Below are 288,358 nucleotides of genomic sequence, written 5' to 3'. Positions count from 1 at the left end.
ATGGTGGCCGAGCAGCTGGCTCGTCACAATACGCCAGTCACTACTCTTGATGAACTGTGGTATCGTGTTGAAGCTGCATGGGCAGCTGTACCTATACACGCCATCCAAGCTTTGTTTGACTCAATGCCCAGGCGTATCAACGCCGTATTTTTACGGCCAGAGGTGGGTGTTCTGGGTACCGATTTCTCAGGATCCATGCACCCAAATTCCGTGAGAATGTAATCACATGTCAGTTCTAGTATAGTATATTTGTCCAGTTAATACCCGTTTATAGTCTGCATTTCTTTTTGGGGTAGCAATTTTAATGGCCAGTAATGCATATTAATGGCTTCCTGAAAAATACGCCTATAGTGAGAACCACAAGCATTAACACCTTGTTTTCCGATACTATAGTTTTTGTTGGAACTAATATATTCGTTTTTGGTTGTGAACTGAAGGTTAAAAGTGAGTAAATTCCATTAAAATAGGATATTAAAGAGATGGGACCTGTATGAACTGATGGAACCAGAGACTGTTGAGAACTTCAGAGGGACCATTAGGCGATGACTGAAACAGGGGAAAGTATGCAATAGAAGATGAAGTGATAGCTTTGAGAAATGAAATAGTACAGGTAGCAGAAAATCAAATAGCGCCTAGTAAAAATCCTTGAATAACACTGGAGATATTGGGTTTATTTAACAAAAGAAAAAAATTAATATGCAGCGCATACAGCATGCAAAAGAGAATTGGTTTGGTGAGAGCTGTAAAGAAGTGGTAGGCTTTCGGGCTAAAACGAACTCAGATAGCCTTAAAACGAATTTATTAACAACAATTCTTATTCAATAGTTATTAGAAAACATTGTCTTTGAGCCTATAGCAATTATAACATCAATTAAAAGTTTTAACTCAAGCTCTATATCTATTTCTGATAAAAAGTTCAAAACGCCCAAGGCTATTTCAAAATGCATGTAGCACACTTCAAACAAATTAAAATAAACTGGTAGCAATTCAGACCTAAAAACAGTATTCAGAGCAATCCAATTAAAAAAAAGCACATGAAACACACAATAATTTCCAGAGGGACCTCCTTTTCACAAATTTTGTACAGGCAATTATTTTTTTTATTTTTTTTGCCACACTTTGCTATTTGCTCGTTTACTCTACAGGAGTACTGAACAATATCAACAACTTTAGGTGCTAACTTCTTCAGATGAACGTCAAATTAAAAGGAGTAAATTATTCAATTACAAAAGGTAATTACTTAGCTCAAGAACAAATCTGCAGCATTAGAATTCGTCCGCTGCCACTAGAGTGGGCGTACAGAGCCGTAATCTTGCCACCTTACTTTATTTCACACGTCAGTCTTGCGCACACTTCCTGACAATACATTACACACAACATTAAATTGGAGTGATAAGACCTGAAACATAAATCAGTTACCACTGGTCCCACACATGCATACCAATAATAGAACCCACTATGGGAACCTCAGTAAAAACCTTGTAACACAAACACTTAAAAAAATGACCAGTCACGAAATAGTGGAACTAATGGCGCCCCACAAGACTCAATTACAATTTTGCAAGATGAACTACAAAAACACACAAATGGGCAAGTAGTCAATAATAAGGTTACTCAGCTTCAAGTCGAGTGAGTCAATACAAATGACGGATGTACAGATCTCCAACCGTTGCTAAAACCGCCTATCTCCTACGGGCAACTCCAGTATTCTGCAACCGATGCGTTCTTGCCTGCAGAAGCGGAGCTCCTTTCCAATTACAACGGCTCTCAACTACAATTAGGCCCCGCTATCACTACAGGTGCGGCTCAGCCGTTTTCCAGCACATACACCACTGGCCATTAAAATTGCTACACCAAGAAGAAATGCAAGTGATAAACGGGCATTCCTTTGACAAATATATTATACTAGAACTGACATGTGATTACATTTTCACGCAATTTGGGTGCATAGATCGTGAGAAGTCAGTACCCAGAACAACTACCTCTGGCCGTAAGAACGGCCTTGATACGCTTGGGCATGGAGTCAAACAGAGCTTGGATGGCGTGTACAGGTACAGCTGCCCATGCAGCTTCAACACGATACCACATTTCATCAAGAGTAGTGACTGGCGTATTGCGACGAGCCAGTTGCTCAGCCATCATTGACCAGACGTTTTCAATTGGTGAGAGATCTGAAGAATGCGCTGGCCAGGGCAGCAGTTGAACATTTTCTGTATCCAGAAAGGCCCGCACAGGACCTACAAAAGGCGGTCGTGCATTATCCTGCTGAAATGTAGCGTTTCGCAAGTATCGAATGAAGGGTAGAGCCACGGGTCGTAACACATCTGAAATGTAACGTCCACTGTTCAAAGTGCCGTCAATGCGAACAAGAGGTGACGGAGACGTGTAACCAATGGCACCCCGTACAATCACGCCAGGTGATACGCCAGAATGGCGATGACGAATACACGCTTGCAATGTGCGTTCCCCTCGATGTCGCCAAACACGGATGCGACCATCAAGATGTTGTAAACAGAACCTGGATTCATCCGAAAAAATGACGTTTTGCCATTCGCGCACCCAGGTTCGTCGTTGAGAACACCACCGCAGGCGCGCCTGTCTGTGATGCAGCGTTAAGGGTAACAACAGCCGTGGTCTCCGAGCTGGTAGTCCATGCTTCTGCAGACGTCGTCGAACTGTTCGTGCAGATGATTGTTGTCTTACAAACGTTCCCATCTGTTGAGTCAGGGATCGAGACGTGGCTGCGCGATCCTTTACAGCCATGCGGATAAGATGTCTGTCATCTCGACTGCTAGTGATACGAGGCCGTTGGGATCCAGCACAACAATGTTTCACCAGGCAACGCCGGACAACTGCTGTGTGTGTATGAGAAATCGCTTGGTAACTTTTCCCATGTCAGCACGTTGTAGGTGTTGCCACTGTTGCCAACCTTGTGTGAATGCTGTGAAAAGCTAATCATTTGCATATCACAGCATCTTCTTCCTGTCGGTTAAATTTCTCGTCTGTGGCACGTCATCTTCGTGGTGTAGCAATTTTAATGGTCAGTAGTGTACATTGACTGTTCTCGGCACAGGGCCCCGCTCGTCACCTTCCTCGTGCCGCTGTTATCTCAAGGCTCTACACAACTCCCGCCGACTCCAAAGGGAGGGGGGGGGGGGGGGGGGGGTAGGAGGGGGCGCAACTACGAAAAGTACCAAACTTTGCAGGAATGAATGGGCGACAGATGTAACTCTGTACAAGCATGCATGACGAATATAGGAAACAAATAGAGTTTTGGAAAAGGAGAGGTCAGATTACAAGTTGTCCTACACAAAGAAATGAACGCTGAAAGGTGAAAGGAATACATTTAAGAGCTGTGAGCGGGACATGAACTTGCTGATGGCATTGTAGGAAAGGTACGAGAAAGTATAGGAGGAATAAGATATGCAACTAACTGCGTTATTGAGATCCTTGAGAGAACGTACAAAGACAAAATATTCACCCTGGTGTGCAAGATACACGAAACATACCAAATACTGACTTCAAGAACAATGTAATAATTCCCTTTCCGAAAAAGCAGATATTGACAGATGTGACTATCACTGGACCATCAGTTTAATAAATCATAGTTGCAAAATACGCGAGTTATTGCGAGAAGAATCGGTAAACTGGTTGAGGCTGATCTTGGTGAAAATTACTTTGGCTTCCGGAGAAATGTAGGAGCATGGGTGGCAATACTGTCCCTACGATTTATCTTAGTAGATAGTTCAAAGAAACGCAAATCTATGTTTATAATATTTGCAGATTTATGGAAAGTTTTGACAATTTTGACTGAAATATGCTCTTTGAAACTGTCAAAATAGTAGAAATAAAACGCACGAAGTGAAAAGTTATTTGCAGTTTGTGTAGAAACCAGACTGAAGTTATGACTCAAACGATATGAAACGGAAGCAGTGGTCGAGAAGGGCGTGAGATAAGGTTGTAGGCTATCCCCGATGTTACTTAAACTGTACGTCTAGCAAACAGTATAGGAAACCGAGGAGAAATTTATGGAGGAAATAAAAGTTCACGTAGATGAAAAGAAATTAAATTATTGCCGTTTCACAGTGACGTCGTAATTCTGTAAGAGACAACAAAGGATGTGAAAGTGTAGCTGAACGGGGTGGATAGTGTCTTGAAAATATGTTATACGATAGACACCACCAAAAGCAAAAGAAGGGTAACGAAATGTAGTCGAGTTAAATGAGACGACGCTGATACTTGAAGTAGTTGAGGAGTTTTTTTATTTGGGCAGGTAAACAACTGATGATGGTCAGAGAGGATATAAACTGCTGACTGCCTACAGCATGAAAAATGTTTCTGAAAAAGAGCCGTTTGTTTATACGTAAAAAAAGGTTTGCGGCATTTTTTTTTAATACGGTTTCACAGTGGAACGGTTGGTGAACGAGAGATTGATTACTTTTTGGTGTTGAAACGTAATTGATGTTTCGCTTCATTTGTTGCTTCTCTCTTCAACTAATTTGGTATCGTTAGTTAAGTCATCAATAATTTTTCTCACAGTTTGTGCTGTTGGTCTTCGGCTGATGGCTAGGAAGGTTGGATCTTTTCATCTTTTCATGTTTTACTTATATCACACTCCTTTTTTCCATTTTACAATTTTCCAACCTGGTGCGTGTGAGTGTATGAAAGTGTGAATGAAATAAACATAAGTATATATGTCGAAATAATGGCTATCGGAGAATAGTAGGAGTAGTATAGGCTAGTGCCAACTTAGTATGGTAAGCAGATTTAATGAAAGAGAACCAGGGACCAAAGATAGTCTAACTTAACAGAGTAGTGGGTGCCAGGTTGGCCACTGCAGTCGCCTGCTTATCTGGGCGGTAACGTGTTCGTCTCCTATGCAAGTGGGCCCATGTTCGATTCCCGGCCAGGTTAAAGATTTTCTCTGCTCCTGGGCTGGGTGTTGTCCCCATCATCATTTCATCCTCATAACCGGCGCGTAAGTCGCCCAATGTGGCGTCGAATGAAATAAGACTTGCAAGTGGGCCCATGTTCGATTCTCGGCCAGGTTAAAGATTTTCTCTGCTCCTGGGCTGGGTGTTGTCCCCATCAGCATTTCATCCACATAACCGGCGCGTAAGTCGCCCAATGTGGCGTCGAATGAAATAAGACTTGCACTTGGCGGCGTAACTTCGCCGAGTGGGAGCTCCCGGCCAACGATGACATACGCTCAATTCCATTTTGGTCAGTGCAGAAGGAACACTCCCACCACTCTGTTTGAACAGGAGGGTGGTTGAGCAAGAAGGGTGGCCACGTCCGTCAGTCGAGGTGAGCTGCTCGTCGTTTGGTAAGAAAAGATTTTAGAATGTAATATTTTCTTGTGTAAAATGCTCACATCTGTTGTGTTGGAATCAATTTAGAGGGAAAGCTTTCACTGACGTTTTAATTCATATTATTTCGAAGAATTTAACTGCGAACTTTATGGACATAAACACGAATCCATATATACTCTGAAACATTAATTCAAGGTTATATTCGTATTGAAAGGTTGTTTCGCAATGTTTCAGTTGGTGCAAAACATCATACTGTTGCTAAAACGATAAAATTTTTGGTTAATTACGTCAAGAAATTAGAATTTCTCCTTGTACCTTGTACTTGGACACACGTTGGCGCCATTTATTTGGGAGCTGCGTAACAATTCGAAATAGCGATGTTGTGTACTACAGGAAGCGCTTATTGGTCTATGGAACAAATACATTTCCAAGTATATAAATTTTGTGTGGTGATTTTAGTGAGTTTCTTTATGACTAGTCTGTGTTCCGATGAAGTACTTTGTGTCATGGTAAGTTAGTTCTCTCCACGTTTCAGAAAATTTCATTGCTATGGGAGCCTACTCAAGGCGATATCATTCAAGTAATGTTCGATTTATACGGAAATGTATTTGATTTATAGCGTATTCCTTGTGAAGGGTATTTATCCATGTGAACACGCCAGTGGAAATCAGAGACAACACCTTTGTAATTTACTATCCTCCTAAATACTGAACGCACTGTGAGATCGCGCAAAGTAATATGAGTGAACTTAGGATGCTTTTATGTGGGATTCTAATTCAATATCTTTGCGTTTCTTTGTGAGTTACGTCTGAACATGTGGTCATGCTTTCTGTAATCTAGACCACCTTCCGCTCTTTTTTTGGCATTATGTTACGATTTGCATGATATTTTCGATTTTGTTAGAGAGTTTTCTTCGTGTTTTATGTTCATTCAAGTGTGAGTGATGTTTTCCATACAAGATTAAGACAGTACACGTGACCTAATTTAATACCCTGGTTGAACTCATTAGGTCAATTCGACGTGGATTATGCCTTGTGGGTTGTCAGATGCAGGAATTTCTAAAACTTTGGGAGATATTTCATTTTGATATGCGTTGAGTAAGCATACAGGACACAAGCGATTATATTGCATTAAGTATTTGTGCGAAAACCATTGATAGAATCCATTAGTGTTTCCATTTCATTTGAGATATATGTAGTCATTGAGGAAAGATATACTACATGACATCAAAAGCACATTACGTAGATTGCTGACTAACTTTTTTGCAGATGTTTGTGGTACACGTGGTAGCTTGGATTACGTACTTGCGTATGTGTGTGAAATGCGGTGTTTGATAGTTAAATGTTCAAATTCAAACCCATTCTGTTAATGACGACTCACGTGTGACAACAAAAGGTCGTACTGAGACCATACTGATAGACTGTCACTTGGACTTACATCCATTGTGGAGTCAGATACCGATAGTGTGTGAATTTCGTGTTTTTCTTGCTTCGAAAGAATGAAAATAAATACAAATCTAAAACTAATCCATTTTTAGCTGCTGGTAAACCTTTCCGGATGTGAGGGCGTGGTCCAAGAAACTCTTCTGTTCCTGAAGTTTCGTCCATGGCAGAGCTGAATGTTCTCAGAGGCGTTCTCCGCTGAGTCTTGCCGACTGATCGGCCGACTTTCCGAAAAGCTTGGTGTTCCAAACTTCCATCGAACCGTCCCATAACTAAAACATTCAAGAAAGACATCTGTTATCATTTTCAGTTTTCATGGTGAACTGGAATTTTGGATTAATTTTATTTAGATAGTCAAAGAATTCGTCCAAAGCCTTTCTACCATGGGACCAAACCACAAATGTGTCATCTACAAAGCGATACCAGATGTCTTCTTATTTGCTTTGTTCAGAGCCGATTGTTCGAATTTCTCCACATAGAAATTAGGGATCGCAGGATGTAATGGGTTACTCATTGCTACACCGTCAAGTTGCTCATAAAATTCATCGCACCTCTGGAATGATTCGAAGTAAGGCAATGTCTAAAAAGAGACGTCAAATCTCAAGGAAAAGTATACGTCATGAAAATCATCACTTCGTTATCGGGAATCATAGTGAATAAGGACACTATGTCAAAACTTACACAAATATGTTCAGGAGCCAGAATTAGTCCTTCAAGTTTCTCTATAAAATGGAGCGAGTCCTTTATATACGAGTCAGTTTTCCCAATATATGGTTGTAAACGACTTGCCAGATATCTCGCTATTTCGTACGTGGGAGAAATAATGGCGCTAACAATGGGTCTCAAAGGTAAATCTATTTTATGAATTTTGTGTACACCATACAGTCTAGGACACATACACTATCTGATCAAAAGTATCCGGTCACCCTCAAAAACATACGTTTTTCAAGTTAGGTGCACTGCCACCTACTGCCAGGTACTCCATATCAGCGACCTCAGTATTCATTAGACATAGTGAGAGAACAGAGTTGGGAGCCCCACGGAACTCACGGTCTTCGAGCGTGTTCAGGTGACTGGGTGTCACTAGTGTCATACGTCTGTACGCGATATTTCCACACTCCTCAACATCCCTAGGTACACTGTTTCGGATTTGAAAGTGAAATGGAAACCTGAAGGGACACGTACAGCACAAAAGCATACAGGCCGACCTCGTCTGTTGACTGACAGAGACCGCCGACAGTTGAAGAGGGTCGTAATGTGTAATAGGCAGACATCTATCCAGACCCATCACGCAGGAACTCCAAACTGCATCAGCATTCACTGCAAGTACTATGACTGTCAGGCGGGAGGTGAGAAAACTTGGTTTTTACGGTCGAGCGGCTGCTTATAAGCCATACATCACAACAGTGAATGCCTAACGACGCCTCGCTTGGGGTAAGGAGTGTAAACACTGGACTATTGAACAGTGGAAAAACGTAGTGTGGAATGACGAATCACGATACACAAAGTGACGATCCGATATCATGGTGTGGGTATGGCGAATGCCCGGTGAACGTCATCTGCCAGCGTGTGTAGTGCCAACAGTAAAATTCGGAGGCGGTGGTGTTATGGTGTGGTCGTGTTTTTCATGGAGGGGGCTTGCACAACTTGTTGTTTCGCGTGGCACTATCACAGCACAGGCCTACATTGATACACTCCTGGAAATGGAAAAAAGAACACATTGACACCGGGTTGTCAGACCCACCATACTTGCTCCGGACACTGCGAGAGGGCTGTACAAGCAATGATCACACTGACGGCACAGCGGACACACCAGGAACCGCGGTGTTGGCCGTCGAATGGCGCTAGCTGCGCAGCATTTGTGCACCGCCGCCGTCAGTGTCAGCCAGTTTGCCGTGGCATACGGAGCTCCATCGCAGTCTTTAACACTGGCAGCATGCCGCGACAGCGTGGACGTGAACCGTATGTGCAGTTGACGGACTTTGAGCGAGGGCGTATAGTGGGCATGCGGGAGGCCGGGTGGACGTACCGCCGAATTGCTCAACACGTGGGGCGTGAGGTCTCCACAGTACATCGATGTTGTCGCCAGTGGTCGGCGGAAGGTGCACGTGCCCGTCGACCTGGGACCGGACCGCAGCGACGCACGGATGCACGCCAAGACCGTAGGATCCTACGCAGTGCCGTAGGGGACCGCACCGCCACTTCCCAGCAAATTAGGGACACTGTTGCTCCTGGGGTATCGGCGAGGACCATTCGCAACCGTCTCCATGAAGCTGGGCTACGGTCCCGCACACCGTTAGGCCGTCTTCCGCTCACGCCCCAACATCGTGCAGCCCGCCTCCAGTGGTGTCGCGACAGGCGTGAATGGAGGGACGAATGGAGACGTGTCGTCTTCAGCGATGAGAGTCGCTTCTGCCTTGGTGCCAATGATGGTCGTATGCGTGTTTGGCGCCGTGCAGGTGAGCGCCACAATCAGGACTGCATACGACCGAGGCACACAGGGCCAACACCCGGCATCATGGTGTGGGGAGCGATCTCCTATACTGGCCGTACACCTCTGGTGATCGTCGAGGGGACACTGAATAGTGCACGGTACATCCAAACCGCCATCGAACCCATTGTTCTACCATTCCTAGACCGGCAAGGGAACTTGCTGTTCCAACAGAACAATGCACGTCCGCATGTATCCCGTGCCACCCAACGTGCTCTAGAAGGTGTAAGTCAACTACCCTGGCCAGCAAGATCTCCGGATCTGTCCCCCATTGAGCATGTTTGGGACTGGATGAAGCGTCGTCTCACGCGGTCTGCACGTCCAGCACGAACGCTGGTCCAACTGAGGCGCCAGGTGGAAATGGCATGGCAAGCCGTTCCACAGGACTACATCCAGCATCTCTACGATCGTCTCCATGGGAGAATAGCAGCCTGCATTGCTGCGAAAGGTGGATATACACTGTACTAGTGCCGACATTGTGCATGCTCTGTTGCCTGTGTCTATGTGCCTGTGGTTTTGTCAGTGTGATCATGTGATGTATCTGACCCCAGGAATGTATCAATAAAGTTTCCCCTTTCTGGGACAATGAATTCACGGTGTTCTTATTTCAATTTCCAGGAGTGTATTTTAAGCACCTTCTTGCGTCGCACTGTTGAAGAGCACTTCGGGGGTGGAGACTGCGTCTTTCAACACGATCGAGCAGCTGTTCATAATGAACGGCCTGTGGCTGAGTGGTTACACGGCAATAAAATCCCTGTAATGGTCTGCCCTATACAGAGTCCCGACATGAATCCTCTGACTTCGGGCCAGGCCTCACCAACCGACATGGATACCTCTCCTCAGTGCAGTACCCCATGCAAAATGGGCTGCCATTCCCCCAAGAAATCTTCCAGCACCTGACTGAACGTATGCCTGCGAGAGTGGATGCTGTCATCATGCCTAAGGGTGGGCCAATACCGTATTGAATGCCAGAATTACTGACGGAGGGCGCAACGAATTTGCAACTCATTTTCAGCCAAGTTTCGCGATACTTTTGATCACATAGTATATCTTCACTATTCAACAAAGCTCTTTTATCTTCTTTTTGAAGGGAGTCAGCTGACTTAATCAGATTATTTGTTTTCCTCAGTATGCTGGCTCGTACGTAAGTTTTTTGTTCTCACCTGAGGTTAAAAAGTTCAAAATTTTGCTTCGATAATCGTCTGTATTTATAACAACAGCAGCATTCCCTTTATCAGCAGGAATAACCACTATCTTTTTGCCTGCATTTAAATCTCTGAGAGCATTCCTCTCGCCGTTTGTTAAACTACTTTCGAGAGGTTTACTGTGGCATAAGGCCCTGGTGGTTTCGATTAGAATTGCATTTGCAGTTTCGTTGGGGAGATTTCGTATACCTGTTTCTATATTCACGATAGTATCCTCTCTCTTAGGTGCCATAGGGTAATTTCCTCCTTTTGCAAGGATGGAAATCTCGTCTTGAGATAACATTCTCTCGGACTTGTTAACAACAGTATCAGACATCACCGTATTGCTTGTAGGTGCTACATTAATTTATAACTTTCCGAAATTTTTCTTATGTCTACTGGTAGTGCTTTCCAACATAGCTTTCACAGATGTAAACGTAAGGTAATCCGTTTTATTCCACAGATCTATCTGTACCCTACTAGCAAGGAATAAATGCAGTTTCAGTAACTTATGGTCAACTGAATCCATTTCTCGTCTTGTGTAATGTATCCTTTCTCGGAGTAGTGCTCTTTCTGTACAATCATAAATCCGATGCGTCCGAACTGTCTGGAACATCCTCTTCAGCTTTAAAAAAGTTCGTTATAGAAGACGAGTCTCTGCAACGTAACAAGGAAGTTAAAGTACAAATTAAAAGTGCTCTCTTATTACGTAAAAATTGCAGACGTCTGATTTTGAGAAATCTGCCCCGTAGAGTCTTCTGATCATAGAATAAAGGCTTTCATCATAGCTTTCATCATAGCTGCTGGTAAACCTTTTCGGATGTGAGGTCGTGGTAAAATAAACTCTTTTGTGGTTTGATCCTATGGTATAAAGGCTTTGGACGAATTGGTTGATTATCTAAATAAAATCAATCCAAAAATCCAGTTCATCGTGGAACGGAAAATGATAACAGAATATCTTTCTTTGGTGTTTTAGTTATGAGACGGTTCGATGGAAGTTTGGAACGTAAAGTTTTTCGGAAAGTAAGACATATCAACAGATATTTGCATAAAAACTCCAATCACCATCCACAACAAAAGAGAGGTGTCATTCAAAGTCTTGTCAATAGAGCCGAACTGATATGCACATCGGAACACCTGGATCCTGAAATAAAACATCTGAAGCATACCTTCGAGTAAAGTGGCTACTCAGGGAAACAAGTAAAGAGAATATTGCGACCAAGCAACAGATGACGAAAGCACAAGAACGAACCACAACGATGGAAAAATAAAGTTTCTCTCCCTTTTATTAACTCCGCTACAAGGTTGCAAATGAGGTTTGCTTTAAATAACAGTTGTAATGGCCCTGAGTGTTAGTTGCCTTTGACACTGCACGTGTTGTGTTGATGTTAGCCAAGAATGACTTTATGTCCACAAAGACGCAATTATCAAACATCAGCTGGGTTAAACGAGGTCGTGCAATGGGGCTATGGGAAGATGGATGCTCCTTCTGCGATATTGCTGAAATACTTGACAGGAATGTAGCTGGCACGTTGGTGACGAGAACGTAACAGTCGCAGAAGACCGAGCTCCAGACGGCCTCGTGGCTTAACCGAGACGGCAGACCATCGTGTCCGCTGTGTGACACTGGCGTATCGAAATGTTTACCCCACGCTCCCTGACTGCAAATTTATTCACTACTGGACATTAAAATTGCTACACCAAGAAGAATTGCAGATGATAAACGGGTATTCATTGGACAAATAAATTATACTAGAACTGACATGTGATTACATTTTCACGCAGTTTGGGTGCATAGATCCTGAGAAATCAGTACCCAGAACAACCACCTCTAGCCATAATAACGGTCTTGATACGCCTGGGCGTTGAGTCAAACAGAGCTTGGATGGCGTGTACAGGAACAGCTGCCCATGCAGCTTCAACACGATACCACAGTTCATCAAGAGTAGTGACTGGACTATTCTGATGAGCCAGTTGCTCGGTCACCATTGACTCGACAACGATTTCAAATGGTGAGAGATCAGGAGAATGTGCTGGCCAGGGCAGCACTCGAACATTTTGTGTATTCAGAAAGCCCCGTACAGGACCTGCAACATTCGGTCGTGCATTATCCTGTTGAAATGTAGGGTTTCGCAGGGATCGAATGAAGGGTAGAGCCACAGATCGTAACACATCTGAAACGTAACGTCCACTGTTCAAATTGCCGTCAATGCGAATAAGAGGTGACCGAGACGTGTAACCAATGGCACCCCATACCATTACTCCGGGTGATACGCCAGTATAGCGATGACGAATACGAACTTCCAATGTGCGTTCACCGCGATGTCACCAAACAAGGATGCGACCATCTTGATGCTGTAAACAGAAACTGAATTCATCCGAAAAAAAGACGTTTTGCCATTCGTGCACCCAAGTTCGTTGTTGAGTACACCATTGCAGTCGCTCCTGTCTGTGATGCAGCGTCAAGGGTAACCGCAGCCATGGTCTCCGAGCTGATAGCCCATGCTGCTGCAAACGTCGTCGAACTCTTCGTGCAGATTGTTGTTGTCTTGCAAACGTCCCCATCTGCTGACTCAGGGATCGTAACGTGGCTGCACGAACCGTTACAGCCATGCGGATAAGATGCCTGTCATCTCGACTGTTAGTTATACGAGGCCGTCGGGATCCAGCACGGCGTTCCGTATTACCCTCCTGAACACACCGATTCCGTATTCTGCTAACAGTCATTGGATCTCGATCAACGCGAGCAGCAATGTCGCGGTACAATAAACCGCAAACGCGATAGGCTACAACCCGTTCTTTATTAAAGTCCTTACACGAAGCATCACAAGAACGTTTCATCAGGCAACGCCGGTCAACTGCTGTTTGTGTATAAGAAATCGGTTGGAAACTTTCCTCATGTGAACACGTTGTAGGTGTCGCCACCGGTGCCAACGTCGTGCGAATGCTCTGAAAATTTAATTATTTGCATCTTCTTCTGTCGGTTAAATTTTGCGTCTGTAGCACGTCATCTTCGTGGTGTAGCGGTTTTAATGGCCAGTTGTGTACGTCCATCTGGTGATTCGACCTGCTGAACTGCCATTCATTAACGACATTCCAAGGGGTGTTTCCAACAGGTTGACGTTTACCCACAAACTGATTTTTAACACAACATGGTCCACAGAGTGTCGATATGTTGCCCTGTCCTGCTCGACCATCAGATGTGTCTGCAATCAAGCACATATGGGACACCATGGACGTCAACTCCAGCGTCATCCAAAAACACCATTATGCGACCATGTATTGACCGGCCTATTGCTACAGGCTTGGAATTCCATCCCACAAGCTGACATGTGGCACCTGTACAACACAGTACATGCACGTTTGCATACTTGAATTGAACATTCTGGTGGCTACATGGTTTATTAATTACTGGCATTCCACATTTGCAGTGGCTAATATCGCGCTTACCTTAAACTATGACCTTTCGCTTAAATATGTTACCCAGACAAATGCATTCCCGCAATTTTGTTACTCCATTTTTTGGTGCTGCGATTTTTTTACGTTAGTTTATTAAATATGTTTTATAACTCATTATAATTCCGTACGGAGGCTGCTTACTTACTGAAAGCCCCACACCCAACCATTATCTATCAAGGTTCATACAGTGCAATGTAGCAGAACAATGGCAGTAGCTCTTCGACGTTAGAACATGAATTTGAAAATACAAAGACTACTTACTTATCAAGTTTAATAAAATCTGTTTAATGTCTACACAAGGACGTTTTTGGAGTAAAATGGATGTATTATTAATTTTTTCCAAGGAATGAAGTCGCACTAAGAGATGAATCTGCACGAACTGACTAGAAATGTTACTCTCTCTTCTTCTGACGGAAACCGGTGATGGATTACTGTTTGGAAGAACTTCCACTGCGAGACAAAACAGGACTCGCAGAAAGAGTAAAGTATGAAAAAAGTCAACGAAGTAACGGGGCAGGAAGCCAAGCGGAATTAGAAGTCCATGCGAAATTTTCTACTGGAGTTTTTATTTTCAGCACCACTTGCCAAAAACTACACAGTAGGTGTCTCAGTGACGGAACTAACTCCGTACTGCACACGACAAATGGGAAGCGGTGGGATTAAGTGACTAGTTGTTCTAGATTACCTGCGCTGACAGGTTACAGATATTTACGTTTGTAACCCGTCCTCACTAACAGAAAATATTTACCACTGTTTTGAAACAACCTTTCACAGTCTGTAAAAGCTGCTCCGATAGTGTAAAAACGGTAGTGCAAATTTCAGTTTACACTTTCGGGCAAATTTCGTACGTCGGGGTCACGAATTACACTGAAGAGACAAAGAAACGTGCCTAATGTGTAGCGCCCCGCGAGCACGCAGATGTGCCGACTTGGCAGGGACTCAACTAATGTCTGAAGTAGTGCTGGAGGGAACTGACACAATGAATCCTGCAGGGCTGTCCATAAATCCGTAAGAGCATAAGGGGGTGGAGATCTCTTCTGAACAGCACGTTGCAAGGCATCCCGGATATACTCAATTATGTTCATGTCTGGGGCGTTTGGCTGCCAGCGGAAGTGTTTAAACTCAGAAGAGAACTCTGTAGCAATTGTGGACGTGTGGCTTATCGTATTGTCCGTCGGAATGTACAATGGACATGAATGGATGCAGGTCATCAGAGAGGATGTTTATGTACGTGTCACCTGCCAAGAGTCGTATCTAGATATATCAGGTGTCCCATATCACTGCATACGCCCCATATCATTACAGAGCCTCCATTGCCTTAAACAGTCTCCGGCTAACATGCGGGGTACGCGGACTCATGAAGTTGTCTTCATATCCGTACCCGTCCATCCGCTCGATGCAATTTGAGACTCGTCCGACCGGGCAACTTGTTTCCAGTAATCAACAGTCCAGTGTCAGTACTAACGGGCCCAGGCGAGTGGTAAAGCTTTGTGTCGCGCAGTCATCAAGGATGTACGAGTGGGCCTTCGGCTCCGAAAACCCATATCGATGCTGTTTCGTTGAATGGTCCGCACGCTGACACTGGTTGATGGTCCAGCATTGAAATCTGCAGCAATTTGCGGAAGGCTTGCAATTCTGTCACTTTAAACGACTGCCTTCCGTCGTCGTCGGTCCCGTTCTTGCAAGATCTTTTTCCGACCGCAGCGATGTCGGAGACGTGATGTTTTACCGGATTTCTGATATTCACGGTACACTCGTGGAATGGTCGTACCGCGAAAATCCCGACTTCATCGCTACCTCGGAGATGCTGTGTCCCATCGCTCGTGCGCCGACTGTAACACCACGTACCAACTCACTTAAATCTTGGATAATCTGCCACTATAGCAGCAGTAACCGATCTAACAACAACGCCAGACACATGCCTTATATAGGCGTTGCCGACCTCAGCGTTGTATTCTGTCTGTTTACATATCTCCGTATTTTAATGCGCATGCCTATACCAGTTTTTTTGGCACTTCATTGTATTTCCACGAAATACAAAGTTTTTGACTTTAAGCTCGTACGAGTGTTTCATCTTGTAGTGTGATAGATTGTTTTCCAGGTTGCTTTATCGTTACAGAATTTATGTTCACTGATGGTTTCATTTGAGGACGGATGGAAGGTTAGTAGCGAATGAAGAGTAGGTTGCTTTATATCGATCTCATCTCATTATCTTCTAACATTTTATTTTAGATGCACATCTTCCACATAAATGCAAACCTCACTTATACATCGCGAGTATGTAAAACAAAACACACTTGTCCTCTTACTCCTTGTAATACTCAGGCCTTCTGCTAACTAAGTTCGCGCTTTCTTTCTTTTCTTTTTCCTCTTCTGCAGTTGAAAGTTTACATCGATATCAGTTACATTATTCAAGCCGAAGTGGTAATGTGGCCTTAGCAGGATCTAGCATAGACGTGTAAATAGGTACAGGCCAAGTTCTGATGAAAGAAGTGCGTTTTTTTACGTCGCAAACCGTAGAAGGTGAGCGAGGAAAAAGTCTTAACGGGCAGGTGCGATGGCTAGCAGTTACCGTGATTAAATTTGTTGATGATGAGAAAGAGAAGGGATTTATCGGGTCGGCGGAGAAGGCGACGGAATGTGCTGCCTAAATGTTGTAATTGAGAAATAGGACGGTTTCCAATTTATAGAAAGAGGTGCACGATGCCGACCACAGAGAAATACAAGTTTCTCCGCCAGAGAAGGAGAAGCAAGGTGCTCACAATAAGTATATACTTGACGACGCGAGTAAATAGTATGAAGCAACAACTTCTATGCTGTTACGAACAGTATAAAAACAATACCAACGTTGCGAAAATTGGCCGGCCGTGGTGGCCGAGCGGTTCTAGGCGCTACAGTCTGGAACCGCGCGACCACTACGGTCGCAGGTTCGAATCCTGCCTCGGGCATGGATGTGTGTGATGTCCTTGGGTTAGTTGGGAAGTAGTTCTAAGTTCTAAGGGACTGATGACCTCGGAGTCCTATAGTGCTCAGAGCCATTTGAACCATTTTTTTATATTTTATATTTTTTATTTTTTTGTGAAAATTGCATACTGTAGGTCGCGCAGAACTCAACTTCAAGGTTAGCAAGGAGAGTCTTACACCCAAACCTCGAGATGTCAGACACTCGGATCGGTACGAGACGTTGTCTGTCGATAGAGTATCAACCAAAACTGCGATTTAGTTTGTGCTGAATGCCGTAGTCCAGTAGAACATGTGTAAACAGTAATTAAAAGTAACACCAGAGCTATGGAGCACAGCAATACCGTATCTGTGAATAACTGTTTCGTATATATTGTTTGGGCGAGTAGGCAGGATGTGCAATCGTTGTACCAAAAGTCCCGCGTTCTAACTCCACTGGTAACTTTCTTTTACGCGTGATACTGTTATATGGGAGAACATTTCCCTGGCATGTAAAATGACTTTTCAGAGATCGTAACAATGTTCTCTTGGCAGTCAGCTTTCGCTTCGTTAGTTGAGCGTTATGCACTTATTATTGAGCTTATTATTACTACTATTAGTTTATTATTATTGTTATTATTATTATTTGAGACCGGATTATATGCATCAGAAAAAACCTTAAAATATGCATAAAAATGCTTAAAATGCATGCAAGATCAAATAATAAAAAGACATGGTAGTCACTGCGTGCATTAAATCTTAGTCGAACCTGTGCGTTTCAGTTACAAGGAAGAGCACTGACCACACGAAAAATCTCTACATTTAGGATGCTGATACCATTTTCTGAATACTTTCTGGTAGGGCTTAGGAAGGCGGCCTTTCTGGGATTATTTTCTAAAAATTTGCAAAATGGGAACCAATACCATGTTTCAAGAATTGTTCCTTCTTTGCTATTGTTGTCGGTAATAAGCGGATGCGATGAGAGTGAGTCGCAGTGAAACAATCGATATTTATAGGACCATTCTGAAACAGCACAGCCTCGACCCACGTACCCCAACGTGTTACCACTGGTTCAGGAGGTGAAGCCACATTTGGTAGTATATCTTTGTTGGTCTTGACGCGAGTAAGTGCCTCTAGGAACACTTTCTTTGTGAATGAAATCACTTTATTTACATTCAAAAATGTGGAACGTACTTCTTCAGCAAGGCGATGTACTCCATGAGCAAAGCACGTCGCATGAATGAAATTGGGATAAAATACTCGGAGGGCTTTTCCGGTTTTGATCATATAGGGAGCAGCATCTGAAATCAACACAAACACCCCTTCACCTGCAGCAGATTCTGGAGACATTTTTCTAATACCCTCATTCAGAAATCTGGCGATCGTAGAATGATTTACTTTTGCAACTTGTTTGCAGGCCGCTAATAGGAAGAAGAAGGCTCTTCTATTGAAGCACCAACTACTAAAATGGTTCAAATGGCTCTGAGCACTATGGGACTTAACATCTATGGTCATCAGTCCCCTAGAACTTAGAACTACTTAAAGCTAACTAACCTAAGGACATCACACAACACCCAGCCATCACGAGGCAGAGAAAATCCCTGACCCCGCTGGGAATCGAGAACGCTACCGCACGACCACGAGATGCGGGCACCAAGAACTAAATTTGCAATGTAGCGGCCACAAGTGTCTTCAGTTTCCTCAACTGAAATCCAAATAATGCTGTCCTTTAGTTCATTGCGTATTTCTTCCAGAACATTTACGTAAATTGTCGGTATGTAATTTTTACGCAATGTTGATTCATGTGGTATATATTGATTTAAGCAATATTTGCACAGTAAGTCTTTGAGGATAGGGTTTGTACGTTTGTGAAGAGGAATATTGCTGGACCACGTTAAACCACCTTTTTTGGTTACCTTTCGACAAATCTCTGCTACTGCAAGTTGCTGTTGTCAGAAGTTGTTGTCGTGGTCCTTCCTTCTGCGTTCCTGAGATATGAAGGCTTGTCTTGTCATGCTGGTCAATTTGAACATTTTTTTTCGCACCAAACGTTTTTCCCGCAAACTCGACAACATAAAACACTTCCGTCATATTTAAAGGTTCCAGGATGATCAGCTATCCACGACGTTTCTTTTTTTCGGGCAGGATGGCGCACAACACGTTGCACAGTACACTTCGTAAACACGTTCGACGGTGAACAAGTAAACAGAAAACTAAACTGAAACAACGGACGTGTGACTTAAAGCTTGTGTAGTTTCAAAATGGTTCAAATGGCTCTGAGCACGATGGGACGTAACAGCTGAGGTCATCAGCCCCCTGCCGGCCGGAGTGGCCGAGCGGTTCTAGGCGCTACAGTCGGGAGCCGCGCGACCGCTACGGTCGCAGGTTCGAATCGTGCCTCGGGCATTGATGTGTGTGATGTCCTTAGGTTAGTTAGGTTTAAGTAGTTCTAAGTTCTAGGGGACTGATGACGTCATAAGTCAAGTCCCATAGTGCTCAGAGCCATTTGAACCATCATCAGTCCCCTAGAACTTAGAACTACTTGAACCTAACCAACCTAAGGACATCACACACATCCATGGCCGAGGCAGGATTCGAACCTGCAACCGTAGTGGTCGCGCGGTTCCAGACTGAAGCGCCTAGAACCGCTCGGCCACAACGGCCGGCTCTTATGTAGTTTAAATGTTGCCGATGCGTACGGTATCACAGCGGAGGGGATTAACGGAAGCTCGGGCGCAGGAGCGTTGAGTCTGTCTGCCTGCTCCTGTTCCTCTTCTATAATGATTTCGCTAGGCAGTGGCCTCTCGGTTACCGACTGCACGCAGTTCTAGGTCACGGTCAATCTGTAAGACAGCAAAACTAGATCGAGCTAGAGAGGGTCTGTCTAAATTTTTAAAACATTGTAAACATAGAGCGGAAAATATGCAACCTCACTAGTTCTTAATTAAAATAAGCAATAACCTGGGAAAAGGAGTCAATTATACAAATGCATATGCAACATGCAAATGCATATAATCCTTTCTCTCATTATTATTACGGCATGTGTGATACAACTGTCTCTCTATTTTTCTATTCTGATCGTATATTCTGTGAAACTAGAAATGTACTCTGTAGGTTTAGTACTTTCAAAGAAACGAAGCAAAAGCAGACTGCCAAGAGAACATTGCTATAAACTCCAAACAGCCCTTTTACAGGTCACAAACATGCTGTCCCATATTACACTTTCACGCATATGTATATAAAAACTCGGCAGTGGAGTTTGAACCCAGTAACCTGCCTATGACAATTCAAAACTCTAACAACTCCTCCACGGAATGTTTACGTATTAGTTTCTCAAAATAATGCTTTCCTTGTGCAGTGTAAATCTGATGTTAGTTTCATTAACGTTTCCGGCCATTCTGCAGGACGGCAGCACATAGTACAAACTAAATCGGAATTTTGGTTAATACTCTATCGCCATGCAACGTTTGGTACCGGTCTGAATGTCTAACATCTTGGGTTTTAAGATTTCGAAAAAATTCTCTGTCTATGGGGTTTAGCTTCAAAAGGTGCCGCAGCTAACGTGTTGCTATGTGCCAATGGGAGGATGAAGTTGCCCAAAGTAGACACTACATTAAGTGATTTACGCAAGACTGGGGCATCAAAATAAAAGCGGCCATTAATTTATTTAAATGAAAGATGAATTCACGTATGTTACACCTCAAATAAATGTAGGCAAAGTAACACTGTGCGAGTAATACTCTTTAGTTGTTGTGCATGCAGGCGGTCTCATGGGTTTCATTCTAGGCAAGGGCGACCATAACGGTTTGGAGGAATAATTATGGAGTAGTCAATTGTTATCCTTTCAAGAAACTGATTTAAAAGTCGGTATTACGTGGATTTTTAACAGGGTCGGAAGTGTAATTCTTTTATAGTTACTTGCAAGTCGCCATTCGTTTTCCTAAATATTACAAATACTCAATACCCCAGGCCTACGTAGCCCCCCCCCCCCCTCCCCTCCCACTTTCCTATGCACTGTTCTACGGCCGCCCTTGATTGTGAGCGCACTTGTCAAACAGTATTCAAAAAATCAAACATGGGACTTTTACACAGAAATGGGCAGTAAACAATTTTCAAACATACGTACAGTCGCTGCTTAGACAATCCTTACCTCCAAGAAGTATTGTCGGTTTTGACGATGCCCCGTATCACAATAAGCAGGACAACAAACTATCACCCTTTAACTCGCTAAACAGTGAACTACAATCCTGGCTGGCCAACAACAACATATATTATGAGCAAGATCTACGGAAAGCCTACCTGTCGACATTAGTTAACAAGCACCATTGGCAATAGATTCTGGAATAGTCCCCCAATCGGATTTCCGAGACGGGACAGGGGACAGATAAGGCGGAGGTGACCATGAGAAAAAGTCTGAATAACCAACGAAAGGATAACGTTGTGTGAGTCGGAGGGAGTAAAGTAAGAAGTTTGAAAGTGGCAGGAAGCTAGAAAATCTGAGAAAGGAAATGCTAAGGCTCAATATAAACACAATGGAGATCAGTGAAATGAGATGGAAAGAAGACAAGAATTTCTGGTCAAAGAGCATAGGGTATTATCAACAGCAGCAAGAAATGATATTACGGTAGTAGAATTCGCTATTAATAGAACGATAGGACAGACAGTGTGGTAATGCGAATAGTTCACTGATAGGGATGTTTTCATCAGAATCTACAGCAAACCAACACCGACAACGATAGTTCAGGTATACATGCCGACGTCGCAAGCTAAAGATGAAGAGATAAATGAAAGTATATGAGGATGCTGGGTAATACAGTACGTAAAGGGAGATGAAAATATAGTTGTCTGGCGCTGGAATGCAGTTGTAGGGGAAGAAGTATGCGGGCTTTCAAATAACTACGCATCTCCGACTCTGAGTTGAAATATTAAAAGTTGTGGCTGGTTTCGTTGTCTAGGGGCTGGGATCCGTAGTTGCCGCATTACAGGCCGTATACTGCTGAGTCTACAGTATACAATAAGAATACACACATGAATCGAATGGTCGAAGGTTTCTATTACTCGGCAATTGCAAATTAGGAATGTAACACATAAATTTATAAATGTAAGATTGCAATTAAATAAAATCCGCAGGTACTATCTTCACGACTTTAAATGATGAGAACGATAGCAGAGGTACTTCTGAGAATGTGGTATATTTCTGCAAAACACTTATTGGTGTCGATGGTCCAGCAATTAAATAAAATATAAGTTGAATAACAGGGAAACAATAGATTCTTACTGCGCATAATCAGTTACGAACGACAACACAGGTCGCCAGATATTCAGTTCTAAAACACACACTGCGTCTTCACTGTAGAAGCCACGGAAATCTCACAAGTGCACGAGTCGACACCCCGAAGTATTGCTATCTCCCGCGACCACGCTCCAACTGCTCCACTCCAAGTCTTTCCCGCGACTGTGCGACCGTCGCGCTGCACTGTTCACGTCCACCACTCACTCCCGTCCCGTCCAGAAATGCCCTTGTCCTCCCTCGAAACGATGGTCTTCTCCCGCTACCATCCAGTCTCCCCCTCACGAGCACTGTGATTGGTTAGAGCGCTCGCGCCATGTCTTCAATCTAACGCACCCACAAACATCTTTAACCACATACAAAATACTGGATCCACATTTAAATACTTGAAATTAAATAAATATTCTTATGGCTGGACCATAAACACGCTGTAAGACACATTATTAAATACATAAACAATTAAATAAACATATATCAAAAGAAAAGAAGCAAAAGGTAGGCCAGGAGCGTAATGTCTCTGTGCTTACTAAAACACAGTAAACATTTAACCAATTTCTTCACGAATAGTATATACCGGATATAAACAAAGACATAGACGAATAAATATATTTATATGCATGCTGCTACCGTTTTTTTCGTGTAACTGTGGAGTGCTTATGGCCCGAAGCGATCGATAGTAATGTGCCACTTTGATCTCCAATAACTCATGTACTATTTAATTCACATGCCTGTAATTGATACTAATTTAGGTTTATACTAATAGCTTTCTAAAGACACGGCGATCGACAAAATCGGATGAACTGGATATATTCTGGAAATTGGTTGCTTGGTGTTACTTGTATAATTTACCGTCGGATACTAAACTCTAAACTAATAAAGATACTGAAAATATGTTTAAACCATTAGAATCGTCGTGCAAATAACAATAACGTACATGTATCTTTTTGAGGTATCATGATTCATCCGGCTACTATTAATTTCTATACGAACTGTGAAATGTCTGCCATTAAGGTTTCACAAAGTCCGCCATCTTCAGCACTCCCGGCCTAGACATCTACTTCATCGACACAAAGCACCGTCCTCGTCACAGCGGAATTCCCAGCCACGCGGCTGGACCACGCGCTGGGGCTACCCCTCTCGTCCGGCTATCGTTTGCCACCACGTGTTTGCTGCCGGGCCCCGGCTTTGACGAGCGTCCTGTGCACCGCCCCAATTCCGAACATATAATATTTCCAGGGCGATACAACTCGCCCGTTACCTCCCAACTATAAGAAAAGGCTACATGGGAATAAGACTAATTAATCCTGCAATAAATTTCACCTAATAATAGGGAATAATCTGTTCAAGAATCACAAGAGGAGGAGGTATACTGGAAAAGGCCGGGAGATACGAGGTGATTTCGGTTAGATTATGTCATGTCACGCAGAATTCCAATATCAGATACTGGTTAGCAAGGCGTACCAAGGAGCAGATATACTCAGATCACAATTTACTAGTGATGAAGAGTAGGCTGAAGTTTAAGCTACTCAGGAAGAATCAATGAGCAAAGAAGTGGGATACGGCAGTACGAAGGAATGGAGAGGAACGCATGAAGTTCACAAAGGCAGCAGATACTGCGATAAGGGATAGCTCAGTAGGCATTTCAATCGAAAAGCAATGGGCACCTCTAAAAAGGACAATCATAGAAGTTGGAAAGGAAAACATACGTACGAAGAAGGTAAATACGAAGAGACCATGGATAAGAGAAGAAATGCTTCAGTTGATCAATGAAAGAAAGAAGTACAAAAATATTCAGGGAAAGTTAGGAATACAGAAATACAAATCGCGTAGGAATGAAATAAATAGGAAGTACAGGGAAGCTAAGGCGAAATTTCTGCATCTAAAACGTGATGAAATAGAAAAAGAAACGACTGTCGGAAGAACTGGATCAGTATATAGAAAAGTCAAAACAACATTCGGTGATATTAAAAGCAAGAGTGGTAACATTAACAGTGCAGTGGGAATTCCACTGTTTTATAAAGGCGAGAGAGTGGATACGTGGAAAGAGTACGCTGAAAGTCTTTATGAAGGGGAAGTCTTGTTTGTTGATGTGATAGAAGAAGAAACAGTATTCAATACAGAAGAGACAGGGGACCAAGTATCAGAATTTAGAAGTGTGTTGGAAGAAGTAAGATCGAATAATGCGAATGGGATAGATAACATTCCAAACCATTGGGAGAAGTGGCAACAAATCACTGGGAGAAGTGGCAACAAAAATACAATCAACGTAGTTGTGTAGAATGTATGAGTCTGGTGACATACTCTCTGATTTTCGGAAAAAACAACATCCACACAATTCCGAAGACTGCAAGAGCTGTCAAGTACGAGAATTATCGTACAAGTAGCTTAACAGTTCATGCATCCAAGTTCTGACAAGAATATATAGAAGAATGGAAAAGACTACCGAGTATGTGTTGATGACGATTAGTTTGGCTTTGGGAAAAGTAAGATAATAGGCAGTTCTGACGCGGTTGATAAAGGAAGCAAGACTAAACAAAAATGAAGACTCGTTTATTGGCTTCATCAGCCTGGAAAAGCGTTCGACAGTGTAAAATAACGCCAGACGTTCGAAATCTTAAGACAAATATGGGTAATCTATGGGCAAAGACAAACAATGTACAATGTGTACAAGAGCCAAGAGGAGTGAAAGACAAAGAAGTGCTCGAGCTACAAAGTGTGTAAGAGAGGGATGTAGACTGCAGTTCAGTCTATACGTCGAAGAAGCAATGACGGAAATAAAAAAAGGGTCAAGGTGTACGGCTGTGTGTGAAGATTCACTGATGGTGTTACTATCTTCGGTGAAAGTAAAGAAGAATTAGAAGATCGGTTGAATGGTTGAAAGGAATGCACAGCCCCATGAGTAAGAAAATTAACTGAATGTAAATAAAAAAGACGACGGTAATGAGAAGTAACAGACTTGAAAACAGGGAAAAACTTAGCATCATAACTAGTGATCACGAAGTAGATGAATTTAGGGAAGCCTGCTACATATGCAGCAAAAAAATCGATGACGGACGGAGCACGGAGGACAAAAAAAGCAGACTAGCACTGGCAAAAAGGGCAGTCCTGGCCAAGAGTAGTCTACAAGTATGAAAAATAAGTCTCAATTTGAGGAAGAAATTACTGAGAACCTATGTTTGGAGTAAGCACTGTATGGTAGTCAAACGTGGACTGTGGGAAAAACGAAACAGAAGAGAATCGAAGCCTTTAAGATTTGGTGCTACAGAAGAACGTTGAAAATTACGTGGACTGATAGGGTAAGGAATGAGGATATACTGGAAAACGCTGAGACGAAGATGGGACAGCGTGGTAGGACACCTGTTAAGACATCACGGACTAACTTCCATGGTATTAGAGGGAGCTGCAGTGGATAAGAACGGTAGAGGAAAACAAAACTAGGCAGATGACTAAAATAAAAAAAGTAGCTGGCCACCAATATTCCCCCTATACTGCATAGACAATATTTTAGAAGAAAATGGATTTGTTCCTCTTCGACTTCCACCACACCATCTAGGTCTGTATCCCAGAGAACTGATATCAAGTTCTGCAAAAAATACAATACGTAGTCGGAATAAGTCAAACGTCTCGCTGTCGGAGATGAAAAAAAATTGCGGCTCATGTTTTTGCTGCTGTAACGTCAGAAGACTGGAGAAGGATGGCATGTCACGTACAGGAAGTGAGTTATGAGTAGTGGAGGTGAGATGCTGTGGTGGATGAAGATATAGAGAATATATTTATATCAACTGAAATGGAGTCATGTGAAGAATCATTATAGTCAGTGGCCGCGACGATCCTGTCGCGAGGAGGGAATGCATACGTGTATGTTTGTTTACAGTCACCCGCAAGGCTGGTGGCTGCTATGTCTTCATGATGGAAATTCACCTAGGCGTAAGTGCTCGCGGACTGTTTGCTAATGAATAGCGGCCAGTAACGAGGATTCTACTTGCCACTTAAATTGTTGATTGTTTAGATGAAGTGGTTTTGTGTGTAGTGAAGAAAATAAAGTATTGTGCTGAACATTTTGTTTAGTTACACTATTGACCATTAAAATTGCTACACCAAGAAGAAAAGCTGAAATCATTGGACAAATATATCAGAACTGACATTTCATTACATTTTCACGCAATTTGGGTGCACACATCCTGAGAAATCAGTACCCAGAACAACTACAATTGTCCGTAATAACGGCCTTGAATGCCAGGGCAATGAATCAAACAGAGTTTCGATGGCGTCTACAGGTCCAGCTGGCCATGCAGCTTTAACACTCCGCCACACACCGTTGGGTGACTTGAGGAATATAACTGTAGATGTAGATACCACAGTTCATCAAGAGTAGTGACTGTCGTGTTGTGACGAGCCAGTTGCTCGGGCACCATTGACCAGACGTTTTCAGTTGGTGAGAGATCTGGAGAATGTGCTCTCCAGAGTAGCAGTAGAACATTTTCTGTATCCAGAGAGGCCCGTACAGGACCTGCAACATGCGATCGTGCATTATCTTGCTGAAATGTAGGGTTTCGCAGGGATCGAATGAAGGGTAGAGCCACGGGTCGTAACACATCTGAAATGTAACGTCCACTGTTAAAAGTGCCTTCAATGCGAACAACAGGTGACTGAGACGTGTAACCAATGGCACCCCTTACCATCAACCCGCGTAATAGGCCAGTATGGCTATGACGAATACACGCTTCCAATGTGCGTTCACCGCGATGGCGCCAAACACGGATGCGACCATCATGATGCTGTAAACAGGACCTGGATTTATTCCAGATAATGACGTTTTGCCGTTCGTGCACCCAGGTTCGTTGTTGAGTACACCATCGCAGGCGCTCCTGTATGTGATGCAGCCTCAAGAGTAACCGCAGCCGTGGTCTCCGAGCTGATATAGTCCATGCTGCTGCAAACGTCGTCGAACTGTTCGTGCAGATGGTTAATGTCTTGCAAACGTCCCCATCTGTTAACTCAGGGATCGAACGTGGCTGCACGATCCGTTACAGCCATGCGGATAAGATGCCTGGACTGCTAGTGATACGAGGCCGTTGGGATCCATCACGGCGTTCCGTATTACCCTCCTGAACCCCCGGTTTCCGTATTCTGCTAACAGTCATTGCATCAACGCGAGCAGCAATGTCGCGATACGATAAACCGCAATCGCGGCAATCGCGATAGGCTACAATCCGACCTTTATCAAAGTCGGAAACGTGATGGTACGCATTTCTCCACCTTTCACGAGGCATCACAACGTTTCACCAGGCAACGCCGGTCAACTGCTGCTTGTGTATGAGAAATCGGTTGGAAACTTTCCTCATGTCAGCACGTTGTAAGTGTTGCCACTGGCGTCAACCTTGTGTGAATACTCTGAGAAGCTAATCATTTGCATATCACAGCATCTTCTTCCTGTCAGTTAAATTTCGCGTCTGTCGCACGTCATCTTCGTGGTGTAGCAGTTTTATTGGCCAGTAGTGTAGCATTTCTGCCTCGCCTCAGACTACTGAAGGTAAACTTTATGAATATAAATAAAAAAATAGTCTGTGATAAGCAGTGTCAAATCGTCGCACGATCCTGTCGCGGGTAGGAGTGTAAACGTGTACGTGTGTTTACAGTCACCCGCAAGGCTGGTGGCTGCCATCTCTTGATGACCGAAATTGAGCTGGGCGTAAGTGCTCGCGGACTGTTTGCTAATGAGTAGCAGCCAGTAACGAAGATTCTACTTGCCTCTTAAATTGATGATTATTTGGATGAAGTGGTTTTGCGTGCACTGAAGAAAATAAAGTATTGTGCTCAACATTTTGTTTAGTTATTTTATGAGAACCAGACTTAAGTTTTCTTTGACAAAGCCAGATACACAAATGCTGAAATATTCTCTGAACTGAGGCAACAAAATGAAAAAGCGAGAACCGTTTTACTGCATTACCCTTCGTATCAGTCTAGTTTGTAAATTATTGAATAGTTTCTCATACGGACACACGCTCCCGTCCACAGTCATCTGATAGCGACAAAATATTCGGAAACTCACAAGTGGAGGGCAGAGGACACCATCTTGAAAATATATATAATGTGATGAGCTAGTAAAAAAGTCAATATGATGATTATGTGGTATCAAAGATCGATACACACTTCCGGCATTCCACTGCTGGTACCGGCAACACACCGGCCGGTCGATGTGGCGGAGCAGTTCTAGGTGTTTCAGTCCGGAACCACGCTTCTGTCACGGTCGCATGTTCGAATCCTGCCTCGGGCATGGATATGCGTGATGTCCTTAGGTTAGTTAGGTATAAGTAGTTCTAAGTATAGGGGGACTGATGACCTCAGATGTTAAGTCGCATAGTGCTCAGAGCCATTTGAACCATTTAAACCGGCAACACATGTTTTATTCAGACGGCGACAGCTGTCGTGCGGGATCTGGCAGACAAAATAGAGCATGCTTGCTGAGCAATGCCTCAAGTGACTCCGTACGAGTCCTGCATGACCGAGTAAGCAAGCACAAAATACGAGATGGGGCGAGCACACCCTAACTGGATAGGCTGCCCGCACAAGTTCAAGAGACCGAGCCTAGAAACCGTGACCGAATACGGAGCAAGTAACTACAAACACATTACACGTGCTATTATCCGTGTGAGGCTGGAGCCAGTACGGGTTCCTCATTTGTGGCGTGTCTCTCTCTGTAATAATGCAGCGCGAGGAAGCCAATACAGCAAGACGTAAGATTGAAACCAATGTTTACACATTGAAGAAACGGAAATGCCTAAAAAGCCAAGTATGGTGTACATTTCTGTTGGTTGTAGACGAAAACAGTGCATCTACTGGGTCAGTATGGTGGATACACTGCTCCACATTATTGTGTTTCCAGTCGAGAAATACTAATTTAAAGAAACACACTTCCAAGAAACGTCACAAAGATACATCTCCTTGAGAGGTGGCATGAGCCCCCTGTCATATTTCTGTCTTACTCTGAGTAATTCGATTTTCCTCTCTAATTGCAGGCGGTGAAAAGTCGCTATTCCTTCACACGCGGACTTCCCATGCAGCGTCTCTCGTCACCCGGGTGGTCAGGTGACAGGCAGGTTCTGCTGAACTTGAAAGGGTTAAGCCGACAGGTGTGAGGGAGTCTAGTGGATGCTTTCCAGACGCCGACATTGTCATAAGAGCGGGAGCGACATGCCCACAGGGGTCCCACGGAGCGGCTGCACTAGAGATTCCGTTACTTCGCAGAAACTTACTGAAAACACTTTCTGGCGGGCTACCAGCGAGGACTGGGAATGACTTGTGTTCCCAGGCAGTCTTGGCGGGGAAATTCCCGCGTTTTCTGCAAAATCTTAACTGTGATTGGCTGGCTCAGGGGATAGCTGAGTGACATAGCAAAATCACAGGAGGTACTGGCAGAAGTGAAGCTGTGAAACGGGGCGTGAGTCGTGCTTGGGTAGCTCAGTTGGTAGAGCACTTGCCCGCGAAAGCCAAAGGCCCCGAGATCGAGTCTAGGTCCGGCACACAGTTTTAATCTGCCACGAAGTTTCATTCTTATTTCTTGGCCGTGGTGGTGTGTCTGTTTATAAGTTGCTTCCCACATCGCATCCTGATGTGAAACAATCTGAAAACTTAATGCAGGCACTTACGAAGTGTTGTCACAACAGGGTAAAAGTGGCTGCTGCCTGCTATAAATTCTTTGCGTTGCTTAAACAACAGCGACAGACATGTCATCAATGGATGATTGAATTTCAAGGCCTTACTACATAGCGTAGATCCAAATGTGACTGTGGCATATACTACAGTGATTCAATGATTCGTGATGCCATGTCACACCTCCTCGAATTAGGGAACAGGATCTCAAATATCTCGACGCTTCCTTGCTTTCATAGGTTCTACAGATTCTAGACTATCAAGATTACAACGCTCTCAGTGGCAGTGGCATTGTAACGAGAAGGAAGCGACTCTGCCTTACTTCTCTGGTTTCTGTATCACTAACCTGGTGTCTTGCTGCTTCAGTAGTCCGTCCCTCGTCGCACAGTTGTAGCGCTCAGGCGCCATGTTCAGTGTAGGTGATCCTGGTGAAGTCGAGTGTTTCGGGATGCCAGTTGTTAAATGTCAAGGACGATTTGTACTATACTCGTTTTAATAAAGAAAATACTTTGACACAGACATCACCGAATTTGCAATATGGTGGCTCTGGGCTACGCCGTTATTCAACCCTTTACAACACATTAACACCTTTCTGACTTTCCATAATGCACACAATGCCGACGACACGTGGTGTTCACAGATAACTAAACTACACTTTATCTCTTGTTTCACAACTGTCTCTTTTGGAGCAGCACCCGGTTACTCGACAGTGCTTTTTGAGTGGTGCCTCGCAACTAACTCGCCCTTTTTCCCGAAGGACAAGAGTGACCCCATTTTTCCCTCAGCCGGTAAGGATAGTTCTCTCGAGGGTGAGTTGCGTAAGACGTAACACCCCTTTTATTCCGGGGACGATTTCACGTATCGGCATGCGGTTTTCGACGAATCATAGCGGACTTTTGGGCACTATGTTGGTACATGCACAATAATCCGAGATAATGAGCAAGTACATGTTTTTTTTTAAATGGGACGCTATACTTTTTTTTACCATCATTCGAACGCTCTGGAAAAGACGCGTATAGTGGTGTAACGCATGTTGCTATTGTGATTCAAACTTTGTTCAAAAGAGGGCGGATGAGGATTTACTTGCGTAGCGTAGGACATGCATGCTGCATAGAGCACGGCAACTCGGCCCGGGGGTCGCGCGAAGCGTGTTTACAGTCTGTAGCCGCTTCCGACCTCCTCGACCTTCAATCGTACGATATTTCCCAGCGTCTTTTAAGCGAAGTTTGAATCACAATAGCAACATGCGTTACATCACTATACGCGTCTTTTCCAAAGCCTTCAGACAGTTCGAATGATGGTAAAAAAAGTATACCATCCCGTTTAAAACTTGCCTCATTATCTCGCTCAATATAAACGTTGTGATTATTGTGCATGTATCAACGTATGTGCCATATAGTCGGCTATGATTCGCCGAACACCGCTTGTCGATACGTTAAATCGCCCCCGGAATAATGGGGGTGTTACGTCTTACGCGACTCACCCTATATATGTCTGAGACAGTGTTCGGAGACAACCTTCCGTCACAATGTTCGCACACGTGACGTCAGATCCGCCTAGCAACAGCGATCTGAACGACCATTGGCTGAAAGTTTGGATTTATATATATCAGATCGCTGTTGCTAGGCGGATCTGACGTCACGTTTGCGGACGTTGTGACGGAAGTTTGTCTCGGAACACTGTCTCAGACTGTAAGATCCTATCCCCGAATAGTCGGATCTTGTCCCTACTAAGGTTGCATAACACTGCCTCCTACGATTCCACCACTAATGCTCCTCGCTGACACTTAATTGTCAAATGAACATGTAGTCTGGCTGCTACTGAACATTCCAGGTCGCGTAAATGTGCGTGATACTTGACTTAAACACGTAAAGGGAATGCACGTATGCATTACAAGATTACCTGCGAAAGCGCAGCAGACAGTTTTGAAATAGCACTCTATTTGTTCTGTAGATAGCCATGGAAAACAGAAAACGCTGCCAGCTCGCAAACAGTGACCCGTCTGGCCACAGCCACAGCACCCATGGAAATAGTGTCGCATCCGACATAAGGTTCGTTAGTTGATTTGGGGGAGGGGACCACACAGCGAAATCATTGGTCTCAGTGCACTAGAGAAGGATGGTGAAGGAATTCGGCCGGCAGGCCGAAAGGGTTAAGCGGTTCTAGGCGCTTCAGTCTGGAACCGCGCGACCGCTACGGTCGCAGGTTCCAATCCTGCCTCGGGCATGGATGTGTGTGATGTCCTTAGGTTGGTTAGGTTTAAGTAGTTCTAGGATCTAGGGGACTGATGACCTCAGCTGTTTAGTCCCATAGTGCTCAGAGCCATTTGAACCATTTTTTGAATTCAGCTGTGCCCTTTCAAAGGAACCAGCATAGCATATGCCTGAAGCGAGTTAGGAAAATCACGTAAAACCCAAACCGTGATGGCCGAACGCGTGTTTGAACCGTCGTCCTCCCGAATGCGAGTCCAGTGTGCTAACCACTGCGCCACCTCGCTCGGTCCGACATAAGGTGTGAAGTCGTGCCCTAGCCGTCATACGACACATGATCCGATCTTTGCAACTAACGGACAGCGAGTGGCCTGTTATGCGGCAAACAGGGACACGTACAGATCTGTGTGCCTGCAGAAGCGTAAGGCAACACTTTCTGCTACTCCTTCACGCAGGTCTAAGTCACAAACAGTGTGCACTGTGATTTCAAAGCCCCACAGAGTCATCAGCGCAAAACAATAGGACAATAGACATTTAGGAAAGGCTCCCAACACATCTGCGTTGCTACATGAAGACCACAAACTTTTTGTGTCTCTTACTATTTCCGGACAATCGGTCCATTTCCAACTCGACACTGGCGATGTTGGAGATTCGGTCCGTTCATAGCTTGACATTAGCGTATCAAATGGTTCAAATGGCTTTGAGCACTATGAGACTTAACAAATGAGGTCATCAGTCCCCTAGAAGCTGGAACTACTTAAACCTAACTAACCTAAGGACTTCACACACGCCGGCCGCGGTGGTCTCGCGGTTCTAGGCGCGCAGTCCGGAACCGTGTGGCTGCTACGGTCGCAGGTTCGAATCCTGCCTCGGGCATGGATGTGTGTGATGTCCTTAGGTTAGTTAGGTTTAAGTAGTTCTAAGTTCTAGGGGACTTATGACCACAGCAGTTGAGTCCCATAGTGCTCAGAGCCATTTGAACCATTTTTGAACTTCACACACATCCATGTCCGAGGCCGGATTCGAACCTAACAGTGTCTTTGATCAATGGTAGCACTTACAAATTGCTTGCCGAACCTAAGCTGTGCACATTGCGCCATGCGCTTACAGCGTGTAATGGCCGAGACATTGCTGTCTTAGGCACCTGTAGCCTTGCTGTAACTTTCCGAAATTTGGCGAAGACAGTGACATTTAGAGCGATTCGCTTCCGAGAGAGTGCTAATATTTTTGGTCTAGCCCCTCTTTATTTGTTTGGCTTACACATTCAGGACAGTCTTCTTCTGTTTCTTCCTTAAATCCTCGGGAGAGTGTTGCTACGTGCAGAGTTTCAGAACGTGTTTCCCGAGAGTTTAGACAAAGCCAATAATATTATTGTCCATGTCACAATGAAGTAGAATGCACAGCAATGTTTTGTTAGGCTTCGCCCTGTGCCTCACGCTCTGCGAGAATAGGTGACTCAGGCACTCACTGCTTTGCAAAACAGTCGGGTCGTAGCACCCACTACTGCCAGGTAGTGGGCGTCCCCTCTTGGCACTCTAAACAAGACAGCTGGCATAATCCGGTTCTACTCCGATTTTACCAAAACTGAGAATCCTCAGTCATTGACAGTTATCCCTTGTTGCACCCATAAGAACTGATGGATAATTTCGGTGCCGGTCGTTAATTTTCCAAAACTGATTTGTGCCACGCTTACTTGCAGATCCTACTGGAGGAGCAGTCAAAAGTGGTGTTTGTCATTAACACCCATCTGGGTCCCTTCAAACGTTTGAGACTGCAATTTGGCAGTGCACCTGCACCGCCATATTTCTGAGATTTCTGGAGGAGCTGATAGCAAAAGTCTTCTTTGCTTTATTTATTTAGGTGACATTGTCGTTTCAGGTTGTAATCCTGAAGAACACATCAGCAGTCTTCACTTTCTGTTTCGATTATTGTCTGCGGCTGGTCTCAAATGTAACACAGACGAATGTGTGTTTTTTTGGTCTGTGCTCGAGTGCTTAGGACATTTCATTAATAGTCAGCGTGTTCGTCCACTGCAATCACATTTGCTTGCTGTCTGTGACCTTCTGCCGCCACGCATTGGGTGGGAAGCTGCAGTCTGTATTAGGGAAGTTCACATATAACACCCGATTTGTTCCTAACGCCGCTGTCATTACGGCTCCCTTACATCTCTTCCGCAGGAAGAATGTTCCAAGTGTTTCAGTCTGCGTTCCAGGAGATGAAAAATGTTTTGCTTAGCGATCGATGCGTTATTCATTTTGATCCAGCCAAATCTGTGGTCTTGGCTGTGGATGTTTCCTCTTATGACATTGGTGCAGTCTTCTCGCATGAACTTGGTACTGTTGACAGGCCGATTGCATTTGCTTCGAAGTTGTTGAACGAAGCACAGTATAATAATTCGGAAATTGAAAAGGTGGCTCTCTTCATTGTCTGTGGTGTCACTAAGTTTCACCAGTATCTCTTTGGCGGAAAATGTTTCTTGGTGACTGACCATAAACCTCTACATTCTATGTTTAGCCCTTCGCAGTTCATCCAAACTCGCACAACGCGGAAGTTGGAACAGTGGGCGCTTCTTTTGCCGCCCGCCGGAGTGGCCGAGCTGTTCTAGGCGCTACAGTCTGGAACCGCGCGACCGCCACGGTCGCAGGCTCGAATCCTGCCTCGACCATGGATATGTCTGATGTCCTTAGATTAGTTAGGTTTAAGTATTTCTAAGTTCTAGGGGACTGATGACCTCAGCAGTTAAGTCCCATAGTGCTCAGAGCCATTTGAACCATTTTTTCTTCATTTGCCAAATTACCAATATGAGGTCATGTATTGGCCCACTTCCAAGCATGCCAACGTAGATGATCTTTCCCGCCTCCCTGTTGGGCTAGATTCGACGTTCGACGAGTCATCTGCTTCTTGTTGCTACATTGATGTATAAGACACAGATGTTTTGCAGAGCTTTCTACTTAATCACTGGAAAGTCGCAAGGTACAGCAGCCGGCCCTGATCTGCAGGTTCTGTTGCACTACATCCGCAATGATTGACCACGTTCAGCCAAAAAAATTGACAACTCTGTGGTTCCTTGTTATTTTGCCTGTCGGCATGCCATTGCAATTCACTAAGGTGTCATTTTTCTTCCCACTAATAATGACCAGTGACATGCTTTGCACCCCAGCGTGTCCATCCTCCTTTGATTCGTTTGCTACACCAATGTCGTCGTTCCACCAAGCAGTTTGCGTGACGTCATTGCACTTGGCACAGTCTGGAGGTACAACATAAACAGTTGACTTCTCAGAGCCTAGCCTCTGCTGAACATCAGTCAGCTCCGCCTGGCAGTTCTTTTATGGCCGATACTTCAAACACCTAGACAACACTGCATTTCGATTTCGTAGGCCCTTACTGGAATGTAAGTGGCTCGTTGTTGACGCTTTCAGCAAATTTCCATTCAGGGTTCCTATACAAACGACTGTGCCTTCTTCCACACTCCAGCCCTTTGCCTCGATGGATTGCCTGACGTGATTTGACTGATGACGGACCTCAGTTTGTGCAGGCGAGTTTAAAAAGATTTGCACCGCCTCCAGCAACAAACACGAGTGCTCCATTCCACCTGCAGTGCAACGGCGAAGCTGAACGCTTTGTACCAACATTTAAGCAACTTGTGGACAAACTGCATGCCCCCAACACAGAAGACCAAGGTCTGGTGCTGTATTCCTACTCCTCCCAGGCACACGACGGACTATCGCCAGTGGAGTTGTTACATGGACGGAACTGCCGCACTTCGCTTCAGTTGCTGCATTTTCCAATGGTGGACGGCGCACACCTCGCCTGGACCGGAAAAGTATCACACTAACGATTCGGTCTTCTACAGACTGTGCGGTGGATGGAAGCGCTGGAAGCGAGACACCATTGTTACGATCTACTGGACGTTCAGTACTTTTCCTGAGTCATTGAGAGGATTGCTGAGACGCCACCGGAAAAAAATTCGTCCACATGAACTGTGTGACTCCACGGAAGGATTTGGGCTTTCAGATACGGTGCTGTCTGGACACAGCAGCACTCCCGGCTCCCGCGCAGTCAATGCCGGTCCTGGAGGCGATGGAAGTCGACGCCATTTACAATAGTTGCCGTCTCGGCAGCCACCGTCGTTTGCGGATGGACCGCTCTTCCTGGCGGCTGTACCATGTGCCGCCTCTCCTCACTCTGGCGTCGTTGAGATGCACCTTCTTCGCTTGCTGCTCCGCCTCTGTACACTGCTGGCCATTAAAGTTGCTACACTACAAAGATGACGTGCTGCAGACGCGAAATTTAACCGACAGAAATAAGATGCTGTGATATGCAAATGATTAACTTTTCAGAGCATTCACACAAGGTTGGCGCTAGTGCCAACACTTACAACATACTGACATGAGGAAGGTTTCCAACCGATTTCTCGTTCACAACAGCAGTTGACCGGCGTTGCCTGGTGAAACGTTGTTGTGATGCCTCGTGTAAGGACGACAAATGCATTCCGTCACGTTTCCGATTTTGATAAACCGCGGATTGTAGCCTGTCGCGATTGCTGCGATTGCGGTTTATCGTATTGCGACATTGGTGCTCGCGTTGGTAGAGATCCAATGACTGGTAGCAGAATATGGAATCGGTGGGTTCAGAAGGGTAATACGGAACGTCGTACTGGATCCCAACGGCCTCGTATCACTAGCAATCGAGACGAAAGGCGTCTTATCCCCATGGCTGTAACTGATCGTGCAGCGACGTCTCGATCCCTGAGTCAACGGATGGAGACGTTTGCAAGACAACTATCTGCACGAACAGTTCGACGAAATTTTTCAGCAGCATGGACTATCAGCTAGGAGACCATGGCTGTGATTATCCTTGATGCTGCATCACAGACAGGAGCGACAGTGATGGTGTATTCATTGACGAACCTGGGCGCACGAATGGCAAAATGTCATTTTTCCGGATGAATCCAGGTTCTCTTTACAGCATCATGATGGTCACATCCGTGTTTGGTGACATCGCGGTGAACGCACATTGGAAGCGTGTATTCGCCATCGCCGTACTGGCGTATGACCCGGCGTGATGGTATGGCGTGCCATTGGTTATACGTCTCGATCACCTCATGTTTTCATTGACGGCACTTTGAACAGTGGACGTTACATTTCAGATGTGTTACGACCCGTGGCTCCACCCTTCATTCGATACTTGCGAAACCCTACATTTCATCAGGATAATGCACGACCGAATATTGCAGGCCCTGTACGGGACTTTCTGGATACAGAAAATGTTCGACTTGATCCCTGGTCAGCACATACTCCAGATCTCTCGCTAATTGAAGACGTCTGTTCAATGGTGGTCGAGCAACTGGCTCGTCAAAATACGCCAGTCACTACTCTTGTTGAATTGTGGTATCGTGTTGAAACTCCATCGGCAACTGTAGCTGTACATGCCATTTAAGCCCTGTTTCACTCAATGCTCAGGCATATCAAGGCCGTTATTACGGCCAGAGGTGATTGTTCTGGGCAATGATTTCTCAGGATCTATGCACCCAAATTGTGTGAAAATGTAATCACATGTCAGTTCTAGTATAATATATTTGTCCAATGTCATCTGCATTTCTTCTTCGTGCAGCAATTTTAATGACCAGTAGTGTATGTGGATGCGCAGCCTATGTCCAATATATATGGGCTCAGGGCTCAGGGCGTACGTATGCCAGGGCACGGATGGGAGCTCGTCATCGGCCTTAGTTTCGGGTCCCATCTTCTCGTTGCCACCTGTATTGACCTTCCCCCCGTCGTCGGTGATTCATCTACACTATAGATGATGGTGAGAAGTCTAGGAGGCAGGGGGGGGGGGGGGCAAGTGCGTGGTATCGCAATTGGTAACGGCAATGCAAGTTTGTGTCAGACGCCGATAACATTCGTGCAGGATCAGGTACAGCCAATGGAGCATTGCCTGCTGACCCATGCCTCCGGTATGACGTAGCATGGTCGGCAGCAGCCAAACAGCCCATTCGCAACAAGGTGCTGCCCAGTCACGACAGACTGGGACTGTCGTTCGTGCTGCCTGAGACTCTCTTATTGCTGTTGTATTACCTGGACTTTATTGCTGCATGTTCGTTTGCAGTGACTTTTCGTCCTGAGGCATTACTTGAAGAATGTCATCTCTTTCAAGTACAAAATTAATTCAAAATAATTTTCTAGCACGAATGTGTGCTCTTTTGTTAAAGAAATATTCCAAGTTGTCTCAGAAATATTGAAACGTCCCCTTTGAAAAATTTATACACGACTGTGCTTAAACTGACACACAATAGTTTTTAGCGCAACGCAATCTGACTTTCAATAATCCCTACAAAAGAATGGCCCTGACTAACATTAACCTATACCTTTCACAAATCACTTACCTCACAAAAAAGGCTTCGTTACTCGAACTACTGCAATACAGCGAGCACCACTACTGCCAGCTAAATAAAAGATTCTAACTATGGAAGGCACTAACTACTGATAGGTATAGTTAGCAAATGAAAGATTTTAATAGAGAACAAACAATGTATTTACCTTTATAGTCATAATATATATATATATCAGTTCATGACAACAATTCTTACAAATTTCAAAACTCCGCCATCTCTCTCCCCACGTCCACCACCACTGCTGGCAGCTCACCTCCAACTGCGCATCGCTACGCACTGTAAGCATCCAACTGCCTCTGCTCAACACTACAATGGCAGACAACAATGCAAACTAAACACACACTGCGCACAGCACAGCCAGTGATTTTTCATACCGAGCGCTAAGCGGCGTTACCAATAACAAAACCTAAACAGCCTACTTACATAGCCCCCATTCTCCCCACAAAAATTTTTTTTCAAATTGTTTTGCGCAGTGGCCAATAATGATTTGATAAAATTTTTCATAATTACTATAACAAAGATATCAAATGCACACACTTATTGATACAATGCTGGTCAAAAGCTAAAATTTTCTCACAGTCCATATAGACAGTCCTGATCATTCATCACAGTAAAATAGTAGTGTTTTTCTCAAAGACTGAGCAGTAAAAGAAAATGCACACGGAAGTAGTGGATTTCCATGCAGTCTTGAAGAAGTAGTGTTGTTTTTCCAATGGAAAGACAGTGCTGACTCTTGACATGCAGATAGGTAATGAGCCACAACAGAGCAAAGCCACAGCAGAGTCAGTCGAAGTTTTGAAGAATATTGGTAGGTACGTTGTCACAGAGTAGACCCATTGTAGTCCTGATAGAGATTACGGTATTGGTGGGCCATCAGAGGTGCAGACCCACTGCAGTCCTTGTAGAAATAATGGTATTGGGGAGTCATCAAAGGTGTAGACCCACTTCAGTCCTTGTAGAATTAATGTTATTGGTGGGTCATCAAAGGTGTGGACCCACTGTAGTCCTTGTAGAGATGGCCAGCAGCCATCTGTTGCGAATGTGCAGGTGCACAATCACCCTCGAAGAGTCTTGCAAAGAATATAACAAGTCCATAACCACCACTTGTGCACTCAGAAAAATTGTTTTTGAAATGTCCTTAGAACCAGCAATGCTGTTATCCAGTCCCTTACTGAGTTATTAACACATGTGCAAACACTATCAGTCCCTACTTCTCACATATTGTCCATATACTATGACCAACAGAAACGTGTGCAGTGAAATGTAATTTAGAAATTACTTAATTTGATGAACTGGTGTCAATTACAATTTTATAACATAAGAATACAATAACAAAGGTACAAAATACATCTTTAGAGAACATAAGACTACAGATATCATTTGCAGTAGTACAGGCTTTACAATAGAATCGAAATAGCAAATACATCAGTGTTACAAAAATTGTGACATAAGTACATACATAAAAGATCAGAATAACTTTTGAAACATCAACTTCACTCATGAGCATTAGAACAAAACAGAATAAATAATGTGTAAACATCTTTACAAAGTAAATAGCATGTTATTAATGCAAATATTTGAGGATAACAGTATTCCTCATTGTAGTGAATGTAGCTTAGTATTAGAAAAATTCTGCAACATAAGTCTTATCAGATAAACATTTAAAGACAGGAAGAATATAAATACACAAGGGTACACAAACACATAGTGGGATAACACAAGGAAAGGGCAGGGTTTGTTTTACTGCAGTATTTTGCAAACAAAACTTTCTTTACTTCCCCGAGATCTCCCTTCGTTCTTCATTATTTCCAAAAAGTCCTATCTATACCTGCTTTCTGTACTTTTCTCATCCTCTTTCAAAAATAGTTTTTCTCCACTATACACTACTTTTTTTGGCCAAATCATTTTCATATAGCTTCTCAATGCTTCTCTTCCAATTCATCATAGTTAGTTTCTTATATAGTCTACCCCCTCTTAAGCTAACTTAAAATCTACTGAGCTCACATGCTAAACTAAGGGACGAGGCAATGCAGCAGCACAAAACAATTTACACAAAAAAGCAATGATAAAAAAATGGAAATTGGCAAAAAAAGGCAGCAATATTACAACTAATATAAGGCAATGCGCAGCAAACAATAAAAATAAATCAGTGATAAAATTGGCTTAACCTAGTAGTACAAAGTGACATTCAGTAGCACTATGAATGGCAAACAGCCGCAGCAAATGCTATAACTTATACCTAAACATGACAAAGCTCAATCAGAAAAATGTTACACTAAAGACAACAATGCAGATAAGGACAATGTCTATTCACATCTTAATGTCTATGCAATTAAAGTGGTGCACCACAAAAACTAATGCTACAACAAATTACTAAGTACTTGAAAAGAAAAATTATGTATGCAGTTCCTGTTACTAGTCCCTTCTTATTGTTCTTTCCTTTCCAAGTGCTCCTTTTTTTTTAAGAATGTGGATCATAAAATTATTATTTAACAGATCTGTTGACAGAAAGTTTTCACATTAGCAAATGCATTTACTTTTATTTTATAAAACCAATGCTGTAACACAGCTGGAAAACAGATATCAAATGAAACAAGCAACTATGAAAGGCAAAGCATAAAAATATCATTCAATAGTCATGTGACATTTCATAAGTTAGTACAAATTCTCTCAACTCTCGTAGAAAGACGCTTGTCATTATCAGGTGTGCAGATGTAAGAAAGTATCTTTCCAAGTAATGAGTGTGTCGTTTTTGCGATGCTTTCTACAAAGGAATGTCAATAGCGAGGATAACGGCCTCCTTTTTTTTTTACCTTTGTCTCTGAAAGGCACACACTAATGGCTCTCTTTTGTCAGGTGGTTGTCGCGCAGCTGGGTGCCCACGACGCATTACGTGTAGGTGGTCACTTAATTGTCTTACCGAAATATTTACGACACCAGTTTCCGCTACAGTGGCAGTCTCATATAAAAAATATTTCATAGGTCAAGAATTTGCGTTACACATCTGTAGAAACAAAATCCTGTAAATATAGCAGTGTCCAAAAAAATTTCGCCAGCATAGTGATACATTCACACATATACACATATTTCATATCTCTTAAAGTACGATTCTCGGTTTCCAACAACCTTTGTTACAAATCAGAGTCCCTAACCACTACTCATTATTCCTTATCTTATTCGTCGACACTTCTTCAACATTTCATCATAATAAATACGTAGCATAATCAAATTCCTCATATAGCATCAGCTTATTGATCATAAACATACCGCAACAGCGTAATACACATCGTCAACATAACATCATAAAACCTGACCCAAATCGTCGTAGCTTCTTCCAATAATTTCAAAACCTAAAAAAACTTCTCTTCTCATGTCAAAAGTGTCATCTGCCTCAAACGTACTTTAAAAATCATGATCCCATACAAAATACATCATTCAAAGCTCTCATGGTATCACAATGGTTCCGAAAAAATATGAACAGTTCACAAAGTACAGACGAAATAGCATTTCATAAGTGTGAAGATATCCACCTGCGTAATTGCTTAAATATGTGTCACTGACGTAGTAAAAAGATGTTTGTTTCTCTGTCAAATAATCAGATAGCTGTGTAATTCTGTGTTAGAGAAATATGGTACCGATGTGTAAAGTTGTATAAGCAAATACCACATTAGCTAGGGCTCCTTGTGCTTGCCAAACACATGGTACACAAAGTAAGCGTGTACCCCCCCTGAGGATTAATGCAATTGTATCCTCAGGTGTTACAGATTACATCAATGGAATGAAATGTATAACAAAAAACTTTCTTTTTAATTCAACAATATTGATAAATAAATGGTTTAAGTACCAAATTAATCACTCAAATGCGTGCCCTGTAGTGCTAAATGTGCGTTTTGCTGTAAGATAATTCTGTGGAACTGTCGTAGTTATCGTCCTCTGTAAGCAAAGTTCTGCTGAAGCCAATGTACTTACCACATGATAAATGAAATTGAAATGCTTTGCGTATAGATATCTTAGTTATTACGCTTATTGCCGTGATGAAGTAAGTACTGTACTGTACGTATTGTTGTGCTACAGAAAAGGCTGTCTCATTGTAGCTATACCACAAACGTTACTACTAAAACATGTTTTACTTTCCAGAAAAATTCAGAAAAACTGTGCAGATATAAAACAGATAAACTGCAAAAGCAACATTGTAAATTGTCACACATTAGTAGCGTCGTGATAAAATCGTGTAGCTGTCACATAAACTACCCACTGAGTCATCTGGTATCTCACAGAAAGTACTTTAAATCCAGAATTTATTTTCAAGTAAACCAAAATGTTGCATTAAAATCTCATTAGCAGTACTGGTAACTGTTCTAAGTATGTCAGCCTTATAGTCGTTACGTAATCGTGCAACTAACAAGCAAGAATGTATACGCACAATAACTCTGTGACGTCTGTTCACTATAACAATGCATTCGTAATTTCTGTTTAAATAAGTTCTCTTGGTTCTTGACTGGATATTTAACTCCAAACATGGTTGCATGTTAACAGATTCTAAGTCTGACAAATTGTACTAGTAGCGTGAAGTGAAAAATTTTATGGCAAAGACAAAGTTAAAAAGCAGATTATATTTCAATAAACGGTTTTACATGTGTAATGTGGTGTAAACCTTTACTCTTCCTAGTACACAGACTGTCAACTGAAAAGCAAATTATCATGTGATTACGTCGGTAAGGAACACTGGAATTCTGCTCAAGGTTAACTTATGTTATTTTTCTCTGAGCCAGCCGGCGCACGCGGCTGCCTGCGGTGCGAGTCATTGTCTGTTTCTTTGTTGGCGCGCGCCGTTATTGGGATTAGGAGACCTAACTTCTACCAATTCACCTTGCCGAGAGGGCCCTGCTCTGTTTGAATCCCGCCAGTTCTGATGCAATTCAGGTCTGTCGTTACGATCATATCGTATGTCGTCATGTCGGTAATTTCTGTAATTAATTTCTTGTCGGTCACGTGGTGGAGAATTTCTACCTGAATCGTAACTGCGCGCTGGACCGTTGCGTCTGAAGTTATTCCGTCTCCCTTGATAATAATTATTTTGGTTTCCGTATTGTCTGTTTCTCTGATTGTCTCTGTGATATTCATTACTACGGAAATGCGATCTTTCTCTGTAACTATTACTCTGCCAGTGGTTGTCATATGGGTGGTGTCTGTTTTGGTCACGATTTGTGTTGTGAGAATGGCCTTGTCGTGTCCATTTACTGTTTCTGTCGTCATGGAAATGTGACGGATAGGAACTGTAGTGATTGCTTTCCTGTTTTCGCATCCCGCGACTGTCTGTGTCAATTTCTAATTCTTGTAAGAGTCCCTGGAAAGCTTCAATGTCGTCTTTGCAACGCCCTGCCAAAATAATATTCCTTAAATGTTCAGGCAATTTCATTAAGCAAATGTGGATGAGTTCTGTGGGGCTGTATGGGTTTGAAAGATATAGATTCTTATGTAACATGTCTTCAAAATATTTGACAAGACTGGAAAATTCAGATTGTTCAAAGTGTTTCGTCATCATTATGGTATGTTTCACTCGGTCTTGTGTAGCTTGAGACCAGTATGCTGAGAGGAAAGCATGATAAAATTCTCCTTCACGGTGACAATCGTGAATGATCGATCGCATTCTTACAGCCAAGTAGCCACACATAAATTCTAATCTGTGTTCTAATGACCAGTTGGGAGGAAAACAATGAGAGAATTGATGAAGCCACGCTTGTGGATGAATGTCGTTGGCAGAATTCTTAAATGTTTTGAATTTACGTGTAGTAATGAACAGCTTATAGTCAAAATCATCATGTCGGCGGGTAGCATATCGGTCATTGTTACGTCGTATTGGCGGTTCCATCTCAAAATTCGGTGCATCTTGCCAATTACTTTCATGATTTCCGAAATGCCCTGTGTTATTATTTTGTGGTTGTTCTGTATTGCTATGTCCCTCTTCCCATACTGGGGCGCGAGTGTCCTCTGAAATATGTAATTCTTGTATTACTTGAGCCAACTGATCTTGTACTTCCCGCATTTCTCTTTTGTACTGTGTGTTGATTTGATTTTGATTCTGTTTGAATTTCCTAATTTGTTCATACTCTTCAGTGTCAGTGAAGGCTACAGGTTTTGTGTCATTCAGATCATCACCTACCTTCGTAGATAAGTTAGTGAACTGATCTGAAAGTTCGGCTACTTTATCCGACAGTGAAATTATTTCCTTTGTGTGTCTTTCTGAACCAATTTTCAGAGTATCTACTGTGTCCTTTAAGTTCGCTTGAGTTTTTGCAAGTTGCGTAACCGAATCCGTAGATGCAACTGAGTCAATTTTAGCTTGCAAGGTCTCATGATTTTCATGAACAATAGTTTGCAGTTCTTTTATGGCTGCTTCGTGATTCTGTAATGCATTTTCATGCCGCGAAAAAATAGGTTGGAAATGCTCACAAATTTGTGTTTTTACGTCATTACAGACTTTTTGACATTTCGATTCGATGTTATGTAACTCATTAGTTAAATCTTCACGTGTTTGTTCAAGTGTGGTGTCTAACGTTTGAAGCTTTTGTTCCATTGTGTCTAACGTTTGAAGCTTTTGTTCCATTGTGTCTAACGTTTGAAGCTTTTGCTGTGTTTGTCTCTGATTTTGTTCCATTGTGTCTAACTTTTGAAGATTATGTTCCATTGTGTCCAACTGTTGCTGTGTTTGTCTCTGATTTTGTTCCATTGTGTCTAACTTTTGAAGATTATGTTCCATTGTGTCCAACTGTTGCTGTGTTTGTCTCTGATTTTGTTCCATTGTGTCTAACTTTTGAAGCTTTTGTCCCATTTGTTGCTTAATTGTAATAACAGTGCACTGGTGTCTGAAACATGTTCCTTAGTGCTATTCGGCAATGCATTTGAACCGCCAATATTCGCAGTTTGAAAAACAGAAAAAGTGTCCTGATTTATTTGAGAAAACGGTGAGGACGCAAAATCTGAATCTACAGTATTTGCAAGATTGTGTCCTGTCATTTCGGAATCGTGAGGCGAGCTGTTGCCGACCGATCCATCGATAATGCTTCCCTGTTCACTAATTGTTTCACTGCCTACACTATTATTTGCAACTCGCTCCATTTCCCTATGCGCTATTACCAAATTACTACTTTGAACATTAGTGAATTCATTACATGGTGACGTTAACACACTGCTTTCGTCTTCACTGTCATGTCTCAGTTTACTTTGGAGCCTAGTGTTACGTTTTTCACTCGCCATTATTGTCACAATATTTCATACGACAACACAGAAAAGCACAATTTGAAGAGCAAAATAAGAAAACACATTAAGTTAGCACTGAAAATAATAACTAGTTAATTGCAAGCGCAGCTGCGAAATACTTGGTGCAAATTTACATGTGTGCCACACCTGTTTTACTGTACAACAATGAAAGATTGCAACTACAAAGGAGATTCTCTCTACAATTACGCGCTAGCAATAAACAAAATCTACACTAATTACACAAACTACAAGAAAAAATCAGAAGATTCCAGTGAGGTATCCTCGGCTAAGGGTCGCCATATGAAACGTCCCCTTTGAAAAATTTATACACGACTGTGCTTAAACTGACACACAATAGTTTTTAGCGCAACGCAGTCTGACTTTCAATAATCCCTACAAAAGAATGGCCCTGACTAACATTAACCTATACCTTTCACAAATCACTTACCTCACAAAAAAATCTTCGTTACTCGAACTACTGCAATACAGCGAGCACCACTACTGCCAGCTAAATAAAAGATTCTAACTACGGAAGGCACTAACTACTGATAGGTATAGTTAGCAAATGAAAGATTTTAATAGAGAACAAACAATGTATTTACCTTTATAGTCATAATATATATAGCAGTTCATGACACCAATTCTTACAAATTTCAAAACTCCGCCATCTCTCTCCCCACGTCCACCACTGCTGGCGGCTCACCTCCAACTGCGCATCGCTACGAGCTGTTAGCATCCAGCTGCCTCTGCTCAACACTACAATGGCAGACAACAATGCAAACTAAACACACACTGCGCACAGCACAGCCAGTGATTTTTCATACCGAGCGCTTAGCGGCGTTACCAATAAGAAAACCAAAACAGCCTACTTACAATATATATTGAGATATGTACAAACTGAGTATTCGGACCAACAATATCTTGGAAATTAGCCGGTGGCTGAAACGAATAAGAGGAATTTTATTTCCATAACTAAAAAAAAAGAAAACAAACGAGGAGCAAAGCTTCTTTTATAAAACTGAAACTCACTTCTTCTCTTATCTTCATCCAGCTGAGCGGACGAATTTTGTGTAAGTGTCTCTGTAACAAACATAAAGCACTCAGTCTTCAGGCCACAAGTGACCCATCGGAACCATCCGACCGCCGTGTCATCCTCAGTTGAGGATGTGGATAGGAGGGGTGTGTGGTCAGCACACCACTGTTCCGGTCGTTATGATGGTTTTCTTTGACCGGGGTCGCTACTATTCGGTCGAGTAGCTCCACAATTGGCATCACGAGGCTGAGTACACGCCGAAAATGGCCATCCAAGTGCCGGCCACGCCCGACAGCGCTTAACTTCGGTGATCTCATGGAAACCGGTGTAGCTAACGAAGCAAGACCGTTGCCTCGTAACAGACATAGATTCAATTTATTACTAAATATGTTAAAAACGATATACAATCTTGTTTTCATTTATAGGTAAATGTTCTCCCACAATTATTAAATTGTACGTGAATTATGATTTTTGTAATATTCGTTTCAGAAATGTTTTCTGGAACCCCTTTCTCAGCAGATCATGGTAAAGACATACAACGTTGCGAATGCAATTCGCATTCAGTTACTGATTTTATTCGGTTATGAGAAAAGATCGTCACTGAGATCATTTGCGGATCAATAAACAGTGGTTTGCGATTATTTTGAGCAAGTGCAAATTGCATACGATATGGCCATCGTCTCCGAACTGTGAATCAGCTGCTCTTGCTTTTGTCAGTTACAGGCCGCACAGAACTGATGATGGTGATGTAAAATTACTACGGCTCGTAAATGATAAAAACTTCAGGAGCCAATTTTATTCTGAAATCTTTACATTCTTTTTGGACGCGTATCAGATGCAGTAAGATGAGTGCGCGCTACCATCAGCAATGATCGTTCCTCCATTGCATTTAGGCACTGTATTCAAATAGCGGAGCAAAACGCATCATTCTGGTGCCCGAAAATTGTGTCGCTTTTGAATGCAGTGATGTTTGAACGTACGATGGACGAGCAGCGTGTGACACCACTCGACCTGTAAGAATACTGGAGTGTGGGCCAGTACTTCTCTACTTCCCACTCCCTGTTCCTCGGTTGTAAAGACGATGGTGATGCCACCGTACCCACCGCGTAATACTTTTTACGCAATATTTTCAATACCAACGAATTTTTTTGTTTGATCGTATTTCAGACTGGACAGCGTAGTTATCCTATGCAGTGCTCCTTTCAGTTTACAAGCTTTCGAGCATAACCATTTTATACATGCAAATAATCTTATTGTACTCAGAAATATATCAAAAAAAGTTGGAGATTAAATTATGGGGCAACTCTTCGTGAATATTAAGTTTTACATCTGTACTTTATTAATCGTATCCGTCGTGATGTAGCTGTTAGAACACTAGACTCTGGCAGTGGTGAGCATTTTAGTTGGTTCCAGTCCTTGCAGGTCGACTCCACGACCACTTACGCTGCTGCAAAATTAATACAAGAGATTGTTCCGGATGGAGTAAAAGACGGAGAGCGAAAGGCCAGACTCCCTCCCTCCTCCTAGTTTACCTGCGTTCAGGGCAGTAGCCCGGTTACAGTCTTGCGTCTCACACTTTTATTTTACCTTTTACTCTGTCAATCAAGATTTCAAATATATATTTCAAATACACTTATCACTAAACTGAAAACGAAAGCTCCCACTAAGATTTTACACCAATTGTATTCCACACGGCAGAAATGTGTGTATGTAGTGGCAAACGAATATTAAATCCTGTTCTAGCTGAGATCACAGGAAATAGCGAACTAGAATTAAATCCCCAGTGCACGTACAACGGTTAATTATACTGCAAAGTTAATACTTCAGTCGTTTATGTTCCCTACGCAGAACTCTCTGAGATGGTATATTTTGCAAAGAGGAAATATTTTGTTTAATAAAACTTTTCAGCATACTAAACTTCAGTTTAGTATTCACACCTCTATGACCAGCAAATAAGACTCAATTAGATACAGCAATGCACTTCAATTGGGGGGGGGGGGTTATTACAAAAACCGGACAAGTCCAAGAACGGACTTTTTGAGCTAATACCACCTTGCTATTCTCTGTCAAGGCATCTATTTCTAGCTGGCATTTATTGCGGCAATGGTCACACAGATGCAAAGAAATATCCATTTGGAAATCTCCTTCTTCTATAAAAAACAGTCTAGTTATTTGTTATTTCCATAAAAGCGGGAGAAATCCAGGATTCTTAATTTTCCTATTAGTGTTCGGCAATGTTGGTGGGATCGTAAGTGAATCGCTACCAATGTTCAGACGTTATGCAAATCATGGAGCGTGTTATGTATCATTATTAAAGCAACTTTTGTCTTGTGAAGAACAGAATGGAGGATGAGTGGTAAAAGAAGAGAAATAGAAAGGAAACGGAAAAAATGAGTAAAATAAAAGGTGACAGTATTAATCACTCGTAAAAATTTACTAATTTTTTTTGACATATTTACCAAAATTCCTATCATGAAAAGAGCACGCGTATGCTGTGTGACTCTTTATTCTTCTTTTGCAGATGTTTCCGCTTTAAATGTGCAGAGAAAATAATGAGGCGCAAAGATGGAATATCATGGAAACTCACAAGCTGCGCAAATAAAACAGTGGCTTGAATATAGAATAAATTTACTTTACTTTACGTCTATTGTCACAAACGTTTTGTCATCAGACTACCAGTTTCGGTCTATAATGACCATCTTCAGATCTGTTTTAGGACAAGTTTTTATAAAAAAGATCTGAACATGGTCATTATAGACTGAAACCGGTATTATGATGACAAAAAGTTTGTGACTATAGACGTAAAGTAAAGGAAAAGTCCTGGAAATTTTGCACAACATGGCATATAAAAATATGCAGGATTCTCATCTTGATGGACTGATTACTACGCACCACGTTCAGAGGAAGCATCCCAGAATTAAAGACGAAGCAAGACTTAGTAAACATACAGCTGATTTCTCTAGGAGTTAAGGACTGAAGGGATGGCTATCCAAGAAATCTGTAAAGAAATTTTACTTTGCTTTCATTTAATAACAAAGCGTAGATCGTACAGAATCCAGAACGGTATTGTTGTGAGTGGGCAGTTTTGCAAAAAATAAAGGAGGTTCCTATAGAAGTATACCAAAAAATGTACCAGACCTGATTGTTTAGTTGACTGAATGTCTTATAAAGTCCTTTAAGGTGAGACACTGACACTACTCTGAGCATAATAACCCAAATCAATGTGGCTGTGCTACAGTACATCTCCTGAACGCACTCCATAGTTCTCGAGGGGATTTAACTCAGGGGAACGGCAGGCCAGTCCGTTCGCTGAATATTGTCTCGTTCCAAGAGATCCTTCACCTGTGCTGTTCGATGCGGTCAGGCATTGCCATCCATAAAAATGAAGTCAGGACTTAATGCGCCCCAGAAAAGACGAGGATGAGGAAGCAGTACAGAGTCCCAAAATTTTGAACGGCGAGTGTACGCCTCTGAAGTTACACCTGCCGACACTGATATCTGGACCTCCAAGAACGACATGTTCGACAGTGTTGCTGGGTGCATTAAGTGTTCTTACCTCCGCTATATGAGGGTACGTCTACAGCCACCAATCAGACGGAATCTGCTCTTAACCGATAAGAGCATCTGACCCCACTCCTCGCTGCTCCAACCCCTACGCTCTTGGCACCATTGTGAACGGTGCTTCCGATATGCGGGTATGAACAGAACTCAATGTCGTCGGGTATGGAGACATTCCTCATGGAGTCGCCGTGCCACAGTGGAACCCGAGGCTGCATACCTTGCACTTGTGTTAAATGTCTCTTCTATTGCACCCGCTGTTCAACGCGGATCTTCTCTTGCCTGTTGCACAGTGTAGCTGTCATCTGCTGCTGTAGTCCAACGCGATCGACCACCTCGTCTGCTTGGGGCAGCAGTGCTTACAGTTCGGAACGCTCCCAAGCACGTGAAACAACGCTGTCAGCAATAAGAAACTCTTGGGCTACATACATCGCATTTCGCCCTTCTTCCCTTCTCCTAACGATTCTCTTCTGTGTGAACGCATCGAAATGTTTGTCTCTGGGCCATGTTGTACTGAAAAACTGTATTCTCCTATTTCTTCCACTGCCTTTCATTGAGGGCCAGCCCCATTTGGCGCTATCTTACGCCATGTGCCCTCCAATTTTAAGTGCACGACTAGGAGACTTCTAGAAACATGTTCCCGAACTTGCATTCACTTCCACCGAGTGCTTAATGTGTTGTTACCTTATCTCGCTCGTCCTTACGTTCTTTACTGAATAGTGTATCTAGCAAAGGAATGTGCCAGGATGCGGGAGGAATTAATATCCGTCCGTGTGATTCTTTCAGGCGGACAGTAAAAACTTTGAAATATTCTCGTAATAGGTTGTGAAAAAGAAAGTATTTAATAGCGTCACGACTAAATTTGGGGCAGTACGGCTTTACTGTTGTATTGTATGGAACTGGGGACCTAGAAACGATGGAGAGGCTTTGTCCCCTCTGCAGTCCTCAGTGGTTCACAACCCCACAACAGGCTACAGCAGTCCACCCACCCCACCGCCGCCCCACATCGAACTGAGGGTTATTGTGCGGTTCGGCCCCCCGTGGACACCCCCCCACCCCACCCTCACTCCGGAAACGTCTCACACCAGACGAGTGTAACCCCAATGTTTGCGTGGTAAAGTAATGATGGTGTACGCAATCACCGACATAGTGTAACTGAGGCGGAATAAGGAGAACCTGTCCGCATTCGCTGAGGCAGATGGAAAACCGCCTTAAATCCATCCACAGACTGCCCGGCACAACGGACCTCGACACTAATCCGCCGGGCGGATTCGTGCCGGTGACCGGAACGCCTTCCCGGCCCGTAAAGCAATGCGTCAGACAGCATGGCTAACCGGGCGGACTACGGTTTTGGTAACTAATAAAGTAACCTCACGTAAATTCCCCAGAGTATGCGACCTGATAACTACGATAATGGTCTGCGAATATTAAATCGAGGTGTATAGAACTGTGTGAAGTGTAACCGGGTACTTTGGACGAAGCACTTCCATGATATAGGCAAATGTGTTGGCTGCATGTGGAACGTTATTTAGCATGACTCCACGAGTGCAGAGTAGTTCATTTAAATTATACGGGAGAGGCATGGCTTATGGCATAACTGTGAATCAACGCAAAGGAGCGTGACTTTAACGAAATGTGATCGAGTGACATTCTCACTCTCTCGAAATTGTGTATGTCCCGCAATTTAGTAGAGATTCGCCCCTAATGCGGTTTGGCATTTGGTTCGGGTGCCAAAACTGGTTTCGTTTGGTAAAGATTAGTGACTCCAGCACAGAAATGCATTCCCCTCCGGGTGAGTCCATCCTTCTGTTCCGAAGGGGCGACCATCTCGTTTGACCTACGCCTACCGATTTGCACACTTCGTCAGTTCCCTTTGTTATGTTCATCGCTCCGCAGCCTTCATTCACCGTGAGTGCAGGCAAACTACTTCATATTCAGACACGTTTGATTTCTTGCAGTGTCATTGAGATTATATCAGAAGAGGCTGAAACGTCTCTGTGGAGTCGCTTCATAGACGCTTGTCTCACTGGATTCTGTGCATCCTATTCTATCCACCGCCTGATTGCGGTTTAATTTATTAACTCTGCCAGAAATACTGAGCAATCAAAGTAAGGCTTATTAAATGATACTATGTTAGATTTTTTTGGTGTTGGAAATCATGACCTGTATTTATTACGTTTTTCCCTTCACTCTACCCTATGTGTGCGTGAATGTGACTGTATGATTGTTTTTACGAGTGGTTTCGGGTTTCTTTTGTGGGGAACGCTGAGTTGGTTGTCGTCTGCTAGGAGCAGGTGCTGTTTGCTTCTCGTTTGGAGGGTAGCACAGGATGACCAACTTAGGATCCCAGTACCTGGACAGAGAGGTTTACTCCTTTTAGTCTGAGGCTGGTTTGTCTGTCAGGTTGGTGGTGGAAGCCTACCCCTATCGTAGCTTCCGTTGCACCGGTAGTTATGCGAAACTCGGTGGAGAAAGGATACACTGCAGCTAGCGGTTGGTGAGTACAGTTTGAAGCTCCTAGAGAGGGTTTCTGCCTTGCCGAGTTAGTTTCATTTCGTGACGGCAAAATCATTCTGGTACTGCACCATTAAAATTTCTTACATTTGTGCCTGGTTTAATGTCTAATTTCTGAACAGTTAACTCGTAATCAAGTTTACCACGTGCTGAAGTTCGCCGTTCGTATGCGGCAGGCGCGGATTCCATGTTGTGTGTGTACTATACAAACCTTGCGAATCGGATAAACCTCTTTCCAAGCTAGTGCATGAGCATAATGCTGATAGGTGTCTCTCTGAATTATTTCTGTCGTTGGTATGTAGATGGAATGATTGAATTATTGTGTTCCACTTCCCTTTTGTGTGTTATTCCTTTTTTAATTGCACTATTCCCCTTTTTTTTGAGAATTATTTAGTTAAATTTTTCATTCAGTCACCAGCCATGTGTATTCATAGCACTCCGTCTTCAGGCCACAAGTGGCCCATCGGGACCATCCGACCGCCGTGTCATCCTCACTGAGGATGCGGATAGCAGGGGCATGTGATCAGCACACCGCTCTCCCTGTCGTTATGATGGTTTTCTTTGACCGGAGCCGCTACTGTTCTGTCGAGTAGCTCCTCAGTTGGCATCACGAGGCTGAGTGCACTCCGAAAAATGGCAACAGCATATGGCGTCCCGGATGGTCACTTATACAAATGCCGGCCACGCCCGACAGTGCTTAACTTCGGTGATCTGACGGGAACCGGCGTATCCACTGCGCCAAGGCCGTTGCCCTTTGTATTCATAGGATGTGCATGAAACTCAGCAATGAAATAAATGTGTTACATAAAAGATAAACTCTGCGTCCTTTATCTTTCTCATTGATGCCAGTTTTCAAATTAATTTTCTGTTCCCTGATTTTTTAAGTTAATCTGCTTGCTTGTGATGAACAAAAATGGGAGGGACAATCAGTTTAATTAAAGAAGTTCTTTGATAAACGACATACAATGCTGTTAATCTTGTTAGTGTCTTTAAAAAATACATGCCGCGCGGGATTAGCCGAGCGGTTTGAGGCGCTGCAGTCATGGACTGAGTGGCTGGTACTGGGCAAGGGTGTGTGTGTTTGTCCTTATGATAATTTAGGTTAAGTAGTGTGTAAGCTTAGGGACTGATGACCTTAGCAGTTAAATCCCATAAGATTTCACTCACATTTCAACATTTGAACATTTTGAAAAAAATGCATTCTTATAATTACATTCTTAATTTGATTGAGCTGATACTTTCCACTTCGGTCTTCTCTTAATTGTTAGGAAGAGGTTGGGCTGGTTGCGGTCCTGTAATTTTCAAATTTATAATTGTCCTTGTGTGGTGGCTTAACCAGAAATTGCGCACAATGGTTACATCTCCATTATTCTTGGTGCGTAATGTATGTCGAGCCTTGGCTAGGATCCGTTTACAGTTCTACATAGATACTTTACAAGGCAAACGAGGAAGCAATAAATCACATAGCAAGTATAGTCGAGAGGGTTGCACGGAGCACAAGGAATTCAAATGGCATAGTAAAAAGAATAAAGGAAAAGAGGGAATACGTATCTGGAAGGAAAATATTCTTTAAAAAAATCTTTCTTGCATCTTAACGTGTAATATCACAGCTTCCTTACCATATGTAATATAAGTGACGATGCAGAGAAACAAAATATAAAACAAATAGAAGAAAAATAGACATAAACTAGATGCTCACAAGCCACAATTACACTCAGCGCTTATGAAATCGGATTTTATTAAGCCCTTCAAAACTGCGATGCATAGTTGTTTCTTAGTGGCAGTGTTAAGCGATTTATGTCTTAAATGACTGGTGATAACAACCGATAAGGACAAGTATCTAGCCTTTTGTTCACAAAAGGGACTGTGACCCATATACAAACCTGTTTTAGGGAAGTTAACTGACCCCTCTGCACCAGCCCACAAGACCGTCACATAGCAGGTAATAATTTAACTGCAACTAAAAGCTGATGTGATTCAGAATGATTTATGTAATTTATTTGTTCATTCAATCTGATGAGATTAGCATCTCCACGCGTTTACGCGTTTACGTTTTTCTCATACGGTACTTTTTACGACACAGTTACTTAAATAATAGTACTAATAATATTACGAATAGCATAAAGATTATAATTTGTAAGGGTATTTAGCACTAGTATTTTTCTGAAAGAAGAATTTATCATTTTATGTTTCCGTGTGCTGTTTTCAGTTTTATCTCCAGTCTGATCCATAAGGCTTAGAACTCTTCTCGACTTTACGTATGAGCAGGGCGATCTTAAGATCTTCCACCAGGATCTGACTTCACACATAGCCCGTCACTTCAAATGCATCTATTGCTATTACGATATCTCTGTGTCTCCGCATTCTTTGTAACGACATTATAACAGTCTCTGTTTCCACAGCATTTTCTGAAAGATATCAATGAAACGATGTGAATTTTTGTTGTCTTTTATTAATTTACTTATTAACTGTTTATCTAGACCTTCTTTTAGGATGTCTCAGAGCTTTAAACGTAGGTGTCCTGCGTAGTCTCTTTTAAACTAAACGTGCTTTTTTTCGTGCGTTAAGTAGATTTTTATTGACTGTCTGTCAGTTCCTTGTGTTGTGAAACATTGCGCTACGCTCTAGTTTGGGTTTCAGTATGACGTATGGTCAACTGGTTTCTAGGAGAGACGTGGGCTCTAAGATGACAGCCAACGCTCCGTCAATGAACAGCGGTTACTTTATGTTTCTCACTCTCCGCTTTTACTCTGCTATCTGTTGTATTAACTGATTGATCTGACGCTGGAATCTACTGGTAATCTCACATTTTCGTCTAATATAAAAAAAAGGAAAAGTGTGTATTTCATTCGCAATCTTCCACGTGATTGTCCATTTACGGCGTTTTTCAGTACGAAACCGACACAGAACCGATAAGTTTGATTTAGACTCTCCATTCTTCTGCAGACCAAAGGACCCCGATCAGTCCTCGAAACGATGTTGTAAATCGACATTGGTGCAGTAGCCTCTCCGCAACCGATCGAGAGTGGTCTAGGTCACGGGCGAGATTCGTCATTGATGTCGACGTGTTCGACGATATGATATTGATTTCAGTCTGTGCTCTCGGTTGTTCCCGAGACAGCCTCTTGCACCTGTGGACGATTCTTCGCAGTATGATCACTGAGTGCACATTCGATTCTATCCCCTCCTTTGACGCTCTGCTCTCTAAACGTGACATCTCACCCCGCTGCGAGCTGGACAGGCAGGTAACCGTGAATTATTAGAGGAAGTCAGTCCGTTAAATTCAATGGAAATTACATCCAGAAATTTTTATTTTCTCCTATTTAACAATCCACCACTGTACGTTTGCTTATAGTATACGAGGCGAGACGATCTGACACGGCGAAGGACTCACAATACTTTCAAAGAAGGGAGAGCTATGGAGGTATTGAGGTACAACTTCTTAGAAAACAAAACAAAACTGTCGAAAAAGTCTGTTTATAAATGACCAAGAATAGTAATTCTACCATTTTATAATAAATATTTATTACGTACGATGTGCTTAATAGAGAGCACAAATGTAACCATTATTTTGCCGTTAGACGGGTAACGTTCAGATATTAACGAATACTTGCTGTATTTATAGTTTTATAGTGTTTGGAATTGAGTGGGAACACAACAAAAAGATTTCGCGAACAGAAGGTACAACTCTTTTTGAAGTCATCTGGAATTCAATTTTCAGGGAACATAACGCCGAACGATTAAATAATTGATGGGATTTCACAACAAATTGCCTGATTTGCTGGCAGGAAATATCCACCACATGTTTAGGGTTTCTCCAGACTGATTTTAAATTAATAAATCTGTCTGTGGGGCGGGGTAGAATGAGAATTTTTTCTTGGAGGGGAAGGGTGGAACGAGAGTAACTGACCTCCCTCATCCCTCCCTGGGTACGCCCATGGGTTACGAGATGTGTTAAAGAAGTACTCAGACTGATATATATGTCTGCTGAAGACAAAATCTTTGCTTGGCAATATTCTACATTTCGTCAAATTTTTGAACGTATCGAAAACAATATTCTTTAAAAGTTACACATTGGATTTTTGCCTGACTTTTCATAGACAGACAAAACGTGTAGGAAATGTGAAATTAGGTATCAAATTGACCAGAATGAGGCCTGGTTTTGCAAAAGATATTTAATTGTTGGGAAGGAACCAGAGTAACTAAGAAAAAGCACTTAGTGATCTGAGGGAAAGTGAAATATTTCGCAAACATCTGCTACTAAACATGTGAATTAAGTCTCAGAAAGTTAACCTCTTCATGACTTAAGTATTTTGCGCATAAAAAATTATACTGGTGTGATACTTAAATGTCAGTAAAAAATATAAATTAAATTTCAAAAATGATGTCAAATGTTTTGTGAAATTATCTGACCAAAAGTAAGAAATAAAGCAGATCAGAGTAACATTTGAAGTACCTTTAAATGATGCTCGAAATCGAGTACACAAATGAGGTGCCAATGACCAATTTAAAGTTCAGTGTTTAGCTAAGGTTCTTGGAATTTTAAAGAGTAGTAGATGGTATTGGTCCTCGATAATATTGGTCTGGTGGATTTGGTATACCGTGCAGCCTCTTGTGCTGTAAGTGATATCGAGTATTATTCAAAGGCGTGTCAAATTTTTTTCTGCTCTATTGTATTTCTCACAGAACATTGTACAGTTAATTAATCCAAGCACCCTACCGAAATTACCGTGGCTGATTAGGACATTATCGCAGGCGGGTAACCAGAGGTTCACCCAGAGCATTCCTTTTCTTCATCATACATAAGAAATAGTTCATTTATTCCAAAAACTAATACCCCTTCAAATTAACATACACCTATACATTCTTCACAGTAGAAAAGAGTCAATCACAAAATATGATGTCAAGAACCTTTCAACATTAATATCACATAGTGCTTCACAGATACTGGCCAATCTTTAACAATGCATACCTTGCTAAAACTCAGAAAAATTTGTACAACGTCTCAACTACATTAAAACAGTATCTCCAAATGTAATTACTGTAGACTGTCAACACAAGTTTTAAAACAAGAAGCAAAAAAAATTTCGTGAAAAAGTAAAAGCATTACGTAAAAACTGTTCAGTCCAGCCAATAAAAAATACAAAACCGTTCAGCAGAACAATAACAAGTTTAGAAAAAACGAAGGCTGGCGGTAAGGTAATTTGATCTGTCGAAGACGCAGTAACGTTTACGTTATATTTTCCACATATACTGAACACTTCTTAACGACCAATGGGCCAACCAATGTTCGCTTTCGGTATAAAATAACCCAGCGTCACAATGGAGGTTTGACCATAATGCAGTCGGTTTGCTGAAACATGCACAGTTGCGACGCAGACTAACGGTGGATCATACATAAGCATGATGTAGCAGTAGCGCTTACTGCGCGATGGCAACTTTAAAATCTTTTCCAGAAATGTGACAAAGTCCTTTAAGGTGAGGTGCAATAGTTAAAACAAATCATAATTAAGTCCAGCGAGACATGGAAACTTCTAACCTTCCGTCAAAGATATCTGCAGTGATACTGCCGTGGCTCGCACAGGGGTGAAAGCTGTATGGGCGAAGAGACAACAAGCCATGTAGTTCCATTCCAGACCAGTAGAGGCGCTAGGGGTCAAACGGAGCTGGAATTGGCCATTGAGAGCTGTCTAAACACCAATGGTGGTTGTTTTGAAATATTCTATCGTCTTGCTCTGCACTGAAGTCTGTTGTCCTCGGTTACAGTCGTCTTTGTATTTGTTTCATATTTACATACTACTGATCTTCATTATAAACAGATTTTTTACTTTAAATTCATAAAGATCACCGTGGAATTGAAGAAACCTGCCGAAAAATATCCACAATTAATTGTAAGGTAAGACATATAATTTTTCATGAAATAATCTCCTAGCATATAAATGAAATGTATTCTCTTCTATCGTGAATTAACCAGTGTGGTTTCCGTTTGTTTATTTAAATAACTTTGATATGTCTGTAGTAGTTTTATTTAATGAAGACTTTTTTTTTCAGGATATTCAACACAACAGATTGACATTGAAGTACTCCTGCAAGTTCCCCAGATGTCCATCTGGCTATTACGTGGGTTCAACGGAGGAAATTTGCAACAAGCATTTCTACAGGTTTCCAAAACAACCTCAGGAGCTGCTTATAAAGTGGAAGAATGTTTGTAAACTGTCACCAGATGTGAACTGCGCTTCTTATTTTGTTTGTGAAGATCATTTTTTCGAAGAAGATTTTATGAATAAAAGTAGGCATTGGCTAAACAGGGGTGTGTTTCCAAAACATGTGACAGGTGTATCTTGTGAAATTGCCAAAAGCAGTAGTGAATCAGGTGACACTGTTATTAATAGTGAATTGTGCCTACCACGCACTAGTGCTGCTATGGCAACTGTTCATTTTACAGCTGCTAATACCAGAAGTGAAACTGGTGTTAATGAACTACAAAGCCTTGGTTGTGCTGTGGCAACTAGTTCTCATGTACGTGTTTGTACCAAAAGTGGATCAGGTGAAACTGGTGTTAATAGCGAATTATACTTACCAAGCACTAGTGGCACCATGGAAAATCTTTATTATACAGGTGCCAATGCCACAGGTGAAACTGGTGTTAGAGCACTAGTTGTGCTGAGCAGAGTAATTCATTGAGCGATGCACCTCTTAAATTTTTTATCTTCCCTCAAAATGAACCTGCAGATAGTGAGTACACATTCTTATCTGAAACACTTTGTAATGAGAAAAGCGGGGTTTTAGGTACACGGGTTTCAAAAGCAGACTTAACTCCAACAAAATAAAAAAATGTACAAGATTCATAGGAATACTCTAACAAGGCTATCAAAACTGAAAGCAAAACTACATCATGAAACATCAGAACTGAAAGCACTTAAAGATTTATATGACAGCAATACTTTCTCTGTCATAGAACCTAATTTAAACTCTGTTGCCAAGGATTTCATAAACAGCCAATTCGAAATGCTCATCGATCAGCAAATGCAAGGCGATGGACACCCGAGGACAAAGTATTTGCTTCATCCTTATATAAACGAAGTCCCCGCCTATACAAATATTTGTCAGTTCATTTTTATCTTCCTTCTCTGAGGCATCTGAAATGTCTGTTGTCTTCTATACCTTTTGAACCAAGATTGAATACTTCGGCCATGAATGTAATGAAAGCAGAAGTTGAAGTAATTAACAACAGTGATAAATATTGTGCTTTGTTTTATGATGAATTGTCTTTAGAAAGAGGGTTGTATTATAATGCAAGCATACAAGAAATTTCAGGTTTTCAAGATTTAGGGAGGTAAAATGTTCATGCAAATCATGCATTAGTTTTCATGGTTAGAGGCATACATAAAAGCTGGAAGCAGGTTGATGCTTACTATTTCACTCACAACTCAGTTTCAAGTATCACTTTTAAAAGTCTTATTACCTATGTCATAAGGCAATTGCAAGGAATAGGGCTACAGATAGTTTGTACAGTTTGTGACCAGGGTGCAACCAACCAGAGAGCACTGAAGGAACTCTGCTGTGAGAAATCTACAGAGTTCACTCCATTTCATTTTGTATCAGAGATGAACCTATTGCAGCCATTTATGATGTCAAACATCTATTAAAAATACTAGAAATACTCTGCTAGGAAATAAAATACAGTTTGGGTTTAAAAAAGAGGCCAGTTTTGAATATATTCACAGGTCTTTCCTTTTGGATCAGCAGAAGATGTTTAAGACATTGCCAAAACTGCATAGGAATCATTTTGAATTAAAGGATTCTTTTACTAAAATGAAAGTCAACGTAGCTGCAGCCCAGCTTAGTCATACAGTTGCTGCAGTTATTGAAACTTATGTGCCATTTAATATCTTACCTGCTGAGGTAATATACACTGCAGAATTTGTTGAAAAGATGGATTGTTTATTTGATTCACTGAACAGTTTCTATTGTTATCCACAAGATGGCAAGTCTTAGAAGTGTGCCCTCTAGCAGAGTCCCCACATATTGAAATGTGATACAGTCTGTTAAAGGAAATGGAAAATTGGAAAGTGTTGGAGCTAGGCACAGGGGGAGATAAGACAAATATGTTCAGTTTCATAAGTGGGTGGCAAACTACAATAAGATCACTGATGTTCATTTGGAACAGATTAAAAAAATAGCTTTAATTTTTTAAGCATGAGGACTTTCAATCAAGACCTAGTAGAGAATGTATTTTGTTGTGTGAGGCATGTGAGGCAGCATGGTGTTGCAAACACCAACCTAACTTGCTTTCAGTTGAAAGCAGCATTGAAAACAGTTATAGTCAGCAACATGTCCTTACCTACAAAGGCACTAGGTAATTAGGAGGATGATAGCTGCATGCCATTAAGCAGTATAAGGTAATTTTTGGGATCAAGTGATGACAACATTCTTGACTCCACAACAGACCATTCCATTATAGATCAAAGTGCTTTATATTGTGCCCTTGCTAACAATGAAGCTGTTGCTGGTAGTGGTGGGGCTGATGTAAGAAATGACGGACAAGCGCTAGCATATGCAGCTGGTTAAATTCTATGAAATATGGGTGTAACACCTGAAACCAACTGAAGTGACTGTAGCACAATTCTGTTCTCACCAACACCCACAGAGCATCATTTATTTACAAGTTTCAAAGAATATGATGCTTTAAACCCAAAATTATTGTATGCTAGTAACAGCTTAATGTCTTTTGTAGCAACTATTCATAGTCAGTTGTATGCATTCTTAGATAAACGTGGACAGTAGGAACAATTGGAGAATACATTCTATTCACTGTTTAAGTTCCCAGAGGAAATAACATTTTGCAATGCCCATTTTTCTTAACAGTATTTTTTAGACAATGTGTACCTCTATTTATTTACAAGTATGTGAAAGATTGGAAACGCACCATCAGTAATAAAAGACTTGATATTGTTAAAGACAAATTCAGTAAACGGTTTAAATCTTTATAACAGTTAAAAGAAAAATTCTCTTGTGTGCTTGAGAAATAAAACTAAGGTTTGTTTTCATTTCACTGTTTTTATCCACCTTTCGTGCTTTCGGTACTTGGTATTGATGTTTTCTTTTTTGTGTTGAAGCATTCACAGTAGTAAGATGTAGGAACCTTTATAAGAAATTAATGGTCAGTAGTGCAAGTTTTCTGGGCAGTTCTTCAGAACCTTTAGTCCTGAAACATAGTTGTAACAAATTTTAGAATTCTTCATTAATTAATACTGTGATAAATATTTCTTAATTGAACCTCTTTAACTGCTGCTTATTCTCTTAATAATAGGCTTTTTTTCTCCATTGATCCAGCAGATTCTATGACGCAAAAATTATGACATTATTTAGGAATATTTGTAGTCTAGTTTAGCTGCGACAATGTTATTTTCCTTTTGCTTCAATTACACTCCTGGAAATTGAAATAAGAACACCTTGAATTCATTGTCCCAGGAAGGGGAAACTTTACTGACACATTCCTGGGGTCAGATACATCAAATGATCACACTGACAGAACCACAGGCACATAGACACAGGCAACAGAGAATGCACAATGTCGGCACTAGTACAGAGTATATCCACCTTTCGCAGCAATGCACGCTGCTATTCGATGACGGTTTGCATGTACCGTGCACTATTCAGTGTCCCATCGACGATCCCCAGAGGTGTACGGCCAGTGTAGGAGATCGCTCCCCACACCATGTTGTCACTGTGTACCTCGGTCGTATGCAGTCCTGATTGTGGCGCTCACCTGCACGGCGCCAAACACGCATACGACCATCATTGGCACCAAGGCAGAAGCGACTCTCATCGCTGAAGACGACACGTCTCCATTCGTCCCTCCATTCACGCCTGTCGCGACACCACTGGAGGCGGGCTGCACGATGTTGGGGCGTGAGCGGAAGACGGCCTAACGGTGTGCGGGACCGTAGCCCAGCTTCATGGAGACGGTTGCCAATGGTCCTCGCCGATACCCCAGGAGCAACAGTGTCCCTAATTTGCTGGGAAGTGGCGGTGCGGTCCCCTACGGCACTGCGTAGGATCCTACGGTCTTGGCGTGCATCCGTGCGTCGCTGCGGTCCGGTCCCAGGTCGACGGGCACGTGCACCTTCCGCCGACCACTGGCGACAACATCAATGTACTGTGGACACCTCACGCCCCACGTGTTGAGCAATTCGGCGGTACGTCCACCCGGCCTCCCGCATGCCCACTATACGCCCTCGCTCAAAGTCCGTCAACTGCACATACGGTTCACGTCCACGCTATCGCGGCATGCTACCAGTGTTAAAGACTGCGATGGAGCTCCGTATGCCACGGCAAACTGGCTGACACTGACGGCGGCGGTGCACAAATGCTGCGCAGCTAGCGCCATTCGACGGCCAACACCGCGGTTCCTGGTGTGTCCGCTGTGCCGTGCGTGTGATCATTGCTTTTACAGCCCTCTCGCAGTGTCCGGAGCAAGTATGGTGGGTCTGACACACCGGTATCAATGTGTTCTTTTTTCCATTTCCAGGAGTGTATTTACACTATAAGCTTGTTTCGACTTACTCTCAGTTTCAAATGTTGCATCTAGTTCTTATCAGCCATAAAACATGCTGGAGCTTTTACATGCTGATAGGTAACAATATAAGCATGTCAATTTAAAAGTCTAATTTTGACGTTTGGGCCTGACAGTCACTGATCCTATCATATTTCCTTGTCTGCCAGACGAAAACGTCAAAAATAGACTGAAAATATTACTGAATAAACTTCTCTGTGCTGTAGTACAGTGTGCTATAGATGTGTTTCAATTATTTTATTATGATGCCAGCCAAAATAATTACATAGCACGCCCAGAAAAATAAGGTAATACAATTAAAATAAAAATAAAAACCTACAACATAAGTAAACTAGGGGGGGGGGGGGGGGGAGGTGGATGCAACTCGTAACGTTTTCATATTTTAGTTCATCTCTATACCACTAAAGACGCTGCTGTCGGTCTGTGTTTCCCACTTTGCGTTGCGTTGCGTTTCTCTGTTTTGTAGTGGCTGGCATAGCCACACAAACGCAGGCAGAGTTAAGCGGCGCCTGCAACTTCCGCCAACCGGCGCTAGAGTCGTTCCCGCCAAACATTCAATCAGCCGCGAACTACGCACGCCCACGAGCCTTTTTCCGGCGCAGATGGTCACACTATGACATCACCATCCACCAGTCAGGGATCGCCAACGGCCGCCAATTATCACCCCGGAATCAGCGGAGGAAGACTGGAGCCGCCGTGTTAAACAGCCGGAAGAAAGGGAAACAGGCGTCATTCGACCCGCCGCGGACTGCCGCCCGGAAGATACTTCGACTTGGCTGGAACGTCCAGGTGCTACGTCTTCGCTACGCCGGCCATTGACCCAGGACTCTGCGCCCGTCTACTTCTTCGGCATCCGCCGGAAAGCGTCGAGAGAAAACCTGACAAAGGAACGTAAATTTAGTTCAGTTGCTAATATTTCAATTCAATAAGGTAGAATATTATTTGGCTTGTTATAAAATTTTGGTAGGAGAAGAAGCTTTTTATTTTCGAAGAAAGTTTATGTTTTTGTAAAATTAAGCGGTGGCCTTGCTCCACCTGATGAAAAATTGTTGTTCGTACATGGGTCTTAATATGTGGATAAAACAGAAACCTCAGCCTTAAATCGAGCCTCTTGTTTACTTGGTAATCTTTACATTAGCCACGACAGTACAAACCGTAGACCGCAGTTTTACTTGGCGCCACACATAAAATAACAACTGTAATGATATTGAGCAAACCAGGCACAGTAATATTCGTAACATTAACCGGACAAACCACAGTAATCCTTGTGCATCTCTAAGCAAGCAAATGTAATTACGATTTAGCCTATAGTGTACCGGCGCTATTAATCTTTAGATTAAGACGCACAAGCAAGGGCGTATACAGTAAAATGTCAGTGATACGTTACCCCAACGTACCGTAAAACAGTCTCCAAACCATAGTCCTATCATAATAACGTTATCCAGTTCAAAAATGACCCGACAAACATCAAATGAGAGCATCCCAACGCAGCACTGTTTATCGAATGTTGTTGTTACTTCCTTGTGCAAACACATGCATAGACAAATGTAACCGTAGGCTTCCGCGGCCGTTGTCAATGTCAATAAAATTCTTCTGGGTTAGAGACCGCATTGTCAACTCCTAGTACCCTTCCTCCTCATCCTCACATCCAATCACAACACTCCTCCATAGTATATATGCACCCACACTTGCGCTCATTCAGCAGTTAGCAACACACCCTGAGGAAGGCGTCTTGCAACAGACGCCGAAACGTTGGAATTTTATAAATGACCATGCGGTCTCTAACCCAGAAGAATTTTATTGACACATGCATAGACAGTCAGCCTTAAACCGTAATACATATCTGGAAAGTCTTGCTCCCACCCAGGAACATCAATGGAGTGCCAGCAAATATCAAACAGGAGACCATTATCACCGTGCAACTAAATGCGGTACCGTTCGATGATATAGAAACCATATGCCATTCTTCCAAGAGCTAACAGCCTGCTGTCGGCAGTGTTTTCGTCTAAGCGACACGTAAACTCATTACTGTCTCTCCAGTCGAAAAATACACCTCAGTACGCTTCCTGTTCGTCACTAGATAACGTGTCAAAGACGTCACCTAGCCTTTGACACAGCCTCTGTCATTTGCGATAGTACCAACCATCAGTGCAACATTTGTCCATTTTTTTCTTGTACTTTCTTATTTTTCTTTATGCATGAAGCTATCATTCCAGTCGGTGGTGTAGAAGCACAACACGTCAAACAGCTGTTTAGCTCGCTTCTTTAAAACCGATTTCATAACGCTCTTCCGAAAATTTGACGGCAATGCTAGATCAAACAAACTTTCAGTTGCCTTTTACCAACTGATTTCACCAACACCGCTGGCTCCTGATAACCAGTTAAAGCTTATGTGGTTCAACGGTCTGCAAGACGCTCATTGCATTACTACACCACCTGCTACTTCTCAATAATATTGTCTTTTCTCGGCTTTCGTTCAGTCCACAATCTGTGAGCAGCACACACTTCTTCCAATCGACAACCGGTCGTGTAATTCTTATTCACTATCACTATTTCGCTTCTATATATGACTACAAGACTATCACTGATACCCTTTCACCCTGAATTTTAATCCTACACCAGAACCTTCCATTTTAGTCCCTGCGTCGCTTCTAAACCTCAAAGTTTTTATTTTTCCTCCTTGAACGTTATTTTCTACTCCAAATTTTTCTTTGGTTTTCTTTACTTCTTGCTCAATGTATAGATTAAGTAGCATCTGGGATAGGCTGCAGCTCTCTTCCTTCTCAACCACTACTTCCCTTCAATGTCCTTGTCTCTTATAACTGCCGTCTGATATCTGCAAAAGTTGTAAATAACCATTTGCTCCCTATGAATTAACCATGCTGCTTTCAGAATTTCAGAGAGAGTATTCTACTCAACATTGTCAAAAGCTTTCTCTAAATCTAGAATCGCTAGAAACGTAGGTTTGCCTGTCCTTAACCTATGTTGTAAGAGAACTCGTAGGATTAGTATTGCCTCACGTGTTCCTACATCTCCCCGGAATCCAAACTGACCTTCCTCGATGTCGTTTTCTATTTTTTACATTCATCTGTATAGAATTCGTGTTAACATTTTGCAACCATGACTTATTAAACTGATTCTTCAGTAATGTTGACTCCTGTCAAGAGTCATGTAAACACAAAATTGGCTGAAATTGCTCTAGGAGTTCCTGATTTAAGTGTCTATGGCATTCCTTTTCACCTCAAACCCTCGGCCGTAGGGGTGCTTGAAGTGTCTTACCGTCACGGTAAATTTCTACACATAGTAAGTGACAGGTCAGTTTCGGAAGAAATTTCCTCAGGCGTTACAGAGTACGCTGTTATATCACTAATTTCACACTTCTGTCTCTGCGCCTCTGCAATGGACACATCAGGTGAAACGTCATCGTGACAATACATGGAGGTCCAAAAATCTATGAAACCATAGATGTGATGCTAACATAAATAGTTATAGAATATTTGTACATGTTACGTCTTCTCATCCAAACCAGGACCTGCAGTAGTGGTTGGGGTACATTATCCGCACAATATTTTATACAAATAATTACCCAAATAAAGAGTCATGTATTTACAAAATTTGAAATTGTTCCAGACGTTCCTGTGTAGGAATCGACGAACCCCGCCTTTTAAACGCTATTCCTACGGGCGGTGGGGTAGGAGGTTCTTAGTCCCACAGAAACCTTCGTAGGCGTGAGCACAACAAACTCACTAAAGTTTCATCGAAATCGGATGAATGGCATAATAATGCATGGAAGAAGAACAAACAATATCTGTTTTTATATACTGCGCAACACAATTGAAGGCTCGCTTTTTGAAAGCCTCATAACTGACTCCCACAGTGAGACTGAAGATGGAAATTTTGCTCAAAGGTAGCTACGATCTTCCTTTGGAATGGTGCAAAATTTTGACACCCTGCTACATTGTCGACGCTTCAGAGTTCAAGGTGACGACACATGCGGAAGAAAGGCCACAGCTCTGTTGTTCATGCGAGGTGTGAGGTAATGATGGCATATTGGCAACAACTTTCACCAGAATTCTGCCCAACACCACCTTGGATGTGTCATACAATGGGAAGGGCGACACAACCCCTCATCCTTTCACGCCTTTGGAATAGAGGTAGACGTAGAGGTTAGAACCGCATTCCAGACACATTGCCACTCAGAATGGACACGAGAAGGCCCACGGGCTGACACAAAGGGTGTCAGTGGAACCACCTGGTTTGGTGGGACGTTAGATTCCACACGTTTCGCGGTCGAAGACAGTTAGCAGTGTAGTGAACAACAGAGCGACGTTCTTGAGAACCTATGACATTCCTGACACCCCTCTGGCGGTTCACCCCTTCTCTGACGACATCCTGGGTAGCAACTCTATTGAACGTGATTGCACCCCTTTGATTTGCAGTGTGACAGCAGTATCTTGCTCTGGTGTATGGGGTAGAACCACTAGGGACCGTTCAAAACCATTCGTCGAGACTTGAATGGATCGAAAGCAGGGAAAGGCGTTAGTACTTTTTCCGCTTTTCTGGTTCGCACACTCCTGTGACGTGAACAGGGAGGGAGTGAAGGGGGAGGAGAGGGAGGGATGGGTTCTGATAGTGACACATCCGTGAATAAAACGCCAAAACGTCCATCCGAGACCACCGATTTCGGCAACACCTCCGGTGTCGCCTTCACGGTACTGTTGAACACTTTAAAAATATACCTATGCAGAGACAAAACGTGACAGAGACTTTAGTGCCTGCAGGTAGGCTACATTGCTGCCCTAGCCTCTGGTAGCAGGTATGCTGAATTGGAGGGACATGCCGCGCGGGATTAGCCGAGCGGTCTTAGGCGCTGCAGTCGTGGACTGTGCTGCTGGTCCCGGGGGAGGTTCGAGTCCTCCCTCGGGCATGGGTTTGTGTGTTTGTCCTTTGGATAATTTAGGTTAGGTAGTGTGTAAGCTTACGGACTGATGACCGTAGCAGTTAAGTCCCATAAGATTTCACACACATTTAAACATTTTTTTGGAGGGGCGTAGTACGTTGCCTGCCTGCTGGAGCCTAGGGCTCTGTCATGCACTGTCCCTGTACAATTACAGTTTTCAAGTGCTCAAAAGAGTTGCGCAGGTGACAATGAGGGCGTTGCTGTGTGAAGTGAAAGTACAGGGATATTCTGCAGTTTTATACACGCATGTGTCGATATCGCACCGGCGCCCTCCCTCCTCCCCGTGATCAAGCCACAGAAGTGTGTGACGTAGGAGGCCTGAAAAAACGTAAGCACCCTCTGATGCTTAGGATCACGTTCAAATTTCTTCGAACGTTTTTGAACTATCGCTAGTGGTTCGACCATGTATGCCAGAACAGAAGTTGCGGTCACACTGTCCTCTATAGGAGCTTCATCATGTTCATTGGGGTTGGTGGCTCATTATGTCCTCAGGAAAGATTTGAATCTGTGCTACCACACGTAAACTGACTGCCATATCCCAAACACTGGTACCACTCACTAAAAAAAAAATATCCATTCCGGAAACGTTCACTCAGTATTGGTTATCATGTTGTTGTTTGATTCTTCCAGCATTTCGTTATTGTGAAGTCTTCTACCCACCATAATGTGTGGAAATTGTTAGCTGAATGTACGTTTAAGGACTGTTGGGTGATGTTATTTTGTAGTATATGCAACGCGGTATTCAATGTCCTTGGTTCAATATTCATTGCAGCAAGCATAAGTTCATACCATAAGAATGAGTTTACACTTACTTAGCTGGAGATTTCTGCTACTTGCACTCTTTCCATCACAATATTCATTTTAAAAGCGTGAGATTGCACCATTTACATGGTTTGTCAGTAGAATATTCGTTGCATCAAACTCAAGAATCACACCTGGAGGGTGAGTTTACACCTATTTACCTCGAGATTTCATTGATTTTTGTACTATATCCACTGCTTGCACGGTCACAGTATTTTTTTTTTTTTCTTTTACACGTGTAAGCATACACTCTTCACACAATATCAGATGAAGTCTGCTGGTACAATATTCGTCGTAGCAAGCTTAAGAATCACGCCTGGAGAATACATTATGGTAATACTTCATGGAGAAAATGGGTATCCATGTTTATTCCGTCATTTTTTTAAAAAAATAAAGGAGCTGACAATACAGCAGCTGGCAACACTTTAGGCAGACATGCAGTATGTTTCCTCCACAAGGAACAAGTGATGTGTGTAAAATTCCTCCACTGTCCATTTCTCCGCTATCCGTGGGGTAGGAATCTCATCCTTCCACAGTATACAAACAAACAAACACACACACACACACACACACACACACAGATAGAGGGAGAGAGAGACAGAGCTTTTATTTGCGACAGTGGAGAGTCTGAAACCTCTGTTAAACTGCCTTCAGAGAATTTACCTGAAGAAGTAAAACAAAAGCGAGCGATGATAGGTTATAACCCCGTGCGTCGGTGGAGGCTGGTGAATGCTGCCCCTTCTCTCCACTGTCGGGCAGAGTGGATGTAACAGCACACAGTGAGATGACATGTATTCTTGAGTCTTCTGTCCACCTGCGACTGATTTCTGCGGAAGGTAAACAGTACGCCACCTTACACACTGTCAGTAGATGGATCCCTATGTGTATAATAAGAGACAGTTTACAACAGGCCTGGAAAACTGGTACCCTTTATATAGGGGGATGAGAAGGGGGGATGAGGGGAGGTAGGAGGGGAGGTGAGACTAGGTTTAAGCTGGTTAGTTTCTATCCACCCATCAAGGAGAACACACATGCAGCTGCCGCCACTCTCCCCTGGCTACAACTTTTGGGGTTGGTTTTTGCAATAGTTGTGTTACCACAACGATTTTTTTTTTCAATTCCCAGTGAGTGTATTGCACTATGATCCACTGTTTACGAGTAATGGTTTTTACACGACAATTTAGATGCATTGAAGCTGTTTCCGTCAGTTCGGGTAGCATGTATTGGCCTTCCTACACTTCAGTGATAGTTTGCTGTCCTATCCCTTCTTACAGTGTAACCGAGTACAAATTCCTCAGCAGCTATAGACTTGTATACCGGTAGGAGACAATTTTTCTGCCAATGGCTATAGGACAGTTCCCAGCCAATTTCAAGAGGTATTGCAGACTAGGGCACACAACAAGCTGAACATATACACACACACGATCAAAAAGAGGAAGAAGACCCAATTCAAGTATCTACAGTTGAGCCCCATACACCAAAGCGGGCACCTCTGATTCATTCAGTCTGGGGAAGTGGAATATGACGAAGTTGTCTCCTGCAGTGTGGATGATTGGCCATTTCAGAAAACATAAACAGCTGCAGCACTGGCAGAAGTCTCTATGAGTTGCAGAATACATCATGGGTCCATCCTGCTACATCACCATTATTTGCTGAAAAATATTCCCCCTACCCTCATCTATTATCACCTTCTTCCATTCCTCGTGTAGGTGGCTACGGACGCACTCCTCAGCTTTATGCTTACATGTAATACACTTATTAAACTCATCTTAAGATATTTCCCAACTGTTTAATCAATTAATTTAATTAATGTCTTAACAAATAAACGGTACCTTTTGTGTCAAGAGATCCATTTTTCTCGACAGCAATTTTCTATTGTCCCACCAATTTTAAGGAGTTGTGTTTATATGAATTTCAAGCTGCAAGGCTGCCAAAATTAAGCAATTTTTCCAGTACGGCAATATAATAATGATAAACAAACGCAATCCTAAGACAGTACCTCACACCCTTCCTCTTCAGCATCACAGTACAGACAGAGATAGAATCTTTATTACACCTCATAGCTAGGACTAAAGAAATGGTTCAAATGGCTCTGAGCACTATGGTACTTAACATCTGTGATCATCAGGACAGGCCCAAGCACCAACCATACATGCCAGAGCTTCGACAGAAGACACTTCCAGACCAGAGTCCAGAACCCGATTGCCTCGTACCTCTCCAGATAAAAAAAATCCGTTTTCCCACAAAGTCTTGAGTCAATCACAGGGCTTTATAGGCGCCAAATCTCCACTCCTACACGACAGCACAAAGTCATGTCGAACCAGTACAAGAGTTAAGGAATCTTTGTCTCTGGAAAAAAAGAAACCGCCAATTACTGGCTGTTTTAAGTTTTCGCGAAGGGAGAAGATGGTTTTATCCGAAGTCACATCTCTTCCCATTCCCACGGCAACAAGTGAACATATACAATATTAAAGATCTTTATCTAAATCTCATGTGCCTTGCAGCATGTTAGTCCTAGCTATGAGGCGTAATAAAGATTCTATCTCTAAACGTTTCTCAGATGCCAGAGTTTCTTATATGACCGAGGTGGCCAATGGAAGTGGGTCACAGGCCTATTAGCAGTATCGGCGAACATGAAAACTTGTGAATTTTTATTAGGAGTGTCACTGCACACAATGCCCAGTTTATGACTCCACTGTGTAGACACGTCCCTTCAGTCCATCACCCCCACCCAGCCTTCGGCGCCAATGCAGCTATGGCGGCATTGTCCAGCTGGAGACCAATCTTGACTAGGGGCTGCCCTGTGTGCCCTGTACGTCTGTGGGCCTGTCCAGCAAGATTTACTGAGGGATGTGCTCGCTGCCACTTGTTTCCAACTTCCAAAATGCTGTTTCTACGAACTAAGAACCAGAAAAATACCTCATGCTTCTAGCGCCCTACCAGGCTCCATCAATGTCAGCTCATGCCATTAACTTTCTAGAGTCACGCTCAAGGTGTGTAGGTTGTAACAGATTCTTTACTAATTTTTCGTATACGAAAAATAGGTGAGAGAGTAACTTGTTCTCTCTCACCATTTAAACTTGAATATTGCCATATTGAATTTAGCATTTCTTATTTACTAATTCATCTCAAAACGAAGGTCCCTGACATCTGTTTGATCACTGTGTATGTAGGTGTTATTACAAGGTGTCTCGCTTATGTGTAACTATTTAGGTGCTCTAATTCACGGTTATATCTTTAGATACATGTAAATAAAAAAGTGATATGCAAATTACATGTAGAGCAGCTACTTGTTTCTCATCAAATGTTGCGAATCTCTCACCTGTTTTAATATTCTTTAGTGAATTCTCGACTCATCCTTTGTTTCCGGCCTTGTGCGGCCGCCCATGGTACTCGTCACTGCACATAGCATTCTTGAGTGGGTTCCTAACACGATGTTTTATAAATAGTCCGCAGGGAGTCAGCAGCTTCGAGATTGCCAAGAATGCCGTCCGGTTATACATTGCTCTGCTCACTGTCGTTTCCGAGTGCGAAATTTGTGAGAGTCAACGCCCCAAGGAGAGGTCCTTTGCGCCATCCTGTGAGGCCTTCTCATCTCTAATCTGAGCGTCGATGTGTCTGAAATGCTCTTCTCGGCCACACGTAAGAAAAACTGCGTAATTTCAATGCTGGACGTCGCTGTTCTGGCCTCCATTCAGGGGCGTCAAAAGATGGATTGAAACATGGGAAAGATGGAATGCGACGACAGTCCCATAGCGCAGCTCACCGACGGTGACGTTGGGCAGAATTGGGGTGGAATGGGGGGCCAGTGTGACGTCATTAGCACAACTTACGCCTCACATGAACTTCTGAGCTCTGGCGTTTGCTCGCATATGTCTACACCTCCTCTGTTGACACGCGGCGGAGCCCGTGGGTGACGCCGTAGGTTGTCACGGAGGATGTTTGTAGGCACCTTTGAGCCAAATTTTCAACCTCTGCGTCGCATGTGAGAGACGGTTATGGGGTTGCGATAAAGCGACACTTTAATCGTCTCGCGCAGTGTATATAAGACTAAATACAATCTTGAAATAAGTGAAACCTTTCCGTCTCCTCTATACCTCTTTTGTTAATGATAATCTTCCCTTTTACAATAAACTATGAAACCTTTCATTAGGATTTCTATCTCTTGCTTGATAATAACAAATGAAATCTTCCCTTTGAAATTTATTCTCTTTCTCTGTCTTCGCATACAAATTTAATTGCTGCTTGTGAAAAGTGATTTTCGGATTATTTCGACGAAACACAGAATGTGTCGTCGTCGTGGCCCTCAGTCGTTATCTGCAATAATCAAAAACTGTTCCTTACCTTTTTTACTGTTACTCGATCGCCATCTGACTGCTACATTGAACTGCGACGTGAAAATACTTACTCTGTTTTACTATACTCTATTAGCTGCTGGTGGGCTTTCATAATAAGTGGCTGTATTTATTACCAAATCTGACGTTATTCTTCAATAGCAAAGCTGACGTTATTCTTTAATTAATTTGACTGAAGTTACGTAATTCATAGTTAAACTTTTTCTTGACAACAATAAATGTTTTGCAAAGTTTTACGTTGATGGTTTTTGGGATGGATTATAATCTGAAATGTAACATTGCTGGCAAAATTAATTATATTCTGAAAACGCTTCAAATATTTACTGTTGGTAATGAAATGATTTTACAAACTTTCAAATGGGAATTACTTTTTACAATAATCTTACAACTAGCATTGCGCAAACATACCTTCAGTAGTCTTGAGTTTAACAAAGAAAATAATTAAAAAATATTAGTTCCTCTTATGATAATAGTTAGTTGATGTCTCTGTACATCCGTTTATAATCTCTTGTAAATCATAGCTGGTGGCTGGCAGGCACACCGCTCCTCTCAACCTCTCGCTTCAGACCTGCTACCGACTCGCTTCACTTCTCGCTTACTACTGATATCCTACGAACACTAGAGTGCGATCTCTCCTGCCAACAATGCTTTCTGGTGCAGACAACCCCTGCTACCATTACAAAATGTATCAATGCGCGGTCTTTCCCGCTCTTTTCTTAAAATGTATCCATACGCGGTCACTCCCGCCCTTTTTAAAAATTACATCTATTTGTGGTCTCTCTTGTCAATAATAGTTTGGTGCACACATTCCCTGCTACCACAGTTCTTTCCAACATGACAAATATTAATTATTATTCCTTAATCCTATTAATAAAATATAAACATCTTTCATAAATTGTGATATTGACAATAAACAATAGAAATATACACGTTTACATAAGTAACTGCCTCACTTGAGAGGGTGTGTTAATGAATATGCACGATCTGAAGCACCTATTCCTAGCGAATTTAGCAGTTAAATACCGCGCTTTTGACCGTCGATGGACAGTGGCAAAATGTAGACGCTGCTGGTAGAGAACAGAAATTACAGAGTGACTATATGGAATAAAATCGTCATAACTTCTGAACGGTTTGCGCTAGGACGTTGAAACTGGGCGTGCAGTATGACGGGAATTATCATGCGCAAGCACACACGCCATGTTGTTGTCTGCCATATGCAAGTGAAAATGTCACGGTACCTGAACGTATAGTGCTTGTGAAGGCCTACTGTGCGAGCAGTAACAGCCCAGCTATCTCTCAAAGCAAGTTTGCGACCGAGTTCAACTTGAAGACGACCCCAACTCTGCAAACAATCAAGAAATTGATTGGCAAGTTCGTCTAGTGTCCCTTTTGCGATGTTTAAGAACAATGCGTGTGAGGTGTGTATATAAATATTGAATAAGACCAAACAGACTGAAAGTCAATTGTGAAAAAAGATATAAAATTATTTACAAAAAATATAACGTCGATATTACGGTAGGGAAAGACAATAACGTTCATAAGCATCCGCAGTAAAGCCGGTAGGGAAAGATAATAACGTTCATAAGCAATATCGCAGTAAAGAACAGGGTGAAATAAAACATTTATATGGTTCAAATGTCTCTAAGCACCATGGGACTTAACATCTGAGGTCATCAGTCCCCTAGACTTAGAACTACTTTAACGTAAGTAACCTAAGGACATCACACACATCCATGCCAGAGGCAAGATCCGAACCTGCGACCGTAGCAGCCGCGTGGTTACGGACTGAAGAGACTAGGACCACTCGGTCACAGCGGCCGGCTAAACATTTATATCTTTGTATAGTTATAGAAGTTGGGAAAGATAAGTTATTACTGCTGTTTCTGATTCTCATGTTACCAATGTTCGAGAGATATTGTGTGTAGCGTTGAACGCTAGAAGATGTTCTTTTTGTTCTTTCGACTAGACGATAAAAAAAGGAGTGTAAAAGTGAGTTCATTGTATTACTTCAAGAATATGCCATCCACTAGCCGTAAAGTTTTAATTGAAAAGAGAGAATAATTAGTACTTTTCAGCTATCAAGAAGACGAAAGCAGTGATCGCTGGCTGGCAACAATTGGCCACCATTACACGACTGACTTAATATTATCTTTTCTTACAGCTTTCCGCAAGAACAGAAGTGGTAAAAACATTTTAAACCATTATTTCATTTAAATATGAATAGTTCCATGAGTTAATTTTGAGAGAGTTCAAATACTTTCAGAGATACCATTTGTCGTAAGTCTTTGAACGTTGGCCTTCACCGTATATAGACGAAAAACAGTTACGATAATTTTGTAGAAAGCATGGTGCCCATTTAAATTGAAAACAAACATTTATTTTGGCCTCCTATAAGGTACTCTGCTTCTAACGGTCTCACCTACGTAAAGAAAATAATTAAAGCTAACGTCATGTCTTACGTAGTTCAAAACGGCTCTGAGCACTATGGGACTTAACTTCTAAGGTCATCAGTCCCCTAGAGCTTAGAACTACTTAAACCTCAGTAATCCATGCTCGAGGCAGGAATCGAACCTGCGAACGTGCGGTCGCGCGTTGCCAGACTGTAGCGCCTAGAAGCGCTCGGCCACCCCGGCCGGCTCTTACGTAGTATCACAAATCAGAGGATAGAAACGCCTGAAAATATCGAAAAGACATATGCTATGTTTCAAACCAGACCCAGGAAATCGATCAGACGAGCAGAACAAGAGGTGGGAATCAACCGGGAGGCACTGTGACAAACTGTTGTTGAAGACCTGCATCTGTTCCCATGTAAAAATCAAGCCTATCAGGCTTTAAGCCCCAGGGACATGGAACAGCGGTTGTGTTTCGGAAACACTACTGTGCACAGAATCGACGAACAGGACTTTGATGTGAACATCGTCTGGCTTAGCGACGAAGCCCACTTTCACTTGGATGGCCTTGTCAATAAGCGAAATTGGCGAATCCCGGGGACTGATAATCCGCATTTCGCGATCTAGAAGTCTCTTTACTCTCAACGAGTGACTGTATGGTGTGCAGTGTCCAGTCACGGAATAATTGGTGCGATATTCCTTGATGGCATCGTGACTATCGAACGGTACGTGAAGGTTTTGGGAGGTAATTTAATATCCGTTATCTAAAGTTATCCTGATTTCCACAACATTTCGACCCCATCGAAGCAGGAGAGTGTCTGATGTGCTGGGGGAGCACTTTGGGGACCGCAATCTGGCTCTGGGGTACTCAGAGGCCACTGGAATGGGCGTCGATTGGCCGCACATATTCTCTGGATCTGAACACATGCGAATTCTAGTTGTGGGCCTGTATTAAAGACAAGGAGTACAGCGACAACTCCAAAACCATTGCTGAGCTGAAAACAGCCATTCATGAGGTCATCGAACAGCATCGAAGTTTCAACGCTTCAGCAAGTCAAGTAGAATTTCACTATTCGTCGGCGCCACCTCATCGCCAATTATGGTAGGCGTAACAACATGTTATAACCCAAATCTGAATATCTGTAGTGACGTTTACATGTTGAATAGAGTTTGTGCACGCCGTTGATTGTAACTAATTTACGTTTTTCTTCATATAGTTCAATAATTGTCCTCCTGTACGTAGAAGATTTGCACACATGACGACACGCGCTGGATAGCGCTGCGACTGCGGCCGGCAGCCGCTGTCCTGGCCCTCCCTCGGTCGGTCAATTAGAGACCATTAGCTGGACACCTGCAAAGGGCATACCTGATGAGGCGCGCCATACCAGGCAACGGACACAGCCATCTGTCAGAACAGGACCCGCCGCCGCGGGTGGTCGGTTCAGCTAGTTCCCTGCTGAGGGGCGTGGCGGGGAAGTGGCAGCGCGGGGCAACCTCTTCTGCTTCGCCGCCGGAGAACACGGCGAGGAAAACTCGGTGCGAGTCTTATGTACAAAACATGCCTATCACCTAAAACAAATCATTGGTATCTGAGAAAATTTGCTGCAATAAGTACTGGGGCTTAATGATGCTAGGGGGAGTGATAATGGCTTGGCCGTACACCTTGTCAGTCATTGTTGGTCTAAGAGGGCCTATGATGTTTCATTTAGTGGTGTGTCCACTTGTATAGCACGGCTGGAGTTACACCACATGAGACATGCACACTCAGCTGCTCAGTGGCACACCATGTATTGCCTGCTGTAAGAGTCATTCCAATGAAACCATTATACTAGTGTAAAGTAACGGTAATGATTTCATTACCTCAAAAATATGGTTGTACACAGTACACATACTTAAAAATAGTTGCCAGAACTGTTGGCACATTTATCCCATTCCATGCAGGAAGAAGGATCCAGGTCTGCACCCAGTCACCCACTTCGTCGTCCGTTGCGAATCGATGACAGCGAATTGCTTGTTTTAGAGGTCCAAACAGATGAAAGCCCCACCGTGAAAGGTCGGGACTGTAAGGTGGATGCTCCAGCGTTTCCCACCGAAACTGCTACGAAGGTCACTCCAAAACAAATGCACACTATTTCTGTAAAAATACAGTTTTTATTCTGCACGTGTGACAGTTTTACAGTGTGTAGATACATCCTTCCCGCTTGTTTTCAAACTTAGTTCATCCTGTTCCCGTGAGTGGCGCCGTCACAGCATGTCTTCAAGATGGCTGCTACACTTGACGTTCGTCAGAAGCAACGTGCTGTTATAGAATTCCTGTGCTGTGAAAACGAGACAGTGGGAAACATCCACAAGAGGTTGAAAATGTGTTGTTTGGAGATGCTGCTGTGGATCGCAGTACAGTTAATCGGTGGGCAAGCAGGTTACGTGATGACAGCGGGCACGGCAATACTGAGGATTGTCCTCGCAGCGGCAGGCCTCATACTGCACTCACTCCAGGCAATGTACAGAGAGTTAACGAATTGGTGACTGCTGACAGACACGTCACAGTGAAAGAATTGTCATACTACGTTGGGATAGGGGAAGGAAGTGATTCAGTATTCTGCAAAGTGTTGGCGTTTAAAAAGGTTTGTCAGGTTGGTTCCCAGGATGTTGACAGTGGCTCAGAAAGAAACAAGAAAAACGGTATGCAGCGAACTTTTGGAACAGTACGAGAATGGTAGGGATGAATTTCTTGGAAGAATTGTGACAGGTGATGAAACATGGCTCCATCATTTTTCACCAGAGACGAAGAGACAACAATGGAGTGCCATCATGCAAATTCACCCAAGAAAGAAAAATTCAAAACTACGCCTTCTGCTGGAAAAGTTATGGTTCAAATGGTTCAAATGGCTCTGAGCACTATGGGACTTAACTTCTGAGGTCATCAGTCCCCTAGAACTTAGAACTACTTAAACCTAACTAACCTAAAGACATCACACACAGCTATGCCGAGGCAGGATTCGAACCTGCGACCGTAGCGGTTGCGCGGTTCCAGACTGTAGCGCCTAGAACCGCTCGGCCACCCTGGCCGGCGGAAAAGTTATGGCTACGGTGTTTTTCGATTCCGAAGGACTCTTGCTTGTGGGCATCATGCCAAGTGGAACCACCATAAATTCTGATGCATATGTGACGACACTGGAGAAACGTCAAGCTCGACTGAGTCGTGTTCGACCACATTGGCAAAAGCAGGATGTTTTGCTCTTTCACGACAATGATACGGCCACATGTCAGTCATAAAACCATGGAACACCCGCCTTACAGTCCTGACCTTGCTCCACGTGACTATATCTCTTTGGGAAACTGAAAGACTCTCTTCGTGGAACAAGGTTTGAAGATGATGACTCCCTTGTGCACGCTGCCAAACAGTGGCTCCAACAGGTTGCTCCAGAAGTACAGGTGCTGGTTCCAAGATGGCATAAGGCAGATAATAGGGATCGAAAATATGTGGAGAAATGAAAATATTGTTGCTAAAGGATGTTTCTACACACTGCAAAACTTTGACACATGTAGGATAAAAGGTGGAATTAAAAAAAAAATAGTGTGCATTTCTTTTGGAGTGTGGACGGGCGTTATCATGCAAAAACATAAAGCCATTGGACAACATGCATCGGCGCTTCGACTTGATGGCTCATCTAAGGTTCTGTACAGTAGCTTGACAGCGCTGGACATTGATGGTGGTTCCCCGTTCCAGGAATTCGACAAGCAGTGTCGCCAAAAAAGAAGGACATTATGACCTTATCAGAACTGGTGTGCAGGGCCTTTGATTTCTTTGGAGGTAGTGAAGTCGCATGTTCCCACTGCTTGCTCTGACGCTTGCTTTCCAGTTCAAAATGGTGACACCATGTTTCGTCACCTGCGACAATACCCGATAGAAAGCTGTATTCCTCCTCATGATAACGTTGCAGATGACTCAAAGGCAGCACCAATCGAGTACTGCGCTGTTCGTCTGCCAGTAGGTGAGGAACCCAGAGCGCACAGATTTGTCGAAAGTTCAAATGTTGATGCATTATGGTGTGGGCGGTGGCCACGCTAATACCCAGTGACCGATGGATCTCGTCCACGGTGATTCGGCGGTTGTCCAAGACTAAAGCACTCACTTCCGCAACCATTCCTTGCGTGTTGACATGATGACCCTGTCCAGGACGAGCATCGTCTTCCAGTGATTCGCGCCCCTCAAGAAATCGATTGCGCCATTCCACAACACTTGAATGACTCAGACTGTACTCACCGTACACAGCCCTCACCCGTTAATACATTTAACGGCCTCCAACTACCTCCACCGTCAAAAATCGGATCACTCCTCGTTGTTCCGCTGCATAATCGGTAGTGGACGATAACTTGTGTGATCACCTTCTCCTCGACGTGAAACCAAACTGGCGCTGTGCAACATCAAACGGTGCCCATGCGGCAGTCAACAGAAGACGCCACCATACCCGCAGTTATGTGGTGACACCTTACGTGTAAGGCAAAGGTAGACGCACTGACCAGATTTCATTTGAATTAACCTCATAGTTTGCGCAGGATGTTGTTTTTAGCATCTACTTTATGCTTCATATTCATATAGAGTTTCCTGTCAGTGACTGCTCTGCCTAACGTAAGATCCAAGAATTTTTGTGTGCACAGTGCTGTAGCGGTATTCTCATCAGTGCTACTTGCACTGCCTGTCTTTCCTCAGGTGAAAAAACTCTAGTTTGGGTCTCGGTCGAAGCTTTCAGTTGGTTTTAATTGTAGTACGCACACAGTTGTTCAAGGAATTCTGATATCCTGTTTTCGATGATCTCAAAATAATTTTTTGGTCTATAATGGGACAAAAAAATGGTTCAAATGGCTCTGAGCACTATGGGACTCAACTGCTGTGGTCATCAGTCCCCTAGAACTTAGAACTACTTAAACCTAACTAACCTAAGGACATCACACATATCCATGCGCGAGGCAGGATTCGAACCTGCGACCGTAGCAGTCGCACGGCTCCGGACTGCGCGCCTAGAACCGCGAGACCACCGCGGCCGGCCCTGTAATGGGATAGTCATCACACATTTAAAACTCTGAATACCTTCCTGAGGTGGATGGTCATTGTCTTAGATATTGAAAAACAATGGAGGCAGCATGCTACCTTGCGGTAAACCACTCTTCTACGTTCTCCACCCCTGAAAATCGAGAAAGAGTTACTTGTAGTCAATTGTGTCACGCTGTAATCTTTATTTTATACTTACACTCAGTTTCAAAACTTGCTGTGTGCAACATTTGTCTGTTCTGAAGCCGACTTGTTGAGGGATCAAGAGAGGCTCCATTGCTTCTGCGAACCTGTTGAGTATCATCTTTTTGATAATAACGAAACTGGTCTATAGCTCTTACAGTTGTCTCGTTCTATGTCAGGTTTCAGAATGACCACGACCTGGGACTTCATCTACGTCGTCGCTAATTTTGAGAGAGCCATGCAGTTAGTCATCAGAGTCAGTTATCATTTTTTGGTTGCTGATCCGATATTTTTTATCCTCAAGGCCTTGAGTCTTTTGCGCTTATTGACGGCCTTGTCGAATTCTCTAATATTAAATACCTTAGATGTTTCGTTATTCTCTTGCGTGTGATCTCGCTTTTGTATGCTATCTTTGGAGTTCGTTCTGCGTTTCTCTACTGACCTTCCATTTTTAAACAGGTAATGTACATTTTCATCTGATCTGACGTTGCGTATGTGGTGGCTTTTATGGAATCGCTCACTACATGATTAAGAAGCCTCATCGCCTTGAGACTACATCGACCCATATCGATTTCTTCGATTAGCTCCAGCCATTCTTCCTTTTCTGCTTAGGATATCGAGGACAGAACGAAGTTTGTCTGTGCAAGTATCTTCTCTTTGGAAAATAATACTGGGCTAGGAGCACGGTGTCTCAGGGGCAAGACTCTTCATGTAATTATATTTTCATCTTGTACGAGTGGACGCTCTTGAGGGAGTTCTAACGGTGTCCTTAGGGATTATGTTCTTCTGCGACTGAACTCATCGCCTGAATTTTCTAATCTAACGGCCGACCGAACCTGTTCAGGTTAGCGTTCCTGAAACTGTATCACCTCCTAAACTGCAGCTTTTGTGGTTTGATAGCTAGCAGCATTTAACACATTATTTGTCAGTGCCGCACGTGGGGGATACGATGGCAGACTGATCTGAAACACTGTTGGGACATATGTAGGTCAGGATTTTATCCGCAGCGTCAACTTCCACTGTTAAAAGAGGGAGTTTGTTGTCGTGAATAAGAGACAATCGACTGTGTTCTGCGTATTTCATGACAGTTTCACCATATTTGTACTTCTTTGAGCACCAAAGGTGGCTGTGGCTGTAATAGTCATCGATGTCGATGAGTACTTTTGTTTGTCGAGGTTCACTGTGACTTACAGCTGAAAGTCTTATCTGGAAGCTTATACGTGGAGGTCACTGTGGAATCCTTGTACAAGACCAGGATGATCTCAGTACTGTTCTCCTCTGTATGGCATGTAATTCCTACTTGGAAGTCTGCTCTGGTAAGACTGCAGTTCCCATACTGACTCTGTATGGGAACGTTGGAACGTCGGAGACTGTTGTCTCTATGAGTCTGTTGCACGTAAAGTACGTCACATTTATTTGATCTATATAACTCGTGTAACAGCAGCTCCTTGCCAGATGAAGGGACTTTACATTCACAGAGACGATGGTCAAAACTGGTTGTGATAAGAATGTCCTAGGTTCCTTGCGAAGCATTTCAAATGATTCTATTGACTGTAAAAATGTACATAAAGTGTCACAGCCTCAAGAAACTTCTTTTTTATGAGGTTACCAGTTTCTGTCTGTTTTAGACCATCTTCAGACCTCACACCATGATGGTAGACGGTATTGGTCAACAAAGCAAGCGCTACGACTCGACGAACGCTAACTGCTCAATTGAGCAAATTGATCTACATTATTTCAGGGATCAGTGCAGTAACGACGTGCGGTGATTTAATTTATTTACGTCAGTCGAAGTTCCGAAAGTCATTAACAGCCACCATATTCACGCAGTGTCATTCACGGAAACGTTTGTAGAGCAGCGCATACTATTCTGTGCAGACCTCGTCACTGCAATTGCAGCCACGTTCATGCTATCTGCAGTCGTCACACAGTTAGCTATGGACCCTGCCATGGAATGAGGAAATTTCTGTCGCTGCTTTGGGGGGAGGGGGAGGGCATTGGAAGGGGGAAAGGGCGAAGTGGGGGTTGGTGGTTTTAGGAAACGTCACCTGCAGCCCGCGCTTCTGAGCGAGGATGTTCCACCACACATGTGAAACTTCGTAACGGCTTTCTTTCCCACACGTTCTTTTCAACGATTGTGGACAGGCACAAAAATACAGAGCGTTATTTTTTTAGGTAAAAAGCGTTTAAACCCAATACCTATCTTCCATTCACTATAACGCTTATACCATTTCCGATTTTTAATACGCTTCGATTATACCTAAAGTACCAGAATGTACTGGCTGATATTATACAGGGTAGTCCATCTGAAGTTTCGGATGAGATTATCTCGAAAACTATATACATCTGGTAAAAATAGAGGGTAAGACAAATTCGTCAGTTCAAAGGGGGACATCAAATGATATTACACGTGACCCCCAGCCCCCACCCCGTTGCAATTCGGATTCTCCATAAAAAAGTATTCAAGTTTTCTCTGAAACATTTTTTAAACCATTGATAGATGGCGCTGAAATCGAGAAAAAAAATAGGAGAAGAACTCAGATTTATTTATAATTATTCTAGAAAGACGCATCAAATCAACACAAAATGTGCACCAATTCTTTCACTACGCCGAATTAAGCTACTTTTTTGTAAAATGTATCCTACCCGCACTCGTTTTTGATGGAGGGAAGCGAAGGGTATTAAAAACTTGTTAGGGAACTCTTCACAACTGCATTACTCACCGGACTGTGGCGCTACCGTGGCCAAACTACAAACTATGGCTCAGTATAAAGGTCGGTGCAATGCGATGAAACGTCACTTCACTTTCAGTTTGTGAACCGTAATCACCAACTGACAAAAGTAAATTATGCTTTAGCGAAACAGGGCTCACTATCCTCCTACAGAGATTGTTGATATGATGTTAATTTAAGGTGCATGCCAAGATAATTACGCTGCAGCTACGCAATTGTATGCGTATCGTTTCCCAAACAGACGACATGCAAGCGAAAACATTATTCGAAATTGCACTCAACGATCTCGAAATGGATACATGCATCGTCCACATCGTCATCGCGAATACAATGAAAATGACGCTCTTACCCATACCGTTCTCGCCTGTGTTCAGCTGGATCCCGAAATGAGTAGTCGTACGATTCAGAGACAAATTGGAACACCGAAACCAACAGTTTTGAGGATTTTGAAGGCACATAAATATCATGACACAGCATCAACGCAGAAAGATATGCAAATACGCGTGCATTTCTTCCAAGGCGCCTTGGAAACGGTAAGAGGTGACAATGATTTTTGTAGGTACGTTATGTTAACCGATGAAGCCACATTCAAAAACAATGGCGAATTAAATGGTCATGATTGTCATTATTGGTCCCCTGTCAATCCACACTGGCACAGACCCGTTGACAATCATCACAAATGGTCGTTAATTGTCTGGTGTGGAATTTTAAACGGTTACTTGATAAGACTGTATTTTTTTGACCAAAATGTTACTGGGGAATCTTATTTAAAACTTCTCCGCGATGATTTGTTGGAACTAATGAAAGAATTTTATTTAGAAACTAGGCAACCAATGCGGTTCCAACAGGACGGAGCAGCTGCCCGTTATGCTAAAAATGTGCGAAATGTTTTAAATTTACGGGAATCATTATTTACAACTTCTCCTCGATGATTTGTTGGAGCTAATGGAAGATGTCGATTTAGAAACTAGGCAACCAATGTGATTCCATCAGGACGGAGCAGCTCCCCATTATGCTAAAAATGTACGGAACGTTTTAAATTGATGGTACCCTGGTCTGTGGATAGGACATGGCGGACCAATTCAATGGCCTCCACGTTCACTAGATCTCCCGATCTTTTCTTGTGGGGTTATTCAAAAATATTGTTTATGAAAGACAGCCCACAACCCGAAACGATATGGAGCAACGCATTCGAAAAGCGTGTGCAGCCATACCACGGGATGTGCTGCTCAAAACAGTGGACAACTTATGCATTGAATGAAATGTGGATAATTTTGAACAGTTATTGTAGGCTAATTTCATTAATTAAGCACCCCAAATTGTGAAAGGCAAGGGGACTCACACTGATGAAGCACTCCGTGGGAACATCATTCTACTACGTCCATGTCGTTATTCTGGATCCTGGATAACGCTAGATGTAGGATACAGTACATTTTGTACAAAAATACCTTAAGTTGGCGTAACGAAAGAACTGCTGCACATTTTTTATCGATTTGATGCGTATTTCTCGGATTATTATAAAGAAATCAGAGTTCTTTCCCAATTTTACTTTTTCTCGATTTCAGCGCCATCTGTCAATGGTTTAAGAAAATGTTTCTGACAAAACTTGATTACTTTTTTATGGAGAATCCGAATCTGCAATAAAAATGGGTGTTTCCACTTAAGATTTAGAAGTTGCCCTCTCGTCCCACCCAAGTGGGCGGAGGCTGGAAGTCACGTGTAGTATCATTTGATGACCCCCTTGTACCTTATGAACTTATCTTACCCACAATTTTACCCGATGTATAATTTTCGAGATAATTTCATCCGAAACTTCAGATGAACCACCCTGTATATATTCTGCGATTTCTTTCACTTTCAGTATCTGCGATCCCCTATTTGACCTTGCATGCAAACAGCTAAGCATCGTTTGTGTGTGTGTGTGTGTGTGTGTGTGTGTGTGTGTGTGTGTGTGTGTGTGTGTGCCAGTGTGGGCGCCAACGTTGGTGCATTCGAAGGCAGAGACAGAGAGGGAGAGAGAGGAATGGGCGATTCTTTGAATGCGAGGTGTGGCGGAAACGTCCGACAGAAGGTGAACGGCTCGCCGCCTCGTAGCTGTACAGTTACCCTAAAAAATAATCGCCTGCTAGACGATTTTATATTTAACGGTGTATAGATACTGGAAAATCATCAAAATTAAGTACAGTAGACAAATGCAAATGCAGTTTTCCGTTAATCAGTGAAAAGGAGAATAAAATAAAGAAACATTGATTTCTGTTTGCATAAACATAGTGAAACATTCAAGAGTAAAGATAGGTAATTTAGGATGCAAAATAAATGTTCCTCTGCACCACTAAAATGACACTCTGAACATGGAATGTTATCGATTCCTCTTTATAACCTCTTCTTCTTCTCTTGGATTTCACAGAGATTCTGTTGTTTGCACTGTACTTTTTTACCTTTCCTCTACAACTGTGTACTTTACACCATTTCTGTTACATATCTGATGATTCCTCATATTTTTGATAAGTAAATTCCACAAATTCTCTATTGGACAAATATCTAGGGATTGCGGTGACGTCAGCATCCAGCGGGGTATGTTTTGGATCATTATCGTGTGTGAAAATATACTCCTCAGAAAAACCCATATTATTTACACTTTTGGATATATTTTGTTTTAGGATGTTTATGTAAATCTGTGGTCCATAATTCCATCAATAAAACAGAAATCCTTCGCATTATTTGCACTTGTGCAGATCCATATAAGTAATGAATCTCCTCCATGTTTAACTACAGCTGTTATACTTCAACCTTGAAGTTCATTATTATTTGATCTGACTGTTACTCGTCCATTTGACTTAAACAACTCAAATCGTCTCTCGTTAGTAAATGCAATCTTTTTCCGGAAATCAAACCCGTAGGATTTACGTTGTCTTGCAATTGCAATTCGATTCTTTCTATAGATTTAACTGATATATGGTTTTCTACTGGCTGTTCGTATTCCGTACCCAGCTCCATAAAGTACATTTCTTACAGTTCGTGCTGAAATATATTCCTATACGCATCTGAACTGCAGAAGAACGCTACGGAGAACTTAGTTTTTCTTGGCTTCTCTAAGTACCTGCCGTTTTTCAACCTTGGATAAAATTGCTAGACGACAAACTTTGTAACTGGTTTTTACGTGCTGTTTTCATTAAAATTGTGCATAATAACCTTCAATGTACTAGTAGATCTACCAATGATTTCCGATTTCTTGAAAAGATGTTACTCTTCGAAACAGCCTGATTCAGATTTCTCTCTTCTGTTGTAGTTCCGCGACGTTTTCGACCCATATTACTTAAATATCAATCGATGGTTTGAAAAAAGAGAAGGACCTATTTACTACAGTGAATGAAATACAGCAGCATAAGGAAAGGGAGAGTGGTGTGTGTCAGTGCGGTACCGTTCCAGGGAACTTGTTTACTAGGCGAATACTTTGTAATATTTAAAGGTTCATCGAGTATTGTTTGTGGTGGTACGTGTCATTCGGTTGGGATTTGGCAGCAGTTAACTGCAAGCTGCCTGCCGCACGTGCGAACCCAGAACACGACTAAACATCATATTCCTTCCCTAGCAACTGTGGCAGAACCGTATGTTGGGCCGTAACAGAGGCGAAAGTCGCGAAATACAGAAACTCTGTGACCTCTAAGCTTTCTTACACCAGAAATTTTATTTTATTTAATGAACAAATGGTCGTTTAAAGTCACGGAGCTCTTATATTACTTAAAATCGGGTCGTTGAAAATTGCTTTGCTGAACTGCGACTGGAATTGGAATCTCCTCTTTCGCAGTAGTTGACCCTCTTGGAACGACGAAGTTCGATCATTTCGTTGTTTTCCACCAGTTTGCCAACTCCTCTAGGTCTCCACGAAAGGCTATACTCTGGATTCAAATCCTGGCGCAGCACAAAAATATTCGTCATTCCATTTCAAGCACTGTCATGTGAAAATCTAACTACTAAATCAAACTAATTTTCATTGTTTATGTCTCTCCGTGTGTTGTCAACAATAATTATGACGGCCGTCATTTCTACTGAAACATGCAAACACATTACTGCTGGTGACCAAATAATTGACCAGTGGTTGTTGCTGGCTTATTTTCCTGGTCATGTGAAAAGAATTATATCCTCGATTCACATTCAAACATCTGCCTGCTGGTGAAAAAATTCGGTACGTAACAAATGATTCTACGTAGTCAGCCACCCGATTACATGCTGGCTACGAATCCCCGTTACAAAATTCTACATCGTAGCGTTTCAATTTTAAACATTTGCACATTTTTTAACTTGTGAATCAAGTACAATATGTTAAATGTCTGTAGTGTTTAGTTAACAGGAAGATAAGTATTTTGATAGAATTCCCTGTTCAGTGCAAAAATTTTCATTTCTTTTCTACTTCCGATTTGCTAACTAATACTGGCGAAATCTTTGATATTTAACGTCATTTTACGCCTAATTAGCAATGAAGATCGTTGCCATTATTGAGTCTCGGTCAGGCACGAAAGCTTTGCTTGGTTAGCAATGGTTATAGGTGCTGGATTTCCAGCCAGATCTAGAACAAAATCTTCGTCGTGTCATTTAAACTTCAAACATGTGCATAAATAATTGATCGTGAATATGACTACAGTGAAATAACAGGTGATACTCTGCTTATGTTGAGGTTTACGTAGACGGATTTCCGGTGTTAACAGCGTTTTTCTTAAGTTGTTACTTGAACAACCAGTTTATGCAAAACCTCTCGCCACACTAACGAAGTTTAGCAGGTGTGGGAAAACCTTTTAGAGAGCAAAAATACTCCCAATTGTTATTAATTCTAGTAGTCGAGATTCTGTCTCAAAATGTCTTTTTCATAAAAACATTTAATTGTTCTACGGGTTACTGAATGGTTTACGTGACAATTTGTAATGAGTTTGGTAATACTTTTGAAATGTAGTATTGTATTAAAGATGAGATTACAAAGGTTAAGGGCTGTCTCACCTCAAATAACATGTTTCCTAGTATTTGCAATATCATGGCGTCATTTTACATCTGGGCTGATTGCCATAAAAGACAGTATTCTCTAGTGGTCTCTGGTAGCACATCTTTTTTATGGTCAAAACGGTGTACTACAAAAAAAATTAGAGTATTTGTAAGATAGCTATGGTTTGTGGGCTGCACGCATATCAGTCGGAACCCAGTTCAGGTCGTTCGTGTACTTCTGAGCACTATAGTACGCTTGCACCGCCGAGGGTGCTCGAAGGTCGAAATGAAAATAACGAAATACGAAGTACTGTACGCTTTAATTACAAACCATTCTTGGAAAATGATTTGCAGAGTCCTCGTGTACGCTGTAAGTACAATCCTTTCTTGGAAATTTATTTTCATTCGATATTTTTCTTTGTCTTTCCTTTGCGTGCGTTTTAGGGTTTAAATGGTTCAAATGGCTCTGAGCACTATGGGACTTAACATCTGAGGTCATCAGTCCCCTGGAACTTAGAACTACATAAACCTAACTAACCTAAAGACATCATACCCGAGGCAGGATTCGAACCTGCGACCTTAGCGGTTGCGCGGTTCCAGACTGAAGCGCCTAGAACCGCTCGACCACAGCGGCCGGTGCCTTAAGGGAAAAACGTTAATAAACACACTATACTGAACATTGTTTAGGTTTACACTGAGGCCACAAAAGTCATGTGATAGAGATTTGCACATTTACAGATGACAGTAGTAAAGCACAGACAAGGTATAAAAGGGCAGTGCGTTGGCAGAGCTGTCGTTTGTACTTAGGTGACTGAATCACCGTGATTCATGTGAAAACGTTTCCGGTGTGATTATGACCCCACGACGGGAATTAACAGACTTTGAGCGCGGAATCGTAGTTGGAGCTAGATGCATGGGACATTCCATTTCGGAAATTGCTAGGTAATTCAGTATTCCTCGACCCACAGCCTCAAGAGCGTGTCGAGAATACCATATTTTAGGTATTATCACTCACCACGGACAACTTTATGGCCGTACACCCTTCATTTAACGATCGAGAGCAGTGGCGTCTGCGCAGAGTTGCCAGTGCTAAAAGACAAGCAAAACTGCGTGAGATAAACTCAGAAAGCAATGTGGGATGTACGAGGAACGTATCCGTTAGGTCAGTTGTGATGATCTGAACCCATAGGAAAAGTAATTTTCAAAATCTGAACTGTGAGTCATCCAAAATTCTAGTTCGAAAACCACACTCTTTGTTATACTTCTCAATTGGTCAGGATCCCACTTTGTTTATGAACTGAAAACTCTAATATTCACGAGAAACTGCTCTGAAATTAACCTGAACCTACAAAATTGTGTATATATTCTCTGAAACTTCGAAGATATCTAAGACAACATCGGAATCACACACAATACTGTTAATAATTGCATGAACACGGGGGGGGGGGGGGGGGTTCACCATACATCTACCCACTTTTGAGTAAAACCAGTGTCTCTTAATACTACGACTCGTAGCAATACAATATCAAAAACTTTTATTACTGGGTAAACAGTCCCTACGTGATTTAACAGCTGACATTAATAATTCACGATCACGTCAGGCAATGCACCAATACGGGTATAGCAGCTTTTACGTCATTGGTCAGAACGCAAGCAATTATGTCGGTCGCCGTAATTTTCGCGTGACGCCATATTTCGCGACAAAATACTCTTATTAGTCACTGTCATATATCTAGTCTTATAACAATACATAGAACTACATAAAATAACTACAATAATTTTGACAAGCAAGGAGAATTAGTTCTAATGAGAGGAAGAAGTTTATATTTACTGGTGTTTCAACAATGACTACCAGGCAACTTTTAATTCACTGATTGTAATTTTATTTTCGTTAGCAGAGAGCAAACATAAATTAAACAAAGAATTTATTTAAATAGAGACTGTAATTCTTATACTTTTAATAGAGAAAGAAAGTTTCTAGGTCAGGGGATACCGTTCGGCGAAATCTCTTAACTTTTTGTTGCATACGAAGCGTTGCGTTGGGCAGCACGATGTCGGCGGGTTACGATGAAGAGAGCAGGATACAGGCAGTTCCGCTGGTTAATCTTCTCCGGCGAAACGCACACAAAGTTCCGGTTCAAAAAAAAAAAAAAAAATGGCTCTGAGCACTATGGGACTTAACATCTGAGGTCATCAGTCCCCTAGAACTTAGAACTACTTAAACCAAACTTACCTAAAGACATCACACACATCCATGCCCGACGCAGGATTCGAACCTGCGACCGTAGCAGTCGCACGCAAAGTTCCGGCACAGCTCTATCATTAACCCCGTGGTGATTAACAAACCACAAGACGCCAGTATACGACCGTTGTTGACATGTACTTTCTTTAAAAGTACATTACGTAGACATCGCTCGGTTTTCTTCAGAAGTCCTGTTTTCATAATTTTTAAAGAGGTGTCCATATACCTGTATGCTGCCTTCACTACCGGGGCAGGTACATATTTCATTATTTTCATCATGACAGTGGCAACAGCAACCGTTACGAAATTGTCTGGGCTGTTTTTCTTTCGAGACAATTTTTAGCGGTTGCTGATGTAGCCGCCATGATGAAAATAATGGCGTATTGGTTGGATATAAGGTGATGGTAGACTTCGAGTGTGGCGCAGACCTCACCAAATTGTCAACAAGAGGCTGTGCAAGCTGGCGGTGGCCCATAAGGGTATGGGCTGTGTTTACATGGAATGGTCTGTGTCCTCTGGATGTTCGGCTACTTGGAGACGATTTGCAGCCATTCATAGACGTCACGTTCACAAACAACGATGGATTTTTTATGGATGAGAATGCGCCATGTCACTGGGCCGTAATTGTTCGCGATTGCTTTCTACGAATTTCTAGATATGTATCAGTAACAACAGTATATAAAAAAGGCGCGACAGCACCGTATTCTTTTCAACAACATCCGCTCTCTTCCCGCCAACAAGAACCTCTTCCTGCACACCCTTGCCACCTACCGTGTGGATGCCTTCCTCCTCAATGAAACCTTCCTCCAACCCCACCACACCGTCCCCACGTTGCCCTACCTCCTTCACCGCTCCGGTAATCCCCTCCCGATTACGCGTGGCGGAGTTGCCATTGGTCACCACCGCCAGATCCCAGTTCGGCTCCTACCCCTCCTTCCCGTCCCCACCGAACACCTGATCCTTAGTCTCTTCTTCCCCGGCCTTACCATCCCCTGCGCCACCATCTATGTCCGCCCTAACGCCCCTATTCCTGTCGATTTCCTCTTCCACATTGATCGTACCTTCTCCTCCTACGTTATCGCCGCCGACCTCAACATCCATAGTCATTCCGCCACCCAGTTACAGTGGTGGCATCGGTTCCTCTCCTCCCTTCAAGGCGACCTCATCCCCATCACACAACACATCTGTCCCGAATCCAACTCCACTCCCGATGTTATCCTTTCCTCCCCTAACCTTCTTGGTCGCATAACGGTGGATGTCCTGCAGCCTATTGGTAGCGACGAACTCCCTGTCCTCCTCGCATTTCAGATGGTTGTCGCCCCCGCCCCGACCCTCGTAATGACCCTCCCCCAAAGTACATCCATGACTATTCCCGTGCCAACTGGAATGCCTACCGGGATACCCTCTCCACCAAGGTCGATAGCCACCCCTTCACCTACCACCACCCTGACAATGTAGCCCGTGCCACCTCCTTTCTACAGCAGACCTTCTCTGAGGCCATGGAGGCCCACGGCCCTACTGTCGCCATCCACCCCCACCATCCTACCTTAACCCCACAGGCCGTCCTCCTCCTCCATGAATCCCGCCGTCTCTACCGTACCTTCCTCCACATGCGTGACCCAGATACACTCCGACGCCATCGGCAACTCCAGCGACACATTCGAAATTTCCTTGCAGCTAAGAAACGCCAGGACTGGCGACAGACATGCACCTGTTTGAATGCTACCCTACCTATAAAATCGTCCAAGTTCTGGTCAGTCTTCCGTCGCCTTACCGGAACTAAACCGTCCCCCTACTATCCTCTTCTCCATGATGATAACCCCTTCCCTGACGTCCTTAGTAAGGACAATCACTTTGCCTCCTACCTGTCTGATGTCTTTTCCATCCCCGATGATCCCCAGTTCGATTACTCTCTCTTCCCGGGTGTCTGCGGTCGAACTGACACCTCTGTCCCTCCCCTCGCACATGGTTTCCAGTACTTGGACAAATTTGCTCACACGGAACTCAATGCCCCTATCACTACACAGGATCTCATTGCTACACTCCGCACAAAACGCAGCACCGCTCCTGGTCACGATCGTGTCACCTACCGTCACTTTCGTGAAGCTCCTGTATCTTGCGTCTCCACCCTGGCCAGGCTCTACAACGTAGTCCTGTCCACTGGTTACTATCCCGACCTATCGAAAACCTCCCATATCCTGATGTTCCTTAAACCTGGTAAACCGCCGTCCGCCGTCTCCTCCTACCAACCCATCAGCCTTACCTCGGTCTTCAGCAAGGTCCTGGAATCTATCCTCACCCACCGCATCCACCAGCATCTGCGCCAGCACTGCCTCCTTCCCGTTACCCGGTGTGGCTTTCGGCGGTCCTTCTCTTCTGACCACCTTCACCTTCTCCTCACTCATCTCCTTTCCTTAATTCCTTTCTCTCCGCAATCTTCCTCTCTCTGGACCTCGAACGTGCTTATGACCGCATATGGCATTTCGGTCTCCTTTTCAAGCTCCAAACTTTCGCCCTTCCCATTAACTACATCCGTCTGATTGGCTCCCTTCTCTCCCACCGTCCTTCTTACGTCACGATCAATAACACGGAAATCCTACACCTTTTTTCCGTCCGCCGGTGTGCCCCAAGGCTTCGTCCTCTCCCTCCTTCTGTACCTTTTATATACGGTGGACATGGCGCCGCGGTCACCCCCCGTCCACCTTCTCCAGTTTGCCGATGACACTGCCTTCCTTGCCCTTCGCCCCACCCTGCAGCGCTCCCAACACCTTCTCCAATCCTATCTTTACTGGTTCACCACTTGGTGCAACCAGTGGTTGCTCAAGGTCAATCCCTCCAAAACCCAGGCGATCATTGTAGGCAAAACCACCCCTTCCTGCCGCCTCCTTGACTTCTATCTCAACATCTATGGCTGTCCCACCCCCACCCTTAAGTACCTTGACGTCACCCTCGACCGTCGCCTGTCCGGGACCCTCCATCTCCAGACAATCCAAGCCAAGGCACGCTCCCAACTCCGTCTCCTCAAGCTTCTTTCCGGCCGTGCGTGGGGTCTGGACCCCTCCACCATACTCCACACCTATAAATCCCTCATCCGCCCTATCCTTTGTTACGCCGATCTGGCCTGGATCTCCGCCCCCCCTACCTTTTATAAATCCCTTCAAATCCTTGAACGCCATGCTTTCCGCCTCGCCTATCGCATCCCTCTCCCCTCCCTCCTTGAAAGGATACGGATCCTGTACACCTACCGTAAACTTGATCCTCCTCACCCATTTGTCGCGCCCACTGCCGCACCTGTATTCCCACGTCCCACCAGGTCTCCATCTCTCCACCCTCCTTATCCTCTACCAACTTTGATCCTCCATCCCTCTTCCTGTGTTTGCTCCCTTGGGCACCCTCCTTCCCTTCTCTCACTCTTCCTTCCCTCCTCCATTTCTCCCCACTCCTCCCCCGGGCTTCCCCTCCCTGTTCCTCTCCTCATCCCCCCACCTCCTCAGCCATTGGCGTCCTCGTTCTCCCCTCTCCCCCACCTCACCTTTCTTCGCCTCTTGGCAGGTGCCCGGACTCGCACACACTAAGTGGACATCTGCGAGCTGGAGATCATCGCCATCAGTGTCTCGTGTGTACCATCGTGTTTAGTGTTCAGTGTTCACCGTCGTACTCCATCGTTCACCTGTGTCATCTACGTCTTCAGTGTTTGTATGTTGCGTCAACAGTTTGTAGTGTGGTTTATCGTCGAGTGTGAATGGCTTCGTGTTTGTCTTTATGTGTCTACTGTTTTATCACCCACCGTTACGTCACTTATGTGTATTCAGTCTGTTGTTAATTGATCTATTCTATGGCTGAAGAGAGGCATAACATGATGTTGACAGCCTGCCTGTTTGTACGGATTTGAAAACAGCAACAAAGGAAAAGAAAAAATTGATATGTAAAGAAACTTTTGTAATACTGACACATTCTACGCCATTACGAAGTGTCGTTTGGAACAAGTATTAATCCAATCTAATCTAAAAATGGTTCAAATGGCTCTAAGCACTATGGGACTTAACATCTGAGGTCATCAGTCCCCTAGACTTAGAACTACTTAAACCTGACTAACCTAAGGACATCGCACTCATCCATGCCCTAGGCAGGATTCAAACCAGCGTCCGTAGCAGCAGCGTGGTTCCAGGCTGAAGCCCCTAGAACCGCTCGGCCACAACGGTCGGCTAATCTAATCTACAAGTCAAACTTGCGTGTAATTCTTGTGATATAGATCTTTATTTTAATCCCCTGGTAAATACAAGGCAGGCAGGCTGAGAAAAAGTCCGACTCCCACGTATGTGCAACGTGGTCCTATTTGAAATTAATTACATTCATCAACAGCACACAGCCATAATTATTCTTCTGCACCTTTAGAATTGAAATTCTAAAGGAAAGTTGACGGCTGCAATCTGGATAAGGAAAGATCAGAAGAATTCCAGATATCTTACAATGTATTGACATATAGAATATAAATTTTTTTATTTACATACATTCTTCTCTCTTTAAAATATCCAGCAATAATAATTACATTCTGCCTCCCTTTGTATTTCAAGTTTTACAAAACTGTTGTCATATCCATCCACACACAAATCTATCATTATGTCACAAAACTCCGGAACATTTTCTTCTCCATGAAACGACAGTAATTTATAGTAATATTGTTACATGTTAAGAATAAAAAAAAAATTATGTCTTTTTACAAAGACATCGCTGCTACAATTACAAAAAAATCCACTGGCGCTGTTCAGGTTTTTTCACTCTCTCACTGGTGTGCGACAGTGCTCATTATTCCCAACACATGTTAATATCCTCGTCAGTCATGCAGCGTCTCTCTCTCTCTCTCTCTCTCTCTCTCTCTCTCTCTCTCTCTCTCTCGCTCTAGTGTATAATACGAACATTTGTTGCAGCACGAGAAACGAAACAACATAAAATTAATCACTACATCCTTCTTTTCGCAGATAGTTTTAAAAACATTTCTTTTAAGTTACATGTTGTTCGAGTGCTGAAAAGAAATTATCAGCGTTTCTTTGGACAAGGAACAACGTTGCTTGCGATCAGAAATTCGCTTTAAAAATATACACGAAAAAGCGTAATCTTACAACATCTTCTTGATTATGAACAAAAATAGAGAATTGATTGGGAACAAAAATAGAGAATTGATCGCACTAACGTCTTACACGCATTTTCCAATAAAAATGCTTTGTACTTTTGCCACAACCCTTTCGGAAAATCTAAGTCTTACAGTCGCACGACATTACGAAATCGTTCCATTTAACATCACTTCTTGCTATAACTCGAAATACACTGAAGCGACAAGAAACTGGTATAATGATGCGTATTCAAATACAGAGATACAGGCAGAAAACGGTGCTGCGGTCGGCAAAGTGTAAATAAGACAACAAGTATCTGGAGTAGTTGTTAGATCGGTTACTGCTGCTACAATGGCAGGTTATCAAGGTTTAAGTGAGCTTGAACGTGGCGTTATAGTCGACGCACGAGTGTTGGGACACAGCATCTCCGAGGTAGCATGAAGTGGAGATTTCCCATACGAACATTTCACGAGTCTACGGTGAATATCAGGAATCTAGTAAAACATTAAACCTCCGAAATCGCTGAACCGGGAGAAAGATCCTGCAAGAACAGGACCAACGACGACGGAAGAGAATCGTTGAACGTGACAGAAGTGCAGCCCTTCGAAAATTGCTGCAGATTTCAATTCTGGGCCATCAACAAGTGGCAGCGTGCGAACCATTTAACGAAATACTATCGGTATGGGATTTCGGAGCCGAAAGCCCACTCGATGACTGCACGACACACCGACATTAGACTGTTGATGACTGGAAACATGTTTCCCGGTCGGACGAGTCTGATTTCGAATTGCTTCGAACGGATGAACCTGTATGGGACATAGACAACCTCATGAATCCATGGGGACTGTTCAAGCTGGTGGAGGCTCTGTAATGGTGTGACGCGTGTGCAGTTGGAGTAATATCGAACCTCTGATACGTCTAGATACGACTCTGGCAGGTGACACGTACGTGAACCTCCTATCTGATCACGTGCATCCATTAATATCTATTGTGCATTCCGACGAACCTGCGCAATTTCAGCAGGACAATGCAATGTGCTGTTCAGAAGAGGTCTCTACCACCTCGTACTCTTACTGATTTATGGACAGCCCTTCAGGATTCATGTTGTCAGTTCCCTCCAGCAGTACTTCAGACATTATTCGAGACCATTGCACGTCGTGTTGCCCCCTCGTGGGGGCCCTATGTGATATTAGGTAGGTACACCAGTTCCTTTGGCTCTTCATTGTACTTATATGATGTGACATGCTCAAATTGTTCACCACTAATGTTATTATCGTATACTAAAGGACTATATATCTTTGTTATAGACATTTCAGGGTGAAAATAATTGTTTATTACGATCGGAGTATTACTAACAGGTTTAATGCTAGCTAATGATGGACTTATACCCTGAAAGCCGGTTAGCAATAAGCAACATTGGAACAAGAGGAAATTTTGAAAGGTTCCATGCACCCTTTTGGATGTCGCCTCTCATTTTCATCAATTTTGTTAATGTTCTATGTCATTGCACGGTGGTAACAGACTGAATAAGGTTATTGTAATGAGAGTATTTCTACCGAGAGCTAAAAAATACTTTTCACTTGATTCCTATGCATGTTGGGTTACTTCCCTGTTGCGAGGCGAGCATCTGAGGACGCGGCACACTGCATTTCCGGTTAGGGGCTGCACTTCCCTGAATTCTGAGGGGTTCGTACAATGGGCTTAAGCGCCTGGTAGAACGACTGACGTCGGTCGAGTTTCGCCTATTGTATGCAGGGCGAAACGACTTGCGAGACGTCTGAGTGTCTCCGCAGTTTATGTGTTTACCGTACTGGCACTTCCGGAACGAAAACTCTCGGCACTGATTGACTGCATTATCCTCTTGATTCTGAGAATACTCGTGGACCGTGCCCTGGGCTGGGTGCGACTGTCTGGCATCGGATGGCCGGTGGTCTAGTAGGTTGCTTTTGTAGCCGGTCAAACGGCAAGTTCAGTGCCCTCAGTTGAATAGCAGAGGCATGATTGGTCAACTTAAACTGAGGCTAGTTTACGTCATAATGCCCTGCCCGAAATTGGAGGGAAAGGTCGCTGTTGGCGCGAATGATGTTCTGAGACAGTGTGGGGGAATTTTGGAATCAGCACTGAATGATGATTCACGGTTATTTTAGGAGAGTAGGGAGTTGAGCAATGTTGGCTTCGCTCTTGAGGTGTGCAGGCGGAGACATTCGGGAACTGATCTTCGTTAGAGTCGAACGGTCTTGCGACTTAGTCGCACTTTTTCCGGCAGAATGTAGAATTCTCGGATAGCCTTGGAGGCCAGGGGTTGTCATAGAGTTGTTGCACACCACAAGTCGGAGCCTACATCTTCGGATAGCTGCCTACCGGCATCCTGTTACAAATTTCGGGATTGGTAAAGTATTTTGCGGCTCCGGCATTGTAGGACCTTATCAATTTTATACTGAAGCCCTCAGCAGCATGCGCGCTTGCTTTGCTACAAGTCCACCTTGCTTGTTTCTCCATGTGATCTCATTTGAGCTCTCACTACTATTTGTGATACTGTTATATAGTCGGGATATTAATATTTGATTCATTAGGACCTCCAGTCATTATCTTCAATCTACTGCATCACAGAGAGTAGGAACCCATTGTTCTCGAGTCAACTCTTATTCGCATAATAGTTCAGAGTACCCTATCCTTTAACCTACTGTTCGTATCGTTAAGCCGGCCGGAGTGGCCGAGTGGTTCTAGGCGCTACAGTCTGCAACCGCGAGATCGCTACGGTCGCAGGTTCGAATCCTGCCTCGAGCATGGATGTATGTGATATCCTTAGGTTAGTTAGGTTTAAGTAATTCTAAGTCTAGGGGACTGAAGACCTCAGAAGCTGAGTCCTATAGTGCTCAGAGCCATTTTTTTGTGTCGATAATCATGTGCCTTTATGTTCTGATATATAATAAATCTCATTGTAATATTCAAGCCGCATATCATTTCGTAGATACATGCAGAATCCGATTTCCTGTTGTTTATTATGATAAAGTTCTATTTTTTTTCTCTGGGTAGATTACGGTTTTTTATTAAATTATTGTGAGTGCGCACTCCTTATTTTACCAGCTTGCAGGGTCCACCATCGTTTGCTGTGCCGTTGTGCGCATAATTAATTAGGTGGTAGGTAGGGGGTCGAGTGCATGTCTCGTTCTCATGCAAAAATCGTCAGAATTAAAGAGGTACAAACTCTTCACCATCCTGTTGTTCTTGTTGTGGTCTCCAGTCCAGAGACTGGTTTGATGCAGCTCTCTATACTACTCTATCCTGTGCAAGCTTCTTCATTTCCCAGTACCTACTGCAACCTACATCCTTCTAAATCTGTTTAGTGTATTCATCTCTTGGTCTTCCTCTACGATTTTTACCCTCCACGCTGCCCTCCAATACAGCACCTCGCAATTTCTTCGGTTTTTTCCCGTAGATACGAAAATGTTATACCGCGAAACGACGAAAGAGTTCATTAATATTTACAAGAATCTTGCAAATTTTCTTCGATTATGAACATATTTTTGAAATCGTCGAAGGACAGCTTAGTTTCAACAGTCTTTCTAAAGAGTACTTGTGGGTCTTTTGGATTAATGGAACCGAGGCAGATACAATCGATTTCCTCCGTTTTCTTGCACACCGAGAGAATACCTCAATAGTGGTGTCGCCGAGTCGCATCTTCCGTTGCCTAGCGACGGTATCTGTCGGCGCGACGCATGCTGGCGGGCGGCTGAGAGCGGCGCGCGGATGTCTGCTGGGACCAGCGAAGATGGCACGGACAGCGACGCCGCCTCGCCGCCCACCAAAGACGCCGCCGTGTCCGCCGCTCAGCCGATCGAAGCCGCGCCGGAGGCTGGGCCCTCCTCGCCCAGGAACAAAGGTACTGGCCCCAGCGCCGCCCCCTCCACTTAACTACGCTAACCGCTGTGGAAACGGCAACTCCAGCAAGGATACGTGTGCCTCAAACGGTCCGAATGCGCGTTGTGAGAAATCTGCGACAATATCCGTCGGTTATAACCAGTGACGTAATAGTTAATGGCTGCAATGGCGTCACTTCTTGAATTCGTTTGTTTTTATAATTTTACAGATACTGTGGCTCTTTCTTTCTCAAAAAAAAGTATCAACTGTGTTTGCTGGTGGACTCTCACTATGAACTTGTCAACAACCCGTATCTCAGGTAAATTCGATATGAAACATATCCTGGAGCATGTGGAGTCCAGGGAAGCACAGATAATCGACATATTTCAAAGAAGACTTTGAAAATGACTTTTGCTCATCTACGCACGCATTTTTCAGTAATTTCCAAGAATGATTGCCTATGGAAGTGGCGTGCTATCTTAAATCGATCATGCGACTCTGGTGGTGGGCGTTATGAGTATCTTTACGGTGGTCGCTACAGCAATGACAAAAGAAGAGCGTTACAAAAATACTGTTAATTGCAAAGGAGACGACTTACCTCACTCGTCGTCGGTGTTGTCATGTTGAAGTCCATTACGGTGATCCGTATGGATAATTTGGAAGAGTCGAACCATGTATTCTTTCTGATACTCGTTCGTTTTCTGCACTGTCCACAATGAAATTGTAAACGGTATTTCAGCTTTGTACTGTTCTTACGAAGTTTTACACACTTTGTACCGCCACAGTCTACACAGTCTTTTCTTTCCTCGTCCAGTAGTACTCCATATTTGCGACAAAAAGTCGAACAATTTTCTACGCTGCATAAACTTGGAATTAGATTTTCCATGTGAGAGAATCCGCCGAAGAAACGTCAAGAACACCAGACATCCCATTCACTAACCACATAAATCGTCTGGGATTCCCTAGGAATTCACAAATCATTCGCGGAGGTATATAATGTAGAGCAACTAAGGGAACGACGGGAAACAGATAAAAATGACGATCACAAATAACTGATCACAACGCTCGCCACCGATGTCGCATGATCGATTTATGATCTCACGTTCGATATGTATCGTTTGGACCCCGCGACTTCGATAGGCATCATTCTTGGAAATTACTCATTTTTCTGGCGATATATGTAATTTGAAAGTGCGCCAAAGATTACTACTAACTTCTTCTATTTTACCCTCAATCCGAGGATAGATTGCCAGCAGCCTGGTACATTCTTCACATCTCCCTACCTTGTTCATCATTTCTGTGTTGGAATTGCAGCCGACATCTTTCATAATTTCATCGCTGTACTTCAGTCGCGGCATAGCTCTAGTTCCGTTCCATTCCCATGTCCCCGTGTTATTCAGTTGTTACTGATTTCGCTATCTTAAGCTAACTGCAACTAAAGGGAATTTTACACCAAGCACGTTTCACATTTATGTACAGAGCATCTTCTGTGGTCATTCTAGATCGATGGATGCAAATGTTTGTACGTATTGGCTATTGTACAGTAGATTAACAACAGCACTTAAAAAAAATTACCGTGCACTTCATTTACGGTGTTTCTGCCTCTTTTTCACACACTGTGCAAACCAATGCTCTTTTTTCTTTGTTAGCAGAGATAGAGTTCGAAAGAAACCCTCGTAGTACGTAAACTGTTAGCAGTTTTTTGCCGTTTAGCACCTTTTCTTACACTGCATTGGCGTTTTTACATTTAACCTCACTTTTGGAAATAGTATTCGGACTCATCACAGTATTATAATGTTTATGGTTGATCATTTGATTCTCGGGTAGACTGTGAGTGTTGATTTTTAACAGCTGCTGCAGAAGAAAGTCAAACAAACATATTTATTCCACCTATTCTTTTTTACCTGGAGATAATGAATAGTCTGTGATCTTCGGACTCTTGTTCGGATTGTCCTCATTAGGAACGAGGTAATACTGCATGTTGCATCTACTTTTACATCCACATATTAACGTTGATTCTCAGTTGAAGTAGTGTGAACGATATTTGCAAACGTAATTTCATCAGCATATTGTGTCCATAGGTTCCTGTCATCAGTGCATAACAGCCAGTATCTTGTAGTTACATACAATATGTGATAAAATGTATCTGGACACCTGGTTGAAAATGACTTACAACTTCCTAGCGTCCTCCATCGCTAATGCTGGAATTCAATACGGTGTTGATCCACCCTTAGCCTTGATGACAGATTCCACTCTCGCAGGCACACGTTCAATCAGGAAGGTTTCTTGGGGAATGGCGGCACATTCTTCACGGAGTGCTGCACTGAAGAGAGGTCGGTGAGGCCTGACACGAAGTAGGCGTTCCAAAATATTCCAAAGGTGTTCTATAGCATTCAGGTCAGGACTCTTTGCAGGCCAGTCCATTACAAGGATGTTACTGTCGCGTAACCAACCCCCCACAGGCTGTGCATTATGATCAGGTGCTCGAACGTGTTGAAAGATGCAATGGCCATCCCCGAATTCTCTTCAACAGTGGGAAGGAAGAAGGGGCTTAAAACATCAATGTAGGCCTATACTGTGATAGTGCCACGCAAAACAACAAGTGGTGCAAGCTCCCTCCATGAAAAACACGACCACACCATAACACCACCGCCTCCGAATTTTCCTGTTGCCACTATACACGCTGGCAGATGATGTTCACCAGGCATTTGTCATTCCCACACTCTGCCATCGGATCGCCACATTGTGTACCGTGATTTGTCACTCCACACAACGTTTTTTCACTGTTCAATCGTCCAATATTTCCTCTCCTTCCACCAAGCGAGGCGTGTTGTGTGGCCTATGAGCAGCCGCTCGATCATGAAATGCAAGTTTTCTCAGCACCCGCTTAACTGTCATATTACTTGCAGTATTACAAAAAGAAATGTTCAAATGGCTCTGAGCAGTATGGGACTTAACTTCTGAGGTCATCAGTCCTCTAGAACTTAGAACTACTTAAACCTAACTAACCTAAGGACATCATACACATCTATTCCCGAGGCAGGATTCGAACCTGCGACCGTTGCGGTCGCGTGGTCCCAGACTATAGCGCCTAGTAACGCTTGCCCACGCTGGCCGGCTGCCTATTACACATTGCGACCCTCTTCAAACATGGGCGGTTCTGTCAGTCAACAGACGAGGTCATCCTGTACCCTTTTGTGCTGTACGTGTCCCTTCACGTTTCCACTTCACTATCACATCGAAATCGGTGGACTTAGGGATGTTTAGGAGTGCGGAGATCTCGAGTACAGGCGTATGACACAAGTGACACCCCATCACCTGACCACGTTCGAGGTCCGTGAGATCCTTGTAACTCCCCATTCTGCTATCTCACTATGTCCAACGACTTCTGAGGTCGCTGATACGGAGTACGTGGAAGTAGGTGGGTGGCAGCGCAAGAAATCTTCCAGCACTTGATGGAAGTATGCCTGTGAGAGTGGAAGCTGTCATCAAGGCTAAGGGTGGGCCAACACCGTATTGAATTCCAACATTACCGATGGAGGGCGCGACGAACGTGTAAGTCATTTTCAGCCAGGTGTCTCGTTATTTTTTGTCATCTAGCGTACATTTAAAGATTACTTAGATAACAAACTGTCTTTTCCTTTCTTATCTTCTGGAAAACTTACTCTCAAAGCTATTCATTGTACACTCCTGGAAATTGAAATAAGAACACCGTGAATTCATTGTCCCAGGAAGGGGAAACTTTATTGACACATTCCTGGGGTCAGATACATCACATGGTCACACTGACAGAACCACAGGCACATAGACACAGGCAACAAAGCATGCACAATGTCGACACTAGTACAGTGTACATCCACCTTTCGCAGCAATGCAGGCTGCTATTCTCCCATGGAGACGATCGTAGAGATGCTGGATGTAGTCCTGTGGAACGGCTTGCCATGCCATTTCCACCTGGCGCCTCAGTTGGACCAGCGTTCGTGCTGAACGTCGCAGACCGCGTGAGACGACGCTTCATTAAGTCCCAAACATCCTCAATGGGGGACAGATCCGGAGATCTTGCTGGCCAGGGTAGTTGACTTACACCTTCTAGAGCACGTTGGGTGGCACGGGATACATGCGGACGTGCATTGTCCTGTTGGAACAGCAAGTTCCCTTGCCGGTCTAGGAATGGTAGAACGATGGGTTCGATGACGGTTTGGATGTACCGTGCACTATTCAGTGTCCCCTCGACGATCACCAGAGGTGTACGGCCAGTGTAGGAGATCGCTCCCCACACCATGATGCCGGGTGTTGGCCCTGTGTGCCTCGGTCGTATGCAGTCCTGATTGTGGCGCTCACCTGCACGGCGCCAAACACGCATACGACCATCATTGGCACCAAGGCAGAAGCGACTCTCATCGCTGAAGACGACACGTCTCCATTCGTCCCTCCATTCACGCCTGTCGCGACACCACTGGAAGCGGGCTGCACGATGTTGGGGCGTGAGCGGAAGACGGCCTAACGGTGTGCGGGACCGTAGCCCAGCTTCATGGAGACGGTTGCGAATGGTCCTCGCCGATACCCCAGGGGCAACAGTGTCCCTAATTTGCTGGGAAGTGGCGGTGCGGTCCCCTACGGCACTGCGTAGGATCCTACGGTCTTGGCGTGCATCCGTGCGTCGCTGCGGTCCGGTCCCAGGTCGACGGGCACGTGCACCTTCCGCCGACCACTGGCGACAACATCGATGTGCTGTGGAGACCTCACGCCCCACGTGTTGAGCAATTCGGCGGTACGTCCACCCGGCCTCCCGCATGCCCACTATACGCCCTCGCTCAAAGTCCGTCAACTGCACATACGGTTCACGTCCACGCTGTCGCGGCATGCTGCCAGTGTTAAAGACTGCGATGGAGCTCCGTATGCCACGGCAAAATGGCTGACACTGACGGCGGCGGTGCACAAATGCTGCGCAGCTAGCGCCATTCGACGGCCAACACCGCGGTTCCTGGTGTGTCCGCTGTGCCGTGCATGTGAACATTGCTTGTACAGCCCTCTCGCAGTGTCCGGAGCAAGTATGGTGGGTCTGACACACCGGTGTCAATGTGTTCTTTTTTCCATTTCCATGAGTGTATAATATTAACACCTTATCCTCTTTCTGACCTGAACATTTCACTCGTTGTGGAAGACACAGAATGAGTTTTCATGGCAGGATATGGGAAGTTGCGGTGGACTAACTGGAAATCAGGCACTGACATCAGCTGACAGTGTGTGTGTGTTACATTACGAAACAGTGTACGTAGTGTGTGTGCAGTGACTGGGAGTGAGAAGTGAATGGGCAGGGTAGCACTGGCTTTTTACAGTTTTAAATAACTCGTCTGTCAAGTAGTATTGTACATTAGAGGTATACGGAATGAAGTAGCTATGTTTTAAAGAGACTGCCCTTTCATTCGGGAGAGTGGGGGCTCCATTCTTCACCCGATCATTATTGTTTAGGTTTTCCGAGGTGTCCCTCAGTTACTTCAGGCAAACGCAGGGCTAACTCCTCTCCTAAGGCCACAGCCGACTACCTGCCCCATTCTTTTTAAACTAACCTGCAACTACGTAAATCTTCTAAGGTACACTGACGGAAAAAATTAGCAACACCAAATACTAATTATTGTAAAGTAATGAAATTTTTGGAATACTTTTTCCTAAGTAACATATTTAAGTGATTAACATTACAAGATCACAGGTTAATGTAGACGCAAGATAAGCCTTTGAAAATCTGAAGTGCTAGTAAAGAACCTGTGTAAACGCCTGAACGTTCCATGCAAACGTGAAAACGTGCATGCATTGTGTAGTACAGGCGACGGATGACATTCTGTGGGATGGAGTTCCATGACTATTGCGTTAAGTCGGTCAATACAGAGACGATTAATGATGTTTTGCGGGTGTCACTGGAGTTGCCCCCGATGATTTTCCAGTGCGCTCGATGGGAGCACGCCAAGGCAACATACCGACCTCCTGTAGAGCATATTGGGTTCTAACAGAGGTGCCTTGACAAGCGTTATCCTGTTGGAAATATCCTGTGGAATGCTGTTTATGTATGGCAGAAAAAAATCAAATGTGTGTGAAATCTTATGGGACTTAAGTGCTAAAGTCATCAGTCCCTAAGCTTACACACTACTAAACCTAAATTACCCTAAGGACAAACGCACACACCCATGCCTGAGGGAGGACTCGATCCTCCGCCGGTACCGGCCGCACAGTCCATGACAGCTGCGCCCCCGACCGCTCGGCTAATCCCGCGCGGCTGTGTATGGCAGCACAGTGAATCGAATCACCAGACTGACGTACAAATTTGCAATCAGGGTGTGTGGGATAACCACGAGAGTGTTCCTGCTGCCATTTGAAATGGCACCCCATACCATAACTCCAGGCGTAGATTCAGTGTGACTACCACGCATACAGGTTGCTTGCAGGGCCCCAACTGACCTACTTCTAACCAAACCACAGTCTCGTTTGACACGATTGAAGTAGTAGACGGCAGGGGTTTGAGGTCAGTGGAGTTCATACTACAGACCGACTGACTTGGAGCTATCGTCGAAGTAACCGATTTGTAACAGTTCATTGTGTCACTGTGGTGCAACTGCTCCTCAAATTGTTGCTGTAAATGTAGAGTGATGTAACAGAGCCATACGCCTAACAAAGTGGGCTTCCGTCTCGGTGCACACCACATGGCCATCTGGAGTCCTGCGTTCTTGCGACTGTGTATTTTCGTGACCATCGCTGCCAGTAGTCACGTACAGTAGATACACTCCTGCACAGGCCTTTCCGCAATATCCAGCTTCTCTTACAAGGGGAGGCAATGACGTTTGGAACGCGGATTTACTGAAAACTTCGTACACTCGTAGTACTCCAAAATGTCTAAGCAGTAACGCGTGCTTCTCAAGCGTTATTGAGAAAATCGCAAGATAATTTCGGCCGTCAAAAAAAAAAAAAAAAAAAAAAAAAAAAAAAAAAAAAAAAAAAAAAAAGTTGCTGGTGGCCATTTTTACCACGAAGCTGCGGCAGCTGAGTGGTTAGCCTACAAACACGGTAATCGCTGGATCGAGTCCCAATCGTCAGGTTTTTTTTATATTTTCAACACAGTCATTTTCTTTACTATTTATACTACAATTAATATAATGGGAAAATACGTCTAATCGGATGAACTTATATTAAATTTACAATGTTATTTGGCAGTCTAGAAATTTTCATTATCACAAATAATATAATATTCATAAGCCTTTGCAGACTTAGCCTTTGCAGCCGATCTCGCAATAATGGCAGATTCTAGTGAGATGGCTATAAAACAGGTAGAAATTCTAAAAGAATGTGCAGAAAAAGTCGGCCTACAGATATCATTTGAAAAGACAGTGTTTACAACAACAAATTTAGAAATTTCCAAATTACAAACAAAATACGGAGAAATCAACAGAGTACCATACTTCAAATATCTTGGAGAAATTATCTCGGAAAAATTTGCACAACAAGAAAGAATACAAAAAGCTCGTAAAGGTTTAGGATTAGTGCAAAACCTCTATAATAAAAAATGTTTATCTTTAAATGCAAAAATTAGGCATTACAACACAGTCATTAAACCATCAATGTTATATGCCAGCGAAACCTTGGCACTAAACAGGAAAACTGATCTAGAAAATCTAAAGAAAGAAGAAAGAAAAATAATTAGAAAAATTTTGGGACCAAGATGGACCGAGAATGGATATAGATTACAGAAAACATCAAAAATTGAAGAATATTCTAACATAGAGATAGACATGAGGAAAAGACGCCTTAAATTCTATGGCCACATAATGAGACTTCCTGAACACAGATTAACAAAAAGAATTGTAAAATACGTAGATTCTCTTGTTAATGGAGGAGAATGGATCCAAAAAGTTAAAAAAGATTTGGAATTAGCAAAAATTACTAAAGAAGAAATAGCTGCAAGGAACAATTTTAGAATAAAAGTTGAAAAGTGGGAGGTTAAACCAGAGACAAAAGCACCGAGAACCGGAACAAAATGGAGCGAAGAAAGAAGAACTAAATTTTCGCAAACAATGAAAAACTGGTGGGCAAATAAAAAGAACCAGAAGACCAAGAAGAACGGAAAGTGAACCAGCTTTACTTAGCGTCTTCCACATGGGAGCTTTACGACTAATAATAATAATAATAATAATATTCATAACTTTATGTTTTGCCGAAAAATACCATCCTGCAACATGTGCTCGTAATGTCGAAAGCGACCATTAAAAGTACATCTTTCGAAAGCCGTGTGTGCGGGTCAAAACTTGCAGGAAACAGGTAGTTTCGGGCTCCTTCCAGGTATAAGGGATGTCTCAAATCACGGACAAGCATACATTTTCAGTATCACTTTATGCGTTTGGTCGTTTACTAGTCGATAGTTACGAATATTTTATTATTTGTGATAATAAAAATTTGTAGACAGCCAAATAACATTGTAAATGTAATAAAAGTTCATCCGATTACACATATTTTTCTCATTATATCAATTGTGATATAAATACTAATGAAAACGACTGTTGAAAATAAAAAAAAAGAAACTGACGAACGGGACTCGACCCACAGTTTCAAGTACTTAGGATGCATATTCTCACAGGATGGCAACATAGTGAAAGAACTGGAAGTGAGGTGTAGCAAAGCTAATGCAGTGAGCGCTCAGCTACGATCTACTCTCTCCTGCAAGAAGGAAGTCAGTACCAAGACTAAGTTATCTGTGCACCGTTCAATCTTTCGACCAACTTTGTAGCATGGGAGCGAAAGCTGTGTGGATTCAAGTTACCTTATCAACAAGGTTGAGGTTACGGATATGAAAGTAGCTAGGAGGGTTGCAGATACTAGTATATGGGAACAATGGCAGGAGGGTGTCCACAACGAGGAAATCAAAGAAAAACTGGGAATGAACTCTATAGATGTAGCAGTCAGGGCGAACAGGCTTAGATGGTGGGGTCATGTTACACGCATTGGAGAAGCAAGGTTACCCAAGAGACTCATGGGTTCACCAGTAGAGGGTAGGAGGAGTCGGGGCAGACCAAGGAGAAGGTACCTGGATTCGATTAAGAATGATTTTGAAGTAATAGGTTTAACATCAGAAGAGGCACCAATGTTAGCACTGAATAGGGGATCATGGAGGAATTTTATAAGGGGGGCTATGCTCCAGACTGAACGCTGAAAGGCATAATCAGTCTCAAATGATGATGATGATGATGATGATTTTAATTACAAAGGGCAGCTAACCCTCTGACCGACCACGCTGAGCTACCGTGCCGGCACCACTTGGCTGCCGGCGCTTCATGGTAAAAATGGCCACGCACAGGAATATACTTGACGACCAAAATTATCTTGCTATTTTCTCAATAGCACTTGAGAAGTACGCGCTACTGTTTACACATTTTGTTGTCCACTTGGAGTACTACCAGTGTACGAAGTTTGCAGTAAATCCGCTTTCCAAACGTCGTGGTCTCCCCTTGTTAGTCCTGTTGCGCGAGCTCGTTCAAACTCAGTGAGCTGTTGATAATATCGTCTTTGTCGCCTTAAAGAAATTCTTGACTGACATCAACTCACCACGTACTGTATCAAAGGTATTTATTTATTTATTTAATTTACTTATTTAAATGTCAAGTTCCGTAGTACCAAATTGAGGAGCAAATCTCCTAGGTCATGGAAGGTGTCACTACATGAACCTACAGCATAAAAAGTAATAACAGATAAAAATTAATGTTCATGAACCTGAAAGAAAATCAGTCTGTAAATTTAAGCAAACGCTATCAGCAATACAATGAGAATCATCTTAATTTTTCAAGGAACTTCTCGACAGAATAGAAGGAGTGACCCATGAGGTAACTCTTCAGTTTAGATTTGAAAGTTCGTGGATTACTACTAAGATTTTTGAAATGGAATGGCAGCTTATTGAAAATGGATGCAGCAGTATACTGCACACCTTTTTGCACAAGAGTTAAGGAAGTCCGATCCAAATGGAGGTTTGATTTCTGCCGAGTATTGACCGAGTGAAAGCTGCTTATTCTTGGAAATAAACTAATATTGGTAACAAGAAACGACAATAAGGAATATATATATTGAGAGGCCAATGTCAAAATACCCAGACTCGTGAAAAGAGGCCGACAAGAGGTTCGTGAACTCACACATCTTATTGCCCGAACCGCCCGTTTCTGAGCCAAAAATATCCTTCTAGAATGGGAAGAGTGACCCCAAAAACATAATATTATACGACATAAGCGAATGAAAATAAGCGAAGTTGACTAATTTACGTGTCGAAATATCACTCACTTTCGATACCGTTCGAATAGTGAAAATGGCAGTATTAAGTCTTTGAACAAGATCCTGAACGTGGGCTTTCCACGACAACTTACTATCTATCTGAACACCTAGGAATTTGAACTGTTCAGTTTCACTAATCATATGCCCGTTCTGTGAGATTAAAACGTCAGGTTTTGTTGAATTCTGTGTTAGGAACTGTAAAAACGGAGTCTTACTGTGATTTAACGTTAGTTTATTTTCTACAAGCCATGAACTGGGGCCATGTACTGCTCTACTTGAAACCGAGTCAATGTTGCACACAACATCCTTTACTACCAAGCTAGTGTCATCAGCAAACAGAAATATTTTAGAGTTACCCATAATACTAGAGGGCATATCATTTATATAGATAAGGAACAGGAGCGTACAGCTTGCATTTAAAGTGAACCTGATTTGCACCCTCACAGAGGCGCCACTAGCGCCCCTCTTAAGCGGCTGGATCGAACGTGGTGTAACGTCCCCTTAGAAAAATTATACATGACTGTGCTTAAACTGACACACAATATTTTTTAGCGCAACGCAATCTGACTTTCAATAATCCCTACAAAAGGATGGCCCTGACTAACATTAACCTATACCTTTCACAAATCACTTACCTCACAAAAATCTTCGTTACTCAAGGTACTGCAATACAGCGAGCGCCACTACTGCCAGCTAAATAAAAGATTCAAACTACTGAAGGCACTGATAGGCATAGTTAGCAAATGAAAGATTTTGATAGAGAACAAACAATCTATTTGCCTTAATAGTGTTCAAAAGTCATAATATATATAGCAGTTCATGACATCCATTCTTACAAATTTACTATCTCTGATGGACACACGTCCAGATCACCTGCTCTCAACACTCCGCCATTTCTCTCTTCCCCACATCCACCACTGCTGGCGGCTCACCTCCAACTGCACAACGCTACGCGCTGTTAACATCCTACTGCCCAACACTACAATGGCAGACAACAATGCAATCTAGCTACAGACTACACACAGCACAGCCAGTGATTTTCATACAGAGCGCTACGTGGCGTTACCAATAAGAAAACCTAAACAGCCTACTTACACTGGAATAGACGTCTTTCAGATGTAGAAACACGACTGTCAACTGTCGTTTACGTCGCACATCTCCTTCTTGATACTGTGTTCTTTTTCCACCAGTGTGCATGTAAAAGTAACTGACAGATGAACGAAGATACTACTACTCGTACTATTGCTGCTGCTGCTACTACTACTACTACTACTACTACATCACCATCATCAAAACTCTGCAGACCACTTTGAAGTGCATGGCAGAGGGTAGTACATGCGAGGGTTTCTTACCAATCCATTCGCATATGGAGACGGGAAGGAAGACGGCATAAACACTACTGTGCGCCCAATAAACTAGAAAATTGCGGCGAAATTGACGTCTGTCTTAAGCGTCTGTCCGACCGAGAGGTCTCAGTGGTAAAAAATGCCGCGCGGGATTAGCCGAGCGGTCTTGGGCGCTGCAGTCATAGACTGTGCGGCTGGTCCCGGCGGAGGTTCGAGTCCTCCCTCGGGCATGGGTGTGTGTGTTTGTCCTTAGGATAATTTAGGTTAAGTAGTGTGTAAGCTTAGGGACTAATTACCTTAGCAGTTAAGTCCCATAAGATTTCACAAACATTAAGTTAAAAAATTAAATTGGTCGACAATCTGGACTCGCATTCTGGAGGACGACGGTTCAAATTCATTTCCGGCTATCCTGATTTAGGTGTTCCACTATTTCCTTAAATTGCTCCAGCTAAATACCGCGTTGGTTCCTTCGATAAAGCATGGCCGATTTCCTTCCCCGTCCTTGCAGTAATCAGAGCTTGAGCTACGTGTCCAATGACATCGATATAGACAGGACGTTATACCATAAACATTTCTTCCTACATTTTTTAAGCGTGTTCCAGTTCAGAATTTTTCTTTCAGTATCTCCGGGATAGTCCCCCCGCGAATCAAACAAATTTGTGACCATTCGTGGTGATCTTCTTTGGGTACTTTCAGTAACAGTAACACATCTTAGTCTTGTGATTCTTCAGTTTCTCCCGGCGTATTTCTTGCTCGAACAGTCCACCGGTGTACTGCCGGTCTAGCGACGGACTCATCAACCAATATTGCGGCTACAACTTCAGCAGGGCATGGGAACCAGCACTGAGTCTAATTAAAAAGACGCTCAGCAAAGGAAAGATACGGGCGACTAGGGCGGACGAGGCAATTACACCGAAGCCACCACAGACGCCGACGCCAGCGTCTCAGCGACCGGCGCGGGCGCGGACCGCGGGGAGAACGCCTCGCGAGGGGAGGGGATTTAATACGGCCGCCCGCCCCCAGGAGCTCAGTTCGTCAGCGCACCTGATGATGGCGACATGTCTGATCGCCGAAATATTGTGCCCATTGGACATTATGGATCGGCTGTACACCCGTGGACTGTTCAAGCAACTTAGTCTTATTTAGCATTAATCCCATTTGCCTGAATAATATCCTATATGGGTTGTAAGACAGTTTTACGACCTTGTTCTGTGTCACTATATTTTGTTAGCAGCCTACCGATCAAGTCTGCTTCCTGCCTTACCTACGATTGAGCGTTTGTGACCGGTCAACTTCTTTTACATCAATCTTCTGACGGGTTTGCTGTGGTTCGCCCGGAATTCATCTCCTGGACCAATCTCTTTATCGTAGAGTGGCATTTTTATTCTACATCCTCAATTATATTCAAAGTTACGGCTTCCTGTGCATGATTTTCCCTCTACAGCTCTCTCTAGACGCATGGAGGTATTTCAAGATGTCTTAACACATGCCCTTTAACCCTGTCCCTTCTTCAGGACAGTATTTTCCATATCTTCCTTTCTCCACCAATTGAGAGGAGTATCTCTTCATTAATTATCTTATCAGTCCATATAAATTTTTAAAATTCTTTTGTAGACAGCACATTTGAAAAGCTTCGATTCTCCTCTGTTCCGGTTTTCCTACAATCCATGATTCACTACCTCTAAAGGTACATTGTCAGAAATGTTTCCTCAAATTAAGACTTATATTTGGTACCAGTAGATTTCTCTTAACGACTTTCCCTCTTTGCCTCTGGTAGTCTGCTGTTTATGTGCTCCTTGCTTCGACTGTCATGAATTATTTTGCTTAACTTCTTCCAATTTTTGATCACCAATTTTGATGTTAAGTATCGCGGTATTCTCCATTTTGATGTTCTCATTACTTTCGTATTTCTTCGACTTACTCTCTACCCATATTTTGTACATATTACATTGTTCAGTCCATTCAACAGATTCTGTAATTCTTCTTCAGTTTCATTCATCAGCGAATGTCATCAGTGAATTCTTTTCACCCTGAATTTTAATCCCATTCTTCTTGATATATGGATTGAATAGTAGAGGCGAAAGGCATCATCCCTGCCTTATACTCTTTTTAATTCTAACAGTTCATTCTTCGCCTTCCAATCGTATTGCGCCCTTTTGTTTCTTGTACACATTGTGCATACTCTTCTTTGCCTATTGCTTATTCCTATTTTTCTCACAATTTCGAATGTGAGGACTGCCTCTCTTGCACCTTTACCTTTCCTACAACCAAACTGATCGTCATGTAGCAGTTCCACAATTTCTTTCCGTTTTTCTGTGTTATTCTTATCAGCATTTTATATCCCCACAAATTGACACACACAGCTATTTCTGTACGTTTACCGATTAAAATTGTTACCCACTGGATTGCAGTCACAGGACACTGTATTTCTTTGCTTTGTGAAGTGCAAAATTTTACATTTCTGAACACTTACAGCTAGTTTCCATTATTCACACCATTTTGAAACCTTATCAACAAATTACTGCCTTGCATGTCTGTGCAGTTTTTTTTCGAATAGTGCCTAATTCTAATTTTTATCCGGCTTGAGTAATGCAGTAGACAGAACGTAAAGGTTACTCTTCTTTGTCTTTAATGTTGTAACTAACCAGTTACTCCGGGTTATTACGTTATTATTGGGAATGTAAATACTTATTGCTTGTGAAGTTAACTTGAGAAGATTAGGGTCGCCACCGACTCTAACCATGCAACTAATCGAAGGTTTGGTCGAGTCGGAAAATAAATTAATTTATCACAGACCAAAAACTCACAAAAATGCATACGTTGTGAGGTCGCTCATAGCGGATAGATGCAATTAATAGTATTGCTCGTGCACTGTTCACGAAAATGAAACATTTGAAATTAAATAGAAAATGCATGAACACTGCGTAAGATCAGCTCCCAGCAACACACCTGAAAATAAGACTTAATCTAAAGCATTTGTTATAAAATACAAGGGGAGATTAATCATTGGACCTGTGCATAAGGAAACGCATTGGATGTGCTAATGGGAAAGCTACGAGGTGAGTGGCTTAGGTGCAAAAACGTAATTTCGGAATACAAGAGAAAATTGTAGATAAAATCATTTATTCCTTGGATAAGGATGTGAGGAATGTACACGATTCCTGATAACACGTTGTTTGTGGAGACACAATTTCTAGGTATAGTGCCCAAATTCCAACAATATCACATCAGACAATCATGTTAACATTATCTAAAACAAACATGCGATGCCGGTAGCCCAACAACTATAATGTTCTACCACGTGGTTGGCTCCCCACGGACCAAAGACACATAAGGCAAGGAAAATTTACTAGAAGGCAAAGCTATAAATATTTAGAAAGATGAAAGCTTATACAGACAAAGCTGAAGGCAAACAGACATTCATACAGAAGCGAGTGCTCACTTCTTATCGACACCTTTGTGTGGCGCTCTTCCGGCGGATCCAAGTCTGCTACAGAAATTTTCTAAAAGAAAAATCTGCCAAAGTTTTGCATTCCTTGCTGCGACAAGGCAAAGCAATCTTCCAGATTTGAAAAGCGAGACCAAAAGCTAATAGCTCTCCCCTCGCCAAGTAACAGCGCGCCACGCGGTCAGTCTAACTCACGCTTCTTCGACTGGAGCACAGCTGTGGACGCTTCCCGAACCGGCGGCAGACTGCCTTCCCGCTTCCTATCCAGCCTCTTCCACGCTCCGCGTGGCCCGGACACACAAAGATGCCATTTCCACCACCAACCTAACACGGGTGGATTTCTCACAAGTCACGAAAACCTCTTTTGCTACTTGACCACTACGAGAGTTGGCTATTCTGTACACTCCTGCTGAATCTGTACGACTATCGCAGACTTTCTGCAGTAGACTACGCCACCGTCTAGCAACGTGAGACACAACCACATTCATTCAATCACGCCACTATGAGAGTAAAGAGAAAAGAGAAACTTGGAAAAGAAAGAGAAATGGTAATGAAAATGGGCTACCGGAGTAATGAAAGGTGGCTACAGGACCCTTTCAAAGTGCAGCATGATCAGATCGGCAGTTAAAGTCATAAGCTCCCAAGAGCCGCTGTGGATTAAGGTCTTGTTCACTTTTATTTTGGCCATATATCTATTTGATCATTTTCTGTCAAGCTGAAATAGTATTTCTGGAATTTTCCCTCACGTATTGGAATAACGATTTTTTGTCATTTGTTATTTCTCCTGAACAACTAAACTCGGTCTGCCCTTTCGCAATCTTTTATTTCCTAATATTACACTTCCACTTTCCAGGTCTTCCCTTTAACTTCTTTCCTTCATCTAAGAATTTAGATCATCTTGTGCTTCTTCCGACTCCGTAGTTTTGCTAAATAATTGCAGCAAACCTAACACAAAATTACTTCACGCAGAATAAAGTCTGCAAAATGTAAAATGCTCATTTGTATTTCTTCGCCACACAACCACCGAATTTCCGCCATGTCTCCACTGTCGCATCAGGTGCTGCAACGTATGGAACTGAATATAACTAAAAGCAGCAGCTATCCATAGAGAACGGGTTGTGATTACATCCCTATAAAGCTGCCGTAGCTAGTTGTCCTAATCACCAATCCACTGGTCTGTGAAGAAAATACAGTGACAAGTGCATCACTCATTTCACCTAGTCAGGGCCTTTCAGTATTATTATTACCACCCACGATCCACCTGCGATTACATGTTCTGTTACAGCGTGTCTTTACCATCATACACCCAGCTGCCCCGTCGATGTCCAGTACTACAGGATGTTCCATTTATCTGATGACCGCAGTAGATGGCTAGCAGGTGAGCGCTCTGCTGCCCAGCGAACAGATGGCGTGTCGCCCGTCTACTGCCGCAGTACCAAATTTAACATATTTGCAAATAGATTTTGCGCTCACCCATGTCATGTAAGGAACTGCCTACAATTGTTTTCGACGCATTTCTAACACCTACTCAAGAAATGATTCATCACACGATGTAATTCTCTTTGGGAAACTGAATTAATTGATTAATTGACTCGTGGATACTATCCTTGACTTCCTGGAACATGTGAGGATTTGCGGTGTATAGCTTATCCTCTAGTTCTCTCCACAAATAGAAATGACACGTTGTTAAATCGGGACTTGGAGTGGGCCAGATATTGTTGCTTATGTTTCTGTTATGGAACATATTACGAACTCCGTGCTAAGAAACTTTGGCAGTATGAGACCTTGCTGAATCTCGCTGAAGCAACAGCTTAGTCCTCTTCCACGCAGTTATGTGACTGGGTTTGCGATTTCCTGTCAGAGAGGTCACAGTTCGTAGTAATTGACGGGAAGTCATCGAGTAAAACAGAAGTGCTATCAGGCGTTCCCCAAGGTAGTGTTCTAGGCCCTTTGCTGTTCCTTATCTGTATAAACGATTTGGGAGACAATCTGAGCAGCTGTCTGCGGTTGTTTGCAGATGACGCTGTCATTTATCGAGTAATAGTCATCAGAAGATCAAAACAAACTGCAAAACGATTTAGAAAAAGTATCTGAATGGTGCGAAAAACGGCAGTTGACCCTAAATAATGAAAACTGTGGGGTCATCCACATGAGCGCTAACACGAACTCGTTAAACTTGGATTACACGATAAATCAGTCTAATCTAAAAGCCTTAAATTCAACTAAATACCTAGGTATTACAATTACGAACAACTTAAATTGGAAAGAACACATACTGTAGAAAATGTTGTGGGAAAGGCTAACCAAAGGGTGCGTTTTGTTGGTAGGACACTTAGAAAATGTAGCAGACGTACTAAGAAGACTGCCTACACTACGCCTGTCCGTCCTCTTTTAGAATACTGCTGCGCGGTGTGGGATCCTTAACAGATAGGACTGACGGAGAACATCGAAAAAGTTTAAAGAAATGCAGCACGTTTTGTATTATCGCGAAACGTGCGATAGAGTGTCAGAGACATTATACAGGATTTGGGCTGGAAATCATGAAAAGGAAGGCGTTTCCCGTTGCCACGGAATCTTCTCACGAAATTCCAAACACCAACTTTCTCCTCCGAATGCGAAAATATTTTGTTGACACCTACCTACGTAGGAAGGAATGATCACCACGATAAAATAAGGGAAATCAGAGCTTGTACGGAAAGATATAGGTGTTCGTTCTTTCTGCGCGCTATACGGGATTAGAATAGTAGAGAATTGTGAAGGTGGTTCAATGAACCCTCTGCCAGGCACTTAAATGTGATTTGCAGAGTATCCATATAGAAGTAGATGTAGATGTAGATGTGGTGCCATTTTACTGGTCGAAATCGAAGCCAACGTCTTGCTGGTTCCGTAACCTTCCCGCCACCCACGTACTTCATACGCAGAGTGCATCCTTCATTGGGCCAAACAGATGGAAGCTCTGTAAGGCCTTCTGTGATATACAGCGGGGAACCCAGCAGGCACACATCTTTGAGTTCCACAACTGGTGGACGAGTGTGTCTGTACTACCAACAGAGACGTCCAGCTATGCAGCAAGGTATTTGATTGTGATCCGTCGATCACTTGGAATGAAAGTGACCGCACGTTCCAGCACTGCAAGAGTCACAGCTGTGTGTGACCGGCCGGCAACCAGGAGATCGGACAGTTTTCCACGACGTAGTTGCGACGATGACAGACGCCTCGCTCAAGACTCCTCGCCCAACGACTCACCGTGCTTTTGTTCACTGCCAGGTCTACGCAGACATTCGGCAAACGCCTATGAATATTACGATTCTCTGGTTTTCGGCCAAAATAAACTCAATGACTGTTCTCTGCTTGGAGAGCACGTCATACATACGCCACTCTGAAGGCTACGTATGGTACCGCCACCTATCCAAACTTCACGAAACTACAGGGGCTAAAGCGAGAAGATTCCACGATGTCCCATAACCAGTTGCGCATTTTTTCAACTGAAACGTGCCGAGAAAAAAGTATGTTGCATTATTTACTGAACGCCCCTGGTAAGAAATCAGTGAAAAATGAGGCCACGTGTAGATTTGACAGAATGACATAAACGAGCGATCATAATATGTCAATGTGATGGCGGAAGTGGTTCTGTGATGTTTTCACACCATGGTTCAAATGGTTCAAATGGCTCTGAGCACTATTGGGCTTAACATCTATGGTCATCAGTCCCCTAGAATTTAGAACTACTTTAACCTAACTAACCTAAGTACATCACACAACACCCAGTCGTCACGAGGCAGAGAAAATCCCTGACCCCGCCGGGAATCGAACCCGGGAACCCGGGCGTGGGATTTCGCGTGGGATTTCGCACCATGACTCGGGAACTCATACAGGTTGCCATCAATATGAAACAGGACGAAATGTTGCCCTTTCTTCTGCATCTTCATGATGAGGGTGTTGTGTAGACTCCCGTCTTCGAAAGTGCCAACAACCGTGTTCACAGGCTCTTAGCCACACTTAGTCACCATACCCAACATCGACTGGTCCGCTAAATGAAACAATGTTAATTCTATAAAAAGCGCCTATGACTATCATGAACAGCATATGGATCAACAACTCTGCACTGAGAGACTCAAAGACCTGACTAAAGAAATTGAGTAGTAGTTGAAAAATGCTACCAGTATTAGGAAATAAGTGAGAAACAAACCAAAGAAATGGAATGCATATGAAGGAAGAAGGAGAATGCTGACATGTGGTTGGAAGGGGGAAGCGAGTGGTTCTAGGCGCTTCAGTCTGGAACCGCGCGACCGCTGCGGTCGCAGGTTCAAATCCTGCCTCGGGCACGGATGTGTGTGTTTGTCCTTAGGTTACTTAGGTTTAACTAGTTCTAAGTTCTAGGGGACTGATAACCTCAGAAGTTAAGTCCCATAGTGCTCAGAGCCATTTGAATCATTTTTTTGGAAGGGGGAAGGAAACTAGAATATGCAAATGATTCCAGGTACTTGGGATTCTTACTTCTGTTGATGCAAGATGTGCAAGTGATATTTGTGCTAGAATTCCTCCGACCAAAAGAGTATTCCGTAAAAAGCGCAGACTGCTGATATCTAGGAATGTCACATTAAAAGTAAAGAAAAGACATTTCTTGAAAAGGTTGTTTGGAGGGTGTCAACATGTGAATCAGGAACTTTAACCTTGTTGAAGGTGGATAAGGTGGTGCAAGAGATATTAGTGATGTGGTGCTCTCGCCAAATACGGTGCGTAGTTTCGACGAGTGGAAGACCAAATGGAAAGATGTTGAGAAACGTGGAAGAGGAGAGTATTTTAATGACAAAGAGATACAATACTTAGTTTTGACATACGCTTCTTCACTCATTTTGGTGCACTACCCTAACAGGAGTCAAAAGAAGACGAACATTAGCTCTGGGAATAATTCCTAGATGATGTGAGAAGACTCCAAGGACGCTGACCAACAAGAATAACGTAGGGGGGGGGGGGGAGGGGGGAAACACCTTCCTGCGGAGTAACAGCAATGATGAGGAGAGGAAGAAAGAAGAATTCTATTATTTTTCATCATCCAAAAGGTTCCTTTCAACGAAAGTTTCTATGATCGATAAACAAACGTCTGTAGACAATGACAACACCCTGTCTACTTTAGGTCGCAGCCGCGTCAAGCGTTTAAACATCTTCAGGCGTTTGGAAAAATGCTTGTCTGTCATTGTTGAGTGGTTACTGTCCTACGGTTGCTGTCTCCGTCCATGGTATCATCGTCTCAAGCATTGTAGTGGAAAGGCTACAGACCTTAACATATTATCCTTTTTTAACGCTGCTCCGATTCCCCAGGCATTCAACACTGGGCCACGTTTCCTCCCCGTAGAGCTAGGTAATGATAAAAACATGGTTTAACTGTAATAGGGACTATAGCCGACATACATGTCGCGAGAGAATAGCAACTGAATTAATAATTGAATCAACATCATTTGCTTTTCAGTCCCAGTTGCACATTTTAATACACTTGTTCTGTAGTTAAATATCCAAGAAATTGGAAACGGTGCTCCTCAGTCATTGTCAAGTAGTGGCTGTTATGAGACGCCGCTTTTGTTCATATATAGTTTAGTTTTCTGTCTGTTCTAATGAAAAGGTGCAGAAAAAAGATTTGCCGTTCATTGCCTTGGTGCTTCTTTTATTGCCATTACTGATCCTTGTAAGGTACACCTTATTTGCGGATAAGTGCACTGTTTACCTTATTACCAGTTTTGGTATTTCACATATGTGAATATGTGAATTGAATGTGCCAGCTCTTCAGGTTGTACGGAGTAAGGTGCGAGAAGTAGATTCCATCGCTGTCTAGCAGAGGCGTTTGGCCATCTAGTGATTTCAGAGCAAGAAGGATAACGTGGCGATTCAGAAATCGCTCCTGACGTCGGCGAAGAGACATGTAGGGAAAGTACATTCATTCTGGCGCAAATCAAGTAATTGTTATTGAAAAGAATATGCTAACCAAAGTTGCCTGTTGCAACTCAAGACATTAGGAGGAGTCTACGACTCATAAATATTCTCTTTCAGTACTTTTACAATACCAGCAAGTGTTGATATTAATAAATAAATGAATAACTTTGGCATAACCGAAGTGTACAATGGTACACGGACTTGAACGCCTTCTATCTAGTCATGCAGTAGTCCATGCTCTCGTACCGCTAACATGTAATGATTTTATTTGTAGAGTAAAGAGTCCCACTACCTGTTCCATGACATAGGACAGATCACATCGTGCAAACTGGGATATATTTATAATGATCTTTGACCATCGTTTCACTTATGTTTATGTCAGTGTCTGCTTAGACACAGTGTAGCGAAGTTAAAACCTGTGATATGGTGATATACTTTATTCCAAAACCGTATCAAGTGAATGAATCATGCTAACTGCCACTAATTTAGCGTATTACACAAATGTTCGCACATTTACTTTTGACCAAATTGTTTTGTATAACCGAAGATACAAAGTTTGACTAACCCCCGCCCTCTGCCGCATCTTCACTGTTGTGTCCCTCCCTACCCTCCACCTCTACACCCTTCATCTCCTTTCCCAAGGTGGCTTCCATCGACTCCACCTCCCAGATGATGCCCTCTCTCCCTCTATTTATCGCTCCTATCAACTCTGATTCTCACCTCCCCGTCCGCTCCTCTGTCCTTTTCCAGGCTCCCTCTCCCCCCTCCCCCCTACCAATCCTGTTTTTTCCCCTCTTCCCCTCCTACACTCTGTTTGACTCCCGCTTCTCTCCAGAGTCCTTTTGCATTCCTCTCCTCTGTCTTTCCCCACTCCCTCTCGCGACTGCCCCTCTCCCCCCTTCCATCGGCTCCTCCCTCCACTTCGTTTTTCCTCTCTTCCCCCCCCCCCCCCACTTTTTTCCCCTCTTATGTCTAGGTTCCAGCCCCCCCCCCCCCCATCTGCCCTTGGCAGTGGTGTGTAATTTTCGTGCTAGCTTTTTAGTGCAGTGTTTTAAGTGAGTGTTAAGTACTGTGCGTCTTTTCTTAAGTGTTGCGAACGGAAATCATAGTGTCGCTGGGTGGGATTTTTTTTATACCTCTTGCGAACAGAAACCAGACTGTCGCCGTGTTTCTTTTAATTGTCTGTCTACTATTTTACCTGTCTGCTTCCTGTGTATTTCATTAGCATCGCTAACCCCTTGTTTTATGTATTAACTTCCACAATTTCCCGCCATTTTACAATTACATCTCCGTTTTTATCGCCTGTTTTTATTGTTTATTACCTTCCTCTTATGTTTTAAAAATGCTGTATGCTGATTAGCGGCGTACTAGGCTGCTGCCAGCTGGCCCCCTTCGGAGGGAATCGAAACTCACTAAAGGGAGAAAAAAACTTTATCAATGTCTTGTATTATACTGAAGACTATTAATTTTTGATACATAAGTAAGAGAATCAGTCATGTAGCCCATACATTAATTTAAATGTTTATCCTGTTATTGTTCTAATACTTGTACTTCATTTGTTCTTCAACCTGTTGCAGTTGCAAAACTTCAAAATGGCTTAGGCCGAAATATAGATTGTGGAACAAAACATGCTGCACAATCAAATGGCGATTACTATCTTTCAAAAACTGTAATAGTTAGCTTATAATCAGTGTGAAAACGCTCATTTTATAGTGTTTCCTAAATAAAAGCACCATAATGGCATCTGTGGAAAGATAATTTACCCAAAGAAACTTCTCCACACTTCATACTGTAAAAAGTAGACAGTAGCATTTCACTTTCAGAGTCCGACAGCTCTGCAAGGGGACATAAAACTATGGGAGAATCTCCTCATAACAGGCAGGAAGAACATCTATGTGGTGGCTCCTAAGTCAAGCCGGACGGTGTGGCCGAGCGGTTCTAGGCGCTTCAGTCTGGAACCGCGCAACCGCCACTGTCGCAGGTTCGAATCCTGCCTCGGGCATGGATGTGTGTGGTGTCCTTAGGTTAGTTAGGTTTAAGTAGTTCTACGTTCTAGGAGAATGGTGACCTCAGATGTTAAGTCCCACAGTGCTCAGTGCCATTTGAACCATTTTATGCTCCTAAGTCAGTTCAAGGACGAACTGGCTTAATTATTGCCGAACTCGGGGTAGAGAAAGCATGGCCAGCTACACTGTAAACACCTTATACCATCTTCTGCAAAACCTACTGGCTAAACTGAGACATATGTGGACGTTCAGTATGAGTCGGGGATTTTTGCATCCTCGACAGAAAGTGCTATTTTTTCTCCCTCGAACAGTGCGGCCGCGTGGAATTAGCCGAGCGGTCTCAGACGCTGCTGTCATGGACTGTGCGGCTGGTCCCGGCGGAGGTTCGAGTCCTCCTTGAGGCATGGATGTCTGTGTTTGTCCTTAGAATAATTTAGGTTAGGTAGTGTGTACGCTTAGAGACTGACGACCTTCGCAGTTAAGTTCCATAAGATTTCACACTTATTTGAACATTTTTCGAGCAGTGCTCGATGCTTCGAATTCCCCACGAGACAGCGTGGTCCCAGTTTTGTTTGGTTATTAGCAGAGCTGTAGAACTGGTCTGTGACGATGTTTCGGTTCACAGATGCGGCCGCAGAAGCGCCAGCGGCGGACCCTGAGCCACATGACGTGGTGGGCGGCGTCCGGGGCACAGTGCTGGAGCGGCACGGCTACACCGTCGGCAGGAGCATCGGCTCTGGGTCCTACGCCACCGTCAAGGTAGGCCGGCTCACCTCCCTCCTTGTTTTATCATTCAAACTCCCTGACAGATTAAAACTGGGTGTCGGACCGAGACTCCAACTCGGGATCTTTGCCTTTCGCGGGCAAGTACCCTACTAACTGAGCTACCCAAGCATAACGCACGACCTGTCCTCACAGCTTCGATTCTGCCAGTACCTCGTCTCCTACGTTCCAAACTTCACAGTAGCTCTCCTGCGAACATTGCAGAACTAGCACTCCTGGAAGAAAGGATACTACGGAGACACATGGCTTCGCCACAGCCTGAAGAATGTTTCCAGAATGAGATTTTGACTCTGCAGCGGATATGAAACTTCCTGGCAGGTCAAAACTGTGTTGCAGACCGAGACTTGAACTCGGTACCTTTGCCGTTCGCGGCCAAGTGCTCTACCAACTGAGCTACCCAATCACGACCCACGACCCGTCCACTAGCTCCAGTAGTAGCCAACTACTTTATGGAGCATTTCAAAGACATAGCCTTGAACACCGCTACTGCAAAGCCGATCTGTTTTTATCGCTACGTCGACGATAACTTCGTCATTGGGCCACATGTACAAAAGAAGAAGAGTTCCTGGAGCACCTGAACAGCATCCATTACCACATCAACTTCACAATGGAAATAGAGAAGGAGGGTTCCCTGCCGTTCTTGGACGTGCTTGTCCGCCGTAAATCCTATGGGTCTCTAGGTTATAGCGTTACCGCAAGCCAGCTTCCATCATCCAGCACAGAAACAGTCAGTTCTGATGACCTTAGTACATCGAGCTGAAACCGTCTCAGACACCGAAAACGTGCAGAGAGAATTGAGCCTCTTAGGCTAAGTATTTAAGGAAAACGGTTACAACAACGAACAGATCTCACAAGCAGTGTCATCCAAGCCTCAAATGAAGAAGACCTTTGAAGAAGACACCAAGCACGTTGCATTCTTACCGTTTGGTGGTTCGACAACAGGGAAGATTAGTCGTCTCCTGAAGAGGCATAAAATAGACACAATCTTCAGGCCTCCGGCAAAGATCCGGCAACTAATGAAATCTGTGAAAGACGATGTAGGCCTCAGAACGCCAGGAATTTACAACATACCTTGTGGATGTGGGTAGTTTTATGTAGGCTAGACTGTTCGCATTATTGAACAGCGCCGCATAGAACATGAAAGGTGTTACCATGTGCTCTAGCAGCTGTAGCAGAACAAGCTATGAAAAACGGACAACGAATTGCATTCTATGAGACGTCTATTATCAAATGGACCAATGGCTTCTAGGATAGTATGATAAACGAGGCCATAGACGTATGAATTTCTGACAACACCTTCAATAGAGACAGTGGATTGCAGCTGAGTACAGCGTGGGATCCGGTGTTGGGGAGTTGAAGCGGGCCCGGCGGTCGCGCGGCCAAAACATTACCATATATGGTGCAGGACCGAGCACCAGTGACGTCACGAGCGACGTCACGAACGACGGAGCGTCTATATAAGCACGGTAATGAAAACCACACGACAGTCATCCACTTGACAATGGCAGAGAAGATCTCTGCCGAAAGCTCGTCAGCAGTAAACCACTTGACGCGGCTTAACACCCAAGAATGTTTTGTTTTATTATTGTCGGTCCTGTTGATGTCCATGACGTTGTTAAGCTTCTCACTTTTACTACTGCGATTCTCCCGGACAGGAAGCATTCTTTACCCTGGAACTGTTTTCGCTCTTAACCATCGAATGTGTGTGCCTGTATAAAGTATGCCAACTACAAATAACATTGTTTTCTACCGTTCTACTGTTCTTTTATAATTGTGAGCCCAGTTAACTCAGTGATAAGCTGCCCTGTCATATGTCCAAGAGTGCGGCAACAAGTAGCTAGATGAGAAAAAATTTACGATCCGTCCCCCCCCCCCCCCTTAAAAAAAAGACTCAGATTGTGAGCTGGTAGTGCAATACAACAATCAGGCAGATGTCTACAAGAATAAGCAGTTGACTGGGATCTGATATTGTAGTTTTGTTAAATAATAATTTATTCATACAGAATAGTCAAGAAAAAAGTGTAGCGGAGGGTACCCTGTACCACTACTTGTAATTCCCTTTCCTGATCCACTCACAAAAAATAGCGAGGGAATGTTATTATGCCCCCGCATGAAACCTAATTTCTGGTGTCTTATCTTCGTAGTCCTTATGTACAATTTATGTTGGCGGTAGTAGAACTGTTCGGAAGTCAGCTTCAAATGCCGGTTCTCTGAATTTCCTCATCAGTGTATATCGAAAAGAATGTCGCCTTCCCTCCAGGTTTCCTCTTTTGAGTTCCCGAAGCATCTCCGTAACACTCTTTGACAGTCAGTATTAATGGAACAAGATGACACACCGTTACAATTCTTGCACAGGTTGAAAGTGGCTCCCATCAGCAGCCAAACAACGTCGATGCCGCTGAACTGTTGACCGAACTGCCGTTGTCAGTGTTGCTGGCCTGATAGCCGCACAGGACGCCTCGATGATTCTTCGTAGCTCGCTCAGTGCAGCTGGCTTCTGCTGATCAACTTCGTTTTTCAAGGTCCCCCTTAGGCAGAAGTCACGAGGTGTAATGTCTGGAGACCGTGATGGTTACTCAACAGCTCCTCTTCGACCTATCCATCGTCCAGGAAGCTTTTCATCCAAGTAGGCTCTGACATCTCCGCAGTAGAGAGGAGGAGCGCCATCTTGTTGTAGGTAAAATCTTTGGTTTCCAAACACCCCTCAGATGGCAGGTAAAACTGATGTTCGGAGCATATGCAGATACACTTCAATGGTTGCGGTACCTTCAAAGAAAAATGGGCCATCAAACGCTGTGACAGATCACACCACACATTAACTCCTGGTAGATTAACAGACTTGTCCTCGTGAACTTGAAGACATTCAGGAAACCAGTACACGCAGTTTTGGCGGTTTAGAGTACCACTTAGTTTTAATTGCGCCTCGTCAGACTAGATAACCATCCCCGCAAACCGTTCATCGTTGCGAAGCATGCTTCAAACCACTTCCCGTTCTCCACCTTTCAATCCGCGTCGTCCTTGCTCGTAGTTAGCAGTGATCTTTGAGTGTCCACTTTCCACTTTGCAGTATTCAGAATTCGTCGTACACGTTCCAGCGTAACGTCAAGCGATGGATCGTTGCCCAGGAACGTTACAGCAGAGAAGGCTGTGAGACGACGTCAGTCAATAGTATGGCGATGGACCCCTCCCTAGGCCGACACCGCAGCCTCTGCACGAAGACAATATAGCGTGCTTACGACTGTTTGTGGCATTCCAGTCTCCTCTTCAAGCTCCAAACCTTCGCCCTTCCTAACAATTGCGCGGGATTAGCTGAGCGGTCTAAGGTGCTGAAGTCATGGACTGTGCAGCTGGTCCCTCAGGAGGTTCGAGTCCTCCCTCGGGCATGGGTGTGTGTGTTTGTCCTTATGGTAATTTAGGTTAAGTAGTGTGTAACCTTAGGGACTGATGACCTTAACTGTTAAGTCCCATAAGATTTCACACATATTTGAACATTTTTTTCCCATCAGTTACGTCCGTCTGATTGGTTCCTTTCTTTTCCAACGTCCTTCCTATGTCACCATCCATAACATGGATTCCTACACCTTCTACCCCTCAACCGGTGTGCCCCATGGTTCTGTCCTCTCCCACTTCTCTACCTTCTGTACACGGCGGGTATGCTGCCCCCTACACCCCCTGTCCACCTTCTATAGTATGCCAATGACACCGCCTTCCTTGCCCTCGCCCCCACCCTGAAACGCTCCCAAAACATTCTACAATCCCATCTTGACCGGTTCACCACTTGGTGCAACCAGTGGTTGCTCAAGGTCAATCCTTCCAAGATCCAGGTGATCATTGTAAGTAAAACCACCCCTTCCTTCCGTCTCCTTGATTTCTATATCACCATTTATGGCCGTCCTAGCGCCCTCACCTCCACCCTCAAGTACTTTGGCGTCAGCCTTGACCGTCGCCTGTCCTGGACCCCCATCTCCAGACAATCAAAGCCAAGGCATGCTCCCAACTCCGATTCCTCATGCTCCTTTCTGGCTGCACATGGCGTCTGGACCCCTCCACCATCCTCCATTTCTATAAAAGCCTCATCCACCCTATCCTCTGCTACGCCCACGCTGCCTGGATCTCCGACCCTCCTACCTTTTACAAATCTCTCCAAATCCTAAAACGCCATGCTCTCTGCCTCACCTATCGCATCTGTCTCCCCTCCCCTATGCGGATCCTGTATGACCTTATTCCATTCCTCTTCCTCAAATGGATACGGATTCTCTACACCTCCCATAAACTTGAGGCCCCTCACCCACTTGTCTCACCCATCCTCTCCCACCCCGTCTGCTGCCGCACCTGTATTCCCACGTCCCACCTGCTCTCCATCTCTCCACTCTCCATACCCTCACCCTTCCGCCAATTCCCCCTCCCTGATGATGTCCTCATCCCCTCCATCTACCCCTCCTACCAACTTTGATCCTCCCCTTCCACACCCTGTGTTTTTTCCTTAGGGCACCCTCTCTCCCTTCCCTCCCTCCTCCCTTCCTCCCCCCTCCTACCCCTGGGCTTCCCTTACCCCCTCATACCTTCTTCCCTCCTCCCCATCTCCCCTGCCTCTGGCATCTACACTCTCCCCTCCCCCTCCTCCCCCACCTTTGCCCTTTTGGCAGCTCCCCAGACTCGCATACGTCCAGTGAACATTTGCAGACTGAAGATCATCACTATCGGTTCTGTGTGTGTGTCGTCGTGTTAGTGCTTCAGTGTTTTCAACACCTACATGACTACTCTGCAATTCACATTTAAGTGCTTGGCAGAGGGTTCATCGAACCACAATCATACTATCTCTCTACTATTCCACTCCCGAACAGCGAGCGGGAAAAACGAACACCTAAACCTTTATGTTCGAGCTCTGATTTCTCTTATTTTATTTTGATGATCATTCCTACCTATGTAGGTTGGGCTCAACAAAATATTTTCGCATTCGGAAGAGAAAGTTGGTGACTGAAATTTCGTAAAAAGGTCTCGCCGCGACGAAAAACGTCTATGCTGTAATGACTTCCATCCCAACTCGTGTATCATATCTGCCACACTCTCTCCCCTATAACGCGATAATACAAAACGAGCTGCCCTTCTTTGCACCTTCTCGATGTCCTCCGTCAATCCCACCTGGTAAGAATCCCACACCGCGCAGCAATATTCTAACAGAGGACGAACGAGTGTACTGTAAGCTGTCTCTTTAGTGGACTTGTTGCATCTTCTAAGTGTCCTGCCAATGAAGCGCAACCTTTGGCTCGCCTTCCCGACAATATTATCTATGTGGTCCTTCCAACTGAAGTTGTTCGTAATTTTAACACCCAGGTACTTAGTTGAATTGACAGCCTTGAGAATTGTACCATTTATCGAGTAATCGAATTCCAACGGATTTCTTTTGGAACTCATGTGGATCATCTCACACTTTTCGTTATTTAGCGTCAACTGCCACCTGACATACCATACAGCAATCTTTTCTAAATCGCTTTGCAGCTGATACTGGTCTTCGGATGACCTTACTAGACGGTAAATTACAGCATCATCTGCGAACAGTCTAAGAGAACTGCTCAGATTGTCACCCAGGTCATTTATATAGATCAGGAACAGTAGAGGTCCCAGGACGCTTCCCTGGGGAACACCTGATATCACTTCAGTTTTACTCGATGATTTGCCGTCTATTACTACGAACTGCGACCTTCCTGACAGGAAATCACGAATCCAGTCGCACAACTGAGACGATACCCCATAGCTCCGCAGCTTGATTAGAAGTCGCTTGTGAGGAACGGTGTCAAAAGCTTTCCGGAAATCTAGAAATACGGAATCAACTTGAGATCCCCTGTTGATAGCGGCCATTACTTCGTGCGAATAAAGAGCTAGCTGCGTTGCACAAGAGCGATGTTTTCTGAAGCCATGCTGATTACGTGTCAATAGATCGTTCCCTTCGAGGTGATTCATAATGTTTGAATACAGTATATGCTCCAAAACCCTACTGCAGACCGACGTCAATGATATAGGTCTGTAGTTAAATGGATTACTCCTACTACCCTTCTTGAACACTGGTGCGACCTGCGCAATTTTCCAATCTGTAGGTACAGATCTATCGGTGAGCGAGCTGTTGTATATGAGTGCTAAGTAGGGAGCTATAGTATCAGCGTAATCTGAAAGGAACCTAATCGGTATACAATCTGGACCTGAAGACTTGCCCGCATCAAGCGATTTGAGTTGCTTCGCAACCCCTAAGGTATCTACTTCTAAGAAACTCATGCTAGCAGATGTTCGTGTTTCAAATTCTGGAATATTCCATTCGTCTTCTCTGGTGAAGGAATTTCGGAAAACTGCGTTCAATAACTCCGCTTTAGCGGCACAGTCGTCGATAACAGTACCATCGGCACTGCGCAGCGAAGGTATTGACTGCGTCTTGCCGCTTGTGTACTTTACATACGACCAGAATTTCTTCGGATTTTCTACCAAATTTCGAGACAATGTTTCGTTGTGGAACCTATTAAAGGCATCTCGCATCGAAGTACGTGCCAAATTTCGCGCGTCTGTAAATTTTAGCCCATCTTCAGGATTTCGCGTTCTTCTGAACTTCGCATGCTTTTTCCGTTGCCTCTGCAACAGCGTTCGGACCTGTTTTGTGTACCACGGGGGATCCGTTCCATCTCTTACCAATTTATGAGGTATGAATATCTCAATTTCTGTTGCTACTATATCTTTGAATTTGAGCCACATCTCGTCTACATTCGCATAGTCAGTTCGGAAGGAATGGAAATTGTCTTTTAGGAAGGCTTCTAGTGGCACTTTATCCGCTTTTTTAAATAAAATTATTTTGCGTTTGTTTCTGATGGATTTGGAAGAAATGGTATTGAGCCTAGCTACAATGACCTTGTGATCACTAATTCCTGTAGCAGTCATGATGCTCTCTATCAGCTCTGGATTGTTTGTGGCCAAGAGGTCAAGTGTGTTTTCGCAACCATTTACAATTCGCGTGGGTTCGTGGACTAACTGCTCTAAATAATTTTCGGAGAATGCATTTAGGACAATCTCGGAAGACGCTTTCTGCCTACCACCGGTTTTGAACAAGTATTTTTGCCAACATACCGAGGGTAGGTTGAAGTCCCCACCAACTATAACCGTATGAATGGGGTATTTATTTGTTACGAGACTCAAACTTTCTCTGAACTGTTCTGCAACTATATCATCGGAGTCTGGGGGTCGATAGAAGGAGCCAATTATTAACTTAGTTCGTCTGTTAAGTATAACCTCCACCCATACCAATTCGCACGGAGTATCTACTTCGACTTCACTACAAGATAAACCACTACTGACAGACACAAACACTCCACCACCAATTCTGCCTAATCTATCTTTCCTGAACACCGTCTGAGACTTCGTAAAAATTTCTGCAGAACTTATTTCACGCTTTAGCCAGCTTTCTGTACCTATAACGATATCAGCTTGTGTGCTATCTATTAGCGCTTGAAGCTCAGGGACTTTTCCAGCGCAACTACAACAATTTACAACTAAAATTCCGACCGTTCCTTGATCCAAGCACGTCCTGTAATTGCCAAGCACCCTTTGACATTGCAGCCCATCCCGCACTTTCCCGAGGCCTTCTAACCTAAAAAACCGCCCAGTCCACGCCACACAGCCTCCGCTACCCTTGTAGCCGCCAGCTGAGTGTAGTGAACTCCCGACCTATTCAGCGGAACCCGAAACCCCACCACCCTATGGCGCAAGTCTAGGAATCTGCAGCCAATACGGTCGCAAAACCGTCTGAGCCTCTGATTCAGACCCTCCACCCGGCTCTGCACCAAAGATCCGCAGTCGGTTCTGTCAACGATGCTGCAGATGGTGAGCTCTGCCTTCATCTCGTAAGCAAGACCGGCAACCTTCACCAAATCAGATAGCCGCCGGAATCCAGAGAGAATTTCCTCAGATCCAAAGCGACACACGTCATTAGTGCCGACATGTGCCACCACCTGCAGCTGGCTGCACCCTGTGCTCTTCATAGCATCCGGAAGGACCCTTTCCACATCAGGAATGACTCCTCCCGGAATGCACACGGAGTGCACACTGGATTTCTTCCCCTCCTTAGCCGCTGTATCCCTAAGGGGCCCCATTACGCGCCTAACATTGGAGCTCCCAACTACCAGTAAGCCCACCCTCTGCGATTGCCCGGACCTGGAAGGCTGAGAATGATCCTCTGAAACAGGGCAGGCAGCTGCATCTGGCTCAGCCAGAGACAGTGCCTGAAACCGGTTTGTCAGACGCACCGGGGAGGCTTTCTGATCAGCCTCCGGGGACGCCTTTCGCTGCCTGCCACGCCTTGGAACGACCTCCCAATCAACCACAGGCGAGGGCTCAGCCCCACTGCGGGCAGCAACCGGGGCAACCACAGCGGCAGACCGATCTGGGGACAGACGGGACGAGGTTGACATCCCCGTGATACCCAAGTCCGGCTCCCCACAGTGGTGCCCATTGGCAACAGCCTCAAGCTGCGCGACCGAAGTCAGCGCCGATTGCAGCTGTGAGCGAAGGGATGCCAAGTCAGCCCTCATCCGAACACAGCAATCGCAGTCCCTGTCCATTCTAATCGATGTTTAACAACAGTTACCGAAACACGAGTCCGTGCCTAGATAACGCAAGCGGAACACGCAAAGAATGTATCAACTAACTTGTACAAATGCCTAACGACTGCGCTACAATCTGCTGAATTTACGATTACAGTAACTAAAACTCGAAATTGCACCTCCTATATGAAACTCACACGCAATTTAAATAAGAATCTACGAAGTAAACACTAAAGCGCGATGCTACAACTGTCAAATACTGTAATACGCCCGAAATATATGAATTAAACAATGCAAGTACCCAGAAACACGCAAAAAATTAATTAAACTATCTAACAAATAAGTAAGCTAGGGCTATACGACTTGCTGCTGCAGCTGCTTACCCAACGGCGGCAGGGAGCACCTCCGCTCCATCTTTCACATGTGTCACTCTACAGTTTTTAAGGTTGCCTCAAACGGATGTCCCGGGGTAACTAGTGCTCTGAACAACAAAATTTGGTTCTTTGGGTGTTGTGAGTGTATGTGTGTGAATGTACGCGCTAGCGGGCATATTATTACTATTCCTTTCTGCCAGTTTTTCTACCTACATGTGTGTTATACACAGTGGGCAAGTAGCCTGTAAAATATTTCATTCACTTTGAGATAGGCAGCCCAACATATGTCATCCGACACAAGTGTAGAAGGTATAAACTGGTTCAAATGGCTCTGAGCACTATGGGACTAAACTGCTGTGGTCATCAGTCCCCTAGAACTTAGAACTACTTAAACCTAACTAACCTAAGGACATCACACACATCCATGCCCGAGGCAGGATTCGAACCTGCGACCGTAGCAGTCGCACGGTTCCGGACTGCGCGCCTAGAACCGCGAGACCACCGCGGCCGGCGGTATAAACTGGGTTGCCTATCTTAAGGTGGATGAAATATTTTCCAGACCAGTTTTATTTTACGCAGCCTGTACACATTTCATCCCTATGACGAAGCAGAACTATTTGATTGTAGTTATTTGACATCTAAATTACATTTAATTCTTTGCAGAGATTATTGTTCCGTTGTCTGTTCCATAAATTGATGGCAGTATAATATTTTTGTTTATGATGTAACTCACTCTTTATGTGCTATTTTCATACAAAATTTCTCGGGAATACGGCTGTGGTATCAAAACTGGCACAATGAAAGAAAGATTAATAAGAAAGAAAAACAAAGAGTGGCAATAGTTCGTCTACTTTCAAAACAAACTGTCTGACTCTTCCAAGACCGTATACTCTTGTAAGTTCAACACTAATCACACCCTTAAGCACAGCCTCGGATCTACGATATTTCCAAACCGGGGCAAAAACTTGATAGTGGTGACCTCCACCCCCCCCCCCCCCCCCCTCTGTCTCTACCGTTTAAGATAGGGTGTATTTCTGAACAGTATGATATATAAACCATATATGTCTGAGGAAACGTAAGTCATGTTATTCGGTCGTAAGTGTACCAAAGTGAAGTGCCACGCCTCTTCACACAGTATTCTTCTATAGCACGTCACTGTATTTCGCTCTGTAGAATTCAAACGTGTATATTTTGTAATGGAAGCCATCAAACTTATACTCAGGACAGTGAAAAGTACAGTGTCCTGTGGTGCCTCTCCTACTCCCAGTCGGCCGGTTTGACATCCTACCGCCTTAAAAAATCTCGTAATTAATAGTGAGTAGGATTGTTTGTGGCCGGGAGAATAAGAACTCTTCATAAAGTCTGCACTCTTTATTGCCTGTGAGCTAATAACTTTCTCTTTTGTATGACATAAAATTAAATATAGAAAACATAAAACCAGTAAAAACAAGAGAAAAGCAGGACAGTTCACATTTCTTCAGTCTTAAGGTCCCAGCATTTTTTTCTCTCTTGCTGCAATTGCTTTACACGGCGTGCTTTCCTTTCTGCGAAAAAATCTATTACCTCATCAAAGCTCGTCAAACGTTTTGCTACATGAGAAATCAAAATGTTGTCCTATACTGGAAAAGCTGTTTCTATGAATAGTACCCAAGACTGGCGTGGTTTCTCGATTCGATGAAATGTATTTTGTCAGAGAAATGGAAATAGACCTTTCTAATATTGCAGCAATCGTAGCGCACACCAAATAAGCAAGATTGTTTTGGCACAAATGGTCATTTTTATATTCATTTTACATGAATAACATGACACAACATAACTCGCAAAATATCAATATTTAAATGCCTATCAGGCCTATTGCAAGCAAAAAGTTTTATGTTAGGAAATAGTTTCACTTTTCAGTCATAATCTGCAGGTTCTCAAGCGTGAGATCGAAAAGTAGTAAAGTAGTAGTATGAAAGTTTTATATAAATTTGGAATCGTAATGTCCTTCCATACAATTTGTGTGATGTCCCCATTTCTTGTCCTTGCTCGTTGTAATAAAGAATCTTGTCATCACTAATTCTGTAACTATTTCTGCCACAGTCAAAACTTATCCTCCAGTTAACTTCACTAACCCTGCCAGAATCATAGGTACAGTGGTCCCACGTTTATTCTCCGGTTCGAAGTTATTACGTTTTTGTACAATGCGTTTTCCGCCATATTCCGAGAATAGAACTTAAAGCGGCTGCAAACCGGGGACTGCACAACTGGTAATGTAGCAACTCGGCAAAAAAAAAATTATGTCAAAATTTCATTTGAAGATAATATGTAATCTTTCTTATCTGTTATTGCTGTTAGTCGTTTATTTCCTCTCTGGTAAACTGAATCTATGGATTTCGCTAATAAATGTAACAACGCACATCATTCCAACGCCCAATCAGCCACATAAACAAACATAGATTGACATTCGTCCATTCCGGTTTATTCGGCTCAGCTCGTAGAGCCCCGTTCATTTTTGTCTACATGATAGTTTTTTATTTCTAGATGCGACGGGGATTCCCCTGCCAGAGACGTCACTCAAGTTAGGATTCGTTCAGAAATGAAGTTAAAATTAATTCAAAAATGTTCAAAGAAAAATGTACAAAAAATGACTGGGATGCGTTTTAAAATCATATGAATAATCGATGGACCAACGTGCGCTGGATGCTAGGCGCTTTGTGCTAAATCTTTTTCTTCGAGAATATGAATTTGTGGCGCCCGGGGCAGATATCCCGCTTTGACCCCCCCCCCCCCCTCTCCCCCAGCCCCCAGGATCAGTGTCTGTTCGACCTTTCCCGTTTACTAAACGAAACCGTGATGAAATGCACCACTCTTCTCTTCTTCGAATCTTGTCTTGTCCTTCTGTCAGTCCTGCATGGTAAGTGTCCCAGATTTAGGACCAATACTCTATTAGCCGTAGAACGAGGATTTCCGGGAGAGGAGTATACTTGCTGAGGATTTTACGAATGAAGCTGTCTTGGTTATGTACAATTAGTTGCACGACGCAGTTCCATTTAAAATCACGCTGTACGTATAGTCGAAGATGTTTAAGGAAGGTGACTCTCACTATGATTGGTCGAAAAGCGCATAATCAAACACTTAATAGACATTTGCACATATTTATATGAAATACGTTATATTTGTTTATGCCAATTCGTGCACCATGTGTGAGTCCTCTTCAGGTCTTCAAAGGGTACTGCTAGTACTCTTCATCATCATTGTCGAGATGCGAATGATATCAGAATGTAAATTAGGTAACGTTTACAGTAATCTAATGCTTCTTCTCTTGTAATCATAAACGTCAGTCAATGGACACGATAACGTGCACCACTGTGTTTTATTTAGATAAGTACTCCTGTGTGTCACACTTACTCGTCCTATCTATACCTCACATAGTGGGTGTGACACACGATATGAGAATGTAATGGGATGTAGGTAGATGAAGGACTAACGCAAACTTAGTCAGAAAGCAGTTAGCCTGTCAAAACATAACATGAGAACGCTAAGTACAGGGTTTGTTTCAGGGGACCGTAGAAAGATCGATTCGGACGACAGTAGAGGGCAAAGAACGAAAGACCAGCGGTTTGAATAAGGGATCGTTATCCTCGGAAAGCAGCCATATCCCGGCACTGCTGCTAGTGGAATCGAGCTGGAGAGATGTGCTGTAGCTAAGTTCCGGTTGCATCATTGTGGATGGCACTCGCGATGTGTCATATAGGGTTATTTGGTGAGTGAAGTGTCATATGTCGATGAAATTATTTTGATGGAATAAGATGATGAGTTAGTGGCAGTTGCAACTGTCTTTCTACAGGCTGATACAGAATAACGGGAATGTTTGAAATGTGTCGTGGCGGCCATGGGCAGGTGGCAGCACTGCGGGTTCGTGACAGCGAGTAAACAGTGCGCCATTTCAGTAATCATGGATCAGTGGAACGGCGTTAGCCATAAAATTATTTTATAAAAGCAGTGATGGTTTGGTAGCAGCGCAGAGGGAGTTTCGACGTTTTTATAATTTAGGATGTTATGATGCCATTCCTTCAAAATACGCATAAAATTTTGGATTAATAACTTTGAGGAGTATAGATCTGCCCTCAAGACGAAACCAACAGGACGACCAAGAAGTGTGCGTTCACCAGCGAACGTTGATGTTGCACGCGAGTGTGTCATACGGAGCCCACCGGGTTCAATTCGTAAGCAAGCAGCAGTGGTTGGAATGTCCCGGGAGTGTGTTCGCAAAATTCTTCATCTTGATTTAAAATTTCATCCGTACAAACTACAGATGGTGCAACAATTGAAGGACAACGATTACCGGTTACGATTAGGATTATGTCAACAAATGATAACAAAAATAAACAATGACGATGAATTTCTAAACAAGTTGTGGATGTAGGATGAGACACATTTTCATCTCACAGGTTATGTGAATAAACACAATTACCAATGCTGGGAAAACACAAATTCTAGTGACGTTCATGAGGGCCCTGTACACGCTAGTACAGTGACAGTATGGCTGATGTTTCGTCACATGGGATTATCGGGCCGTATTTTTTCAAAAATGAACAGGAAAGCATAATAACTGGCAATGCCGATCGTTACGTAGAGATGTTACAAAATTTCGCTACACCTGCATTGAACAACATTCCGAAATTTCAAGAAGCCTGGTTTCAACAGGGCGGAGCGACATCACACGGCAATCAATGGCATTTGTGGAGAATTGTTTGGCAACCATGTGATCTCACGATTCGGTAACAATCCCTGGCCCCTAGATCGCCAGATTTATCCGTTTGTGGGGCTACCTAAAGAGCAAAGTCTACACGACTCGACCAAGAACCCTGGATGAGTTAAAACAGAGAATTCGGGATGCAGTTCACAGTATCCCAGCTGAGATGTTGCAGCAGTCAATGAGGATTCTCAACAGCAGATTTCACGAATGCATTCGTTCAAGAGGACGCCATCTAAACGACGTAGTTTTATGAAAATGATAAATACCATCAGAGTTTCGTTACTAGCATAATTGTAAGGTTCCAATTACTATGAATGCGATTTATTTCTTTCATGACTTCTAGTTTTATTGTATTGTGGAAATGTTCCCGTTTTTCTGTGTCACCCTTCTCTAGTGCTGACCGTCAGTCTTGCAACTTACAGGATGAGCTTCAGAGTGTTAAATAGTGGTATTTATGAAACCGTGTGAATATATTTCTTTGCAACATAATTTTGTGGAATGGAGGTAAATTTTGAAGTAGTTTTCTTTGTAATGCCACCAGTTCGCACCATTTCTGCTAGGCGCACAAACTGCGGAAAATAAATATGTTTGAAAATGGTCAATGGTAGCGAACGTTCATGAAAAATAACATACATTTTTATTTAATTTTTGGAAGAATTCGCGGCACTTTCTTTGTTGCTTGTCCTCGTGCTACGTGTCGGTGCGACCTCCGAAAGAAAGCAGTAACGGTCAGGATAATAATTTAGTCGATTAATTTGAGTGTTCGATTGATTGTCATTGTGGTTCTTGGTAGATGCATACTGTTGCCCAAGCGTGTGTGAATGGCAGGCAGTGTCTTAAACGAGACAGCCATCAATGTCCTAAGGCGTATTTAAAGTAATTTGGAACATTCTGATATTAGTTTTATGTAAATTTTGTGTATTTTTGAATTTGTTTCTTTGTGGTGGAGAAATAGCCATGTGCTTGGCACAGATCCACGTGGTGCCTGTGTCCATAGCTTTCATTTACTATCCACCTGTTTCGATTTCAGTATCAGAATTACAACGGCCTTCAGCCACGTATGTATATCAGTATGCGGATTTTGTCTGAAAGATAGCAGTATTGAGTGTTCCCACCAAAAGTGCATAGTGTACCCCTGTCTGCTGGGTCATTAGCTCCAGAGAAAAAACATTTTACTTTATTTATCGTAACGAAAGCCGCCCCTCTGAACATGTGTTTGCTGCTCTTGAATTCAACCTTTCCCACCCGCTTCACGGCCTCACGTAAATAATCTACCTTGCGGCATCTCTGATGCAGAGCTTTCTCATGTCGTACGCTAGCGCACTTAGTCTTGTCGGTAGCACGCAGGTGCTTTAGAGGTACACATCTGTCATTGCATAAAAATGTTGTATTGTTCTGAGATGGTTTGCCCTCTTGCCTTCCTAATAGTGTGACCAAAGGGTAACTCATAGGTAAGAGACGACTTAAGTGAATTTCATTTGCTACAATTCCATATAACTTAAGTTTACGTGTTTCCATTTAAGAAATAATGTTGTTTAAAGCGCGTATAGTTCAAATTCAGATGGAGTGTTGTTTGATACGGTAAAAGAAGTTCATTTATACTAATTACGTGTTGCACATGACAGTTTCTAATTCCGTCTTTACTAATCGGATGATACAAATAAACATAGCCCCATAAGAGAAATGAGTACCTTCAAAGTTAAATGAAAGTAAATCAGATTAATTGCCGATAGCTGAATTTTGGTTACGGATATGTTTCAAGGTGCGACTAGCGCTATACGTTGCATTTCTTAACTTATTAATTTCAGAGATCATGAATGATAGTTTATAGTCGGGCCATAGGGAATAAATAAACAGAATCCTAGCACAGCAATTTCAGTATACGGCAAGAGGAAAAATTTCCTCTTAACAAGTGCCAAAGGTTAGACAGAGATAATAATGACGGCACAAACAAATTGCTTCATGCCCATATAGCCTAACTAAAAATAAAGTAAATTTAGATTACAGTCCACTAGGATAGCCGTCCAGTCTTCTTGTCTTTCGCTAAAATTTTGTGGCTTTGTTAGGTCTCTGTACACAACAGGTACACCCCTGAACAGCCTCAGGGTGCTTTCGGCGCTATTCACTACGTATCTGATCAATCTTATCCGGCCGGACACCTACTGCTGGACTTCAATATGGTGTGCGTCTAACCATCACATTCATGATGGCTTGAACTCAGCTGGGGACATTTTCAGTGCCGCACCTGAAGGGCTATGGTGGCATGACAGCGCTTTCTTCCCTCAAGTGCCGAGATTAGAGAAGGTAGTTGTGTTTAAGTTGGGGGTCTATAGAGAAGTAGATGTTGTAACTTAACCCAAGGGTGTTCCATTGGGTTCATTTTGGGATCCTGGACAGGCAAGTCCATTTCGCAGATGTTATTGTCCACAAACCATTGCCTCACAGATGCGGCTTTATGATAGGGTGATCCGTCATGCTGATGCAAGCAATCACCGGCTCCGAAGCTTTCCTCTGCTTTTCAAAATGGTTCAAATGGCTCTGAATGTCCGGAGAACGTTAGCTGCCATCATGTGTAGTGCCAACAGTGGAAGAGTTGTTGTTACGGTATGATGGTTTCTCGTGGCCACGGTGTGGCCCCTTATTGTGCTTAAGATAAACGCTAAATGCGGCAGGGTACGAACATTTTTACAGCGTTAAATAACTGCGTTCAGAAGAGGCAAGCCGGCCGCTGTGACCGAGCGGTACTAGGCGCTTCAGTCCGGAACTGCGCTGCTGCTTCGGTCGCGGGTTCGAATCCAGCCTCGGGAATGGTTGTGTGTGATGTCCTTAGGTTAGTTGGGTTTAAGCAGTTCTATGTCTAGGGAACTGATAACCTCAGATGTTAAGTCCCATAGTGCTTAGAGCCATTTTTTAACCGTAAATCGCTTCAGGTAAATGCCGGCATGGGTCCTTTGATGGATCATGGGCGATTTCCCTACTCTGAGTCTGTGCTCCGTCTAGAATGACCTTGCTGTCGACGTGTGGCGAAACAAGCGCTGTACCATTTGAGAGATACACAGGTGAGCGAGTATGCCGGGATTTACGCCAGTCCACAGCTAGAAGTGCCACGTCACTAGAACTTGTCTGTGCGTGGCACACAGCTATTGCACCATAATTGAAGAATGGAATTAAAGGTTAAAATTGTTTTCACAAAATTTGTTAGCATGTGCTTTACTGTATTAATTTGTAAACTGTCAAATCTCAGAATGATCAGGTCAGTATTTTTCCCAAAAAACATCATTTTCAGAAAAAAATAAGTGGCGTTATAAACTAGAAACCCGGAAATTGGTCATAATGTGCAGATGTATGTCTAATTAACTGATACAAGTCTCAACGTAATTAAAGAAATACTTTGTCCAGAAAAATTGTAATCCCACTGAGCTACCTCTAATAGTTTTCGAGTAATTTGCAGAAAACTTAATTTGGAACTAAAACCTCCTTATTTGCAGTTGATTAAGTATCTCTTATATGAATGCTAGCAAGTTTTGATTGTACCACGTGAAGAAACCTATTAAATAATAGAGCTGTAACAAGTTTCAAGGCTTGGATTCAAATAATAACAAATACAAGGTCTCTTAAAGTTGTAGTCGAGAGGTCAGATACTACTGTCAGCTCTGTTCTGAAAATTCTAGACACCAAAGTTTAAATGCAGGCGAGCTAAAACTTCTTCTGTGATTTTAACTAACGTAACTACATGCATACAAAAATTGAGAAGATTCTAAGTTAATCATCAAGAGTGTTATAAAATATGATATGTTCGAGAAAGCGGCCGTTTAGAAGCTGATTCGTGGGCATGCGCCGGATGACAGCAGGTGTTCCCTTGGCCGTTTGCTGCGCCACATATATAAATACAGCTCGAGAGGCAAGACTATGCTTCACTCCACACGCAGCTACTGTAAGATCCGCGTCAGTCAAACGCCGGAGTACGCTCTGCCTCGGATGACGTCAGATACAGGCTGTTACTAAACGCATATTTTCAGTAATAACAGAAAGTGCACTCGCGAAGACTGTACACCATCTGGATCGCTTAGATTTCGCAAAATTAACTGTTAGTGTGCCGCCCGTAAGATTAACTAATCTGTGTGGTGAGTGGTGACTTATTTTCCATTTTTGTGGCGAGCAATTATTTTGATTATCAGAAGTCAGGGTGAAAGACAATTTAATAGGAACTTACAGCAGAGGTCGCCTCTGAACTGCTCATTGTGCTCTTTAGGATAGAGAGATTTATTGTCATTATTAACATAATGAGTAGTACAATGATGATCGCGTGAAACTTTGCCAAATATATCTATACATTAGAACTCAAAATCCTCATTTATAATCATAGTTGTGATACGGCTGAGCAAATAGAGAATAAAAATATTTCTTTCAGTGAGCTGGACAAGAATGTGGTCTTGCAGACTGGGAACTATGGTCAATACGTTCTCCATCGCTTTCTGGCTGACCACAATAATAATTTCCAGGCTCTCGTAGAAGACATCGAACAATATTCCCATATTTGAAATATTTTCTCCTATTACTTATGACTGATTATATTACTATTATTACTATTAAACCGTCACTCCACAGACAGGACGCTAAATACGAATGTCCTCCTCCTCCTCCTCCTTCACAGTCACATCTTACTCTCTGCAGCTCTAGAGGACTGAAACGTTACTGGCGGATTTTTACTCAGGTGACATCAGATCACTAGTCCACGTTCCAAGTCACTGAGATCTGTTGAACAACCCATTCTGCTGTTACCGCTTCTGTTATAACAAAACTATACTCCCCGGCTCATTTTATACTTGCAGGTTCGCCTCCTGTGACATCTAGTGGTCATTTCTGCATAATACACGGCTGTCTTGATACTTCTGATAAGGTAATGTATGCTGTTAACGGCAATTGTGCCATAACATTCTTCTGCGGTACCCCGAAGCTGCTTGCATGCTTGAACATTTCATTAATTGTGATTCGCTGTGAGCTGCGTCTTAGGAATTCTTCGATCCAGTCACATAGCTGTATTTTACTCAGCAAGCTTGTCTTCTGTTCAGTAGACGGCAATGCGCAACACTAACCACACTCATCTGATACTAGATATTATTAAAAGTTAAAGACTTGGCTGTGATGCACGAAAATAAATGAACATACCGCAGCTATTATAGACTGATCCTAATAGACAAATGTGCTTTAGCGCAGTGTTTTCCACATTAAGAAACAGTTTTCGGCGTGTCTCCTTGTACTTAGGTGAATGTTGCGTTTTTAACACGCATTTTTCACTTAAATATTACTACATTTAATCACTTTCTCTGATGCATCGTGCAAGATTCCTTTCTGAGTGAATCTGTACCACTGCGGCAATGATTTTCTGTGACGTTTTGCATAAAAATAGCGTTTACTCCGTGTATGGCACTGAGATGTTTTAGAACGTAATAACCAACTCGAATGACAGAAAAGCAGAAAATTTGTCAGGTTAGAAAAATTGTGTTTGCTAAAAACTGTTAGGCGACGATGCATTTGAAAACAACAAGTGAAATGCGTATGAACATTCTTGTACATACCAAATTTAATTGCAAAGGAGACTGTAATTTCATACAAACTTGTTGTTAATCACACAACTGATAGCCAATAACCCCATAAATACACTTAAAAAGTAATCTTCCTGATATCATTAATTTAATACTTAGCGAAAAGACGCAAAATGGAAACAGAGGTCTTCCTTCATCACACCCGACAGTGTTACAAGCTGGATGGAAACAGCGCTACATCGTTTACAGAACAAAAGGATAAATTGTATTTTATGCACTAACAGTAACAAATGTGATGTATTGCTGTCCTGTGATATCACTTCAGTGTGAATAGCAAAAGGGGAGATGAAACAATAACAGATTTGTCTGCACATAGATTTCATGTAAAAGCTCACTGCAAAGGAGTATCGTTTCTTACTCGACCTGTAATTTCATCCACTGGTACATATTAGTTTTTAACTAACTTTGTCCAGTTTTGGAGCACATTTTAACTTATTTTGCTTCCTGATATCCTTCCTTCCCATACCTCTTCATCCATTCCGCGCGTCTCTCGCAGTGTTGTTTAATCAGAACTGTACTGCAGTAAATATGGATTTTGTGTAGTACAGAACTATCACCTGAGGTACTGTAGTTGATTTTTTCGAAAGCGCCAATTCATATTGGGATTTTAGTTATTCGCGAGACATTTGTAGAATTTTATAGAAAGTGTTGCAGCATGGACGCCTTGGCTGAGCACTACGAAACTGATACTCCAGTATTTCTATGTCTGTGGGATATGGGATATGTTGATCATAATTTCAATTTTATGTGAGATTACTTCCAGTGCAAAAGAAAAGGCATTGTTACAGATCGAGAATAGCTTGACATTGTTGCAGATCGAGAATAACTTGAGTATATAATAGCTCGTATGATGGCTATTGGGTGTGTCTTAAGTTATTGTAACTTTCAGGTGGAAATTTTATACAACACACCCAGAGAATGTGCAGATGTAGCTCATCGCCATATTTCGGACTCTGAAAGGGGCCGAATCATCAGAATGAGGGACGTGGAAGAATCATACTGACCCCACACGGATAGCTTGTTGTACCGCAATGACTACAGGACGAGCGGTGGTGGGATTCTCTCAGGGCAATAGCGTGGCAAAACGACAGGGACTTGCACGATACAGAGCCAGAAATAATCGGGACAGTAAGCGCCCTACGAAGCCTGCTGGAAGGCCGAAGGAAGAGCGATTCTAAAGACTCACATCTCTCCACCCACTAGAATTATGGTGTGTGAAGCTACTGAATGTGACTATCGTACTAACTTGATTTTTGTTGCAGGGAGACGGAATATTCGCCAGTCTATGGAAAGAATGGTAAACTTTGCTGACAAATGCTTCGTAAATAGGGTAACCTTTATACCAAGTGACATCATATTCGAGCAGGTTAAAACAAGACACCAAATTCCAGTTAATATAACAGGTGTCTTAAGAAATGTATAGATATTTGACTGGGCTCTGGTGCCACCAGATTTGTCACATATAGAGCATGACTGGGGTGTTAATGGGAAGCCAGATACTTTCATCGCTCATGCGAAACTCAGCTTGACCTTTTCTCACATGATATGCTGCGAACTATGGATGAAGGAGAACAGACAGGTTCCATTTTCGAGATTTTCAGAACTCATTTGTCACGGTGCCCCATTTCAGGCTGTTAACGAAGGTACGAGCATATGGAATAAGTTCACAGACATGTGGGTGGCGCGAAGACTTTTGAAGTTATAGAACTCGGTATGTGGTCCTCCACGGCGACTGTTCATCAGAGATAAGGACTTTGGCTGGAAAGCGTCAAGGAAGTGTGATAGGACCAAGTGCCTGTAGGAAGACAGAAGATGACGTAGATAAAGTTTCTAGTTGGTATGATGAATGACAGCTTGCTCTCAATGTGGGAAAATGTAAGTTAACGCGGGTGAGTACGAAAAACAAACCCGTAGTTTTCTGAACAGCATTAAGATGTACTGCTCGACACATTCACATCGTTTAAATTGTAAGGTGGCTATAGTTTTGCACCTTACAAGCACTCATCTCCATACTTTGCCATGTTTTACAACTGGAATTAGGTATCATTAATAGGTGGTACATCGTATATATGAATGTTTGAAGAAAACTGACATTGTCACATGCACCTAGTAAATAGTTGGTACTGCTTATTGCATGAAAGACGACAGAATGTCTTTACTATCAGAACTGCGTAATGAATGATTGCCTATAGTATTAGAGGTCGGAACACCAGTTAAAATGAAACGGCAGGCGTCCTCAAGCCCTGAGTGGAAAACCTCTCACAGGTGTGTTGGTCCTGCTTGATACATGAAGTAGCCAAGACAGACGGTCGGGGCACCTGAGCGATGAAGAGCAATACAGCGGCGGCCGGCCGGTTTTATAGCGGTGCCATAACGATAACCAAATAATACTTCAGAAACTCAAAAAAAAAAAAATTGGACGCTGCAGAGAGGAACGACGGAGGTTACCTCGGAAATACCGTAGGCTAGGTTATTTCTGAGGATTTTTATTCTGAGAAGCGTACCATTCTATGTGTTCCTAATTAACATGGATAGGTATTTCCTCGCAAACTTTCCGCGCTGGTCGACAAGAGACTAAAATATGGTTGGTCGGCGCTCGGAAGAATCTGTAGAGAGGGAGAATATTCCGTAGTTTCGAGAATATGATTAGATTTTTGCAGTTACGAGGGAGGGTAGCCGAGCCTTGCTGGGAAGCCAGCGGTGGAGTGACTGAGGTCTTTCGTTTTGAGCGCCTGGTGTTGACGGTCACCTAGTATCAGCTTTTGTTGGTACGAACGGAATTGCTGTCTTTGATCTCAGGAGATTTTATAGTTACAACGATTAGGCACTGTACCGTTGCTGACTTATAAGTTTCTGGACTTCACCTCCGGGTAGGGCGTCGTTTAGTATGCAGCATTCAGTGACTGAGAGCACTTCTGTCTATACTCACGTAGAGATGTTATCTGAATTCCCTCCTTGTCGCTGGCAGTTCGCGTTTCTTGTCTGTATAACACAGAGAGGAGAGGATTGTATTATAGTATACTAGGCAGAGGACCGCCTTCTGCCGTCCTAGTTTTTGAAAGAGTTTATTTTGTGGCTGGAGTTCTTCCATCGTCACAGACCTGTACGAGAACCATCACTCCAACGCACCGGACGCAGTACATACGGTGATATTGCTAATTGCTTCGGCTTGTTAGGGCTACCAGGCCTAAACAGCTGTGATCACCTAAGTTTTATTTCCACTGATGTTGCGCACAACTGTAGATCATCTTTGAAAGTAGTGTCTACTATGGTTTGGTACATAGATGATGTCAATCATCTCGAGTTACTTATATTAGATCGCGTAGCCATAAAAAGGGCAGATTTGGGCAATTGATAACTAATATTAGTTAGGAAATTGATTTGTGTCTCTTTATGTCCATTGTATATTGATATAGAAACATTTGTAATATATAAAGGGGTTTTAATCTACAATAAATGTACGAGAAGAAACAGCCTTTATCATTTCATAGTTACTAGTTCCCTTAATCATTCATTTATGTTTATGTTGTATTTTTATATGTTAAAGGGCAAGAAGAAGGAAATATCACCATTAAGAGCTCCTAAGATCTGCTTCAGGGGGTAGTCAGACAAGGCCAAATCTTCATTTTCGCGTTCAGTTTTTTCCGTTGCACACATTCATTTTACACCCGTCTAGGAGTTGCATCTTGGAAAACATCTAGGCGTAACGTTGAAAAGCGATTTGAAATGTAACGAGCATGCAAGGATTGTAGCAGCGAAGGCAAATGGTCGACCTCGGTTTATTGGGAGAATTTAGGAACAGTGTTTTTCTTCTGTGAAGGAGTCTGCAAATAGGACGCTGGCGCAACCTATGATTGGAAGCCGCTCTAGTGTTTGGGAAGACATAGAAGTATTTCAGAGGCGGGCAGCTAGTTTTGTTACCGATAGGTTCGAACAACAAGTAAGTATTACGTAGATACTTTGGGAACTCAAATGTGAATCCCTGGAGGGAAGGTGACGTTCTTCTCTTAGAACACTATTGAGAAAATTTAGAGAACCGGCATTTGAAGCTGGCTGCCAAGCGATTCTACTGCCGCCGGCATACATTGAGCATAGTGAAAAAGAAGATAAGATACGAGAAATTAGGTATTTTGGGGAGGCAAATAGGCAGTCGTTTCTCCCTCGCCCTGTTTGTGAGTGGAACAGGATGGAAATGGCTAGTAGTGGGTTCAGGGTACCTTCCACCATGCACCATACGGTGTCTTGCCGAGTATCTATGAAGATACCAGCCTCCAGCTAACAGTTATCAGGAACTGACACAGAACTTGTTTCAGGCTAGCAATCAGTTCTTCATGCAGACATTCAGAGACTGTAGATACGCCGCCAAAAAGAACAGAAGAACATTTCGTACCCATGTGATTCAAAACTGTTTCCGATGTTGATGAAGGAAGTCAGTTCTAACTAAAACTTCATCATTTAACACTAGCTTTGTGATGCCCATCTCTACAGAGTTTGTTAAATGATTCCACTACTATCAGCTTCACCTTGACTGTGGATAACGTGCTAAATAAATTTGTTAGCTACTAGCAGCGCACACTGACTTCGTACAGGTAGCTCAAAGTACCTATGGCTAGACGAATTGCTTATAATATATAGTGAGGAGCGAGATAATGCATGACGCTCTTGATCAGAGTTACTCTGCGCTGCGATTTCTGGAGTTTTCAAAGAGCTAGGTGAAGCCTGATGTTCTCAAGTTGCAGAAATTCTCGCCTCATGATCTTAACTGGCGTTTTGAGACCGTGTAATCCTCTAGTGTACCGAGAAGGACTACCATTTCCTATGGATTTTTATTTATAAACAATACGCATTCAAAATGTTAACAGATATGCATCCAAATCACAATGCAAACTCAATAATTCGTTTTTCCTAGACAAAAGTCAAATATAAATAAAACATATCGAAAATCAGCAAAACAGTTTCGTTACGTTTTTAATACACAAAGCAAAATCTGTAAATCCACATACCCTAGCTAAGTAGATTTCGTGTTAGTTTTTTTTCTTAAAGGTAATAATGCGCTGCTTAATTTTATCACTGACGTAAACTTCCGAAAATACTTCTTTCACTGAGCTAAAGAAACTAACAGCGCCTTCAGCTGGGTGTTTGGTGTATCATCGTGTCACTGATATAAACATCCGAACTATTGAGCTGAGCAGCTCCTAAGAGTTTAGCTTAATATATCTCTTCTTCAGTGATCATATTTTGATGAAATAAAGCCTATATGTTGCCACAAACTACGGTCAAGCTACATGTGAAAAGACTCATGAAATGTCGACTAGTTGTTTTGGAGATTACTCTTTTAATCAGACAAACAGACAAAGTTTTCAATAATAGTCTTACTCTATTCTGTTACACGCCTTACATCGCCCGAAATCAGTTTATGGAAAATATTTTCAGTGCACAGACACGGCGGTTTTACAGTTTTTTTATTAGTACATTTTCTTGCTATTATTTTAACTACATTCTGTAACTTTCTCCGACGATTCACTTAGAATCTATAAATATTACAGACTCATTTGCTGCCTTAATAGACGAAATGCTGAAGTAGTCCTATGAGATAAGAAAAGCCCCAACTCCTTTCTCTTGAAGCAAAGGGCAACTTCGTCATCTTCGTTTCCTTCTTTTCCAGATAGCTCACTCTGACAGGCATGATCGTGAAGTCGCCATAAAAATTGTATCCAAGTTCCGCGCGCCGAAGGATTATCTGAGAAAGTTTCTGCCGAGAGAAATCGAAGTTGTCAAGGGGCTCAGACACAAAAATCTCATCCGCTTCTACCAGGCTATCGAAACAACTCACAGGTAAGCAAGCTTTACTTCCACTGTTTTCATATTGCGAAAAGCTTTGTATTGGTTGCAGACTGATTTATTAAATATGTACTACAGATTTACAAGATCATGTCCCTGAAGACATTTTAGAAGGAAAATACAATCGCACTCACATGTTCATAAATATAAATAAAGAAACTGTAAAACGCAACAATGTAAAAGAATCAGTTTTATCTTCAAAGTAATTTGAATTTTAGAGAAGACGTCTGTAATGCTAAATAAGTACTCAGTGGGCCACATGTTACGTCACAGCTGTGTGCAAAAAGTTTCCATTACCGTAAAATGCTATTGTAATGGTCGCTATTCTCCTCTCTTTAGAGAGACTGACTTGAATCAATTTGCTATCGCAGCTAGACTTTATTCCTGATATTATAAAGTTTAGTTTTGAATTCATGCAAATCACGGTTTAATAACAAGCGATTCTCCGAAGAACATATAGCATAGGTAATTCTGTTTCGTTCTCGTACTTTATTATATCTGGAGAAGCTATTTATTATAAGTCCGAGTCTGTAGCCGTAAATTCTCTTGTATTAATGGGCGTTTTAAGGAACTGTTACTTGTTGTAGGGAAGCATAATTTCGCGTTAAGCTGTGACCCGAAGACATTAAATGTCTACCTATAAGTCGCAATCACTTTCGAAATCATCTTAGTTCATATTTTGGGCTGACTTTGGGCAAAGTTGGTTTAGAAGCTATCGTAGCTCACGTTTGACCTTACATTCAGAATGTGCGAACGGCGTTTACCCGTGACAATAGTAGTTTAAACTAACCTGAAACAATTCGAAAAGGAAAGCAATGAATGCATCGGACTCAGAGTACATATTTAGATATGAAGTTAAGCACTCAATTGTAGATCTGGATCAATACTTTGAAAATTTTCCTACAGTGTGTGGTGGAGGTTACTTCTACTTCTACTATTATCTCCCAGTTCCATTCGCGAATGGTGAATTTGAAGAATGATGGTGGGTAAACTTCCGTATGAGCTCCAGTTTCTCGATTTCTCGTTGTGGTAGTTTCAGAAGACGCATGATAGACAAAGTAATACGTTTCACGCCACCTTTTGGAATGTACGCTGCCAAAATTTCAATAACAAATCTTTCTGTGAAGCACAACGAGGTTACCAAGTACTGGGCAAGTTTTGTATCTTGCGATAATGATCAAATATGATCGAAGCAGACTAAATCAATTAAAATTTGTGCCGCGGCCGGGACTCGAACCCGCGTCTTCTTGCTTACTAGGCAGATATGCTAACACTACACCACCGAGGCACTACGGCATACATAGCTGCACAAACTACCTAGGTCGAGTTCCCTCCCCAACACAAACTTTAATTCATTTTCCCTTAATATCGTCACTATTGCCAGGGCTCGCCGGTATTGGCGAGCTACCCAGCATTGTACGTAGCGGGACGTCTGCTGTACCATATGGTGATCTTCTCAGATCTTATAATTAAATGTGTCCTTTGAGACTCCCGTCTCGTTATTATCTCACGATAATGATCAAATTCGAGTCCCGGCCGCGGCACAAATTTTAATTGATTTAGTCTGCTTCGATCATATTTGATCATTATCGTGAGATAATAACGAGACGGGAGTCTCAAAGGACACATTTAATTATAATATCTGAGAAGATCACCATATGGTACAGCAGACGTCCCGCTACGTACAATGCTGGGTAGCTCGCCAATACCGGCGAGCCCTGGCAATAGTGACGATATTAAGGGAAAATGAATTAAAGTTTGTGTTGGGGAGGGAACTCGACCTAGGTAGTTCGTGCAGCTATGTATGCCATAGTGCCTCGGTGGTGTAGTGTTAGCATATCTGCCTAGTAAGCAAGAAGACCCGGGTTCGAGTCCCGGCCGCGGCACAAGTTTTAATTGATTTAGTCTGCTTCGATCATATTTGATCATTATCGTGAGATAATAACGAGACGGGAGTCTCAAAGGACAAATTTAATTATAAGTTTTGTATCTTGGTTCAGGACTTTCTAAGTGAGATATCTCAACACTTTGTTCTTTATGCAGTGAAATCGACAAACGTTAAGATAGTTTCTCGAGTACCTCAAGGGAAGGTTATAAGATCTTCACCGTATAAAATGAAGATCGCAACACCAAGAAGGAATTTTGCGACATAAACGAAAAATGGTAGGCATGTTTCTACATCTTAAAGATGATATCTATTCAAATTTAGTGCCAGTCGCACAAGAGGGGAGCTATTAGTGACACTATGACGACGCAGATCAGATATGCTATAAATACACGCTACAATGGCCGTGGGGGTTAGTTACCATGGCGACTTGATATTAGTGAAGAATGCGTTTAACGCGATAAAGACACCATTATCAGCACATCCTTTGCAAGTGGCCGAAGGCTTGGAGAAAGATCAGGACTGTAGGTCTGTTTTTCGATATTTGCAATATGGGGACGTGCATTATCATGAAGCAGCGAGGAACTTGGCACGCTATTCCACAACTGTGTTTTTCGACAGACATGTTGCTCCATACGCATTCTTGATTCCCTGATGGATGTCTACCAGTGATTGATCTTCGGCAGCCAAAGAAAGAATAATAACACTTTGGACCTGTTTCGACTTATTTGGCAATAAAGTCGCCCAAGTTTACGTTTCCGCATTTAACGCACGTACGTCGGAAAGACAGGAATGCCCCCAACTGATCCCTTGCCTACGTGTCGATGTCTACAAACCAGCGTCGGAGTTGCGCTATGTTGTATCAACGCCGCAGAAACTCCCTCAAATGAAAACTTTTTTGTCGCCACTTATACAACGGCATGATAAGAATCTTACTTTCATTATTCAGCAAGGTTTCTCTTAGCGTTCGGCCCGTGTATTTCCTCGTGCACACGAGTCTATAAAAAGCATTAATTATCATGTTTGATTCACCTTCGATGCTCACATCCACACAAATCCCTGCACAATTGGAATCTGCAATAACCTCACTAGATGTTAGGATGCGACGTTGCGGTGCCTGTGTTATTCCTAATTACGATTTAATGTTGTTGTAGACACAGGGTTGGTGATGTATGGAAGTTTTGGGTTGGCTTTGAGTCGCGCTCGAATTGCCTAATGGTAGGGCGACCGCTCATAATAAACAGGAAATTTGGGTTCGAATCTTTGTCTAGCACACAAATTTTTAGTGTCGTCATTCCATTGTACACGCGACGGTTGTCCATATTCGCAACTTTGAATACATTTCATGTGTCACTAGATGTTATCTGTTTCTATAAGGCTATAGCTGAGTCGTCACCATTTTGGTCTAGTTAATATGAATTTAGCATTTCTCTGCTGTTCACTTACGGTTTCAGCCAGCATTTCGTTGCTAATAATTAACTTTAATAAGCGAGATTAATTATGGGCTCTTATCGCAGATGCTTCAGCAGTTGATTAGCAGTACATGAAATTTTTTTATTGACCATCTACAAGGCTGAAAATTCTCATCCGAGCGAAAAGTGGCTGATCTCTTTCCGATTACTGCTAGTAATATATCGTTGACCGTATGGAACTGAAAAAAACCTCTTATGCATGCTACACGTACTCAGCCAACCCGGAAGCCGCTTCCTTTCTGTAAAGGCCACCTGACCTACTGAGTGGGTGGCAGGGTGGACGGGTATAAACAGCTCTTCACCAGATAGCAAAGGTTTCGAGGCTCTGGTATAGACCTTCCACCAGGATGAGTTGGCAAGAAAGGTAAGGCGTACTGCATGTGTTTGAGACGGGTGGTGCCACGACAACGTTGCTACAGTTTTTATTAGTGTCAGAGGTAGTAAACAAAGAAACACAAAAAAGAAATTACAGACAACGTAAAACAAGTTACTTAAAGTAAACATGGAATGCGGTGCAGCAACTTCCTTGCTCGAAACGTGCGCCACACAGCGGCTGCTACTGATAGGTGAGTGCGGTTGAGCGTAATAGAAAGGGCGGGAGCTACGGTTAGTTTAGCTGTGATGATGCAGTAAACGACAGAGGATCGCGTGTTCGCCGTGGCGAGTTACTTTCCCAATGGCCATTCCGTCATCGGAACCAAAACAATGGTTCAAATAGCTCTGAACACTATGGGACTCAACATCTGAGGTCATCAGTCCCCTAGAACTTAGAACTACTTAAACGTAACTAACCTAAGGACATCACACACATCCACGCCCGAGGCAGGCAGGATTCGAACCTACGACCGCAGCGGTCTCGTGGTTCCAGACTGCAGTGCCTAGAATCCCACGGCCACTTCGGCCGGCTAACATTTCATTTGTCTGAATGCGTGAGTAAACAATACGTGCCATATTGTAATGGCACGAAGCCCCGAGAACTTCCTGAGCAGGGCCTGCCTACAGAACGTGTGACTGGTACGTGATATCCAAAAATTGGCATTATTGGCCCATGGTTTTTCGAGGAGAACGGTCACGTCTGAGCGTTACTTACAAATTATTGAGGAGTTCTTTCATCCCCAACCTGAGGAAAGGGATGTGGGGCCGTGTTGTTCCAACAAGACGGCGCCGCGGCTTGCACGACACGGAAGTCAATGACTCTCTTGCGTGAACACCTCCCCAACCGTCTCTACTCTTTAAGCGGCTATCTTTAGCAGGCCCCCCAGATTTAGCCCCCCTGTGACTCTTTCTTATGGGGCTATCTAAAATTCTTGATGTATACCAATCGTGCACGGACTCTGGATGAGCTGCAAAACGATACACGTGCCGTGAAATACCTTGAGGCATTTTCAATAGCAAATGTAATAAAACCTTAAATATACCTCCATGTAAAGAAAAAAGAATTAAATTGATATACCCCACAATTTCTGTTTAATGATTTATTTAATAAGGAGCTTCCCCTGCTGCACCCTATGTCTTCAGGTATAGCTCCGTATAATATTACGGAGTGAATGTCAAAAAGGGGCAACCTCAATAACATTTGAAGCTGTCTTAAGCAGATCCTCCTAGGTGCAGGAGGTGGGAACACATCCAGCAGCAGAGAAGGTGGTCTGCCGTTTGCGTTTCTCAGAAGTCGCTGGTGCTAGAGACAATAGGCACTTCAAAGTTTCGGAAATTACATCTGAATCTTCTGATTCCTCATTGTAGGCCACTGAGAGTACGCCACCTAGTCCTATTCCCTACACACCCAGAAGAGAGATTTTATGACGCTTGAGCCCACTGTGGCTCATTTACATCTTTTACATTCCACACTTCTGTTTTTTGTTTGGGTGAAGTCGTTAGCAAGATGTTGCTGGCTTTCACGAATCCTTCCTTAGGCCACAATCTCTCGACAGTACAGTATAGAATAATGTAACGGGGGGCTAGACTTGATGAGGAAGTTTCTGTTTCGCACACTGGCAGCATTCTCAGAACGGATATCCGTGTCACCATTGCCTGACAACTGATAATTCTAGCACGTGGTGTACCCTGAATGCATTCAGCAGTAAGCCTGCCCATCCTAATCAGTATTGACCTCTGTAGTGCTGGGAGACCTGTACCAGACAGAGTGCCGGTACGCGTTTTCTGCCACATAGCAAAATACTCATAATTAAATTATTAAAGTTCATGACTGAAAGCCCCAGTTACCTCCAATTATTTCCTTTACACTTTTAGTCCTACATTATGGAAACGCACCTTGTGTGTCAAAGTACGATCGAGGGAGAAATATAAATATTTTTCATAAGAGAGACTGAGTTTATGAAGATTTTAGGCTTAAGATGGAAAACAAACTTGTGGATTTTACCTGGGGTTGTTAGTTCTTAATGTACCAACAGGATTCAAATGGCTCTAAGCACTATGGGACTTAACATCTGAGGTCATCAGTCCCTTACACTAGGACATCTCACACATCCATGCCCGAGGTAGGGTTCGAACCTGCGACCGTAAAAGCAGCGCGGTTCTGGACTGAAGCGCCTAGAGCCGCTCGGCCACAGACGCAGGCAACTAACACGGGGCGTCCACGAAGTTGGGACAACAGCTTTACGAACTTTGTGCATCTTTAGTAGGCCGTTATAACGTGATATTATGCAAGTAGTAAGATGCACTACTCTGGCAATTCAAGAAAATCGCAAGAGAAGTTTTACGCGTCTATTGAGTGGCCTACGTATCTGTGAGTAGGTGCTGGACGTCAGAGCTTGTGGTGGTCAAGTGGCGGTCTACCTTCGGCAGGGAAGCAGCTCGGACGTCCTGTTTACGTCCCTACCGCGTTAGCACGTGCGCAGTGTTGTTGTGGTTTACAGCCATCTGTGTGCAGCTTGCTTCCTTCGACTCACCATGACATACAACGAAAGTAGACAGTGAAGTTCAGTTTTACGACCGAGTATGCGTGACCAAAAGGAACATCGCATCGGTTATTATGAGCTCATAGGGATTCACCTGTCCATCGTAAGGACCGTGGCCTACGTGAAACTAGTAGACGACGAAGCTTGTGACAGGACTCAAAAATCAAATGTGTGTGAAATCTTATGGGACTTGACCGCTAAGGTCATCAATCCCTAAGCTTACACACTACTTAACCTAAATTATCCTAAGGACAAACACACACACACACCCATGCCCGAGGGAGGACTCGAACCTCCGCCGGGACCAGCCGCACAGTCCATGACTGCAGCGCCTACGACCACTCGGCTAATCCCGCGCGGCTTGTGACAGGACTCTCAAAAAGACGAGCGACCTTCAATTCAGACATTCACATGGACACAATGGATACTAGAACATGGAAATCTCGGGCAGAGGATGTCCATGGGTTCGAGTTGCTGTTCGAGGTGACAGCAGAGACAGTGATTGCTGCATTGACACCTTATGGCACTGTGGTATGCCTTACAGCAGAAAAATCGGCACACGTACCCAGTTCTGAATGGGGTGCGCCAGGTGCGCATAGAGCTTAATAAACATGTCCCGTCCTGTCTGAACATCGGTGGATGCCGTGCCATCGTAATTTATGACAGCGAGACAAAGACCTGTTTGAGATGTGGACAAGAGGGACATTTCAGATCAAACTGTATGAAACGACGCATTACACAACTGGCAACGGGGGAGCAGAAGGTGTGGCCCGATCTAATTCTGCTCTCGTTCACATATGCGGGGGCAAATCAATCTGTTCCCTCTGATCATCAACTGTTCCCAGAAGCGTAGCCTTAAGTTGGTAGTAACGCACTGATAGAAACCGGAACTAAAATCAAAAAAGTATCTATTTCTTGCCTAATGCAGCCACATTTTTCACTTGCACTTTGGCTACCAATCTCAGCTTTCAACACACTGTAGGCCTAAATGCTTGTGCCACAGACCTGCTGAAAACTAGTAATAGCACAGAGACCCATCGACAGTGCCCAAATTAAACAAGGGCTTAACCACACTTGCGAACGTTGAGGAATTCGCGTTACCAGATCTTGCCATGGTTTACGGCCTTTGCACTCGCTCATGAAACGCATCTGGTCCGAGCCAGCACTGAGATGGCTAGATACAGGAGGCCGATACAGGCAACACGCACCTCAAAACGAGTTTGCAATACAACAGGCTTACATATTGGGCGCATAAACAGAGTGAGCACTAAGGATTTCCCCGGGTATAAAATCTGTTTCTAAAGAAGTACACTAATTAAAGTTATGCAGTTTGTTTCAAATGGTAGCTTAACTCACAAAGTTGTTTATGGACACACTTCCACATGTGCACCATCTGCTGACCGTTTGACTTCTAGGTGATATTCAATTTCGTTTCATGTCTCGCATAACGAGAAACATAGTAAGAGTTTCTGCTGGAAAAATCAGTAAAGGCTTAATTAGTTTTTATAGGAATTTCAGAGGACGAGAGCAACTGTGCAGACGACAGCTCATCGCAGCTAAAGTTAATACCGTGAGCAGAGGCGTAAACTTGTTGGTTCACCAGTTTGCATCCACTGTAAACTCGAGCGACCTTGCGTAATCTTTTGCTCAACTTGTCATAGAACTAACCATCCTCTGTAGACTTGAATGTCATCCTAAATTGTCCCAAACGTTGAATCTGAATGGATGATTTATTGTAGTATTGTCCAACATCATGATGTAGTCCTAAGAATAATTTTATAAAGAAACTTCCAGTTAAAATTTACCATTGTTGTGTTTAGGATTATTTGACTTTCTGAGGACGAGATGCGTTCATTTGACAACTGTCATAAGACTGTCACATTTTAAACTGTGTAAATGCGTGTATTTCTGTGATAAGATTGCAACATTAAACCAAAAATGTTTACAGCTTACACGGCTCTTCTGTCCTCTAAACCTTACAGAATGGCGACCCTGCCAGGATGGCAACTGATCTGTCTGGATGGCAATTAGTCAAATTAGAAATGGAAACTAAAATTTTAGAATTGAAGAAAGATTGTTTTGTTTCGTTGTTTTTGTGACGAGGTTACCTAATGTATGTATGTATAGTGGTCACAATACAGTAAATGTGTGGTCCAAGTTTTAGAAAAGTTGTATTAATAAATAGGATAATGTTTACATTGGAGTAAAAGTAGCTTGTGCATGACCTTGCTGGCGCGCGCGAAGTTATTCACGGCATTTTTGAGTTGGTTTGAAATTCTACAAACAGTGAACGGCATTGCTAATGATGTGTACATAGTCTAAGAAATCTTTTATGATATTTTGGAAACGTGTAAGATCGTATAACTTGATGTTGACGAGAGCTCAGGCTCGCACAGTTCGAAAAAGACAGAGGTTAGTTAGAAGATCGGAGATGGCGGGAGAACGGAGATGATCGCAAATGTGGAAAACTGAAGATCTTGACAGGATAGAGACTGATGTAGAACAAAAAGTGTCGAGTGCGAGTCACGGAATGGAACGTAGTGATAGTGCAGAGGGAATGGTGGTAGTTTCATGATTGGTATCACAGTCTGAGAATGCACAAAAACAAATGACGGATGTAGTTGGTCAGAAGTAGAATCAGAGGACGAGCAACGTCAGTACGTTGAACCAAATATGGAAATTCTAAATCATACGGGACAGTTTCCAGCAGAAAGTATATATGTACGTAAGTTGGTAAGACTCACGTAAAAGACTCGAACGGCAAAATTTACATCAAATAGTGACAGGTGACGATGGCAAAGTGTCAGATAGTGTGTTCGCAATATTGAAGCAACTCACTATGGTCGTAAAGCAGACAAATGCAGGGTTAGATGACATAAAACTTGAAACAAATGCAGGGTTAGCAGACTTAAAACTTGAAACAAGTGCGGGGTTAGCAGATTTAAAAACTGAAACAAATGCAAGCTTAGCAGATTTATAAACAGGGACAAATGCTGACTTAAGTAGTATCAAATTTGAAACCTATGCGAGATTCGAAAAAGTTTGCGTAGATCAGCAAAAACTACGAACGGAAGTTAATGAATGGTTTACTAAAATTCGGAGAGAGACGAGGACTCGCGCGAGCTTATACAATCGTTAATTGCTGACCAGGAAAAGATGCGTTCTGACGTTGACCAGGTGCAGGGAGCAGTGTCTAATGTTAATCAAAGAACTGATAATTTTGCACGTAAGGCGCAACAAATCGTGGAAGAGCTCAATGTCAGAAAACGTGTCACGCGAGCGGCATTAAAAAGATTCGATACACGCATTGCAAACAGTGTCTCGAAAAGTCAGAAACAGTATGAACAGCTACGTAACAGTGTATCGAGAACCTTACAGAAAGCAGTAGTGAGGGAACGCAATCGGCAGTATCATCCGATATAGTGATGGACAGAAATCCAAAAGTAAACATGTCAGTTGTGCAATCTTCCGTGACAGTAGCGGAAACACATAGTCATGAGATTCCAGTCGTATATCCACTAGAGGTTGCGTCAGTAATTACCGAAACAAAACAGAAGCAAGTGGGAAGAGAACAGATAACACAGGTGAGCGAAGCATGTGATGTGCGGTCACAACAGACAATGGAGCGAGGAACGGTAAACGCGCGCATTCAAACAGAGCGACAGCCGACCCTCCGAACGTACGCGTGTGACTCGAGAACAGAGCAAGTTGTGACGTCACATGTACCAGTTTCTCAATTTCCAAGTTATAATACAACAGGTTATAGACCGCAAGTCAATATAAATCAAATAGGAAGACAGAACACTGATCCAGTAACGGGAAATTTAAACGAAACTTTCAGTCCGATACACGAGAAACGGTACGGTTTAGATAACTGCACATCACTGCGTAGCTACGAAGCTAGATGCGACGTAAATCTGTCTTCTCAGGACCCAAATATGGTAGAACTAATGCAAGAAAACATGACACAGTTGAAGGGAACGGGTAATGTTGCAAAAACACAAACGCCGGCTGATGGAATAGAAAAATTTGACAATGATTACTTTTTTACAGTCAGAAAATTTCAACATTACAAATCATGTGGGAACGGATTACGCCCAAGCGCGTTTATAAATCAACACCAGATCGGTTTACCAGAGCACTGGCCAATTAGACATAAACTTGACTTCATCGGTGGGCATATGGACGGTGCAGTAGCGGAAACCATGCAAAGAGTAGCTGCAAATTGTGAATCGTATGAGAAAATTAAATCAGCATTCTTGGAGCGATACTGGTCCACGGAAACCCAAAATAGAATAAAACATGAATTGTTAGAGAAAGAGTTATTTGAAAATTCAGGAGAAATGGAACCAGTTAGATATTTTCGAAGAAATGACAAAAGAATAAGTGTTTAGATAATCCATACAGTGATGGGGAACTGATTCGTATGTACAAAATGTAGTTACCGTTACATTATCAGCAGTCATTGGTTGGTAGGGCAGGAGATAATATGCAAGCTTATAAAGGGATGTTAAGAGAACTTGAATTCATCTTCAGTGAAGATGACGCGAAGAAACAACGTAGAGTGGGAGAAAACAATGGTAGGGGGGATAATAGCATCCGATTAGGCTTTAATAATAATTAAAATGGCAATAGTTACGTAGGAAAAGATAATAGTTTTGGAAAGAATGGAAATCGCCCATGGGATAGCAATAATAACTATGGTTTTGGAAATTCACAGAGGTCAAATAATAATTATGGTTTTGGTGGACCGCGGAATTACAATAATGGATTTGGTCCTAGAAACTATGGTGGTAACTATGATCCGAGATATAATCACCGTGCAAACGATGCAGGAAGGTTTAGAGGTTTTCAGTAACAAAACCCAAGTTACTCAGGTGGAAATGGAATGGCCAGAACGCAAAAAGGTTGACAAAATCAAGCTTTGGCAGGACAAAACACGCGAACTGAACCGGTACAAGAAACAGAGTAGAGGCCGTCAAACCCAGGTAAAAGGCAGAATTGACAAGATGAACGGTACGAAGGCCAGTCACAAGTGATTCAATCGCAGATTGAAGTTAATTGTATAATTAAATGTTGTTGTTGTGGTCTTCAGTCTTGGGACTGGTTTGATGCAGCTGTCCATGCTACTCTATCCTGTGCAAGATTCTTCATCTCCCAGTACCCACTGCAACCTACGTCCTTCTGAATCTGCTTAGTGTAGTCATCTCTTGGTCTCCCTCTACGATTTTTACCCTCCATGCTGCCCTACACTACTAAATTGGTGATCCCTCGATGTCTCAGAACATGTCCTACCAACCGATCCCTTCTTCTACTCAAGTTGTGCCACAACCTCCTCTTGTCCCCAATTCTATTCAATACCTCGTCATTAATTATGTGATCTACCCATCTAATCTTCAACATTCTTCTGTAGCACCACATTTCGAAAGCTTCTATTCTCTTCTTGTCTAAACTATTTATCGTCCACGTTTCACTTCCATACATGGCTACACTCCATACAAATATATCCAGAGACGACTTCCTGACACTTAAATCTATACTTGATGTTAACAAATTTCTCTTCTTCAGATACACTTTCCTTGCCATTGCCAGTCTACATTTCATATACTTTCTACTTCGACCACCATCAGTTATTTTGCTCCCGAAATAGCAAAACTACTTTACTACTTTACGTGTCTCATTTCTTAACCTAATTCCCTCGGCATCACCCGACTACATTCCATTATCCTAGTTTTGCTTTTCTTGATGTTCGTCTTATACCCTCCTTTCAAGACACTATCCATTCCGTTCAACTGCTCTCTCAAGTCCTTTGCTGTCTCTGACAGAATTACAGTGTCATCGGCAAACTTCAAAGTTTTCATTTCTTCTCCATGGATTTTAATTCCTACTCCGAACTTTTCTTTTGTTTCCCTTATTGCTTGCTCAATATACAGATTGAATAACATCGGTGATAGGCTACAACCCTGTCTCGCTCCCTTCCCAACCACAGCTTCCCTTTCATGCCCCTCAACTCTTATAACTGCCATCTGCTTTTTGTACAAGTTGTAAATAGCCTTTCGCTCCCTATATTTTACCCCTGCCACCTTCAGAATTTGAAAGAGAGTGTTCAAATCAACATTGTCAAAAGCTTTCTCTAAGTCTACAAATGCTAGAAAGGTAGGTTTACCTTTCCTTAATATTTCTTCTAAGATAAGTCGTAGGGTCAGTATTGCCTCACGTGTTCTAACATTTCTACGGAATCCAAACTGATCTTCCCCGAGGTCGGCTTCTATCAGTTTTTCCAGTTGTCTGTAAAGAATTCGCGTTAGTGTTTTGCAGCTGAGACTTATTAAAATGATAGTTCGGTAATTTTCACATCTGTCAACACCTGGTTTCTTTGGGATTGGAATTATTATATTCTTCTTGAAGTATGAGGATATTTCGCCTGTCCCATACATCTTGCTCACCAGATGGTAGAGTTTTGTCAGGACTAGCTCTCCCAAGGCTGTCAGTAGTTCTAATGGAATGTTGTCTACTCCGGGGCCCTCGTTTCGACTCAGGTCTTTTAGTGCTCTGTCAAACTCTTCACGCAGTATAGTATCTCCCATTTCATCTTCATCTACATCCCCTTCCATATCCATAATATTGTCGTCAAGTACATCGCCCTTGTACAGACCCTCTATATACTCCTTCCACCTTTCTGCTTTCCCTTCTTCGCTCAGAACTGGGTTTCCATCAAAGCTCTTGATATTCATGCAAGTGGTTCTCCTTTCTCCAAAGGTCTCTTTAATTTTCCTAGACGCAGTATCTATTTTACCGCTAGTGAGATAAGACTCTACATCCTTACATTTGTCCTCTAGCCATCCCTGCTTAGCCATCTTGCACTTTCTGTCGATCTCATTTTTGAGACGTTTGTATTCCTTTTTGCCTGCTTCATTTACTGCATTTTTATATTTTCTCCTTTCATCAATTAAATTCAATATTTCTTCTGTTACCCAAGAGTTTCTACTAGCCCTTGTCTTTTTACCTATTTGATCCTCTGCTGCCTTCACTATTTCATTCCCCAAAGTTACCCATTCTTCTACTTTATTGCTTTCCCCCATTCCTGTCAGTTGTTCCCTTATGCTCTAACTGAAACTCTGTACAATCTCTGGTTCTTTCAATTTATCCAGGTCCCATCTCCTAAAATTCCCACCTTTTTGCAGTTTCTTCAATTTTAATCTACAGTTCATAGCCAATAGATTTTGGTCAGAGTCCACATCTGCCCCTCGACATGTCTTACAATTTAAGACCTGGTTCCTAAATCTCTGTCTTACAATTATATAATCTATCTGATACCTTTTAGTATCTCCAAGGTTCTTCCATGTATACAACCTTCTTTCATGATTCTTAAACCAAGTATTAGCTATGATTAAGTTACGCTCTGTGCAAAATTCTACCAGGCGGCTTCCTCTTTCATTTCTTAGCCCCAATCATATTCACCTACTATGTTTCCTTCTCTCCGTTTTCCTACGCTTGAATTCCAGTCGCCCATGACTATCAAATTTTCGTCTCCCTTCATTATTTGAATAATATGTTTTATCTCCTCATACATTTCATCAATTTCTTCGTCATCTGCAGAGCTAGTTGGCATATAAACTTGTACTACTGTAGTAGGCATGGGCTTCGTGTCTATCTTGGCCACAATAAGGCGTTCACTATGCTGTTTGTAGTAGCTTACCCGAAATCCTATTTTTTATTCATTATTAAACCTACTTCTGCATTACCCCTATTTAATTTTGTATTTATAACTCTGTATTCACCTGACCAAAAGCCTTGTTCCTCCTGCCACCGAAGTTCACTAATTCCCACTATATCTAACTTCAACCTATCCATTTCCCTTTTTTAAATTTTCTAACCTACCTGCCCGATTAAGGGATCTGACATTCCACGCTCCGATGCGTAGAACGCCAGTTTTCTTTCTCCTGATAACGACGTCCTCTTGAGTAGTCCCCGACCGGAGATCCGGAAGGGGGACTATTTTACCTCTTGAATATTTTACCCAAGAGGACGCCATCATCATTTAATCATACAGTAAAGCTGCATGCCCTCGGGAAAAATTACGGCTGTATTTTCCCCTTGCTGTCAGCCGTTCGCAGTACCAGAACAGCAAGGCTATTTCGGTTAGTGTTACAAGGCCAGATCAGTGAATCATCCAGACTGTTGCCCCTGCAACTACTGAAAAGGCTGCTGCCCCTCTTCGGGAACCACACGTTTGTCTGGCCTCTCAACAGATACCCCTCCGTTGTGGTTGCACCTACGGTACGGTTGTCTGTATCGTTGAGGCACGCAAGCCTCCTCACCAACGCTAAGGTCCGTGGTTATGGGGGGGGGGGGGTTAATTAAATATGTAAATAGAATTAGTTTTTATGAGCAAGATTCTGAAGTAGATTTAAAGGGTAATCGGATACAAACAGCAGCACGCTGGAATTTAGTTGACTGGGAATCGACCCATGATGAGAAACAGGAGTTATTAACGGTGTATATAGACAGTAGTACAAAAACTGATGAAGACCAAATTGTAAAAGATGTAGCTCATTTACATGAAATGGAGAGAGAGACAGTATGGCAAGAGGATAAAGCAGCATTGGTACCACCAATAGTGATACCTAAGGCAAATTACATTATAGGAAAGGAAAATCATAGGGTTTGCAGCATGTGAGTCATCTGAAATTAAATAAATGGTAAACAAGAGAAAAAAAGAGTAACTCCACACGAGAATTTAGTTGCATTAAACGTCCAGAAATCAAAGTGTATGAAAAATAACAAAATGCACACAGGTAAAACTTTTAACTTGTACTTATCTAAGTTAAATAAATAAAACACAAGAAGGTAAAAGGATATTATGAAGAAAAGGCAGGAAAGTGACAACTGAAGTAACGTTTCTGCGAACGAAATGTGTTCGGCGGAAAGAATAGAAAGCAAGGAGGAAGACAGAGGTCAGGATGTGGATAGCTGGACGAAATAGTAGTAGGTTCTCTCTTAAGGACGTAGTGTAAAGGAGAAGGAAGTCGATTTGTGTGGACGAAAGGAAGTAAAGAAGTAGGAAGAAAATAAAGATTAGGTAAGGAGGAGAGAGTCATTTCTAATTCGTTCCGTCGCGGACAGTGAACAAATAATTGAGGATATATTTTGGGGGAATATGTGAAGCATACATGATTTGTGGAAGGTACCACTAACTGATACTGAAATAAAGATTGGAGGGAAATAAATATAAGAAGTCGTTAGGAGGTAATAATTAGGAAAGAGAATCGAATTATTAAGGTAAGCAAGAAACATGTTATTTCCTGGAAGGAGGTAAACTGTAAGAAGTAAGATTAGCCGAGAAATGATTTCAATAAGGAAGAGTAGGATGGGGAAAGGAAGAAACATAAAAGTTTACTATAGAGAAAAAGAAGAAAGATATAAGTACAACAGAGAAAAAAATTAAGCTTTAAAACAACGCAACAGAACAATAGAAAACATTGCTGAAAACGAAAGGAAAAGAGGAGAGTTATATATTATATTTTGAAGCTCTGTGACAGCTAATGACAAAAAGAAGAGATTGCAGAGAAAAAGACGCGGGAGTCGGAGGGAAGGTGCGAAGTTTTCAAAAATAATATGGAGTACTTGTAGTTAAAAAAATAAAATGAGGTGTAGGAAGGAATTCACTAACTTACTAACAGTCATCACTATCAATTTCACTCTTACTATCCATCGTGATGAAGATGAGTAAACAATGACCTATATATTAAGAGACTCAAGTAGAATGGGGAGAAGAGATTAATTAATAAAAACAGTGGTAAGAAAAACATTTTAATAGAATAAATGATAACTTTTGTAAAGTTTATTAAAATTTAATGTTTGTAAACTTGTAGCGCAATTTAAGGGGTCAAAAATGGTTCAAATGGCACTTAGCGCTATGGGACTCCACATCTTAGGTCATAAGTCCCCTAGAACTTAAAACTACTTAAACCTAACTAACCTAAGGACATCACACACACCCATGCCCGTGGCAGGATTCGAACCTGCGACCGTAGCAGCCCCGCGATTCCGGACTGCAGGGCCAGAACCGCACGGCCACCTTGGCCGGCGTAATTTAAGGGAGTAAGGTTTATATTAAAATAGTTAATGATATCGTGTGAAGTAGAGAATAGGCGAGGATGTAAGAGAAGTAAGAAAATCAAATCATGGGCAAACATTATATGAGATATGAAGTCAGTAGACAAGGCGAAGCATCATTGCGGCCACATCGACAGAAGAACTGAGGAGAGCGGTTAGGCGTGAGAGGAAGGGACACTGAGTGTCAGTGCCTGGTATGTCACCTTACGAGGTGACGAAAGAAGAGGCCTTGATGGGAGCAACGGCTCAAGAGGATGACACCTATGGGGAAAAGTTTGGAGAGCTACAACGCATCTTGGATACAATAAACAATGAATGCCACAGACAAGCATTATAATAATGGTTTTGCGAAAGTGTTAGATACTTGGCACTTCTAAGGCGAACTGTTTAAAGCAGTGTGTGGAGAGATGATGGATGTCCACCGAATCGGAAATGAGGAGGACATATTACAGCAAGGACGAGCGGGTGTTTAAGAAGAGACGCGTTTCTGTAACTCAACGTGTAGAATAGCTGAAACTGTTACCAGACCATACGGAGTTCAACAACTGCGAAACAACTCCTGAATACTCATGGGATGAAGCAAGAAAACGATGGAAGGCTGTCCAATCTATCTAGATGACAACCGAATACAATAAAAGAACAGACAATCATTTCAAAGAAGACGCCATAAGAAGGGATTAAACGATAACGAGACTAAACAGGTCTTCAATCCCAATTCCTGGTCTAGAGAAGAACGAGGACCCAAGTGAGAAGACAGCAAGATGCACCAAGGACAGAAGATGCTACTTAGAAGATTTGGTAGAAGGAAGAGCCTGGACCAGAAGAAATCAAGAAACCTTTTCAAATCCCTTCCCCTTAAAGATCATTATTGCATTTAACTAACAACGAGAATCCAATTTAACTGTTCTAGCAGTATAAATATCCGTTATTACTTATCACAAATTGCAACATCCTCAGATTTCATACCGACAAAGACGAGATGGCTACTCGTATGAATGGAAGAGAATGAACTATCTGTAATGGACTACTATCCGAAAAAAGAAATATTTTGAATTTGAAGACTTCTACATCTACATCTACATTTATACTCCGAAAGCCACCCAAAGGTGTGTGGCGGAGGGCACTTTACGTGCCAGTGTCGTTACCTCCCTCCCTGTTCCAGTCGTGTATGGTTCGCGGGAAGAACGACTGCCGGAAAGTCTCCGTGGGCGCTCGAATCTCTCTAATTTTACATTCGTGATCTCCTCGGGAGGTATAAGTAGGGGGAAGCAATATGTTCGATACTTCATCCAGAAACGCACCCTCTCGAAACCTGGCGAGCAAACTACACCGCGATGTAGAGCGCCTCTCTTTCAGAGTCTGCCACTTGAGTTTGCTAAACATCTCCGTAACGCTATAACGGTTACCGAATAACCCTGTGACGAAACGCGCCGCTCTTCTTTGTTCCTTCTCTTTCTCCTCCGTCAAACCGACCTGGTACGGATCCCACAGTGATGAGCAATACTCAAGTATAGGTGTTAGCAATAGATCTTTGTTAACAACCTTTTTAAAACTTTAATCTTGACATGTCTCCAATATTTGCTTGTATTTCATATTTTTCAACATGTTTAAATTAAGAAAACCTAATATTAACATTTCTTTGGAGGTTAAGATTCTAATGTGTGATACGTTTTACAAAAATAGAGGATATATAAATGTGTATGGGTTTGGGTATTCCATGATGTCAGTTTAAATTTTGTAAAGTAATTAGTACGATTAGAAATTTAATATGTTTGTAAAAGTCACATTTGAAAAATTTTGTAAAGATATAATGCGTGGATTTAAGATTTTTGGTGAGTATAATAATGTTTATGAATAGGAGTATGGCTGTAAAGTCAAGAGAATGATTTGGTTGAGTTTAATATAGATTATAAAGCTTTGTTATCAGAAATGAAACCTTCCTACATTATGGTTGATATGAAAGCTGGAGATAAAGCGAAACATATTGAAAAACGGGAGGATAGTGTTAAATGAAGGTTTCCTCAACTTCAATACATATCCATCAGCATTTAACATAAATCAGGTAATCAAAAAACAGATCAGTCTCAAAAATGTTATTGATGATACAAATTTATATATAAGCTCAAATTGTTTGATGTTAAATTAAAATTAAAATGTAGACAAATATATCGAAATAAAAGGACCTTATATAGTTAAATAGAATTGTATAAAAATCAGAAAAGTAGTTAAATTTTGAAAGAAAAAAGAACATCACTTAAGAGATCAAATCCGTAATCACGAAATCAAGTACAATGTAAAACAGAAAGGTAAGGAGACTAGATAGAACCACTATTTAATATTAAAATATTAAAAAAGGAAGTTGGTCAGGAAATAGGTCAACTGCTACAGTCAGCAATTGCAAATAATATGGCACTGACTTCAATCAATTTTTCAACCATTGACTGTCCCACCACAAAACTGACACAGAAGGAGGAGGATATGTAAGGTGGCAGAATAAATGAACATCAGTTTCGCACCTTATTTAAGAGTATTATACATCGTAATGGGAAGGTGAATATCACACCTAACTTACTTCGGCGGTAATGAGCAGATTTGCCTATAAGTATGTAATGCAAAAGGGATGACACTCAAGAAAATGGCTCTGAGGACTATGGGACTTAACTTCTCAGGTCATCAGTCCCCTAGAACTTAGAACTACTTAAACCTAACTAAGCTAAGGACATCACACACATCCATGCCCGAGGCAGGATTCGAACCTGCGACCGTAGCGGTCGCGCGGTTCCAGACTGAAGCGCCTAGAACCGCTCGGCCACCCTGGCCGGCGATGACACTCAATCGACAGTATTAACTCATAACTCCTATGTAACCCATGTCAGTGAGCAGAAGGTGAAACAAGCCGCAAGAGGGAATGTGGAAGCAGGCATGGGCAGATGCAGAAGCCACACCACTGGAGGCACAACGAAAACCGCGTACTGGAGAGCAAGTAATGGGCCACCAGAAGTAGGACAGAAAGGGGCTTTATAAAACTGCGTTTCAGAATTCCAAATGGATATGAAGATATCAACAAAACCATTGATGCAGTTGATCATGCGAACAGCGAGTGATACATATGTGGTGTGCGCAAGTAACTTTAAGGCGACTGCAGCGGGCACAAAACGTCCGATTGGCGGAAACGAACAAGGAATGAGTACAGTGACGAGATTTCGACGCAGTTTAATATTATGGACATTGCGATTGGCAGAGAGAGTTTACACAAAATAAGAAAAAAACTGTAACGTGAAGGACAAAAGAACCCAGTTGGGGAGACAGTTCCGATACAAGAAAGACAAGAGCGAACTTTTCGGGGGCTTTTCTCTGAACTGGCATCAGGTGCAGACTGGCGGGCACAACGCTCTGTACGATGCAGAGAAGACATTTGTGTGAACACTGCTCACACTGCTGCTGACATTCGGCTATATATTAGCTGCAGCGTCACTGAGATCCAACTGTGGAGAAACGAACCAGGCAGTTAGTTAATTGTTCTTGCAAGAAGTGAGAGGGCAGTTTAATGTGCACACTGCTCCGGACATGCACGTCCATGTCACCAACACGAGGGATGAGTATATGTTTTCTCACGTAACGAGAAACATAGGGAGAGTTTCCGCTGGAAAAATCAATAAAGGCTTAATTAGTTTCTATAGGAATTTCAGAGGATGAGGGCAGCCATGCAGACGACAGCTCATCAGGCTAAAATAAATACCATGAGCAGAGGCATAAACTTGTTGGTTCACCAGCTTGCGTCCATTGCAAACTCGAGCGCCCTTGGGTAATCTTTTGCTCAACTTGTCACAGAACTAACCGTCCTCGGTAGACTTGATTATCATCCTAAATACACTCCTGGAAATCGAAATAAGAACACCGTGAATTCATTGTCCCAGGAAGGGGAAACATTATTGACACATTCCTGGGGTCAGATACATCACATGATCACACTGACAGAACCACAGGCACATAGACACAGGCAACAGAGCATGCACAATGTCGGCACTAGTACAGTGTATATCCACCTTTCGCAGCAATGCAGGCTGCTATTCTCCCATGGAGACGATCGTAGAGATACTGGATGTAGTCCTGTGGAACGGCTTGCCATGCCATTTCCACCTGGCGCCTCAGTTGGACCAGCGTTCGTGCTGGACGTGCAGACCGCGTGAGACGACGCTTCATCCAGCCCAAACATGCTCAATGGGGGACAGATCCGGAGATGTTGCTGACCAGGGTAGTTGACTTACACCTTCTAGAGCACGTTGGTTGGCACGGGACGTGCATTGTCCTGTTGGAACAGCAAGTTCTCTTGCCGGTCTAGGAATGGTAGAACGATGGGTTCGATGATTGTTTGGATGTACCGTGCACTATTCAGTGTCCCCTCGACGATCACCAGAGGTGTACGGCCAGTGTAGGAGATCGCTCCCCACACCATGATGCCGGGTGTTGGCCCTGTGTGCCTCGGTCGTATGCAGTCCTGATTGTGGCGCTCACCTGCACGGCGCCAAACACGCATAGGACCATCATTGGCACCAAGGCAGAAGCGACTCTCATCGCTGAAGACGACACGTCTCCATTCGTCCCTCCATTCACGCCTGTCGCGACACCACTGGAGGCGGGCTGCACGATGTTGGGGCGTGAGCGGAAGACGGCCTAACGGTGTGCGGGACCGTAGCCCAGCTTCATGGAGACGGTTGCGAATGGTGCTCGCCGATACCCCAGGAGCAACAGTGTCCCTAATTTGCTGGGAAGTGGCAGTACGGTCCCCTACGGCAGTGCGTAGGATCCTACGGTCTTGGCGTGCATCCGTGCGTCGCTGCGGTCCGGTCCCAGGTCGACGTGCACGTGCACCTTCCGCCGACCACTGGCGACGACATCGATGTACTGTGGAGACCTCACGCCCCACGTGTTGAGCAATTCGGCGGTACGTCCACCTGGCCTCCCGCATGCCCACTATACGCCCTCGCTCAAAGTCCGTCAACTGCACATACGGTTCACGTCCACGCTGTCGCGGCATGCTACCAGTGTTATAGACTGCGATGGAGCTCCGTATGCCACGGGACACTGGCTGACACTGACGGCGGCGGTGCACAAATGCTGCGCAGCTAGCGCCATTCGACGGCCAACACCACGGTTCCTGGTGTGTCCGCTGTGCCGTGCGTGTGATCATTGCTTGTACAGCCCTCTCGCAGTGTCCGGAGCAAGTATGGTGGGTCTGACACACCGGTGTCAAAGTGTTCTTTTTTCCATTTCCAGGAGTGTAGTACCGAACTTTGAACTTGAATCGGATGATTTATTGTATTACTGTTCAACATCACAACATAGTCGTAAGAATAACTTTGTAAAGAAACCTCTAGTTAAAATTTACCATTGTTGTGTTTAGGATTATTTCACTTTATGAGGACGAGAAGCATTCGTTTGAGAACTGTCATAAGATTGTCACCTTGTAAAATATGTAAATGCGTGTATTTCTGTGATAAGATGGCAACATTAAACCAAAAATATTTACAGCTCACACAGCTGTTCTGTCCTCAAAACCTTACAAATTTAGCGAACTGGCTAACAAATATCCCCCAGCATGTCAGTGCACCATCTTGTTGAAAGAAATGAAACATGAAGTTCCAACATTTTCAGGTAAATAGTTTCAGTAATGGCAGGTTCAGTGAAAGCAGGACCTACCACCATTTTAATATGCATTGTGTTAACCACATATTCATTTTCTGACTTTTCCTGATAAGCTGTGTGAAGTATGACTTCGTCACAACAGTAAAGAGTGGTGGGCTACAGAGTGATGTGGCAGCTGTTTTCATAGGAAAGCTGGAGAGCAGCAGAAACGATTAGCGAACAATTTAACACAGAAGCAGAAGATTTGCTTAACTTGTATTTCTCCAAGCGAACGAAGACTGAGTGCAGATAATGCAACAAGAAATAGAGTCCAGCTATCAATGTCAACAACGAAGAGGCTCACTGTTCTAAGTGCAAAAAGTGACGTCATAATGAAGAGGCTGAAAATTCAAGAGGACCAAGTGAGTGATACTGGCCATCCTATATCGCGGCGGCATAGGGTGCTCATGAACTGAGCCGCTGGAGGCGAAGGTCTGCGGGCGTGCACCATTGGGTACGCCATATCCAGCACAACCGCTGTCAGAGTATGCGAGAAACTTGCAGTTCCGTTGCTGACACTGACGCCCAAGGGTAGGTAAAAACACACGATACTTATATGCTGTACCATGTGTGTTTTCCGACTTCCCGGTCCAGACATAATTCCTATATGCTTTGCAGGAGCTGTGAAAAGCCGCGTCATCGGAAAAACAAACTCTACTAAACTAGTCACCATCTGCACCTATTGGTCCCAGAATGCTCCTGGCAAATTCAGTATGTGTTGACCTATCATATGGCTGTAACGTTTGAAGGAGTTGCTTTCAGAATGCATGGAAATCCGACGGTTCGTATAAAATTTGCGCCTCAGTGCTCTGAAGTATGCCTCATTCTCTGGAAACACAACGTGTTGATTTCTGCAGACTGTGATGAAATGCTGTAATGCACGATATCAACAGAGTCGTCACTCATTCCTGGTTTGCCGCTTCTTGCCTTGTCAAGACCACTGCCAGCCTCTTTAACCTTTTCATACCACTGTTTGATACTCTTCACATCTGGAGGAATCCGTCCATAGGCACTTCAGAGTAGTCGCTGAACTATAACAAGCTACCACGTTTCAAGGGGCCACAAAATACACTGCGCTTTCTCCTCATAGACGTCATAGTGAAACAGAACTTCTAAATTACACTACCTGTAACAAGAGAGGGAGAAGAGGAACCAAATTCTGACAAATCTCACGCTTAAGCCAATCCATGCAAACTTTACGAGTTAACAAAATGAGATTTTCACTCTGCACCGGAGTGTGATCTGATTGAAACCTCCTGGCAGATTAAAACTGTGTGCCGGACCGAGACTCGAACTCGGGACCTTTTCCTTTCACGGGCAAGTTGGTGGGGCACTAGCAGGGGAAAGACAAAGGTCCAGAGTTCGAGTCTCGGTCCGGCACACAGTTTTAATCTGCCAGGAAGTTTCATATCAGCGCACACTTCGCTGCAGAGTGAAAATCGCATTCTGGAAACATCCCCCAGGCTGTGGCTAAGCCATATCTCCGCAATATCCTTTCTTTCAGGAGTGCTAGTTCTGCAAGGTTCGAAGGAGAGCTTCTGTAAAGTTTGGAAGGTAGGAGGCGAGGTACTGGCAGAAGTAAAGCTGTGAGGACGGGGCGTGAGTCGTGCTAGGGTAGCTCAGTTGGTGGAGCACTTGCCCGCGAAACGCAAAGTTCCCGAGTTCGAGTCTCGGTCCGGCACACAGTTTGAATCTGCCAGGAAGTTTTTACGAGTTAAGCTCCAATTTTCAACAAAACCAAATAGTTATATCTACCACTTTTGTATTCGGAAGGGGTGGGGGGTAGTTGGACGTCGACCGGTAAGTTCAAAAGGTTTCGAGACTGCATTAGCAAAAAGATAAATAGGTGATATGGTTGTTTTACTTGTTCAGGTTCTAGACGAAGTTCATTGTCTGTCTCCCACAGCTCTATGGTCGTTTTAAAGCTTAAGGTCTTACAGAAAGAACATCGTCTCTCCCTCCAGCCCTTCGCCACCCATTTGAGAGCAACACACGCAAAGTTCTTACAATCACGTGAAACTGTCTGAAAAGTCCCTCTTTGGGATGTCCAATTTGAGCGCCATATCGGCTTTAATGTCGCTTATGTCGCAAAAGCGTTAACTCTTTATGTGAATTTCTGTACTTTGTCTGTTTGCTGTAGGTTCATGTTGAAAACATCAATTGCAGTTAGCGTGATTATTTTTCCAGAAAAGAATTACCGTGTTTTGCATTTCCATATAGTTGCGGTAGTAGTCCACGCGTCGTAGATCGGGATATATCATGTGTGGAACAAATTTCGCATACCGCTCACGTCGCTTATACGCCCAGAATAAACCCAGTCTCTGAAATTTTTGGACAGACGCTGTGTAGTCACCCTGTACACGTAATGCACGAGGTAAACCTCTCGTGATACGACACGAATTGCAGACAAGCAGATGGGGAAATAAAAAACTCCAGGAATGTACGAGGGGCATTCAGTAAGTAATACCACATTGCTCTTTTCTTGGTCAGTTTAGAGTTAAAACATGCAGAATTTCTTGTGGGACTTCCTAACGACTGGAAAATTGTTCAAGTCACACCAATACTCAAAAGGGGAAGTAAGAGTGATCCTTTGTATTACAGGCCCATATCATTAACGTGGATTTGCAGTAGGGTTTTGGAACATAACTGTATTCGAACATCATGGAGTACGTCGAAGAGAACGATTTATAGACACAGAGTCAGCACGGATTCATAAAATATCGTTCTTGCGAAACACAACTAGCTCTTTATACTCATGAAGCAACGAGTGCTAGGGCCTTCCGTCGGGTAGACACTACGCCTGCTGCAAGTCTTTCGAGTTGACTCTACTTCGGCGACTTGCGTGTCGATGGGGATGAAATGATGGAGATGATAAGGAGAACACTCAGTCCCTTAGCAGGGAAAATCCCCGACAAAGCCGGGAATCGAACCCGAGCCATTATGTATGACATTCCGTCGCGCAGACCACTCAGCTACCGGGGGCGGACGAAGGAATTGTTATAGGCTCTCTATTATTCGTGATCTATATTAACGACACAGGAGACAAATCTCAGTAGCCGTCTTACATTGTATGCAGATGATGCTGTCATTTACCGTCTTGTAAAGTCATCAGACGACCAAAATGAATTACAAAACGATTTAGATAAGATATATGTATGGTTCAAAGAGTGGCATTTGACCGTGCATAAAGGAAACTGTTAACTTATTCACATGAGTACTAAAAGAAATCCACTAAATTTCGATTACACCATAAGTTGCACAAATCTGACGGCTATAAATTCAAATAAATACTTGTTGTTGTTGTGGTCTTCAGTCCTCAGACTGGTTTGATGCAGCTCTCCATGCTACTCCATCCTGTGCAAACCTCTTCATCTCCCAGTACCTACTGCAACCCACATCCTTCTGAATCTGCTTATTGTATTCATCTCTTGGACTTCCTCTATGATTTTTACCCAACTTGGTGCCCTCCAACACTAAATTTGTGATCCCTTGATGCCTCAGAACATGTCCTACCAACCTTCTTCTAGTCACGTTGTGCCACAAACTCCTCTTCTCCCCAATTCTATTCAATATCTCCTCATTAGTTACGTGATCTACCCATCTAATCTTCAGCATTCTTCTGTAGCACCACATTTCGAAAGCTTCTATTCTCTTCTTGTCCAAACTGTCATAGGCGAACCTCAAAGATTTAATTTCTTCTCTGTGGATTTTAATACCTACACCGAATTTATCTTTTGTTTCCTTCACTGCTTGCTCAATATACAGATTGAATAACATCGGGGAGAGGCTACAACCCTATATCACTCCCTTACCAACCACTGCTTCCCTTTCCTGTCCCTTGTCTCTTATAACTGCTATCTGGTCAGTATTGCCTCACGTGTTCCAATATTTCTACGGAATCCAAACTGATCTTCCCCGAGGTCCGCTTCTATCAGTTTTTCCAGTCGTCTGTAAAGAATTCGCGTTAGTATTTTGCAGCTGTGACTTATTAAACTGATAGTTCTGTAATTTTCACATCTGTCAACACCTGCTTTCTTTGGGATTGGAATTATTATATTCTTCTTGAAGTCGGAGGGTATTTCGCCTGTCTCATACATCTTGCTCACCAAATGGTAGAGTTTTGTCAGGACTGGCTCTCCCAAGGCCGTCAGTAGTTCTAATGGAATGTTGTCTACTCCCGGGGCCTTGTTTCGACTCAGGTCTTACAGTGCTCTGTCAAACTCTTCACGCAGTATCATACCTCCCATTTCATCTTCCTCTACTTCCTCTTCAATATTTAGTGATTACACTTACAAATAATCTAAACTGGAACTATCACATAGATAATGTCGTGGGCAGAGCAGACCCAATACTGCGATTCATTGGCAGAACACTTAGAAAGTGCATCGGTTTTATTAAAGAGACTGCTGACACCACGCTTGTCCGCCCTGTTCTGGAGTATTGCTATGCGGTGTAGGATCCGTATCCGGTGGGACTGACGGATGACATCAAAAAAGTACATCGAAGGGCAGCTCGTTTTGTACTATCGCGAAAGAGGGGAGATAGTGCCACAGACATGATACGAGAATTGGAGTGGTAATCATTAAAACAAAGGCGTTTTTCGTTGCGACGGGATCTTCTCATGAAATTTGAATCACCAGTTTCGTCCTTTGCGAAGACATTCTGTTGGCACTCACCTACATAGGGGAAACGATCATCACGATAAAGTAAGAGAGCCGGCCGTTGTGGACGAGCGGTTCTAGGTGCTTCAGTATGGAACCACGCGACCTCTACGGTCGCCGGTTCGAATCCTGCCTTGGGCATGGATGTGTGTGATGTTCTTAAGTTAGTTAGGTTTAAGTAGTTCAAAGTTCTCGGGGACTGATGACCTCAGATGTTAAGTCCCACAGGGCTCAGAGTTATTTGAACCATTTGATAAAATAAGAGAAATCAGGGCTCGCACAGAAAAATTAAAGTGCCCGTTTCTCCCACGTGCCGTTCTATAGAGTGGAACGGTAGAGAGACAGCTTCAAGGTGGTACATTGAACCCTTTGCCATGCTCTTTATTGTGAATAGCAGAGTAATTACGTAGATGTAGATGTGTTTGAGCATGCAGACACTTTCATTTATACATTAAATGAAGTTGCAATTGCGAATAAGGACAACCATCAGCTGTAGAATGTAATGACGGCAATGAAAATCTTTGTTGGCCCGGGACTCGAACGAGCATTTCGTGCTTATCGCGGGCGGTCGCCTTGGCGTTTGACTGTACTTGCACGACTCATTGCCACACTCAAACTTCCATATGCCGTGAACCATGCGTCTATGACCTGTACTCGACCATCCCTTACAGGTCACACGCTATACTCGAAAGTCGCTTGTCCCGTATCGGAAGATAAATACATCGCAGTGCATGTGTTATTCTGATTTCGATGCAAAATTCCTTTGAACATGCATACTCTTGGTAGGGCTGTGTCCACCACTTGGGGTACTCAAGGGTGTGGCCACTGATTCCTCACCACATAACAAGACCATAAAGAGCAACAGAGGACCGTCTTTGGGAAATTTCTTGCGCGTTACGAGGCTGATGGTGGCAGTTTTTTGTCGAACATCGTTGACGAAATGTGGGTTCATCACTTAGAACCGGAATCGAAACAGCAAACCATAGAGTGGCGTCACACCACCTCGCCTAGAAGAAAAACTTCAGAGTCGCACTCTCAGCCAGGAAAGCAATGGTGACGGTCTTTTTGGACTCTGAAGGAGTTTGATGTCCTCCCTCATGGTGCAACGATCAACTCTGACAGAAACGCAATCGATCTTCTCCTTCTCCATGACAACTCAAGGCTTTACAAAGGTATGTGCACCAGAGATTGTTATTACGTATCAATAAAAGCCCACGGGCGTCAAAGTTGGCAGTGGAATTGCAAGTTTCCATCAGACGTCGATAGCGGTCGTGCGGTATTCAGTGGACCCAATAGAGCACGTCTGCTGAGCCACCCATCCAGTGACTCCATACCATGGGTGCTTCTGCTGCCAAGATATAGGATGGCTGGTGGGAGCCAGACGCGCCACTTCCACCTGGACTCTCTTCACTGTGTGACGCCACACAGATGCCGCCTAATCGCAGCTCCAACTGCATCGTTCTTGCTTTAGTGCAGAGAGACTCTTCCCTATTGACATTGAGAGCTGGACTCTATTTCTCGGTGAATTAGTGGTGATGAGTTTTCGTACGCTTGGAGAAATGCAAGTTAATTAAATATTCTGTTTACTATATTAACTTATTCGTTAATCATTTCTGTTCCTGTCCAGTTTCCCTACGAGGTCAGTTGCCGCATCAGTCTGTAGCCCATCTCTCCTTACCATAGTGTATGAAGTCGTAAACATCAGACACGAGGGCACAGAAATTAACTGAACCGTTATTCCTCATCCACCCTGTAGTTCGGATTTGTCACGTTCCAACTTCAATCTGTTTGGCTCAATGAAGGTTGCACCCCATGGGAAGCAGTGTGTGGATGATGCGGAGCTTATTGTTGCAGGAAGACATCGGCTCTGACGTCGATCATTAGAGTTGTACCATTCGGGCATACAGGCTTTCCCAGTAAGGCGGCGTAAGGCAATGAACGAAAATTATGTTGAAAAATAGATTTTGTAACTACGTAGTCTTTCCCGACGTAATAGGTCTTGAAAGTCTCTTCGGGGTTGCTGCGGGATCCTAAAATCAGCTTGACTCGATATTTCGGTGATCCAACTGGTCGCCATCTTCAGGAAAATGCTGCTTCTGCTGATGAGTTCCGCTGAGAAATGACGCCAAGCTGCAAATCGACGTCGTATGTAGGCCACCGTTCAGTACAAGGAGCATGCGCCGCCCATCAGGGTTGCTGCCACCCAAAACAGGGAGGTGGCGCCGCCCTTAGGAGAACACTGCTGGCAACGATACATCGCACTCAGGGCCACACCGAAGAACGTTCAGTTTTGATGCGAGATAATACAGGATTCCATGTCTTGCTAAGAGGAAATCCATTGTCTCTGTTGATTAAATTATCTGCCAACCTAATTTCAATCTTCCCTTTATAGACACTGTTCCAAAAACCGGAAATGTTGGCAATACCACAGTTTCATCAAATTTCATACCGTCTCCCTCATTTAAGCAGTGTTCTGCTACTGTCGATTTTTCCGGCTGTTGTAGCCTCGTATGACGGCGATGTTCCGCACACCTGTCATGAATTGTGCGATTCGAACGGCCACTGTAAGCCTTCTCACACTGACACGGAATTTTGTATACACCGGGTTTCCTAAGCCCCAAATCATCTTTCACAGAGCAGATTAGTTCCCTAATGTTAGAAGGTGGACAGAAAACACTCTTAATGTTAAAATTCCTTAAAATTCGTCCAATCTTAAACGATATGCCTCCAGCATAAGGAAGAAAGGCCACCGATCTTTGTTCCTCTTTATGAACTTCCAAAAGATGGTCCAAATTCCATAGCCCGACAAATCAGCTTCTCGGAGTATCCCTTTTCCTTAAAAACAGCCATCAAATGAGCAAGTTCTTGGGTTAATCTGTCCTCGTCGGAAATGGCATGTGTTATGCATACCGAAGTCTTAAGGACGCCACTGCTTTGGTGTGGTGGATGACAACTCTTAGAATGCAGATACCGATCTGTGTGCATCGCCTTTCGGTGAACACTGTGTCTGGTATTTTATAAACCATAACGTTTAAAAATGGAAGCATCCCATCACTTTCAACCTCCATGGTAAATCTGATGTGGGGATGGGATTGAAATTAGGTTGGCGGGTAATGTAATCAACAGAGACAGTGGGTTTCCTCTTAGCAAGACGTGAAATGCTGTATTATCTTGCATCAATATTGAACGTTCTTCGGTGTGGCCCTGAGTGTGATATGTCGTTGCCACCAGTGTTCTACTAAGGGCGCCGCCACTTCCCTGTGTTGCAGGGCAGCAACCACGATGGACGGCGCATGCGCTGTGTATTGAACGGTGGTCTATATAGGACGTCGATTTGCAGCCTGGCGTCAGTTCTCAGCGGGACTCATCAGCAGAAGCACCATTCTCCTGAAGTTGATTTTAGGATCCGGCAACAAACCCGAAGAGACTTTCAATAGATTTTGTAGCCAAAGTGGTGGGAAACAGTATAGTGCATGGGAATCCTGAACAAAACCAACCTGCTTTCAAAGAAAAGAAGTGTTGCATTACCTACTGCATTCCACTCGTATTTGTCATATTGAAAGATCGACTGTGCTGCTCTAGCGATATCTGGCTGATTCCTTCTCTGTCTCTTCACGTGTCCGCCCCAAAAATCTCAACACTTTGCACAGTGGGAAAGAATGTCTCCAGTCCACATGCGTCAGGCACGGAACTATCAACCGCAGAGGCAGAGTGTGTGGCTAAACGACTCAGGTGAGAGGTGTGGTACCTGAGGTTCTCCGCGGTGTGCGCAGGGTGTACATCGTGATGGAATACGCGCCGAACGGCAGCCTGCTGGAGGTGATCCGCAGGGAGAGCTACATCAAGGAGCCGAGGGCCCGAGTCTGGTTCCGCCAGCTGGTCGACGCGGTCGAATACTGCCACAACCAGGGAGTCGTGCACAGGTACCTTCTCTGCCCATCTCACTCTCACTGTCTGTTTGCCCTATCTTCTTTTTCCGCTTTTATTTATTTATATACTTCGTATTTAATTAGACCACTATGCTGATAGCACTGTAAAGTAGCTCCGCAATTACCTTTGGGTAGTTGCATTCAGAGTCGGTGGACGGCTTATCTGAATACGTTATTGTACAGTCTTGATGTTCAGCATATGGCCGATAAATATGTTATCTGAGCCATTACGTCTCATTATTGCTGGCACTTTTTCCTTCAGTCTCTACCTCAAAACTTGGAGTGGGCCATTCAAGATTCAAGTTCTTCTCGACGAAGTACCCGGCCAGTTCGTTCCAATTGGTAACATTTAGTAGGGGGAGGGAAGGGAATTTCCTATTCTGGCGTTCGTCGAGTCAGGGCGATTGACATTATTTTTAATTCATTTTCATTGCTATAAGTTCCACACAGAATCGTGTAGATCTAGTGCATTATCGAATACCTATTCCTGGGCGTAAGAGGGTAAATTCCACGACTCCCTCTACCAGTGCAATATAATTACTCTTACGTACACTATCTGATAAAAAGTATCTGTACACCTATTAGTGGACGCTAACATTGGGTACGTCCACATTTTGCCTTTGTGACGACTCTGCCGGGGGACTCTTACAATTATGTCTCTGAATGTCCGTGGAGGAATGGCACCCCGTTCTCCCTCGGGATCCGTAACCAGAGAAGGTAATGGCGTTGAACGCTGGGGTCTCAAGCGAAGTCATCGTTCTAACTCACTCGAAAGGTGTCCTGATAGGTCAGGACAGTGAGCAGGCCTGCCAATTTCAGGACCTTACTGTCCACAAACCGTTCCCTCACAGTAGCTGCTTTATTACAGGGTGCGTTGCAATGCTGCCATCGTCTCCGAGCAGTTCCTCTACTGTAAGAAGTACACAATGCTATGAAATTTGCTCATATCATTCCACATTTAGCGTTTTCTCAAGTGTAATAATGAGGCGCTACCCTATCCACGGAAAACACCTCCATACCTTAACACAACCTCCTCTGTCCTTTACTGATGAACCACACATGGTGGCTGTAGCGCTTATCCAAGTACTCGCGAAACCCTAACGTTTCCCTCGGGATACCACAAAGAATAGCGTGATTTATATACGCATAAAACATCATCCCAAAATTGTGCTAAACGCATTCTCTGAAAATTATTTCGAGCAGTTAGTTCATGAAGCCACGCGAATAGTAAACGGTTGTGAAAACACACTCGACCTCTTAGTATCATACAATCCCGAGTTAATAATGAGCATCAAAACGGATACAGGAATTAGTGAACACAGGTTCGTCGTAGCGAGACTGAATATTGTAACCTCCAAATCCTCCAAAAATAAACGAAAAATATACCTAGTCAAAAAAGCAGATAAAAATTAACTTGACTCCTTCCTGAGAGACAATCTCCACTACTTCCAAATTAATAATGTAAGTGTAGACCAGATGTGGCTTAAATGCAGAGAAGTAGTATAGGCAGAAGTTGAGAGATTTATACCAAATAAATTAACAAACGGCGTAACTGATCCTCCATGGTACACAAAATGAGACACAACCATGCCATATTTAACAGACAGAAGCTCGAAATTTAGCGTGGTCTTCAATGCAAGATGGTTATATTAGTTCCAACAACGAAACTTTGCCTCGAAACCAATCAAAAATCTAAAGACATTCTGGTCGCATGTGAAGGACGCTAGCGGCAAGACACAACAATGCCTTCTCTGCACGATAACAATGGAGATACTATCGAAGACAGTGCTATCAACAAAGAGTTACTAACACAGCCTTCCGAAATGTTTCCACGAAGGAGGACGAAATATATATTCCACAGTTCGAATCAATAACAGATGCCAACATACGTAACGTAGAGGTAGATATCCTAAGATTGGTGAAGTAAATTAAATCACTTAATAAAAGCAAGTCTTATAGTCCAGACTGTATACCAATTAGTTTCCACTGGAGTATGCTGATGCAATAGTTACAAACTTAACAATCATATACAACCGTTCGCACCTCGAAAGATCCGCACCCAAAGACTGGAAAGTTGCACAGGTCACACCAATATTCAAGGAAGATAGTACTAAATTACGGACCCATACCATTAACGTCAATATGCAGCAGGATTCTGGAACATATATTGTGTTCGAACATTATGAATTACCACAAAAGAAACGGCCTATTGACACGCAGTCAACAAGGATTTAGAAAATATCTTTCTTGTGAGACATAACTAGCTTTTTACTCGCACGAATTGTTGAGTGCTATTGACAAGGGATTTCAAATGGATTCCATATTTTTGGATTTCTGGAAGGCTTTTGACACGGTACCACACAAGCGGCTTGTAGTGAAATTGCGTGCTTAAGAAATATCGTCTCAGTTATGTAGCTGGATTCGTGATTTCCTGTCAGATAAGTCACAGTTCATAGTAACTGACGCAGTATCATCGAGTAAAACAGAAGTGATTTCTGGCATTCCCCAATGTAGTGTTATGGGCCCTATGCTGTTCCTTATCTATATAAACGATTAGGGAAACAATCTGAGCAGCCGTCTTAGGTTGTTTGCAGATGACACTGTTGTTAATCGACTTGTAAGGTCATCAGAAGATCAAAACAAATTGCAAAATAATTTAGAAAAGATACCTCTATGGTGCGAAAATTGGCAATTGATCCGAAATAACGAAACGTGTGAGGTCATCCACATAGGTGCTGAAACGAATCCGTTGAACTTCGGGTACATGATAAATCGGAGACATCTAAAGGGCGTAAATTCAACTAAATACCGAGGAATTACAATTACGAACAACTTAAATTGGAAGGAACACACAGAAAATGTTGTGGGGAAGGCTAAGCAAAGACAGCCTTTTATTGGCAGAACACTTAGAAAATGTAACAGATCGACGAAGGAGGCTGCCCACATTACACTTGTCCGTCCTCTTTTAGAATACTGCTGCACGGCGTGGGATCCTTACCAGTTAGGACTGACGGAGTACATCGAAAAAGTTCAAAGAAGGGCAGCACGTCTTGTATTATCACGAAATAGGGGTGGAAGTGTCACTGAAACGATACAGGATTTGTGGTGGACATCATTAAAACAAAGGTTTTTTTTTCGTTGCGGTGGAATCTTCTCACGAAATTTCAATCACAAACTTTCTCCTCCGAATGAGGAAATACTTTGTTGAGGCCGATCTACATAAGGAGAAACGATCGCCATGATAAAATAAGGGAAATCAGCGCTCGTGCGGAAAGATACAGGTGTTCGTTCCTTCCGCGTGCCTACGAGACGGGGATTGGAATAATAGAGAATTGTGAAGGCCGTTCGATGAACCCTCTGCCAGACACTTAAATGTGAGCTACCTCAAACATCGCTTAACGCTGACTACAAAAATATGTGGCTTATGAAGCACTTCTCAACCACTGCACATTCTACGCACAGTTATTCAACAACCTGGGCTGCAAATAGCAGTTTGGAATTCACGAATAGCTTGTTCCTCCTTCTGCGGTGCTCGACTATCGCAGTCCATCAGTGCACGAGGCCTGGCTGGCTCTGCTTTAGCTCTGTCTGTTCCTTCGAACTTCCACTTCACAGTCACGTCACAACAGTTGACTAACTCGTGTTCGAAGCCATTGATCTCTCCCGACCGCCCCATTCTCCTATTAATGCTTCTCTACTGACAACACCGTTTTCCTTCTGTACTGGGGGGTCCACCTCCACTGACATCTAGTGGTCGATTCCGCATCACGTAGGGGTAGCCAGATATTTTTGATTAGATAGTGCGTACCTGTTTTCTGTGCTATACCGTAACAGAGTAAGTGAGGTGGATGCAGCTTGAATGAAATACAAACAAACGTAATTAGTTCAAATATTTAACAAGGGGCATTATTATTAAGTCAAAATATTCTAAAATCGTATCCAGATAATCATGAAAAAGGCATAATAAAATCAACTTCTAGTAATATTGGCCCATATCCTGTGTGAATTGTTTGGAGAAACCATATTCTACTTACGACTGTCGAAGTTTTAATTTTGCAATTGAAATTTCTACATAAAACCACTATCAAGAATAAATAAATGGTGCCATGTCACGACAGATATATACCTGTAAGTTGTAAGTCATAAATCTTGTTTTTTGTGTCAATAGTGACAGCTGTTGGCTCCAATGTACTGAAGTGTGATTCAATGCTGTCAGGACGCCGTAACTCGTAACTTACATTTTTGCCGTCACAGGACACCAGTTATTTAGCTTGAGAGTAACCTAACTCCTGAATGGTACGTAACAAAGCTCCTAACGATGGTTGTAAGTATTCTCGTATTAGTATTAATTCTTATGAGGATTTTCCAGAGAATTATATTTAATTAAGAGCAGTAATCCTTTTAGAAAGAGTTCGTAATCTAATTTCTTTGTATTGTTTCCCATAAATTGTAATACACACTCGCACCTCTTTATATTCGTCAACACTATATATTCTTTTATTTCGTTTATTAACACATATGTATTGTATTTATTTAATCTGCAGTTACGGTATATATGATGACATACACATCAATGGCTCTGGTTCCAGAACTACACTAAAAGAAAATACTGATTTCCTTCCTGGAGTGTTAACAAAGTAGATAGTGACTAAGGGGGAACGATGTTATAATTTTGCACAGAATAACGTCAAAATCTACGGGTTTTGAAAGTTTACGGTGAAATTTTAACGTTTTGTTAGTCACAATGCTAAAACGCGCCGCAGCACTTTTCTCCAATATTAAGGTTGTCCAGAATGTAAACAATAACTGCTTGCAGTCTCAAATTGGCCTCCAAAAGCTACTTACCTACAGCGCATGCACGCAGCGCTAGATTATCACCATCCTCTCGCTCTATCACGCCATCGGCTTAGTCGTCTATTTTGTTGACATTATTCATTTAAACTATCCTGTGATGGTGATGAAAGAGATGAAGGCTTTTGTAAGCGTTATGCAAAAGCTAATTACGTTTACTATTCGAACTATGGTAAGCTTAACCGTTACGAGGACGGTAGTCCGTGATAAGAAAGCCAGCCTTCAAAACGATTTAATAGTTAATTTTATAGTGTTAAAATTTCCAATATTTTGAAGTTGAATTTACACAAACGTCATCTTTATATTTTGTAAACCCAAGAACAAGGGGTTTTCAATATTTAAGAATGATTTATGCTAAATATCGCGCGGCGAGAATACCTCTATCTTAGGTGGCTTTTGTAGGCCAGTTTGAAGTTGTTTCCCGGCTCGATAGACTAGGCAACCCCGTATCAAATAGCTCGACTTGACTCCCCATACACCATTGTGGTACATTGTAAACAATTATTGTTTACATACTGTATACAGGACAAGTTTGCAACGTAAAGCTGGCATCCACATCGAGAAGCTGCAAAAGTTCTGGAACAACTAGTTGCTAATACGGTATAATTATATGGGGTTTAATCTTGTCGATGGAAGAAAGGAGAAACTGCATTGCTTATGCTCCTTATTGTCGTCCCTTCTCGGACCTTTTATGTGCTTCAGACGCCAAAATATTTTGTAGAAGGAAACGTCAAGCGCAAAATATAAGAACGGATGTTAGGGCATAAGATACGCCAAGCTCTCAATAAGAGATTCTTGTTATAGAATCTTCCAGGCTATCAATATTGCAGGGTGTGGTGATATTGTCAAACAGTCCGCAAAAGAAGATAATTTCTGTAAACTGAACTGATGATGTAATCTATCGTAGATTTTATTTTTACTACCCGATGCGACAGGTTAGCTACTTTTGAACAAATGTGATTATGTGGATAAAGTTAATGATTTTCTGAATACCTGTGTATGTGGATTGGTACTACAAGACAACTCAACAGATTCTTGAAAAAAGCTAAACAGTCAACATACAAAAATATCCAGTTCACTATGGAAATTGGCAACAAATCCATAAACTTCTTAGATCTCACCATTGACATCACTACACACACACATTGTTTCAAAATTTACAGAAAAACAACAACTACAGACACAGTAATACCTTCTTTCTCACAACACCCCATAGCTCACAAACATGCACCTTTCCACTCAATGGCACACATCTCATATCTATCCCCATGTCCAGAGATGATTTTAAAGCAGAGTTAGATACAATAAAATTTATAGCCACAGCCAATGGCTACAATCCAGTTCTTATTGACCACATCTTGCACAGGAAACAAAAACGGAAAATTATACCCTTCCTCTATGCCCCACCTGCTTCCCCATCCACTGTCTGCAAGAAATGGTGTACACTACCATTTCTGGGTCAGGTATCACAGACTGTAGCCAAAGCACTGAAATCCTGCAAGTATAGAGTTTCCTACTATGTCAGGAACACTACAGCCCAGTGTGTTTTAATAGCAAAGACAAGAGCCAATTATTAGCCAACAGTGGGGTATACATAATCACTTGTTCTGATTGCGACAAATTTTACATTGTTCAGTCAGGCAGAGACATATCAACTAGGCTGGCTGAACATGAAGGCAGCTGGAGGTTGCAGAATTCGGACTCTGTATTTGCTGAGCAGGTACTGAGTGAGGGTCACAACTACCAGCCAAGTGTCCCATGTACTTCACTTAGCAAACAAAGGCCATAAATTCAACCTGCTAGAAGCCCTGGAAATTAACAAACATCTTGCTCACAGTCTAGATCCCATCCTAAATGACCAGACACAACTCAACACTTCCCCTCTCCTGAACTTCATATAATCATCTTTGTTGTTCATTACTTCCCACACTTTCTCTTCCTACAAATTCCCATTTTCCTGTAGTCATTAAGTTGTTTTATTTGTTGCAGTTGTCTTTGTATTCCACATAGGCTGTAGTTTCAATAGTAAAGGGTTTCCTTTTAACTTGTACTTGTATTACTGTCCATGTTTAACTCCCCTTGTAGTTGTCTCATCAAATAGTGTTCATATTTTACTTTGCTCATTTATTTAATGAAAACTGGTAAACAGCCACTGCTTTGATTATAATGTTAATGTTAAAATGCAGTACCACCACACTCTCAAACTGTAGGTTCCCTCAAAAACCTCAATTTTCCTGCATTTATTAATTTCTGTTTATTTTATTGATATTTCTTAAGTTCCTCATGTATTCTGTATTTACATTGACAACTGTCTCTTCTTCTTTAATTGGTTGTGTATCACTCTCCATGTTTCATACCTCTTGATGCAGCCTTGTCTAGTACTAATTTTATCTTATTTTATTAGTTTTGTTTATTAATAGAAACTCTTATGTAGGCAAGCTATTCCTATTTTGTGCTAAAGGTTTTCCTGTCAACTCCATTGTTATTTATGGACTTTTCAGTTTTTACCATTTCATTGCAAAGATGTTACTCACTGTATGTTTCTACTTCACTCTATATGTGTTACTTCTCTTCCAATGTTGTCTGCTAACATTTAACTTCTTTGGTGATAATACTCAGTAAATGTCTGAAGATGGCCTTGTAAGCCGAAAACCGGTTAGCAATAAAAGTAATATTGTAGAACAAAAGCAAACTGGTGCTTTTCATTGATTATTACAGCAGGATTAATTATGATACGACTTGGTAATGTTTACTCGGCTAATAATGCTCAATGTGACTTACTGACCTGTATGCAAAATTGAAATAGTTCATGACAAACAAGATGATCATCAAATGTGCTGATGAAGAAAAAGTATGAATGGCGCGAATGTTAAAAAGAAGAAGGAAAGAAAGTAGGAAAGCCAATCACTGAACGTTCTCAAGGTTTTAAAAAAAAAAATACGTTTAAACTTCACTATGAGCAATTAGTAGTTAGTCTTTCACGGACATTTTAAGGTGACATTCGGCCGGGAGAGTAAACGAACGAGAACTCAGACCACCGCAAAGGTCTGGCATCATACACTGAAGCGCCAAAGAAACTGGTATAGCGATGCGTTTTCAAATACAAAGACATGCAAAGATGCAGAATACGGGGCTGCGGTCTGCAACACCTATAGAAACCAACAAGTGTCTGGCGCAGTTGTTAGGTCGCTCACTGCTGCTACAGTGGCAGGTTAGTAAGATTTAAGTGAGTTCGAAAGTGATGTTATGCCGACGCACGAGCGATTGAACACAGCATCTCAGAGGTAGCGATGAAGTGGGGAATTTCCAATACGAAAATTACACGAACATTCTTTGAATATCAGAAATCCGATAAAACTTCAAATCTCCGACATCGCTGCGACCAGAAAAAGATCCTGCAAGAACGAGACCAACGGTGACAGAAGGGAATCGTTCAACGTGACAGAATTGCAACCCTTCCCCAAACTGCTGTAGATTTCAGTGCTGGGCCATCAACAAGTGTCAGCGTGCGAACCATTCAACGAAACACCATAGATATGGACTTTCGGAGCCGAAGGCCGACTCGTGTACCCTCGATGACTACACGACACAAAGCTTTACGCCTCGCCTGAGCCCGTCAACACCGACGTTGGACTGGTGATGACTGAGAACATTGTGCCTCATCAGACGAGTCTCGTTTCAAATTGTATCGAGCGGATGGACGTGCACGGGTATGGAGAAAACCTCATGAACCCATTGACCCTACATGTCAGCAGGGAACTGTTCAAGCTGGTAGTGGCTCTGTAATGGTGTGGGGCGCGTGCAGCTGGAGCGATATGGGACCCCTGATACGTCTAGATACGACTCTGACAAGGGACACGTACGTAAACACCCTGTCTGATCGTCTGCATTCATTCATACCCATTGTGCATTCTGATGGACTTGGACAATTCTAGCAGGACAATGCGACACCCTACACGTCCAGAATTGGTACAGAGTGGCTCCAGGAACGCTCTTCTGAGTTTAAACACTTCCGATGGCCACCAAACTCCCCAGACATGAACATTATTGAGCATATCTGGGATGCCTTGCAACGTGCTTTACAGAAGAGGTCTTCACCCCCATCTACTCTTACGGATTTATGGACAGCCCTGCAGCCGGCCGGGGTGGCCAATCGGTTAAAAGTACTACAGTCTGGAACCGCGCGATCGCTACGATCGCAGGTTCGAATCCTGCCTCGGGCATGGATGTGTGTGATGTCCTTAGGTTAGCTAGGTTTAAGTAGCTCTATGTTATAGGGGACTGATGACCTTAGAAGTTAAGTCCCATAGTGCTCAGAGCCATATGAACCATGTGACAGCTCTGCAGGATTTATAACTTCAGTCCCCTCCAGTACTATTTCAGACATTAGTCGAGTCCATGCCACGTCGTGTTGCGGCACTACTTCGTGGTTGCCGGGGCGCTACACGATCAATGGACTCGCATTCGGGAGGAAAACGGATCAATCAAGTGTCCAGGCATCCTGATTTGGGTTTTCCGTGATTTCCCTAAATCGCTTCAGCAAAATACCGGGATGGTTCCTATGAAAGGGCATGACCGACTTCCTTCCCTATACTTCCCTAATCCGATGAGACCTCGCAGTCTGGTCTCCTCCCCCAATCGACCCAACCCAGCCCATCCCTACACTATACTAGGCAGTTGTACTAGCTTCGTTGGCTCTTCAGTGTGACGACCTAGCTATGTCGCCGGACACGATCACAGGGAGTAGCGATGTCTCCTGGCGTCGTGGGAGCCGTACTGAAACTCAGGATTAGTCTCTTCACTGATTTCAATTTAAGAAGATAACAACGAGCAACGCACAGAATAATGCAAAGCGCTGTACACAAAGTACACACTGACACACAAAAAAACGGCGCACCACGAAGGAATTCTCCGAATGGGACCGAAATCAGTGGGGTGGCGTACATGTACAGACAAACAAATGGTTATAATTTCAGAAAATTTGGTTGATTTATTCAAGGGAAAGAACTCCACAAATCGAGCAAGTCAGTAAAGAATGGTCCACTTCCGGCCTTATGCAAGCAATTATTCGACTTGGAATTGATTTATGGAGTTGTTGGATGTGTTCCTGAAGGATATTGTGCTTATTTCTGTCCAAATGGAGCGTTAGAACGTCAAAACACCCAACTATTTGGAGGCCCCTGCTCATAATGTTCCAAATGTTCTCAGCTGGGGAGAGATCTGGCGACCTTGCTACCCAAGGTAGGCTTTGGAAAGTACGAAGGCAGAAAATAGAAATTTTCAACGTGTGTGGGCAGACATTATTTTGCTGAAATGTAAGCCGAGGATTACTTGCCATGAAGGGCAACAAAACGGAGCATAGATTGTCGCGGACATACTGTTGTGCTGTAAGGGAGAGGAGGATGACAAAGATAGGGCTCATACTATGAAAAGGAATGGCGCCGCAAACCATCACTCCTAGTTGTTGGGCCGTATGTCGGGATATAGTCAGGTTGCTATCCCACCGATGTCTAAAGCGTCGTCAGGCTCGTCTCCGCTGCTCATCGGCGCTCAGTGTCCGCCCCCGGTAGCTGAATGGTCAGTTTGACGGATTGTCAATCCTCTGGGGCCGGGTTCGATTCCCGGCTGGGTCGGGGAATTTTCTCCGCCTTGGGACTGGGTGTTGTGCTGTCCTCCTCATCATCCTATCATCTCCATCGAATGCAGGTCGCCGAAGTGGCGTCAAATTGAAAGACTGGCACCCGGCGAACTGTCTGCCCGATTGGGAGCCCTAGCCACACGATTAAATTAAATTAAAAAATCAGCTCTCAGTTCGTAGCGATACTCGTCAGTGAAGACCATTCTACTCCACTCAATAAGATTCCAGGACAAGGATGTGTATGGAGACGGTCCGGACAGTGGTGGAATACCACGCTGACAGTCTCCTGCCATACGGCCCGACTAGGAGCTGTGGCCAGGGATGCCATATCATTTCAGAGCCAGGATCCCTTCGCTTGTTATTTGTGGCACCCTTATAGCACGTTAGCATGGCGGTATTTCGAAGATATTCTACACCTCGCGTTTTTTTCTCCTTCATGACAAGCCATCCTGGGCTTACATTTCAGCAAGATAATTACCATCAGCACATAGCGTCACTTAACATTTTTCGAATCATACCTTGGCCAGCAACATCACCAGATCTCTCCCCAGTTGAGAACGTCGGGATTTTGCTGATCTATTGAGCCAGTTGGACAGAATGTGGCACTACATTCCTCAGAAGGACATACAACAACTCTGTCAAACAGTAGCAAGCCGAATAACTGCATGCAAAAGGAAAAGAGGTGGACTAACGCGTTATTGACTTCCTCAATCTGTGAAGCTCTTGCTCTTGAAAAATCAGCCACTTTCCCTGAAATTATAATCATTTGTTAGTCTGTACCAGTATATCACATCTATTTATTTCCGTCCCTTCGGATTATCCTTCGTGAATTTTTTTTCGTCTTGGAGTGCGAAACAAATTATTAGAAGTATGTGGTACCAACCACCTCACTGACTCATTGTTCCTTGTTTCAATAAAACATCAACAAATATATTTATTTGTTTGATCGTTAACTAGACATTCTTTCTCTTTCGCCATTTTAAAATGAAGGCGGTTGAAAAGTATACTGTTTTATCACCCTGCAGTTTAGATAAGTAGTGATTATTCGTTGACAGCTGGTACTATTAAGGAGAAATGGTGTCAGAAACGTTGGGAAACCCTTCATTATTAGTTCCATATCGCCTCTGAGTCCAACTCCCATTCTTTATCACTACAGGTTTATGTGGCTTGCAGGCTATGGTCCAGATTACCGTCCAGTCTTGAGCAATCTATCCCACTTCCAAAGGCTTTTAGCAACACTAACATAATTTTTTCTTATTCCTGTTGCCAATTAGAAAATTTCAGTTTCTAGAAGACTCTAAAGAATTCTCTCAAAATATTTCGTCATTTTCTAACTATATAGATTCTGGTTGGACAAATTTAGTTTCTTGCCTGCTGTATCTTTCTATCTTTATCTCGTACTTTTTCTATAAATTACGTTACATGAAGTTTTGTAGTTTACGACCTATTAACTTTTGTTGGGGAAGGAAATGAGCGGTGTCCTTTCAAAGGCGCCCGGGATGGCCGAGCGGTTCTAGGCGCTACAATCTGGAACCGCGTGACCGCTACGGGCGCAGGTTCGAATCCTGCCTCGGGCATGGATGTGTGTGATGTCCTTAGGTTAGTTAGCTTTAATTAGTTCTAAGTTCTAGGCGACTGATGACCTCAGAAGTTAAGTCCCATAGTGCTCAGAGCAAGCGGAACCATTTTGTCCTTTCAAAGGAACCATTTTAGTGGAGCAATTAACGAAGATCGCGGAAAACCGTGTGATCCGACCCGGATTTGAACCGAAGACTTCACGAATGCGAGGCCTCAGGGAGTTGGTAATTAGTCTTCAACGTGTGAATGGTATACGTTCAGAAAATCTAGTTTTCGTCATGTAAGTCGTCATCCATAAACCATTAAGCAAACTTTTATGTCCTTCAGACGCCCGTATTGTAATACTCGGTGTCAGTTAGTCTGTGTCTGGTAGTAAGTATATTAATTTCTAACCAAAACTACATGTTTAACGTTATTGTGACATTCGGCCGCGGGAACAAATGAGACCGCCGACCGCGGCGTGGCGAGGACTGTTGGGGAGTAAGGGGGTGATTGGATGATTGAAGGAGGAGGGTAGGGGGTGGAAACATAACCAACCTTTCACAGGCCGGGGAGCCGATGACTGTGGTCCTTACTCCTGCGAAAGCAGAACTGACGTATTGTCATAGAGACTACTGATTTTTATTTGTGTTGTCGAACTCGTACTAGAATCCCGATGGATGAGAATTAGTTTCTTCGCCTATTTTGACAAAACGAAGATAAATGACAAGCGCCGCACAGAATAAAGCAAAGTGGAGTACGCAAATCATTCGGTAATGGCCACCGCACAGTTGCTTGCTGAGGTCAGCAGTGTCGTAAACGAGTGCCTACCGGTCCGTCCAACGGCCGATAACGTACACAACACTACTTCAAACTCCCTCTCCCATCCCACTCTCACCCTCCACCATTCGCCCTCCTCCTCCCACCAACACATCCATACACACTCGGCAGATAAGGGTGTCCGCACTAGCCCTTACACTGAGGTGGATTTGACTCGACCGCTCTCGCTGCCTTGCGCAGGGACATCAAGTGCGAGAACCTGCTGTTGGACGAGGAGATGAACGTCCGCCTGTCGGACTTCGGTTTCGCGCGCGGGCGCATGAAGGCGCGCGACCGCCAGCCACCGCCCATGAGCGAGACCTTCTGCGGCAGCTACGCCTACGCCGCCCCCGAGATCCTTCGCGGCACGCCCTACCGCCCCCAGCTGTCCGACATCTGGTCCATGGGCGTCGTGCTCTACGCCATGATCTTCGGCCGCCTGCCCTTCGACGACTCCAACTACACCCAGCTGCTCAAGGTCAGTCTCGGTTTCAGTGTCGCGGCAAACGTCTCATTCCTTAGGCCGTCCTCCTCATGGGTCTGGAGTGCTCAACTTTAACACGTCGTGGGAGGCCCGCACTCCATATACTACTGGCCATTAACATTGCTACACCACGAAGAAATGCAGATGATAAACGGGTATTCATTGGAGAAATATATTATACTAGAACTGACATGTGCTCGCATTTTCACGCAATTTGGGTTCATAGATCCTGAGAAATCAGTACCCAAACCAATCGCCTCTGGCCTCAATAACGGCCTTGATACGCCTGGGCATTGAGCTCGGATGGCGCGTACAGGTACAGCTACCTATGCAACTTCAACACGATATCACAGTTCATCAAGAGTAGTGACTTGCGTATTTTGACGAGCCAGTTGCTCAGCCAACATTGACAAGACGCTTTCAGTTGGTGAGAAATCTGTACTTGCCACGGCAGCAGTCGAACATTTTCTGTATCCAGAAAGGCCCGTACAGGACCTTCAACATGCATTATCCCACTCAAATGTAGGGTTTAGCAGGGATCGAATAAACGGTAGAGCCACGGGTCGTAACTCATCTGAAATGTAAAGTCCACTGTTCATAGTGCCGTCAATGCGAACAAGAGGTGACCGAGACGTGTAACCAATGGCACCCCATACCATCACGCAGGGTGATAAGACAGTATGGCGATGACGAATACACGCTTCCAATGTGCGTTCACAGCGATGTCGCCAAACACGGATGCGACCATCATGATGCTGTAAACAGAACATTGATTCATCCGAAAAAAGAGCTACGGTCGCAGGTTTGAATCCTGCCTCGGGCATGGATGTGTGTGATGTCCTTAGGTTAGTTAGGTTTAAGTAGTTCTACGTTCTAGGGGACTGATGACCATAGATGTTAAGTCCCATAGTGCTCAGAGCCATTTGAACCATTTGAACCGAAAAAATAACGTTTTGTCATTCGTCCTCTCAGGTTCGTCGTTGAGTACACCATCGCAGACGCTCGTGCCTGTGATGCAGCGTCAAGAGTAACCGCTACCATGCTCTCGCAGCTGATAGTCCATGCTGTTGCAAACGTCCTCGTACTGTTTGTGCAGATGGTTGTTGTCTTGCAAGCGTCCGCATGTGCTGACTCAGGGATCTAGACGTGGCTGCACGATCTGTTACAACTGTGCGGATAAGATGCCTGTCATCTCGACTGCTAGTGATACGAGGCCGTTGGGATCCAGCACGGCGTTCCGTATTACCCTACTGAACCCACTGATTCCATATTTGCTGACAGTCATTGGATCTCGACCAACGCGACCAGCAATGTCGCGATACGATAAACCGCAATCTCGATAGGCAACAATCCGACCTTTATCAAAGTCAGAAACGCGATGGTACGTATTTCTCCTCCTTACACGAGGCATCACAACAACGTTTCACCAGGTAACGCCAGTCAACTGCTGTTTGTGTATGAGAAATCGGTTGGAAACGTTCCTCATATCAGCACGTTGAAGGTGTCGCCACCGGTAATAACCTTGTGTGAATGCTCTGAAAAGCTAATCATTTGCATATCACAGCACCTTCCTGTCGGTTAAATTTTCTTTCTGTAGCACACCTTCGTGGTGTGGCAGTTTTAATGGCCAGTAGTGTAAACCGCCTGACAAAAAAAAAAAAAAAATGTTTTTTCAACCGCCCAGAAGAAGAGCAGGAAACTAAGCAAACCTTCACTGGTAGAGTCCGTGTGTAATGTTATTTCAGTGGCTGAAATACCGATTCCAGTATACTAAGATCTTGACAGTATGAGACCATTTATCAGTACAACTTTACACCTCCTCTGACGTGAATACCTGCTCTGATTCAATTGAGAAGGTAGTCATTAAGGCCTTTAAGCTTCTCCTGAGTCACGTTGGCTTAGAAATGTTGTCACTAAACCTCGATATACTGGATAGTGGCGTTGGGATGAAGTTGACGTTCGATCTGGTTCCATTTATGTTCTATATGGGACAGTTTAGGAAATTTTGCTAACCGCTGGAGTAGTTCAACATCACACAGCCTAGTGCCACGTGTGGATGAGCTTTGCCCAGCTGAAAAATATCTCACCATTACTGTTATATGAGAGGTAACACGTGAGGCCACAGCATGTCCGTGACGTATCGTTGTGCTTTCTGTTTTCCCTCATTCACTCTAAACCGCAGGAGGATTGTACAAACATACCGCCGTTTGAGTCTCGTACAGATTCCAGTACGGAGGACATAGTGATAGACATCCTGGGGCTGTGAAGTAGCTGAATGGGTTCAAAATAAATAAATCGCCAGGCCCTGATGGGATTCCAGTTCGGTTTTACAAAGAGTACTCTTCTGCATTGGCTCCTTCCTTAGGTTGCATATATCACGAATCTCTTGCCCTACGTTAAGTCCCGAGCGACTGGAAAAAAGCGCAGGTGACGCCTGTATACAAGAATGGTAGAAGGATGGATCCTCAAAATTACAGACCAATATCCTTAACATCGGTTTGTCGCAGGATTCTCGAACATATTCTCAGCTAGAATATAATGAACTTCCTTGAGACAGAGAAGTTGCTGTCCATGCATCAGCACGGCTTTAGAAAGCATCGCTCCAGCGAAACGCAACTCGCCCTTTCTTCACATGATATCTTGCGAATCATGGATGAAGGGTATCAGACGGATGATATATTCCTTGACCTCCGGAAAGCGTTTGATTCGGTGCCCCACTGCTGACTCCTAACGAAGGTACGAGCATGTGGAATTGGTTCCCAAATATGTGAGTGGCTCGAAGACTTCTTAAGTAATAGAACCCAGTACGTTGTTCTGGATGGTGAGTGTTCATTGGAGGTGAGGGTATCATCTGGAGTGCCCCAGGGAAGTGTGGTAGGTCCGCTGTTGTTTTCTGTCTACATAAATGATCATTTGGATAGGGTGGATAGCAAATGTGCGGCAGTTTGCTGATGGTGCTGTGGTGTACGGGAAGGTGTCGTCGCTGAGTGACTGTAGGAGGATATAAGATGACTTGGAAAAGATTTGTGATTGGTTTAAAGAATGGCAGCTAACTCTACATATAGATAAATGTAAATTAATGCAGATGAATAGGAAAAAGAATCCTGTAATGTTTGAATACTCCATTAGTAGTGTAGCGCTTGACACAGTCACGTCGATTAAATATTTGGGCGTAAAATTGCAGGGCGATATGAAGTGGGGCAAGCATGTAATGGTAGTTGTGGGGAAGGCAGATAGTTGTCCTCGGTTCATTGGTGGAATTTTGGGAAGATGTGGTTCATCTGTAAAGGAGGCCGCTTATAAAACACTAATACGACGTATTCTTGCTCGAGCGTTTGGGATCCCTATCAGGTCGGATTGAGGGAGGACATAGAAGCAATTCAGAGGCGGGCTGCTAGATTTGTTACTGGTAGGTTTGATCACCACGCGAGCGTTACGGAAATGCTTCAGGAACTCGGGTAGGAGTCCCTAGAGGAAAGGAGGTGTCCTTTTCGTGAATCGCTACTGAGGAAATTTAGAGAACCAGCATTTGAGGCTGACTGCGGTACAATTTTACTGCTGCCAACTTATATTTCGCGGAAAGACCACAAAGATAAGATAAGAGACATTAGTACTCGTACAGAGGCATATAGGCAGTCATTTTTCTTTCGTCCTGTTTGGGAGTGGAACAGGGAGAGAAGATGATAGTTGTGGTACGAGGTACCCTCCGCCACGCACCGTATGGTGGATTGCGGAGTATGTATGCAGATGTAGAACCGTGACCTGAAATCACCATAGCGGCAGGAATAACACCACCATGCCTCTCCAAAATATTGCATGAGTGGGTCCTCTCTCCCCACGATGCCACTGCGCCCGCTATGATCATCCGGGGTAAAGCCTTCATTTATTGAAGGTTTTGTTGAAATTGGAATACATTGTTCTTTCTTTAATTATGTTGATTATTATTTTCCTTTTTTGAGGACAACGGGAGGCTGCTTAGCGGTAGTTAACGCTCCCTGGCCATGGAACCGCTCCGAACGCAGCCTTTTCTGTGACATTAACGCCATGCTCCGCATGGGACGGTAATTCGCCTACCTTGCTGCTATTAGTTCCCGACTTACGGAACAGAATGACTCAGTACATTGCTGGGAGTTCATTATTTATTCCCGGCATGGCAGGCGCCATTGGGCTATGGAGTGCATGGTACGTCGATCCTCCCTTATGCTGGCCAGATATGGTCAACAGGAACCTTGACTACGATAATGCCCCCATGTTCCCGTGCAGCGCAGCATCAGGCATCTGCGAAATCCGAAAGCCACACAAATCTGGATATCGTACATTTCGGCCAGCTGTCGAAATGTAGACCCACAGTGAGGCCTGTCAGCTGCTTGTAATACTGTGTCATAGGAGAACATAGGAGAACGCCGCACCTCCGTGTGCTCCACAGTAATTACTCAACATCTGACGCTGTTCACACCCCTTATGCACAATATCATCATGGTGTTTCACTTTTTTACCAGGTGGTGTATTTGTCACAGTTATCGGTTTTCAGGGATAAAAAGCAAGGACAGAAGCATTATTTACAAGTTGCGCAGGACCTGAACTGCACTTCTAAGAATCGAACCACATGGAAATGAAATTGTAAGGAAACGAACATATGACAACATTAAACGAACGGAAGAAAAAAAATGTTCAAATGTTTGTGAAATCTTAAGGGACTTAACTGCTAAAGTCATTAATCCCTAAGCTTACACACTACTTAACCTAAATTATCCTAACGACAAACACACTTGCCCATGCCCGAGGGAGGACTCGAGCCTCCGCCAGGACCAGCCGCACAGTCCATGGCTGCATCGCCTGAGACCGCTCATCCCGCGCGGCGACCGGCAGAGTTTGTAGATGAAGATGAGATAGGAGATATGCTACTGCGAGAAGATGCTGACAGAATAGACGGCATTCACTTAAAATCATTGAGATCCTTGGTAGAGACACTCGACTGTTACCATTTGCAATAGAGAAGGAGTAATATGCAAGATTACAACTGAAGTGACAGGGTTAGACATTGAGTTCAGAGACCAACTTATGTTCAGATATCACTGACATGAAAGATACGTCACCTATGTAATTACCATTAAGAAACAAAATACGTTCATCATAATTAGGTCTAGTTTTGACTTTTAGGTCTCTCTTTGCCTTATCATCAAGTGCACTTTTCCTCCACCTTTTGCTGCTAACATTTTCAATACAGGCGCACTACTGATGATCATTCTGTCTTCAGTACTGAGAATAGTTTCCAGGACAACACCCAGAATTCACAATCGGGGAACAGCTATACTTAACAGAATTCGTCCAGATGCATAGAAAAAGGCGGTTACCGAGACGTCAAATTCTGCAACATAAAGCGAACGTGATACTGACTGCCTGTATGTTCAGTTTTACGCGCTGTCTCGCAATCCAGTGTAATCAGGCATTTTTGTATACCTGCTACTAAAGATAAATTCGAATCACTATAAAGATGATCTCTGTGGCTTAATATGAGAATGGCTGATTTCTAGCAATAATCAAAATTTTTACTCACAATTGGCCGAACAGTCAAAACGATGTGGCACCATACGGAACTGAAATTGTTACGAAAAACGGACCCGCACGTTGAAGCCATTGACGCCTAACACATGGCGGCATCATCGGAATAGTCATCGAAATATCTGGGCACTTTCCACATACTCGGCGACTCCATTCACATCTTCTCTTGAACATTCTTTCGTTTGTGGCACGGATGTTATCACCTTCATCTTTGCTTACCCGCTCCCATCTGTATACCACCCTTATATTTTTGTTGTCTGGAACATCTATATACGTACTAAGCAAGCCACAATAGGGCGCATGATGGAGAGTATATTGTACCACTACCAGTCAGTGTCATTCTTGTTCCACTCGGAAATGGAAATCGACAGTCTGTATGCTTCTGTATGAGCTCTAATTCCTCTTATCTTGTTTTCGCGGTCCTTTTGCGAAATGTGCAGTACAAACGTTTTGCAGTCAGCCGAAAATGCCGGTTCTATAAATTTTATCAGTAGTGTTTCGCGAAAAGAACTTCTTCCCTGCAGGAATTCTCATTTTAGTTCAGTTCCGTAATACTAATATGCTGATGGAAAATGCCAATAACAAATCGAGCCTAGAATAGCTTCGATGTCTTCCTTTAATTCGATCTTGTGAGGGTTCAAAACACTTGAACATTAATCAACAGTGGGGTCGCACTAGTGTTCTGTGCGCGACGCCCTTAACAGATGAGCTACACTATCCTAGAAATATCCCAATAAACCGAAGTCGACTGTTACGCCGCCGCCAAGGTAGCCCCTGCGGGCCGGCAACACATTTAACACGACACAGGAACCAGGTTGCCTATACCCAAAGGCGTAAGCAAGGGTAAACATCGGCTGTTTTGGAAACAAACATTCCACGTACTACTTCCTGCAGAGGGAGTTCGAGATGGCCTGCAGGAATTATTTCTTCCAACATCTGATTGGCTGACCAATATTATTTAAAGGCTATATCGAGCACCGGACGTCAGTTCATGCTGAATACCAACCTCAGGGACGTCTCCATGGAAGACTACGACTTCGCCATCGGAATAGGACTTGGAATTAAGTGTATGTGTGTTACAACGGACTCCTGTTGGAAACATAGAAGTTATCTTTTATTGCCTCTAGTACGAAATTCTTACTGGCTTTGTGATTGTGACTTCTCGTTGTTATTCAGCCATTTCCATGTAGACTCACGTAAATAAAAGTTGTGTTGCAAAAATGTTCGAATTGTCAGTTACAACATCGACCCTTCCTGTTCCCTACTACCAATCTTAAATGCTCATTCCATTTCAGCGTCGATTTACAATGTTACCCATAGATACTCAATCAACAGGATTGTATCAAACAGAATACCACCAGTTCTGTATTCTAAAATTTGAAGACTCTTTCATCTTCTTATCTGCATTAGCTTCCATTTTTCTACATTTAGAGCAAGCTGCCATTCATCACACCAATTATAAATTCTGTCTAACAGTAAGTCATCTTGTATCTTCCTACATTCACTCAACGACAACACTTCACCACACACTACGGCGTCATCATCAGAAAATCGCACATTACTGCACACCCTATCCGTCAACTCGTTTTATGTACGTAGAGAACAACAGCGGTGCTATCACATTTCCCTTGAACATCCCTTGACGATAACCTTGACTCTTATGGACACTACCGCCGAGAACAACGTACTGGGATCTATTATTTAAGATGTCTTGGAGACACTCACATGTCAGAGAAGATAATCCATACGCTCGGATCTTCGTCAGCAGTCCACGAAGAGGTACTGTTTCAATCGGTTTCCGGAAGTTTGGAAATATGGAATCTGCCTGTTGCCCTTTATCCACGTCTCGCAGTGTGTCGTCTGAGGAAAGGGTAAGCTAAGTTTTGCACGAGCATTACTTTCGAAATTCTTACTGACGTATGGAGAGAAGCTTTTCTGTCTCAAGGAAGTTTAGTATGTTTGAACTTGAAATAATTCGACAAATATGCTGCAAATCGATCTTAAGGATATTGCCCTGTAATTTTTCGGATCCATTCTTTTATCTTTCTTTTATATTAGTGTCACCTGAACTTTTTCCAGTCATTTGGAGCTTTGCAACGGGGGAGAGATTCGCGATAAAAACTCTTATTTATGTATATCTTCTTAAACTGTCCCCAAAAAGTTTTGCACTACTAACATATTTGCGAAGGTGTGTAGGATTCGATTCAATGGCAGCAAGCAGCAACTGATTAAGCCTTCGAAAACAAAGAAAGTAACTTAACTGTGTCTGTTGGAAAGATTATATCTGTGAATGAAATGTCTACTATTGGGTAATGGAGGGTAAGCACGGGTAAATCGTGACAAAAACTGGAAAATTTAAAATACTGGTTTTATTTTTAGTTTCTCGTTCATTCTTTACCATAATATTTAAGGAACAAAACACAGAGTATATCACTTTTGTTATCTGATACATACAGAATGTAATAAACATTATGTACCACATGTCCCTGTTTACCCTTATCAGTAAAAATATATCGGAACAGTCACTTAGGTGAATCGGGACAGTGTTACAATAACGTATCTTCTTCTTGTACCTGTCTGTAAATGTTTATTAAGGAGGTATAGGAAGTCTCATGAGAACTTTTGTACTTCTGAATGTCATTTTTTAAATACACGTCTACCAGACACAGGCCGTCAGCCCCTAGACACGTTCCATGATGCCACCTCTTTCCTTGTCGTTGGCACTGAATCTAGCATCCCAGTTTTGGTGATATTCTAATTGTACCATCTTCCTCTCATTCTGAGGACGATGATTCTTTTTTCCTCCTTCTGTTTCCGTTCTTCACTTTTTCTCCCTTCTGCAGCATTAGTTTCGGGAGGCATTAAGAATAACTGCTTGTTTCCTCCTTCTCGATGGACTGTGGCTCATTTGTTTTCTCGGAAGAAGATCATAGAAAGATACCGAAGATGACGTGGGTGCTGTCTTGCTTTCGGTGCCGGTTCCTGATGTTGTAGGAGCAGGACTATGATTGGCCGCACAACATGTTCAGGACTTTCATTTGGTGTCACGCAACCAGGAAGAAAATCATGTTCGGAGAGAACATTCACATCGACGGATAAACACAAGTTGATCTGAATACACTCTCAGCATTACCGTATTTCGCTGCTTTCAACCAGTCTGCTTTGAATTTCTTTCCAAAAGAGAACTTGTTACTTTTCGCTCACCTTTGGTTGTTTCTAATGAAAGTTCTATACTCAGTGGCATAATATGACTTCAGGTTTTCTTACAACGTCAGAATCTAATTCAAACCCAAATCTGACACCTAAGCGTTCATTCTTTTAATTACTTCCTGTATTCAATAGTAAAAGTACTTTGTTCAACCTCCTTCTTCAGCTCGTCATCATTAGCACTTTTTAGACGACGGTGAAGACGTGAACGAAGCACCCCAAATAGTTCTGCAGCATGACGTATGATTGTGCCTTGTCGGAACGCAGTAACAGCTTTTACGGATATCATCTTCAGCCTAACGACCCTTATCATTACCCACGTGCGTGAGAATAGTAAAAAACGAATCAGCAAGATATGTTGACCCTATAAAGTCTCAATTGAGGATCCCTATTCATACGAAAAGTAGTGTGTATGACCTACAGATGTTGGTAATACTGAAATTATTTTCCATGATCATGAGAAGTAGCATAACCTCATTTCATGTCTCTGATTCAGAATATATCACAAAGTCACACATAATTAGAGTAACAAAATATTAGAAATCAGAAGTTTCCGTTCTCTTACCTTCAACAACAGATATTTTTTTGCGAAAAATTCAGAACACGACACTGGACTGAGACTCCGAGCATTGTAACATGCTGCCCACTTCGATGTCGAATGGTGGCTATTCAAGACTGCAACACTCTTCGGCTGAGGTCCTTCAGAAGTTATCCACTAGTTTCAGCTAGCTCATAGCGTGGCCATTCGGGCAGGTATCGCATACCGTCCCACTTCGTTGGTTCCTGCCACCCTGCGGGCAAAGCGTGACCCAATTTGTTGGCTTGACCTGTAATTCGTTTTTACGTTTTTGACGTTTATTATTTTACATTTCTGTACAGTTATCGCACGTTACCAATGTTGGCACTACATTGAAATGTTGTCTAGAACTGACTTTCAATTTAAGCAGCTTTTTGAACGTAATGCTTCACTGTTTATTTTGCATTAACTGCAAGAAATGATATACACTCCTGGAAATTGAAATAAGAACACCGTGAATTCATTGTCCCAGGAAGGGGAACCTTTATTGACACATTCCTGGGGTCAATACATCACATGATCACACTGACAGAACCACAGGCACATAGACACAGGCAACAGAGAATGCACAATGTCGGCACTAGTACAGTGTATATCCACCTTTCGCAGCAATGCAGGCTGCTATTCTCCCATGGAGACGATCGTAGAGATGCTGGATGTAGTCCTGTGGAACGGCTTGCCATGCCATTTCCACCTGGCGCCTCAGTTGGACCAGCGTTCGTGCTGGACGTGCAGACCGCGTGAGACGACGTTTCATCCAGTCCCAAACATGCTCAATGGGGGACAGATCCGGAGATCTTGCTGGCCAGGGTAATTGACTTACACCTTCTAGAGCACGTTGGGTGGCACGGGATACATGCGGACGTGCATTGTCCTGTTGGAACAGCAAGTTCCCTTGCCAGTCTAGGAATGGTAGAACGATGGGTTCGATGACGGTTTGGATGTACCGTGCTCTATTCAGTGTCCCCTCGACGATCACCAGAGGTGTACGGCCAGTGTAGGAGATCGCTCCCCACACCATGATGCCGGGTGTTGGCCCTGTGTGCCTCGGTCGTATGCAGTCCTGATTGTGGCGCTCACCTGCACGGCGCCAAACACGCATACGACCATCATTGGCACCAAGGCAGAAGCGACTCTCATCGCTGAAGACGATTCGTCCCTCCATTCACGCCTGTCGCGACACCACTGGAGGCGGGCTGCACGATGTTGGGGCGTGAGCGGAAGACGGCCTAACGGTGTGCGGGACCGTAGCCCAGCTTCATGGAGACGGTTGCCAATGGTCCTCGCCGATACCACAGGAGCAACAGTGTCCCTAATTTGCTGGGAAGTGGCGGTGCGGTCCCCTACGGCACTGCGTAGGATCCTACGGTCTTGGCGTGCATCCGTGCGTCGCTGCGGTCCGGTGCCAGGTCGACGGGCACGTGCACCTTCCGCCGACCACTGGCGACAACATCGATGTACTGTGGAGACCTCACGCCCCACGTGTTGAGCAATTCGGCGGTACGTCCACCCGGCCTCCCGCATGCCCACTATACGCCCTCGCTCAAAGTCCGTCAACTGCACATACGGTTCACGTCCACGCTGTCGCGGCATGCTACCAGTGTTAAAGACTGCGATGGAGCTCCGTATGCCACGGCAAACTGGCTGACACTGATGGCGGCGGTGCACAAATGCTGCGCAGCTAGCGCCATTCGACGGCCAACACCGTGGTTCCTGGTGTGTCCGCTGTGCCGTGCGTGTGATCATTGCTTGTATAGCCCTCTCGCAGTGTCCGGAGCAAGTATGGTGGGTCTGACACACCGGTGTCAATGTGTTCTTTTTTCCATTTCCAGGAGTGTATTAGTATTAAATTTGTCTTCCAGCACGTTATTGTGCAACATGAACGGTACGGATACCGACTTCCTTTGAGGACCCGGCATCGAAGATAACATGCTGCACCCTCTCTACCAAGAAATCTTTCATTCAGTTTCAAATGGTATCTGACACCCAGTATGAAGGTACTTTCGTTGGTAACAGTTACTATAGCACTGAGGCAAATGCTTTCCCGAAGTTAAGGAATACTGTATCAACTTGATTGCTTTGATCCATGACTTCCAGGATGCCATGTGTGAAACGAATGAGTTGTACTTCGCATTACCGATGTTTTCTGGTTCCATACTACTTGACATTCATATGATCATTCTGTTCCATACACCTCATGAAGGTGTCTAGCGTAGTGCTTATTTTCGTATTAGATTGTCATCTATTATCAAGTCATGTTTGAACCATTTATTTCAATATCCATCAGTTCCAAGTGATAGAAAATTCTCGTATAACTCTTATTTCTCTTACATTAATCTAGTCGTCTCCACACTCTATCCTCCGGGCTCGCTCTGTCCTGCTCCCTATAAAAGACCTGGAAAATCCATTATTTTATGGAATTATATTTGTGTTTCTTTCCTGTAGTGCCGACGCACCACGTTATGTATTGTGACTCGCATAACAGAAACAAATTGCAGCCTTATGATTAATATCTCGTTCACACTTGTCCGAGACTTTACATTTAAGGCTTTCGAATTAAATTGCCAGTTCTAATATCACATTAATGACATTGTGTTTTGATCGACTACTGTCTTTCCCTCGAAATGACATTTCAGCCCGCAATTGAATGAGTGGTCACACATGAAAATGTGAAAGCCATTCATCAGAAAAAGTTTTCCATATCATTTACGTAAGTCGCTGGACAGGTGCGAAAACAGTCTACGAATGGGTTTCGTCCGCTAGAAATCCCACAGTCTTTGGCTGCTCATTTATGCGCTATGCTTTGTAAGCGGTAGCCGACTGACAAATTTAGCATTATGGTGGATCAGGATTTAGCAGTCCTGTCCATGTGAAGTGAGCGACATAGACTTACCCCTTTCCGGGACAATAGGGGCTAGAAGCACTGTGCGGAAGCTGGTGCTCTGCCATGGTTGTCTGGATTAAAATTGGACGACTTTGTCCAAAGTTTATTTTCGATGACCATTTAGCTGCAACATCCAAGAGTTTGTGATGAAAAGTTGCCTTTTGTGTAATATTCTGCTAATTTTTCAGCTTTATAGACGTTCTTTCTTTGTGTTCGAGGATCAACATGCATCTTTCATTAAGTCATGGCTTACGTTGCTATCACATTTTTTTAGTATTACTATGAGGATTAGAAATTAAATGGGGTTTCTTTTGTTTAGCCGGCCGCTGTGGCCGAGCGGTTCTAGGCGCTTCAGTCCAGAACCGCGCTGCTGCTGCGGTCGCAGGTTACAATCCTGCCTCTGGCAAGGATGTATGTGATGTCCTTAGGTTAGTTAGGTTTAAGTAGTTCTAAGTCTAGGGGACTGATGACCTCACATGTTAAGTCCCATCGTGCTTAGAGCCATTTGAATCATTTGAACCTTTTGTTTTGATTTTGAAGATTTCTGGTCATTGCAGTCAATGTGGTCCTACGGAGGACTTCTGTAATTTCATTGGCAAGCTATCGTGTTGTTTTTATTGACTAATAATCAACCACACTCCCGTTTCTCTTTGATTATTTCTCATCTCAGTAACACGTTTAACTCTTCTTGGTCAGTTACCATGTCCTCAAACTCTCATTTCAAAGTCAGAACCGACCTGGGCACAATTAATTGAATACGTTATTGTAGTATCTTCATTTATTTAGTGACAACAGCAGCACACACGTGGCTACAACGGTGGCGAGCCGAGCACTGGAATCACACAAGCGCGAGAGGACATTAGCTCAAGAGCATAACTCTAGGTAGAGTCCGAACATATGCTATGTCGTCCTATAATGACACGATTCTCTCTTAAGTCTGTGAACTGAACCTTCACCTAGCACGGCGGAAGCACAAGAGAGAGAGAGAGGCCGCCCTGGCGCTAACCCTCGCCCGTAGATGGCTCTTCTATTGAGCAAAGCTGGCGCCCCCACATGCATTCCTGTGGACGACGACGAATACCAATGTTACGGTCGTGGTGGCGGCGTATGTAGGCGCGCCGCCACTCACTTCTGTCTTTAGCGGAATCGTTACTTATACAAGCTGACAACGACAGATGGCACAGCTATTTCCATGCACGCATATTACAGCAACAATAACACAGATATGAATTTCGATACACATGCTGACCCTCAATATGTTGAGATTGACCATTGTGATTAATGAGTCTTATGAACAGGTATTAGCTTACATTCCATGTGGAGTAGATATCTTCATTGCGGGCGTACCCTCTGTAACAAAAGATTTTGCATTGTTTAAACATACGTTCAGCGTACCCTATATCTACCGATGCTCAGCGAAAGTCTTTCGTACTTCCTGGTGTCTCGAAAAAACAAGTCAGATCTCATTAATATTTGCGAGAGTCGCTCTAAAAGAAATGCACACTATTTTTGTTTTTAAATCCATTTTTTATTCTGCATGTTTGAAAGTTTTACAGTATGTACATACATGTTTTAGGAACAATATTTTCATTTCTAAACGATACTGCCTTACGCCATCTTGGAACCAGCGCCTGTATACTTGCACGGTAAAATTCTGAACCAACCTGCTGGAGCCACTGTTTGGCAGCGTGCACAAGGGAGTTATCATCTGCAAACCTTGTTCCACGAAGAAAGACTTTCAGTTTCCCAAAGAGATGATAGTCACATGGAGCCAGGCCAGGACTCTAAGGCGGGTGTTTCAGTGTTGTCCATCCGAGTTTTGTGATTGCTTCCATGGTTTTTGGACTCACATGTGGCCGTGCATTGTCGTGCAACAGCCAAACATCCTTTGGCCAATGTGGTCGAACTCAATCGAGCTTGAAGTTTCTTCAGCGTCGCCACATATGCATCAGAATTTCTGGTGGTTCCATTTGGCATGATGTCCACAAGCAAGAATCCTTCGGAATCGTAAAACACTGTAGCCATAACTTTTCCAACAGAAGGTGTGGTTTTGAATTTTTTTCTTGGGTGAATTTGCATGATGCCACGCCACTGATTGCCTCTTCGTCTCCGGTGAAAAATGATGGAGCCATGTTTCATCACCTGTCACAATTCTTCCAAGAAATTCATCTCCACTATTCTCGTACTGTTCCAAATGTTCGCTCCTTACCGTTTTTCTTGTTTCTTTGTGAGCCACTGTAAACATCCTGGGAATGCACCTGGCACAAACCTTTTTCGACGCCAACACTTTCAGTATTCTGCAAACACTTCCTTCCCCTATCCCAACGTAGCGTGATAATTCGTTCACTGTTATGCGTCTGTCAGCAGTCACCAATTCGTTAATTCTCTGCACATAGTCCGGAGTGTGTGCAGTACGAGGCATGCCGCTGCGAGGACAATCTTCAATATTGCCGTGCCAGCTTTCATCAGGTAATCTGCTTGCGCACCGACTAACTGTACTGTGATCGACAGCAGCATCTCCATACACCTTTTTCAACCTCTTGTGGATGTTTCCCATTCTCTCGTTTTCACAGCACAGGAATTCTATGACAGCACGTTGCTTCTGACGAACGTCAAGTGTAGCAGCCATCTTGAAGACATGCTGTGACGACACCACTCACGGGAACAAGTTGAACTGAGTTTCAAAACAAGAGGGAAGGATGTATCTACACACTTTAAAATTTTCACACATGCAGAATGAAAACTGTATTTCTATAGAAATAGTGTGCATTTCTTTTGGAGTGACACTCGTATTTATGGGTTAAAATATTGTATACGAGGGAAATACGAGGGCTGTCCAGAAAGTAAGTTACGTTTGATCGCGAAATGAAAATCAGAAATGTTTCGTTTCTAACAGTTAGCTTCACCTTTCAGCTACTTCTCTACGTAGTCGCCGTTCTGACTCAGACATTCGTCGTAGCGTTGTACCAACTTTCCAATACCCTCATCATAGAAGGCAGCCGCCAGTGCTTTCCGCCAATTCCCTACGCTGGCCTAAAGCTCGTTGTCTGTGCCAAAATGTTGTCTTCATAGCCAGCGGTTCGTTTGAGCACAGATGAAACTCAGTGGGAGACAATTACAGGCTGTATTGTGGGTAACCAAACATTTCCAATTGAAACGATGCAGAAACATCTTCATTGGCCCTGCGGAATGAGGCTGAGAATTGTCTTGAAGAAGAAACCGCACTACAGTTATGTAATGTTGGTTGCGTAGCTTCAGGGGAAAATTCTCACCAGGCCCTCGTACTTGGCGGAAGACACTATTTTCTATAACATCTCTACCTGCTCACCAAGAGCTCAGGAATGAAAAGAGCGACATAATTCTACCTAGAGTCATACTAGAGATACTGCCCAACACATCTTTGCAAAGCTTTATCATATTTTCATAGTCGTTTCCATTCCGCGACAGATCGTAACTTACTTTCTGGACAGCCCTCGTATTTCCCAGGGACTGATGCTGAGGTTATACCAGTTAAGTATTCAGATTTATTTAAAAATAGTAAGAGGGTTGAATCCTGTTTGCCGGACAGAGTCTCGTACAGGGCACCTTGCTTTCCTGCGAACAGTGCTTTTACTGATTGAGCTATTTTTCCCATTTATTGAAATCGACGAAAGTCTTAAAGTAGAAATTTGGAAAGTGTAAGACAGCTGCTGGAAGAAATGAGGCTGTGAGGCTGTCGCGAGAGTCATGCCTGGATAGCTCAATTCTTCGAGGTGATTGTGAGAAGAGAGATAATGACGCATTGGTGTTCTGCTTGTCACAGCAAGTGCAGAGCAAGGTGATGTTCCCGCGGCAGCCGCGGGCGTCGGCGGCGGTGCGGTCGCTCATCACACGCATCTTGTCGCCCGCCAGAACGCGCCTGCGCATCCCGGACATCCGCGCAGACGTCTGGATGGCCCCTGGAACGGACGACGCGGCCGCCCAGCAGGTGAGCGGAAGGGGCTCCTCGTTATACGGGAGGCAGAGTCAGCCTGCTGTTTTGATTCTGCAAGCTGGGTAACGCCGTCTCTTGAGTGGTCCAGTGTCTGTTGTATTTGTCAAATCAGTTTGTTAACTTACTAATCGATCTAGAGAAAAATTCTTACACTGTAGAGTGGTGCAAGATGTCTGAAATCGCCAGAAAACAGGTGCACATGTGAGCAAAGACGAGCAGTATATACTGTGATTCAGCTGAGTTAACCGATAGCTTTTATGCTACCCGCAATGGCTTTAAAACCACGCACTAGAGTTTCATATTCTCTCGCTCACTATGCACAAACTATTAGCCCTGCAGAAACAATGAATAGGGCCTTGATGTAGTTAAATTTTTTGCTGGGATACGTTTTCGCTGGTGGCCCAGATTTTAGTGTTATTCAAGAAAAACGCATTTGGAAGTCAATTTTGTACGCTTTTCTTGAATAATTCGAGAACTATGGCCTCTTGCGCAAACATATCCCAGCACGTAAGTTAACTATTTAAATACACTGAAGAGCCGGCCTTGATGGAAGAGCGGCTCCAGGCGCTTCAGTCTGGAACAGCGCGACCGCTACGGTCGCAGGTTCGAATCCTGCCTCGGGCATGGATGTGTGTGATGTCCTAGGTTTACGTAGTTCTAAGTTCTCTGGGACCGATGACCTCAGCTGTTAAGTCCCATAGTGCTCAGAGCCATTTGAACCAAAAACACTGAAGAAGAAACTGGTATAGGTATGGCTATTCATATACAGAGATATGTAAACAGGCAGAGTATGGCCCTGCGGTCGGCAACGCCCATATAACACAACAAGTGTCTGGCGCAGTTGTTAGATTGATTACTGCTGCTACAATGGCAGGTTATTAACATTTTAGTGAGTTTGAACGTGGTGTCATAGTCGGCACACGAGCGATGGGACACAGTATCTCTGAGGTAGAGATGAAGTGGGGATTTATCCGTACGACCATTTCACGAGTGTACCGTCTATATCAGGAATCCGGCGAAACATAAAATCTCTGACAACTCTGCGGCCGGGAAAAGATCCAGCAGCGACAAACGGAGACGGAAGAGAATAGTTTAACGTGACAGAAGTGCAACGCTACCTCAAATTGTTGCAGATTTCAATGCCATCAGCAAGTGTCAGGGTGCGAACCATTCAACGAAACATCATCGATATGGGCTTTTGAAGCTGAAGGCCACTCGTGTACCTTTGATGACTGCACGTCACAAAGTTTTATGCGTCACCTGGGGCGACAACACCAACATTAGACTGTTGATCACTGGAAACATGTTGACTGGTCGGATGACTCTTGTTTCAAATTGTATCGAGCGGATGGACGTGTACGGGTATTGGGACCACCTAGTGAATCCTCAAACTGGTGGAGGCTCTGTAACAGTGTGGGGTGTGTGAAGTTGACGTGATATGGGACCCGAACACTCTTCTGAGTTTAAACATTTCCACTGGCCACCAAATTCCCCAGACATGAACATTACTGAGCGTATCTCAGGCGCCCTGTAACCTGCTGTTCAGAAGATATCTCCATCCCATCATACTATTATGGATCTATGGACAGCCGTGCAGGATTCGTGGTGTCAGGTCCCTCCAGCACTACTTCACACGTTAGTCGAGTCCATGCCATGTCGTGTTGCGGCACTTCTGCGTGCTCGCGGGGGCCCTCCACAATATTGCGCAGGTATACCAGTTGCTTTGGCTCTTCAGCGTAGTTTTGGGCGTAATGAGCGAGATAATATGAAAATCGAGTGTGAGGTGTCTGAAAGTGTTGCGAATTGCATGAAACCCAGTGGTAGGGACAGTTAAATCATCCTGTATAAACTGAATGCCCAAACTCACAGGAAGAGTTGTCCCATTTCCAGATGTGCAATGAGTCACCACTGAATGTCTAGGCTCTGCACTATCTGAGTAAAAGTATGTGAACACCCCCATGGAATGTGCATGTTTCAATTGATTCGTGATACTGACGGTACACTCGTGAAATGGTCGTAAGGATAAATCCCCACACCAGATCTCGGACAGAGCAGCGTACAAGGAGGGGTGAAGTATTGTGTTGTCAGTTGAGGAACAGTAAGTAACTGCAGATTGGGTCAGCCAGGTGATCTCAGCTACATCGACTATTCAGTGGATGCCAACTGAGTAACAAATCCATCAGGGACACTTAGCCCCTCCTGGAGCTCCCCAAGTTGACTGTCAGAGTGTGAAGTGGAAACTCGAAGGAACAACTACAGCTAAACTGAGACCTGGCAGAATTCCTGTACTGACTTTCGGATACCGTCATGTATTGCGGAGTGTGGTTGTACAAAATCAGTGGAGATATCACTCGTAAGCGTGAAGGTAATGCCAGTAGTCTATCTAGAACAATGACTGCGAGAGAGTAGTTAAAAAAGAATGGGATACAATCGCCGAACAGCTCCACGAAAGCCACAAATATCTGCATTCAGTGCTACGTGACGCTTCTGATGGTGTAAAGGGCGATGTCACTGCACTGTGGATATGTCTGAAGGGGATTTACAGTGATGAATTACTGACACAATCCGATGGAAGGGTTTGCGTTTGGTGAATGCCTGGAGAGCATTACTAGCCATAATGTGTTGCGGCAACAATGAAATACTGAAAAGGGATTGTTACGCTTTGGGGTGTTTTCTGTGGTTAGGTTTTCGTCCCCATATTGCGCTTAAGGAAACGCTAAATGTGAAAGGATATGAACACATTTTGCAGCATTGTGCACTACTTATATCTGAAGAACAGTTACGATATGATGATTTTTTTTTTCTCGGCATGATAATGGCCCCCTGTCATGAAGCAGGATCTATGAGATAAAGATTTGAGGACAATATCGTTCCTGACGTGGACTGACCTGCACAAAGTCCCGACCTGAATTCAATGGAACAGCTCTGCTTTAGGGTGTGTTCAAACGTCGACCTCAGAACCAAGCGTCCAACATCAGTGCCATCTCTGGTTTCGATTTTGAGGAAGAAGAGGCTGCCATTTCTCCACAGACATACAGACACCTCACTGAAAGGGTACCCAGCAGAATTCAAGCCCTCATAAAGGTGAAGGCCTCCCCCCATGAACCATGGACCTTGCCGTTGGTGGGGAGGCTTGCGTGCCTCAGCGATACAGATGGCCGTACCGTAGGTGCAACCACAACGGAGGGGTATCTGTTGAGAGGCCAGACAAACGTGTGGTTCCTGAAGAGGGGCAGCAGCCTTTTCAGTAGTTGCAGGGGCAACAGTCTGGATGATTGACTGATCTGGCCTTGCAACATTAACCAAAACGGCCTTGCTGTGCTGGTACTGCGAACGGCTGAAAGCAAGGGGAAACTACAGCCGTAATTTTTCCCGAGGACATGCAGCTTTACTGTATGATTAAATGATGATGGCATCCTCTTGGGTAAAATATTCCGGAGGTAAAATAGTCCCCCATTCGGATCTCCGGGCGGGGACTACTCAGGAGGATGTCGTTATCAGGAGAAAGAAAACTGGCGTTCTACGGATCGGAGCGTGGAATGTCAGATCCCTTAATCGGGCAGGTAGGTTAGAAAATTTAAAAAGGGAAATGGATAGGTTAAAGTTAGATATAGTGGGAATTAGTGAAGTTCGGTGGCAGGAGGAACAGGACTTCTGGTCAGGTGATTACAGGGTTATAAACACAAAATCAAATAGGGGTAATGCAGGAGTAGGTTTAATAATGAATAGGAAAATAAGAATGCGGGTAAGCTACTACAAACAGCATAGTGAACGCATTTTTGTGGCCAAGATAGATACGAAGCCCACACCTACTACAGTAGTACAAGTTTATATGCCAACTACCTCTGCAGATGATGAAGAAATTGAAGAAATGTACGATGAAATAAAAGAAATTATTCAGATAGTGAAGGGAGACGAAAATTTAATAGTAATGGGTGACTGGAATTCGAGTGTAGGAAAACGGAGAGAAGGAAACATAGTAGGTGAATATGGATTGGGGCTAAGAAATGAAAGAGGAAGCCGCCTAGTAGAATTTTGCACAGAGCACAACTTAATCATAGCTAACACTTGGTTTAAGAATCATGAAAGAAGGTTGTATACGTGGAAGAACCCTGGAGATACTAAAAGGTATCAGATAGATTATATAATGGTAAGACAGAGATTTAGGAACCAGGTTTTAAGTTGTAAGACATTTCCAGGGGCAGATGTGGACTCTGACCACAATCTATTGGTTATGACCTGTAGATTAAAACTGAAGAAACTGCAAAAATGTGAGAAATTAAGGAGATGGGACCTGGATAAACTGAAAGAACCAGAGGTTGTACAGAGTTTCAGAGAGAGCATAAGGGAACAATTGACAGGAATAGGGGAAAGAAATACAGTAGAAGAAGAATGGGTAGCTCTGAGGGATGTAGTAGTGAAGGCAGCAGAGGATAAAGTAGGTACAAAGACGAGGGCTGCTAGAAATCCTTGGGTAACAGAAGAAATATTTAATTTAATTGATGAAAGGAGAAAATATAAAAATGCAATAAATGAAGCAGGCAAAAAGGAATACAGACGTCTCAAAAATGAGATGGACAGGAAGTGCAAAATGGCTAAACAGGGATGGCTAGAGGACAAATGTAAGGATGTAGAAGCTTATCTCACTAGGGGTAAGATAGATACGGCCTACAGGAAAATTAAAGAGACCTTTGGAGAGAAGAGAACCACGTGTATGAATATCAAGAGCTCAGATGGTAGCCCAGTTCTAAGCAAAGAAGGGAAGGCAGAAAGGTGGAAGGAGAATATAGAAGGTTTATACAAGGGCGATGTACTTGAGGACAATATTATGGAAATAGAAGAGGATGTAGATGAAGACGAAATGGGAGATACGATACTGCGTGAAGAGTTTGACAGAGCACTGAAAGACCTGAGTCGAAACAAGGCCCCCGGAGTAGACAACATTCCATTAGAACTACTGACGGCCTTGGGAGAGCCAGTCATGACAAAACTCTACCAGCTGGTGAGCAAGATGTATGAGACAGGCGAAATACCCTCAGACTTCAAGAAGAATATAATAATTCCAATCCCAAAGAAAGCAGGTGCTGACAGATGTGAAAATTACCGAACTATCAGTTTAATAAGCCACGGCTGCAAAATACTAACGCGAATTCTTTACAGACGAATGGAAAAACTGGTAGATGCAGACCTCGGGGAGGATCAGTTTGGATTCCGTCGAAATGTTGGAACACGTGAGGCAATACTGACCTTACGACTTATCTTAGAAGAAAGATTAAGAAAAGGCAAACCTACGTTTCTAGCATTTGTAGACTTAGAGAAAGCTTTTGACAATGTTGACTGGAATACTGTTTTTCAAATTCTAAAGGTGGGAGGGGTAAAATACAGGGAGCGAAAGGCTATTTACAATTTGTACAGAAACCAGATGGCAGTAATAAGAGTCGAGGGGCATGAAAGGGAAGCAGTAGTTGGGAAAGGAGTGAGACAGGGTTTTAGCCTCTCCCCGATGTTATTCAGTCTGTATATTGAGCAAGCAGTAAAGGAAACAAAAGAAAAATTTGGAGTAGGTATTAAAATTCATGGAGACGAAGTAAAAACTTTGAGGTTCGCCGATGACATTGTAATTCTGTCAGAGACGGCAAAGGACTTGGAAGAGCAGTTGAACGGAATGGACAGTGTCTTGAAAGGAGGATATAAGATGAACATTAACAAAAGCAAAACGAGGATAATGGAATGTAGTCAAATTAAATCGGGTGATGCTGAGGGAATTAGATTAGGAAATGAGACACTTCAAGTAGTAAAGGAGTTTTGCTATTTAGGAAGTAAAATAACTGATGATGGTCGAAGTAGAGAGGATATAAAATGTAGACTGGCAATGGCAAGGAAAGCGTTTCTGAAGAAGAGAAATTTGTTAACATCGAATATAGATTTATGTATCAGGAAGTCGTTTCTGAAAGTATTTGTTTGGAGTGTAGCCATGTATGGAAGTGAAACATGGACGATTACTAGTTTGGACAAGAGGAGAATAGAAGCTTTCGAAATGTGGTGCTACAGAAGAATACTGAAGATAAGGTGGATAGATCACGTAACTAATGAGGAGGTATTGAATAGGATTGGGGAGAAGAGAAGTTTGTGGCACAACTTGACTAGAAGAAGGGATCGGTTAGTAGGACATGTTTTGAGGCATCAAGGGATCACAAATTTAGCATTGGAGGGCAGCGTGGAGGGTAAAAATCGTAGAGGGAGACCGAGAGATGAGTACACTAAGCAGATTCAGAAGGATGTAGGTTGCAGTAGGTACTGGGAGATGAAGCAGCTTGCACAGGATAGAGTAGCATGGAGAGCTGCATCAAACCAGTCTCAGGACTGAAAACAACAACAACATAAAGGTGAAGGGTGGACACAACCCATATTAATGTCTGTTAATATGTGTCAGCATACTTTTTAACGGGTAGCTTATACCGCGTAAGGCGAGAGTGTAGAGGCGACATCTCAGCATTCCGTTACAGGTAGGCGTCCAGTGAGCATAGCGGCTCGTCGCTAATCAAACGAATTTGAAAATGGAATGGCAATCGGTGTAAGACTTATGGGTCATAGTACTTCGGAGATTACATGAGAATTTGGGGTACGGAGGTCAGTAATTCTAGAGTCACTCTTCAGTATCGTAGAGACAATGATCTGACACGCATAAACCGCCGCACAGGACGACGATAAGTGTTTAACGGATTAATATTACGTTATCTCCCCAAATAAACAGGCCCATAAACGCTCTTCTGTGATACACTTCGCTGCATATTTGAAGATAAGGCGTGAGGAATCTGTTTTGACCAGGACTGTACAAAGCCAAACGAAATGCGTGGGCGTCACAAGTCGACGACACACATCACATCCAGGACTTTTCTATGACTTTACTTCACTCGGTGTACACTATACACTGACCAAGAGGGAACAATAAGAATGGTAGAACAAGAGACGTACATAATCTTCGGATATATATATAAAACCCAATTACACTATTGGCCATTAAAATCGCTACAGACGCGAAATTTAACCGACAGGAAGAAGATGCTGTGATATGCAAATGATTTGCTATTCAGAGCATTCACACAAAGTTGGCGCCGGTGGCGACTCCTACAACGTGCTGACACGACGAAAGTTTCGAACCGATTTCTCATACACAAATAGCAGTTGACCAGCGTTGCCTGGTGAAACGTTGTTGTGATGCCTCATGTAAGGAGGAGAAATGTGTACCATCACGGTTCCGACTTTGATAAAGGTCGGATTTTAGCCTATCGCGAGTGCGTTTTATCTTATCGCGACACTGCTGCTCGCGTTGGTCGAGATGCAATGACTGTTAGCAAATATGGAATCGGTGGGTTCAGGAGGGCAATACGGAACGCCGTGCTGGATCCCAACGGCCTCGTATCACTAGCAGTCGAGATGACAGGCATCTTATCCGCATGGCTGCAACGGATCGTGCAGCCACGTCTCGATCCCTGAGTCAACAGATGGGTACGTTTGCAAGACAACAACCATCTTCACGAACAGTTCGATGACGTTTGCAGCAGCAGCATGGACTATCACGTCGGAGACCATGGCTCCGGTTACCCTTGACACTGTCAGTTCTAGTATAATATATTTGTCCAATGAATACTCATTTGTCATCTGCATTTCTTCTTGGTGTAGCAATGTTAATATCGAGTAATGTACATCTCTACTCATTGTTATAGAAGTTTAAGAACTGGAGGCAGGTTAGTGGAATTGTAAAAGGACATAAGTACCTTCGGATGGGATACAGTCAGGATTTGCATAGCTAGTGCAAAATAAAACAAATCAAAGGTCAAATCCAAATAAAATAATGGTATGTGGCTTCGTTGTAAACAAGAAAATAGATACTAACATCAAAGGTTTCGAAGGTACTGAGGACACATCATCAAAAATTGTTTTACAGATAAACGAATTATACTGATGAGAACGTAGAGGACGTCAGAAATGATTGACAGAAAATCAAGAAAATTGTCCTGCTCGAAGACAATGGATGATTTTAATGCAAAAGTGGTACTGAAAACAAAGTAGATTTCGCCAGTCTAAAGTTTTGGCGTGGCAGCAGAAGTAATAGAATATGCCGAGAGGAACAGCATGCTGGTTCCTGTAGTGCTGCATCAGAAGAGAAAAAATAGATAATCAACTTGATATAAATCAAGCTGAATTAAAAAGGAAACATGCCACATTTTATCCAACAATATTTCATAAAGATATATATTTTTAAAGAAACTGTGCAGGATCTGACGATTACAAATGACCATCGACGAGTAAAAGAAACAATAAAAACAGGCAGAAAGGGAGAAAGACACACACTCATAAGGGAAGAAGTGAAAAATGTAGATTATGAAAATTCATTTAAGAGTAGGGTGGTATACCAGAAATATTTAACAAACAGTTTCTGTAGTTTAGATGTCGTAACAAAGGTACTTACACAAACAGAAGAAGATTTATCATATACAATGAAACTGAGAAGAAATGAAATGTGCATTGGAATTAGGCACCTATTGAAGAGAAGATGAAAATTTCAGGCAATAGTAAGAAGAACATGATAGAATTTTCCGAATTAAACCAACAAAATTCGGCAGTGTTTTGGAGACTTGACTAAATAGAACAATAATTTAACAAGTCAAACGATTGAAAACTAGGATAGTGGGGAGAATACAAAAAAGAAAAAAAATCGTTGATTATCTTGGTAAGTGGAGTAATAACTAACAAAAGAGAAAATTGTTGTAATTTCATGTACTAATCACAGACGAATCAGAAACACAGGCATTGATGTTGTTTCTGTAGAGATGATTAAAGATGGAGGACAAGTAATGCATCACAAATTTTTTATGGAATGCTTGTGGTGAAAAGTAATTACCCCAAACCCAGAACAATACTTTAATTGTATTCCTTCATGACATAGCGTGAATACAAGCCCCCAAAAGCTAATGAATTATCTACACTGAAAGCTCTTGAGAAGCAAGGCAATGACTCAGCTTACTTTACTGTACAGAAAAAAGTGTACTGAGCATATGCTTCATCAGAATGGCGAGATATTTGCAACAGAATGAGCACGGGAGATTACGTGTCATCCAAATTGTTGTCATCACATATGGACAAAGCTTTTAGATAGGTTTTAGATAGCTTTTTAATATCTGAACCAGGAAAATGAAGAAGGAATGTGAGTTAATGGAACAACCTGAGGTTGCACACTTTTCCTGTAACGTAATTTAACTGCAACAGGAATGAAAGAGCTTAATTATGGTAGTCTAAAAATGAGTTACAACAACATTAAAATAATGTGTAATATACACTACTGAAAGAAAGCAGGATACTCTTCCAACAGGGTCATAGACGCAATTGAAGTGATTTTATATTTAAATAAGTTGAAGAAAACGACGGGATGGATAGCAAAAGAACTAACAAAACTGCAAAACTTCCCCGGAATGCCTTTGGTAGATTGTACAGAATTTACAAAATTTTGGTTCTGATATACCAAAATCTCCTCAAGATCCAAAAAATGGTTCAAATGGCTCTGAGCACTATGGGACTCAACTGCTGTGGTCATCAGTCCCCTAGAACTTAGAACTACTTAAACCTAACTAACCTAAGGACATCACACACATCCATGCCCGAGGCAGGATTCGAACCTGCGACTGTAGCCCCAAGATCCAGGAACCATGTCAAGATTGGACGGCTCGGTTGACTCAATGATATGGACAACCATACCGTAGGTACAACTGCAATGGTGGAGTATGTGTGAGGAGACAAGAAGAATATGTGACTCCTGAAGAGGAGGAGCACCCTTTTTAGTGAATGCAGGAGAAACAGTCTAGATGTTTGACTGATCTGGCCTTGTAACCGCAGTTAATGTGACCTTGCTGTCCTGGTATTACGAACGGCTGAAAGCGAAGGGAAGCTAGGCGGGGACTACTTAGGATGATGTTAGATTCCTCGACTGGATAGGTAGACTAGAAAATTTGAAAAGAAAAATAGATAGGTTGAAGTTTTGACATAGTGGGAATTAGTGAAGTTCACTGACATGCTGAGTGGACTTCTGGTCAGATGAGTATTGTGTTATATACATTAAATCAAACAGGAATAATGCCAGTGTGGATCTAATAATGAATAAGAAAATAGGAATGCTATGAATAGCACAGTGAACATACTATCGTATTCAAGATAGACACAAAGCTAACACCCACCACGGTTGTACAAGCTTATATGCCAACTGGTTCCGTAGATGGCGACAAGATTGAATGAATCTATAATGAGCGAAAATAAAATTCTCAGTTAGGGAGAGGAAAATTTAATTGTGATAAGACCCAAGAATTCCGTACCAGAGAATGAAAAGAAGGAAACAAAAGCAGAAGTACACGGAGAGAGAGCGGGGGGGAAAGGTAAGAGGAAGTTGCCTTGTAGAATTTTGAGCAGAACATAATTTAATGATCGATAACGCTTGGTTAAAGAATCGTAAAATAAAGCTGTATACCGGGATGGCCGAGGGGTTCTATGCGCTACAGTCTAGAACCGTGAAAACCGCTACGGTCGCAGGTTCGAATCCTGCCTCGGGCATGGATGTGTCTAATGTCCTTAGGTTAGTTAGCTTTAAGTAGTTCTAAGTTCTGGAGGATCGATGACCTCAGAAGTTAAGTCCCATAGTGCTCAGAGCCATTTTTGAAAGTTGTATACGTGAAAAAGGCCTGGAGACGCTGGAAGATATCAGATTAATTACATAATGGTAACACAGAGATTTCTTAACCAGACTTTAAACTGTAAGCCATGTCCAGTGGCAGATGTGGACTCCGATTATCATTTATTGATTATGAGCTGGCGATTAAAGCTGAAGAAATACAAAAAAAGGTAGGAAATTATAGAGATGGGACCTGAATAAGTTGAAAAAATCACAGGTTGTTGAACGTTTCAAAGAGAATATTAGGCAGACACTGACTGAAACATTGCAAAGGTATGCAGTATATTTTGAATGGATAGTGAAGACAGCACAGGATTGTGTGGTTATAAAGATGAAACCTACTAGAAATCTTGGACTATTATAGGAGATAGTGAATGTAATTGATGAAAGAAGGAATTATAAAAATGTAGCGAATCAAGCACGCAATAGGGAATACTGGTATCTATAATATCACGTTGAGAGGAAAGTTCACAATGTCTAAGCGTAAACTGCAAGGGGACCAATCCAAGGCTATAGAACCATCTGTAACTATGGGGAAATAGAGAAAGTCTATCGAAAAAGTAAAGAGTGCTTTGGAGAAAAGAGAAGCATCTCATTTGTATGAGTATCATGTGCTCAGACGGAAAACCAGTAGTAAACAAAAAGGGAAAGAGGGAAGGCAGAAGCAGTATGTAGAGGGTCTATACAAGGAAAATGAATTGAAAGCAATATTATAGAGGGAGCAGATAGAGACAACATTGGAGACAAGATGTGAGAAGAATTTGACAGAGCACTGAAAGATCCAATTCAAAACAAGGCCCCTAGAATAGAGTTTTCACTTGGTGTGCAAGTTGTATTAGAAGGGAAATACCCTCAAACCTCAAAGAACAACGTAGTTTCCCCAACACCGAAGTAGGTGTATGTTGACAGGTATGAATATTACCGAACTATCAGTTTAACAAGTCATAGTTGCAAATTATTGACACGAATTATTTACAGAATAGTGGAAAGACTATTACAAGCAGACTTCAGGGAAAATCAGTCTGGGTATCCGAGAACTGTAGGGTCGCTCGAGGCAATACTGGGCATGCTATGGCTTAATCGTTTCTTATCAGATTATTTACTGAATTGTGAACCTTCTTTTATAGCATTTGTAGACTGAGAGAAATCTTTCGACACTGGTGACTGGAAGGTACTCTTTGGCAGCAGGGGTAAAATACTGGGAGCGATAAGTTATATTCAACTTGTACAGAAACTAGATGCCAGTCATAAGAGTTGAAAGGCATGAAAGGGAAGCAGTGGTTTGGAAGGGAATGAGACAGGATTGTGGCCTATTTCCAATGTTATTAAATTTGTAGACTGGACAAGTACCTAAAGGAACCCAAAGAGAAATTCGAAAAAAGAACTGAAGTTCAGGGAGGATTAATAAAACTTAGAAGTTTCACGACGACATTGTAATTCTCTCAGAGCGAGCAAAGGAGTGGAAAAAAAGCTAAAATGAATGGGCAGTACATTTAAAGGAGTGTATAAGATGAATATCGACAAAAGCGAAACATATCTAGTGAAATGTAAATGGTTCAAATGGTTCAAATGGCTCTGAGCACTATGGGACTTAAGATGTGAGGTCATCAGTCCCCTAGAACTTAGAACTACTTAAACCTAACTAACCTAAGGACACCACACACATCCATACCTGAAGCAGGATTCGAACCTGTGACCGTAGCGGTCGTGCGGTTCCAGACTGTAGCGCGTAGAACCGCTCGGCCACCCCGGCCGGCGATGGCCGAAGTACAGACGATTTTGTTGTTATCACCAGTAATGTAAGTGGTCAACTTAAAGATAGCGGGAAGCGAACCCCCACCAACAGAATTTCGTGGCTGTAGGAAAGAGGCCTTACTAGCACGCTTTACACCGTCAGATTACACGGTAGTACCGTATAGCGCCACGCTAAAACTGTTTGGTATGAGACGCCCTCTGACGACAACCTCTGCGATGCGGCATCCATAGCCAGCGTGGTGGGGGGACGGGGTAGGAAGAGGGGGAAGGAAACTGATGAAGTTGGCGTCGTTAGTTTATCCCTTCCTTGCTTGCAGGTGTGCGAATATGGTGGATCATACATATTGGTCTCCCTGGCATTTGCTAACAGCAACGTGGAATACCAAACCCAAAAGCAGGGGGAGCGGTCAGTCAAGAGTTGCAGTCCACAGGGAGAAATTAAGCAGCGCTGAAACTGCGAACAGACACCACCTACTCTTATCACGGATATTCCAATACCTCACCAGAGAAAGGCGAGTAACTTGGGTGTGAGCATCGCGCCTAGTTTTGTCATCCAGAAGTTTCGGAACGTACAGGAAGCGGGCAAAAATTTGGAAACAGACACAAAAAAAAATTCATTGCAACGTTGAATGCAGTGTAGGAAACCCGCTGGCATTCAAAACACCTTCCAGTCATCTCGGGATGGATACATGCTGATCCTGTATGATTTTCAAAGGAATCTTGTACCATTCATCCTGCACGATAGCGACATGTTCATGCAGCGATCGTGGAGGTGAACAGGGATCAGGCATTCTTCTTTCGAAAGCAGACCACAAAGGCTCCATACATTGCGAGCGAAGCTGCAGATGCCGCGGCCAAGGCTGCGGTCCTCCAGCCTCGGACGGTTTCTTGTTGTGTCCCTTCATCAGATTGTAGCACGGTCATCTGTCGGCGCATTTTATCGCTGTGGCATGCCGATTGGGCTGCACTTAGGGACAACAAGCTTCGGGCCGTGACACCTCTTCCCGCAGCTTGGACGTCCTCCTCACGTCCTTCTCGGCGGGAGGACGTCGTTTTGGCCCGGCTACGAATTGGATACTGCCAGTTCAGCCATCGCCATCTGCTGACGGCAGCGCCAGCGCCGTTGTGTCCATGTGGGCAATTGCTGACGGTCCGCCACATTTTAACGACCTGTCCGGATTTCACTACGCTGCGTCTTGATCTTGGCCTTCCATGTACTCTGGATGCCATTTTAGCGGATGACCCAGGAGCTGCTGCTCGCGTTCTTCGTTTTATCAACTTGACACACCTGTCTAAAGACGTTTGATTATGCTGTAGTTTTTTAATCCTATGCCTGTTAATACGTCTTTTATGGTGTTGTCCCTTTTAGTTGCTGTTTTAACCTTGTGCCTTGCGGTACATTCCTAAATTAGTCAGGGCGCTAATGACCATTGTAGTTGTGCGCCCTAAAAGCACAAAAAAAAAAGATCTGGAGCTGTTGTGACCAGAGGAGACGCCACAGTTCATCCTCGTGCTAACTAAATGAGTTTAGTCGTCTAAACGTATCAACTTTCAGGAAGAAACGTCGTGCCAAGGGATTGACCTGACTAGCCAAAATGGTCACATAATTCTAGGCAGGAAAGTGTTTTTGTGGAATAACCATGAGGACCATGGAATACCACGATATGGCTGTCCAAATCATCATAGAACCTCCGCCATGTTTCACTATTGGGATGCAAACACGACCAAAACTGTAAACAGTGTGAATAAGATCATCCGACCAAACGGCTTCCTTCAATTTCTCGACAGTCCAGGTGATATGCCTTCGACACTATGTTTTCTTGTTATGAGAATTTGTACTGGTTTTGTGAATGAAGCTCTCCTTGCAATTCCCAGCTTATGGTGCTTCCTTTGTCTTGTTTTGGTTCTGACAAGATTCGCGAGTGTGATATTCAGTTCTGTAGTTCTCGCAATGCTATACAACAATTCAAGCGAATCGCATTTACAGTTTTTATTACAATGAAGAAGACTGACAACTCTTAACTTTAAATTTACAATGGTGTCGCAAGGAGACATGCAAACAATAAAAGTCCTTTGCTGTATGCAAGGTCCATGTAAGCAATTGATATGGATCACACGTCACTGCTCTCCTAGTACTGTGCTAACACTGTGTGACCGGGGCTGGCAGGAGCGGTGCTTATATTCACTTCGGGTAGAGGCCGCTGCTGTCGTGGAGACGGTCCTGGTCAGCGGGCTGTAGTTTGATGTCTCACCGCCTTCTCTACTCGTTCGCCGGAGCGGTAGTGCTTTTGAAGCCGTCGTCCTGTCAATTTTCGACTCAAGCCTCTCCGATGACCGTCTATCACAATCACTTAACACACATTTTCGTCTGCTTTGAGACTTAGCGGATGTTGTTTTCCGCTATCCCGAATTGTGGTGCAAGTGTTCTGTATCCAAAAGTCAAAACAAATAAATGAAATGTCTTTTTCACGGTTCCTCCTGGAAAACGTCGGCTACCTTTGTGATAGAAGCACCCGCCATACGACCACCAGCAATTTGACCACGATCGAATTCAGTTATCTCCGACGCAATGCACTCACAACTACACAGAACACTGTTATGACCATGCACTTTTGATAACATAGCATAACATCGGGTGGCCTCAAGGAAGCGTAACAGGACCCATAATGTCTAACGTGTTCAGGACCCACAGTGTCCAACATGTACAAACGATTCATGGGATTGTTGAATGACAATGCTGCTGTTTACTGAGAGAAATGGGTGTCCGGCAATCATAGAGTAATGCAGAAATGCTTGGAAAAAAGTTCCTCTTAGTGTAGTGAGTGACAGCCCACTTTAAATGTACACTACTGGCCATTAAAATTGCTACACCACGAAGATGACGTGCTACAGACGCGAAATTTAACCGACAGGAAGAAGATGCTGTGATACGCAAATGATTAGCTTTTCAAAGCATTCACACAAGGTTGGCGCCGGTGGCGACACCTATAACGTGCTGACATGAGGAAAGTTTCTAACATATTTCTAATGCACAAAAAAATGGTTCAAATGGCTCTGAGCACTATGGGACTTAACATCCATGGTCATCAGTCCCCTAGAACTTAGAACTACTTAAACCTAACTAACCTAAGGACATCACACAACACCCAGCCATCACGAGGGAGAGAAAATCCTTGACCCCGCCGGGAATCGAACCCGGGAACCCGAGCGTGGGAAGCGAGATCTAATGTACAAACAGCAGTTGATTGGCGTTGCCTGGTGAAACGTTATTGTGATTCCTCTTGTAAGGAGGAGAAATGCGTACAATCACGTTTTCGACTTTGATAAAGGTCAGATTGTAGCCTATCGCGATTGCGGTTTATCGTATCGCGACATTGCTGCTCGCGTTGGTCGAGTTATGACTGTTAGCATAATATGGAATCGGTGGGTTCAGGAGAGTAACACGGAACGCCGCGCTGGATCCCAACGGCCTCGTATCACTAGCAGTCGAGATGATAGGCATCTTATCCGCATGGCTGTAATGGATCGTGCATACACGTCTCGATCCCCGATTCAACAGATGCGGACGATTGCAAGACAGCAACCATCTGCAGGAACAATTCGATGACGTTTGCAGCAGCATGGACTATCAGTCGGAGACCATGGCTGCGGTTACCCTTGCGCTGCATCATAGACAGGAGCGCCTGCGATGGTGTACTCAACGACGAGCCTGGGTGCGCAAATGGCAAAACATAATTTTTTCGGATGAATCCAGGTTCTGTTCACAGCATCATGAGGGTCGCATGCGTGTTTGGCGACATCGCTGTGAACGCACGTTGAAAGCCAGTATTCGTCGTCGTCATACTGGCGTATCACCTGGCGTGATTATATGAGGTGCCATTGGTTACACGTCTCGGTCACATCTCGTTCGCATTGACGGCAGTTTGAACAGTGGACGTTACATTTCAGATGTGTTACGACCCGTGGCTCTACCCTTCACTCGATCCCTGCGAAACCCTACATTTCAGCAGGATAATGCACGACCGCATGTTGCAGGTCCGGTACGGGCCTTTGTGGATACAGAAAATGTTCGACTGTTGCCCTGGGCAGCACATTCTCCAGATCTCTCACCAATTGAAAACGTCTAGTCAATGGTGGCCGAGCAACTGGCTCGTCACAATACGCCAGTCACTACTCTTGATGAGCTGTGGTATCGTGTTGAAGATGCATGGGGAGCTGTACCTGTACACACCATCCAAGCTCAGTTTGACTTAATGCCCAGGCGTATCAAGGCCGTTATTACGGCCAGAGGTGTTTGTTCTGGGTACTGATTTCTCAGGATCTATGCACCCCAATTGCATAAAAAGGTAATCACATGTCAGTTCTAGAAAAATATATTTGTCCAATGAGTACCCGCTTATCATCTGCACTTCTTGTTGGTGTAGCATTTTTAATGGCCAGTAGTGTATATAAATACGAGATAACTCTGTTCGCTAAGAGATAGAACCCGTTATAAGTCGGATTGTAAGATAAGTACTGAACATCTTGAGCACACCACATAGTATAAATATTGAGGGGTAATACTAGGAAGTGATATGAAATGGGATGTACACTTAAAATAAGTTTTTAGAAAGGCGAACGAAAGTCGTAAAACTGTTGGAAAGGTTCTGAAAGAGTGCTGAGCATCTGCAAATGAAATTCTATGCAAGGAGCGGGCGAATTTTAGATTATTGTTCCAGCGTTTACAGTCCTGTCAAGTATGCATGACAACAGACGCTGAACAAAATCGCGATGTGCTGCTAGTATCTTAAGAGGCTGCTTAGGCAACCTGAGGATAACATGAAAGATGCTTATGGACAGTCACTTTCCCTTCGCTCAATACGGAAATAGAATAAAACAAAAAACTGTCAATATTCGGACAACGTACTCCTCGCCAACCGCAGTACAATGGCTTGTGAAGTATATAAGCAGATGTATACGTTTAATACACATGTAGGTAAGCTCCTTATTTCGCACCCCCTACCTTACACAAAAGGCATTTGGAAAAGTCCACCGGACCCTCAGAAAGTAAATGGGCACAAACTCAGTCATGCAAACGCACACAGAGGCTGTGACTGCAACGTGTGGTGGCTTGGCACTACACTGAATTCTTGAAGTTATAACATATACATAGGGCTGAAGCCTATTCATCATTGTCGTGACATCCATCTTTTTTATGGAATAATATCCATTTCAGTCATACCCATGTTTTATGATGAAGCCCTGCTTCTGGGATGTGTGCCACACAAATTTTGACGACATCTGGCGTTATAAGCCAGTGACCAGGAACTAGTAGAATGTTCTGACGAAGAGATGCCGGTAATATCTGTACCAAAGGAGCAACAAGAATCTGTTGTCTAAGTGGTCATAGTGTTCTGCATGATGAATTTAGCTAGGAAATACGCTCACTAAATTAGCAATTTTTTTTTAAATTTTCGCCTGTTTACCGTGTTCTTCTTTTGTCACATTACAGTCTTTAAGACGAAAAAAAAAAAAAAACGTTAATGCAAACACGTAAGTCATGTTTGAGACAAAAGAATTAATAGTAATTCTTCATACCTTGATGGTTTTGTGTTAAGTGTGCAAGATTGAAATGCAGCGTAATCATTACCATTACCATTAAAGCCTTTGGTATGCGATACTTTATTTAAAACTATTAACAGACCGTATTACGCTGTACATAATCTCACTAAAAGCGTGGAATAATGCTTTTACTTATTGCTAAATTTCTCCTCTATAAAATTGTTGGAATTGTATGTAAAAACGTTATAGAATTTTTATCAGTCTTTGATTACAAGAGTAAAAAATTGTTTCCTCACTAGTTTTGAACAATTGTATAACACAGATACATTTTTAGCCAAGGATTTTCTTATGTTCTATTAACGCTGGCCTGTTTAGCATGATCATAACATATTGAAATTAGTAATCAAATAAAGTATTTAAAAAAACTTGAGGGCAATGACAGATACAGATTCTACTACTTAAAACAATGAATCGCTGTACTCTTCATTGTGACCATCTCTCACGCCATTATAAAAAATAGTAGCCCAGTTTCTGTGCAAAATAACAAAATTATCATAATTAGTTAGGTATAATTCAGTGAACCATAATCAAGGCAAGTACAAGTTGTATACAAATACGTACTCTCAAAAAAGCATTAGCCCCTAGTTTTAAATTTTTTTCTCTGTTTAGTTTAAACACATAGGGGTTGAACAAAATAATATGAACATCCAGTTAATAGTACGTAGGTTTGCTTGTAGAACTATAAAGGACTTTAATCCTCTTAGTAATCAGAATATGTATAAAACCTGTCTGGTAATCATTAGAAATATTGTTGGTTTCAGAGGAATTACTGAATTCCTTGTGAGATATTGAAGAGGAAAACGGATTCCAATTATTTCTCCACTGGTAAGAAAGCGATATTATTCAAATTCTGTGAATGTTGAGACAAAGAAGTGTTATTTCTCATCATTCACAATATACTACGAATACATTTCCAGTCATCACTTGGGGAGTTCTGAGGCCGAGCTATTGAATCAGCACGCTCATCTAAATTATTTACTAGTCATATTTCCTTTCCGTATGTCCGCAGACTACATTGAGAGCCTCAGTTTGAGCGGCCAAGTCATGTTCATCCGTCATCTTTAGCAGTATGTGTGTTAATACCGTATCTTCCGCACCTGAACGCGTTCTGCAATAGTAGAGTTGCAAATGCATTTGTTACTATAAGATAGGCACCATTTAAGGAGTGGCTCACTGATTGAATGCAAAAACTAAGTAAGGGTAGATCCACAAAACTACCTTAGCAGTACAGGCGATTCCTAATAGTAGGATCAACTCTATTTCTTTTCTAAGCAATGAAGCAACTGATTACCACAGGATGTACATATTATTTTGTCCAGCCCCTGCATTGTACAGCACTGGCGAGTGGTACGCTTGTTGTTTGTCAACACTGTCGTTGTGGCAGCTGCACTCAGCATGTGTGACATTTGTTCCATAGCGATCCCGGGCGGAATACATCCACATGGTCGTCGCCTGGCTTCAGAATTTTGCCAAACTCAGACATGTAAGTGCATTTTGTGGTTATCAGTTTCTTCAAAATTTAGTTTCAATTGCATTGTTTGTACAACAGTTAGTTATTACTAAAAGTTAGAAATCAATATTCCGTCTAACACGATGTCATTAGAGACGACGCACAAAAGGAATGGGGAAGGGCGGAGAAGGAAATCGAATGTGAATTTTCAATAGAGCCTTCCATTGCATTAAGCAATACAGGAAAACCGAGGAAGTATTAATTTTAGATTTCAACCGCTGACCTCCTGGATGCAAGTCTAGGTCTTACCATTATGGCATCTCGCTTGATCATAACTGTGGGAATATATAGTCATTTCCATATACAAGGTTACGATTATTGAACTACAGAGTGTCCCAAAAAGAATGACCTGATTTTATAGAGAATTATTTATTAGGAAGAAGGACTTAACACCAACAAATTACTTACTAAATTACTCAGAAAAGACATACGTTTATAAAAATCCATCATAAATGCTCAATATGTCCTCCACTGGCTGCACAGACGACATCCACACAAACGCTCGTCGGATTTGTTCCACTGTTTGTTCAGGAATGCATAGCTGGCCAGGGCTTTTGCCTTTACAGAGGCACCTTGATCCTTCAAACTGCTGATGCCATAGTCGAATGTTCTTTCGTGATGGTGGTTTAGCACGAAATCGAATACGAAACGCCTGCTGAACTGCGATCACTGACTGAGTACGACTAAATTCAATAACACAATACAGCTGCTATTTCGCAGACGCCATATTGCGCGAGGCTGGCTGCACGCTGTAGGTCAGCGCTTGTAGCGACATTTAGCGGATTTTTTCTGAAACTCTATCCCATGCCTATTACATCTAGCGCTGTTTCAGTTACCTAGTGAGATTTGTCTCTTATTACAAGTTAAAATCGGGTCATTCTTTTTGACACACACTGTATACGAAAAAAGAGTAAATTAGTTACAAACTACAACGTGTGCATCCTTCATTCAACAGGTAAACGTCACTACAGATACTCGGATTCAGGTTATAACATGTTCGATATGCCTGCCATCATTGGCGATGATGTGGCGCAGACGAATGGCAAAATTCTACATGACCCGCTGAAGTGTCGGTTCATCGATGACCTACTGAATGGCTGGTTTCAGCTCAGGAATGATTTTGGGGTTATTGCCGTACACCTTTCCTTTCCTTTAATATAGCCCCACAAAAAGGAGCCGGACGCGTTCAGATTCGCAGAATATGGCGGCCAATCGAGGCCTATGCCAGTGGCATCTGGGTACCCCAGAGTCGGAATGCGGTCTCCAAAGTTCTCCTCCAGGACATCAAACACTCATCTGCTTCGATGCGGTTGAGCTCCGTTTTGCATAAACCACATCTTGTCGAAATTATACTCCTGGAAATTGAAATAAGACTACCGTGAATTCATTGTCCCAGGAAGGGGAAACTTTATTGACACATTCCTGGGGTCAGATACATCACATGATCACACTGACAGAACCACAGGCACATAGACACAGGCAACAGAGCATGCACAATGTCGGCACTAGTACAGTGTATATCCACCTTTCGCAGCAATGCAGGCTGCTATTCTCCCATGGAGACGATCGTAGAGATGCTGGATGTAGTCCTGTGGAACGGCTTGCCATGCCATTTCCACCTGGCGCCTCAGCTGGACCAGCGTTCGTGCTGGACGTGCAGACCGCGTGAGACGACGCTTCATCCAGTCCCAAACATGCTCAATGGGGGACAGATCCGGAGATCTTGCTGGCCAGGGTAGTTGACTTACACCTTCTAGAGCACGTTGGGTGGCACGGGATACATGCGGACGTGCATTGTCCTGTTGGAACAGCAAGTTCCCTTGCCCGTCTAGGAATTGTAGAACGATGGGTTCGATGACGGTTTGGATGTACCGTGCACTATTCAGTGTCCCCTCGACGATCACCAAAGGTGTACGGCCAGTGTAGGAGATCGCTCCCCACACCATGATGCCGGGTGTTGGCCCTGTGTGCCTCGGTCATATGCAGTCCTGATTGTGGCGCTCACCTGCACGGTGCCAAACTCGCATGCGACCATCATTGGCACCAAGGCAGAAGCGACTCTCATCGCTGAAGACGACACGTCTCCATTCGTCACTCCATTCACGCCTGTCGCGACACCACTGGAGGCGGGCTGCACGATGTTGGGGCGTGAGCGGAAGACGGCCTAACGGTGTGCGGGACCGTAGCCCAACTTCATGGAGACGGTTGCGAATGATCCTCGCCGATACCCCAGGAGCAACAGTGTCCCTAATTTGCTGGGAAGTGGCGGTGCGGTCCCCTACGGCACTGCGTAGGATCCTAGGGTCTTGGCGTGCATCTGTGCGTCGCTGCGGTCCGGTCCCAGGTCGACGGGCACGTGCACCTTCCGCCGACCACTGGCGACAACATCGATGTACTGTGGAGACCTCACGCCCCACGTGTTGAGCAATTCGGCGGTACGTCCACCCGGCCTCCCGCATGCCCACTATACGCCCTCGCTCAAAGTCCGTCAACTGCACATACGGTTCACGTCCACGCTGTCGCGGCATGCTACCAGTGTTAAAGACTGCGATGGAGCTCCGTATGCCACGGCAAACTGGCTGACACTGACGGTGGCGGTGCACAAATGCTGCGCAGCTAGCGCCATTCGACGGCCAACACCGCGGTTCCTGGTGTGTCCGCTGTCCCGTGCGTGTGATCATTGCTTGTACAGCCCTCTCGCAGTGTCCGGAGCAAGTATGGTGGGTCTGACACACCGGTGTCAATGTGTTCTTTTTTCCATTTCCAGGAGTGTAGTATCACTTTGGATAATGGGGATGAATTCAACTTCCAAAACCTACACGTACCACTGGGTCGTCACCGTGCCATCAAGGAATATTGTACATATTATTTCGTGACCGGACATTGCACACCACACATTCACCTGCTGTGGGTGAAGAGACTTCTCGATCGCGAAATACGGATTCTCAGTCCCGCCAGTTTTCCTCATTGACAACCCATCCAAATGACAGTGGGGTTTTTCTCCGAAGCAAACCATACTAATTCCCATCATGCCCCGCGGCATACCATGTAGTTTGAATGTCCTAACGTAAACCGTTCAGATGTTATGACGATTTTATTACTTATAGCTCAATAATTGTCACCCTGGCGCTTCTAATACACGCGTGACTACATCGTGAAACATAAGAGTTCTTTACCTTCATTCCTCTTCCTCTCATCCGGCAACCTAGAGAAGCGGATTGATAATCAGAAGCAGAAACAGTCGCTCCCCATCCTAAATAATTTCAGGAAACAGCGAATATTAGAGAATTTCAGAAATTAGTTCGTCTTCGCATTCTTTCGTGACAATACGCCGAAATAAAACGTTCCTAGTTCTCAACATGTATTATTTCGAGTAAGATCGTCAAGCTCTGACAGCTCTGACGAACAGCTATTGAAAAGGACTGTGACGGAATAAGAGGACGTCAGCTGCAAAAATCACTGCGAGAGTGAACGTCCCAGTCACGAACCCTATCGGCTCCAAAACATAAGAAAGAGAGCTTCATGAGCAGGGAATTGCAGGGAATTCCAAAACCACTCAGTGATGCAAAAGACAGTAATAGGAAAACATGGTGCTGAAGCCATAAAACCTGGACTATGGTGTAATGGAAGGAGGTTATTCAGTCAGAAAAGTCTTGTTTCATACTTTTTCGCCTCGCAGTGTGGTAGGCGCCTTCCCACGGCTCGCGCGACTCCACCCGTTGGAGGACCGATGGCCTCAGCGGTTTGGTTCCATAGGAGCTTACCACAAATCTCCAATTTTGCAGTTTGACACTTTTTCCTCCTCTGGCCGAGTATCGTCCCAACACTGAAACAGGGAGGGGGTTCAGTGCTGATTTGGACAATCACACCGTAGTATTGCACAGCCTCCATGATTACTGTGGCCCCACGAACTGCCATTTCACCAGTTACGTACCAGCAACGTTCCCAGGTATGTCACCGACAGAATTTGCCTGGGACCATCTCGGACGGGACAAATACGATCAGTTAAGCCAGATGTTACTACTAAAGATTATATGACTACTTTTCTTTATAAGATCCATTCCATGGTACAATGTTTGTTCCCCAACGGTGATGTTACTATCCAAGACGACAGGGCCGCCGTTAACACAGCTTGCATCGTCGAGGACTGATTTTGTGAATAGGAGGCTGAATGGTCACATCTTCGCTGGCCACAACAGATTCCTGATTTCATTGTTATTGAGCCATTGTGGTTTACTTTGGCTAGAAGTATGCCCCCCGATCGCTATCCATTTCCATCTTTGTTACCTGATTTTCCACTGTTTTGCAGGAAGACTGGTACAATATTCCGCTAAAAACCATTGTGAGAAGAATGGAAGCTGCGGTGTTCCTACACCGTCTTAGGCACGGGGATGTACCGTGTTTTCCGCGTTTCCATATTTTTTTCCACACGCTGTATGCCCGTTCTTTAGGCAACATTCAGCCACTGTCGACTTCTCCATCTCCCTTTGCTTGATGTGTCGCGTATGCTCAGTAAAACGTTCAACGTTTGTATCTATGTATATCCTGCTGCATTCACAGATGTCTTTAAACACGCGACACTTGAAGGCCTACGTGAGAATTTCGACCCTCCTCCGGGATATTCTATTTACCTCTATTACCTCCTCCGTAAAGGACAACTTAACAAAGTTGATAACCTCAATTATTTCTGGAAGCGTTCAAGATATTGTAAACAGCATTGTATGTCACTCGCATTATTAAAAGGGAACTAGAGTATTTCTGCTGCTGGAATCGTACTCCCAAATGAGATAAATTCAACAGAATTTCACTCTTCAAAATCCGCTCACTGCAGTAGTTTTTGTAATAACTCCTATACTAATAATAAGATTTTCAACAGTGAAACTCTACTGAATGTGTTTCTTTCAGAACTACGCTACCAGCAACAGGAAATTCTCTAGTTCTATTTCAAAAAGCGAAGTTGATACCGATATCTCTGTAATTAATATAGCTGTGAAAAGAGACGATGCATCGTTTAAGGAGGACCTTCGACATTTCATGTGGGTAAAAACAGAATTACGATATCTTAAACGGTATTGGAAATATCTGAGGTGAACAGCTTAGCTTAATCACCCCGTTTAAGCAGCATAAATTTTTCACCTCGGTCGTCAGTAGCTCTACACCTGATGACGATGGTGGGAGCAGACGTCGAAAACTGGAGAATTTTATTCGAAATGACGCAACTTGAAAACAGAGGAGATGCGAATGAAATAATAAAATTCTTTAATGGAACTGTGAAGGACACAGGTGACTGAAATGAAGTTTGTACTAAAAGCTAAATACATGACAACAAATAAGCTTGGGATTAAAGAGCTGTACATAAACTCTGATCGGTGAATTCGATTTGGTGTAAAGCCTCCCAAGTTCTGCAGTCAGATCTTCTAATCTGTAAGAATACACGAGAAAGGGAAAGGTCCAGAGTTCGAGTTACAGTCCGACATAGGGCTTCAATTTGCCAGGAAGTTTTATATCAGCGCACAGTCCATTGCAGTGTGTAAAATCCATGCGTTATTTTTTATATTCATATACCTACAGTAGGTACTGAATCGAACTGAGTTGAAACCAGTGATCGATTAAGAGGCCATATGATGAGGCGTCAAGGAATAATCAGTTTGGCAAAAGAGAGAAGTGTATGTAGAAGCAGCCCTGGTGGCTGACTAGTGGGATAAGGATATCATGTAGAACAAAGCGGGAATTGTATAAAAATGTTAGACATAGTCACAATCTATAGTGGTCCATTACAAACAGTACTGTGAGGTTCTTAAAAATGTTATTAGGAAGACAAAAGAGTATGTGGTATGTAAATAGAATAGCTAATTCACAGGATAAAATTAAAACCATATGGTCAGTTGTGAAGGAAGTGTCAGGTCAGCAGCACAAGGTCGACGATATTAAGTCTGTTCGTAGCAAAAATATTTCTTTTATTGATAAATCAGATATATGTACAGTATTTAACAATCGTTTTCTCAGCATTGCTCGTGAATTAAGTAAAAATTTAGTTTATACAGGGAATCACATAACTTTCTTGGCAAATACCTTTCCGAGACTGATGTTTGAAATACAGCTCTGTGATACAGACAAGGGGGAGTGAGCCAATAATTAAATCACTGAAGACTAAGGACTCTCATGGATATGATGCAGTACATAGCAAAAAATTAAAGTACTGTGCTGCACATGTTAGCTCTGTATTTAGCCATATTTGTAATTATTCCTCCAGGAACGGTCAGTTTCCTGAACGATTAAAGTACTCTGTAGTAAAGCTGTTTTATGAAAAGGGATAAAGGAATAATGTAGACAATTTTAGACCTGTTTCTATACCATCAGTGTTTGCTGAAGTTATTGAAAACGCCTGTGTATGTAAGGATAATTGATCACTTTATATAACAAGATTTGCTATCAGATGCACAGTTCGGCTTTAGAAGTCGTTAAACAACTGAAAATGCTATATTCTCTTTTCTCTTTGAGGTACTGTATGGCTTAAACAAAAGGTTTCGAACGCTAGGCATATTTTTTGATTTAACTAAGGCTTTTGATTGCGTAGATCACAAAATATTGCTCCAGAAGTTCCACCAGGAACATGGGGAGTAGCTCAAAATTGGTTCACTTCTTACTTTAGGAACAGACGGCAAAAGGTCATTATTCACAGTGCTGAGAATGACTGTGATGTGGGGTGTGAGTGGGGTACAGTCAAGTGAGGGGTGCCCCAGGGATCAGTGTTGGAGCCACTCTTGTTCCTTATTTGTGTGCATGATGTGGCCTCTAGCATTACAAGTAACTGTAAAATATTTCTGTCTAATGCTGACACTAGCTTGGTAGTAGAGGATGTTGTGTGCAACACTGGCTCTGTTTCAAATTGTGCAGTTCATGACATAAGTTCATGGCTTGTAGAAAATTAACTCCAAATCACAGTAAGACTCAGTTTTCACTGTTTCTAACACATAATCCAACCAAACCTGACGTTTTAATGTCACAGAATAGGCATATGATTAGTGAAACTAAGCAGTTCAAATTTCTAGATGGTCATATAGATAGTAAACTGTTGTGGAAAGCCCACGTTCAGGATCTTGTTCAAAGACTTCATGCTGTCATTTTTACTATTCGAACGGTATCTGAGGTGAGTGATCGTTCGACACGAAAATTAGTCTACTTTGCTCATTTTCATTCGCTTATGTCGTATGGTACTATATTTTGGGGTAACTCTTCACATTCTAAAACGATATTTTCGGCTCAGATACGGGTAGTTCGGGCAATAAGTGGTGTAAGTTCACAAAGCTCTTGTCGACCTCTGTTCACGAGTCTGGGTATTTTGACATTGGCTTCTCAATATATATATTTCTTACTGTAATTTCTTGTTAACAGTATTAGCTTATTCTCAAGAAGCAGCTTTCACTCAGTTAATACGCGGCAGAAATCAAACCTGCATTTGGATCGTACTTCCTTAACTCTTGTGCAGAAAGATGTGCAGTATACTGCTGCATCAATTTTCAATATGGTACCACACGAATTCAAAACTCCTAGCAGGAATCCACGTGCTTTCAAATCGAAACCGAAGACTTCCCTCGTGGGTCACTCTTTCAATTCTGTGGAGGAGTTCCTTAAAAAATTAAGCGTATTCTTGTTGTATTGGTACCTGCGTTTACTTAAACTTATGGACTGACTTTTTCGGGTTCATAAATATATTATTTTTATCTGTTATTACTTTTATGTTGTAATTTCATGTAGTGACACTTTCCACGAACTTGGAGATTTGCTCCTCAATTTGGTCCTACGGAACTTGACGTGTAAATAAATAAATAAAAATAAAAGGGGAAGAAAGGATTGTAGAGAGAGGTCAGGACTGGATTACAGTAAGCAAGATCAGATGGATGGAGTCTGCAGTAGTTGTGTTGAGAAAAATACACTGACGTGACAAAAGTCAGACGATAGCAATATGAAAATATACAGATGGCGGTAGTATCGCGTACACTGGGTATAAAAGGGCAGCGCATTATCGGAGCTGTCGTTTGTATTCAGGTGATTGATGTGAAAAGATTTCCGGGACTTAACAGATTTTGAATGGGGACTGGCAGTTGGAGGTAGACACATCGGACATTCCATTTTGGAAATCGTTAGGGAATTCAATATTCCGAGATACGCAGTATCAAGACTGTGCCGAGAATACCAACTTTCAGGCATTACCTCTCACCATGGTCAGGACAATGGCCGATGTCTTCACTTAACGACCAAGAGCTGCAGCGTGTGCGTCGAATTGTCAGTGTTAGCAGACAAGCAACATTGCGTGAAGTAAGCTCAGAAATCAATGTGGGAAGTACGATAAACGTTTCCATTATGGCAGTGTGGAGAAATTTATCGTTAATGGGTTATGGCAGCTGTCGACTGACGCGGGTGCCTTCGCTAAGCAAACGACATCGCCTGCAGTGCGTCTTCTGGACTCGTGGCCATTTCGGTTGGACCCTAGACAACTAGGAAACCTTGGCCTGCTCAGATGAGTCCCGATTTCAATGGGTAAGAGCTGATGGTAGGGTTCGAGTGCGGCACAGACCACACGAAGCCATGGACCAAGTTGTCGACAAGTCACTGTGCAAGGCGATGGTGGCTCCATAAAGGCGTGGGTTGCGTTTACATGGAATGGACTGAGTCCTCAGGATGTTCGGCTACTTGGAGACTATTTGCAACCATTCGGGGACTTCAAGTTCCCAAATAAGGATGAAAGTTTTGACGCTGGCAATGGGCCGTGTAACAGGGGCCACAATTGGTCGCAAATGGTTTGAAGAACATTGTGAATAAATCACGCGAATCATCTGGCTACCAAAATCGACCAACGTCAATTCCATCAAACGTTTATGGGATGTAACCGAGAGGTCAGTTCGTGTGCAAAATATTACACCGGCAACACTCTCGCAGTTATGGACGGCTGTAGAGGCAGCATGGCTCAGTATTCAACAGGGCATTTCCAATGGCTTGTTGAGTCCACGCCACGTGGAGTTATTGCTCTACGCCGAGCAATAAGAAGATCCGACATCCTATCAGGAGGTGTCCCATGACTTTTGACACCTGAGTGTAAATGGTAGTTTGAGCCACTTAGTATACCGCAAACCCACGCACACAGACCGTTATTTGCACCGGGATTCGAACCACCACCCACAACAGAAGCGGGGTGTTATCAATACGTTAGCGGACAGAGCTAGAAATATTTGTGAACCAGAGTTGCTCGACGCTGAGATGGAATATCTCCACAATACACTAATGAAGAACTGATATTCGACCGCCGAAATAAAACGCAGAAACCACTGTGACGTACAGGCTACTGCAAAATCTAAGGTTTTCCTGCCGTTTGTTAAAAATATAGCGGAAAGAATAGGGAGGATGTTGAGGAAGCGGAACATTACCGTAATTTACAAGCCCCCCAAGAAGGTACAGGAATACCTTAAGCCTGCCAAGGACGCTCGCAAACCAATGGAAAAAGCTGGAGTGTATAGGATCCCATGCAGTTGTGGAGATGTTTATGTGGGTACCACTAAAAGAACTGTTTCAAAACGTTTGGAAGAGGACAAGGGCAATTGTAGAAGAGGAGAAGCGGAACGATCAGCTGTTGCAGAGGATGCTTTCCAGCCACGTAACCACCATATTCGTTTTGAGGAGACGCAAGTACTAGCGGCCACAAGCGGATATTACGTAAGGCTCTACAGGGAGGCAATCGAAATCGCCAAACACCGAATAATTTCAGTCGAAAGGAGGAGGGCGTGAAATTAAACGGGATATGGATGCCGGTGTTGAAGAAGATGTGTACCACCCGTCCACCACTGGGTGATGGCAACGGCGATCGACGGCGACGGACAGCGGCCAATTGCACAGACGTTTTCAAAACACGTGACGTCACGCCGCGGCGCGGGAGCGCGCAGACACGGAATGTAGCGAGCCAGTGGTTGTGTTGAACCTTCCATCCAGCTACAGACCACCTTGAAGATGTCCTCCGCAGACGGGGACGAAACGTTGGGAATTGATATACGAAGGTCAGTCAAAAAGTAATGCCTCCTATTTTTTTTTCTACGTTTAATTGTCAGGAAATTTAAATGCAATTACATAGGTTGAAAACCACAACATTGAGGATCATTTTGTCATTTTTCAATGTAATCTCCGCCCATCTCTACAGTTTTGGTCCATCTTTGAACAAGGGCATGTATCCCAGCACGGTAAAAATCACAGCTCTGCTTCCTAAGCCATTGGCGCACGGATGTTTTGACGGCCTCCTCATCTTCAAAATGAATCCCACGATGAGCTTCTTTTAGTGGCCCGAACAGATGGAAGTCTGATGGTGCCAGGTCAGGGCTGTATGGGGGATGAGGCAAAACTTCCCATCCAATTTTGACAATCTCGTCAGAGGTGTGACGACTGGTGTGTGGTCTTGCATTGTCATGCAAAAGAAGAACATCTGCCATTGATTTTGTTGGGCGAACTCGCTGAAGACGTGCTTTAAGTTTTTTGAAGGTTGTGACGTATTGAACAGAATTTATTGTGCATCCCTGCTCCAAAAAATCAACCAGAATCACACCCTCTGTATCCCAGAAAACTGTTGCCATAACGTTCTCTGCCGATCGCACAGTTTTGAATTTTTTCTTCCTCGGCGAGCTTGTGTGACGCCACTCCATTGACTGCCTCTTTGTTTCGGGTTCAAAAAAATGCACCCATGTTTCGTCCCCGGTCACAATTTTTTTCAGAAACTCATCTCCCTCCAAACGGAAGCGCTGCAAGTGTTGGGAGGCTATTGTTTTCCTTGCCTCTTTATTCTGATCGGTTAACATTCTTGGAACCCACCGTGCACAAACTTTTGAGTACCCCAATTGTTTAATAATCGTGATCACACTGCCTTTACTAAGAGAAATAATGCGACACACTTCATCTGCAGTCACCCGACGGTCACCACGAATGATGTCATCAACTTGCTGAATGTTGTGTGGAGTCACTGCACTCACCGGCCTGCCGCTCCGCTTTTCGTCAGTCAACGGTGTTTGCCCTTCAGCTTCCTTACAACGACGAACCCATCGTCTAACAGTGCTGACATCCACTGTCACAACACCATACACCTTCTTCAGTCTTTCATGAATGCGTATGGGCGTTTCACCTACTGCATTCAAGAATTCAATCACACAACGCTGTCTCAAACGAACATCGATGTCGGCCATCTTACAAACTTGTGCTGTGCTGCCACCTGTTGACACAGAAAGTTACTACTGCAGTGGATTGCAGAAGAAGGTTTGAGGAATGGCGCCAAATTCAAATTTTTCACTTAACTTAATTTTTTTAAGTAGAAAAAAAATGGGAGGCATTACTTTTTGACCGACCCTCGTAGAAATCATCAACCGACCATGGTATAACAATTATAATGGACATGACATTTCCGGCCATGAAAGCCTACATTTTATTACCTCAGTGTATGTAGACTGCAAAAAGTTATGCAGAGATTGGTAGTCTTGCACTGCATAAGCTAATAGTTCTACTAGCGTGGAGATCTAGACGAAACCAGTTTTGGAGTAAAAACCACAAGAACAATAATATCACGCAGTTTTGAGGTTTCTCCGTCAGGCGTATTTACTTGTGGCGACAGAAACTCGTCTTCAGCGGACTGGGCGACGTTGCGATGCAGTGCTGTTGCTTCGGTGCCCTTAGGACGAGATCCCGGTGGCAGGCGTCTGCAGGGAGGCGGCGGCGGCCGTCGCGACGACGGCGGTGGAGGCGGCGGCGGCGACCGGGGAGGAGTCGGCGCCTGCGGCCCAGGGGGCGGCGGCCGAGGTCGTGGGGGCGGCTGGGGCGGCGGCGCCCCCCACCAAAGTGCCAGAGCAGGAGCTCGCCCCTTCCACCGAGTGACGGCTGAAGACCTCCTGTCGCAGCGGCACGGCTGCCAACCTCAGTTTGTATTTCACTACGTACTTACGGAGGTGCGTAATAAAAATTTTACGAGAACGTAAGGCGTTGTATTCTTTTGGGAGCTGGCAGCACAGCACTGAGAGGAGACAGAGACGGTGGACAAACTACTCAAATGCGTAAGTATGTTCCTGCGAGGCTCACTCAGAAAATAAAGCCTCCAATTTTCTTTCCTTAAGGGGGGACGTTCATGAAAAAGATGAACCACATCCACAATGTTGAAGATACGTCAATTAAATTTTGTGCTGCTGGTATTCATTGGAGAAATATATTATACTAGAACTGACATGTGATTACATTTTCACGCAATTTGGGTGCATGGATCCTTAGAAATCAGTACCCAGAACAAACACCTGTGGCCCTAATAACGGCATTGATACGCCTGAGCAATGAGTCAAACAGAGCTTGGATGGCGTGTACAGGTACAGCTGCCCAGGCAGCTTCAACCCGATACCACAGTCCATCAAGAGTAGTGACTGGCGTATTGTGACGAGCCAGTTGCTCGGCCACCATTGACCATACGTTTTCAATTGGTGAGAGATCTGGAGAATGTGCTGCCCAGGGCAGCAGTCGAACATTTTCTGTATCCAGAAACGTCCGTACAGGACCTGCAACATACGGTCGTGCATTATCCTGTTGAAATGTAGAGCTTCGCAGGGATCGCATGAAGGGTAGAGTCACGGGTCTTAACACATCTGAAATGTAACGTCCACTGTTCAAAGTGCCGTCCAGGAGAACAAAAGGTGACCGAGATACGTAATCAATGGCACCCCATACCATCACGCAGGGTGATACGCCAGTATGGCGATGACGAATACACGCTTCGAATGTGCGTTCACCGCGATGTCGCCAAACACGGATGCGACCATCATGATGCTGTAAACAGAACCTGGATTCTCCCGACAAAATGACGTTTTGCCATTCGTGCACCCAGGTTCGTCGTTGAGTACACCATCGTAAGCGCTCCTGTCTGTGATGCAGCGCCAAGGGTAACCGTAGTCTTGGTCTCCGAGCTTATAGTCCATGCTGTTGCAAACGTCGTCGAAGTGTTCGTACAGATGGTTGTTGTTTTGCAAACGTCCCCATCTGTTGTCTCGGGGATCGAGACGTGGCTGCACGATCCGTTACAGCCATGCGGATAAGATGCCTGTCATCTCGACTGCTTGTGATACGAGGCCGTTGGGATCCAGCACGGCGTTCCGTATTACCCTCCTGGACCCACTGATTCCATATTCCGCTAACAGTCATTCGATCTCGACCAACGCGTGCAGCAGTGTCGCGATACGATAAAGCGCAATAGCGACAGGCTACAATCCGACCTTTAACAAAGTCGGAAACGTGATGGTACGCATTTCTCCTCCTTACACGAGGCATCACAACGTTTTACTAGGCAACGCTGGTCAACTGCTGTTTGTGTATGAGAAACCGGTTGGGAACTTTCCTCATGTCAGCATGTTGTAGGTGTCGCCACTAGCGCCACCCTTGTGTGAATGCTCTGAAAAGATAATCATCTGCATATCACAGCATCTTCTTCCTGTCGGTTAAATTTCGCGTCTGTAGCACGTCATGTTCGTGGTGTAGCATTTTTAATTCCCCGTAGTGTAAGTGAAACTAACAGACTTTCTGTTAAGTTCCTTGGATTACATTTATTTAACTTTTTTATGAGATTTAAAAATTTTGTTTTCAAAAATAATGTGGGTTCCTCTTTCTCAGAAACTACAAAATTTTATATGTTTAATCTACCTCTCTGCTTGTAATAGGATTCTCTCATGTGGTATTTTGAATATATATAAAATAGGAGACTTCTAATATTTTTTTAAAATTACAAATCCGTAAGTATATCATAAAGTTCATGCAAATTTCCAAGCACTTTGCCACATACCTCAGCTTACACTCAGAATTTTAAAATTTACTCTTGACACAATATTACCTTGTTTATATAATTAAGTTTACAAAGTTTCGTAAGTCTAGCCTTCATAGATTCTGAGGAAAAGTTACACAAACTTTAAAAAACATGATTTTCAGGAAATGCAGGTTAAAGTTCGACCTAACGTTTTTTTCTGTCACCTCTTCAAAGGCCCACGGTTTATAGTCAGTGTTCTCTTTGTCTTCAAGGCTTCTCTTCTGCTTACTAGTATTCTGCCTTCTTTCCTTTACAAAGGTCTTCAACTCTTTTTCTGTTGCATAAAGGCGCCGTAATGCATTTTTCTCAAGAAGAAATGAGTGAAATTACCTGTCTTAAACCCCACTCATTATACCTGCATCCTCCTTACGTTCCAGTCATTAAATACAAGAAATGCATCATAATTTACAAATCTGGCAGCTGTAGCAGATGGAAGTCTAGTTTTACAGCATCTTCTCCACATGAGTGAATTTAGAGACTTGTATGGGTTCTGAGGATATGGTGCTTTGCCATGAACACATGTGTTTAGAAGTTCAGAAACCCGTAACTGGGATTGTCATAATCCTTGATACAATTTGAAGGCCTCTCCTAGTGAATGTAGGGTTTCTTATCGTTCTAAGTCTGTAGATAACTACACCAGCTACTGTAGCACACATGAATGGCATGTTCATCTGTCTACACCATGTGGAAACAGCCCATGGTGAACTTTTCATTTTATTTACATTGGACAGATTCTGTCTGATAGCCTTGCCATAATACACTTGAAGAGAGTCTGCTATCTCCTTTGTGAGTCTGTTCCGTCCATCAATGCTCTTTCCATCTTACAACGGAACAGAGTCACAGATGATACGTAAAACCAAAGAGCATCTATCGCAGACTTGTAAATGTATTCCGTGCAAGTTTGCTTGAAAGTAATCGATGGAATCGTTGTTCACCGAGCTAGTATTAAAGTGTTGCTCGAAAAAATGAGCGTGGCAGCAAGGTCGCCTCACACATTTAATAATTTTTCAGGCACTTCGGAAACGATTTCCTCATTTAAACTTTTTGCGTTATTTGTTGCAGATCAGCCTCTGGTACAGGTTCTGACTGACAGCTGAATGCTTTTGTACTCTAACTCGTTGAGATGTCCTAGATAGAGAAGCTGACGCGATGACTGTTATCCGAACAAAGTGCAGATCGAACATGACTTGGGCGTTTCTGACTTGAATATTCTGATGTCAGCTTGTGCTGTGTCAGAAAAGCAATAAAGTTCCGAAAGTGATGTAGGTTGTAGACATTTTGCGTCAGTACAACACGCATCCTTGAGAGCCTCTACCACTATTTCGATGTGGCGGAACTGGGCCTTAGTGTTCATCTGCGAAGTAACCAGTGTATTGACAGGCGTTTTGATCTCCAGATGCTATTTTATTTTGTTTCATTTTATTTAATGGTGTTTAGTGGTCGATATGGTGTTATGGGCGCTCATCAGTGTAGTCTTTAGCGCCCGAACGGAAACAACAACGGACGAATGGTGTATAGTGCACATAAGTTGCAGGTAGCATAATGTTACATAAGCTACACGTACCATTAATAAAAAGTGCTTATGTGAGCACATACAGAACGTATAGCAACCTGTAACAGGTCTTATTAACACAACACGGTAACTGTCAAGAAGTAAATTCTTCTAGATTGCTGAGGTTTGAAGTTAGAGAATAGCCCAAATTCACTAACTGACAGAACTGAAGTCCTCAAATAGGTATGGAATATTATGCACATCTGCGTAAAGCATTTTCTACCTCACTTATGCATTTTTACATTTTTTTACTTTAGTGTCGTATTCCACCTGCAGCTAATATCAGACCAAAAGGTTATAACTGGTGAAATAAAGTTCTGTGTCAGTGTTACAGTCAGCTGATATTAAGCATGAACATGTACTTTTTTTTGTACACTGCGTCTGAACGATATACCACCAATATAACATTGTCTTTCACACGAAATCTGTTTGAACCTATTTAAAGTCTAAAACACAAACATGGCAAAGCGTTTAAACCTGTGGTGGAAATATCCTTGGACAATGACACAAACATCGAGGTGGCAGGGCATTCAACAGCTACAACATCAGCACAAAAACCCCAGATTCCATTGATTTTTACTCCATGAAGTCTTGTTATATCGAAAGACAACTACTGTTTTGTTGGTAGATTTTATGTCCTAGGAGACAATGCCAATTTGAAAGATTAGAGTTGGTAGTTTACTTTAATAAGTGATATGGCCTTGTGGTAGACAGAGTGGAGGTTAACTAAAATAAATAATTTAAAAGGTTAAGCCACAGATGTGTATAATACACAATCTTAGCCTTAGCGTAAATAATTCATGCCTTGTAGGGACAATTCGTGCATAGCATTTGCCTCAACTGTTTGCATCAGGTTAAAACTCCACAACTTGAGTAACTGAAAAAATATACAAGTATCTGACTACGATAATGCATTCTTGCTGGTTTATCTACAAGCCCAAAAGCTTGGGAGCACTGAAAAAATTTGTGCTGTCTTAACAGACCGGAACTGAATGCAGTTCTGGTCCATACGTGAAATTTTTTACTGCGTTTGGTCACAGCTCACTGAACTTACCTTCCCGGAACTGAAAAACACAGAAAATCTAGGAAAACCGCTATGACGCTATGGGAGGTTGTATCAGTGATAGGATTTCACAAGAAGTTGGACTTTTAGAATTCTCAGGGCCTGGCATTGGATTACGGTGATGTCTTGCAATGATGAGTGAATAGATGTTACTATCAAATATGATCGAAGCAGACTAAATCAATTAAAATTTGTGCCGCGGCCGGGACTCGAACCCGGGTCTTCTTGCTTACTAGGCAGATATGCTACCACTACACCACCGAGGCACTATGGTGTACACCACCGAGGCACTATGGCAGACATAGCTGCACGAACTACCTAGGTCGAGTTCCCTCCCCAACACAAACCTTAACAGACGTCCCGCTACGTCCAATGCTGGGTAGCTCGCCAATACCGGCGAGCCCTGGCAATAGAGACGATATTAGGGGAAAATGAATTAAGGTTTGTGTTGGGGAGGGAACTAGACCTAGGTAGTTCGTGCAGCTATGTCTGCCATAGTGCCTCGGTGGTGTAGTGGTAGCATATCTGCCTAGTAAGCAAGAAGACCCGGGTTCGAGTCCTGGCCGCGGCACAAATTTTAATTGATTTAGTCTGCTTCGATCATATTTGATCATTATCGTGAGATAATAACGAGACGGGAGTCTCAAAGGACACATTTAATTATAAGATGTTACTATGTTTGCGGGAAAACCGCTTGTAAGACAGACGTTAATTTGCGCACGTCAATATATTTTATCACGAGTTGGATGGACGGGAACTGATGGTGCTCTCGCCAAACAGCAATGGAAGTGTAACATAACATTTACCATACATAACTCTGCTGGTCAAGATTCAATGAATGATATACAAATTCAGTCTCTGGCAGACAAATCACAAGAAAAATATTAAAAAAAATGAAACAGTAATAAGTCGACTACACATAAAAGGAGAATAAAACAGCAAAGGAAATTCCCCATCCCACCCCTTTAGATTTAGTGGTAAAATGACCCAGTGGGTAGACTGTAAAAAACTGAACGCAGATCAAGCATGCAAATAGGAAGCAGGTGGACCACTCTGTGAAAAAGAAGCAAAATAGAAACAGTGAATGCTCCAAGCTCAAGATATGCAATACTGAGGGTGTTGTCAGAATCATGGCGTCGTGGTTCTGTGGTCACAATGTTGGACTCTGAAGTGGGAAATCCGTGATAAAATCTCCCTCGTGCCCCCTTTTTTTCACAAAATTATGACTTTCCACCCAGTCATTAATTTTTCTGCTCTCCTTCTGTAGTCTTGATAACTCTCATACAATATACACTGAACATCCAAAGAAACTGGTACACTTACTTAATATCGTGTAGGGCCCCCATGAGCAAGCAGAAGTGCCACAACATTCTGTGGCAAGGACTCTGAAATAGTGCTGGAGGGAATTGACACATTGAATCCCGCAGGGGTGTCCATAAATTTGTAAGAGTACGAATGGATGGCGATCTCTTCTGAATAGCACATTGCAAAGCATCGCAGATATGTTGAATATTGTTCATGTTTGGAGAGCTTGATGGCCAGTGGAAGTCTTTAATCTGAGAAGAGTGTTCCTGGAGTCACTCTGCAGCAATTATGGACGTGTGCGGTGCCTCATTGTCCTGCTGAAACTGCCCAAGTCCTTCGGAATGCACAATGAACGTGAATGGATGCAGGTGATCAGAAAGGATGCTACGTACGTGTCACCTATCAGTGTCGTATCTCACCATATCAGGGATCGCATAGCACTCAAACTGCACACACCCCATGTCATTGCAGAACCTGAAAGAGCTTGGACAGTCCCCTACTGACACGCAGGAGCCATGGATTCATGAGATTGTCTCCGTATCCGTACACGCCCATCAGATCGATACAATTTGTAACGAGACTCGTCCGACGAGGCAATATGTTTCCAGTTATCTGCAGCCCAATTTCAGTGTTGACGCTTACACGCGAGGCGTAAATCTTTGTGTTGTACAGTCATCAAGGGTACACAAGTGGGCCTTCGGCTTCGAAAGCCCATATTGATGATGTTTCATAAAACTGTTCGCACGCTGCCCACTTGTTGATGGCCCAGCATTGAAATCTGCAGCAATCTGCGGAAGAGTTGCACTTGTGTCACGTTGAACGATTCCGTCTAGTCGTCATTGGTCCCGTTCTTGCAGGATCTTTTCCGGCCGCAGTGATATCGGAGATTTGATGTTTTACCGGATTCCTGATATTCACAGTACACTCGTGAAATAGTCGTATGGGAAAATCCCTGATTAATCGCTACCTCTGAGATGCTGCGTCACATCGCTCGTGTGCCGACTGTAACACCACGCTAGAGCTCACTTAAATCTTGATAACCTACCATTACAGCAGCAGTAACCGATCTAACAGATGCACCAGACACTTGTTGTCTTATATAGGCTTTGCCGACTGCAGCGCCATATGCTGCCTGTTTACATCTCTCTGTATTTTAATATGTGTGCTTATACCACTTTGGCTCTCAAACAATGGAAACTCGAGAACAGAATAATGACAATATTATGAAAAGGATAGTTGGTAATTACTAACAGTGGAGATGCTGTGTTGCAGATAGGCACAGGGAAAAGATTGTGTAACAGAGCTTTCGGCCACACAGACCTTCATCAGAAGTAGACAAAACACACACACACGCAACACAGTGTCAGTGGATGATAGGAGAAGCAAACTGGGTGGTGGGCCTAAGGAGGAGTCTGGGGTGGGGAGGGGTAGGGATATCAGGGTAGGGCTGGGGCACAGTAAAGTGCTGCTTGTGGGAGCATGCAGGGATGACGTTGGCAGAGGGTAGGGCAGGTAGGTGTGGTTGGGTGGTTAGACAGTGGGCAGCGGAAGGGAGGGGCAGTAGTAAAAGGGAGAATCAAAAAGACAGTGACTGCATTGGTGAAGTGAAGGGCTCTGTAGTTCTAGATTGGGAACAGCGAAGGGAATAGGTGGGTAAAAAACAATGACTAACAAAAGTCAAGGCCAGGAGGGTTATGGGGGTGTAAGATATATTGTAGGGAGAGTTTCCAATTGCACAGTTCAGAAAAACTGGAGTTGGTGGGAATGATCCAGATGGCATGGGCTGTGAAGCAGTCTCTGAAATGAAGAACTTCAGGTTGGGCAGAATGCTGAGGAACTGGTTCGTCCAGTTGTTTCTCGGCTGCATTTTGTCAGTAGCCATTCATAGGGACAGATAGCTTGTTGGTTATCTGCCAATATAGAGTAAAGCAGCTTAGCTTATAGTTCACATGACTGGTTTCACCAATAGCCCTGTCATTGATGTGGTAGGTGATACTTGTAACCATATTGGAGTAATTGGTGGTGGGAGGATGTATGGGACAAGTCTTGTATCTGCATCAGTTACCTTGAGGGAAGGGGTTGGGAAGGACTTGTGTAGGGAAGGACAAGGGTATTTTGTGGGTTCTTGTGTCACTTGTGTCACTCTGTCACTTGTGTAGCTATTGCATCGACAACAGTTTAGATGACAGTATGAACTGCAAATTATTTGAAAAAAGTTAATGATATGAGACACTTCTGGTATGTTTCAAGTGCTTAAAATTCGCGTGCTTACCCTTTCGACTCCGTGTTATATGACGCTACGTTCTCTTATCATGGCTGCGTCTGCCTATTCGACTATTCCAGCGCCAGGCAGGAAGAGCTGTACAAACCGCTGTTATAAGCGATTCTCCGTGCGACATGTTATGTCTTTCTTTGCAGGCTGTGTGGTTCTTTAGTGAATACAGCGGCGAGGAACAGATGTCGAAGTGAGAACTCAGATATTAATTTCTTCCACGTCTAATATCAAATATTAAAAATAACACTTAAATTTGTTGCTGACGTTGCAGCATCCTTTGTTAACAGAAGTTTTGACTCTAGAAATGTATTCAGATACGACAACACAATGTCTGTTCAGAAGATGTTGAGCCCTCGCCTCTACGAAAGTCTGTAAATGCTATTAAACTAGGAAACATACACAATGGGTTCAGTGCACGAATGTTCCAGTTATGTATAACCGCCGCTGTAGGTCCGGAGAAGGGATATCTCATTGGCAGCGGCATACGTTCGTGGCAGCGCCCCGTGCCGCGATGGCGCCTGTAGGAAACGCTGCAGCGTGACCTGTCGGCGAGCGTATTTGACAGTGCAGCCGCCCTGATTGCGGCAAATACCGCATGGTGAAAGTGAGTAACTAACATGCTTGTGGTTCTTCAGTTTCTCCGGCGTATTTCTTGCTCGAACAGTCGACAGGTGTACTGCCGGTCCATAGTGTCCAAAGGGGACAATATTCCGGTGGTCAGAAATGTCGCCATCGTCAGGTGCGCTGACGAAATGAGCTCCTGAGGGCGCGTGGCCGTCTTAAATCCCCTCTCCTCGCGAGGCGTTCCCTCCGCGGCCGCGCGTCCCCTGTCGCTGAGACGCTGGCATCGGCGTCTGTGGTGGCGTCGGTGTAACTACCTCGTGTGCCCTGCTCGCCCGTTCGTTTTCTTTGCTGAGCGTCTTTTTAATTAGACTAAATGCTTCTTCCCATGCCTTGCTGAGGCTATAGCCGTAATCTCGGTTGATGAGTCTGTCCCTCGTACGAATTTCGATAGCCTCTCTATCAACGCTGTCCCAGTATTTAGAAGTCTGTGCCAGGACCCTGGTATGTTAGTAGTCCATTTCGTGATTTTCGGACAAACAGTGCTCTGCGACTGCCGACTTGTTGGGGTACGTATGTCGAGTGAGCCTCTGATGTTCTCGGCAACGATCTTCGATGGTGAGCACTGTCTGTCCAATATAAGTCTTCCCACACTGACACGGAATCTGGTGGATGTCGGACTTCCACAAACCGAGATCGTATTTGACACTCCTCAATAATGCTCCTGTTTTATTAGCTGGACAAAGACAGATCCTATTCGGTGTTTCCTCAATATTCGTCTTATTTTCCCCGACAGTGCCCCAGCAATCGGTATAGAAGCAGTGGCTGTCTCTTCCTCTGTGATTTCAACATTGTTTCAAAAATAGTTGAAGTACGTCTCAGCAGCTAAAATTTTGATGGCTCGTTTCTTTCGTGTATCTTTCCTACATGAAAAATTTCAGAACGGGTTTCGACACTTCGGAATAGACCATGCGTTTATTAACTGTAGGTATCTGATGCGACCGACAACGAGCTGAGTTCATCTGCGGCGAAAGGCACCTCCCCCATGTCGGAGCTCCCGCTGACCCGATCCAGGCGTAAAATACTAACATCTGCATAGATAGTCTGCAAATCACTATTAAGTGTCTGGCAGAGAGTTCAACGAACCACCTTCACAACAGTTCTCTATTATTCCACTCTGGAAAAGCGCGGAAAAAACGAAAACGTATATCTTTCCATGCGACCTCTAATTTTCTCTTATTTTATTATGACGATCGTTTCTCCCTATGTAGGTCGGCGTCAATAAAAAACTATCGCATTGTGAGGAGGACGTTGGTGACTGAAATGTGGTGAGAAGATTCCGCCGCAACGAAAAACGCCTTTGTTTGGATGGTGTCCATCCCAGATACTATATCACGTCTGTGACACTCTCTCCCACATTTCGCCATAATACAAAACGTGCTGCTGCTCTTTGAAGTTTGTGGATGTACTCCGTTAATCCTACCTGGTAAGGATCCCAAACAGCACAGCAGTACTCCAAAAAAGAACGGGCATACATAGTGCAGACAGTCTCCTTAGTAGACCTGTTACATTTTCAAAGTGTTCTTCCAATAAAACGGAGTCTTTGGATTGCCTTCCCGACAACGTTTTCTATATGTTCTTTCCAAATTAAATTGTGTGCAATTATAATTCCTAGGAATTAAATTAGACTGATTTATCGTGTAACCGAAGTTTAACGGATTCGTTTTAGGACTTACGTGGATCACCTCACATTTCTCTTTATTTAGCGTCAATTTCCAGTTATCGCGCGATTTAGATATATTTTCTAAATAGTGTTGCAATTTTTTTCGTTATTCCGATGAGTTTACCGGATTGCTCAAATTCTCTCCTAAAGGAACAGCAGAGAGCCTATAACCTTACCTTGGGGAACGCCAGAAACGCCTTGTTTGTTCGACGACTTTTCGTCAGTTACTACGAACTGTGACCTCTCTGACATGAAACCACGAATCCAGTCACATAACTGAGACGATATTCCATAAGCACTCAATTTCTCTACAAGCCGCTTGTGTGGTACCGTGGCAAAGGAAATCTAGAAATACGGAAGAAATTTGAAATCCCTTGTCAACAGCACTCAACACTTCGTGTGAGTAAAGAGGATAAGTAATTCCTCCTAGTTGGGTGGAGAGACAGTCCGTAATGCTAAAAAGGAAAAAAACTAAAAATGTAATGGACGCTGATAGGACCAACAAGAGTAAAAGAAGGAGTCAGAAGTAAGCAGGTCGGTAGATGGATGCGGTCGAGCGCTCCTGTAGTCGAGTCGGCGCAAATAGTTCCCTGACAACTGCAGTGGGCTTGGCGCTGTTGCTTCGCGCAACTACCTCAACCAACCACGTGACACGATTTTTTAATCTTACCTATGGCAAAATATCAGCGCTGTCGCAGCTCTACGGGAGGCCTTTGTCTCTCCCTGCAGCTCTTTGGCTGTCGCAGCTGAAAGTTGACAACAGCACCACGAGCTGTAAAGGAAGTGATTAGCGCCACTTTGACTACAGGGCTTACGAGGGCAGCGTACGAACTTCCCCTCACCTATTTGATTTGTACTGAGAGGATGAGTATGGCACGACTGGGAATTCAACATCCATAAACAGAAAGACGCAACTCACAAATGCAAATCAAGATTGAAAATTATAGGCGGTCTTATGCCGTAAGCTCTTTAGGGCGGCTAGGGTTCGCGAAGTCAGCTGCCGAGTTACTAAGCGCCGCCGGCCTGTGTGCGGTTCTAGGCGCCTCAGTCTGGAACCGCGTGACTGCTACGCTCGCAGGTTAAAATCCTGCCTCGGGCATGGATGTTTGTGATGTCCTTAGGTTAGTTAGGTTTAAGTACTTCTAAGTTCTAGGGGACTGATGTCCACAGATGTTAAGTGCCATATTGCTCAGAGCCATACTAAGTGCTTGGTTTCATAACCGCGATCTCTCTGGATCGAATGTCGCTGCACTAATATTCGGTGCAATGCTTCAATAGTTTTTGATCACCGAGAACCGTTTGTGATTGTAAAGTCAGTTTCTTTTGCAACAGACACGCTGAAAAAATAAAACGCATCGACGTTTATTATACCCGCTGTTTGTCTTCCGTGTTTTTACGATCAGTATCATCCTGATTCGTGCAGTGCTGCAGAGGTTACACATTATGCTTGTCACAAATGTAGATGCAATAGCATAAATAAAATGAATGCTCTGACTTGACTGAAAGTTCTCGTGTATCCTCTGTTCACTTCCAATCTCCTTAAGAGAAAAGACTTGTTCTCCCCATTTGAGGTTAGAGGTTACGATTGTATCAAATGAATTATTAAATATTGATACTTTGCACCGTCGTAATAAGTCTGTTGTTGGAATTACAAGTGAATGAAAAAAAAAATCAACAACAGCAATACTCGTTCCAGTGACCTCGCGCCTACATAACAAACTATTTACTTGTTCAGTTGCGGATTCTGTGAACACTAAAGTGCGCGTCATTTATGACGGCGGTCGAGTTTAGGTTCGTTCTGCGCATCTGACGTCACAAAACACAGTCAGCCAATGAACAGAGAACGACGTTGCCGTAGGTCGACTGCAGTGCAGAGCATGGACGAGTGTCTTCAGTTGTAGAAACGTTCAGTCATAAATAAAGTAATTGAACAAAAGCAGTGTCTTGATAGCAGACTTTCTTTTATAGAAAGTTTGGGAAAAGTATTCTTTATACCAATTGCTTCATATTCTATTAATTTATTAAACGAAACAAGCAATAAGCCTCCTAATTCAGAGGATAGCAAGGAAAGGTGTTCGTATCAGACTCACTAACGGATTTTTCGCAATAAAGAACAGCGGTAATTGTTTATTTCCTATTGTACTTCGACGAAACTTGAGTAATTCATAGTCATACCAAGTGTTTGTCGGTATTTTCAGTGATCTTTTACAGTCCTCCAGGAGAAATACTGAATGATGAGCTGCGTTAGCGTAATGGTTAAAGTTTATGGCTGTGAAGCGAAAGGTTCTGAGTTCAAACCTTGTTCAGTGCTTAATATTCTTTATTTAAAAACAATATCGAAGTGTCTTACTTGATGAATTTTATTCGTTTGAATGTTGTTGTTGTTGTTGGGGTCTTCAGTCCAGAGACTGGTTTGATGCAGCTCTCCATGCTACTCTATCCTGTGCAAGCTTCTTCATCTCCCAGTACCTACTGCAACCTACGTCCTTCTGAATCTGCTTAGTCTATTCATCTCTTGGTCTCCCTCTACGATTTTTACCTTCCACGCTGCCCTCCAAGACTAAATTGGTGATCCCTTGATGCCTCAGAACATGTCCTACCAACCGATACCTTCTTCTGGTCAAGTTGTGCCACAAACTTCTCTTCTCCCCAATCCTATTAAATACTTCCTCATTAGTTATGTGATCTACCCTGAATGTAATTTTTTGAAATTTCTAATGTCAACTATACGCTATGGACTTTTGCCTCTGCAAACTCTTCAAAATTTCGAGCAATGGTTTACTGCATCTAATGCTGCGCAATAACTGCGTTGAACTTCGAAACAAAATTAAGTCATTTATGGGGGGGGGGGGGGGGGGGGGGAAGGTATCAGTCAATAAGAAGTGTAAAAATCAAATTTTTGGGCCAAATAGTTTTTGTGAAATCGAACGATAAAGTGTGTCAAAGCAGTCGAGACACCATGTGTCTGCACAGTCGCGCAGTACAATGATGACAAAATCGCGCACATCGCGGAATGCGTCTCTGTAGCAGCGAAAGGGTTAATGCGGCCGCGGTGGCTTTACTTCATAAACTGCGCGCTCCCCCCTAAACGTAAGTTTGCGAACTATACCCGGCGATGCTTCTCTTATCGCAGTTACAACTGGCAACTCAGCAATCTCCCGCGTCTGGGCGGGCACGCGCGTACCGCCAAGATAAATCAATTGAACTATAGCAGCACTACAAAGTGTACCAAATGAGCACGCTAATAATTTTCAAACTCGACTATCTCAAAAACGGTTGATCGCTGCGCCTTCCTGTTTACGTATGTTATAATCTAGTCGTATGCTACGCACACTGTTAATATGAAGGAAATATGGCAACGCAGCAATCTCCCGCGTCTGGGCGGGCATGCACGAACCGCCAAGTTAAAACAATTGAACTATAGCAGCACTACAAAGTGTACCAAATGAGCACGCCAATAATTTTCAAACTCGACTGTCTCAAAAACGGTTGATCGCTGCGCCTTCCTGTTTATGTATGTTGTAATCTAGTCGTATGCTACGCACGCTGTTAATATGAAGGAAATTGGTGACGGGAAATACTTACGGTTCCCTTGTCAGCATGCAGTGGCACGTCTCTCTCCCAGAAGCGTCTGTCGTGTCCTGCCACAGGCCATGCCCCCAGACTGGCTACAGGTGTGACCTGCGTAGCGCAATCAGCACGTTGACGACAGTGCTTTTATAGTGAGATGGGGCCTAGTAAGTAACGTTTAACGCACTGAAAGGGACACTGTCTCCCAGACAACTTAGCGCGGGTGATTCTGGAATGGGTACGTGTAATCGTGATTCGTGGGAAGTGAATACTGGCACACTCGCTTAAGGACACGATTAAAAACAACTAATTTTCCCAATACGTTACTCGGACAGGTATCTTACAGCGGCTGCATATCCTTGCATATTAATAAGAGCACCCCAGCGCTCAGTATTTTAAGACTTGAAGCAACCCTCAGATCCGGCGTCCTGTGTTTAGTTATAAGAAACGACTACTCTGCTGCAGCTTCTTCCAAAAGTACACAGTGAGATACCCCATCTACAACTGGAGACAAGTGCAAGACAGCGCTTGTTTCTCCATATGTTTCTACAGAAATTATCAGCTGACTAGAGACAAACACACACCTCTTTCTTCTCCATTTGGCTGAAATTCAAAGTGGTAACTCTTCCTGGATAACTGACCGGAAACTCTCTTCTTCGAACGTATATAGACTTTCGAGGCATGATTCCAGATACATCAAAGTGTCACATCATAGTGACTACGAGACTTGCCTGTGGTACTTCCGTGGACGACTCGGGGAAGGGTACCGCATACCTGACTGGTACTGCAGCGATTGAGTACCTATTGTCTACGCTATCCGCTTATAGGTTGATTTTTTATGTGCTCTAGAGTGAGTTTCTCCCGTTGCGTCGCTTTTCCCTGACTCTTCCGAAGATCTACCTAAGGAGCGAAAAATTTTCCGTGACCGTTCTGGATGATTTTATTGTATTTGCTTTTGCTGCTTATGGTCACCGAGCGGCGCTGCATGCGTGCTTTGTGCGTTGTTATTGGTTACGACAAGGCTGCAGCAAAAGTCCACCTACCGTCAATATCTCTTCGTCGCAAGGAGCTGTGGACTAGAAATACGTTCCCGTGAGACATTTGACACAACGCCGGTGCGTTGCCTAACATGAGTATTTAAGAATGCATTTTTTAACAACCATCAGGTGTCTTATTCCCCACCCGCTACAGTCAGTGTGTTACAAATGCTGTTCTACTGCTCTTTCGTCCTCAGCTGGTATCAAGAATGAGGAATGTTAGGACATCGTCAGGCGGCGAATGGGTGCCTCTTTCTGTCCGGAATGTTTTCTGCTGCCTTTGAAGTGGACAAGCCATTAGGCAAGCATCTGAAGAACGTCGTGTACTACCATTCAGCGCATCGAATCTCTGTTGTATTTTTTATTCCCTTGTAATTTATTATGACTCTGCAAAGTATCATTATTTAATAATTCATTTACTATTTCCTAATCTTTGACATGAAAAAAGTAGAACAAGTTTTTTTTCTCTTTGAGAGATTGGAAGTGAAAAAGGATACGCAAAAGATTTTAATCAAATCAGTGTGGTCATTATAAAGTAACTTGTGATTTTCTAGCTACTCCTTTGAATTTAGTGCTATTTAGTTGTTTTACTACTTTATTCTTCGAAAGTTAGCTGAAAAATTTTGAAACTGGTACCTGTAAAATGTAAATGCTGTTCATCCCGTCCGGCCGGTATGGCCGAGTTGTTCTAGGCGCTTCAGTCTGGAGCCGCGCGACCGTTACGGTCGCAGGTTCGAATGCTGGCTCGGGCATGGATGTGTGTGATGTCCTTAGGTTAGTTAGGTTTAAGTAGTTCTAAGTTCTAGTGGAATGATGACATCAGATGTTAAGTCCCATAGTGCTCAGAGCCATTTGAACCATTTTTTTGTTTTTTTCACCCCGCCCGTTACCCCTTGGTTCTTTGCCTGCTATGCCGGATGGGTGGATTATAAGCTGCACTGTGAATATTCGTCGTGAGGCTGAAAGAGATCCTCGTACCACTAACAATGTCGGCCTGCCACTATTGTTCGACGAGCACTGATGCGGAGTCCATCGGCGTTAACGACGCTACACCGACTATAATGTCATGCATGTGCGCTATAGTACTGGAACTGGACTGCAACCGAGTTTCTCATAGCTGACCATCACGCTCTACTTAGTTTGTAAACGTCCCTAACACTGCAGTAACAGTACGGCGGACGACTACGGCGAGGATCGGGCCCATACAAGGCCACCTCCCCCCCCTCCCCCCCTCCCCCCCCCCCCTTCCACCATATCGACAGCGCAGATACGCATGGCGCAACAGGGAATTTCTCATCTTGGTCATTTCGTAGACGTATACCGTAGAGGGTAATATGTTGCAGGGTTCTTCCTCGTAATATACTCTATCGCAATTTTAATAGCAAAACCTCTCTGTGATACACAACGCCTTTCTTGTAGCGTCTGCCAGCGGAGATTGTTGAACATTACCTTAACGTTCCCGCGTCGACAAGGCGATCCCATAACAAAACAGGCAGCTCTTCGCAGTAACCCTCTCTATACTTTCTGTTAATCCACTCTCGCTAGGATGCCAGACTGACAAGCAGTATTCAAGATTTGGTCGAAAATCTGTTTGGTAAGTCACTTCTTCCATGAATGAATTACATTTCCTTAAGATTCTATCACAGAATCTCGGATTGGCAACGGCTTTCGTACAAAGTGTTTTTCTCAATACTGTAACTGTGCAGTAGTGGTCTTCTTCTAATATTTATGCTCAGCACGTTACACTATTAACGTTCAGGATCAGCTTATGGCCCCTGCACCAATAATCCTGTGCTGCTTTTCTTACAATTCTCTACAGTCTTCTTGGTCCTGTTACCGTCTTAAACACAAACGCGTCGTGTACGCACAGCCTCAAGAATGTGGTGTCCGCTGATTATCTTTTTGGTTTTTGTTGGTATAAGGAGTGAGTTATGTAAAACGTAACACCGGTTTTTTTTTATATACAGGGTAAGTCACGCCAGACGTAACACTCATTTATTTCGTGGACGGTGAAAAATATAGAAATGAGGCTTTTTGGCAGACGATAACACGTTAAGGGGTATGTGCTTTGGTATGTCACAAAGTGTCTTTACTCTTGTATCTTTCGAGACATTAAAGCAAGTATAATTTTTAAAATGGAATGTCATACCTTTTTAACAGTAACAGAAAGCGCGTGAAAAGATGAATACAGTGAGGTAATGCTTCTTAATTTTTAGGTTGAAACTCTTGGCAAGAGAATCCGAGAAATATTGTAAAGCCGGAAGGCTAGTCGGCTTTAATCGTCTATTGCGTTGTAAACACCCTCATGCCAGGCTACATCGTTGTACCAAGCCTTTCGACTGTTTTATTTATCTGCACTGCAGAACCAGCAGGAGCTGATTCGGCGTCTACCGGTAAGTCATTTCAGCTTCAAATTCCTTGCATGCCGACATGTACACCAATGAGAAGAAGTTAGACATTCTACTTCTATACTGTGAACGGTGGCACGAGACGAGTTGCCAAGGAATGTGCGATGAGCCGGAGGAGTGTCATTCGCATCTTTCATCTATATAAATCGCGCCCTTACAATCTATCACTGCATCACGCACTCTGAGCATGTGATTTCAAAAGTCGTATAGAATTTAATCGATTGCTCTGTTTCGCGTGGAGTCGAACTACGTTTTTATTTTATTATTTTTTTTTCAACGTGTTCTCTTTACCCACAAAGTAATGTTTACGAGTTACGGTAATGTAAATTTACGTAACATGCGCTACTGGGCGGCTGAAAATCCGCGCTGGCCTTGTTATGTACAACGCCAACGGGAACATAGAAAATTCTATTGTGCCATCCCAGAGGTGTTAAACAGAAGTACGTGTGCACACTCCTTACGAATATTCTAATTGTTCTTTTCGGAGAGGACAGTATTTGACTTCCCTCCTCCTGAAATTTTAAGCTACATTATTATAACTTAATAATATGCAGTTATTTGAATGGAAACTTTTGGGCGAGAGAAGTCACTTCTCCAATATTTTTGCACAGTATCTCCCACACTTTCAGGAAGAAATTTTGTTACTATTTTGAATCCTTAAGTCTACAAAACAAAGCGATTAGAATATACAGTTCATAGTCATACTCTGTCTTGTCGTCGAACTTAGAACAAGGAATAAAATTTGTGTGGCTGTGCAGAATTCCGGCGATCGTCCACTCTGAAAATTCTTAAAATAATCAGAGGCATAATCGTATGCCGTGGGGAAGCCGTCTTGGATACCCTATAACGTACTCACTTTTCAGCCTCGGAATCAGTGTCCAAGTTGTGCATCAGTTTCGATAAAGTCCAGAATTTAATCTCTTAAAATAGAGCATAAACGACCGTGGTGCAGGCTCTATAGATTTTCTGGGATACAAAGTTCCCTAGGAGTTACGACACACCAAACAATGTTCCGAGGCACAAAAGAGGGGGGAGTTCAAATAACCGAAGAACTGAACGTACTTTTTCCATTCATGAAATTATATTTTTCCATAAATGTTTTCCCTAGCTACATTCCGGTGTGCATCATCCTCTTGTATGAGCTGAAATGTTATCGCACTTGGTCAAATTTCATTCCGTATTCAAGATGGCAGCTTACAACGATGTCGCTAATTACAGTTCCACTGCGATCCTACTCTCCTCAATTCTAAATCCGAAGTAAATCAGATGATTGTACACGTAATGTTCCACATTATATCCACACAGAATCTTTATATCATGAGTTAGAGATAATCTGTCTCTCGCAATCGTAAGGAGTCTTTGAGCCATATAAATCACTTGCTCGGTCGTGCATCAAACTTTGTGTAGCATGAGAAAGAGCGTGTAAAGGTTTATGATCATGCATATGCACTCTGGGGTAGGACGTCGCTCGTTATAGTAGCAAACCGTAAATGCCATATCAATTTCATTGGTAGTAATTGAAAAGGGTTATCCAATTTTATTAATACACCGAGAATGAGCAGGTATTAATCATGTTCATTCTCAACAGACCAAAATTTGTTGTTTTGTAAAATTATTTACAGCATGGGTTTTGTTGTGTACATAGTTCCGCGTAGTCAGCGCGTACACAACTTTCCCACTAGAGCGCGCCCGGCTAAGCACAACAGCACAGGCGCAGCACTCGTCCGTCTCCACACTACGAGATGGCGCTGTCTTACAGACGGACCAAATTCTGCTTTCGCCGATCCGCGTATTAATATGTAACGCAGCCAATGAAATTGCTGCTAACGTAGAACCTTTTCTCCTCGCGAATCACACTCGCGCAGTGATACCATATTCCTGTACATAGCATGGAGATAAATGTATAGACACTTTGTCAAGTATCAGAGGTATGTGAGAATAAGATTAACGTACCAAGACCAAAGGAACTTATGATTGTCAATTGTAAACAGCATCCAGAATCAAGTTACGTAATATCTCTGATTTTTATTATTTTAATAAATGTGTGTGAAAATTACTCAAGTTCTGTTTAAAGTTGGTCACCGTCAATCTGCTACTCTAAGCGTGCAAGTGGCGTTTCTATCGTCTGACCTAACGGCAGAAGATAAACACGCCATAATAAGACCACGAGACATATTGCTGACACTCGCCTACTTCGTTAGAGTAACAAGTCAAATAATCTGATGGTGTGTGTACCGAAGGTCTTACAGTACGCACACCACAGGTTTACAAAAAGCGAATTCATTTGGTGCAGGGTTGCTGACTTTCACGTGTGGAGAGGCGTTTATCTCACTCCACCACACAACCATGGAAGATCACAATAAATTCAGGTCTACCCATTAGGGAGCTGTATTCCAGAGAGAAACCATGGAAAACCCCGAATATAGACCCGCAACCTGGACCTATTGGCGATATACACTGCCCTCCATAAGTTTGGACACACCATTCTGCGTATTACAACGGAGAAATATGGAAGTGATCGATGTGAGTTATTGATTAGAATACGGAATAGCAAGCTCAAACAATGGTTAATAATGATACGTACCGTATAGTACACTTAATTGTTATATATTATATATATATTATATATATTATATATGTTATATATTAGAACATACTAGTATTGTGCTCCGTTTTATGTAAACCAAAGTTACCTGTCCAAGCAGTTCTACTAAACACGCCAGGTGGCGTGAGTAGACCGCATGTCTATGGAGAGGTACGTAGTTTACATTTCTGTTCTCTGGTAGTTGCGTTTGTCTAAAGGTATAACACGCCGCGAAACTAACTGAAAATGACCCCCAAATGCCAGATTCCTTACGAATCACAGGTAATGATAATCACTTAGTACCAAGAAGGCAATAGTGTCCGACAAATAACGAATAAACTGATGATTTCCATCAGCGGGGTTGTCAAAACCATACACAGACATCGAGAAACAGGCTTCTATAGAGATCGTCCTCGCTCAGAAGCACCCAAAAAAATATCAGAACACCAGGAAAAGTATTTGGTAGTGACCAGTAAACGTAACAGATTAAAAACTGTCCGTGAATTGGCTGCTGAACTTAACGCAACGAGGGATACATCGGTGAGTGAGTCAACAGTAAGACGACGCCTGGCAGAAAACAACCTCCGAGGTTATGTAGCAACAAGGAAACCACTGTTGCGTCTTGTTAACAAGCAGAAAAGGCTTCAGTGGGCTAAGACACATCAACATTGAACAGCAGGGAATTGGGAAAGAGTCTTATTCACTGATGAACCCAAGTTCAAAATATTTGGAAGTAAACGCCTTCAATTTGTACGCCGTTTACCCCATTAACGCTTGAATCCTCTGTGCGTAATTCCAACTGTGAGGCATGGAGGGGCTTCTGTGATGGTATGGGGATCTTTTGGAAGGAATAAATTCGGTGATTTGGTGAAAATAGATGGAAAAATGAACCAAAAGGATTATCAAGCCATTCTCCAGCGACATGCTAAGACGTCTGGTTTGCGTCTAATTGGGTCATTGTTTGTCTTGCAGCAAGACAACGACCCGAAACAAAAGCCTCGCTTGTGTCAGAACTATCTGAAGTCTTTAGAGGTTCGTAAAATATTGAAAAACATGGAATGGCCACCCAGATCCGCTGATTGTAGCCCAGTCGAGCTGATATATAATGTATTGTACAGGAGGATCCAAAAACTGTAAATCATGAGTGGGAGGTCCTGTAGCAAGAACGGAGATTAATTCCAACTGAAACCTTGGAAAAACTGACGCAGCGCATACCGAGAGTGTGCAAGGCAGTGATGAAGGCCAAGGGTGGCTATTTTGAGGAACTGAAAAATTAATTGTTGCTGTACTATTTGAGCTTAATAAACATTTGGAAAAAAATGGTTCAAATGGCTCTGAGCACTATGGGACTCAACTGCTGTGGTCATCAGTCCCCTAGAACTTAGAACTACGTAAACCTAACTAACCTACGGACATCACACACATCCATGCCCGAGGCAGGATTCCAACCTGCGACCGTAGCAGTCGCACGGTTCCGGACTGCGCGCCTGGAACCGCGAGACCACCGCGGCCGGCAAACATTTGGAAACCACAAAATGCATTTTTATGCTGTATTTCTTTTCCATTGTCTATCATTACTAGGTGTTCCCAAACTTATGGAGGGTTGGGTATGTAGGTAAGCTGGATTCAAAATTTTAAAAAGTTCACGCAGATAAGAAGAAACTAAAATATAATGTACAAATCACCTTGAATATTGTAAAACGTAATCGATTTCGATTGGTAAAGAGTTTGAATGTTCAGATTACTAACAAGTAACAAACTACAGTTTATGTGTTTAAAACTGTTCAGTGAACAACATAACAATCTGTCGACTTAAATAGACGGATTTGACGAATGTTGACGGAGCTGGATGGAGTTGGTCGATAGATGGATTGCTGGATGCTGGAAGCTGACTGGAACTGTTGGAGGCTGATGTAGGTCGAATCTTGTGGGAAGCAGAAACCAGGTTGTAGGAAAGAGGGATAACCTCGAACCCCACGGCACCAGAACGGACGACATGAAACATTTCAAACATTGGATCAGTCACAGATCTTTACTTTACACACTGCAAAAGAACGGGTTAGTAGCACATTTCTCCATCGGATCCTTCATGAATTCAGTGGATTCGGAAGAGGCATGATCCACTGATGTGTTCAGTGCATGACAATCGTTTTTATGTATTTTAAATACGTCTTTCCAAAGTAAATCACTGCTCATGATCAACTCATAATATTCAGGTTTTCTCGGACTATATAAAGTCAGCAGATCATCCAATACTTTTTATAACTTATACCACATAACTCGACATATTCGTTTTTCGTATGAACCGATATGCAAGAAACACCATCCTTCTTTTTAGGAATCCTCTCTGTGCATCGCTATCACATTATGATCCTTCATAGGATCACAAGACAATTATTTGTATGTCCAATGTGAATGGTTCCTACGAAGACTATAAATCACCTTGCCTTCGCACCACTTCTATGCTTCCATCATACATTTCTCTCTTAAACAGCTTTGCCTTCTCAGATTCTTTTCAGACCACGTCTGAATTTGAAGCAGAGCAGACAGATACATTAATTTCTCTTACACTTATGATCATCTGAAATGAAATAAATCACACAAACACATATAAAGGATTTCACCTTCCCAGAAGTAAAATTCATTAGGGCCAAAACCACCAAACTAATCTCAGTCTACACCTCACATACCAACTACACTAAATAGCAAAAATGTAGCAAAATTTAACTTTCCTGATTACTGCGAATCCCGAAAATGATACCATCATTATAAATCAGAATACCTCAATCAGCTAAGTTGAGTCAATTCAGCTTCATTGCCACTAGCACAAAAGAGTAACTTAAGATGCGTGAAATTGAGAGAATGAAACACAAAGACGCATCCTAAATGAAAACTTAAATAATAAAAACTGAAGAACACGCAGCGATACAAATATATGTACACTCTTCCCAAAAATAAAAAATTAAATTGATCATTAATAAAAATAATTAATTAGTTACTTAATAGATAAACACTATCATTACTTCTGTAAAGCATCATTATGCGGTGCATAGTCTGTTACTAGTAACTCTGATTTCAGATCGTAGTCCAACAGGTAACACAATTACTATAAATTTAATCCTAGCCATCAGTCCTTGTTATGTAATTCCTAATCACTGAGAATTTAATCATCATAGTCCTTTTCACGCGGTTAATCACTTCATATGCTATTTCTTGTGAAACATGGACGATAAATAGTTTGGACAAGAAGAGAATAGAAGCTTTCGAAATGTGGTGCTACAGAAGAATGCTGAAGATTAGATCACATAACTAATGAGAAAGTATTGAATAGGATTGGGGAGAAGAGAAGTTTGTAGCACATCTTGACCAGAAGAAGGGATCGGTTGGTAGGACATGTTCTGAGGCATCAAGGGATCACCAATTTAGTATTGGAGGGCAGCGTGGAGGATAAAAATTGTTGAGGGAGACCAAGAGATGAATACACTAAGCAGATTCAGAAGGATGTAAGTTGCAGTAGGTACTGGGAGATGAAGAAGCTTGGGCAGGACAGAGTAGCATGGAGAGCTGCATCAAACCAGTCTCAGGACTGAAGACAACAACAACAACAATAACATGCTATTTCTTAATCGTCGGTCGCGGTGGTCTCGCGGTTCTAGGCGCGCAGTCCGGAACCGTGCGACTGCTACGGTCGCAGGTTAGAATCCTGCCTCGGGCATGGATGTGTGTGATGTTCTTAGGTTAGTTAGGTTTAAGTAGTTCTAAGTTCTAGGGGACTAATGACCACAGCAGTTGAGTCCCATAGTGCTCAGAGCCATTTGAACCATTTGATTACTTAATCTCTTGAAGGGAATACAATGATACGCCAATAAATACGCACCAGGGTTTAGAATCTTCACAATTACGAACGTTCCAGTTTATAATAATTGCCCAATACTATTGTTTTTGGAAAGTAATGAGGATAGCAGATGTGCTCGCAACAATACCTTTTCACCTATCCACAATTCTGCATCCGTTTGAGTTTGTCGTTGTAATCTTTTCTTTCTGATCCTGGTCCTGATTAACCAAAACTTGTCTAATTATCTCTTCCCAAGTATGTCAGTATCTTCTGCTTTCGGAATTTTATCTACCCATTCATTTCCTTCTTTTGTTCTAAACGTCAGCTCAGCAGGCGTAAATTTGGTTGATGCGTGAAGCAAGTTGTTCCCAATTTCCTCTTCTACAGCTTTCTTAAGACAGCATGGAACCGAGTAGACGCTAGGACCGTGCGTCCTATGTGGCAAAACATCAAGATGATACACATATGCTTTTATGATTCGTCGTTTTTCTTCAAAAACAACTGAATGAGATAATAGGAAGCATAATAGTTACTGCTTCTGTTGATCAGTGAGGTGCATAGGTTCCTTTAGTGTCTCAATTACTTGATTGAAAATGTAGATACATACTTTGTGTTCAGGGAAGACATTATTCGGCGTTTATTATTTATGATGATCAAGCTTATACAAGCCACACGGCCGTGCCGATCACGTACTCCTTTGCATATGAAGTCAACCTCCACTAAAACACCATCGATCCAAAATTTCGCTTTCCCCTCTGGGAAGTCGATACTTCGTTCTGTCTCTCGTACGCTACTACTGCCCAGGATACAATCCACTATCAATTTTTCAACAGCAACGTGCATGTAATTGATGTATTGCCCACATTCAGCTTCAGTTGTGTCTGTATAGTGACACTTGTGGATCTTGTACTCAGTGCTCCCATAATTCTGGAATTCTCCACTGGCAAAATTGGTAATTATGGTTTTCGCGATATCTTTTATAACAAAGCGCTTGATATCATATTAGGCGAAGCTCCCGTGTCTAATGTTACAGTGGCTGGAATTCCTTTGATTATAGGAAGGATTTCCGACATTGGTACGAAAGGATAAACCTTGTGACACTGATAAATATTCTCACACAATTCCTCCCATAATTCCTTTCTATAGTTATACCGTGTGATATGTAATTACTGCTCGTAGCCCCTATTAGAATCCCTTAACGCGTCTATGGGGCTCGAGGCGGTCGCGATTGGTTTGTTGGACCCTCGTCACTGCCACTATTTGCTCCGTCTGTTACCTCCATGACTATTAGTGTCTGCACGTATAGACTGCGGCTTATTCTGTTGTTTCCGTTGCGGAAAGTTATTGTTCCAAGACTGGCAAGTAGACGGCTGCTGGCTATTAGATTGGAGTGCATTATACATCCGATTGCCTCTATTAAATTTGTTTCTGGCCGATGGGAAGCCACTACCATTTTCATTTCCACTGTTGTTCTTCCAACTACTGTTTGGATTACGATTTGGTACATTACTTGCATTTTAGCTATCATTTGTTGGTTCCTTGTGTGTTACTACCATTTCCACGGCCATTTGGTGAGTGATAGAAAACTGTGTTCGCAATATTGTACCTGCATTCGATCCTGACGTGGACTTTAGGTGTTCTTGAATCAGGTCGATCGAATCTAACACAGATAAAAATTCCTCCTACTTTTCGTCTGACGCGTTGATTAGCTGATTTCTGACACTCACCGGTAATCTAGCTTTTAACATTTTCAATATATCCTGTAGTGGCAATGGATTGTCCCAGCAGCGACGCTTATTGAGATATTTTTCAAAGTACTTTCTTAATGTCCCTTGCTTGAGTGAGAATTGTACAGGGTAAAATGCTTCTTGGCGCAACCTCTGTTGAATTCCGCGCGACCAGTATTCTGTTAACAATGTCTGTACAAAATCATCCTAAGTCCGACAAGATTCGCATTCGTCGCTTGCCCATAGTGCACCTTCTCCTTGAGTATAACCTGATACAAAGCTCATCTTCTGCGTGTCAGTCCAGTTCTTTTGGAAGCCTCCGTGGAAGCTTCTCACTAGCACTACGAGATTTACTGTCCTCTTATCGGGATTTAATATCTGAAATTTCTGATCTTGAGCATTTTCTTTTCGATATCAGGTGTAGAATACATGTACTGGTCCGTAGCGGCTTCTTGTGGTCTATATCAGGGATTGTAGTACGGCCAATGCACCACGTATGGATGTCCGTAACTGGATGCATCGCCCGAATATTGTCGTTATGGTGCTTGGTATACCTTGCTACCATTGTTCACTGCCCCTCGAAACTCTTCTAGCTTTCCTTTGGTCATCTTAGTATGTTCCTCGACTTGCTCCTTCCATTTCACAAAACCGGAGCCTAGTTAAGTCTTACCCTCTTCTAACCCTTCCTTAAAGAAATTCTCTTCTGGAAATTCATCCGGGGATAAGGACGAGGCTGAAGATTTTACACCATACTTATATCTTGATTCAGCTGCTGTTTCTTCGCCTTTGCCCAGTTTTCGACCTCCTCCGAAAGGTAACGCTTATGCACTTCAAAATTGTCTTTGATTTTATCTTCCTGTCCTGAGGAAATATCTTGCATTCTTTTGCTGAGGCTAGAAACAGTTTCCTCTACCTGTTCTGGTGATTCATAATTTCATTGACATTATCCGCTATATTTTTGATCCCTATCGGAAATTTGTCTTGAGTCTATGGGAATTCTTGTAACTCATTGGTCAAGGTCTCTTGCTTTCTGATAAGATCAGCTATCGTCTCTCGCATTTTCTTTTGATTTTGCAAGATCAGCAGAATTAAGTCAGCCTGTGCCTGGATTTCCGACTGCGCTTGCGCCATCTGTTAGACTTGAATTTTCTTATCTTTTTGCTCTTGTGCCATGGTTGACTGTGCCAGTGCCATGGTTGACTGCGCTTGCACTATATGAGACGTATTATCAGATAGGAAACGAAGCTTTTGCGTAATTACGGTGAGGGTATCAACCGCAGGTGCTGAGGATCTAGCCAGAACCTGCGCCAACAGCTGTGGGTTCGTTTATAGCGTCCGTTACTTTAGCTGACTCCATTTCGCCTTCTTGTTCCGCTTGGGTTTCAAACAGCGCGCGAGTCAAAGCCATGAAATGCTGCCAACGGTTCCGTAAACTCTACAGTTCGGCTTCACACACAATAAGTCAAGTCACTATTTCACACGCAATGAAAATATCGTAGCACTTCACAAAATACCGCTACAGAATAATAACGGAAATGGAAAACTATTCATTATATAAAAAAACACAGTCGTTGCCACTTCTACTCACTACCAGATCCAAGTTGGTGGCATAAAAGATTCAGATAGATAATTGATTAGAGGTCCTGCCTTTATACGCTGTCTTCCGTCGAGTTTCTGGTCTGAAATTCGCATGTGGCAGACCTGCGTAGCCGGCCTCTTTGGCCGTGCGATTCTAGGCGCTTCAGACCGGAACCGCGCTGCTGCTACGGTCACAGGTTCTTATCCTGCCTCGGGCATGGATGTGTGTGATGTCCTTCGGTTAGTTAGGTTTAAGTAGTTCTAAGTCTAGGGCTCTGATGAAAAAAATGGTTCTAATGGCTCTGAGCACTATGGGACTTAACTTCTGAGGTCATCAGTCCCCTATAACTTAGAAATACTTAAACCTAACTAAGGACATCACAAACGTCCATACCGGAGGCAGGATTCGAACCTGCGACTTTAGCGGTCGCGCGGTTTCAGACTGAAGCGCCTAGAATCGCTCGGTCACACTGGCCGGCAGGACTGATGACCCCAGATGTTAAGTCCCCTAGTGCTCAGAGCCATTTGAACCATTTTGAAGACCTGCGTCGTCTGCATCGAAGATCGTAGCAGCAGTACTCGTTCCGTTGAGGTGTGAAACGGATACACACAAATATTATACGCAGAGTCCTGTCCTAAATGATCACCAATTTAACTTCCCTCCCCGGAAGCCGAAGTTACATTATTATGATTGAATAATATGTAGTTGTTTGAATGGAAGCTTTTGGGCGAGAGAAATCGCTTCCCCGATATTTTTGCACAACTGCAGAGGCAGACAAAAGTATTCAGACACTGATTGTAATCAGGGAAATAAACCTTAAATGTGTTTTTAACACCAAACATATATTTTATTCTTCACTGGTTGGTAATACATATGTCAATCAGAACACATGCAGAACAACAAGTAACAAAACACGCATTATGTAAAAAAATCAAAATATACAATGAGCAATAGTATTCAAACACTCAACAGTCTGTATGTCGTAATGCGTCCCTCTCTCTGTATTACATCACTCAGTCTTTCTGGCATGGAGTAAACAACCTTTTAGTTATATCCGAACCGATATTCACCCATTCTTCTTCTATCAATGCACGCAAATGTGTCAAACTGCTCACATGTCGTTTGTGTAGTCTCTTTTTCAGTTCATTCCCTATGTTTTTGATGGGACTGAGGCCCGGAGACTGTGGTGGGGTAATGCGATGTGGCGTGTTGTATGGAATCCACAGTTTGGCAATTTCCGCCATATATTGAGAATCAGTGTCTTAGAAATAAAAGTCACCTCCAAGATCCAATTTCGCAGCACATTTCGTCAGGTTTTGTTTGAATGTATCGAGATGAACAAATTTGTCCATGGTGTCTTCAGTAAAGCCAAGCTCGCCAGCACCTCTGGAAGACATGTATCATCACACTGTCGCCTCCGTGTTTGATGGCTCCTTGCTTGGTTTTGGGCACCCACTCTGTGTTTGCTTAACGCGACACTAAACTGCGGCCATCCACGTGGCTCAAAGTAAATTTGTACTCATCACTCCACAGAGTTTGTCCTAATAGGTCACATCCATGCCGACAAATTCTTCCGCAAAAACCATCGCTTTTCTCGTTACACGTATTGACGAACGGTTTGCGCCTTGGCACTCTGGCATTGACCCAGCACTGTTCAGACATCTGCGCACTATTCTAACACTAACTTCAGTGCCAACGAATTCAGCCAGTTCTGCCGCTGGAGCAGGGGCCATTGTCCGCGGGTCGAGAGTTTTTTTCTTCTTTCCATTTCTGAACGACGCTAAATATAGTGTTTCGGCTTCGGTTGGCTACCTTGCCTAATTCTGCAAATAATTTTCCCCCACTATGCAGCCGCGCAATAAGCCTTCGTTCTTCCACTGTCATTTCCCTATCTTAACGGGGAATGGAGCTACGTTGGTCTTTTCTGACGAAACCTGTGCTTTCCTGTAGTACAGCTGCCTTGAGGACGCTGACTGCTTGCTGCCTTCAGACTGCGGTTACCTTGTCAAACGGGGGAATCTGATTACTTTTGTCCCACGTGAAACGCACACCTGTGATGGTAACACGGAACTAGCCCTTCCAGCTGGAGGGTACGGTGACATTCGCGTAGTCGACGTCTTTCGAAATATTCCCTGCATTATGGCACATACACAGAACACATTCCTTGTATGCATCAGTCGCAACTGACCATGAGATACACATGTGACATGTACCTGGATACTTTCGTCCGCCTCTGTATCTCTCTCACTTCCAGGTAGAAATTTTGTTACTCTTTTGAATCTTTAAGTCTATAAAACAAAATTATTGGAATTACACTTCATAATCATACTCTGTGTGACTCTCGTCATCGAAGTTAGAACCTGGACTAAAATCTCTGTGGCTCTAGAGAATTCCGGCGATCGTCGACTCTGAAAATTCTTAAAGTAATTAGAGGCATAATCTATGCTGTGGGGAAGCCGTCTTGGGTGCCCTATGACGTACTCATTTTGCAGCATGGGAATCAGTGTCCAAGTTATGCATCATTTCAACAAAGTCCAGAATTTAACCTCTTAAAATAGAGCATACAGGACCGTGGTGCAGTTTCTACTGATTTCCCAGGATAAGAAGTATCCTGAGAGTTAACGATACACCAAATAATGTTCCGAGCCACAAACAAGAGAGAAGTTCAGACAACCGAAGAATTGAACGTACCTTTTCCATTCATGAAATTATATTTTCCACAAATGGTTTTCCTAGCTACATTGCAGTGTTCATCATCCTCTTGTATGAGATGAAATGTTATCATAATTAATGAAATTTCATTCCGTTTTCAAGACGGCAGCTTACAACAATGCCGCTAATTACAGTTCAACTGCGATGCTGCTCTCCGCAATTCTAAATCTGAAGTAAATCAGAAAATTGCACACATAACGATCCACATTACATCCACAGAGTCTTTACATCACAAGCCAGAGATAATCTCTCTCTCTCGCAATAGTAAGGAGTCATAAATCATTTGCTAGCCCAAGTCCTTCTGAAAGAGCAAATAAAGACAGAGTAAGACCTACCTTTCTCTCACAACAGAAAAGCAAGTAGAAACCGCCATAAGTGGGTGCACTTGAGCACGACACACACAAAAAAGCTCAAATATCTGTGTTGCGTGCGACACAGTAACAGAAAGCAAACGATACTATTAGGCTTGGTACCCAGTTCATTATTCTCGCGATGCGACTCAAATACTGAATGAAAAGCTCCATGTCCGTCGGGCTATTGGCTGGAATGCTCCAGTACTTTGGCTGTCAAGGTCACCTGATTTGACTGCTTTTGATTTATTTACATGAGAAGCACTGAAACATGCAGTCTGTCCTGAAGCACAAACTTCACCAGAAAACATGCGGAGTCGAATTGCCACAGCATGAAACTGCATGTTATCCAACATACTTTCATCTACCTCTAGATTGACGATTTCAGATGTGCTTTGCAGTCGGTGGTCAACAATTTGAGCTTCAGTGAAGTGCAACAATACGTTTAGTTACAAGGAATGTTTTCTGCGTGACATATAGTCAGTCATTCTGAGTAAACTGCTTAGTTTAGTTAAAGTGTACTCCGTATAGTTACAGTTTTAAGTAGTAATTATAGACACACTTGTCAGACAGCAGGTGCTTTACATTAAGAAGCATTCAGGGGTCTTAGGCTTTGACAAGTAAACAGCAACGGAGAGGGTTTAAATGGATAACTGCCTGACGAAACTGTAGTTATTTCCTCAAAAACTTGGAAACATACTTAAGTAGATTTCCTAAGCCCCATCTAGTGCACCTGAGGATAACATATTCCGTAGTTGCACATAAAAACATAGCTGACTCTGTATCTAAGTCGTATATAAAATGAGATTTTATCTTGCAGCACGTAAGACGGAGCCTCTGTCTGCCTAGCGGTGTTTACACCGCAACAGCTGACTCTGGCAACAACGATTTCCAATTTTTGTATATTTCTCAGGTTCTTTTGCGTAGAGTTTCAGTTTCAGCATTAACAAACATTATATCACTATACTCGCCTTTTCAAGTGGTTTGGGATTACTTTAAAAAATATCTCATTATACTTAAAAATTATACTTGCTTCAACATTTCGATGAATACATGAGTTAAGACACTTTATCACATACCAAAGTACATGCTATTTAGCTTACTATCATTTGCCGGAAACCTCGTTTCGATACCTGGAAATAAAAGAGGTGCTACCTCTTACGTGACTCAACCTATATGTTGAAAAATTACATTTTTCTGTGTTAATTTACCTCAGAGGTTTTATGAATATTGCAACGTGAAATATTGAGTAAATTCTGAGCAGTTATATTAGTTTCACGTGAAAGTCAGTCTCAAATCTGATACCGTGTTTCTTCGCTTGTGCGTTATTTCATGTGATCAATGCATAAGAATCCGCGTCTATAAGGCCTTTTGGTCATTTACTTTGCCTCTTTGTTCTCGCAGCTAAGCAGAGTGCACAGCCGCAATATTTATGTAATTTATATTTAACATAAGACAAGATGCATCGTTAAAAAACGAAGGTCACTATAGGTTCCAGTAGTATAAATAATCAATTCATTAGCGTAAGTTATTACCTTAGTTTTATATTCCTATGACTAACACAAATAAATTGTAGTATTTTGCTAAGCCCCTAAGCGTCGCACACAATTTTCTGTGGGTGGGAAAACTGGTAGGTAATAGCGTGATTAAACCCAAAGTCACGAATTGCATCATTCTTCGTCCAGCACAAATGTCAGATGGAATTCTAATAGTCTCGGAGGAGTTAGTGCCGAACAGGCCTGGCGAACAGCCTGATTGGTTCATTTCACTAGCCTGCTAGCGGTAAGTTGAGTCTCGTTGAGAACATCACAACTTCACTGTGATAGGTGCAATTACCCTCTGATCCAATCACACATTCGTGACGATGTCTGCGTGGGCGACGCATGGCTGACTATTGACTACCTTTCTGCATGACTACACCGCTAGACCGTATGTCTTGCGTGGTATGCGCACTGATCTGGCGGTACAGCTGACTACCTGCATTCCAGCGTCCAAACCGCGTCTGTAATAAACCCTTATTTGCCATGTACGGGTTATCCGAAAATCGCACCTTACCCTTGTTGGCCAAAAATTTACGTTTCAGTGCTTGTATAAGCCACAGTGATCTAAGATATGATCATTAGACTGGTGTGTTGATCAGAACGCACTGCTGAGAGTCGTCTTCGCCACTGTTTTTCCATTTGCTTGTACCAGTGACAGTTATTGGGCAATATGAAAAAAGCGTTAATTAGTTACAAACTACGGCGTGCATACGCATTATTCAACATGTAAATCTCATTACAGATAATCGGATTTAAGTTATGACATGTTCGATATGCCTGTCATGATTAGCGATGATGTGGCGCAGACGGAAAGCGAAATTCTGCCTGACCCGTTGACCAGCTGAAGTGTCGGAACATCGGTGCAGTCGATGACCTCCTGCGTGACTGTTTTCCGCTCGGCAATTGTTTTGGGGTTGTTTATGTACACCTTGTCTTTAATGTAGCTCCACAAAAAGGAATCGCATGTGTTCAGAACCGTAGAATATGGCGGCCAGAATGCGTTTCCCAAAGTGCTCCTCCGGGCTATGAAACACTCTCGTGCTTCGAAGGGTTCTCACATGAACCACATCTTTTGAAAATCAGAGTCACTTAGAATCACTGGAATGAAATCATCTTCCAAAAGCTTCACGTACCGTTCGGTAGTCTATCGTGCCAGCAAGGAATGTGTCACCGATTATTCCCTGACTGAACACTGCATGCCACACAGTCACATTTGGCTCGGTCTGAACACCTACAAAATGTTATACACTGTTGCCACCCCGAAAAACTTTGAAGCCGTGCTGTCGGATATTTTAAATATCTTTGCATCTGAATACGCATGCCTATACCATTTTGTCTGGCGCTTTAGTGTAGAGGGTTTTGTGAGCAAACTGTTCCTGGCTACGGAGTGCTGAGTGGATCATGCTTTCTGGAGCATACTTAATGTAAGTTTCAGTTAGGGTTGGGGTCCGTTAAACATTTTGTTTTCCGATGAAGGTAATCCTTGCGTTTACTTAAATGATCGGTCAGACGAATTAATGCTATTTAGTGTCATGTGAAATGAATATTTACTTAGATTCATTGTTACGTTTTTGTGATGCGTGAGTATGATCTCTGCATAAAAATATCATCCTAATAATCAATAAATGCTTTTCTAGCTGAGAGGAATGAATGTCTGGATAAAGTTTCAAACATTTTGTGAACCAAATTGCAGCAGTTTTAATCCTTTTTGTCCCATTGAATTTGAAGTTAGCGTCTGCCCACAACAGGACCATACGATCGCATCTTACTCATCATCTAGACCGGAACGAATATTCACAAGTCAGATGTGACGAAGGAAGGTTGGGTTTATTGGAATTATTAAACGTTTAATCAGTATGGAGGACTTGTTTCGTTTCAGTTCCATTTGTAATGATACTGCATACTGCTATGAAATTCCTGTGCAAGTTTCTGCCGTACTGGGATTTTTATGTTAATTTATAACCAGTGTCTCATTTGGATACATTTTTATTTTAAAATCGTGAACAAACACAATGAATATTCAAGATTAATCCCAGTTTTGCTCTGCTTCCAACAATGAATAGGTTTCGTATACGTGTTGAGGATAGGTAAACTATTTTACTCGGTTGTGTGCAATGCAGAAATGTTAGAAAAACAAACTGTGCTAATATATTTTTTATTTTTTTAAAAATTGATTTCAGCATTTTCGAAATTCTCTCTGATTTTTGGAATATTTTATTTAGTGATGATTAATTTAACTGTCGTTACAGACTCTTAAGGCAGTTGAAGGAAACTACGGACAAATTAAGCGAACTGTTTGAAGAGCAATGCGACCACGTTAGCTATTGAGAGCACCCTTCAAATCTCGTCCTGCTATGAAAGACATACTTTTTAAATCATTTTCCTGTTGATTTCTGCGACTACATGACAACCAGTGTGTGCTTCTACTATTTTCTATTTTTTGTTGTTGTGTTAGTTCTGTTAATACTGTCAAAACCAAATTACATCGCCGAATTTTCAAAGATAGTAAATGGTCCTCCCATGGCTGAAAACTACCATTTTTCAACAGTTGTGTTATCACATCGACAAATGCCCATAATTTAATGCTAAAGCATCAAAAATATTCAACAAACTTCATGAATACTTTGTCCTGAGCCACAGTTTTAAGCTTTTTGATGAGATATTCACAGCGTCAATTCAGGATGTCATTTGTTGGAGTTCCCTCATAGGATCGAAGGATCTATTTCTGCATGGCGTTGCAACCCTTGGTAGGATTTAATGACTACTTCAAGTTAACTAGCCCATTTTCAGATGCCTGATGTGAAGGCTTTGACTTTCATGTTACAGTGGCATATGGACAACATTTTGTATAAGCAGTTTCCGCTGCGCCGGCCGAGATGGCCGTGCGGTTCTAGGCGCTGCAGTCTGGAACCGCGAGACCGCTACGGTCGCATGTTCGAATCCTGCCTCGGGCATGGATGTGTGTGATGTCCTTAAGTTAGTTAGGTTTAACTAGTTCTAAGTTCTAGGGGACTAATGACCTCAGACGTTGAGTCCCATAGTGCTCAGAGCCATTTGAACCAGTTTCCGCTGCACTATTGTGGCGTTTACACGAGATGGCAGACAATAAAACTGTATCGTTATTTGCTACATACGTACCATTGGGAAAGGACATTAAGATTTCCATCTTTTTACTGGAAGAGGGTGCTGTATTAAGATCCTTCGAAAGGCAAAATCTTATCTCATACATTTATAGTTTACCCAGTGTTGCCGGAAGGGCACGCAAGTATCTTTCACATAAAAAAGGGAAAAAAATCACATGCCACCTTGGAAGTCAACGCTGAAATTTGAGATTCTTAAACCTTTTACAGCGGATCCATCATTGAGGCATCTTCGTACTGCAATTGAAACTGGACTGCAGCTGTTGAAACGGAGAACGCAAATGCTTTTTTGCTCAGTTATAGTCATCGCGGCTTTATGGAGGTTGCGCAATGGACAAGCAAGAGAGCCAACTCTCTAGGTGCAGTGGGGAGACACCTCCATTCAGTCACATGAAGAGGTTGCTTAACTGCTGGCATCAAGTTAAACTTTCAGTTTTGAATGGATCAACTAAGATTTACACCGAAGTTTCTTTCTTTAGTCATGTGGAAGATGTAATCTCGTGAAACAAGCAGAATCTTTTTGAAACACCCTGAAAATAGCCTCGTGACCAATTGGCTCAGTAACAGCTACTGTGATGGAAGGACAGCGGTCCCGCTGCCAGGGTGAATCGAGTAGCTCGGCATGTAACGTTCCTTGTGCAACTCACCGCCTGTGACATTTGAGCTCAGGACGGACAAAACGCTTAATGTCAGTAAGTTCGATCGCCTGGACATAGGGTTGCCAGTCTCACGAGTCGGGGACAACAACAGATTATACAGGAGCCGTCGTTAGCTGTGGGGTATTATAACCGTGTTTGATAATCGACAAATTAAGTAATTGTCAAACAACGTCCACATGAGCCAGAGCATCATTGGCAACGATAGCCATATTGATGTTCTCGTACACTTCAGATGATGATGATGATGATTAAGAAAATTGGTTTGTGGGGCGCTCAACAGCGCGGTTATCAGCGCCCATACAAATTCCTCTTTGAGTTCTGGATTGCATTCGATGCAGTTCCAGAATTTAGGTAAATGAATAGATTACGAGAACACCGAGTACTGAATTAGCTTTGTAAGTGTATCTATGACCTCCCAACGCGTTGTTCATACCGCGCCGAACAGGACATTTCTAACAGTAACTTTTTTGGGGGGTGAGGGGTTGGAGTACTTCAATGGAATATTACAGGGCCCTTAGACGACGATCAATGCGGCTTTGGGAAAGCTTAGGCCACTGGGGACACATTTCTGACGCTGAACTTGATAACGGAAAGTAGACTTAAGAAAAATCGAGACACGTCCACAGTATTTGTCGTTCTAGAAAAAGTGTTCGAGAATGTTGAATACTGTCACATGTTCGAAATTTTGAGAAAAATTAGAGAAAGATTTAGAGAAAGATGGGTGATATGTAATAAATACAAGAACCAAAACGGAGTAATAAGAACAGAAGACCAATAACGAAGTGCTATGGTTAGAAAGAGTGTAAGACAGGGGTGTGGGTGTAGTGTGTTAACTGTACTGCTCAATCTATACATCGAAGAAACAGTGATGGAAATAAAGGGCATATTTAAGAGTTAAAATTCAGAGCGAAAGTAATTAAACGATAAGATTTGCTGACAACGTTGCAAAGCACAGTGAAAGTGAAGAAGAATTACAGGACCTATTGAAAGGAATGAACAGTTCAGTGACTGCAGAATCTGGACTGAGAGTAATCCGAAGAAAGGAGGGGTAGTAGAAATGGGAAGAAAGGAACATGTGGGAAACGCTGACAGGAAGATGGTAGAGGATGGTACGACGAGTGTTGAGACGTCATGGGGTAACGTCCGTGGCACTAAAGGGAGTTGTAGAGGGTAAGAACTGTAGAAGAAAACAGAGGCTGCAATACATTCAACAGGTAACTGGGGAGGTAGGATGCAAGTTCCACCGTCAGATGGAGTGGTTGGCACAGGAGAGGAATTCATGGCGGGCCGCACCAGATAAGTCTAAAGACTGGTGATGACTCAAAAATACAACACGATTTGAAATATATATAAATAATCTAGAGGATAACATCGGATGATCAAACAAGTTGTTCGCGGACGATACTGTTGCCTGAGCGGAGGTTACAACGGCAGAAACTGTTGCGAAATGAAGCAAGCCATGCGGATGATCAAAGGTTGGTGTAGAATCTGGAAGTTAACCATGGACGTAAGCAAATGTAATGTGTTGCACATAAACATTGAAAGAAATTGTTTACTGTTCTATTACACTATTGGCAATAAATCATTGGAAACAGTAACTATGGCAGTAGGAGGAGGAGCAACCCTTCAGAGCGATCTAAAATGAAATGGCCACGTAAAACTAGTTTTAAGTTAAGGGTGAACGATGTGACTCACGAATCTCATGGTTGACTGATTCTTGAAAGTTGGTTATTAGTTTGAAACCCGTACAAGATTGTGTTAATAGAACAGGTAGAGAAGAGGCACGTTTTGTCATGGGGACGTTTAATACAGTGCAAGAGCGATACGGAGATGCTTGATTATTTCCAGTGGTATTCCCGACGAACGTATGGGCTCTGTCACTGATTCCTTTGGTGCCCCTGCTTGCATAGGTGTCGCAGTCGATAACAGGCGTGCACCAATGGAATCATACAGGGGCCTTCTGTTAGATAGTTGGCCGTCAGATTTACGAAGGCTTCTGGGAGGCTGTAAGCATATACGAGATGGTAAAGCAACTACTAATGTCATGCTCTGTAAGACGCTCTTGTGATATTAAGATGGACGATGCCGCAGTATTCTCTGTGGTTGAATGACAAAACTACACTCCTGGAAAGGGAAAAAAGAACACATTGACACCGGTGTGTCAGACCCACCATACTTGCTCCCGACACTGCGAGGGGGCTGTACAAGCAATGATCACACGCACTGCACAGCGGACACATCAGGAACCGCGGTGTTGGCCGTCGAATGGCGCTAGCTGCGCAGCATTTGTGCACCGCCGCCGTCAGTGTCAGCCAGTTTGCCGTGGCATACGGAGTTCCATCGCAGTCTTTAACACTGGTAGCATGCCGCGACAGCGTGGACGTGAACCGTATGTGCAGTTGACGGACTTTGAGCGAGGGCGTATAGTGGGCATGCGGGAGGCCGGGTGGACGTACCGCCGAATTACTCAACACGTGGGGCGTGAGATCTCCACAGTACATCGATGTTGTCGCCAGTGGTCGGCGGCAGGTGCACGTGCCCGTCGACCTGGGACCGGACCGCAGCGACGCACGGATGCACGCCAAGACCGTAGGATCCTACGCAGTGCCGTAGGGGACCGCACCGCCACTTCCCAGCAAATTAGGGACACTGTTGCTCCTGGGGTATCGGCGAGGACCATTCGCAACCGTCTCCATGAAGCTGGGCTACGGTCCCGCACACCGTTAGGCCGCCTTCCGCTCACGCCCCAACATCGTGCAGCCCGCCTCCAGTGGTGTCGCGACAGGCGTGAATGGAGGGACGGATGGACACGTGTCGTCTTCAGCGATGAGAGTCGCTTCTGCCTTGGTGCCAATGATGGTCGTATGCGTGTTTGGCGCCGTGCAGGTGAGCGCCAAAATCAGGACTGCATACGACCGAGGCACACAGGGCCAACACCCGGCATCATGGTGTGGGGAGCGATCTCCTACACTGGCCGTACACCTCTGGTGATCGTCGAGGGGACACTGAATAGTGCACGGTACATACAAACCGTCATCGAACCCATCGTTCTACCATTCCTAGACCGGCAAGGAAACTTGCTGTTATAACAGGACAATGCACGTCCGCATGTACCCCGTGCCACCCAACGTGCTCTAGAAGGTGTAAGTCAACTACCCTGGCCAGCAAGATCTCCGGATCTGTCCCCCATCGAGCATGTTTGGGACTGGATGAAGCGTCGTCTCACGCGGTCTGCACGTCCAGCACGAACGCTGGTCCAACTGAGGCGCCAGGTTTAAATGGCATGGCAAGCCGTTCCACAGGACTACATCCAGCATCTCTACGATCGTCTCCATGGGAGAATAGCAGCCTGCATTGCTGCGAAAGGTGGATATACACTGTACTAGTGCCGACATTGTGCATGCTCTGTTGCCTGTGTCTATGTGCCTGTGGTTCTGTCAGTGTGATCATGTGATGTATCTGACCCCAGGAATGTGTCAATAAAGTTTCCCCTTCCTGGGACAATGAATTCACGGTGTTCTTATTTCAATTTCCAGGAGTGTATTTCTTCTGTGACCCAGAGTAGTTTGCGGGCTGTGGAGGGAGCGGTCCCAAATCCAAAATGCTCCTGAGATATGCAGGGTGAAGAAAAAATACCGCATTTGGAGGTCAGCGTGCGGTTCCAGATCTAGATTCAAGACGTATCAAAATCAGATCTGGCGCATTTTGAAAACACACGTGTGAAAACGAGGAGATGGCAACACTGTCACATCGTGCGGCGAAGCGGAATGTACAGAGGGACGTGTTACCACCCCACACCGCCGTACAGCCGTCGTAGCTCACTCAGAACTTCCGCGACGTTAAACCCACATGAACCATGGAGCTATGAATCAAATCCATGTTAGGTTCCCTTTCTTTATTTTTTAGATGTCCCTTCCTTATTTCTCATCGTTTATAAGTAGGACATGATTTTACCGCGTGACAATAGCCAATCACATGACAATGGGATCCGTGAAACTGCATGCATTTGTCTACTATCCGCACAGTGAAGAACCATAAAGTCCTCTCAAGTTCATGTAGGTCGGCTTCGCGATGGAGTACGTAAATGATAAACACGTCGATATATTTTTGGTGCTGGGTGCATCCGATAACGCAGTTGCTGCTGCTGCTGGTGCGTATGTTTCACGCTACCCACTAAGGAACCATCCCGAGAAAAAAGTTTTTCGTCGCCTGGAGCAACACCTTCGGGAAACAGGTAATCTTCGTCCACAAGCAATGGGCAGAGGTCGTTCCAACGACTAGACGTGCTCCACAAACAGAGGACGCTATTCGTGAAATCGTTTACCAGTCACCTTGCCGAAGTACCCGAGACATTGCAAGGCAGTCCCGGTTATCTCAAAGACTGGATGGTCAAGTGTTGTACGATGAAGAACTGTATCCATATCATTACACGTTACTTTCTTACCAAGTGGGAGATAACGAACATTTCATAAATAACGTAATATGGTCTGACGAATCTAGCTTCAATCGTGAAGGTACCGGTATTTTCAACCTCCACAACAGCCGTTATTGGCCTGAACACAACCCACATGCCACTCATGAAAGTGGCTTTCAGACACGCTTTGGCATAAATCTGTGGGCTGGAATCGTGGGTGGAGTGTTTTTGGGCCGTTAGCTATTGCTGGACAAGTTGAAAGCGCCCCTGTGTTTCTTTCCAATTCTTCGTCTGACGCATTAGATAACTTTCTACTTGGTGTTTGGCAACAGCTATTGTTTCAGCATGAGGGTGCACCGCCACATTTTGGAATGAATGTAGCAACTATTTAAATTAGGCGTTTCCAGGGAAATGGATTGGTCGTTGAAGTCCAATGCTATGTCCACAATGTTCTCCGTGACTTAATCCACTAGATTATTATTTGTGGGGACACTTAAAGGAACAAGTTCACAGTACTCCACCTGTGGATGCACACGACCTAATACCTAGCGCGCTATGCGGGTATTTTGCGTAGGATCCATAACGTATGATCCAGCTAGTGGCGAAGTGTTTGCAGATGCAAGATGGTTCTTTTGAACATTTTTTCGTAAGTGTACGTTGCTCGTATGTGTATGTACCGGCTCTGTCAAGTTAAGCCAGAATGTCAAACATACAGATTGGAATTATTGTGCTTAGCTTAATGTGCAATCTTCTGTAGCCTACCTACTCTGATTTTTTAACTTTACCGGATAGAGACGATGATACTGTATTCATTATTACTTTCTGTTGCCTTTATTTGTGTCATCGACGATACAAACTAGTCGTTTACGTCTGTAAGAAGTTCATGTTATGTGTTAATATTTAAATATAGGTAAAGGTAAGAGTAACAGAGGGAAATACCAAAGATACCACATTGTGTAGGCTTAAATTGGATACAACTTGTTGCTTTAACTGAAAAAAATATTTAGTGCCAACACCACACGAACATCAGCAAGTCGACATGTCCTATCTTCACGGTATTGCCTCGTCTCACTGTGCAAATGGGACAACTCCGCCACAGTATAGATTTCATGCTGCCTATTGTTGGCCACGCTGCATGCATTTACTGTGTTGCCGGAGTCGTTTTTTATTAAACCTGTTGGTGGGACTAGGTTTTGCTAGTTACAATTTTTTCTTGAACTGGGTTGAGGAATCGGATGCCGACGGCATTTTTCTTCCCTCTTTATACGTTGAACTTCTGGTTGAGCCATTTCAGAAGTAATATTTCTAAAACTTTTGTCAGTTGTGGAAGAAGACTAGTCAGTCCGTAGTTTTTATGGTTTGATGTCTCTTTCCCTGTTTTAAGTTCAAAATGGTTCAAATGGCTCTGAGCTCAATGGGATTTAATATCTGAGGTCTTCGTCCCGTAGAACTTAGAACTACTTACACTTAACTAACCTAAGGACATCACACACATCCATTCCCGAGGCAGGATTCGAACCTGCGACTGTAGCGGTCGCACGGTTCCCGACGGCAGCCACAACGGCCGGCCCAGTTTTAATTACTGACTCTATGATGGCTACTGGATACCTCCTCTTAGTTAGTATGGAGTTGAGAGTGTAGGTGACGGCTTTGCGTGGGAGTTCTTTCGGCATTCTTACCTCAACTGACTCCCACCCAACAGATTTCTTATTTGGTAAAATCATTAGAATTTTCTGCACTTCGATTTCACTGGTATAGCCTTGCCTCAATCAGAACCTAATATACCCTGATCTGCCAGAACATTATGATCACCGACCTACTATCGATATAAACTTGTCCAGGCGACAGCAGCGTCACTGGGGAGCAATGACTGGTTATCAGACACACTCACGGTCAATGTGGTATCAATGAATGTCCTGTCCGTGTGTAGACTGGAAAGGTGCGCGATCAATCTGAGTTTGACCTAGGACAGACTGTGATGGCCCGGAAGCAAGGCACGAGCATTTCGGAAACTGCACAACCTGTCTGGTGTTCAACGGGTGCTATGCTGAGTGTCTTCAACACGTGGCGAAACCAAGGTGAAACCACGTCCAGACGTCTTGGTGTTGGGCTGCCACCCCTCTTTACAGATGTCGGACGTTGCAGGTTGGGCATAGTCGTTAAACATTTCAGGCGGGGATCTGTGGTGTTACAAACACAGACTTTAATGCAGGGCAGAGTACAAGTGCATATGAATACATGGTGCACCGAACACTCCTCTATGGGCTTCCACAGCCAACGACCTATGCATGTGCCAATGTTAACACCACGACATCGGTAACTACCAGTGAAATGGGCACTTGACCATCGGCACTGGTCGCTGGCGCAGCGGCGTTGGATGGTCTGGTGAATCATGATACTTTCTTCATCATGCCGATGGGAGGACCCGAATCCGCCGAGGGGAATAACTCCTTGATAACTGCGTGTCGGATGCAAGCTGGCGGTGGGTCCATTCTACTCAGGGGAACATTCACGTGGGCATCGATGGGTCCAGTGGAGTTCGTGCAAGGCACGTGACGGCCTAGAAGTATCGTACACTGGTTGGAGACCACCTACACCTCTACATGACGATCACGTTTCCCGATGGCAATAGCAGTTTGCATCAAGATAATGCGGCACGTCAGAAGGGCAGAAGTGTAATGGAGTGGTTCGAGGAACACAGTGTCGAGTTACAATTGATGTGCTGAACCCCAAAACCGCTAGCTCTGAACGTGATGGAACACATCTGGGATTTAATTGAACGTGGAGTCAGAGCTCATCACCCTGTCCCCTGAACTGACGGGAATTAGATGACTTGAACGTGAAGATGTGGTGCAGACTCCCTCCAGCTACCTAGCAATGCCTCACTGCTTCAAAACCGCGATGCGCTACCCCTGTTATTCGTGCCAAAGGTGGGCATACCGGCTGTTAGGTAGGTGGTTATAATGTTGTGGCTGATGAATGTAGATAAATCCTCTGTAATCATTCCCAGCTGCCAGATGGTTTTTATTACGAGAGAAACCATTCCGTTCGACATTGCTTTCATTGTACAGTCACCCTAAAGTAATAATAATTGCTTTTTTAGTAACCTTACTATCATTCGGTTGTAGTACGGGAGTTGTCCAGAAAGTACGACCCGATCGGTGCCGCAATGGAAACCACGCTGAAAATGAGAACTGGTTTAATTGTAACAGTTTGTTACACCTTCCAACTACTTCTCTTCACAGCCACCGCTCCGATTCAGATGTTTACCGAGCGAGGTGGCGCCATGGTTAGCACACTGGACTCGCATTCGTGAGGACGACGGTTCAGAAATGGCTCTGAGCACTACGGGACTTAACGTCTGAGGTCATCAGTCCCCTAGAACTTAGAACTACTTAAACCTAGCTAACCTAAGAATATCTCACACATCCGTGCCCGAGGCAGGATTCGAACCTGCCACCGTAGTGGTCGTGCGGTTCCAGACTGTAGTGCCTAGAACCGCTCGGTCACACAGGCGGCGACGACGGTTCGATCCCGCGTCCGGCCATCCTGATTTAGATTTTCCGTGATTTCCCTAAATCGCTCCCGGAAAATGCCGGGATGGTTCCTTTGAAACGGCACGGCCGACTTCCTTCCCCATCCTTCCCTAACTTCCCTAATCCGATGAGACCGATGACCACGCTGTTTTGTCTCTTCCCCCAAACAACCCGACCCTCAAATGTTTGTCGTAACATTGTACCAAATTTTCAATATCCCCGTCGTAGAAGGCAGCAGCTTGTGCTTTCATCTAATTCACTACGCTGGTCTACGACTCGTTGTCTCTGCGAAAACGCTGTTTTCATAGCCAGCAGTTCAAGTGGGAATAGATGAAAATCAGGGGGAGGCACGTCCGTGGTTTATGGTGGGTGATCGAACACTTTCCGTCTAAAGAACTTCAGTAACATATTCACTGGCTACTGCTGTATGCGACCGAAAACTGTTACGAAGAAGAGAACTCATGACAGTTACTTTACGTGGTGATATATGAAATCCGGCGAAGTCTGTCGGCAGGATCCCATACTTTATGGAGGACAATATTTTCGATGCATCTGTACGTGATCACCGTGCGCTCAGAAGTGAAAAGTGCAGGGTTACGTGATCGATGAGCATACTAGAGACACTGCAAAACAAATCTGGGTAAAGCTTAATCGATTTTCACTGTATTTTTAATTTTGTGAAATATCGAAACTTACTTTCTGGACACGCCTCGTACATGAAAAGAATTTAACTCTTAGCAAATTACATGTTTTCGATGTTTTTTACGAGTAGCAGGACAGCAGAGGAAAATGTGCTAGTTTAATATAGGCATGTAACACATCATACTTTCGTTATGTTTATTTTTCTTTATTTATAATATTCCATGAATACTTTCGGTAAAAGAATGATACACAAAATTTAGAAGAAACTGTGCGGATTATCTCCAGACTTGTTTCCGACCTAGAATCTACCTGACTGGATTCGAATCGTTTTGACTGATGAGTCTTGATTCATACTGAGCCCCGATAACCAGCTAAGACGTATCTGGAGACGCCGTGAACGGTGGTGGGATACCAGCCTGACTGTCGCCTGCCATATGGCCCGAAAACCAGGAGTCATGGTCAGGAATACCATTTCTTTTCATAAGAGGGCCCGTTTTGGTTGCTATCCACGGAGTACCTACAGCACAGCACTACATCGACGAAGTTCTACGCCCAGTTATATTGCCATTCATGGGAAACCGTTCTGGGCTTACTTTTCAGTCAGATAATGTCCGCCCCGACAGTTTTTGTTGCCTGTCTTCGTGCTTGCCAAATCATACCTTGGCCAGCAAGGTCGCCTGATCTCTTCCCACTTGTGTCATTCATGTCATTCATTACGGTACCCACCCAGTTAGAGCCGTTGTTGCTTCCAGATGTGACAAAAATGGTTCAAATGGCTCTGAGTACTATGGGACTTAACTCCTTGGGCCATCAGTCCCCAAGAACTTAGAACTACTTAAACCTAACTAACCTAAGGACATCACACAGACCCATGTCCGAAGCAGGATTCGAACCTGCGACCGTAGCGGTCGCGCGGTTTCAGACTGTAGCGCCTAGAAACGCTCGGCCACTCCGGCCGGCCCAGATGTGACAGGTCACTGTATCAGATTTCGTACAACGAACACACATAACTTCTCCTACTGTACCACGTACACGCCCAATGCTTAAAGTTTCCTTAGTTGCTAGCCCTTCATCCGTTGCAAATGAAGTGGCTAGCAGTGCAGTTTGTTCCTTCATCTCTCCGAAAACCTCGCTCTTTCGTACACCCACAAAGGCTGTATAGCCGCCCGCAATGGCCGAGTGGTTCGAGGCGATTCAGTCATAGTCGACATACCGGCTATTAGGTAGGTGGTCATAATGTTCTGGCTGATGAATGTAGATAAACGCTCTGTAATCATTCCCAGCCGCCAGATAGTTTTTATTGCGAGAGAGCCAGAGTGGCGGAGGAACTTCAGTCTGGAACCGCGCTGCTGCTACGGTCGCAGGTTCGAGTCCTACCTCGGGCATGGATTTGTGTGATGTCCTTAGGTTAGTTAGGTTTAAGTAGTTCTAAGTCTATGGGACTGATGACCTCAGATGTTACACATGTTACGTCCCATAGTGCTTATAGCCATTTGAACCATGAGCGGTAGTTACTTCGTGAGCCGTCCCGGGAACGTCTCTGTCTTCGATATGAAAGGGACTTGATTCGACTGCAATGTGACGAGTGGTCCGCCTCGGTAGCTGCGCGGTCATTGCGGCGGATTGCTAAGCGAGCAGGCCTGGGTTCGATACCTGGCCCTTTCATAGACTGGGTGTTGTGCTGTTCTTACGCTCGTATCGTGATAATTGGCATTACACTGTTGAGATGGCTGAATGGATACGACCAGAAAGCCAATAAATTTAAGGATAAAACAGTTGCAGGTGTTAATGTGGCCAAGGAGGAAGTAGAGCAGCGTCTCCTGGTTCAGGGACTCAGCTAAGCCGTCGGAGCACGCGACGAGGCAGCTAACATTTACGTGTACGCAGACTTTATAACCAGCTTTAGGAGACACAGTGCCGTCGGCATTGGCCACGGTCTAGTTAACGTGAAATTACGCTCTCAGCGCTCTCCAGCGGTAGTTGCCGGCTTTATTTGGCCTGCAAATCATGCAGTTTGTATGAATTCGTGTTGTCTGTTCTTTCGGAATGCGGATAGGTGGCGCTAGTTGGATGTGTGGGTCAGCCGGGGAGCGTACGGCGATGGTCCCCACACTGTGTCCAGACGGCAAGTTGGTTAACGCATGTGCCTAGTAAACAGACCTCGGGTTCAACTTCTGGTCCTTCACACATTCTTACTCATCGCCACAGGTTCTGCATAATGTCTCAATGCAGCTAATATCATAAATTTCTTTCCTTCCGTTTCCTTTCTCCTCCCTCCCCATCAACTTCCATAATAACCATACAGTTTGTCCACGAAACTGGTTGCCAGTAGAATTTCTACATTAGTTCAGTTAAAACGCACATTTCAGTTCTTTTCCATATTCCAGTCACGTTCCTCTGTCTGTGATGTACATAAATAAAAGCTTCAGTACCTGTGAACATGAAATAAGACAAAAATTAAATACACATGTCCAATTAGTGAGGGTATCAGCTCATAAAAGTTGACCAAATCGAACAAACTCACTCCTAACAGTGAACGCACTTATATTTACATAAATTAAAATATTGCAGAAATTGCTTCTATTACTATCATAGGAAAGTCTCACAACCTTTTAGAAAATACGAAGGTGTAAAGAAGGAACAAGACACATCCGGACGTGAACCTCGTACCGATCCATCCTCGATTTCATAACGTAGTGCATCAACCACCTACGCTGTACTGAAACTTTGCTTCTACCCACCTCGTATTTTATGTTACAATATTCTAAAGGCTTTAATTGCTGAAAAGTTATTAACTTAAATTTGTTATAACAAATCCTAACCAGCCGCTTCTGCCTCCTTCGCGCAAAAATCTTCTTCACGAATGACATTAACTTAAAGTGTTTGACATACCTACTTTTGTCGAATGTGTGCATTCTCATCCTATGCCGTATTTTAAACATCGTGAAGATACGAAAGATCTGTATAACAACTTTCATTGGATAACTACTTGTTTTATAATCATAAAACAAGAAAGATAAGTTCTCATGAATATTCAGTGGATTGTTGCCTTAACGCTGTTTACTCTCACAATGAAATTTCCACTCTGCAGCGGAGTGTGTGCTGATATGAAACTTCCAGACAGATTAAAACTGTGTGCCGGTCCGAGACTCAAACTATGGACTTTTGCCTTTAGTGGACAAGTGCTCTGCCATCTGAGCTACCCAAGCACAACTCACGACTCGTCCTCACAGTTCAATTCTGCCAATACCTCGTCTCCGACCTTTGTTTCCAGAATGAGATTTTCACTGTGCAGCGGAGAGTAACATTCCCCAGGCTGTGGCTAACCCATGTCTCTGCAATACCCTTTCTTCCAGGAGTGCTCGCTCAAGAGCTTCTGTGAAGTTTGGAAGGTAAGAGACGAGGTACTGGCAGAATTTAAGCTCTCAGAACGGGTCGTAAGTCGTGCTTGGGTATCTCAGATGGTAGAGCACTTCCGCGTGAAATGCAAAGGCCTTGAGTTCGAGTCTCGATCCGGCACACAATTTTAATCTGCCGGGAAGTTT

At 43.3% G+C, this 288,358-nt stretch overlaps 1 protein-coding gene and 3 non-coding genes across 4 annotated transcripts; 3 read left to right on the top strand and 1 right to left on the bottom strand.

Annotated features, from left to right (window-relative positions):
* The first annotated feature begins 123,617 nt into the window (after positions 1 to 123,617).
* Positions 123,618 to 243,686, top strand: LOC126278748 (testis-specific serine/threonine-protein kinase 4-like). Its single transcript, XM_049979024.1, has 8 exons — positions 123,618 to 123,767; positions 148,757 to 148,926; positions 179,446 to 179,595; positions 192,668 to 192,944; positions 208,983 to 209,147; positions 228,647 to 228,712; positions 240,443 to 240,499; positions 243,663 to 243,686. The coding sequence occupies exons 1-8, from the start codon at positions 123,618 to 123,620 to the stop codon at positions 243,684 to 243,686; spliced, it is 1,059 nt and encodes a 352-aa protein (XP_049834981.1).
* Positions 150,747 to 150,818, top strand: Trnat-agu (transfer RNA threonine (anticodon AGU)). Its single transcript has one exon. It is a non-coding gene; the product is annotated as a tRNA-Thr (tRNA).
* Positions 243,687 to 245,409: 1,723 nt separating the features above from the next.
* Trnat-agu (transfer RNA threonine (anticodon AGU)) lies at positions 245,410 to 245,481 on the bottom strand. The gene has a single exon. It is a non-coding gene; the product is annotated as a tRNA-Thr (tRNA).
* Positions 245,482 to 245,714: 233 nt separating this feature from the next.
* Positions 245,715 to 245,786, top strand: Trnat-agu (transfer RNA threonine (anticodon AGU)). Its single transcript has one exon. It is a non-coding gene; the product is annotated as a tRNA-Thr (tRNA).
* The last annotated feature ends 42,572 nt before the right edge of the window (positions 245,787 to 288,358 follow it).

Source organism: Schistocerca gregaria, chromosome 6 (assembly GCF_023897955.1).
Source record: "Schistocerca gregaria isolate iqSchGreg1 chromosome 6, iqSchGreg1.2, whole genome shotgun sequence".
NCBI lineage: Eukaryota > Metazoa > Arthropoda > Insecta > Orthoptera > Acrididae > Schistocerca > Schistocerca gregaria.
Note: the sequence above shows the minus strand (reverse complement) of the source record. Positions and strands in the feature narration are given on the sequence as shown.

Bases quoted from the DNA above. Each gene is read 5' to 3' on its own strand.
- LOC126278748 (XM_049979024.1), top strand. From the start codon at position 123,618: ATGTTTCGGTTCACAGATGCGGCCGCAGAAGCGCCAGCGGCGGACCCT. The intron at 148,927-179,445 runs GTAAGCAAGCTT...CGGTGTGCGCAG, and splicing joins GCTATCGAAACAACTCACAG to GGTGTACATCGTGATGGAAT. The intron at 240,500-243,662 runs GCGGTGGAGGCG...TATTTGTTGCAG, and splicing joins CGGCGGCCGTCGCGACGACG to ATCAGCCTCTGGTACAGGTT.